Genomic DNA, 288,358 nt, shown 5'->3' on the forward strand with positions numbered 1-288,358 from the left:
TATCTTCAGTAGCCTGGAATCAAACATATTTACAATTTTGTTTGCATGTAGGTCTTATAACATCTATTGCAGAACCATACTTACTGCATTATCCTCTGTTTTCTTCTTACTTCTGAGTGTCTCCTGTACACAGTTTTGTCTGGTATTCCTGCCTTTGGCACTGACATTTTCTGCGTATTTTCCAATTAATTTGGAGACTACCCAACAGTTCTTTTCGTCTACATCTTCACCTACTCTCTGCAAGTTACTTTACGATTCTCTGTGTACCTCTGTGGCTTCCTCTGTTTCCTGTTCCACACTGAATCGTTTCCTTATGTCTGTTCCCTGCCTAGTCCTTATTTTCCTCTCCCTGCGTTTGGTGAAGCGGCTGAGGAAAAATTGTCACCGGTACGGCGGTACTAGTGAGTAGGCAAGCTAGCCTTGAAGAGCTAAGGCAGTAAATCCCTACAGAAAATAAGGGAAGGGTGCGTTCGATATCCGTTGGTTGGTTGGATGGTTGGTTGGTTTATTTGGGGGAGGGAGGGGGGGAGGGACCAGACAGCGAGGTCTTTGGTCCCATCGGATTAGGGAAGGATGGGGAAGGGACCATCAGCCGTGCCCTTTCAAAGGAGCCATCCCAGAATTCGCCTGAAGCGACTTAGAGAAATCACGGAAAACCTAAATCAGGATGGCCGGACGCAGGTCTGAACCGTCGTCCTCCAAAGTCAGTGCACCACCTCTCTCGTTTCGTTGTCCGTAGAGAAACCAATCGACATAGTGAAGGAAAGCCGGAATACAAATCCTCAATAGTAGTATAGTGGCTGCCCCACTACTGGGATAATCGTGCACATCACCCGTAACACAGCCGTGTAGAAACGAGCTACGTTCATCTTCTCTGGATCTTCTCTGGATCTTCTCTATTTTCTTTCTCAATCCTATCAGTCCTTCTCTGTAAACAACAGCATCATATGCGTAAAGCGTCTTGACACTTGTGATGATACTCACTACGTCATTTGTGCTAGGGCTTGCTAAAAAGTAATTTCCCCCAATATTTTAGTCTGTTCTCAATATCGGTAGAGGTATTAAATGTCATGAATATTCCTCGGACGACTCTCCTGCTTCGCTGATGCTAGTTGCAACCCTCTGCCGTTAGTGGGTTGGGAATTGTAGCGTGTTAATGTGTAGCCTAAGTATGTCAATGCATGAGAAACGGCGTGCTGTAATCGACTTTCCAAACGCACGAAATTCGAAGATTTCCGCCACACATGGAGCACCCTGTCCATCGACATGACTGTGACAGACCACACACGAGCGCTGCGACGTCTGCAGAAATCCGACGCCTTTGGTTCGCTGTCATCAGTCATCCTTCATGCAGCACCGACTTGACCCCATACGATTTTCGTCTGTTTCCAAAACTTAAAGAACGCCCTAGAGGACATCTCTTTGACAATGATGAAGCGGTGCAAGCACAGGTGGGTTGTTGCTCCGCCGACAAACACTCTGTAGTGACGGTATCAAGAAACTGGTCTCTCGTTGGGAGACAAGTGTTCGTCGCCAGGGTGACTATGTTGAGAAATAAATGTGTAGACTTGAAGAATGAAGATATAGAATGTCATTAAAGTCTTTTTTTACTTAAAAGGCTCTAAGAGTTTTCACATAAGAAATTCGGAGGCATTACTTTTCAGAACGCCTTCGTACATTTTATAATAGGTAACTGTCCAACGACACTTCTCTCGGGTCCACGTGTAAGGAAAGTATTATTGCAACAGTGGTATTTTATTAAGAGACCGGAAAAATAATGTCGTTTCTGCGCATGTGGATATTTGCTTGCGATTTATCAAGTTATTGTGCACTTCAAAGTCGTGCCAAAGACATATTAAGGTTATGACTTATTTACAGGTAAACAAATATTAAAATTGTTTTGCGAATCACGATGAAATGTCCAACCAAATATCAGAAGAGGTACCTACATCTCCGTCTTTGCATGCTTTTTGAGTTTCTCAAGGGTAATAACACAAACGTTGCTACCAAAAAGATTTGTAATGTTTATCCAAGTGAATTATACATTCGCAAACGCCAAAGATTTTTCTTTAAGTTCAAATCCGGTAATTCTGTTCATTCTAGGTCTGATCTATCAGGACGATCGAGTACTTTACACATTTACACGTTGAGGGCGGAAGTGGAACAAATCCGTCAGACAATCGAGCAACTGTCGATCACTCAGAACCAATTTTGGTCGACCATCCAACAACATTTACAGCAGGTGGGTAATAACAAACGAACCTAACCGATCAACCATATGCTAATTATTGATTCAGCGGCACAATGCACAAGGGTTTTTTGATCGCTTGTTTACTAGGGATGAAAAATGCGTCCTCTATGATAAGCAAAATGCATAAAACCATCGCTCTCGCCGAATGAATCGCTACGTAGTAGGCTACAGCTAAAGCAGGTTTATCCCCCAATGAGGCCTCTTGTGTGTTTGGTGCAGCATTCGCGGTGTCGTTCATTTCGAAGGGCTGGTAGCTGGACAGGCAATGAATGCAGACCTTTAACCGCGCGCTCTGGTCCGTGTCACGGACCCCGCCCGGACGTATAGAAATTAGTAAGCGAAACACACCCTAGGTGGAGGCATCTCTCGTGTCCCCCGTCACTTCAATTGCGGAGCCATTAAAACAAATTTAGCACAACAAATTCTTTCGCAAATAACTGAAGTGAACTCTTTACAACGCAATAAGAAATATGTCGAGTTAATCAAAAAGAAAACATCATTTTCTGAGTACTCGTGAAAAAAAGTTCTAACCTTTCATATCATAGGAAGAAAGTATGCAGTGTCAAAAGAAATAAAGGAAGTTGTCTTTGATAATCAGAATTTTCCCGATATTATCGCGTTTTTGCTACTTATGGGAAATTATATACAGCAGTTCAAGCAGTAACCAGGTCTGTGTGGGCAGGTTCTTCACTCATATGGTGTATCAGTGCGTTTGTCTTGTTCCGCGCACTTCTTACATCGCTTCGACAGAACTTGCTTCTTCCCTGCAGTAGCTTCCCGCTTTTGCACAACGTGTGTTTGTTTGTGATGTCTGTCGCTCACATTTCGTAGAACGTCCATTGGTGGAAGAAAGCCCTTTATAATGTTCATTCTGTAATCGTACAACGTCATTTTATTTCCTGAGTATTTGTTGTACAGATATAGAGAATTGAATACTAGCATCTCATTGGCATGAAAGAAGAGTTTTTTTGGCCAGCGGATAGTCTTCCGTTCACGTAAATCATACGATAACATCTGATCTTGTTTATGGGGCCTAGACATACACGCATTGTTCCTAATAATAGGCAAAGGTTTCGTGACTATTTGCTGGCGCGCATTCGTGACTTGCTCCATAATATTTAGATGTTCTGTGGAAATGTAGGAAACCTCTCGTCGATCCTTCCATTTTCCAATCATAACTCCATTAGAATACCGCGCAATTGTCTCTTCTCACCCAAGTTTTCCCGATACAGCGTCTTCGGGGGTTTATTTCCTATTTAATTTCAGAGTATCTGTGGAAAGTGTTTTTAGATTCAACAGAGTTGTAGCTAAATGAAAACTGTTATAATAAATGTCCAAGTAAATGTAATGACCAACATACATGCAGCAGTCTGCCATCAAAAGCAAAACGACCTTTTCAGGGTGACCTTTTCCCTCCATATCTCCACTACTTCCCGTGCAGACAACGCTCTTATTTATGAAACTGTCGGGATTGATGAGCATGTACATCTTATTGCCATATTTATTGCTTTTTATGTATTGTCTAAATGACAATCTTGCCCTCCAAAGAATCATTGATTCATCTATTGATAAATGTCTTCCCGGGTAATACACTTGAGACATTCTCGTGCCGGCCGTGGTGGCCGAGCGGTTCTAGGCGCTACAATCTAGAACCGCCCGACGGCTACGGCCGCAGGTTCGAATCCTGCCTCGGGCATGGATGTGTGTGATGTCATTAGGTTAGTTAGGTTTAAGTAGTTCTAAGTTCTAGCGGACTGATGACCCCAGAAGTTAAGTCCCATAGTGCTCAGAACCATTTGAACATTTTCGCGTTAAAATAATCCAATATAGGTCCTATATTATATAAACGATCGTCTGGTTTCGGGTTTCCTGGAAGTGGATTTTTTTGCAAAATGCAGAGAGCGTAATACGATCAAATACCGGTCTCTGCTTATACTCATCGCTATCCCTCTATTCTCAAACAGCGGTTCTTTCTTCCGGTAGTCTTGTAATAGCGGATATTTAACGTTACCCATATGTAACGGAACACCCAAGAAAACTAGTAATTCCCCTATACTTTGAGGTTTCCATTTACAGATCCTAGATCCCCCTATTGTATTTTCGCTCAGCAATATGTCGATTACGTTATCGTTCATTTCGTCAACTAGAAGTTGCAACAATTCGTCTGTTACCAATAATCTGAAGAAACCCATAGGAGAATCGCCAGCAGGATGAATTTGCAAAACTTCTTCCTTATTAAATGAGTGATACTGCAAATTGCGTGGTTCTTTATGCCAGGACTCACCTGTATTATCTCCGTGTGACAGGTTATCGACTTCCACACAATCGTCGTGATCCGTATGGTCAGATTCGGAAATGCCACGAAACAGATTCGAAAGCTGTGCTTCCACTCTGCAGTTCTTCTGCAGCCTCTAACTGACAATCTCTGTGGAATGCCTCGTCCTCACTACACAGAAAATCACTGTCCTCTGTACACTAAGTAACTGTCCTCTGTCAATTTAACACTTTTCCTGTTCCTTTTCACATTGGAAGGTCCAGATGTCGGTTCATTAGCCGCCATAACGAAGAATATACGTTCGAGAACTGACCACACAAAACAAAAGTTTACACGCTTAGATGCTACCTCAGACGCTGCAACTAGACTGAGTAATCCGACAGTGAGCGCGGACGGTTATAAACGCCAGCCGCAGCGAAAGTGTTAAGCAGTGTGTAAGCTTGGGCACCGATGACCTTACCACAAAAAAACCAGACCTTTTCTGTAAACAACTGTATCAAGTAAGTCAATCTTTAATCGAATAATGCTCAGCGAACGTAAAAAAAAAGAGCCGTTATTCTGCAACACGATAATGCAATACCGCACTGCACAAGACGAACCCTGTAAAAAATTAATAAATTGGGGTGGGAGGAATTGCCTCACTCGTCATCCTCGTCCAATACTGCATCATCGGATTTCCTCTTATTCCAAGCGCTATAATATTGTCTACGTGGCAAAAAATGTGAAATTCTGGCTGACGTCCAAAACGCTATCTCCAGAAATTTTGTTCAAAAACCAACTGAATTTATCGATCCGGCATAATGACAGTCCATCACATCAGCTAGTTCTCGTGTACGATGACGTGGACGATTCTGGATTAATGCGTTTAAGCGATCTTCATCAAACGCTGAAAGTTCTCCTGAGCGTGGAGGGTCACAAAACGATCCTTCTTAAAACGAGAAAACCACTTTCTTGCATTGCTCTGTCCAGTCGCGTTATCCCCATACATGGCGAATATGCTACTGGCTGCCACCGCTGCTGTCAACCTTCTGTTCAAGTCAAAAAGAAAATGTGTCGGATATGTTCTGATTTCTCAACTTGGCACTCTATTTTACAGTGCCCACTGCTGCTCTCACTATTTCAAAGTGACAAAATGACCATATGCAAACTTAAATAGCGATAGTGAGCTACAAATAAAAAATGGCAATCGATAAATAAATCCATAGAAACCAGAATATCAACAGCCTAAACAAAAACGCTACGAACTGAAGAAACAGCCTAATGCTTCGTTATAGTACGTATGGAAATGTGCAGTGCTTCAGATGAAACTGAGATCAGAGTAGAAGGATCAGTGCTAAATCCAGGAGTAGATGGCAATGCACATTGAGTCAAACAGAGCTTGCATGGCGTGCACAGGTACAACTGCTCATGGAGCTTCAACACGATACCACAATTTATCAAGAGTAGTGACTGGCGTATTGTGACGAGCCAGTTGCTCGGCCACCATTGACCAGACGTTTCCAATTGGTGAGAGATCTGGAGAATGTGCTGGCCAGGGCAGCAGTCGAACTTTTTCTGTATCCAGAATGGCCCGTACAGGGTCTGCAACATGCGGTCGTGCATTATCCTTCTGAAATGTAGGGTTTCTCAGGGATCGAATGATGGGTAGAGCCACGGGTCGTAACACATATGAAATGTAACGTCCACTGTTCAAAGTGCCATCAGTGCGAACAAGAGGTGGCCGAGACGTGTATGACACCCCATTCCATCACGCCGGGTGGTACGCCAGTACGGCGATGACGAATACGCGCTTCCAATGTGCGTTCACCACGATGTTGCCAAACACGGATGCGACCATCATGATGCTATAAACCGAACCTGGATTCATCCGAAATAATGCCGTTTTGTCATTCGTGCACCGTGGTTCGTCGTCGAGTATACACACCATCGCAGGCGCTCCTGTCTGTGATACAGCGTCAAGGGTAACCGCAGACGTGGAGTGCGAGCTTATAATCCATGCTGCTGTAAACGTCGTCGAACAGTTCGTGCAGAAGGTTGCTGTCTTGCAAACGTCCCCATCTGTTGACTCGAGGATCGAGACGTGGCTGCACGATCCGTTACAGCCATGCGTGTAAGATGCCTGTCATCTCGACTGCTAGTGATAAGAGGCCGTTGGGATGCAGCAATGCGTTCCGTATTAACCTCCTGAACCCACCGATTCGATATTCTGCTAACAGTCATTGGATCTCGACCAACGCGAGCAGCAGTGTCGCCATACGATAAACCGCAATCGCGATAGGCTACAATCCGACCTTTATCAAAGTCGGAAACGTGATGGTACGCATTTCTCCTCCTTACACGAGGCATGACAACAACGTTTCACCAGGCAACGCCGGTCAACTGCTGTTTGTGTATGAGAAATCGGTTGGAAAGTTTCCTCTTGTCAGCACGCTGTAGGTGTTCCCACCGGCGCCAACCTTATGTGCATGTTCTGCAAAGTTAATCATTTCCATATCAAAGCATCTTCTTCCTGTCGGTTAAATTTCGCGTCTGTAGCACGTCATCTTCGTGGTGTAGCAATTTTAATGGCCTGTAGTGTAAGAAGAAATCAGGTGAAACTACATTAAGTAAAAATTACTCTTATGAAACTATTTTTAGATGTGCAATAGAATGGAAGAGCTACATGTATTTGATTCCCTACGACAGACAATGTTTTAAATCAACTAAACGAAACATATATGGTAAAATAAACTTGCAATTTAAGTACTTACATAGACGGATCTGAAAGATCTTACGTAATTCCTCCGCAGCGTTTGCGACGGTACGTTGGCGAGATGGAGAAGCCAGCAGACGTAATGACGCGACTGTAGGCAAGCTACAGCTCCCGCCGGAGGCACTGGAACGTCTTTTCTTCCGGGATTCTGCTGCGCCAGGGCGACTGCGAACGAGCGACTAAGACGGAAGCGGCAAGGCGGCGTCTGGCACGGTAATACCAAAATTCGTGAACAAAGACAATGGCGCCGTTGGAAATCACGTCACGACGAAGCGATGCTTAGACAGCGCAGCGGCGGTCGCGCGGTGATGGCCGCGGGAAGGGGGGGGGGGGGGGGGGAGGAATGTCTCCAGCTGTCAGCCTTAGAATTTCCTCCTGCGGCACCGTTGCGAGCATGTCTGACATTTGAATTCAACGCCATTCAGCTCCGCAGGAGCGGAAATTTCGTCGAAATAAGGAACGTTATCATTCAGCGACGTCTTATATCGGACTATAAGTGTTAAACTCTCACCGAACGAGAAATGTTATGACAAGCCCGAAGCTTAAGAGCGAAGCTGCTGTCATTCTCACGAACACGCTAATGCATTTAGTTCACCGGCGCCAGGACACACGAATCTTAACAAAAATGGAGCCCACTTCACAGTCGTAGAGCGTGCTGAGCAATGTGGCACGAACTAGTACGTTAGAAGGCTATTGAGCTAGAGAAATCTAGTTTTCAACAGCGCATCTACATCTACATCTACATCCATACCCCGCAAGCGGAGGGTACCTTCAGTACCTCTATCGGTTCTGCCTTCTATTCCAGTCTCGTACTGTTCGTGGAAAGAAAGATTTTCGGTCTGCCTCTGTGTGATCTCTGATCTCTCTGATTTTATCCTCATGGTCTCTTCGCGCGATATACGTAGGAGAAAGCAACATACTGCTTGACTCTTCGGTGAAGGTGTGTTCTCGAAACTTCAACAAAAGCCCGCACCGAGATCCTGAGCGTCTCTAGTGCAGACTCTTCCACTGGAGTTTATCATCTCAGTAACTCTTTCGCGATTACTAAATGATCCTGTAACGAAGCGCGCTGCTCTCCGTTGCATCTTCTCTATCTTTTCTATAAACCCTATCTGGTACAGATCCCAGACTGCTGAGCAGTATTCAAGCACTGGGCGAACAAGTGTACTGTAACCTACTTCCTTTGTTTTCGTATTGCATTTCCTTAGGCACAGAAGGGGCTAAATTATGCTGCCACAAAAGTCTTTGGTCACCTACCAATCAGCATCAAAAGCCTGACAGATAGTCAACCAACATTTAAAAATAAATTAAAAGAATTTCTAGATGGCAACTCCTTCTACTCATTGGCTGAATTTTTAGATGTAAATTAAGGGAGGGAAAATAACTAACTTAAGCATTAGTGTCATGTAATATTTTGTGTAATGTAATATCTTGTACAGACATCTTTCATTAACCTGACACGTTCCATATCATTACGAAGTGTCGTATTCATGATCTATGGAACAAGTATTAATCTAATCTAATCTAGGATTCTTCCAATGAATCTCAGTCTGTCATCTGCTTTACCGACGATTAATTTTATATGGTCATTCCATTTTAAATCACCCCTAATGCCTACTTCCAGAAAATTTATGGAATTAAGTGCTTTCATTTGCTGACCTGCTATATTGTAGCTAAATGATAAAGGATCTTTCTTTCTATGTATTCGCAGCACATTACACTTGTCTACATTGAGATTATATTGCCATTCCCTGCACCATGCGACAATTCGTTGCAGATCCTCCTGCATTTCAGTACAATTTTCCATTGCTACAACCCCTCGATATACAACAGCATCGTCCTCTAAAAGCCTCAGGTGTACTTCCGATGTTATCCACAGGGTTATTTATATATATTGTGAATAGCAACGGTCCCATGACACTCCCCTGCGGCACACCTGAAATCACTCTTACTTCGGAAGGCTTCTCTCCATTCAGAATGACGTGCTGCATTCTGTTATCTAGGAACTCTTCAATCCAATCACACAACTGGTCTGATAGTCTACATGCTCTTACTTTGTTCGTTAAACGACTGTGGGGAACTTTATCAAACGCCTTGCGGAAGTCAAGAAACACGGCATCTACCTGGGAACCCGAGTCTACGGCCCTCTGAGTCTCGTGGACGAATAACGCGAGCTGGGTTTCACACGATCGTCTATTTCGAAACAGATGCTGATTCCTACAGAGCAGATTTCTAGTCTCCAGAAAAGCTATTATACTCTAACATAATACATGTTCCAAAATTCTACAACTAATCGACTGGTCGCGTGAGAAAACCGTTCCAGACAGATTATCAAAATTTGAGTTACAGTGGTATATAATGTGTTCCTAAGGTTACTGGATTCGTGTTCAAATACAAACTATAAGACAGAGAACAAGTAAAAATTAATCAGATTGAGTGACTAATGAGTATTTAATTATTAGGGCTACCGGTACAGGAGACCAAGAAGAAAATTGGAATGGGAATTAAAGTTTAAGCAAGCGAAAGAATAACGTTATGGTTTGCTGATGACACCCCAATTCGCTCAGAGGGAAAAGAGGACTTGGAAGATCAGTTGAACGGAATGGACAGTGTCCTGAAAAGATGTCATAAGATGAATATTAGCAAAAGTAATAAACGAAATGTATTCGAATTAAATGAGGCGATGCTGAGCAATTAGATTAGGAAACGAGAAACTGAAAGTAACCGATGAGTTTAGCAATTTGGTTGGAAAACAATTGAAACGCCTGAAGTTGAGAAGACGTAAAAATAAGATTCAAGTGTATAGGAATCTTTTTGAACGTATTTGCCTCGAGTATACGGAAGTGAAATGTGTAGGATAAATAATTCAGACCGAAGGAGAATAGAAACTCTTGGTATGTACTGCTGCAGAAAAATCTATTCACTCAGTGACCGTAATTGCAGAGGAACCGAAGGTAACGGAGAGAACACTGAAATTCTGAATTAGATCTTCCGACATTGTTTCACCGTGTAAGATTGTAACAGGGTTGTTTTCTTTCAATCATGGCCCGAACTCAGAAATGGCAGATATTGAGATAACCAATCGCGCAATAGAAAAACAGCTACAACTGATTACTAATGAAAAGGCATCAAGCCAAATGACAGATGTATAGGATTCTACAAAGATTATGTGAAAGAACTTGCTCCCCTTCTAACAGCAGTTAACCTAAGATCGCTAGATCAACGAAAGGCACCTAGCGACTGGAGAAAGCGCAGGTCATTCCAGTTTTCAAGAAGGATCATAGGACATATGCCCACAATTATAGGCTTATCTCGTTGACCCCAATCTGTTGCAGAATTATGGAACACGTTTTATGCTCAGGAATTATGACGGTTTTCGAGAATGATAATCTCCTCCATAAAAAATCAACATAGATTCTGTAAACAGAGATGTTGTGAAACTCAGCTCTCTCTGTTCCTCCCTGGGATCTGTAGCGCGATAGACAAAGGCGCTCAGGTTGACGACATGTTCCTTAACTTCTCAAAGGAATTTGACATCGCCCCTCACCGCCGTTCAGTGAAAAAAAAAAAAAAAAATACGAGCTTAACAATATCGGACCAGGATTGAAATTGGATTCAAGTCTTCCTTGCAGGTAGAACTCAACTAGAAACTCTAAACGGAACAAGTACCCAAGGAAATGTGTTAGGACCGTTGCTGTTTACAATGTATACAAATGATCTAGTAGAAAGCGTCGTTTGGCCGAGCGGTCTATGGCGCTGCAGTCATGGACTGTGCGGCTGATCCCGGTGGAGGTTCGAGTCCTCCCTCGGGCATGGGTCTGTGTGTTCGTCCTTAGGATAATTTAGGTTAAGTAGTGTGTAAGCTTAGGGACTGATGACCTTAGCAGTTTAAGTCCCATAAGATGTCGCCCACACACATAGAAAGCGTCGGATGCCCTTTAAGGCTGTCTGCAGATGATGCGGTTTTTTATAAGAAAGCAGCATCGCCAGAGGACAGTATCGATGTGCAGAATGACCTGCGGAGAATTGCTCAAAGACGCAGGAAGCAGTAGTTGGCCCTAAACGTAAGTAAATATAACGTACTTTGTATACCTGGGAAGAGAAATCCTCTACTACACAGTTACACTATTGTTGGAAACAGTATCTACCGTAAAATATCTGTAAAACGATTATCTAGAGCGGCCTTAAGCAAAATGATCACACATAGCAAATAGTAGGAAAATCAGACTAAGGAAATGTAACTCATCCGCAAAGGAAGTAGCTTACACTGCACTTGTTCGACCACTTCTTCGGCATTCTTCGTCACCTTGGAACCCGTACCACGTAGGACTGATAGAGGACATAGAGGAACTCCAACGAATAGCGGTGCGTTTCGTCACGGGATCCTTCAGTCGGCGCCAGAGGGTTAAAGAAATACTTTGTTAATCGCCAGTGGCAGACGTTGCAAGATAGGCGTTGTGCATCACGGACAGGTTTAATACTGAAATTTCAAGAGAGCCGGACCACATATTACTTCCTCCAACATACATATCTTGAAATGAGACGACGAAAAAAAAAACTCGTTTGTTGCACAACAAGAGGACGCTCCAAAGGCATCAAGGAGTAGTGAATTTGGCAATGGAAGGAAGTGTGGAAAATAAGAATTGTGTAAGGAAGATAAGGCTTTCTGATCAGATGAGTATAGGGTAATATCAACAGCAGCAGAAAATGGTACAAAGGGAGTAGGATTCGTTATGAATTGGGGGTAGGACAGCGTGTGTTAGTGTGAACAGTTCACTGACGGGGTCGTTCTCATCAGAATCGACGGCGAACCAACACCGACAACGATAGTTCAGATAAACATGTCGAAGTCGCAAGCTGAAGATGAACAGAAGGAGTAAGTATATGAGGATATTGAAAGGGTAATAGAGTATGCAAAAGGGGGTGAAAATCTAATAGTCATGGGGGACTGGAATGTAGTTGTTAGGGAAGGATTAGAAGAAAAGGTTACACGAGAATATGGGCCTGGGACAAGAAATGAGAGAGGAGAAAGATTAACTGAGTTTTTCAATAAATTTCAGTTGGTAATAGTGAATACGCTGTTCAAGAATCACAAGAGGAGGCGGTATACTTGGAAAAGGCCGGCAGATAACGAGAGGATTTCAGTTAGATTACATCATGGTCAGGCAGAGATTTCGATTCAGATATTGGATTGCAAGGCTTACCCAGGAGCAGACATAGACTCAGTTCACAGTTTAATAGTGACAAAGAGGTGGCTGAAGTTTATGAGATCAGTCAGGAAGAATCAACGTGCAAAGAATTGGATACGGAAGTACTAAGGAATGAAGAGGTATTCGGAAAAAATATCATCCACACAATTCCGAAGACTACAAGAGCTGGGAAGTGCTAGAATTCTCGCACAATAAGCTTAACAGCTCATGTATCCAAATTTTTGGCAAGAATAATGTACGGAAAAGAAAACTGAGCATATGTTAAATGCCGATCAGTTTGGCTTTAGGAAAGGTAAAGGCACCAGAGAGGCAATTATGACGTCGCGGTTGCTAACGGAAGCAAGAGTAAAGAAAAATCAAGACAGTCCCATAGAATCTAACGACCAGGAAAAAGCGTTAGACAGTGTAAAATGGTGCAATACGTTCGAAAGTCTGAGGAAAATAGGGGTAAGCTATAAGGAGGGACAGGGAATATACTGGTACAACATGTGGAAGAGACAAGAGTGAATAATGAGAAGATCAAGAACGAAGTGCTCGATTCAAAAAGGGTGTAAGACAGGGATTTAGTCCTTCGCCGCTACTGTTTAACGTGTTCGTCAAGAAGCAATTATGGAGATTAAAGAAAAGTTCAAGAGTGGAACTAAAATTCAAGGTGAAAGAATAGCAATGATACGATTCGCTGATGGCACTGCTGTCCCCAGTGAAAGCGAAGAACAATTACAGCATTGAATGAAATTTTCACTCTGCAGCGGAGTGTGTGCTGATATGAAACTTCCTGACAGATTAAAGCTGTCCGCCGGATCGAGACTCGAACTCGGGACCTTTGCCTATCGCGGGCAAGTGCTCTACCATCTGAGCTACCCAAGCACGAGTCACGCCCCGCCCTCACAGCCCCAGTTCCGCCAGTACCTCGTCTCCTACCTTCCAAACTTCACTCTCCGCAGGAGAGCTCCTGTGAAGGCTACAACCCTGTGTCATGCCCTTCACAACCATTGCTTCCCTTTCGTGCCCCTCGACTGTTATAACTGCAGTCTGGTTTCTGTACACATTGTAAATAGCCTTTCGCTCCTTGTATTTGACCCTTTGTATTTGACGCCTTCAGAATTTGAAAAATGGTACTCCAGTCAACATTGTCAAAGGCTTTCTATAAGTCTACTAATGATACAAACGACGGTTTGCCTTTCCTTAACCTATCTTCTAAGATAACTCTTAGGGTCGACATTGCCTCGCATGTTCCAACATTCCTACGGAACCCAAACTGATCTTCCCCGAGGTCCTCGTCTAACAGTTTTTCCATTCGTCTGTAAAGAATTCGTGCTAGTATTTTGCAGTCGCGTCTTATTAAACTGATAGTTGGGTTACTTTTACACCTTTCAACATCTGTTTTCTCTGCGATTGGAATTATTACATTGTTCTTGAAGTCTGAGGGTATTTCGTCTTTCTCATACATCTTGCTCATCAGATGGCAGAGATTTGTCTGGACGGGCTTCCTAATGCACTCCACACAAAAAACGTGTCCGTATCGAAAAAAATAATTAAAATAGTTTATTAACGCTGTAGTAGAAAATACTGGCGTAGTAAACATAAGTTTTTCACTACTGCAGTGCACAGCTGTGATGAAACTGAACTGAATTATGAAACAGTGGGAAGTCCATTATGGAATAACAATACTGATGAGCTGAAATACGTTACTGTTGTCTGACAATATGTGGCTGAATTGGCGGCGAACGAAAAGTGAATCAAGTTTAAGAAATGGCTACAAAGCGGAACGAATATCACATAAAGGCAATAAAAATAACAGGAGAGGTTATTTCTGATGAACCCCGGAAATTCAGGAAAAACACGAACAGCCAGTTGTACACAGAAGATGCGGTGTTACCCTAGCAGTAGAATCGGTGCAGTAGTACGGGCGAGAATAGAATTAATTAACTTGAGATAAACAACAGTATTGAGAAAATAAATTGTCCTTAGTTTCTATGAAATATAACTATTATCAGTATGAATTAAATAATAAAGAATAAACGAGCACCTTCTTACTTAAAACCGAGGGGAATAAATTACATTTAATTTCCTTAAAAACGTAAAAATTCGCGGTATGTCTAAAATCGAAATCTCTTAATTTCTTACAATCGGGCTGGTAGCTTAGAACATTTAAAAAGGGAAATGGATAGGTTAAAGTTAGATATAGTGGGAATTAGTGAAGTTCGGTGGCAGGAGGAACAAGACTTCTGGTCAGGTGACTACAGGGTTATAAACACAAAATCAAATAGGGGTAATGCAGGAGTAGGATTAATAATGAATAGGAAAATAGGAATGCGGGTAAGCTACTACAAACAACATAGTGAACGCATTATTGTGGCCAAGATAGATACGAAGCCCACACCTACTACAGTAGTACAAGTTTATATGCCAACTAGCTCTGCAGATGACGAAGAAATTGAAGAAATGTATGATCAAATAAAAGAAATTATTCAGATAGATGAAAGAGGAAGCCGCCTGGTAGAATTTTGCACAGAGCACAACTTAATCATAGGTAAAACTTGGTTCAAGAATCATAAAAGAAGGCTGTATACATGGAAGAAGCCTGGAGATACTGACAGGTTTCAGATAGATTATATAATGGTATGACAGAGATTTAGGAACCAGGTTTTAAATTGTATGACGTTTCCAGGGGCAGATGTGGACTCTGACCACAATCTGTTGGTTATGACCTGTAGATTAAAACTGAAGAAACTGCAAAAAGGTGGGAATTTAAAGAGATGGGACCTGGATAAACTAAAAGAACCAGAAGTTGTACGGAGTTTCAAGAAGAGCATAAGGGAGCAATTGACAGGAATGGGGGAAAGAAATACAATAGAAGAAGAATGGGTAGCTTTGAGGCATGAAGTAGTGAAGGCAGCAGAGGATCAAGTAGGTAAAAAGACGTGGGCTAGTAGAAATCCTTGGGAAACAGAAGAAATATTGAATTTAATTGATGAAAGGAGAAAATATAAAAATGCAGTAAATGAAGCAGGCAAAAAGGAATACAAACGTCTCAAAAATGACATCGACAGGAAGTGCAAAATGGCTAAGCAGGGATGGCTAGAGGACAAATGTAAGGATGTAGAGGCTTGTCTCACTAGGGGTAAGATAGATACTGCCTACAGGAAAATTAAAGAGACATTTGGAGAAAAGAGGACCACTTGTATGAATATTAAGAGCTCATAAGGAAACCCAGTTCTAACCAAAGAAGGGAAAGCAGAAAGTTGGAAGAAGTATACAGAGGGTCTATACAAGGGCGATGTACTTGAGGACAATATTATGGAAATGGAAGAGGATGTAGATGAAGATGAAATGGGAGATACGATACTGCGTGAAGAGTTTGACAGAGCACTGAAAGACCTGAGTCGAAACAAGGCCCCTGGAGTAGACAACATTCCATTGGAACTACTGACGGCCTTGGGAGAGCCAGTCCTGACAAAACTCTACCATCTGGTGAGCAACATGTATGAGACAGGCGAAATACCCTCAGACTTCAAGAAGAATATAATAATTCCAATCCCAAAGAAAGCAGGTGTTGACAGATGTGAAAATTACCGAACTAGCAGTTTAATAAGTCACAGCTGCAAAATACTAACGCGAGTTCTTTACAGACGGATGGAAAAACTAGTAGAAGCCAACATCGGGGAAGATCAGTTTGGATTCCATAGAAATGTTGGAACACGCGAGGCAATACTGACCCTACGACTTATCTTAGAAGCTAGATTAAGGAAGGGCAAACCTACGTTTCTAGCATTTGTAGACTTAGAGAAAGCTTTTGACAATGTTGACTGGAATACTCTCTTTCATATTCTGAAGGTGGCAGGAGTAAAATACAGGGAGCGAAAGGCTATTTACAATTTGTACAGAAACCAAACGGCAGTTATAAGAGTCGAGGGACATGAAAGTGAAGCAGTGGTTGGGAAGGGAGTGAGACAGGGCTGTAGTCTATCCCCGATGTTATTCAATCTGTATATTGAGCAAGCAGTGAAGGAAACAAAAGAAAAATTCGGAGTAGGTATCAAAGTCCATGGAGAAGAAATAAAAACTTTGAGGTTCGCCGATGATATCGTAATTCTGTCAGAGACAGCAAAGGACTTGGAAGAGCAGTTGAACGGAATGGATAGTGTCTTGAAAGGAGGATATAAGATGACCATCAACAAAAGCAAAACGAGGATAATGGAATGTAGTCGAATAAAGTCGGGTGATGCTGAGGGAATTAGATTAGGAAGTGAGACACTTAAAATAGTAAAGGAATTTTTGCTATTTGGGGACCAAAATAACTGATGATGGTCGAAGTAGAGAGGATATAAAATGTAGACTGGCAATGGCAAGGAAAGCGTTTCTGAAGAAGAGAAGTTTGTTAACATCGAGTATAGATTTAAATGTCAGGAAGTCATTTCTGAAAGTACACTCCTGGAAATGGAAAAAAAGAACACATTGACACCGGTGTGTCAGACCCACCATACTTGCTCCGGACACTGCGAGAGGGCTGTATAAGCAATGATCACACGCACGGCACAGCGGACACACCAGGAACCGCGGTGTTGGCCGTCGAATGGCGCTAGCTGCGCAGCATTTGTGCACCGCCGCCGTCAGTGTCAGCCAGTTTGCCGTGGTATACGGAGCTCCATCGCAGTCTTTAACACTGGTAGCATGCCGCGACAGCGTGGACGTGAACCGTATGTGCAGTTGACGGACTTTGAGCGAGGCCGTATAGTGGGCATGCGGGAGGCCGGGTGGACGTACCGCCGAATTGCTCAACACGTGGGGCGTGAGGTCTCCACAGTACATCGATGTTGTCGCCAGTGGTCGGCGGAAGGTGCACGTGCCCGTCGACCTGGGACCGGACCGAGCGACGCACGGATTCACGCCAAGACCGTAGGATCCTACGCAGTGCCGTAGGGGACCGCACCGCCACTTCCCAGCAAATTAGGGACACTGTTGCTCCTGGGGTATCGGCGACGACCATTCGCAACCGTCTCCATGAAGCCGGGCTACGGTCCCGCACACCGTTAGGCCGTCTTCCGCTCACACCCCAACATCGTGCAGCCCGCCTCCAGTGGTGTCGCGACAGGCGTGAATGGAGGGACGAATGGAGACGTGTCGTCTTCAGCGATGAGAGTCTCTTCTGCCTTGGTGCCAATGATGGTCGTATGCGTGTTTGGCGCCGTGCAGGTGAGCGCCACAATCAGGACTGCATACGACCGAGGCACACAGGGCCAACACCCGGCATCATGGTGTTGGGAGCGATCTCCTACACTGGCCGTACACCTCTGGTGATCGTCGAGGTGACACTGAATAGTGCACGGTACATCCAAACCGTCATCGAACCCATCGTTCAACCATTCCTAGACCGGCAAGGGAACTTGCTGTTCCAACAGGACAATGCACGTCCGCATGTATCCCGTGCCACCCAACGTGCTCTTGAAGGTGTAAGTCAACTACCCTGGCCAGCAATATCTCCGGATCTGTCCCCCATTGAGCATGTTTGGGACTGGATGAAGCGTCGTCTCACGCGGTCTGCACGTCCAGTACGAACGCTGGTCCAACTGAGGCGCCAAGTGGAAATGGCATGGCAAGCCGTTCCACAGGACTACATCCAGCATCTCTACGATCGTCTCCATGGGAGAATAGCAGCCTGCATTGCTGCGAAAGGTGGATATACACTGTACTAGTGGCGACATTGTGCATGCTCTGTTGCCTGTGTGTATGTGCCTGTGGTTCTGTCAGTGTGATCATGTGATGTATCTGACCCCAGGAATGTGTCAATAAAGTTTCCCCTTCCTGGGACAATGAATTCACGGTGTTCTTATTTCAATTTCCAGGAGTGTATTTGTATGGAGTGTAGCGATGTATGGAAGTGAATCATGGACGATAAATAGTTTGGGCAAGAAGAGAATAGAAGCTTTCGAAATGTGGTGCTACAGAAGAATGCTGAAGATTAGATGGGTAGATCACATAACTAATGAGGAAGTATTGAATCGGATTGGGGAGAAGAGAAGTTTGTGGCACAACTTGACCAGAAGAAGGGATCGGTTGGTAGGACATGTTCTGAGGCATCAAGGGATCACCAATTTAGTATTGGAGGGCAGCGTGGAGGGTAAAAATCGTAGAGGGAGACCATGAGATGAATACACTAAGCAGATTCAGAAGGATGTACGCTTCAGTAGGCACTGGGAGATGAAGAAGCTTGTACAGGATAGAGTAGCATGGAGAGCTGCATCAAACCAGTCTCATGACTGAAGTCCACAACAACAACAACAATATATAAATGTTCACGTCGCAGCCTTCATTTTGTGGTGGCACACCCATGTGCTACAGCATACTAGTGGCTGATTGCTGCTCTAGTCAGCACGTTCTACAAATCTCTCATCCATAGAAAGCATCTCGTCATTGATTTCCGAGAGGTTGGCACGCTACGACTCGCAAGCCACTACAATTGATGGACTGTGGCATATAGTTGAAACAGCACGGAATAACGTACACATGTGTTTCATCCAAGTTCTGTGGAACTCGACGTCCAGACGGATTAGAGCCGATTTGGTGCCAAAGGGGAATGCTGTGTGCCCTAAATTTCGCACCCTGTTGTTGTTGTTGTAGTTGTAATTGTTGATATTGTTATTGTGGTTTTCAGTGTGATGACTAGTTTCATGTAGCTCCCCATGCTAGTCTATTCTGTGAAGCGTCTTTACGCATAGGTAAATAATGCAGTTTATATACATGTAAATCTACTTCCTGTATTCAGACTTTGGACTTCTTCTACGATACTTACCCTCACACTTCCCTCTATTACCAAACTGACGAATCTTTGATGCCTCCAGATATGCCTTATCAACTTACTATGGTTTTACATTGGTTGATGATGATCATGTTTAACCCATTTTCTATACCATTATCCATTTCTTCAATCTGCCCTTCGAAGTCTCAGACAGAATTAACATCTCATCAAGAAACTCCGTTGCTTTTATTTTTTGTCCCTGAACTTTAATTCCCTTTTCAGATTTCTCCTTGGTTTCCTTTACTGCTTGCTTAATATACAGATACTTCGAAATTATGTACATATTTAATCACGTAATCCTCCTACTACACTGTATAGTCAGAACCCATTTTGTTATTTCCTATCCTTCCTAGCGGTGCAGATTTGATGGCAAACAGAACGCTGATTAATAAAATATACCTGCCGTCCATTAAGCCGCTGGTGGCTCTTATCTCTTGGAATGTAAGAGAGGAATTCCTCAGTTCCTTTCCCAGTGTATGTATCCTACTAATTTGCATGTCTTTGTCATTACGTTTTGTACTCCAACTTGTTCGCTGATCAATTTCTTTCTTCCACTCTCTCTCCTAGTAATTCCCAACATGCACATTTTCACTGATCACTCAGCACCTCTTGGATTTCGAATTTTCTCCTCTACAGTCTCTTCCTCACTATTATTAGTCAAATCTGCTAATATGACTGGATTGCAAATTTTCTGTTTAGATTCGTAGGAAGTTTCGTTGCGTAAACATGTTCAGTGTAGTGAAAGCACTCCACGACAGTCGTATGCTGATTTTAATGTCTGTGGCTGTTACTCCAGTCTTAGTAGTCATCACTTCTCGTCAGCAGTAAATTCTATTATGTTTTAACCCAGAGATGGGGTACTTGCATTTTGACTACTGAGTGCCATGATTATGCGGATTTATTTGTGGGTGATGAATGGACATCTGAGTTGGAATATCTTTCCAATATTTCTGTACACTTAAATGCAAGATAGAAATGAAAATATTTTGACTAGTGCGGATAACATTCAAGTATTTTTTAATTTTGAGTATTAATTGATCTAACAAAACATCTAACATAAACCATTTTCCTGCTAATCCATTGCCCTGGTATTAAAAATAGACAAGTAAGTGCCTTAGCTCTAAGACGATTTTGAATGAAAGTTTCACATAGTGGAATTCTAACCAAAGTACGATGTCTTGGATTCACCGAAGGCAAAATACTAAAAACAGACTTTGAGGAGACAGAACTGTCATTCCTCTGGCGAATGGCCGCTGACTAACACTCATCATTGTCGGAAAAAGTCTTAATTGAACGAGTTGACGAAATTACTGAATGAGAATACGTGCGCTGTTGGAACCCATTCTGAAAAAGGATATGACTTTTACAAGTAAGCATGACTTGTTGCCACATGGGTTCGTTATTTCTTGGTTTAATAAAAACGAAAATTCTAAAGCACGTGAAATTTGTTTGGACATTAACTGAAGTATTATTTGTAACTGTAAAAACACCAGTGATTTCTTTTCCTTTTTTCCAGTCTATGGTTCAATTAGGTATCAACAGTATCTTGAGTCTCTTACGTGTAATTTTATCAGACAATTCGCGAACCGCTGGCATAATTTGTTAGTGCTGTTAAACTGCTATGTTGTTGTTTATCTTTAATGTAGTTAAGAGTGCTTATCCACTGGATTAATTTGATAGTTAAAAATCACTTTAAATATTAGTTGTTATTCTAATTCAAAACCATAAATTCTTATCTACCTATCCAGTAAAGAGTAGAACTCCCATGTATAAAACAGCTTCAAACGTCTGTTAACAAATGAGTTAACGCGTTATATTTGCCTTTAGGCATGTTGTCGAGAAAAAGTTTATAAAAGGTTTGAAATTGCGTTTAACGTTTGTTGGAAGAGTGCTCTCATTATCAAACAGCGGACGAGTGTAGTCTTCAATAGTTTTCAACACATGGCTGTTTTCGAGAATCTCAACGTTTATGACGTCACATTCCATAAACTATATGCAGTAAAATGATATAATTTTGCAAGTACATTCAGTGTTAAATGTGGATACTGCCCCGAAATGTGTTGCCAATAAATTACTAGTAAAGGAATAATAAATTAAAACGTCATAACTGATGCTGAAGTTTAACTGCATGATTAGGGAAAGCGTTGCAAGCGATAAACTTTTTCCTTTCATCATTTTGTGCGGGGTTTTGGCAAGAAAAAGTTTCACAAACGTTTGAATTATGTGTAAAGAATGTTGGAAAGAGCTAAGTGCCTCCATTGTCAAATAATCGATGCGTATAGCCTGGGTAATTTGCGCGCCGTGTGTTCCACTGGCTTAAGACGTATACATATTTTGTAACTGTAATGTCTGTCTATGTTAAACATTCAATATACTGTAAGATTGTATCTGCTGTTGGGTAGACTATGACAAAATATTAAACTTTTAAACTCGGTCAATAATTGTATAAAATACTGTAAATAATATTTTGCGCCCCTGGAAAACATTATATATGCAACCTACAACTGGGATTGTGCGCTGTGGAACAGGTTATTCTTTTGTTTATAAACAAAGAGCCAAAGAAACTGGTACACCTGCCTACTATCGTGTAGGGCCCACGCCGGCACGCAGAAGTGTCGCAACACGACGTGGTATAGACTAGACTAATGTCTGAAGTAGTTCTGGAGGAAATTGACACCATGAATCCTGCAGGGCTGTCCATAGATCCATGAGAGTACGAGGTGTTGGAGATCTCTTCCAAATAGCACGTTGCAAGGCATCCCAGATATGCTCAATAATGTTCACGTCTGGAGAGTTTGGCAGCCAGCGGAAGCCTTTAAACCCAGAAGGGTGTTGCTGGAGCCACTCTGTAGCAATTCTGGTCGTGTGGGGTGGCGCATTGCCCTGCTGGAATCGTCCAAGCCCGTCGGAATGCGCAATGGACATGAATGGATGCAGGTGATCAGACAGAAGGATGATTACGTACGTGTTACCTGACAGTCGTATCTAGACATATCAGCACATGCCTCATACCATTACAGAGCCCCCATCAAATTGAACAGTCCCTGTCAACATGCAGGGCCCATGGATTCATGAGGTTGTCTCTATAACTGTACATGTCAATTTGCTCGATACAATTTGAAACGAGAGTTGTCCAGTCCGGCAACATGTTTCCAGTCATCAAAAGTCCAATGTCGGTGTTGACGGGCCTAGACGAGGCTGAAGCTTTGTGTCGTGCTGTCATCAAGGGTACACGAGTGGGCCTTCGGCAGCGAAAGACCATATCGATGATGTTTCCTCGAGTTGTTTACACGCTGACACTTGTTGTGGCCCAGCACTGATGTCTGCAGGAATTTGCGGAAGGGTTGCACTTCCGTCCCGTTGAACGATTCTCTTCAGTTTTCGTTCGTCCCGTTCTTTCAGGATCTTTTTCCGGCCGCAGCGATGTTGGAGTTTTCATGTTTTACCGGATTCCTGATGTTCAGGCTACTCTCGTGAAATAGTCTAACGGGATAATCTCCACTTCATCGCTGCCTCAGAGATACTGTGTCCCACCGCTCGTGCACCGACTATAACACCACGTTCAAACTCACTTAAGATTTGATAATCTGCCATTGTAGCAGCAGTAACCGATCTAACAACTGCGCCGAGCACTTGTTGTCTTATATAGGCGTTGGCGACCGCAGCGCCGTATTCTGCCTGTTTACGTACCTCTGTATTCGAATACGCAAGCCTATACTACTTTCTTTGGCACTTTCGTGTAGATTACAAAGATAATATTACGAAGATAATACCCCCTCACTGAAGTCAGTGACATTTGGTAATTCACCATGACCTACTTTCACACACATAAGTCAGTTGCATGAATATGAAAGTAATTGTTTCTGAGTCCTAAGTGCACCAGGATGCATTTTGGTTAGTTACTTACGTGTTCCATAAATCATCTGAATGATTCTTTTATGGAAATCATGTGGAACGAGTCAGTTTACAGGACGTCTACACATGATCATGTTAACATCGTGTTTAGTGTTACTCATGCAACTGCACTTAAGAACAAAATCATTTTCTCCTCTAGTGTTTTAGATGTGGATATCTCTGTTCTTCTCAAATGGTGATGTATTGTTTATGACGAATTTCAGTAGCGAATGTATATACTGTGGTGGTGCAATTAAAATGCCTAGTTCCTCGACGAGGTACCTACATGACGTTTGTTGGTGAACGCCAAAATTTATTTTTAGTGTTCGCTATTGTGCAGTCAGTTCCTTTTGAGTGGTGAGCCACCACAAAAAATTGTTCCTTAAGACATTATTGAGTGGAACTATGGAAAATATATCAGGAGGTTAATTCGTTTGTTTCCAGGACTAGCAATTGTACTAAGATCAAAAGTAGTGAATTTTACTGTTCGAGCAGCTCAGTAACATGTTTCTCCCAGTAAAAGTTTTCATCAATGTGTAGACCCAGAATCTGGAGGATTTTATCCTACTTACTGATGCCTGTTCATGTGCTATGTCAGTTGTTGGTATGATTCTATTTGTTGTATAGAACTGAACATAATGCGCTTTTTCAAAATTTAAAGACATCCCGTTTTCAGAGAAGCACTCAATAATTTTTGAAAAAGCATCATTAACAAACTCTTAACTGATTTCTCTGTAAAGGGGTTTATTACAACATTAGTATACTCTGAAGAAAGTACAACTTCTCTTTGTTGAAAGTTCATGTGAAGCTCATTGACATATATAAGAAACAGGAGTGGACCCAAAATGAAGTCAATGGGACGCTCTTAGCGATTTCTTCCTAGTAAGTAAAGTTTTCCATTGTTTCAACATAGTTTGAATTGTTCAGCACAACATTTTACATCTTTTTTGTTAAGAATTGCTCAAATCAGCAAGTGTAAAGCTGTCAGTTCCATAAATATTGAATTTTGAAAGAGTTAATATGGTCTACGCAACCAAGCATCTTGAATGGATCACAAAAAATACCAACTGGCGGTATTTTTTTATTTAAGGATTGTAATATTTCATAAGTGAACGTATAAATAACATTCCCAGTCGAGCAACCATTCTGGAATACAAACTTTTACAAGCTAAGTAAATAGTTTCTACTTAAATGTGAGGCTTTTCTTTAGTACGTTACATTTTCGAATATTCTTAAAAGGTGTCAATAACGAAACAGTACGATAATAATTTCTTTCTTGTCATTTTTCTTATGAAATATATAACAGTTGAATACTTTAATTTGTCTGGAACAATTCACTGTGTCAATGATGCATTACATATATCAGTAAGCACATTACTTATAAAGAACAGTTTTTCAGAATTCTGCATGAAAATCTATAAGAACCATATGAGCTTTTGTTTTTGAGGATTTTTATAATTATATTAATTTCTGTGAAGGATGCTGGTGCTGCTTCTAGTTGCTTCACGTTTCGTGGGATCGCAACATTGTTAGCTAACAGTCAGTCACAACACTGTCATTTAGTTTCACTGTCGTGGTATCTTACACGCTGCAGAGTCGAACAACAAAGTCCGTGTTTTCAGTGTGCTACACACGCTATGCGCGAACATTTATCTTCATCCAAAATCAACAGCGCTTCCCGTTGTCGCACAATAGAAGTAAAATGTCTAAGTAAATGCAGTTTCAAAAAGCTTTAACAGATTTCACACCACTATATCGTCTACTGTAACAAAGGTAGAAGCTTGGAGTGGATTTTAACTTACACGATGGTAGTAAATGTTTACCTTGTTATCAGCTGCATGTCGCAGATTCTTGTGGTTGCCGATAGGGACCCCCTGGAGCAGCTAGTTCCCCTGCTCACACGATCGTACGTGTGACTACAATCGAGATGGCGGTAACACATTGACAAAGGTGTTTTGTGTTGTCCGTTTCAGCTCGAGCAACTCAATTAGAACCATGCGACGTAATTGGCGTCTAGAGCACTGCGCTGCACCTCGTATAGCTCAAAGCATTCGACAATGGCGCCAGACGTTTCGCTGGTTGTTTATGTAAAGCTAAATCTACTGGTCCCTGCTGTGTGCTTGTTCAAGACGCAGAAGGCATTCCACAAAGTTTTACTCGCAGTCTACGGAAGTCTGCTTATCTCTGCAGCAAAGAGGTGGACATTTCTCATCTCCCTCTATGGCTTTTGTAAAAAGTATAACTTACAATATTTATTGACTGAGTTGTAAAAGTCCTTCGTGATGGTGATAAATAACTAAGTGTGCAATTTTACTAATTCATTCTGTGCATTGTGACCTGCCCACTTGTCGTGTTAATTATAGTATCTACCATTAAAACTTTACAATGTTTACAATATTTTACTTTGCTTATGATTGCGTAAAAGCCTCATATTAGAATGTACAACTGCAGACAGAGTAACGAAGTTAATGGTTTATACTTACCTTGGAGTTGACGTTTTCGGATTGATGGACTATTGATTAACTCTCTGTCTAGAGGTGTAATTTCTTCATCGTGAGAGAGGAAGTCGGGTTTCAACGTTGAATTATGTACAATTTGGTGTTTTGCCCCTAAAGAGCGCGTTTGGACTAAACTACATGGTCAGTTCCTTTTGCTGCCTTCCTTGCTGCCCAAACTTCCCTCATTCACTCGCTGTGTTTCTGTTTCCGGTCCTCTGTCTATGCTTCTTGTCGGCTTTGTGTCTTCGGCTTCATCTTGATTGCCTTTTTGGTTGCCCATATTTCTTTCATCTTTCGGCTGTGATCTTGCTTGCGTTCTTCGGTCCATTTTACGCCTGTTCGTTTGTCAGATTGTATCTCATGTGGTTTACTTTTCTTAATGATGTTTCTGAATTTTATTCTGTCGTTTATTGTGTCTTCTATTATGTTGAGTTGGTACTGGTCGTTTTTTACCTCTGCCACCCATTTGTTGTTTCTAGTGGTTATCCAGTCAAAGATCTGTTTGCTCAGTCTGTGTGATGGCATTCTGTATAGGTGTCCATAGAATTGTAGCCTGCGTTTTCTAATCTTTTCTGTGATTGTCTCCGTATGTTTGTATAGTTCCTCTGTAGGTTACTTGATCCATATTCCATTGTTGTTAGTTGCACCAAATATTTTCCTAAGTATTTTCCGTTCTACTTTTTCTAGTTGTCTGATACGTGTATGCCCTAGGATTAGTGTGGTCTCTGCTGTATATAGTGCCTCGGGGAGCACCACCGTGTCGTAGTGGCGTAATTTGGCTTTTTGTGAGATAGACTTCTTGTTGTAATGATTCCATACTACTTTGTATGCTTTGTCCAGTTTAGTATTTCTTTCTTCGTTTGAGTCTCTGTTATGTCCACTCATTTGTAGTCTTTCATCGAGGTATTTGGAGTTTGCCCTTTTGAAAATCGTGCCATACTTTGTGTTTAGAGCTGAGAGTTTCTTTGTGCTCATAAACTGTGTCTTTTCGTAAGAGATCTGTAGTCCAGTTTTGGAAGCGATTTCGTGCAGTTTTTCAATAGTGTCTTTTGTTTCTTTTATACCCTTCGTGACAATCGCCAAATCGTCTGCAAAAGCCAGGCATTTAATCTGTAGGTTTCATAAGGTTATCCCCTGTTGTGATGTTTCCCATTCTTTTATTACCTTATCTAACACCAGATTAAAAAGGAGAGGTAAGGGGCCATCGCCTTGTCGGACACCTGTGCGGATTTCAAAGGGCTCTAATAGTTCCCCACAGAACTTTACTTCGGAGATCGTGTTGGTTAAAGTTTGCTCTATGATATCCCGTGTTTTGTTGTCTACTTTGTATTCTGCTAGAATTTTGAAGAGAGTTTTCCGGTCGATAGAGTCGTATGCCTTTTTGAAGTCGACAAAGATAATGAGCAGGTTCTGTTTGTGTTGTAAAATCATTTTCAGGTTTCTAATTTGTTCCGCACAAGACCGCCCTTTACGGAAGCCTGCTTGGTATTCCCCAATTCAGTGCTCGGTCTGGCATTCCAGTCTGTTTAGTAAAGCTTTAGAGAGGATCTTGTATGTGACCGGTAGTAGGGATAGTCCTCTGTAGTTGTTCGGGTTAGTCTTGTCACCTTTTTTGTGTAGTGGGTGTATCAGGGCAGTTTTCCAGTCGTCAGGAATTTTCATGGTCTTCCAGATATCTTCCAAGATCCTGTGGATGTCTTTGGTGAGTTCTGGGTCTTGTAATTTCCAGATTTCCGCGATGATACCGTCTTCGTCTGGTGCTCTACGATTCTTGAGTAACTTGATTATTCCTTTAACTTCTTCTAGGGTTGGAGGTTCACTAACTGGATTGTACGTGCTCGTTTCTGTTATCATTTCTTCCATAGGGGGGTCCGTGTTGAGCAGTTTTTCAAAGTACTTTGCCAGAATGTCACAATTGTTTTTGGTATTGGTTTCTAGGGTTCCATCCTGTCTTCTGAAGCACAAGTTGGGTGGTTGATATCCAGTCATATTTTCTCTGAACGTTCGGTAGAGGTTTCTTGTATCGTTCCTCATGAAGTCCGATTCGATCTCTGTCAGCCATACTGTCGTTTTTCACTGCGAATGATTTTGCTTGATTGCTTCTATGTTTTCAAGAAGTTCATCCAATTCTCTTGGGATTTATGGTTACAAAATTTTTTCCATGCCACATGTGTGGTTCCACCAACGGTGTTTCCTTGTGTGTGGTGCTTGTGCTAGTTTCATGGCCTCTCGGATTCTTCCTGAAAGTTGTGTCCAATGTGTCGTTTCTCCATTTTAATTTAGTCTAATATTTGTGTCTGGTTTAAAGTAAGGTATTCTGGATCTGGTCTAACAATTTTGTTCTTCTGGAGCTTTTTCTTGGGCAAAAGACGAATCCTGATCTGTAGTAGGTGGTGGTCTGAGTCGAAGTAGCCTTTACGTATGTCTATGTTCAAAATTTCTTTTTGTGAGTCTTTCTGGACTATTACGTGGCCGATTTGTAGTTCTTGCTTTCCGCTGGGGAATTTGCACGTGGTAAGTTTCCGTGTTGGTTTCTTGAATTTTGTTGACTTAATAGCGAGGCCGTGGCTTTTGCAAAAGTCTATCAGGTGTTTTCCGTTTTTGCTGATGTCCTTGTGTGGAGTATGTTTTCTTGTGGTATGCCTGTATATCTTTTCTTTTCCGAGTTTAGCGTTGAAGTCTCCCAGTATTATTTTGACTCTATGTGCAGGAATTTTTCTGATAGTTTCTTCCATTGTTGTCCAGAAGTCATCAATTTCGTCCGGGTTTTTCCTGTAGTAGTCATTAGTCGGTGCATGTGCGTTGATTATTGTGTAGGATTTGTTGGCTGATTTCACTGTGATGGTGCTGATTCTTTCGTTTGGTGACGAAATGTCGATTGTGCTGTCCGTGCTGGACCTGTGTACTGCAAATCCTGTGCCAAAAAGCCTTAGGTTTTTCAGTTGTCCCGATGGTTTGCCTTTATATGTTCTGAAATTCTCCGTGTTGAAATGGTCTTCGTCTGCGAATCGTGTTTCTTGCAGTGCACATATTTTGATTTGAAATTTTTCGAGAGTGCCTGTCATTTGTTTCACCTTTCCTGTCTTCATCAGTGTATTCACGTTGAGTGTGCCGATGTAGTGTTTGCGTTTGGTCTTGAGGGAGTTTGAGAAGCTCCGATTCTTCTCATGATGTCCGTGAGCCCCCGGAATCCGACGCTCACGACGATCTCAGTCTATTCACTGGGGCCCGGGGTAATGAGATTTTTGTCGTTGTAGTTAGTAGTTGGATATATGGCATGCTACCGAGTACAACCTGACGTTCCAGATGAGGAGGTTGGTTGAGTCCGCCACGGACATGTGGAGCAGACGCCTTTTGTAGCCGCCCACTGAGGGAACAGACGCTACCAGTAGTTTTGGTCCGCCCCGAGTATTTCATTTTCTCGGTACCACCTATACCTAGGAGGCATTCCCCTATCCGCCACTTGGGGAGGCGCTCAGTTGCGGGTCTACTAACCGCCCCGATATATATATATATATATATATATATATATATATATATATATATATATATGGAACTTAAAAAGTGGCAACTATTAATTCACAACCGATACAAAAGAGTTACATGTTTGCAACTGTTACTGTCCTTCAAAGTAGTCGCCAGCGCTGTGTAGAACTTGTTGCCAACGATGTGGAAGGCGTAGTATACCGTTAGTAGAGCCTGTTCTGTTGATGGTACGAATGGAGCGGTCTACTGCCTGTCGAATGTCTGGAACAGTTCTGAAGCGAATGTCACGAAGTGGTTCCTTAATCTTCGGAATCAAATCAGAGTCACAATGACTTAAGTCATATTACTGTTCGTTTTTGGAGCATCTCCTGCCAGCAGCTTTGCGAACGGAGCAGCGACGCTTTCTGCGCAGCCCACCCATCATTTTGCACGACAATGCGAGGGCGCATACAGCGCAAGCTGCGGCTGCTCCGTTCGGTCGATCGGGCGGGGAAGTACTGTACCATCCACCACACTCCCCGGAATTAAGTCCTTGTGACTCTGATTCCGAAGATGAAGGAACCACTTCGCGGTATTAGCTTCAGAACTGTTCCGGAGAGTCGACAGGCAGTTGAGCGCTCCATTCGCACCATCAACAGAGCAGGCTCTGCTAACAGTATACTACGTCTTCCACATCGCTGGCAACGGGTTCTACACAACGCTGGTGACTACTTTGAAGGACAGTAACTGGGGAAAACATGTAACTCTTTTGTATCGGTTGTGAATAAATAGTTGCTACTATAAGTGATACTTTTTACAAAAAGTAAAATTTACCAAGCTTCAACAAACTGACTAGTTATTAATGCCACAGCTCAACAGCAATCTTTCATAGCACAGTCACCAGCCGTGCAACAACTCACATCGTCGCTCAAGGATGCTCCAATTACACATTGGTTCTTTACATCCAGGTACACGTACATATGATTAATTGTTCATAAAATACTTTTTAATTTGTTTTGCAGAACTATTATGGAAACATTAAATGAAATCATAATGATTGTAAATGTCAGTGATTTCAAAGGCTATTTTACAATTTTGAAATACATCGAAGACATAAAAATAACTTTTTTCCGGAGAATAACAATTCTGATTTATGTATATAGACGGAAGTGGCGAATAAAAATTTGTACCAAGGCCAGGAGTCGATCCCAGGTCTCTTGCTTACTAGGTAGGTGCGTTAGTTACTAAGCCATCTTGGCGCAGCAGTTCACACAACTGGACGGATTACTCTGGCATGACTCCTTTCTCGATCCAAATTTTCACTGCTACTCCTGGGGTTTTGAAGTAGACTGGGGGGCACTGAGAATTTGGATCGAGGAGGGAGGCGTTCCATAGTAATCCGCCCAATTTTGTGAACCTCTGTGCCAAGGTGGTTTAGAGTAAAGTCTCCGTAATTGCGTCATTCCATTTCTAATAAATTTGATGTTAAAGTAATTATTTTCTGTGTATAACACTATTTCAGTTATGTTCCAAAAACTACGCTTAAGATTAAAATATAATTTGTATATTAATGGGTTCGTATTCTTAAGTTAATTGCGTGTCATATTCTGCAATACGTGATGAAGAGAGGTGCGGTGAGCAGTTTCATTACAACACAGAGAGCTCCAACGTTCAATGGCCGGACTACGTTCCACTTAAGTGGAAAAGTGAACACGTACAACATAAGTATATGTGGATGGCAGCAGCTGTGTAGTAAAGTCGAGCATGATGGAGACTGTCCGAAAGTTCATATGTTTTCACCATTCCCAATAAAAGAACCACGGCCAATTCTTTTGTGGGGAGAATGTGGTTACAGAAAGTCTGTTCTCGAATATGTTGGAGAGCTGACTTTTTCCACATTTCCGAGAATGTGACAAAAATTTCACTTTTCAACACAATAGAGCACCATACCAGTGGCATCTCCGAATTAGAGCATGCCTTAACAATAGTTTGGTGTGGCCGACTTGTGCCAGTCTTTCAATTTGAAGCCACTGCGACGACTTCTGTGCCCCTTAGCCAATATCACTGAGTGTACACGAGAAGTCAAGCGTCCATGTACTAACCGGCCCATAAGCTGTTTAACTTCTGTGATAGGGCGAGAGTACGTGTATCCAACACGGCGTGGCCGATGGCTATTTCTGAACAATAAGCTACCTCAGTGATGGATTGGTTGTAAGAGGCATAAGGATGTAGAACTGCACGATTCTCTTTGAAGGTCGCCTCTTCTCATTTTATGTGATGTTTTTGATGGATTTTGTGGAAGTTTCAGTACATTAGCAGTGAATGTAGAACGTTCCTTTCATCCATCCTGGTCTATCCCAACCGTTCCATGGATAGAATGCATGTACTTGCAATGAGCTGTGCAAGAGACAAATTACACTATGCACTGCCTGGCAGACTTCCAGGAAATTGTGCGAAAGTAAAAATTTTTCCTGAAAAAGTAAATGCTCGAAGAGTCCTGGGATAGCAGCCGGTCATCATAAACTTCATTCCACTATATTTCAACTGGAAACCTGTCATTCATCTCCAGGTGAGCCATCGAAGAGTGAAAAAGACTTTTTTTTTTTCTTTATTGTAATTTCATGCCGCTGCCCCATATGGGCATGGGAGGGCCGGCAGTGGCACAGTCCACCGCTCTTCAGCCAAATGGCTTTACCAGAATACACGAAAGGTGAACTCTTGCATAAAAAGGGGGGGGGGGGGGATAAAATGGGGACATGCAAAACACAGCAAATGGAGATGTTGGGAGTTAAAAGTTAAAATATACAGTCATACAGTAACATGCACTGGGGGACATTTAAAAAGTCAACATAAAGTTAAAAGAACACAGCTGCCAATTAGTTGTGCACTTAAAATCACTGGAGTCACACAAGTTAAAAGTCGTCCACCGTCACACTCCGAGGGACCTGCAGAGGGACTGGTGGCTGGGGAGGAGGGAAAAAGAGGGGAGAAAGGTGCGGTGGGGGCTATGGGGTGAGGTGGGAGGAAGAGGACAAATGGGGGCAGGAGGTGCACGAAGAGGCCTGAGATGGGCGGAGCAGGAGATGAAGAGGGAAGACAAGGCAGGAGGGAGTGCAGAGCCACAGAAGGGCAGCACAGGAAAGGGAGGGGGTGTAGGAGAGGGAAAGCCACTCAGGGGAAGGGAGGGGGAGGAGAGGGAGCCCTGAGGAGTAGGGGCTTGCTCGCCAGGTTTCGAGAGGGTGCGTTTCTGGATGAGGTATTGAATATATTGCTTCCCCCTACTTATACTTCCTGAGGAGATCACGAATGTAAAATTAGAGAGATTCGAGTGCGCACGGAGGCTTTCAGACAGTCGTTCTTCCAACAAACCATACGCAACTGGAACAGAAAAGGGAGGTAATGACAGTGGCACGTAAAGTGCCCTCCGCCACACACCTTTGGGTGGCTTGCGGAGTATAAATGTGGATGTAGATGTAGAAGTTGCTTTGGGAAAGGAGGTGGAGGGTGTGAAGATGGAGAGAGAGCAGGATAGAATGCTAAAAGAGCGGCAATGGGCTGGGGGCGGAGAGGAAGGGGGGACACCAGGGGGTGGAGGGGGGATCGAGTCGGTGGACGATATACAGGGTGCAGATGTGTTCAAGAAAAAGAAGATGGTGGGGGAAGGGGATGAGGTCATAGAGGGTGTGTGTGGAGGACAGAAGGCATAAATGGAAGGCAAGGTGGAATGCATGGCGTTCTAGGATTTGGAGGGTTTATAGAATCTGGGAAGGGCGGAAATCCAGGTGATACTGGTCAGATTAAGGATTTGTAGGTGTGAGGGATGGTGGAAGGGTGCAATCCCCGTGTCTGGCTGGACAGGAGTTTCAGGAGGCATAGTCTGTTGAGAGCTTTTTGTTGGATCATATGGAGGTGGGGAGTCCAGGTGAGGTGGCGGTCAAGGGTGAGGCCAAGGTACTTTAGGGCAGGAGTGAGGTAGAAAGGACGACCATAAATGGTTAGATAGAAATCGTGGAGACAGAGGCGTGGGTGGTGCGGCTTATGATGATTGCTTGGGTCTTGGAGGGGTTGACACGAAGGAACCATTGGTTTCACCAAGTGGTGTTCTAGGTGGGTTTGGAGGGTATGTTGGGACCATTGGAAAGTAGGTCAAAGGGCCAAGAAGGGTGTGTGATCAGCAAATGGGATGAGATGAACAGACAGGGGAGGTTTGGGCATATCAGCAGTATACAGGAGATAGAAAAGGAAAGGACAGAGCCTTGGGGCACGCTGGCGGAGGGACAGAAGGTACTGGAGCTGGAATTGTGGATAGTAACTTAGGAGGGACGACGGGAGAGGAAGGAAATAACGAGATGGACGAAATTGACAGGGAGAGCATAGGTCTGGAGTTTGAAGAGGAGCCCAGGATCCCAGACACAGTCGTAGCCGTTCTGGAAGTCGAGGGAAACAAAGATAGCAGAGCGACGGTAGTTAAGTTGGAGGGAAAGAAGATTGGTAAGGTTAAGGAGCTGGTCGTCAGCTGAGAAGGAGGGCCGGAAGCCACACAGGGTAGGGGAAGGAGGTGGTGCTGGTTACGAAGACGTTCTCCGTTCTGCCTTATATAGCGCGCTGACAGTATTGCCGCGCATGCGTCAATCAAGGCGGCAGAAGGACCATACCGTCCGGGGCAGTGCCCTCGCTGTTGGAACTGCGAAGATCATTTGTCTTCGTCGTTGCCGCTCGCGGCAGCCATAGGAGTATTCTGACTTCTTCGTCTGTAGCAAATCTCGGAGATGACAGGATTTCACGCAATAACTAGCTGGTAGCCTCTGAAAAATTTTCTGTCCTCCATCTAAGACTACTGACCTGCTGGGATCAATGAAGGATAATTTGTTATTGCGATGGGCGGGAATTTATAAAATACTTCGCCAGTGTGGTGTGGTCTATGTAGGACAAACAGCATGTACAGTGGCAGAAAGCTGCACAGAAAACAAACGTTACACCCGTCTTTTGCAACCCAGCAAGTCTGTAATTGCAGAACATTGTATCTTCTATGGAATTTAAATGGAGTATGACAAAACATTAATTTTGGCCACAGCAACAACTTCTTGGGACTCCGTTATAAAACAATCCGTTGAAATATGCATCGTGGAAAATCTAATGAACTGTGACAGTGGCAACTGGCTGGATATTGCGTGGAATCCCATCATCTCCAAGATTTGCTCCAGACGATGACGTCAGAATACTGCAATAGCTGCGGTGAGCGGCAGTGCCGAAGACAAATGATCGTTGCCGTTCCACCAGAGAGGGTGCTCCCGCCAGGCGGTGAGGTCCTTCTGTCACCGTGACTGACGAATGCGCGGCAATGCTCTCAGGGCGATATATAGGGCGGAGTGGGGAACGTCATCGTCCGATGGTTCACCTGAAGATGACTGGTAGGGGCTCAGTGGAGAAATCATGGAGTGAACTTTACGACGACCGGCTGCAAATTCCGAAATCTCTTCGAACAACTTCCAGGGAATCCTGTATAGGTGGATCTTCATTAATTCTCAGCACTGCTAGACGTCCACTAGGGTGCGGAACTGAAGGACGAAAGTAACTTACGTATGGTGTGTCTCTGCCAAGTAACACAGCTCGCTGAAAATTGGATAGTAGATAGGGAGAATTGATACGGTAAAGGACAGAGATTAACTGAAAGATACACGCAGAGAGACGAACAAAACTGACACTTTCATTCAAAGACAACAATGACACTAAAGTCACTGCGATTCGTGATGGTGTCCTAGATATTACTATACCGTGATTTATTTTAAAAAAAATATTGTTAAGAATTTATTTTATTTTCTAGCGATTCATCAAGAACATTAACACATTTAATCACACTATGTAAGCGTGGAAGTAGTTCCCAGTGAGTAACTGATGAAATCATAACCAAATTCCTTTTAACAAATGAGAATTTTACTCACTTTCATAGTGCCTGAAAGCATTTTTTAAAGAAACAGATTTAAAATTATAATCAGAAAGCACCCTCTAAATATCAAAGTTACAGTTTATTCAGAGGCACAAAGAAAGAAGTTTTGACTGTATGAGCTTCCGGGCAGAGAACCTTGCCGCTCCCTTTTCACACGGCCATAGTTACGACCCCTCACAACAGCCTCTGGAAGACTACACTGGTGCAAATCTGCAACACACCAGATAACTTTCAACTACGAGTTTTAACGATTTACACAAGCACACAAACTCCCCCCCTCCCCCCGTAGGAGGGATAGAAATGGTACAAAACACTAACAATTAAATTCAAGATTTTAAACATGGCTGCAACAGCAACTTTTGAAATTCTGTTTTGGCTGTCATTCTTTATCGTGAACAATTAAAATGTTAACTTTGCCACCGAAGGTGCAACTTGATTTTAACTTCTAAGAAAAGTCTTACCGTGAAAGGGTGGCAACCTTATACACTAAAATGATCATTTAAATAAAAGCCCATGAAATGCAATCTTATATAAAATTCTACAAGGTTGGCGAAACAATAGTTAAGATGCTCTACAGTACACAGATACAGATACCGCATCTCAAGATCATAGGCAATAATATCAAAGTTTCCAAAGATCGAAACATATTTCTGGTATTAGGCCGTTACACTCCAAGCAATAAATTCGTTAACACATCAAATCAGGCAAACATGACAGGGGCAGCTACTAAAGTACGGTAGATTGATAGGGAGATTACCGAACAACCCGAACCACAGGTTGCTCTAACCCGCCCCTACTCCACAAGGGAAAAACGAACCACTCAATTTATAAACAACCACCTTCCCACAGGTGGGCAAACAGAGAAGAATGGTGGGACGACCCCAATGCTAAACGGCGGGTGACCTCACCAAGAAAAAAAAGTAGAATTTAACAAAAGTAAATCAAACAACATATCACCAATCACTCAACATCTCATATACTTCGACTTCTCGAGAAGACGTGGCGCAGCACCCCCAAATCGCTCTCCCGAACCGTCCGCTGCCAGCCGCTTCAACGGACGCAGGATGACGCGTCGATCTCCCGTCTCACGGCGTCGCAGCTCGCGCCGGCGAGACTAATGTCGTGGGATCACTCCTGTTGCTCTCCTGTTGACCGCGAAGTCTCTACCCCTCGCTTAATGCCGCGGCCCACTGGACTCATGTGGCGACCTCACATGCGCCGTCGCTCAAGACGGACAAGTCATCTTGTTTCTCAGTGCGTACCCGACCAACCGATCGATCCAACTGCCAATGATCATTGCCTGAGCAAACTTGAGCGGACTGACGGCCTAACGCGCACACTTACATGCAGGAACTAAGCCCTGATTGGGCGACCACTTGCTGAGTTCTCTAGCTGCCTAACAAATGTGGATGAGAGACAGACTAGCAAGCTGGGGACGAGAAACTGACCCAGACTGATCGACTGGCGAGTTTTTTCAATTGTGGTTTCATTCCCATGTCCCATATGGGCAGGGGAGGGCTGTCAGTGGCACAATCCGCCGCTCTTCAGCCAAGTGACGTGACAACTAAAACAAGAATGAAGTGCTACATATATGTTAGGCGATAAAAAAGGGGAACATCAAACAGAGTAAGGGGAGACAATGGAGTTAAAAAGTCACTGACAAGGAGACGTTCATGGGGGGACACTTAAAGAAGTCACCATAAAGTTAAAAAACACAGTTGGCGATTCTTAAAACACAAAAAAGACACTAAATGCGCATGCACACATAAAAGTCAGCCACAGTATTAAAAACACTCCAGAACAGCACACTTAAAACCCACTTGGAGCACACACAGTGAAGTATAAAACTGCCAGGTAGGACCTGGCGAGGGAGAGGTCAGAGAGAATGGAAAAAGAAGGGAGAGCAAGGGGCAGCAGGGGAGGTGGCGAGATGGAGAGAGTAGGTGCGTCAGCAGGTACACGAAGAGGCAGGAGACTGGTGGGGTAGGAGATGAAGAGGGAAGACAAGGCAGGAGGGAGTGCACAGACACTGGAAGGGAGCACAGGAGAGGGGGTAGGAGGGGGAAGGTGCAATGGAGCGGGGAGGGGGAGGAGAGGGAGCCCTGAGGAGGAGGCAGGAAGATGGAGTTAGAATTGGTAGGAAGGGTAGATGTCAGGGGTAGATGGTGGAAGTTGCATTGGGAAAGGAGGTGGAGGGTGTGGAGATGAAGGGAGGGTGAGACACAGGGGTAAGGGTGTGCCAATGGGTTGGGGGTGGAGAGGAAAGGAGACACCAAATGGTGACGGGGATCAGGACAGCGGACAATATATAGTGTGCAGATGTGTTCAAGGAGAACGAGAAGGTGGGGGAAGGGGATGAGATCGCGCATGGGGGACGGAAGGCGGAAGCAAAAGGCGAGGCAGAGTGCATGGCGTTCGAAGATCTGGAGGGATTTATAGAACCAGGGAGGGGTGAAAATCCAAGCTACGCTGGCATAACAAAGGATGGGGCGCATCAAGGATATGTAGGTGTGAAGGATTGTGGAAGGATGCAGACCCCATAACCAGCCGGACAGGAGTTTCAGGAGTCTGAGTTTGTTGTGATCTTTGTTTTGGATGGTAAGAAGATGGGGAGTCCAGGTGAAGCGTCAGTCGAGGGCGAGGCCAAGGTATTTGAGGGTAGGTGTGAGGTGGATATGATAGCCATAAATGGTGAGGTAGAAATCATGGAGACGGAAGGAGCGAGTGGTGCGGCCTATGATGATCACCTGGGTCCTGTTGCAGGGTTTGTTATGGAGAAACCACTGGTTGCACCAAGTGGTGAATTGTTCAAGGTGGGTTTGGAGGGTACATTGGGACCTTGAAGGGTAGGATAAAGGCCTAGGAAGGTGGTGTCATCAGCAAACTGGAGCAGATGAACAGGTGGGGGAGGTTTGGTTATATCAGCAGAGATAGAGGAGAGGGGAAAGGACAGAGCCATAGGGCACGCCGGCAGAGGGATAGAAAGTACAGGAGTTGGAATTGTGGATAGTCACATAGGAGGGACGATGGGAGAGGAAGGAAGCAATGAGGCAGGAAAAGTTGATGGGGAGAGCATGGGTCTGGAGTTTGAAGAGGAGCCCGGGATGACAGACACGGTCAAAGGCATTCTGGAGATCAAGAGAAAGTAAAATAGCGACGGGAGTTAAGTTGGAGGGAAAGAAGATTAGTAAGGTTAAGGAGCTGGTTGTCAGCGGAGAAGGAAGGCTGGAAGCCACATTGTGTAAGGGGAAGGAGATGGTTCTGGTCAAGGTGGCAGTGAATACGGTGAGATAGGATGGCCTTACTGAACATGGAGGTGAGGCAGATGGGATGATAGGAAGAGGAATCAGAGGGGGGTTTGTTAGGTTTAGGGAACAGCGGGACACGGGAAGTCTTCCACAGGTCAGGGTAAAATCCAGTGGAGAGGAGGACATTGTACAGGGTAGCAAGGACAGTAAAGAAGGGCGGGGGGGGGGGGGATTCCTTGAGGTGGCGGTAAGTGATGCCATCATGACCAGGGGTGTTGTTGCTTTTGGAGCGGAGGACGAGTGTGATGTCTTGTGCGGTGATGGAGTGTTGATGTCTGACGGAGGTAACCGATCCAAGTACTGGAAGCTAGGGACGAGTGGGGGAAGAGAGGTGTTAGTGTGGTCAAGGATGGTGAGGAAGAGGGAGGAATCAAAATGGGGATCGTCAGGAATGGAGAAGACCTCGGAGAGGTGGGAAGCCTTACTGTGGTTGTCAGGAAAGGGTCGATCATCATGGAGGATTGGGTAATGCGGGGTGGAATTGCTACCAGTAATGCGGTGGAAGGCTGATGAGTACTTGGAGGAGTTGACAGGGAGGGTGGAGTTGAGGCGTGTCGACTGGCGAGCTCATAGCGCCCCTTAAACACACGTGAACAGGCAATCTTTCCCCTTTCCCACCAGAGGGAGACACCAAAGCTGCGATTGCCACAGCGGGGCCACCGCCAGAAACGGAGGGCGACGACTTCACACTGCGCACTGCGGCGCGCTGTTCACAACAGCAATTTTTACCATTGCTCAATTACAAAGGCGGGACATGGTTCTTAATAGGGTGTGTGATCACAACAGCCGGCAATGTATGCTTAGAAACGCCCTCCTATGCTTGCCAGAAGGTTCGTAATTAGTTCTACCATTCCTCCAGCACTGTTGTTGAAAATGCTGCGTGGTCGTTGGTGAGTGTTGAAGTACTGCAGTACGTCTGCCCGACACATCACACACGTCAGCAGTGTTGTCGCGCCTGCGGAATGGCGTCACCTCCGTGGGCACCGCTGTGGACGGTGCCGACGTGGACTGTCGGAGAGGCAGCCGCAACTGCGGTTGTGGACTCCAGCGACGTGCTGCGTCTGTGGACAGAGATTCTGCGCCAGAATCACTGACATAGACGTATTCGCACCGGGCATAGCTGGTTTCGGTGGCTCCGCAGACCAGCAGAACCGGGCACGACGTAAGACGAACATCAGATTGCTTTGTTTGTGTCTCCACGCTCCCAACGCTCTTGCAAAGGCAAATACTTAATGAAAGATATCCTGCAGCTGAAACTTAGTCCAAACTGGCTGAATGGATTATTTCGGCGGTATCCGCAGGATATGTAACATGGTACGGTGCCTTTGACCATGAAACAATTCTGCTGGCGACTTCCTCTCGCGTGTCAAGGAGCGGTAGGAGGAAAGAAAAATTTTCAGCGCCTGCTCCCGTGTGTGGGAGGCTTCGACGCTAAACTATGGGTAAAAAGGTGCAGTGGTAACATGGTGTCTGCCGCTGGCGACAAAAAAATTGTTGGAAACCGGCTGACGTGAATTGTGGACCACAGTCCGAGACAATGATCTCAGAAAAAGAAAAAGAAAAGCAGAAGACAAAGCCGATATCGTAACTGCCAGAGTGGTGGATGAAATGAGGACAACAAAAGGAAACTACTGTCGGCATGCACCACTAATAACCATCGCTTGTTCCAAATGGACCGGCGAAATCAATATGAATGCCGTTGCCAGAGTCCGGACGAACGTGGCCGCTCAAAAACGCGATGCGGCGGAGCTGACTGATCGTCCGCGCAAACTTTACAGCGAGCGCTCATTAGTTGAGTCTGAGCGTTCAAGGACAACGACGACAGGGGAGTTGATTCGTGCAGACTGCGCCCCATTGACCTTGGTGCAATTTCTCGCTGTAGGGATTGAAGAATCACAGCCCCCGCTTCGTCATTCTCTGTATACAATAGCAAAATACCTGATCGTGTGGAAAGTGCGTGACGATACAGAAAACAGCGTAAAGTCACTGTGTGAGGAATTTCTTTCAAACTACGTACTGGAAAACAACACTAAGAGAGAATAGCTTTGAAGTCATTCGCTATACTGAAAATCGATTGAAAAAATCATTCCTCAGACGACTGACTGGTAACCGAGAATCATGTCAGCGTTCGAATGTTAGGCAGTGGGCCTGTAAGACAACTCATACTGATTATTAGACAATATCAGGCCCCAATGTTACAATTTTTGCGCTGTCCGAGGTGGAACAAGCTTGGTAGGATTGACCAAGGCCGTTAGAGCTGGATGATCTGTCAGCAAGTAGGACTTCCGACACTACTGGCGGATTTTAAATGCGAACATTTTAGGTTAGGACTTACTATGACTGTTATTGACATTACATGAAACAACAAGTTTACTGTAAACAGTCACTGTTTATTTGTCTCCACGATGCGCTTCAAAGATTAAACCTACATCATCAGGTGGATTTACATTTGTTACTATTACATGTGTGTGTGTGTGTGTGTGTGTGTGTGTGTGTGTGTGTGTGTGTGTGTCTGTTGTGTTACGATTTTTTCGAGGAACTTACTTCACTGTCTAGTGGAGAAACAAAACACTATTTCGGGACACGTGTTTTGACAAAAAACTTATATCTGACGGCGAAAATAAAATAAGTAAATTAGAGTGCCTGCAGTGGTCACAGGTTCCTTTCACAGTCGTAACACATCACGTCTATACTGCCACATTTTATAAACAAATGTGGCGTCTGGAAACTGTCAGGTGCAAGGGTCATATAATAGATGAGAAACATTATCACAAAGTACAAATAGTGTACATCCTAACAGCATTATTTCAGAATAAGGAGGTGTCTGTTTTGAGGTGTTGAATACATAAGTTGGAATAAATATTTCAGGCGGTATTTAAATCCGAATTTTGTCAAGTAGTTGGATAACCTGTGCATTTATTACGTGACCTATATACTTCAGTTCTTCCTGGAAGAATGAGCACTTTTACTTATTGCACTGAAAGCCAGCTACGGAAAGAACTTGAAACAGTCTAAATCGGCTAAATGTTCCGCAGGTGTACGAACCGCGATTACAGTATCGTCTAAGCAGTTTGTACAAGAAGGGGCTTTCGGTCTAAGTGTTCCAGGAACCGTTGAAAAGTTGCAGGGGCTGAAGCACTTCCAAGCGGTAGTTTTTGAAATTGGAAAACCCTAAGTGAGTGTTTATTACAAAGTATAGCACAGATTGTTCGACCGGTGATAACTGTACACACGCCTCTCGCTTATCTACGTGCCGTACCTACCCTGTCCCAGTCTGTCTATCTATTCCACTGGATGCGGAGCAGGAAAATAATCCACTATAGTTTGTGCGTCTACTATTGCCTCAAGTCAGCACACAAACCTAAACCAACTGAAGGCTTCTTCAGAATGACTAAGGCTGATGGCTATTGGCTTGCAGATCCGGGTGTGATAACCGTGCTGTCTCGCCATCTTTGCAATACTTAGGCGGATTGCTGACGTGTTACTTGAGGGGTAGGTCGTGTGCGAAAGAATTACGGCTGTGCGCTATCCTTCACAGTGATGTCTGCTACAAAGTTTAAGTGCTTAAATGTGTAAGTTCCTTCCAATTGCTACACAAGTGAGAAAGGCTAGTGTGAGGGACAGAAAAACTGATTTGTAACTCATTTTTCTGGATGCTCAAAATGAACAAATTAAGTAAATCTAACCCGAATATGTTTGCACCGTTTTTCGAATTGAAAACACGAAATAAAACACACTTCGTCGCTCGCTGAAAAGTTTCTGGCAGACCGCACACACGCCAAGGACTAGAATTTCTTGCCCGTTGTTGTTGTGGTCTTCAGTCCAGTGACTGGTTTGATGCAGCTCTCGCCGTATTGGAAGGCGTACTCGCGGGGCCGGTTTACGTCCGCTGTCTGGTGCCGACATTAAGCGGCTTTTGCAGAGCACTGACCTCACCATGCGAACATCGTGTTCTGGGCTGGCTGTGGCAATGATGTGACTCTGGAAGTTTACAGATTCTTTGTGCCACTTCGATACCGATTTCGTCAAATATTTTGGTGAGACTCTGTCTGTGGTTTCTGCGACTTGTTTTGTAAAAGTCGTAATGCTGTGACGAATTTCTCCTTCCCGGACGGTCTGCTGTGTTTGCTGTTTATGGCTGTTCGCTCCGAAAGAACTCAAGTTTATATTAATGACAGCAACTCCGTTTCACTACTGACGTTAGGCGCAACTGTTTGTGAAATATGTGGAAGTTGCGTGCTCTGTGTTACAGAGCTAGTGAAGTTATGTTAATCAGAATTGTCTGTGAAAATGGGCCATATTTCGAGCGGCTTGCCGTGGACAACGTTGAAGAATCCACTGTGTTGTTTCTTCCTTATAAATACAGTGAAGTCTAACCTAAACACAGTGCCCTTGCACTGTAATCTTTTTAGTTAAAGATTTGTAAAACATTGTGTTGGGTTTGCTAATTGACCTGAGATTTTCTATAGTAAATTCTACTAAAATAAGAATGTACTTTCCCACTGTAGTTGTTACGGGCATCCTGGTAAACCAATTTTGACATGAGAGATTCCGTTGCTTAGCCGTTTGAAACAGCGGAGTTTGCGTTATTGACAGTTGCCTGATTCGGTACTTACGGCTGGTGTCTCATTGGAACACATTTTAGAAGTCAATGAGTTTCAGATTTCTTCTATTTCAAAATAGTGTTTAATGACTGTTATTGCTGCATAATTGGTACAAGTAACTGTTTACCAATTAATTTTGGGGGTAAGTAAGCTTTATTGGTTTTCTCATTCCTGCTACCCAGTTTTTAAGTGCTTTCTTGCTTATCACCATATTGCCACGCGGAATTAGCCGAGCGGCCTTTGGCGGAGGTACGAGTTCTCTCTCGGGCATGGGTGTGTGTGTTTGTCCTTAGGATAATTTAGGTTTCGTAGTGTGTAAGCTTAGGGACTGATGATCTTAGCAGTTAAGTCCCATAGGATTTCACACACATTTGAATTTTATCACCATATTCGCTGATTGGACGGATGTATTTATGTTTGGCTCTTAAATGGTAATATAATGAAATACGTGCTGCCCTTTCTAAGGCAGTGCACTGAAAGGGACCCCTCACCAGCACACCTGTGGGTGGCGAGTTCACACCACACGCCCTGTCCGTCTCGTTATCCCCCACGCCACGAGGCTGAAATGTAAATTCTCCTGGTTCTGAACTTATAACGGAAGTGAAGCATCGCTTGTGTCGCTGCTGTTAATGGTCATCAAATCTGCTGCAATCATTTAAGATTTTATACGATGGCTATTCGGAAAGTAACGTCCGACGGGGTACGAAATAGAAACCACAGTGAAAATAGGATGAAGCTTTTTACAGATGTGTTGGGCAGCGTCTCTAGTATGACCGTCGATCGTGTCAAGTCGCTCTTTCCGGTTGTGAGCGCACAGTGAGCACGTAAAGAGGCTCAGAACAACAGTGTCTCCCGCCAAGTATGAGTGAGGGCTGATGTGAGATTCCGCCTGTTGTCATGCGGTTTTGATTTCCACAATGATTTCCATTTTGCATCCGATCGGACCTTGCTTTCCGAACAGGCGTTGTACTTAAAATCCAACTGAAAAATTTGTAAATTCAAGTTTTGATTATTAATAAGCAGCTTGGCTGACTTCAGATACCTGTTAATGTTTGACAAATTCTTAGTTTCTTAATTGTTTAAAAGATCGTTTGCTAACGTCAACTGGTAATCTCACGTCCTCGTTAATATTCGACACGTTGTTTAATTTATTACTTGTTTTTGTACTGACGTCGCAAGGGACTTTTATTTAAATAAAAGATTACACGCGTTTTCATCTGTGAACGCCGCTTTCTTGCTTTCTGCCCTAGCCCTACCGCTCAACGGCTTATTAAGCTGCTTTGTTATAACTAGACCTAGATCACTTATAGTTGATTTTAGCTCACACACTACATTAGATAAGATATCGAAATTTTGTTTAAATCTGAGAGCAGAACGATATTTCATGTCGTTCTCGAGTTACAGGGTTTTACATCACATCCGAGGGTCAGACGGGCGCGACGCTCCCAGTTGCGTCCACGCGGCTGCTATGAAATACTTATCTTCCATTCAGAAAAAAAAAAAATTGCTACGTTAAAAAGACAATTTGATTTTTACACATCTTACAGTCTGATGCCTTCACTTGGGAATGTACTGAATTTCTTTGTGTTATATGCCTTAGCTACTGTGCTGCATCAAACATTGCACGAAATTTTAAAGACTTTGCAGAGGTAAAAACACAATGCAGCTTTGCGTATGGTTGATTTTAGCTGATATATTGAAGGGAACGGAATGCAGATAAGACATAGGACTTTTATTTTAAATTGAGAGCGGAAGGATATACCATTCCGTTCTCGAATTATTACGTTCTATACCGCAAGGTTCGCTGCGCACGATTTGCCCGTTCACGTCCTCTCATAAACAAATCAAGATATCAAACGAGGTTCCTTCAAATGAAAGCTAGCACTGTATGAAAACGCAAAAGGAGCGCGTATACGCGTCCACAAAACCCGTGGAACGACTTAGCATGAAGTGTACACACGTCCACAGCAGCGGAATTGTTAACATTATGACATAGACAATCTTTCCGATCATGCATTCAAAAACACTCAGGACACGATTTCCTCTCACAGCTTTGTAACTGACGTCGTGTGTTATGAGACTGGAAGTTTTTACTTCTAACGTTCTTAGTGTTTTTACTGTTTGTCTGAGCAGCATTCTTAATTACTTGTACACTGTTGTCTACATGAGACTCTGGTGCACTATGAACAACTGAAAAGCAAGGAGCCTGAAAATCAGCCCCTGTTGAGTCCACAGTTGTTTGGCATTCCACTATAGAGATGACTGATTTTATATGTCCATCCATTTTACAGGGAGTCTCGGGGACGACGGCCGTTGCTGGTAAGGAAGCTAGCTGGCGGGGACGTTGCTGGCATTGGCCCCTAGTTAGGTGTTTGGTGGTACACTGTGTGTGTTAGCCCTACAACTGTATCTAGATATCTTTGAACGCCTCCTTCCCTCTAACAGGCAATTACTTTAGTCATGTGTGACACATTTAGTAGTTGTGTACCTGTCTTCAATTTTACGTGGATGTACATTACCCCAACTTAAGTTCCGATGGATACGACTCGTGGCATTTCCAGTGTTTTTGTTGTAATAGTGTTTGTATTACCAACTTATAGAGTGCTGTCATGCTTTCATAGTTTTACATTTCACAGACATATTAGAATTACTTATGATTTAATTATTGGCATGTTGTGTGGCCTCTTCATTGGTCAATTAATAATATGGTTTGTCATTTACACGATTTGTATGACTGGTATTTTCGTTTGAAATTTTAATTGCATGGATTGGCTTTCTGTTTTAATGTTATCTAAAGACCTAGGTCTGTGCTGGTTACAGTACGTTTATTCAAAACTATATGTTATTTTAGATCTCATTTATTTCCTTGTGATCACTTATGTTCAGCCGGCCAGGGTGGCCGAGCGGTTCTAGGCACTACATTCTGGAACTGCGCGACCGCTACGGTCGCAGGTTCGAAACCTGCCTAGTCATGGATGTGAGTGATGTCCTTAGGTTAGATACATTTAAGTAGTTCTAAGTCTACGGGACTGATGACCTCAGAAGTTAAGTCCCATAGTGCGCAGAGCCATTGAACTTATGTTCAACACAAATGAGTACTTTTTGAGATGTTTTCTAGTCAGAAAGCTCTTCTGATTTCATGTATACATAATGTTGAGTCATTCTTTATAGTGCACTGCGTCCTCGCGGGCTACTTAGTATCCGGGAGTGTTATTGTTTCTTGGCAGTATGTAATACACTCCTGGAAATGGAAAAAAGAAAACATTGACACCGGTGTGTCAGACCCACCATACTTGCTCCGGACACTGCGAGAGGGCTGTACAAGCAATGATCACACGCACGGCACAGCGGACACACCAGGAACCGCGGTGTTGGCCGTCGAATGGCGCTAGCTGCGCAGCATTTGTGCACCGCCGCCGTCAGTGTCAGCCAGTTTTCCGTGGCATACGGAGCTCCGTCGCAGTCTTTAACACTGGTAGCATACCGCGACAGCGTGGACGTGAACCGTATGTGCAGTTGACGGACTTTGAGCGAGGGCGTATAGTGGGCATGCGGGAGGCCGGGTGGACGTACCGCCGAATTGCTCAACACGTGGGGCGTGAGGTCTCCACAGTACATCGATGTTGTCGCCAGTGGTCGGCGGAAGGTGCACGTGCCCGTCGACCTGGGACCTGACCGCAGCGACGCACGGATGCACGCCAAGACCGTAGGATCCTACGCAGTGCCGTAGGGGACCGCACCGCCACTTTCCAGCAAATTAGGGACACTGTTGCTCCTGGGGTATCGGCGACGACCATTCGCAACCGTCTCCATGAAGCTGGGCTATGGTCCCGCACACCGTTAGGCCGTCTTCCGCTCACGCTCCAACATCGTGTAGCCCGCCTCCAGTGGTGTCGCGACAGGCGTGAATGGAGGGACGAATGGAGACGTGTCGTCTTCAGCGATGAGAGTCGCTTCTGCCTTGGTGCCAATGATGGTCGTATGCGTGTTTGGCGCCGTGCAGGTGAGCGCCACAATCAGGACTGCATACGACCGAGGCACATAGGGCCAACACCCGGCATCATGGTGTGGGGAGCGATCTCCTACACTTGCTGTACACCTCTGGTGATCGTCGAGGGGACACTGAATAGTGCACGGTACATCCAAACCGTCATCGTACCCATCGGTCTACCATTCCTAGACCGGCAAGGGAACTTGCTGTTCCAACAGGGCAATGCACGTCCGCATGTATCCCGTGGCACCCAATGTGCTCTAGAAGGTGTAAGTCAACTACCCTGGCCAGCAAGATCTCCGGATCTGTCCCCCATTGAGCATGTTTGGGACTGGATGAAGCGTCGTCTCACGCGGTCTGCACGTCCAGCATGAACGATGGTCCAACTGAGGCGCCAGGTGGAAATGGCTTGGCAAGCCGTTCCACAGGACTACATCCAGCATCTCTACGATCGTCTCCATGGGAGAATAGCAGCCTGCATTGCTGCGAAAGGTGGATATACACTGTACTAGTGCCGACATTGTGCATGCTCTGTTGCCTGTGTCTATGTGCCTGTGGTTCTGTCAGTGTGATCATGTGATGTATCTGACCCCAGTAATGTGTCAATAAAGTTTCCCCTTCCTGGGACAATGAATACACGGTGTTCTTATTTCAATTTACAGGAGTGTATATCGATGCATTTGCACATGAATGTTTTTCATCAAGAACAGGTTGTTGTGGGTGTTTTTCATATGTTCTACATATGTTATGATCTGAGGTGGGTCTTATATTTGGTTCCCTGTCACCTCTTGGACATTCACTTTGTGTATATGAGGTACGTATGGTCTTCAGCTGTGTACAGTTCAGCATTTCATACTTTGACAAGACACATAGGTCATGACCCTTATCTTTACTTGTTTATGAGGTATTGTCTCCCTCATACATTTATCATCTTCTACAGTAGTCTTTCAGTAGGTTATCTGAGAGTTGTGCACATAATGCAAGACCGACTGGCCAATAAAAATCATGGAATAGTTATTGAAGGAAGTTATTAATAAATAATATTATTGTACAATGTGGAAATTCGTTATGGTATACTTTAGGTATGTGACAATGGACGTATCTGTTCGTTCTATCAAATATTTGCTGTAAATTCAGTTGTAGAATCTTTTCCTTGGTTTTCATTCCTTTTTTAATCTCTCTTTATGTTGCGTGATTGATAAGTTGACGATGCAGTCGTTACTGTTTCGGGCATACAGACCTAAAGATGGTGCATAGAAGCGCCAAAACTGATAGCTACAAAATAAATAAAATCACAATAACTGATTTTAAGTTAGGGTTTGGTTACTTGAGAATTCCACCGCGAATGCACGCATATTCTGCGTAATAGCACCATACAGAGTGACTTCACTATAGCTAATTCCAAATTAACATTTAAACCTCCAATACCGAGTGAGACCTCTGACTTCTGTTATCCGCTGATTGACTGTCTGAGCAGACTGCAAGCTCCAGAAGGAAAAATTTAAACCGTGCAGTTGCTACATGGATTTGACTATCAAAATAGTCAATTTCACAAGTTCTTTATATATGATTTTCTCAGGAACAGCTTCGGCGCACGATTTCACACGTAGATGGCGGACAAAAAGTAGGCATTGAACTCCATACCAGTCCAGTTATTTTGCAGGCGGCGAAGTATGCCTCCAATTTTGCCCTTTAGTCCAACCATTCTTCATCTTGGCTATGGTGAAGGCGAAATGTTGGAGCAGCTACCGGTGACGGTGCTGCCTACTTGGTGAGTATGACGTCAACTGTCTGACAGTGGGTACCAGGTTCAAAAAAAAAAAGTTCAAATGGCTCTAAGCGCCTAGATCCGCTCGGTCACAGAGGGGTAGCAGGTGTTCAACCCGCTGCGCCTGAAAACTGTGCAGTTCCGTTTCTGTGGCGGCTCAGTCATGGTGAACACGATCTGGACACGCAAGCACAATAGAGGACAACAGGACCAGAAAGAAAACCCTTGCAACTAGTCCACAGTCAGGCAAAGATGAAGCCACGGTCGTCATCGCCATTCGCTGTGACCAGACGAAATCACTTTCGTCCGGCTGTAAATGTGGGTCCTTTAATTTCTCTGGAGGAAGCATCATCAAACTAGAACATATGAAGTATTAGTTAACTTTATTACATAAATGAATAAAAGAATTACATAAATTTGATGCAGTTCTTTGCCACAGGATTTCTCTTGTATTGATTGAAGTACAACGTTCGAGCTTTACAACAGTAGAAGTTCATCTTATACGGTAACTGTCACTGCCCTAAATGATGATGTAGACTAACTTGTCTGAGCTTTTAATGATCAGCGTTACATTGGCCTCAGCGTGAGGGAGCTGCTGTGGAGAGAGGGGTAACGTGATCTTTACGATCGCCTTCCACACGTCGTTGCGATTTTGCAGTGAAGCTTGCGTAATGTCTCTGGTGTCGATGCGTATTGCCAACTCTGGTAGTCTATGTTACCACTATCTGTGGATCATACCACATGTTGTACGGAAAGCTATTATCGTATGAGTGTGTGTGCGTGTACGGGGGAAGGGCGGCTGGCGACTGTAAAATCATCACCCCTCTTAAACCTGGACCTGTATTCCACGTAATTCTGTGTCTCATGCAGATCATGCGGTGTGGCTAAGATGCATCACACCCCAGATCAGGAAAACACATTATTAGGCACGATTCTCTAATTAAGGATCCATAATTCAACAAATAGTACTATAGGATTATCGTATTTCAAGACCACTGTGTAACAAGTACTGGAGAGAATTTATTTGAAATACGACAAACTGATCGTGCATGTTTTAACACATCATCATAATCAGTGTTCTGCCAAAAGGCAGGTTTTCACATGGTAGCTCTCGAGGCTGCCCTGTCTTCTGCCATCCTCTTCAGGTCTGCATAATTTCCTCTTCCCTTTATGTCGTCTATCATGTCGTATCTCCTTCTTCCTCTCAGTCTTCTCCCACAAACCAATCTTTCCAAAGCATCTGCTAGCAAGCACTCCCTTCTCAATGAATGTCCCAACCAGTTCTTTTTCTTTTCTCTTACAACCTTCAAAAGACATCTTCTCTCACCAACCCTTTCCAATACTCTTTCATTACTCATTCTTTCCATCCATCTTATTCTCTCCACTCTCCTCCACATCCACATCTCAAATGCCTCTAACCTTTTTTCATCCTCTCGTCTCAGCGTCCGTGTTTCTGCCCCATATAGTGCCACACTCCAGGAAAAACATTTGCCAAGCCTTTTCCTTAGTCCTTTATCTAATTTGCCACATAAGCGTCTCCTCTTCCTGTTGAATGCCTCCTTCGCTATGGTAACTCAAGTTTTCACCTCCTGGTGACTTCTCTAGTCTTCAGTTATTGTGCTTCCAAGATATTTAAATTCACTTACTTGGCTAATGGTAGAGTGTCCTATTTTAATATTGGACAGCCTGCGTCTTGTACTGATGACCATATTCTTTGTTTTTGCAGTTATTGTCTCACTTTCTACCACTAATACCATGTCATAAGTAAATCTTATACACTCCTGGAAATTGAAATAAGAACACCGTGAATTCATTGTCCCAGGAAGGGGAAACTTTATTGACACATTCCTGGGGTCAGATACATCACATGATCACACTGACAGAACCACAGGCACATACACACAGGCAACAGAGCATGCACAATGTCGGCACTAGTACAGTGTATATCCACCTTTCGCAGCAATGCAGGCTGCTATTCTCCCATGGAGACGATCGTAGAGATGCTGGATGTAGTCCTGTGGAACGGCTTGCCATGCCATTTCCACCTGGCGCCTCAGTTGGACCAGCGTTCATGCTGGACGTGCAGACCGCGTGAGACGACGCTTCATCCAGTCCCAAACATGCTCAATGGGGGACAGATCCGGAGATCTTGCTGGCCAGGGTAGTTGACTTACACCTTCTAGAGCACATTGGGTGCCACGGGATACATGCGGACGTGCATTGCCCTGTTGGAACAGCAAGTTCCCTTGCCGGTCTAGGAATGGTAGAACGATGGGTTCGATGACGGTTTGGATGTACCGTGCACTATTCAGTGTCCCCTCGACGATCACCAGAGGTGTACGGCCAGTGTAGGAGATCGCTCCCCACACCATGATGCCGGGTGTTGGCCCTATGTGCCTCGGTCGTATGCAGTCCTGATTGTGGCGCTCACCTGCACGGCGCCAAACACGCATACTACCATCATTGGCACCAAGGCAGAAGCGACTCTCATCGCTGAAGACGACACGTCTCCATTCGTCCCTCCATTCACGCCTGTCGCGACACCACTGGAGGCGGGCTGCACGATGTTTGGGCGTGAGCGGAAGACGCCCTAACGGTGTGCGGTACCGTAGCCCAGCTTCATGGAGACGGTTGCGAATGGTCCTCGCCGATACCCCAGAAGCAACAGTGTCCCTAATTTGCTAGGAAGTGGCGGTGCGGTCCCCTACGGCACTGCGTAGGATCCTACGGTCTTGGCGTGCATCCGTGCGTCGCTGAGGTCCGGTCCCAGGTCGACGGGCACGTGCACCTTCCGCCGACCACTGGCGACAACATCGATGTACTGTGGAGACCTCACGCCCCACGTGTTGAGCAATTCGGCGGTACGTCCACCCGGCCTCCCGCATGCCCACTATACGCCCTCGATCAAAGTCTGTCAACTAAAAATACGGTTCACGTCCACGCAGTCGCGGCATGCTACCAGTGTTAAAGACTGCGAAGGAGCTCCGCATGCCACGGCAAACTGGCTGACACTGACGGCGGCGGTGCACAAATGCTGCGCAGCTAGCGTCATTCGACGGCCAACACCACGGTTCCTGGTGTGTCCGCTGTGCCATGCGTGTGATCATTGCTTGTACAGCCCTTTCGCAGTGTCCGGAGCAAGTATGGTGGGTCTGACACACCGTTGTCAATGTGTTCTTTTTTCCATTTCCAGGAGTGTATTTGCTTCAACTGTTTGATTGAGCAAGCATTACATGCAAATTTTTTATGAAAATTTATGAATGAAAACTTATGACTTGAAAGAATTTTTCTGGAGACTAGAAATCTACTCTGTAGGAATCAGCATGGGTTTCGAAAAAGATGGTCGTGTGAAACCCAGCTCGCGCTATTCGTCCACGAGACTCAGAGGGCCTTAGACACGGGTTCACAGGTAGATGCCGTGTTTCTTGACTTCCGCAAGGCGTTTGACACAGTTCCCCACAGTCGTTTAAAGAACAAAGTAAGAGCATACGGACTATCAGATCAATTGTGTGATTGGATTGAGGAGTTCCTAGATAACAGAACGCAGCATGTCATTCTCAATGGAGAGAAGTTTTCCGAAGTAAGAGTGATTTCAGGTGTGCCGCAGGGGAGTCTCATAGGACCGTTGCTATTCATAATATACATAAATGACCTGGTGGATGACATCGGAAGTTCACTGAGGCTTTTTGCAGATGATGCTGTGGTGTATCGAGAGGTTGCAACAATGGAAAATTGTACTGAAATGCAGGAGGATCTGCAGCGAATTGACGCATGGTGCATGGAATGGCAATTGAATCTCAATGTAGACAAGTGTAATGTGATGCGAATACATAGAAAGATAGGTCCCTTATCATTTAGCTACAAAATAGCAGGTCAGCAACTGGAAGCAGTTAATTCCATAAATTATCTGGGTGTACGCATTAGGAGTGATTTAAAATGGAATGATCATATAAAGTTGATCGTCGGTAAAGCAGATGCCAGACTGAGATACACTGGAAGAATCCTAAGAAAATGCAATCCGACAACAAAGGAAGTAGGTTACAGTACGCTTGTTCGCCCACTGCTTGAATACTGCTCAGCAGTGTGGGATCCGCACCAGATAGGGTTGATAGAAGAGATAGAGAAGATCCAACGGAGAGCAGCGCGCTTCGTTACAGGATCATTTAGTAATCGCGAAAGCGTTACGGAGATGATAGATAAACTCCAGTGGAAGACTCTGCAGGAGAGACGCTCAGTAGCCCGGTACGGGCATTTGTTAAAGTTTCGAGAACATACCTTCACCGAAGAGTCAAGCAGTATGTTGCTTTCTCCTACGTATATCTCGCGAAGAGACCATGAGGATAAAATCAGAGAGATTAGAGCCCACACAGAAGCATACCGACAATCCTTCTTTCCACGTACAATACGAGACTGGAATAGTAGGGAGAACCGATAGAGGTGGTCAGGGTACCCTCCGCCACACACCGTCAGGTGGCTTGCGGAGTATGGATGTAGATGTAGATGTAGGTGTAGAATTTAAAACTATATTGCATAATTTCAGCCGTCTAGCTTTCTGACTGTTTTTAAAATCCCTTTTGTGCAACTTAAGATGTAACTGTGTGAATCACAACTTCACTATCATTACTACCGTTGAGTCACGGCCATCTTAAGTGGAGGTTGGCTTTGCACCTAAGCGAAGACAACAAGTATCTGGTGCAATTGATAGATCCGTTACTGCTGTCACAATGGCAGGTTATCAATATTTAAGTGAGCTTGAACGTGGTGCTATTCTAAGCTCACGAGCGATGGGACACAGCATCTCCGAGGTAGATATGAAGTGGGGATTTTCCACTACGACCATTCCACGAGTGTACCGTGAATATGAGAAATCCGGTAAAACATCAAATCTCCGACATAGCTGCCGCCGGAAAAAGATCCTGCAAGAGCGGGAACAAGGGCGGTTGAAGAGAATCGTTGAACGTGACAGAAATGCAACCCTTCCTCAAATTGCTGCAGATTCCAGTGCTGGGTCTTCAACAAGCGTCAGCTTGCGAATATTGTGAAGTTGTGTGTGTTGTTTGTTTTTTGTATCGTGAAATCTAGAAAGTGTAGTGTGTTGTTAGTTTCTGTTTCTAATACGAAGTTAATTTTTGGGTGTAAGTTGTTTATATCACAATATTCGGGAAACCGACAACCACAAGCACCACCATTCACAACCTATCAAACTACCCATTGACACATAAGCATGCAAACTTCAGATTCATGCTCCACAGACTAAACAGAACACCCATGAACAAACAGAAATACACACAAGAACTAAACACAATAAAACAAATAACAGTAGGAAATGTTTACACTACCAATATGGAAGACAAGTTAAATAAAAAATGTAAACAGTACAAAAATGCACACACCACACCCACACAAATCATCACCCAGCACAGAACAACACAAAACACAAGCAATGACCACATACAAGACACAACAGATCAACAACACACACACAAAACGAAATGGCACATACTCACCTACAATAACAAGATTGTTCACAGAACAGGCAACATATTAAAGAAACAGGGACTACAAATAGGATACAGGATGGAGAACACAACACAGAAGAAGATCAAAACACAAGAAAAACCCATAGATAAATTTAACAGATCAGGAATATATGAACTCACATGCAACACTTGCCAGTCAGTGTACATAGGACAAACATGCAGAAACTTCAAAACAAGATATTCAGAACATCTCAGAGCTTTAAAAAGCAACAGTTCCCATAGCACATTTCCTGCCACCTTGTAGCCAACAATCACCACCAAACCACAATAGAAACAGACTTAAGTACACTAAAATCCAGCCACATCCTATACAACAAACTGACCATTGAGGAAAACATCCATATACAAAAGGCAATAGCAAAAAAAACAGGTCTGAATCGAATGCACTACACTCTGCAAGGGCACACTATTTAACACATTAAAGGAACTTTACAAATAAAAACACCACAAACAGATAAAGTCTACACACACACACACACACACACACACACACACACAAACACACACACACACACACACACACACACGTGCACGCAAACACACACACACACAATAGATACATTAAAATCTGCAAAGACGCACCATATACACACAAACAAACAAAAATTCAAATTCGGTGCCGAACTCTCTGGTGAACAAATGAACACTGACTGGGCTGGGACACATGACGAACCACAATCACACTGTGTTCTGGTGAAGCGAAAAGTGTTTTACTACGTTATTTGTGGAAAATACTTGTCATAGTTACGTGTGCATCAGAACACCTCAGCATGATGACGAGAATGGAGGTGCTTGCCACACGAAAACGTAAGTAAAAACGAATATCGGCGCGAAAACATTCTGAAAAACTGAATTACATTCTAGAAGGTAGGTTAACTCCCAGCAAAAAACTTTCTCATCAACATAGGTTGGTTGCAGATGATAAGCTACCTGTAGTAATTAACACACAAATGATCCAGAAAATTCATGCACACCAAATGTAAAAGGTATTTACAAAAAGAAACGATCTGTTGTTTGAACTAAAAATGCACATAATTTTATAATTATTTAACAAACATGTTCACATCGCAGAATAAATAAAAATGAAAACCCACTGATGATGGTACAGTGGTACCCAAACATGTTTGGGTACCGAAAAAAACTGTGTTTTGCATAACTGGCGGATCCCACATCCAACAATTTTAAAATTTATTGTTCAGGTCAGTTTTGAACCCACGAGCTCCCATGGAACAGTCTACTTCAAATGGTTCTGAGCACTATGGGACTTAATATTTATGGTCATCAGTCCCCTAGAACTTAGAACTACTTAAACCTAACTAACCTAAGGACAACACACACCACCCAGTCATCACGAGGGAGAGATAATCCCTGACCCCGCCGGGAATCGAACCTGGGAACCCGGGCGTGGGAAGGGAAAACGATACCGGACGACCACGAGCTGCAGACGAGCGGTCTAGTATCATAACCACTACACCACGGTGACTGTGCTACTTAGTTTCTGCTGCGACATTGCTCCTTCCTTAAGAGAACAGCGTCTCGGTGTTACGTTCTCTTAGTTTGGGAACGAGTCATCGGTCCTGCATACACCGACTCCAGATAACTGATGTTCGCCCTGGCGCTGATGTTCTTAGAACTACCTTTGCCGCTTCGCTCTTCGTCGCCTTTCCGCTTGTTGCCTGTCGCTGGAGCTTTGAATTTACACTTAGTTTCGGGACCCTTTAGGGCTTCATTCGAAGGACATAGACCGTATCTCTGGTTCAAATGGCTCTGAGGACTATGGGACTTAACATCTGAGGTCATCAGTCCCATAGAACGTAGAACTACTTAAACCTAACTAACCTAATGACATCACAAACATCCATGCCCGAGCAGGATTCGAACCTTCGACCGTAGCAGCCACTTGGTTCCGAACTGATGCGCATGTTATTCTGGTCTTCCGTTGTCTTGTGTCGGGGCCGAAATCTTCAACCTTTATACGTAACATCAGTCAACTGTTTTACAACCTTATAAGGTCCAAAGAAGCGCCTGAGTAGCTTCTCAGAGAGACCAACCTTCCGAACAGGAGTGAAGATCCAGACGAGGTCACCAGGCTGGTAGGCAACAGGGCGGTGGCTCGTGTCAATCCTTCGGCGATTGTTTTCTTGAGACTGCAGCTTGAGGAGTCGAGCTAATTGCCGAGCTTCCTCAGCTCTGGTTAACACCTAACCCATGAAGTCGTCGTCCACGTAATCAGGATGTGACGGAAACACAATGTCCACCGTGCCACGCCCATGAACCAGGAAAAATGGCGTAAATCTTGTGGTGTCTTGTTTGGCGTTGTTGTAGGGAAACGTCACGAAAGGCAGCACCTCATCCCAGTTTCTCTGCTCAACATTGAAGAACATTGATAGCATGTCGGCCAAGATCTTATTAAGGCGTTCAGTAAACCCGTTAGTTTGCGGATGGTAGGCAGTCGTCATGTGATGAGTAATGTTGCACCGATGGTTTATCTCTGTCACAAGATTCGATTGAAAAACTTTCCCTCGAAGTGTAATTAACGATCTTTGGGCACGTGTTTAATGCAATGTCTTCCGCGATGATTTTGGCTACCTCGAATGCTTCGGCTGTTTTCAAGGCTTTTGCAATGGCATAGCGTGTCAGATAATCAGTGCAAACAATAATCCATCTATTGGATGGAGGTCAATCCCAACATGCTGGAAACGCGTTTCGGCTAGTGAAATTGGTACGAATCTGCCACGTGGTTTCTGAGGTACTGCCTTTCTCCTCTGGCACTCTCGACAGTGCGACACATAGTGACGAACACTCCTAAATAAACCTGGCCAGAAAAGTCTCTTGTGGGTTATAGCGTATGTCTTAATGAATCCTAAATGTCAGGCCTCAGGTGTGTCACGGAATTTTTGTAGAACATCTAAGCGCCTGTGTTTAGGGATCACTGGTAGCCACCTCTTTGCAAAGAGATCAAGGTTTTTCTTGAAAAGTAATCCATTAACTACCTTAAATTGTCCTTTCACATCCCCTGACCGATTTAAGGCAAGCATAATTTGTGAGATCTTGGCGTCCTTCTTCTGCTCAGCAGAGAGATCCTCGAGTGCAGCGAGACAGTCACTATCTTCATCAAAGTCTTGATGGTGTTGCACAGGATTTCTTGAGAGGCAGTCGGCATCTTGGTGTTTTCTTCCACTTTTGTATACTATAGTAATGTCATACTCTTGAAAACGTAGTGCCCACATGGAGAGCCATCCTGTTGGATCCTTAAGACCTGCCTACGAACAAAGTGAATGATGGTCTGTAACAACTGTGAATGGCCTTCCATAGAGATACTGTCGAAATTCCCACATGGCCCAGATCAAATGGTTCTAAGCACTATGAGACTTAACATCTGAGGTCATCAATACCCTAGATTTAGAACAAATTAAACCTAACTAACCTAAGGACATCACACACATCCATGCTCGAGGCAGGATTCGAACCTGCGATCGTTTCAGCAGCGCGGTTCCGGACTGAAGCACCTAGAACCGCTTGGTCACAGCGGCCGACGGCCCAGATCACATCAAGACAGTCCCTTTCTGTAGTTGAGTAGTATCTCTGAGCTTTGGTAAATGTCCTAGAAGCATAGGCTATAACCTTCTCTTTTCCATCCAAAATTTCACCAGAACAGCACTTATCCCATACCCACTGGCATCTGTATGTAGTTCTGTTGGTGCTCTCTCATCATACAGCCCAAGTACAGGGTCAGTCCTTTCCGCAGCACATCGAAAAAATCTTGTTGAGCGCCATCCCAGATAAATTTGGCATCGGCTTTTAACAACTCTTGGAGTGGCCTGGCTTCGATACAAACGACGGTAATAAGAACACAATGGGAGGAAGCTTCTCACATCTCTAACGCTTTTAGGAATACGAAATTCCGTTATAGATCTCACCTTTTCTGGGTCTGGCCGCACACCTTCATTTGACACAAAGTGTCCAAGTATTTTGATTTCTTTTGCTCCAAAGAGACACTTTATTGGATTTTGTTTCAGTCAGCTTTGCTGGAGACACTTAAGAACGGCCCTCAGTCGTTTTACATGTTCGTCAAATGTCTCTGAGAACACTACAATTTCATTTAAATAACAAACACACATCATCCACTTCAGATGACTTAGAAGATTATCCATCATCCGTTCAAAAGTTGCTGGTGCATTACGCAAACCAAACGGCATTACCTTAAACTCATAAAGGCCCTCAGGGGCAATGAATGCAGTTTTCTCAAGATCAGCCTCATCTACTTCGATTTCCCAGTATCCCGAGTACATGCCCATGGTTGAGAAAAGCTTAGCCTTTTCAGACAATCTAGTGCATCGTCAATTCGTGGAAGGGGGTAAACTTGCTTTTTAGTTATCTTACACAAAAGCGCCAATTGCCATCTTCCTTCCTGAAGAGAACCACTGGTGAAGATCATGGGCTCTTCGAAGGCGCAATGATGTCATTCTTTTTTCATTTTCTCTACCTTGTCGCGAATTATTCGACGTTGCGTTGCTGACACACGGTATGCTCTCCGGCTTATTGGTTGATGGTCTCCAGTGGTAATACGGTGCTTCACCGTCGATTTGTCTAATTTGCTCTTCACCTGTGCATTGAAGCATTCAGAGAACACTTGAAGAATGGCAAATAGCTTCTTCTGTTGTTCCTTAGTGAGATCTGGTGATAGTCGACCTAGAAGATCTTGTCTCGGAGTGGTAGCTCCAATTTCTCCCGTCTTGGGAGGATCTGCAGTTCTCGGCGACAGTTAACTATCCACAGTTCACCGAATCCGTTCTTAAACGAGACGACAGATGGTAGGATGACCAAGTTATTGTTCAGTAATATTCTTCTCTTACATTCCACTACAAGATCCATGTGTTCATGTATGACATGATACACAACAGTTACCTTTCTATCGCTGACTGCAGCAATGATCACTTCATCCAGCACACACAGTCTCCACACACTCGGATGCGCATCTTCCTGTCCACAGCATCTCATCTCATCTAACATAATCTTCGAGCGACCTCAATCTATAATTGCCTGAGAAGCTTTCAGGAAGTCTCATCTGAGAATGACGTCATGACTACACTCTTGTAAGATGATAATTGTTAAGAGCTGTGTATGGCCACTTATACCCACACGAATGACACATCTTTCTGTAGGTTTTACGTATTTCCCATAAGCCACTTTCAGCAGGGATGTTTTGTTGTCGACGAATACGGTTTTCTGCAACTGGCGACGGTACTTCTCCAAAATGACTGAATATGATGGTCCAGAGTCCACAATAGCTTGCGCTAGTCGGTCATCCATGAGGATATCGGCGTAGTTGCCTATCATTTTTCTAGTGATCGACGACGGATGATTTTTGTCTTCGGCGGCCTCACCTCCAAGGAAGCTCGGACCCGTTAGTTTTCTAGGTTGCGGCGGCTAGGTGATAGGCTGGAGCTTCTAAACGGCGATGGAGACCTTGATCGGCGTGTTGGGGAGCGTCCTCTCCAGTGGCTAGCTTGCTGCGATGGTGACCTACATCGTCCTGCACACACAGCTTCTTGTTCATCTTCGTCGTTCCGGAGCTGGAGTCGGCTAAGACGGTCTGCTGTCTCCTGGCGCGGGCGTCAACAAATATCCGTCGCCTTTCTCGACAATAGCGCTCCACATGTCCCGGTCGTCCGCAGTGGAAACATACTGGCTGGTTATCCTAGGGCCTCCAGGCGTCAGTCTTCCTTGGTGCCCAAACAGGTTCCTCATGCGGCGTTGTAGGAACGTAACTCCGCCTGGGTATCGACTATTTCACCGTTTTAAAGGGAAATGAACGACGAGAGACTGCTTTCAATATCTGTTCCACTTCCTCCCTTATGACCTCTTGAAGCGTCTCGGTTTTTTCCTCGTTGTGTAATCCAAGTGCCTTTGAACTTCCTCTCTCACTATCTGACGCAGAACACTTGTGAAATCAGCCCCTTTCTTCATCAAAGACATCAATACGACGTTGGGAAACTGTTCGAACTTCTTGCGTGTAATTCTTTTTTGATGCATTGTCTCGATATACTGGCACCATTTTATGATCTGCTGTCGAAATCTCCTTCAGGAGTAGGGCTTGATACATGTCCTCAGCAACACCCTTCATGAGATGTTCAACCTTTTCTTCCTCCTTCATTCTAGGATCCACTATTTTACAGAGCTCCAAGACGTCTTGAATGTAGGATGCTCTAGTTTCTCCTGGACTCTGTGCCTTGCACTTTAATTTATCTTCGGTCTTGCACTTCTGCCGTTGTGTGACGCCCAAGTACTTGCGCAGTTCCGCCTGGAATACTTCCCAGCTTGCGAACTTCTCCTCGTTGTTCTCATACCATTGCTTGGAAGTGCGGTCAAAGTAGAAAAATACGTTAGCTAAACACACGGTGTCATCCCATTCGTTAAGTTTGGCTATACGCTCGTATACCTTCAGCCACTTGTTTGGATCTTGGCCATTGTCACCAGAGAACCTGGAAGAATGTCTCAGGTGGCGACAAACAGTTGCTGTCATAATAACGTCCTCTTCTTCTTCTGCCTCTGTTGGATTGAGATCTGTTGAATATGGCTCAACTCTGGTTTCTCGCCACGTAAATGGCGGCTCTGTCGTGGCCTGATGGGAGCCACTGTGTCGTCGATAATGTGCGCTATCACAAGTTCCAATAGCCAGTGCCTCCACCAGAATAATGTCACGTAGAAAAAGTTCTAAGTAGATGAATGACGAACACTAACTAACGAAAGTTTATTCAGCACTTGCACATACAAGAGCGCAGAGCGAACTGCCTCCGGCTAGAACACATACAGTATATACAGTTGCAGAACATTCCAGTACAATCATTCTTGGCATTTGTTGATACTTCTAGAATGAACTCTAACCGAATATAGAAATTAAAATTTTACGCTTCAGGTGAGTTTTGAAATCACGACCCTCCATGCAAGTCTATATTATAAAAACTACACCAAAGTGACTGTACTACTCAGTTTTTTCTGTGACAGTATACTCTGTTTCTCATTATAACTGGCTCTCACGTACCTCCACTTTCTCTTTCTCTTTAATCCTTTCCCTCTGATACTGTCTTCTTCACTCTTTTCCCAGCACTGTTCTGTCGCTGTCAATAATGTTCCACTGCTGCTGTGTCCCTCTCTTTCTCTCACATTGTCATTGTCTCCTTCACTCTTTCTGTAACACAACCACCATCTTCCAGTATTGATTATTTCCGGTCTCCTTACCACTTCTTCTTCTCTCTCAGCTTGCCAAAATTTTAGGGAAAATTTGTAGATGTGCCAAGGGAAGTACAACGAGGTAGCTGGTACTTTTCTGTCGTTTCATTCTTTTGAAGAGGGAATATATCCGCATACTGGTTGGTTATCCTGGGTCCTCCAAACGTCAGTCTTCCTTAGTGCCCAAACAGGTTCCTCATGCGGCACTGTAGGAACGTAACTCAGCCTGTGTATCGACTCTTTCACCGTTTTAATGGAAAATGAATCTTTCCGCTGGTTCCTTTCTTTTGATTGGATTTTACGTGCAAAAAAATAAATTAATAAATTAATAAAATAAAAAATAAAAATACAAAAAAGCAACATTGCATGTGCTTCAGCGCTATAACGTAGGGTTCCCATATGATAACAAAGACCCTTTTACGGAATATTTTTCAGTTCTACGTCACTTTACAAACTACCTTCCGCCTCACACCGGGTTTTACGTGCGTATTTTATATGTACAAGCAGGGTAACTTTAAACCTCTATATCTCGGAAACGGATAAAGTTATGAATACAATTTTGAAATTTCTTTGAGTTCGGGACCTTAGGAACACAAAGTAAAAATTACAGCAATTTGCTATGCATAGTTGTCTCGGAATAAACGTCTGGGTTTTGGTACCAAAATAACAAGATTTTGACGTGTCTCTTGATAACGGATGAATATTTTTGAAAACGAGGAAATGGCTCTTCTAGCTAAATACCTAGAGAATTTTTAGCAATTTTCTGCGGTATTTATTATTTACATTTGACTCACAGCGAATGGAGAAAATTTTCAAGGCTCTTCGAAACAGGGATCAGGAATATACCGAAAAAATTTCGTGCATTTTCTATCCGTAGCCGTCTTGGAATCCTCGGCCTGGTTTTGCTGCGCTGGTGATGGCGAAAATGTAGTGAAAAACGCTTTTTGTGGGGCTTTCCGAGGAACCGCCCATAAACTAATGGTGTCTCCATAAGTCCCATAAAGCCTATGGTAGACAACATCAAATGCAAAAAGAACCAACCGATTTGCTCCATTTTCCTAGGCAGGACGAAGTGTGTAATATTCACACTTTGTTCTGTACTGTAGGTTAATGACACTGGAGCGATCATTCAACTGGGTATAGAAAAAACTGTCGCCAGTCTACTTTGACAATGGCTATTTCTAAGTGGCAATATGTGTGTCTTGAGCCTTCTTTGGGCTTTTCTCGAGAACGAATCCTAAGTCAAGTAGAGTTTCTTGTGTGCCTATATCTCCTCTAAACTGGCCGTCTGTGATCAATTCATATGCCCTGCCTTCGATCAGCCTTAGAGTGATAGAGGTGAACATCTTGGAAGTGTGTGTTATCAAATTGAGGGTCTTCCGTTGCTCAACTCTGTTCGCAAATGCTTTCTTTGGTGCTGGCACTACATTTTCTCAAGTCTGTTGGGAGCTCCCCAGTTTAGTATGTAGAGTGATGCTATGATTATGTTGCAGACGTTGAGAGATGCTGGAGGAGGGTAAATGTATCAATTTAAGGTAAGGGACTCCGGTCCAGAAACGAACGAATCGAAAGGTATAGACGAAAATCTTTCTTATAACCGTGACAGTACAATGGAAGTACCAGTATTGTTGTTGCTAAGTTTGCTGAGTAGCAAACTTTCAGAGTGTAGTATGGGCGGAACCAATAAAAAAATTTCTTGTAAACATTGGGTCTAAAATGCATACCTTAAGAGCTATGAGCAATTGTTTGTCTTAGATACTGTGAAACACATCTCTTCTACTGCTACTCTTGTGTACGACTTCATACATAACGGTAAGGAAAGGTGGATTACAGAGTCGTGCAGCAGTGGTCATCGTAGGAAATCTACGCAGGAGCAGAAATGAATGGCGAACAAATTCATACAGTAAACATAACATTTTCTTAACTTGTATTTCTTTAAGTGTATGGAAACTCATAACAAATAATGCAGCAAGCTGATACAATTAGAACAAGGATGAGTCTCTCTGCACTAAAGCATGAACAATGGTGTTGGAGCCGTGAATAAGCAGCGTCACAAAGCGAAGGGGCTCCAAGTGTGATCGGGCCATCTGGCTGCCGCAAGCTATCCTGCATCGCGACGGCAGAGGGCGCTCGTGGTACGGAGCCACTGGAGGTGTGCCTCTGCAAGCGCGCGCCATTGGGTCCACCAGGCTTCTGATAGGAACTTGCAGTTCCATTGCATACCATGACGCCTGTGGTGTGATATGGATATGTGGTACCACAGTTTCAGTAACTCATCTTTTCTCTGTAATTCCTGATTAACAGATCTGGATGCTGCGGACTTCGCCGGCCGTTGTGGCCGAGCGGTTCTAGGCGCTTCAGTCTGGAACCGCTCGACCGCTACGGTCGCAGGTTCGAATCCTGCCTCTGGCATGGATGTGTGTGATGTCTTTAGGTTAGGTTAGTATCCCAGGACAGTATTCGCCATCTGTAAAGTCGACTGGATGCCAGAGTCAGCACCTGTTTTTCTGCCTGTGGAGGTTACGCCATCTACTAATATGGGTGTTTCAGTAAGGGTCGATAGATTGTACCTAAGAACCGCTCGTGCTGTTGATCTGTGAATGTAATCGTTACATGTACTCCATATGCACTATCCTAACAATAAATCTTGAGTGAATTGGGAACAGATAAAAGGACTGATGACCTCAGATGTTAAGTCTCATAGTGCTCAGAACCATTTGAAACATTTTTTTGTTGTGGTCTCCACTTTCTTGCTCGACATCACTTATATATTGGTATTCATGTAGTTTGTTATTGATGGACGTATTTCATTCTGTAATAGATGAAATAAAGGTAGCCATCAAGTAACTGAGGATGATGAGTCTGAATGTTCGTCCAATTGAAGCCGGTAGTGTAGGAGAGTAAACAGTGCAGGACCATGTTCAAATAAGAAGAAGAGTGATGACCCGAAAGAAAATTAATACGTAGGTATTTGCATGGTAATTCGTGTTAACGCAGTCGAAGAAAGGCATCGAAGTGCTGATAAGGCAGTGATGCGTTCGCTCGTCCCCTCCTTCGGATGCGCTCTGTTTCGCCACATGTCACATTACAGCAACTTAAACAGGCTTCGCTCTGGGGTAAGCGTCCTCTGTATGACACGGCAACGCGTCTTCTTACCGAGAAGGGGAGGAAGCAAGCGGTGTAAAACACTCTGACGAGATCAGCACGGCTCGCCGCGGTTGCCGGCGCAGGGCGAGGCGGGGACAATGCGAGCGCCCTTCACAATTTCACGGCCGCTGCCGCGGCGTCGCTTTCAATCTAGCCCAGGCCTCGGCGCGAGCGCGCGTGCTTAAAACAGAAATCTCATCTGGCGCCGAGTGTATTAGAGTGGAGTGGGCGCCTAGGCCCTCGGTGCAATATGCCGCGCAGGGGCAGGCACGCACCCGGCGCCGCGACGCGACGCGCCGGCAATAACGCTGAGACCCGGCCGACGCCTGACGTCTACCGGGCACGCACTGTGCGCCGTGAGTGGAGCCTCACACAGTGGCGGGCGCTGCCCCGGCAGGTGCTGCCGCCAGCGGCGCGAGCCGGTACTGACGCCGCCGTAGCTGTCGTCGGCGCGAGTCCCATCAGGTCACGCACGAACGAAGAATGGGGAATCAGAGTAGAACAAGCTGTCCCATAACCACTTCCTACACCTACCTTTCGTTAGTTTTGGACTTTCGACGCATTTAGAGTGCCTATCATAAGTTCTGTGATAAGCATTGTGCACAGTATGTCTGACAAGCGGAAGGCCTCGGACACGGCCAACCGATTCGGCTCAAATTTGGCAGGTCGCTTGTGTACAGCCTAAAACGAAGGAATCTAAGATATTTTGGGTCAACACTCCCGCGTTTTTGACAAAATCACCCATAAAGGTTATGACGAGCAATCGACTCAAAATTGGCGAGATCGATAGATAATTGTAAATAGAGCATATTTCATCATCGGGTATGGGGTCCGAAAACGCATACTTTTCCAGAAATCGAGGTAAGAAACTTTTACAGTTGCCGCTTCTGTACCCACATGGTAAACATTTCTCGCCTACGGCACCGATAACGCCGGCACGGTAACTCAGCGTGTTCGTTCAGAGGGTTAGCTGCCCTCTGTAATAAAAAAACTGAGTTAATTGATCAACGACGAACTGAAACGGGCGTCTTGCGACGTCCGCCACGAGCAGAAGCAACGAACAAACACGAACAAAATGAGATTACAAAAAAAAAGAAGGTATCTGGCTGAGAATCGGAGAACCTTGGTTCAAATCTCGAAGAAACCTAGCAGATGATCTTCTTTTCGTTTGTATTTTTCCATACCTCAATTGATAGGGATAGGAGGGTAAATAAGGTAAGTAAATCAATAAGGAATAATAATAATAAGGTAGGCAAATAAATTTCTCAAACCTCATGGGATAGTAAACAACTAAAATGTTACTCCAGGTCACTTTACAATGGCTCTTTCAGTCATTGCTAAGTGTCCTCACTTTTCTTCGAACAACTAGATGGATTGTACTTGTCATATAAACATTCGAAACAAATATGTTCACGGCACCAAGAACATCTAATGAATGCAATCTTTCGATTGTTACACTGTTCCTTCCGAAGAGTCGGCGGAAAACAAACTTGGTTTACATTTAAAAATATGTCTTTTTCGGAAATTAATTTTGATGCGTACCACGCATACGATATCATTGTCTGAAAAATCGGTGCTCAAAGTTGGTTATTAATTATGCTGTGAATAGTTATTGGATCTGTGCGGTTGTGCAATTGCCGCTGGGTTTCCAGAGGCGCACTGCAATTCTCAAGCCTGCAAATAAAGTTTTTAACCTGGCGATAGAAATAAACGTCACATGGCTGGCACACAGATGTGCAGTTTGGCGGTATTACTTTTACTGTGCACGTCGGCTCATCATCGTCATCTATAAACTGTGTGTCATATATTGTAGTATTAATTTGTCCATTCCAGGAATCCAGCATTAGACAAAACTTGTTATCAGAAACGTGTGGTTTTAAAACATTCTGAAGAAATGGTCTGTAAATCGCATTCGTCAGTTTCTCAGGTTTGGAGCAGGTAATGTAAACATTTTTCAACGAGTCGGTTAAACGATTGACCTCTTCTATAACCCGAGGACCAAATGTAACATTCGTTTCTTGTACAGTAAAACCTTAGGCAACACTTTTCCAGAGGCTGCGATGGCATATTGCGCCGTGTACGAATGTGTTAGTTTGTTTTTACTACCAACTGCGACAAGGGTTCGTTTTTCTCCCTTATACGATAACGTGCGTCGAATGTTCATCCGATACTCGCATCCTGTTTGATCGGTGCTGATCACGTAATAATGATTAAAACCAGTCATAAGTGACGCCGTTTGCGTGCTGAAGAGAGCCGCCATTTTCAGGATATCTTCTATATTTTGTACCTCCTTATGAGAGACGTATTTAGTGACGTGCCGTTAACGAATGTTATACTCCGATTTGAAATTTCTTGCCCAAGATAATGATGCAGCAAACGTAAAACCCTTGTTTGCCGTATATTGAAGCCCACTCCTGAAGTATTCTCGATGTTACATTCCCGTTACGACAACGAAATTCGACAAATCGGCCGTATGTCCACTTCTTTATCGCCTGGTATTTGTCGTTTTCTTGTCCCTCCTTTAACGATATCACTTTCCCACAAATTCAAGTCCTTCTTCCTTTTCATTTTTGTTGTAGCTTCATTCTTTTGCAGTGTTTGTAAGTTCCAATTTCGATGATTCCTGGCTAGCACTACCGCCTTTACTTTTGCTTCAAGGGGTATAACGCTGCAGTTCAATCGTTTAGTAATCGGTTCGTAATACTCATCGGGAACAGATGAAGTACATATTCCCAGTGACATGGAGATTTCCAAATTGTTTTGAGAATTTTGCGATTCACTAGTCGGGATATCTTCTACTGAATCACCTTCTGCTTCGTCTTCATGGTATAGTATTTCAGTATCAACAAAAGTCATTTCATTCGTCAGCTCCAAAAATCGCTCGACGATAGCTGCTCCTATCAGTCTGGAACGCCGAGAAACAGAACTGCCTGCTTCCGATAGTGCACTGATAATGCATCTGTCTTGCAACACTTTTACAAACCAAAACACAGCGTCGGTAACTTCCCGCTTACCATCGTCTGTGACAGGCTCCCAACTATAAATTACAGCGGCTAGTCGAAGGGTGTACATTCTCCATTATTCAGATTATGCACCTGAAAGATATGACACAACAAACAATAACTAGTTACTACAGCATAAACAGACGAGCTAATTACTATAAACTACATACAGTACTCGTCATATGTTACTTACGGAAGTGCACTGTATTCATTCACAAAACGTACTTCAATCGGCGCATTAACTATGGAAAAATCACTACATGTATCCGCGAGGTTCACGGCAGCCTAGTGACGGAAAACAACTATTTCCGATTGACTTCTATAAGGCTCGTGCTGAACACCTTCACTCTTCCAGGTTCACAACTATGATAGGACGAAGAGGCAACCAGGACACCATAACTCTCCCCGCGTGCTTTCTTTCCCGTGCCTCGCTGTAAACAAGCGTCGCAGCGTTTGGCTCCCTGTAATCCCTCGTGAGTAATTCGCAGCACTCTTACTCAAGGTAGTTTTCATGTGACGAGGCTTAAAAGTTTAATAATTTACTAACTCACGGAGTTTGGGAAATTAGTTTGCTTACCTTATTATCACCATTCCTTATTTATTTACTTACCTTATTAACCCTCGTATCCTTATCAATTGAGATATAGAAAAATACAAACGAAAAGAATAACATCCCCTAGGTTTCTTCGAGATTCGAACACGGGTTTCCGATTCCCAGCCAGTTACCTCGGCCATTGCGCTATTTGTCTCATTTTGTTGGTTTTCGTTCGTTGCATCTGCTCGGGGCGGACATCGTGAGACACCCGTTTAAGTTCGTCGTTGATCGATTAACTCAGTTTTATTTTATATTTTTTATTACAGAGGGCAGCTAACCCTTTGACCCAACACGCTGAGTTACCATGCTGGCGCGAAAAACGTTTATCATGTGGGTACAGAAGCGGCAGCTATAAAAGTTTCTTTCCTCGCTTTCTGGAAAAGTTTGCGTTTGCGGACCCCATAGCTGATGATGAAAAATGCTCTATTCACAATTATCTATCGATCCCTACAATTTTGAGTCAATTTCTCGTCATAACCTTTAGGGGTGATTTTCTCAAAATTGTGGGCTTGTAGACCCAAAATATCTTAGAGTCCTTCGTTTTAGGTTGTACACAAGCGACCTGAAAAATTTGAGCCGAATCGGTTGGCCGTGTCTGAGGCCTTCCCCTTGTGAGTAAGAAAGAATTTTTGATGGTTAATACAGAAATAAAGATTTACGTCTGTAAGTTGTAGATGTAATTTTGGGCGATGAAGAGTGCAGTGACGTATGTTTGCGTGTTTACAACGGAACAGCACCTATTTCTCACTACGAGAAATGAAACTCTGCACTTCAAAAGTTTTGGGACAAATGTTTCTCAGTGTGAATGTCTCTGTTATTCGTTAGTTCCTACGATATCAGTTATTACCTGTCGAGAACTCAAAGAATACACAAGTATGTTTGTATATAATGGTAAAAATGGAAATGCCGCGTTGCTAGGGCCTCCCGTCGGGTAGGCCGTTCGCCTGGTGCAAGTCTTTCGAGTTGACTCCACTTCGGTGACCTGCGTGTCGATGGGGGTGAAATGATGATGATAAGGACAACCCAACACCCAGTCCCTGAGCGGAGAAAAACTCCGACACAGCCGGGAATCGAACCGGGGCCATTAAGTATGACATTTCGTCGCGCTGACCACTCAGCTACCAGGGGCGGACTGTACAATGGTAAACAGAGGTAAAACAACACTTTTGGACAGCAGAAGTTAGTAATTCCACCACCAAAAGGGAAGAACGTGCCGAGAAGTAGCAACTTTACTAAGTATGAAGAAAAGAACTGTCGGGAACATCGTCCGCCGACATAAATATAAAGACAGGATAGAAAATCTGCCACAGTCAGACCGTCCAAGGATGTTTATGAGGAGAGAAGAGAAGGCAATAGTACAAAAGGTCAAGAAAGTTCCAAGAATCTTTTAGCACAATCAAATGAGTACTGTACAGAGCACTGCAAGAAGGAAGTCTTACATCAGTCCTGCCAATAGGAAGAAGAGGCTGTTATTCGGAAGGTAATACATAAACAAGAGCATGGGTGGTGGAATCAAGTACTTTTTCTCGAATGAATCAAAATTTAAAATATCAGGACTGGGTGGACGAATAACGGTCTGGAAGCGGACCAACAAAGAGCTGGAAGAAAAAACATTCAAGCTACAGTGAAACGTGGCATGGTTTGGGGTTGCATGTCCGCCAAGAGAGTGGGTGAGCTGGTCTTCAGTGACGAAACAATGGGTAAAAATGTGCATCTGCAGATACTAAGGACAAATTTGAAGAAGAGCGCAGAAAATATGGGGACTGGTGACTGTTCCAAATTTTATCAGGACTACGACCTATATTGTACGGTTGTGACTCCTGTACAACTGTCAAAAAGTTGTCAGTTCCCCTATACAAAGTCTGGACATGAACCCCATAGAGAATTTATGGGATACGTTAGAAAGAAATATTCGAATAGTCCCCATAGAGCACAAACAAGACTTCAGGAGGCGACTGCAAGAAGAATGGTAAAATCTGAGTATTTCGTACTTACGGTAACTTGTACCAAGTATGCCAAAACGGCTGACACAAGTGTTACAACGTACAATGTACTAATTCCTCATTATTCCCTAGTTTTGGGTTTATATCCGCACTTTGTCCCAAAACTTTTGTATAGGCAAATCTAAGTTATTTCACAAAATGGTTCAAATGGCTCTGAGCACTATGGGACTTAACATCTGAGGTCATCAGTCCCCTAGAACTTAGAACTACTTAAACCTAACTAAACTAAGGACATCACACACTTCCATGCCCAAGGCAGGATTCGAACCTGCGACCGTAGCAGTCACGCGGTTCCGGACTGCGCGCCTAGAACCGCTAGACCACCGCGGCCGGCAGTTATTTCACATAAATAGGAAATTTTTTGTATTTTCTGAGTCATTAAATGAAGGAAAAAATATTCAATTTATTGCTCTGTCGGCCCCTCCACCGGAGATTCGAGTCCTCCCTTGGGCATGTGTGTGTGCGCTCTCTTTAGCGTAAGTTAGTTTAACTTAGTTTAACTAGTGTGCAAGTCTAGGGACCAATGACCTAAGCAGTTTGGTTTCTTAGAAATTCACACACATTCTGACTGTAAATACAAAACTAATCTGTTTGTCACGAAACTTACGAAGGGCACTGTAGTCGCTCGTAGACTTGTAAGACTAAAGTACGCTGCTGTAGACTACACTGACAGAAAAGAAATTAGTAAACCTCGAAAGACATCAGTTTTGGTCATATGACGCCATATGCCATGTAGGGCATACTACGTGTACTGATAGTTCTTTCAACGTCGTCCGCCAACAGGTGGCACAGCGGCATGGCTACCACAGCGCCGTCTGTGTGTGCCCTGTGTTCGGGCGTGCTCGCAGCCATAAGGTTCAGTGTGAAGCAGGGAGGCAGCCGTGTCACAGAGACGAATACGTACCTCGTACTGAGCGAGCTTGAAAGGAATCAAATTGTGGTTGGATGGTCCTTTCGCAGAACTGCCACACAAGCTGGACGTGCCGCGTCAGTTGTGCAACGGTGCTGGTATTCGTGGTCACGTGAATATTCTGACACTCCTAGACACTCTGGACGTCCACGTGGCGCAAACGCCCACCAGTATCGTCGTATTGTACTGTCTGCAGAAGTGGCACGTCGTACAACTACAACAGCACAGGTCAGGGGCTTCTTGGCCCAGACGTGTCAACACGAACTGTTATGAACCGGTTTGTACCAGTGGCACTGATGGGCACGCAGACCTCTAGCCCATCTTCCACTCACGTCGCACCCTCGACTTGCACTGCTGAACTGGTGCCGTCAGGGGATTGGAAGATGGAATGACGCGCCGTGACCTTCAGCGATGACAGCAGATTCTACTACACTCCTGGAAATGGAAATAAGAACACCGTGAATTCATTGTCCCAGGAAGGGGAAACTTTATTGACATATTCCTGCGGTCAGATACATCACATGATCACACTGACAGAACCACAGGCACATAGACACAGGCAACAGAGCATGCACAATGTCGACACTAGTACAGTGTATATCCACCTTTCGCAGCAATGCACGCTGCTATTCTCCCATGGAGACGATCGTAGAGATGCTGGATGTAGTCCTGTGGAACGGCTTGCCATGCCATTTCCACCTGGCGCCTCAGTTGGACCAGCGTCCGTGCTGGACGTGCAGACCGCGTGAGACGACGCTTCATCCAGTCCCAAACATGCTCAATGGGGGACAGATCCGGAGATCTTGCTGGCCAGGGTAGTTGACTTACACCTTCTAGAGCACGTTGGGTGGCACGGGATACTTGCGGACGTGCATTGTCCTGTTGGAACAGCAAGTTCCCTTGCCGTTCTAGGAATGGTAGAACGATGGGTTCGATGACGGTTTGGATGTACCGTGCACTATTCAGTGTCCCCTCGACGATCACCAGAGGTGTACGGCCAGTGTAGGAGATCGCTCCCCACACCATGATGCCGGGTGCTGGCCCTGTTTGCCTCGGTCGTATGCAGTCCTGATTGTGGCGCTCACCTGCACGGCGCCAAACACGCATACGACCATCATTGGCACCAAGGCAGAAGCGACTCTCATCGCTGAAGACGACACGTCTCCATTCGTCCCTCCATTCACGCCTGTCGCGACACCACTGGAGGCGGGCTGCACGATGTTGGGGCGTGAGCGGAAGACGGCCTAACGGTGTGCGGGACCGTAGCCCAGCTTCATGGAGACCGTTGCGAATGGTCGTCGCTGATACCCCAGGAGCAACAGTGTCCCTAATTTGCTGGGAAGTGGCGGTGCGGTCCCCTACGGCACTGCGTAGGATCCTACGGTCTTGGCGTGCATCCGTGCGTCGCTGCGGTCCGGTCCCAGGTCGACGGGCACGTGCACCTTCCGCCGACCACTGGCGACAACATCGATGTACTGTGGAGACCTCACGCCCCACGTGTTGAGCAATTCGGCGGTACGTCCACCCGGCCTCCCGCATGCCCACTATACGCCCTCGCTCAAAGTCCGTCAACTGCACATACGGTTCACGTCCACGCTGTCGCGGCATGCTACCAGTGTTAAAGACTGCGATGGAGCTCCGTATGCCACGGCAAACTGGCTGACACTGACGACGGCGGTGCACAAATGCTGCGCAGCTAGCGCTATTCGACGGCCAACACCGCGGTTCCTGGTGTGTCCGCTGTGCCGTGCGTGTGATCATTGCTTGTACAGCCCTCTCGCAGTGTCCGGAGCAAGTATGGTGGGTCTGACACACCGGTATCAATGTGTTCTTTTTTCCATTTCCAGGAGTGTAGAATGGAAGTGATGGTCGTTTGGGTGTACGACGTACAACTGGTGACCGCAGACTCGTAGAGTGCATTCGACCAAGACACACTGGCCACACTTTAGGTCTTGTCCTCTGAGGTGCGAACAACTACAACTACCGTTCACATGTGATGTTTCCGGAGGGGGCGCTAACCAACACTCGGTACGCTATAGGAGGTTGTTAGACCCATTCTTTTGCCATTCTTGCAACAGGAAGGTGATGTGTGGTTCCAACAGGATAATGCTCTTCCACACTCCGTCGGCGAAACTCCATGTACTCTTCAAGATGTGCAGAAATTTCCCTGGCCAGTACGATCTTCGCACTTGTATCCAATCGCGCACGTATGGGGTACGTTCGGACAAGAGGTGATTCATGCGACACGTGAACGAACAACTCCTACAGAACTGCGTGCACAGGTGGACCTAGCATGGCACAACGTATCCCAGGACAGCATTCGCCATCTGCACAGTAGACTGGATGCCAGAGTCAGCACCTGCTTTGCTGCCTCTGGAGGTTACGCCATCTACTAATATGGGTGTTTCAGCATGGGTCGGTAGATTGACCCTCAGAACCGCTTGTGCTGTTGATCTGTAAATGTAATCGCTACATGTACTCCATATGCACTATCCTAACAATAAATCTTGAGTGAATTGGGAACACATAAAAGTGTGAACTAATTTTTTTGCTGCAATGTATCATAAGTAACAATACACCATGACAGTTTTCGTAGTAGCCTCTGTCAGTTAAGATCGTAACCGCGTTACCTGAACGTTAGGTGTCTTGCATAGCTATCGAGCGTCACCTCTTTTCTCTCGCTTTGTTTGCACATGCGATCAGTGTCTTACCAGATTTTAATAGAAACCGGAATGATGAATTGTCTAGGAACTGAGTGAGGATATAAAAGGGCCGCGTAACATACTGAACATTTTCGTTGTATGTAGGTATCCCCCTATCTGCTACCTAAAAATACACGGAATGTATGGCAAAATTGAAATTGTCAACGTTTAATTTAAGCTTTATCAGAAAATTATTGGGTTGTAACGTGAAACAGAGGTATGTCGAAGTAAAAATTAAAAAAAAAGTCATATAGCGCTAGCAAACTCCATTACCAGAAAAGAGACAAATATTTAAAAAATGCAGTGGACAAAACCATATCAAACATAGCTTCAGTACTTCGTCGAGCTTATATAAACGTGTTTCTATTAATTGTGAAGAAATTTCGTATTTATCAGTAATAATAGGAAACTCTTGTCTTTGATCATGATGAAGAACGTTCTGTTCAGTGCAAAATAATAATAATAATTATTATTATTATACAGTTTTTTATGTTTGTGCATGAAAACTGTTATTGCCACAAAAGTAATTGCTTTGTTTACATAGAAGCTCAAAGATTATGAGATTAACTAATTTTTTTACTTAAAAGACATTTTTTAGTTTGTAAGTTTACAAAATACACAATCGACTAACAATGAATCATGTTCATTTCTCATGATGTGCAAAACAAACAAACCAGAAACAAAGAGAGTCCCTGGCTAGCAGTTTCTCGGTAACACGCACTTTTGTGTTTCCTTCCATACTAGTGCTGCCAGTACTACCGGTAATCCTATCTGTTACTCCGATATTTATGTACTGTACCAAAACAACCAACCAACCGTAGTTTTGGTACAGAGTAACTTTAGCGCACTCCAAAATTAAGGCCTCGGGCCAAATCACTTTAGACTGCGGAGAAATGTAGATACAAGCAAGGCAACCGTGACTAGACGACTTATCTGATAAGATGTTCTTCTAACCACTAGAATGCAGAATATTGTACTTAGGAACTCAACTAATGTAAACAGGGGAAATTAATATGACTGGGATTCCCCAACGCTCATTGTTCCTCTCGTATGAAAAACATTTTCGTTATGATTCACAATAACATATGGAATAATGTTCTGGGACAATTCATCTTTAATAAGGAACATTTTCATTTCTCAAGAACGTGCTGCAAGAGGAATATGTGGTGTTCAGCCACTACTGATATGTCGCTCACACCGACACAGGGAAAGCAGTGATCAAACTTTACAAAGTTTATTGACCAAAGAAAGAAACGTCTCCTTCGACGATAATTACAAAATCACTATTACAGTATCTTGCAGGTATGAAGACTTGACTGTGTAGTGATTCCAGAGTCTGACAAATCAGCACAATTAAGACCTTCATAGGCAAAATATTGATGGAAAATATTCTAAGACCAAATAAGCTGTCCCGAATGACACCAGTATATGAGCAGAAAAGTCTGTCCTGGGTACAGTCTAATTGCGCCAAGGAAACGACTATGAGGATTGCAAAGCGATGTTGCTAAGTGGCTTCAGGTGTAGACTGAGGGTGCAGCAGAGAGAGTTGGAACCAGTGAGAACGTTCATGTAGTTTCTCTCCTGGGTGGGAGCCCTCTGGAAAGTTGCTCGCTAGGATGCCAGGAATGACAAGAGGGCGTTGTCCAGTGGATGATGCTGGTGGAGTTCGGTCATTTAAGTTTTGAATGTCCTCACAAATCTTTTTATCTTGCCATCGGTAGCTGGGTGTGGATCAGTTGTATGCAAAGTTTTTTGCAAAATTGCATGAAGTTTGTAGACGTGGATTGAGGCCCAGTGTCTGAAACAATCGTTTTGGGAAGTCCTTCAATGGCAAAAATATGTGAAAGAGCACAGTTGGTGTGGCCCGAGGGTATGTCTGACATTTTGGAGTTGTAGGGAAATCTTCTCCACACATCGACCACAACAAGCAAGGAGGAGCCAAGGAAAGGTCCAGTGAAGTAACGTGTGGGTGGGACGAACTTTCATAAGTCAGGCCAGGGGCAGTATTGACGAGATGGAGCTATGTCTTTGCTTTGACAGGAGGAGACTGTGCCCATGCCTTTCCAATACAAGTTCTTCTGTATGAGGCGTTTAGTCATTGTGATGCCCCAGTGACTTTCATGTAGGAGCTGCAATATACACTGCTGTAAGATAGTTGGAATAACTACTCGTGTTGCGCCAGCATTGCCTTGTATGAGGAGGATGCCATGCAGCAAAGGGAGGTCATGTCAGCGATGCCAGAATCCTTGAATGCTGATGCCTTTTCGGTGTGGGGGCCATGCTCAAGACTGCCCTAAGTATGGGATCCTTGCTGGTGTGTTATGCAACGAGGTTTGTGTTGAGTGGGAGGTGACCGACATCCTCGGCTGCTGCAGTGTCCAAGTGGAGACACCTCAGGGTCGTCATCGAACTCCTTGTTTCCAGAATGAGATTTACACTCTGCAGTGGAGTGTGCGCTGATATGAAACTTGCCAGCGAAAGGCAAAGGTCTCGAGTTCGAGTCTCGGTCCGGCACACAGTTTTAATTTTCCAGGAAGTTTCGATCTTCTTGTTGTTGTCCTCAGGTCGGCGTGATAGCAGCTCTGTCATGGCATGCGTGGTGAGGTTCGATACCAAATGTCACATATGTAGGCGGCAAGAAGAAGCGTCCGACACTGAAAGTACTGTGCAGTGCGAGTGGAAATAGTGGCCGCAGTATGGAATAACGCGACAAGTTTTTTGTGGCCAGTCAAGAGTGTGAAATGGAGGCCAGAGCGGAGAAGAATGACTTGATGTTGTTTGGTTATTACCAGCATCTGGTTTGGAATGGTGCGTAAACTGTATGAGATAGTGGCCCGAAGCTGTCCTCTGATGTGGATGGTATCATTAGTGTAGCTCCGCAGGTACTGATGGAATGGCTCGAAAGTCGGTGTTCCCAAAGTGGAGGATGCGGCTCAGTCAATGAGGTAGCTGTATCAATCTGAAAGTTGACAGGATGACGGTTGACTTGAAGAGAGAAGGGCATGTGAGTGATAGTATCAGGCAACATAGCCTGAACAGATCTGATGGGTGGGTGGAGTGCGTTGTCATCCAACGATTCACGGTCGGCATCGTCCCAGTTTTTACAGTCCACTGACATTTTATGCGCCGACTGGCAGGCCTCAGTTCGTTGTCCCGTCTTGCCACACTTGTTACACTTCGCCTGTCTGAGTCGTCATTGTTAAAGCGAATGTTCCTTCGAGCGTCGACGATGTGGGTTAGGAAAATGCTTCTACTTTGACCAAAGATGCAGCGTACGACCTTTTGTAAGTGGGATTAGCGCTTTGGGAATGGGAGTCTCTGGACAGGCCCTGCAGTCTGGTGATCTAATCTTCATATGTATGACTGGCATGTTTGTGACAAATGATAATTTTTTCCTTGTGGTGGTAAGATGGACTTGTGCGTCTAAGTATTCTAGAAGACTGGATTTAGATTGCTCACAGTTGAGCGAATGTAGTTCTGCTTCAAGGTTTAACTGCTTGAGAATATGGAAAACCTCTGGTCCAACAAAGGCGAGGAAAAATATAATCGTTGTTTGTTCCCCAATATGTTGTGGGCAATGAAATACTGCTCCAGCCGGGCAACGTAGTCTTCCCAACGTTCCATCTTCTTGCCAGAGTGTTGGAATGCCGCCGGTGTCGATCGGAGTCCTGTGACAGTGGAGTAAAGAGGTGCCCGGTGATTGGAGAATTCTTGCACGGTAAGGATTGTGTATTGTGTATTATACCGGGTACCTAGAAACGACGGAGAGGCTTCGTCCCGCCTTAGACCTCAGTGGTTCACAGCCCCACAACAGGCCATAGCAACCCACCGACGCCACCACCACCCCACACCGAACCAATGATTATTGTGCAGCCCGGCCCCCAGTGGACCCCCTGCCCCGGGAACGTCTCATACCAGACAAGTATAATCCCAAATGTTTGCGTGGTAGAGTAATTATGATGTATGCGTGCTTGGAGACAATTTTTGCGCAGCAATCATCGACATAGTGAACTGAAGCGTAATAAGGGGAACCACCCTTCATTCGCCGGCACACAGGACCTCGACATATAATCCGCCGGACGGATTCGTGCCGGGGACCGGCACGCCTTCCCGCTCGGGAAGCAGCTCGTTAGACCGCGCGGCTAGCCGGGCGGGCATCGGGTTACGGATATCCGCAGTTATACACTCAAACAATAATTCTACATTTCGTTGTAACTGTTCCATGTTCCATGTTGAACGACAAGTAGCAGATTTTGTTCAAATGGTTCAAATGGCTCTAAGCACTATGGGGCTTAACATCTGACGTCATCAGTCCCCTAGACGTATAACTATATAAACCTAACTAACCTAAGGACATCACGCACATCCATGCCCGAGGCAGGATTCGAGCCAGTGACTGTAGCAACCGCGTGGTTCCGGACTGAAGCAGGTTTTATAATAAGTCTATCTGTTCCGCCTTGATAAGACTGCGGGAGAGACGCTATTGAAACGTAAGGTAACTTGATTGGAAAAACGCTGCATTAAACTTTTACCACGTCGGCAAACTAATGTGTCGCTCATACTAATGCAGGGAAAACAATCGAAGTTTAAAAAAGTTTGTTGAGCAAATAAAGAAACGACTGCATCGAAGATAGTAACAAAATCACTATTACAAGGACTGTCAGGTATGAAGGATTGACAGTGTGGTGGTTCCAGAGTCTGACAAATTAGCACAATGAGGACCTTCATAGACAAAATAAGCTGTCCTGAATAACACCAGCACATGAGCAAAAGTGTACATATACATCTACATTAATACTCCGCATACCACCCAACGGTGTGTGGCGGAGGGCACTTTACGTGCCACTGGCATTACCTCCCTTTTCCGTTCCAATCGCGTGTGGTTCGCGGGAAGAACGACTGTCTGAAAGCCTCCGTAGGCGCTCGAATCTCTCTAATTTTACATTCGTGATCTCCTCGGGAAGCAAAAACGCACCCTCTCGAAACCTGGCGAGCAAGCTGCACCGCGATGCAGAGCGCCTCTCTTGCAGTCTGCCACTTGAGTTTGCTAAACATCTCCGTAACGCTATCACGGTTACCAAATAACACTGTGACGAAACGCTCCGCTCTTCTTTGGATCTTCTCTATCTCCTCCGTCAACCCGATCTGGTACGGATCCCACACTGATGAGCAATACTCAAGTATAGGTCGAACGAGTGTTTTGTAAGCCACCTCCTTTGTTGATGGCTACATTTTCTAAGGATTCTAAGGACTCTCCCAATGAATCTCAACCTGGTACCCGCCTTACCAACAATTAATTTCATATGATCATTCCACTTCAAATCGTTCCGCACGCGTACTCCCAGACATTTCACAGAAGTAGCTGCTATCAGTGTTTCTTCCGTTATTATGTAATCAAACAATAAAGGATCCTTCTTTCTTTGTATTCGCAACACATAACATTTGTCTGTGTTAAGGGTCAGGTGCCACTCCCTGACTCCCTGCACCAAGTGCCTATCCGCTGCAGATCTTCCTGCCTTTCGCTACAATTTTCTAATGCTGCAACTTCTCTGTATACTACAGCATCATCCGCGAAAAGCCGCTTGGAACTTCCGACACTATCTACTAGGTCATTTATATATATTGTGAAAAGCAGTGGTCCCATCACACTTCCTTGTGGCACACCAGAGGTTACTTTAACGTCTATAGACGTCTCTCCATTGATAACACCATGCTGTGTTCTGTTTGCTAAAAACTCTTCAATCCAGCCACACAGCTGGTCTGATTTCCGTAGGCTCTTACTCTGTTTATGAGGCGACAGTGTGGAACTGTATCGAACGCCTTCCGGAAGTCAAGGAAAATGGCATCTACCTGGGAGCCTGTATCTAATATTTTATGTGTCTCATGAACAAATAAAGTGAGTTGGGTCTCACCCGATCTGAGTACAGTCTAACTGCGCGAAGGGAACAACGATGAAAGCTGAATACAGCGGCGTCGGTCATTATGATGGGGTGAACAGCTGCCGCCCTGAGGCTCTCGAAGCCCGGAGAACTAAGTTGTGTAGCTGCAGCACCGTGGTCCACGGACGCGCGTTTTTGTAACTTGACAGGTTCAGATGGGACAGCGCAAACTGCGACGCGATGCGACTCGGAGGCAACACGGACCTCCGCCAGGTCGTGCGGCGTTCTGGTTGGGGCACAGTTTCTCACGCGAGCACCGCGGGAGGGGTGAGGCGGTGAGCGGGAAGACAGTCCTGCCATATGTTCACTTCGGCATGGTGCATATGGGGAGCGGAATTATTGCGCATCCGAAAAATCAGCCATACGGTATACTGAGTTTCATTGTCACTCATTAGTTTTCCGCTTTTCACCGTTTAAGCGCTCCATATCTTTTCGTTAGTTCATAATAGTTTTCAGTTACATATGTCTGTATACTTTTTTGTTTTGTTTATTCTTTTGTCAAGAACAGTGCACAGTTCTATAACTGGTGAGCCATTAGCCACTGGAAGTAAATCTTTTGCCTGCACAATGGTTTCAGATGGTAAGAATGGACAGACGATTCATTGTGAGGGTAGTGAATAAGGAAGTATGGAATATTATAAAATCATGGGAGCTAGAAACAAGGCAGGAAAGTAAAACATGGTTATCTTTGCTGCCTAATGTCCTGACGTATCTCTAGGAAGTATTACAAAAAGTCGAAAAGACGTAATTTCCACAGGTATGACACCTTTGTGGTCCTTGTAAAAAGCGTCCGAGATACGAAGTACATAAGTTTGACTATCATTATGTGAATAAGAGTATAATAAGAGACATTATACTACGTACATGTGGACATCACTTTTACACTGCAAGCTAGAATCAATCGAGAAGCCCTCAGTGATAACGACATTTTAATCGGATCGTCATGACGAGAAAAAGCATTTCAGTTGTTGCATATATGCTATCAGCTTTAATAAACTAATTACACAACAGGCTACACAAATGAAGCAATGGTCGGGTCTGTTTCAAGAGTATCCTGATAGTAGTAGTAGTAGTAGAGGGGTTTTGGGCGCACGACAGCAAGGTCTTCAGCGCCCGTTGAGTAACATAGTGAGACGGGTGTCAAGAAAAATCCCAGAACAGGAATATAAAATGGAACAGAAAACATGGGTAACAATCGTTGAAAAACATGTGCTCACCCACACTAAAGCGTGGGATGAAGCAGAGCGTCAGCAGTAAAACATGGATAACACAAGAAGAAAATGATTGAAGAAGCTAAAACAATGTAGCAGATGGAGGTGGCTGGCTGACCACAAGGAAAAAAGGGGAGGATTCAGCCACTCGGCAATACACTAAAACCTCCAGCCTAAAATTTTAGGCCAGAGTCCAGACACATCACAAAACGAAAAACCCTAGACACACACATCTCATCATTAGCTAAAACAGAAGGCAGATCCCCAGCAACTTGTGCTTCTGCCCGTGCATCACGGTATAAAATGCAGTCTGTTAAAATGTGCCGGACAGAGATGTGCACACCACAAGCATCACAAAACGGTGGATCCTCCCGCCGTAATAAAAAGCTATGTGTGAGAGGACAGTGCCCTATCCGAAGACGTGTGAGGGCCACCTCCTCCCGCCTGAGCAACCGGCAGGAGGAACGCCACGGCCGAGTGGTTGACTTTATCAACCGCAGTTTATTGGCCGTCACCGCCAGCCATTCGTCCTCCCACAACTCCATGCACTTCCTGTGGAGTGCAGTGATGACTGACTGCAAGGGAGTAGGACACTGAACCACACCCTGCTCTCTGCAGGCCTCCTTGGCAGCCCGATCGGCCTGTTCATTGCCCCAGATGCCAACATGACCAGGCACCCAGCAGAAGGATACTTCTGTACCCCGCCGTTGGAGCAAGTACAGTTGGTCATGTATCAGCTGGACCATCGCCTCAGTCGGATACAGGTTCTGCAGTGATTGTAAGGCACTAAAAGAATCGGAGCAGAGAAGAAATCGATCGCCCCGAACACGATTCATCTGCTCCAGTGCCTTTAGGATCGCGTGGAGCTCCGCTGCGAAAACGGTATATTCAGCAGGGAGGCGGATCCGGGTAACTTGATCAGGGAACACAACAGAACAGCCAAGGAAATTCTCCTGTTTGGAGCCATCAGTGTACACGACAGTGAAACCGTGATGCACATCTAAAATGTTAAAAAACAGACATTGGAATGTAAAATCTGGTGTGCGATCTTTCTTAAAATTAGTCAAATCTAAAATAAGTTTGGGTCTCCGGAGGAGCCAAGGGGGGGATCTGCTCCAACCGCGACGCAAATCACGAAGACCAGCCATAGACATCGCAGTGAGGCAATCCTGTACGCGAATCCCATAGGGCTGCGTCGCACGTTGCCGGTTTTGAAATAACTGTTCCAGAGGAGGCTGAGCAATGGCAGGGTATGCAGGGGTGTATGGTGTGGACAAAGTTTTATACGCCTGGCGCACCGTAAGTAGACGTCGCCGCATAGGAAGTGGCGGTTCACCAGCCTCTACAAAGAGGCTTGGTATGGGGCCAGTTCGGAATGCCCCAGTGGCCAACCGAAGCCCTTCATGGTGCACAACGTCCAACATCTTCAAGTAAGAAGGCCTCGCAGACCCATACACCGTGCACCCATAATCAAGCCGAGATCGCACAAACGCCGTTTAAAACCGGAGCAGACAAGTCCTGTCAGCTACCCATGTACTGTGGCTAAGACATTTTAAAATACTTAAAGCCTTAAGCGACCGCCGTTTCAGGTCTTTAAGATGAGGTAACCACGTGAGCTTCGAGTCAAAAATGAGCCCCAGAAACCTCACCGTGTCTTTAAAAGTGAGAATAGTGTCCCTCATCCGCAACTCAGGAAAGGGTAAAATCGAACGAGAGCGGTTAAAAAGAACACATACAGACTTCTCGGTGGAAAACTTAAAACCACTCTCCCGCCCCAGTCATCGAAACGTCTAATCTTAAGTTGCAACTGACGAGTTGTCGTTGCAAGGCTTGAAGAAGAGCAAAACAAAGAGAAATCATCCACAAACAAAGAACACTGAACAGGACTTTTCACTATGGACGTAATGCTATTAATAGCGATGGCAAAGAGAGTCACACTTAAAACGCTACCCTGAGGGACACCGTTCTCCTGCTCAAAGCACAGGACGTCATCAGTTCGGTATATAAAATATCGTGGCGAGAGGAAAGACTGAATAAAAAGAGGAAGACAACCCCGAAAACCCCATTCGTGAAGTTGCTCCAGGATGAGACGCCTCCAAGTGGTATCGTAGGCCTTCTCACCGTCAAAAAATACACCTAGAAGGTGATGACCGGGTAGGAAAGCTTCTTGTATAGCCGCCTCCAGTAGGGCCAGGTTATCGAAGGTGGAACGAAACTTCCTGAACCCACACTGAAAGCGACTAAGGAGTTGCCGGGATTCTAACATCCAGACAAGGCGGCGGTTGACCATCCGCTCCAAGGTCTTCCCTATGCAACTAGAGAGGGCAACACTACGGTAGCTACTCGGGCTCGTGCGGTCTTTCCTAGGTTTTAAAAAAGGGATTAAAACTGCCTCACGCCACGCGTCAGGAAAGTGACCCGACGCCCAAATTCCATTAAAAAGTGCGTGGAAGATTTCTTTGTTGCGCATTGTGAGGTGCCATAGCATACTGTAATGGACCCTGTCGTGACCAGGGGAGGTGTCACGAGCTCCAGACAATGCAGAATCCAGCTCCCACATAGAAAATGTGCAGTTGTAAACTTCATGAGATGTGGACTGGAAGTTCAGACTACATCTCTCAGCAACGGCCCTATGGCGCTGGAAATCTGGATCCTGACTGGTTGTTGCAGTAACCGTGGCAAAATACGCTGCCATAGTTTGGGCAATGTCTCGCGGATCCGTGTGGAGAGTGCCGTTATTCGGTACAGCAGCTATGGGACACCTCCCTCCCCAGCCAGAAATTCTCCGGATGGTCTCCCACACAATGGAACTTTTGGTGGAACGATTAATGGTGTTCAGGAACTGTTGCCATGACCTCTTCTTGCTCTCACGAATAATGCGGCGACACCTTGCCCTGCAAGATTCTCAGCAGTCGGCCGAGACTTGAACCGACGCAGAGCCGCACGCCTGGTCCTGATGGCAGAGCGGCAGTCGGCACTCCACCAAGGCACAGGTGGCCTCTTCCGGGGGCCCATGGACTGTGGAATGGGTGCTGCAGCGGCGTGGTGGACCGTTTCGGTAATATGATCCACCCACACCTCAACAGTCGCCCAGTGTTCGAATTGGGCCAACTGGCTATAAAGTGTCCAGTCAGCTCCACTGAGCACCCATCGTGGTGGTCTCCTTTCGGGACCCACGCCATCTGGCAGGTGAATCCAGATGGGGAAATGATCACTGCCATGCAAGTCCGCGACCACTTCCCAGTGAGCTCTGGCGGCAAGAGCTGGAGAGCAAAGCGAGAGATCAATGGCAGAGAACGACCCAGTCGCTGTGCAGAAATGAGTACTCTGTCCTCCATTGAGCAAGTAGGCACAGGATGACAGGAGAAGCCTCTCAATTGCTCTACCCCTGGGGCAGGTAATTGCAGAGCCCCAAAGCACATTGTGGTCATTAAAATCACCACAAATAATGAATGGTTGGGAGAGCTGTGTAAGAAGGTCGGTGAGGGCCACTTCATCAAGTGCCTCATGTGGGGGCAAGTAAAGTGAACAGACAGTCAATGGATTACGTACTTGCACAGACACAGCGACAGCCTGTAAAGTCGTCATAAGAGAGAGAGGCGAGGAGTGGTAGTCCGTCCTGACGAAAATACCTACACCTCCTCTAGCTCTCTCTCCACGCAGGTCGTCCTTTTTGTGGAGTGTATAGCCTCGCAGCTCAGGGGAGTATGAGGGATGGAAATAAGTCTCCTGGAGACAGAGACACAGTGGTCTACCCTGAGAGAGTAGACGAAGTTCCTCCACATGCGTCCTGAACCCTTGCAAGTTCCACTGAAGTATGGGAGCCATCTATGTTGGGGGTAGCACCTTCTTCCTGTCTCTCCGACAGGGCGGGGTGACCGCAGCAGGTGGAGGGGCAGGTGTGGGGTGAGCCGATTGTCCCACACATACGTCGTATTCCATCAACTCTAATGAAGAATCAGATGAAGCCTCACGTAAAACAACAGCCGCATGGTCAGACGATTTACCACGGGATTTGACCCGGTGTTGCTGCGGTACAGGAGCTTTCTGTGGTTTGGTGGGCTTTGGGGGAGCTGATGTGGGAGTGGTAATTGGCGCACTGGGCTTGGGAACAGCCTCAGCTGTTGGAGGCGACAGGGGCTGGCCCAAGTTCGCCACTATACCCTTGTCTTCCGTTCGAGTAGGTGCTACCGGCTCTGAAACACTGGCTGTGTTGCAAGTGCACTGACAGCTGCAGGTGTTAGTGCCAACACTCACCACCTCGGTCTGCGTTGAGGCATCGACTTTTGGAGTAGGCTTCTGAATCAGGGATGCGAAAGATGTAGCAAATGTGGGAGGTTGCATCGACTTATAGATCTTCTTGGCATCACCATAGGGGATTCGCTTGGTTGTTTTGATTTCCTGGACTTTGCGTTCCTCTAAAAATATTCGGCAGTCCCTACTCCAAACAGGGTGGTTCCCAGAGCAATTAATACATTTAGCCGGAGACGAGCAACCAACTCCTTCATGAGCAGCCTTACCACAGTTGCCACAAGTCGCTTCGCCTTTACAACCTAAGGTGGTATGCCCAAAACGCTAGCATTTAAAACAGTCGGGAAATAAGGCCTCACACTAAGACGAAGGAAGCCAGCTTTAACATGTTCAGGAAGTTTTGTGCTACTGAAGGTCAGAATAAAGGAGTCGGATTTGACAAGATTGCCATCAACCCTCTTCATGATGTGTTGGACATCAACGATACCTTCCGGAGCCCACTCACGTTGCAGTTCGTCCTTGGGAATGTCAACTAGATCCCGGCATGTCACAACACCTTTGCTGTAGTTCAAGGTGCTGTGCAATTCAGTGTCTATGGCATACTCTCCGAGACATTTAGCAGATTGGAGGTTAGTTGCTTGCTTTGAAGTGGAAGTTTCCACTAGCAAGGTCCCATTACGTAAGCGCTTCACCGATTTCAAGGATCCACAGATGCCCTCCAATCCCATTTATATATAGAAGAGCGAAACCTTCTCGAAACTACCCTCCTTCTGTTTCACAATGAGAAACACATTCTGAGCACCAGAATGCATCCTGTTACTAAAGACTTCACTGGTCAAGGATGTGCTGCAGTCAGGGGGACTGACTGCACGAGCCCTCTTCAGAGACTGGGTGTTAGAACCCTCCAGCGGCCCACCCTTTCCGCTGGGAGGAGGAAAAAAGGATTTCGAAGGATCCATCTTGGTCCCACGAGCAGCTAGGGAACTAGAAGTCCACCTAGACAGAGCCCCGCGTGCCTAGGTAAGCCTTATACAACTGAGGTTGCCCGCTAATGACTGTTCCACCTCAACAGCCATGCATCTCATCGGCGCGCAGCACACCTTGAGATTGAGGGGTTGTTTATAGAGGTTTATTCCATCCTCGCGATCCGGGCGGCCAAGCCAAGATCCCCACTCCCTGAGACACTCAACATTCCACCGCCGCGCCGCACGGTGGTCGTTGAAGCATGCCCAGAGTGACGGTGACAGGGGACTGGCGGCGCTTACCAGTCCCCAGCTCAGGAACCCCGGGGTCGCCAAGCCCATACCCAGAAAATGAATGCTGAGCCCCTGGGGTCTATCCTGAAAGAGTGTGGTGAACTGATATATTTATTTTTGCTGAAATGTGTTGCTGACAAACGCTGATCTACTTTCATGACAATGTGTTTCGAACGACGTGAACTCTTCCTCTCACAAAGCACACAGGCTAGCTTCCCCAATCCTGTCGCGAGCGTTATTCTCAACTGCTGATGATACACTGACCATTGTGCTGTGCCACGTATCAGTTGTTTACTTTCATCAATAACAAATATTTTGAAACCTCCTGGCAGATTAAAACTGTGCGCCGAACCGAGACTCGAACTCGGGACCTTTGCATTTCGCGGGCAAGTGCTCTACCAACTGAGCTACCCTAGCACGACTCACGTCCCGTCCTCACAGCTTCACTTCTGCCAGTCCCGAGTTCGAGTCTCGGTCCGGCACACAGTTTTAATCTGACAGAAAGTTTAATATCAGCGCACACTCCGCTGCAGAGTGAAAATCTCATTCTGGGAATAACTATTTTATTCGCGAATCACGCAACATCAGTTTGGCGAGGGGTGGTGCGTGACCAGCACCAGGCATGGGCATGTCACTGTGCCTAAAGGGTACACTCGTCATTACTTTGCTACTGCTCAGATGAAGAAAAGGAATAAAATTCATTCATAAGTTTCCATTCTAGTCACCCAGTGTTAAAAATACGATTGGTTATGGGATTCGACCAAAATTCCAGCAGAATTGGCGATTTATTTTTGTGTGGATTATTAACCTTGTCTCATTCGAAGAAGCATTACCATTTATGAATAACCGCCACATTTCTCTTGTTGACAGGTATGAGAGTACTTCTTTTGCCAAAACACACTATAATTTGCACCAACTCATTTTTGCAGCAGCTATTATGACAGAATTCTGTAACAGAGTGTCTCATTGGCGACCAGAGAGTTTACTAGCTTACGAAAAAGCTCATTGTGTCGGTTTTTGGTAACATAAAAGAAGAAATTTCATGTTTATTTTCATACCAAGAAACTCTTGTCTCACTAGCTGTCGATAACTCTTAAAGAATTACAGTGACTGGAATGAAAAAAAAGAAAATACAACTTCTGGTACATCGTTATAGATAAGAAGGTTCAGTGTGTTTACGAACCGGCAAAATACTCTCCTCCTTGTGTGTCATCAGTTGCCAAAATCTCGTTTCGTTGTCTTGAGCGGCTTAGGACATACGAGGGATGTAAGAATATCTCATTCACATGGGCATGAGGGCGGGATTGAATGCACTACATAGGACCCATTTCCTCGAGATCGGAGGCAGATAGACACCTCCTCCCAAAACTAAGCAAAAATTCAATACGTTAGCTAAATTTCACACGCAGCAACATACGGTGTAATACGCGCCAAAAGGAAATCGTAGCGATCCCAATTTTTCATTGCAAACTTTTTGATTTTTGCGTAGTGCCTTACTAAAATGTATATATCACAATAAGCATGACCGTTAACAAGATGAGGGGCACTTCGCCACGAAGCTGACATATAACGGTACAAGTAAGACAAAACTCAAATATTTTCAGCGGTTCTGTCAGCGGAGTGTCTCCCCAATCGGTGCGTACGAAGTGTGTGTACGTGTCGCAATATGCATTGGACCAGCGCGACACGTGCGGAACGTGCGCATCGCGTTGTCGTCTCACAACACTGCACACTGCGACATCGCGAATTCGTGACGCTGAGTCGTGCAGTGGTCGTTTAGGCTGCACGCGTGGCCCAGCTGCACGAAGGGTTGCCGACAGATTTTGCAAAGATCGCCAGTACAGCAATTATCATCTTCTAGATATCTGTTTCAGGAATTAAGGCAGTTTGACTACTGCCTCATAGTGTATTTATTCCGTCTCGAAGTTTGTTGTAAATAATGCTATGCAGTTCGAAAGTAACAATGATGTACATAATTACCATACCAGAAGAAGAAAATGACCTACACTACCCAACAGAAATGTTTTCTCTAGCGCAAAAGAGGCGCACCATGCTGCAATCATACGCGGAGATATGACATGTCTGATAGACGGTGAAGTTAAATTTGAAAAAAAAAAAAGAATTGTAAACGTTGCTTCTCGACAACTGCTCTTACTCCCGAGAAGTGTTTGTATTATTGTAATCTGTGAAAGGTGGTTGGTAGCAATTACTAACTCATCTGTGTATTAGGAAAATGATCAGCACGTAGCGATATTTAAAAAATAATTTGTGATGTGAGTATAAAATTACTCGTTCCAGACATTACGAATCATAATGCAAAGGACCCTGGAATAAGAAATTAACTAATTTTCCTCAGCATTACCCTGTCTTAGATACGGGCTCTGCTGTGCCCAAGATTTTGCAATTTTACTCTCCCCCTAGGAAGTCTTTCGCTACTTGCTACGCCCTGGGGCGACCAACCACTCCATCACAGTGGGGGGCAATCTCAGTGCGAGCACTGACTGGGTTGGCCACCAGTGGCGACCGATTGAAGGCCTCGGACGTGCTGGTCGTCCGTTGGATCCCCACGGCCGGCCCACAACAGTGGTGCCCATCTACTGCAGCCTCAAGCTGTGGAACCGAAGCGGCCTGGAGCTGAGAGCGAAGTGTCACCAATTCGGCTCGCGTCTCACAACAATCACAGTCCTTATCCATACTTGAGACCGTGGGAAACTAAACTACCGAGATAAACGAACTAACGGCAGGTGCTGCGGAACTCTACTGTAGACCATGACGAAAACGCAGGATCTGTGTCTCATAAATTATATTAATTCGCAGAGATTCAAAAACGTAACTACCGAAGCACTCAGCCTCGTTTTGCTTTTGTTGATGTTCATCTTACACCCCCCTTTCAAGACACTGTCGATTCCGTTCAACTGCTCTTCCAAGTCCTTTTTCTGTCTCTGACAGAATAACAATGTCATCGGCGAACCTCAAAATTTTTATATCTTCTCCATGGATTTTAATGCCTACTCCAAACTTTTCTTTTGTTTCCTTTACTGCTTGCTCAATATACAGATTGAATAGCATCGGGGAGAGGCTACAGCCCTGTCTCACTCCCTTTCCAACCACTGCTACCCTTTCATACCCCTCTGCTTTCTGTACAAATTGTAAATAGCCTTTCGCTCCCTGTATGTTACCCCTGCCACCTTCAGAATTTGAAAGAGAGTATTCCCGTCAACATTGTGAAAAGCTTTCTCTATGTCTACAAATGCTAGAAACGTAGGTTTGCCTTTCCTTAATATTTCTTCTAAGATAAGTCGTAGGGTCAGTATTGCCTCAGTGTTCCAATATTTCTACGGAATCCAAACTGACCTTCCCCGAGGTCGGCTTCTATCAGTTTTTCCATTCATTTGTAAAGAATTCGCGTTAGTATTTTGCAGCCGTGGTTTATTAAACTGATTGTTCGGTAATTTTCACATGTGTCAGCACCTGCTTTCTTTGAGATTGGAATTATTCTATTCTTCTTGAAGTCTGATGGTATTTCGCCTGTCTCAAACATTTTGCTCACCAGATGGTAGAGTTTTGTCAGGACTGGCTCTCCCAAGGCCGTCAGTACTTCTAATGGAACGTTGTCTATTCCCGGGGCCTTGATTCGACTCAGGTCTTTCAGTGCTCTGTCAACTTCTTCACACAGTATCGTATCTCCCATTTCATCTTCATCTACATCCACTTCCATTTCCATAATATTGTCCTCAAGAATATCGCCCTTGTATAGACCCTCTACTTACTCCTGCCACCTTTCTGCTTGTATAGACCCTCTACTTACTCCTGCCACCTTTCTGCTTTCCCTTCTTTGCTTAGAACTGGGTTTCCATCTGAGCTCTTGATGTTCATACATGTGGTTCTCTTATCTCCAAAGGTCTCTTTAATTTTCCTGTAGGCAGTATCTATCTTACCCCTAGTGAGATAAGCCTCTACATCGTTACATTTGTCCTGTAGGCATCCCTGCTTAGCCATTTTGCACTTCGTATCGATCTCATTTTTGAGACGATTGTATTCCTTTTTGCCTGCTTCATTTACTGCATTATTATATTTTATTCTTCCATCAATTAATTTCAAGGATTTCTACTACCCCTCGTCTATCTACCTACTTGATCCTCTGCTACCTTCACTACTTCATCTCTCAAAGCTACCCATTCGTCTTCTACTGTATTTCTTTCCCCCATTCCTGTCAATTGGTCCCTTATGCTCTCCCTGAAACTCTATACAACTTCTGGTGTAGTCAGTTTATCCAGGTCCCATCTCCTTAGATTCCCACCTTTTTGCAGTTTCTTCAGTTTTAATCTACAGTTCATAACCAATGTATTGTAGTCAGAGTCCACATCTGCCCCTGGAAATGTCTTGCAGTTTAATATATGGTTCCTAAATCTCTGTCTTACCATTATACAATCAATCTGAAACCTGTCAGTATCTCCAGGCTACTTCCATGTATACAGTCTTCATTTATGATTCTTGAACCAAGTGTTAGCTATGATTAAGTTGTGCTCTGTGCAACATTCTACCAGGCGGCTTCCTCTTTCATTTCTTATCTCCAATCCATATTCATCTACTACGTTTCCTTCTCTCCCTTTTCCTACTTCCGAACTCCAGTCACCCATGACTATTAAATTTTCGTCTCCCTTCACTATCTGAATAGATCCTTTTATTTCATCATACATTTCTACAATTTCTTTGTCATCTGCAGAGCTAGTTGGCATATAAACTTGTACTACTGTAGTAGGCATGGGCTTCGTTTCTATTTTGGCCACAGTAATGCGTTCACTATGTTGTTTGTAGTAGCTTAACCGCATTCCTACTTTTAATTATTAAACCGACTCCTGAATTACCCCTATTTGATTTTGATTTATAACCCTGTATTCGCCTGACCAAAAGTATTGTTCCTCCCGCCACCCAATTTCACTAATTCCTACTATATCTAACTTTAACCTATCCATTTCCCTTTATATATTTTCTAAGCTACCTGCTCGATTGAGGGATCTGACATTCCACGCTGCGCTCCGTAGAACGCCAGTTTTATTTCTCCTGATAATGACGTCTGCTTGAGTACTCCCACCCGAAGATCCGAATGGGGGACTAATTTACCTCCGGAATATTTCACCCAAGAGGACGCCATCATCATTTAATCATACAGTAAAGCAGCATGATCTCGGGAAAAGTTACGGCTGTAGTTTCCCCTTGCTCTCAGCCTTTCGCAGTACCAGCACAGTACGGCCGTTTTGGTTAGTGTTACAAGACCAGATCAGTCAATGATCCAGACTCTTGCCGCTGCAACTACTGAAAAGGCTGCTGCCCCTCTTCAGGAACCACACGTTTGTCTGGCCTCTCAATAGATGCCCCTCCGTTGTGGTTGTACCTACGGTACGGCTATCTGTATCGCTGAGGCACGCAAGCCTCCCCACCAACGGCAAGGTCTATGGTTCTTGGGGGGGAAAAAAGAAAGTCATATGTTGACCAATAAATGTAAAATGCCACGCAAAAACCTATTCGACCTCAAGACTACTTCAACACAGGAGATATTGTAATTCTCATTGGATCCAAATGTATTGAACCATTATACACAATTAAAAAATGCAAAAGTGATCCACTATTACCGAAGTCGAGCCATGAAACTACATAATAGTCAGAAAATGGTAACGCTACTGTTGATGCCAAAACAAAACGAAAATCAGTGAAACCTAACAATACCAATTGAGCTGACGTCCTATCCCATTTAACAAGAGTTAGAATAGCAGTATTAACACTTATTACATCTAGATGGAGTGATCTCTATGAAAGGAAAGTGAACGAGCCTAATGGAAATACTACGTCACACATGTTACAATAAAATCAGTAGGTAACTGACTCAGTAAAAGCACACTACCCATTCTACAATAATCTTTATCAAATGACATATGATGAAGGAATCTCATCCGTGTCAATACGTGTACACTAATAACCTAATAACATAAGTACGATACCTCAACCTAACCATAAAATCCCCGTGAGGCCACATTTTATTTTTATACTTCCGACAATCAAACATTTTACTGTTTCCTTATAATAGAAACCTACTGGTGTTACCTGTTGTCAGCTACCACCTTTCAGCCAGTTGCTTTCTTAGACCCAAATTGACATGTTGCCCAGTTCAGGTGTAGGAATTCGGTACATCTTGACTACACCTTAGGAGTATGATTAGGACCAGGTTAGCTTATCAGCGTGTCAGTGTTGTCCTTACTTTCCCACACAGCTTAGAGAGAATATTATGATGTTCTTACTAGAGATGAGTTTTGGTGCTCATGGGGATAGATGATGTTACTCGCTTTACGGGCTTCAACTTAGACAATATGGTAGTCTTCGCACACTCATTTACCTTTTTCTTTTTTCGTAGCCACGTCCCCTATCTCGACACAACTTCCTATGTCTTTTTATTTAGATGGTTTCTCATCTATAGACATGTCTTTTAGGTAGCACGTTATACTCCTACTGAAATAGTATGATGTCGTTATCTATGAACTTAGAGGACTCGCCTTGCCTAAGTGTCGATTTGACATTCTTGTTGCTTTATTTCACTCTGGTAATTTCGAGCTGTTGAGTGATATAAAGGAAACGGAATCATATGTTTTTATTCCGATTTTCTGCATAACCTGGGCCACGAGATATTCTTAGCGTTCACTGCTCATGCTATATCCTGTTAATATGTCGAGTGGGGTTGGGTTTTGAGTCAAGTTTGTTTTCATCCGTGATACTGCCTAGCCTGTAAATATGCGTAGTATTGGATTTCATGGCTTACTGTGTGACATTTTACTTTCAATGGAGATAGGTGATGAGAAACCGTCTAGAATATATGAGCACCATATATAGTTCTTTTAGATGAGGAACCACCTAGTATAAATAGAAATAAAATAAAAGAATACGACCTTTGTTTCAACGGAGCTCTTGATTGTGTGCTGTCTAGTACTGTTCTTTTTAATGAATTTACACGTTGCCTTGTAAATCTGTAGTGTTAAATAGTTTTATGACTAACAAATATTTACACATGTTTTAGACTATTTAGCTCGATGTACACAAAGATTTGATTTAACGCCACTACTTTCACTTTTAAGCTTAAGCGGTATTACGATTACCCGTCAGTTTCTGTAAGTTTTCTCTGTACACACTCATGTACTACTTGTATTCTCTTGCATTGTGCAGGAGCCAGAAGGTACCAAAATGAATCGCCAAACTGGTTGCTTCCAGAATAAAATAAAATAGCTTAAAGTATACGGCTGTTGGTGAAATTTATTGATATTCAGAAGTACTTACCAGCTAACGTCCCCTGGCCGTGAAGGACCACCAGAGACATAAATCTAATCAGTCGGATTTCTTGCACACCTCGCATTACCATTTCGTCCGAAAAAAAGAGATAGTCACCTGTGCAGTCGATAAATGCTGTGACTGATTCGTGAGCAGCAACTCCAGTGATACGTACCTGTGGATTATTGTTTCCGCAACTTCACCTCTGTCTTCAGTAACATCAAGGCATATTAGGACCAAAGATTTAAAATAAGTACTGTTAAGGACGTAGTAAAATCTTTAAAAAGGGGGAAAATAATATTCAATGTTACATCAAAAAGTATTCTTGCCATCTGCAGAGACTAATTTATTGCTTCTGTAAGAACTCTTGGCGTGGACATAATGATACCTCTGACTTGACGGTGAAAAGAAGTTAATGTAATTCGGATTCCACTAGGAATTATTAGTGTGCTCAGCCTCACGATAAAAAACTTTTTCAGCAGTGTAAAGCATTTTGAAATAATTGTCAGATAAATCCATGGAGAAGCAATAAAAACTTTGAGGTTCGCCGATGACATTGTAATTCTGTCAGAGACAGCAAAGGACTTGGAATAGCAGTTAAACGGAATGGACAGTGTCTTGAAAGGAGGATATAAGATGAACATCAACAAAAGCAAAACGAGGCTAATGGAATGTAGTCGAATTAAGTCGGGTGATGCTGAGGGAATTAGATTAGGAAATGGGACACTTAAAGTAGTAAAGGTGTTTTGCTATTTGGGGAGCAATATAACTGATGATGGCCGAAGTACAGAGGATATAAAATGTAGACTGGCAATGGCAAGGAAAGCGTTTCTGAAGAAGAAAAATTTGTTAACATCGAGTATAGATTTAAGTGTCAGGAAGTCGTTTGTGAAAGTTTTTGTATGAAGTGTAGCCATGTATGGAAGTGAAACATGGACGATAACTAATCTGGACAAGAATAGAATATAAGCTTCCGAAATATGGTGCTACAGAATAATGCTAAAGATTAGATGGGCAGATCATATAACTAATGACGAGGTATTGAGTAGGATTGGGGAGAAGAGAAGTTTGTGGCACAACTTGACTAGAAGAAGGATCGGTTGGTAGGACACGTTCTGAGGCATCAAGGGATCACCAATTTAGTATTGGAGGGCAGCGTGGAGAGTAAAAATCGTAGAGGGAGAGCAAGAGATGAATACACTAAACAGATAGAGAAGGGTGTAGGTTGCAGTAGGTACTGGGAGATGAAGAAGCTTGCACAGGATAGAGTAGCAGGGAGAGCTGCATCAAACCAGTCTCAGGACTAAGACCACAACAACAACATAATTTTCGAGAGCTATTTGTCATTTCAGGGTTATCAGAGAAACAGTATGTTTAAGCTTCAATCGTTTGTGAATTTTCAGGCTGCAACGCCACATTTTGCGAATTTTATCGAGTTTGCCCGGTACACAGCACAATATGCAGAATAACAGCCACGTTTATTTCTTACTGCATCCCAGTTCTGTCTAAATTAAAATAGCAACTTCTGCTACATGCCTGAATGCCCCAATTTTTCATTTATCAATTGTTGCTGGTGTAACAAAAATGTTGGTTTTCCTCATCCAATAGACTCTTTGTATTTTGTGACGAGCCGCGCTTGGTAGCCGCTTGCCACGGTTCGCGCGGCTCCCTCTGTCGCAGGTTCGAGCCTTCCCTCGGGCATGGGTGTGTGTGTTGTCCTTAGCGTAAGTTAGTTTAATGTAGATTAAGCAGTGTGTAAGCCTAGAGACCGATTATCTCAGTAGTTTGGTCCCATAGGATCTTACCACAAATTTACAAATTCTTGTGACGTTTACAGGGAATGAACAACGAATTGTTTCATGGTTAACAAAGAATAAATTACTCAAAAATTGTCGTAAGAACTGTGTTACAGGAATTTCTATTAAATATTTAATGTCAATAAATTAAAGGCCCATTTGATGGAAGTCGTCTGTTATGTTACGTCATACACTACGTTGATTTTCTTTCCTCTGCTACTCAGTCGTGTAACATTTACATCTGCAACAGTCTAGCTGTCTCTATGAATTGCTAGTTATTGTAAAAATTAATCAAGTCAGACATATTTGGTATGATTTAAGTGTTTCAAATTCACATACGTGTATTTTGGCCTTCACGCTACATGGTGATACGTCCTCTTGTCAGCGTTACATCTGTTTATTCGCCGATTCGTGCATCAGGCAGGAAGGACTGTAGAAACCGCTGTTATAAGCAGATATTTGTGACGAAAAACTGAGTAACTTTAATAATTCCTTTAAAAAAAGCTTGCAGTGTGTCTTATCAGCAAAAATTCTTATAGTGCATTTCTTTCGGTGTATTCTAGACTTAACCCCGTCGGAACAGACCTCGAAAGGCCGAACGGTACCGACCGACCGCCATGTGATCCTCAGACGACCGGCTTCACTGGATGCTGATATGGGTGGGCACGTGATCAGCAGTCCGCTCTCCCAGCCGTTGTCAGTTTTCGCGGCCGGAGCCGCTATTTCTCAGAGAATTAGGTCCTCAATTGGCCTTACAAAGGCTGTGCACACCACTCACGGTGTTTTCTACCTGCGTGAAAAATTTCAGGACAGGTTTCGACATGTCTGATTGGACAACTGCCCTGTCAAATGGTCATGCAAGCCGCAAGGTGCGATATTGATGCCGTATTGGCACCATATGTCAGCACAATTCAGCCAAACTACAGTCTAGAGTGCTACGCCATGGGATTGCGAAAAAGGGAGGGATGGGAATGCCTAAACGCCCCTTTCTGCTTCAGGTAACGTTCATATTTCGTTGAATGGTTTTGAACCGTCTATAGTGGTTCCATCCCGTATATTAGTGCGTAAATTTTGGTATCATTGCTAACCATATGCGCTACATTTGCACACTACTTACATCAGCAAATTTATAGAGCGAATTTCACCAAGAAACTCTTAAGAATGAGTGAGTCTAAGTGGCGGAAGATAATTCGGAAGCTCGTTTTACCGTCTTTCACGGGTATGAGATGAGTGGCTTATAGTCAAGCCCACATCACGAGAATTGTTACCCTCTAACACCTCTAATCGGATTAACAAATTATTAAACATTTCTGAGGTCACTGGGAAACATAGGCCAGCATTTTTTCGCAAGGAAAAATTGTTCCTAATTGTGGAATCTGTCACCCTAAGACGTTTGCCGCAAAGACTTTGAAACACACTTTATATATTACAATAAAACGATGGTTTGTCATTATTGCCTGGCAGACCCTATCTGGGCTAGCGCCACTTCAGCGACTTACGCGTCCTTATATGAAGGCTGTAACAGTCATTACATAGTTGAACCATGACATTATACACTAAAGAAAGGGACGCGCGTTGTAGCCGAGCGGTCTTGGGCGCCTTGTCATGGTTCGCGCGGCTCCCCCCATTCGGAGGTTCGAGTTCTCCATCGGTCATGAGCGTGTATGTTGTCTTAGCGTAAGTTAGTTTAAGTTAGATTAAGTAGTGTGTATGCTTAGGGACCGATGAACTCAGTAGTTTGGCCCCATAAGACCTTACTACAAATTTCCAAAATTGTACTAAAGAAACAAATGAACTGGTACACCCGCCTAATATCGTGCAGGGTCGGCGCGAGCACGCAAAAGTGCCGCAACACGACGTGGAATGCCCTCAACTAATGTCTGAAGTAGTGCTGGAGGGAACTGACACCATGAATCGTGCAGGGCTGTCCATAGACTCGTAAGAGTATGAGGGGGTGGAGACCTTTTCTGAAGAACACTGTGAGCAATTCTGGACGTGTGGAGTGTCGCTTTGTCCTTCTGGAATTGCCTAAGTCTGTCGGAATGCACAATGGACATGAACGGATGCAAGTGGTCAGACAGGATGCTTACGTACGTGTCACTTGTCAGAGTCGTATCTAGACGTATCAGCTGTCCCATATGACAGGAACTGCACACTCCCCACACCATTACAGAGACTGCACCAGCTTGAACAGTCGCCTGCTGACATTCAGGGCCCATGTGTTCATGAGGCTGTCTCCATAGCAGAACACGTCCATCCACTCGATACAATTTGAAACGAGACTCGTCCGACTAGCCAACATGTTTCGAGTAATCAACAGACCAAAGTCGGTGATGACGGACCCAGGCGAGGTAGAAAGCTTGTGTTGTGCAGTCAGCAAGGGTATACGAGTGGGCCCTCGGCTGCGAAAGCCCATATCGATGATTTCTCGTTCAGTGGTTCGCACGCTGTCGCCTGTTGATGGCCCAGCATTGAAATCTTCAGCATTCTGGGAACGGGTTCCAACGATTCTCTTCAATCGCCCTTGGTCCCGTTCTTGCAGGATCTTTTTCCGGCCGCAGCGATATCGGAGATTTTATGTTTTACCGGATTACTGATACTCACGGTACACTCGTGAAATGGTCACAGTGGAAAATCCCCACTTCATCGCTACCTCGGAGATGCTGTGTCCCATCGCTCGTGCGCCGAGAATAGCACCAAGGTTCAAACTCACTTAAATCTTTATAACCTGCCATTGTAGCAGCAGTAACCGATTTGAGAACTGCGCCAGGCACTTGTTGCCGACGGAAGTGCCGTATTCTGCCTTTTTACATATCTCTGTATTTGAATACACATGCCTAAACCAGTTTCTTTGGCGCTGTAGTGTGTATGTGTACATTCGGAACATGGCTAGCATTGGGTGATTTTCAACTCTCATCCCCCTGTTTGCGAGCACAAGCTTGGTTTGGGGAGTATGGCGGCCGGAGTATGGAATGTAAATGGTAAATAAAATAATTAATTATTTGATATGAAAGAGAAATTTTACATGAACATTTATGTATTTCACGTACTGTAGAAATAGAAACAACTTATGTAGGAGACATTATCTCTATTTCCCGTAATGTTAATGACCAGAGCACCGTCTTTCACAGGCTTTCGAAGTTTCCTGTGTGTTTCAAATGGAATTATTTCGTTTACTAGAACTTAAAAGAGTGGCGAATTCAAATTGAGCTGAGGCGTTCTTTTTATTCCAATTGCTGGAACCTGCATCGCATCAGAAAGTTGTTAAGTAAACAGAAACATGAACGGCATACAGCGTGAAATAAAGCTGACGTAATATGAAACTATGGCGAAGGTAAATAAGCTTGTTACGAAATGTTGCGCATTAAACGATTAATTAAGTACAAACAACGGTACAAACAGATAAGGTACTCATTAAATAACAACAAATGTTAATTAACTGTGCATAAAGAGTAATTATTGTCTGAACGACACCTTTTAATTTAAAATGTCCTAACAAGGAGATGCCAATTAGTGGAGTTCCGCTTGTTCTGACGAAACTAAATATTCACTCAAAGTACGTCATTTTAAGTCGGAAAGTTTTTTTTTTTTTTTTTTTTTTTTTGGGTCATCAGTCTACTGACTGGTTGGATGCGGCCCGCCACGAATTCCTTTCCTGTGCTAAACTCTTCATCTCAGAGTAGCTCAGAGTAGCACTTGCAACCTACGTCCTCAATTATTTGCTTGACGTATTCCAATCTCTGCTTCCTCTAGTGCCATGGAAGTCATTCCCTCATGTCTTAGCAGATGTCCTATCATCCTGTCCCTTCTCCTTATCAGTGTTTTCCACATATTCCTTTCCTCTCTGATTCTGCGTAGAACCTCCTCATTCCTTACCTTATCAGTACACCTAATTTTCAACATTCGTCTATAGCACCACATCTCAAATGCTTCGATTCTCTTCTGTTCCGTCCCACAGTCCATGTTTGACTACCATACAATGCTGTACTCCACACGTACATCATCAGAAATTTCTTCCTCAAATTAAGGCCGGTATTTGATATTAGTAGACTTCTCTTGGCCAGAAATGCCTTTTTTGCCATAGCGAATCTGCTTTTGATGTCCTCCTTGCTCCGTCCGTCAATGGTTATTTTACTGCCTAGGTAGGAGAATTCCTTAACTTCACTGACTTCGTGACCATCAATCCTGATGTTAAGTTTCTCGCTGTTCTCATTTCTACTACTTCTCATTACCTTTGTCTTTCTCCGATTTACTCTCAGACCATACTGTGTACTCATTAGACTGTTCATTCCGTTCAGCAGATCGTTTAATTCTTCTTCACTTTCACTCAGGATAGCAATGTCATCAGCGAATCGTATCATTGATATGCTTTCACCTTGTATTTTAATTCCACTCCTGAACCTTTCTTTTATTTCCATCATTGCTTCCTCGATGTACAGATTGAAGAGTAGGGGCGAAAGGCTACAGCCTTGTCTTACTCCCTTCTTAATACGAGCACTTCGTTCTTGATCGTCCACTCTTGTTATTCCCTCTTGGTTGTTGTACATATTGTTTATGACCCGTCTCTCCCTATAGCTTACCCCTACTTTTTTCAGAATCTTGAAGAGGTTGCACCATTTTATATTGTCGCACGCATTTTCCAGGTGGACAAATCCTATGAACGTGTCTTGATTTTTCTTTAGCCTTGCTTCCATTATTAGCCGTAACGTCAGAATTGCCTCTCTCGTGCCTTTACTTTTCCTGAAGCCAAACTGATCGCCACCTAGCGCATTCTCAATTTTCTTTTCCATTCTTCTGTATGTTATTCTTGTAAGCAACTTCGATGCATGAGCTGTTAAGCTGATTGTGTGATAATTCTCGCACTTGTCAGCTCTTGCCGTCTTCGGAATTGTGTGGATGATGCTTTTCCGAAAGTCAGATGGTATGTCGCCAGACTCATATATTCTACACACCAACGTGAATAGTCGTTTTGTTGCCACTTCTCCTAATGATTTTAGAAATACTGATGGAATGTTATCTGTCCCTTCTGCCTTATTTGACCGTAAGTCCTCCAAAGCTATTTTAAATTCCGATTCTAATACTGGATCCCCTATCTCTTCTAAATCAACTCCTGTTTCTTCTTAATGTTACCACCGTTGCTTTTAATGTCACCAAAGGTTGTTTTGACTTTCCTGTATGCTGAGTCTGTCCTTCCGACAATCATATCTTTTTCGATGTCTTCACATTTTCCCTGCAGCCATTTCGTCTTAGCTTCCCTGCACTTCCTATTTATTTCGTTCCTCAGCGACTTGTATTTCTGTATTCCTGATTTTCCCGGGACATGTTTGTACTTCCTCCATTCATCAATCAACTGAAGTATTTCTTCTATTACCCATGGTTTCTTCGCAGCTACCTTCTTTGTACCTATGTTTTCCTTCCCAACTTCTGTGATGGCCCTTTTTAGAGACGTCCATTCCTCTTCAACTTTGTTGTCTACTGCACTATTCCTTATTGCTGTATCTATAGCGTTAGAGAACTTCAAACGCATCTCATCTTTCTTAGAACTTCCGTATCATACTTCTTTGCGTATTGATTCTTCCTGACTAATGACTTGAACTTCAGCCTACCCTTCATCACTACTATATTGTGATCTGAGTCTATATCTGCTCCTGGGTACGCCTTACAATCCAGTATCTGATTTCGGAATCTCTGTCTGACCATGATGTAATCTAATTGAAATCTTCCCGTATCTCCCAGCCTTTTCCAAGTAAACCTCCTCCTCTTGTGATTCTTGAACATCGTATTCGCTGTTACTAGCTGAAACTTGTTACAGAAATCATTTAGTCTTTCTCCTCTTTCATTCCTTGTCCCAAGGCCATATTCTCCTGTAACCTTTTCTTCTACTCCTTCCCCTATAACTGAATTCCAGTCGCCCATGACTATTAGATTTTCGTCCCCCTTTACATACTGCATTACCCTCTCAATATCCTCATACACTTTCTCTATCTGTTCATCTTCAGCTTGCGACGTCGACCTGAACTATCGTTGTCGGTGTTGGTCTGCTGTCGATTCTGATTAGAACAACCCGGTCACTGAACTGTTAACAGTAACACACCCTCTGCCCTACCTTCCTATTCATAACGAATCCTACACCTGTTATACCATTTCTGCTGCTGTTGATATTACCCGATACTCATATGACCAGAACTCCTTGCCTTCCTTCCACTTCACTTCACTGACCCCTACTATATCTAGATTGAGCCTTTGCATCTCCCTTTTCAGATTTTCTAGTTTCCCTACCACATTCAAGCTTCTGACATTCCACTCCCCGACTCGTAGAACATTATCCTTTCGTTGATTATTCAATCTTTTCCTCATGGTAACCTCCCCCTTGGCAGTCCCCTCCCGGAGATCCTAATGGGGGACTATTCCGGAATCTTTTGCCAATGGAGAGATCATCATGACACTTCTTCAACTACAGGCCACATGTCCTGTGGATACACGTTACGTGTCTCGAATGCAGTGGTTTCCATTGCCTTCTGCATCCTCATGTCGTTGATCATTGCTGATTCTTCCGCCTTTAGGGGCAATTTCCAACCCCTAGGACAAGAGAGTGCCCTGAACCTCTATCTTCTCCTCCGCCCTCTTTGACAAGGCAGTTGGCAGAATGAGGCTGACTTCTTATGCCGGAAGTCTTCGGCCACCAATGCTGATTATTTATCATAATTTAGGCAGTGGCGGGGATCGAACCCGAGACCGAAGACCTTTTGATTATGAATCAAAGACGCCACCCCTAGACCACGGCTCTGTCGAAAAGTAATCAGTAAATATTCAGACATAATATATTTTTGAGTAATAATGTTTTACGCTACGCTCACACAGTTCGGACATGAAAACTATACCAAGCAATTTTCAGGAATTTCCTCGTCCTGTACGTCTTTGCTGGGAACACGATTAAAACACCCGCCGGAATGAAATCACTTTAACTGGTATGTATGAAACCTAGTGGATCGTCACCAAGTAATTTTATTCTATTGTGCAAGACATGCTGGAATTTTTAGATATAAATTTTCACATGTAATCTGGATAGTGCTAATAAAACGCCATGTACACATCATTTGTTATAGTTGTTCTTGTGTCTGAGTTCATCAGTCCAATAATGGTTTGATGCAGGTTTCCATACCAGAGCAAGCCTCTTGATCTTCCCATAACTGTTTCAATCTATGGCAGTATGCAAAAAAAAAAAAAAAAAAAAAAAAAAAAAAAAAAAAAAAAAAAAAAAAAAAAAAAAAAAAAATCAAATGGCTCAGAGCACAATGGACCTTAATATCTGAATATCTGAAGTCACCAGTCCCCTAGAACTTAGTACTTAAACCTAACTAATCTAAAGACATCACACACATCCATGCCCGAGGCAGGATTCGAACCTGCGATTGTAGCGGTCGCGCGGTTCCAGACTGACGCGCCTAGAACCGCTCGGCCACACTCCCCGGCTGTCCGTTTGTATTTACTTACTTTGTAGTGCATTCATCCTCAGGTCTCCTTCCACTAATTTACCTCTCACAGTATAGAGTGGCTCCAGGAACACTCTTTTGAGTTTAAACGCTTCCGCTGACCACTGGAACCCCCAGACATGAACATTATTGACCACATCTTGGATGACTTGCGGCGTGTTGTTCAGGAAAGTTCTCCTCCCCGTCGTACTCTTGCGGATTCTTCTGTAGCACCACATTCCAAAAGATTCCCTTTCCTACCTCATGTCCGTATACATCATAATCCAGGCTTACTGGTGCTCGATGCATGTAGCGCACCACTGCCTCTGGCGGGTAGGGGTCAGTAGCATGTTGTGAGCAAAAATCGTCTGGGTTTCCATGGGACCTGTGGTATAATCGAAGGCACCATGGCAACTCCGGAGTACGTTGCCATTATTGCGGACCTTCTGTATCTCCCCATGCTTGACGTCTTTCCCGACAGTGATGGCATCTCCCAGAAGGGAAACTGTTCTGTCAAGAGCCCAGAATTGTTCTACAGTGGTTTGGAAAGCTTGATTGTGAACTGATGTTGATGTTTTGGATATGAAATTCGCCTGACCTGAATCCAAGAGACCTCACCTGGGACATTATTGGGAGGCAGCTCCGCTCCCGAAAACCCCTGGTCCGTAATTTACTTGAATTGCGTGCCCGGCTGTGAGACGTATGTGAGCAGACGTATGTGAAAACACATCTGGTGCCACGTAGTTCTGCAAAACTATCAGGGACTGTTCGAACCGAAACTACGAAAAGCCACCATTGAATTGCGCTACTCTGATAGACCAACACTCTATTAAGCAGGTGGTCATACTGCTTTGTCTCTGTAGTCTGCTTAGCAATAGATCGGGGTGATCTACCCCATAATTCCAGCTGGTTTCCTGTAATATTTCGCAATTTTTACGTCATATGCTACTCCTGTGATAGGTCTTTTGTGCATTATGGATCAACGAAATACGGTATGACGTGTGATCGGAAAGGTACGTCGCCTTAAATTCGGTATGGATAATGTACAGGATGAGTTATACGGAAATTCTGTCCAATCGGGTTTCAGATATGTGCGACTCGTAAATTCACGTTCATTGTAGCTGTTTTACAACCCTACATATCAGTTCCTGATTAATTTCGATGTTCAAATCCTTTGGCAGCTCTTTGTCCGCTGCATTGACGTTTTCTACCCCCTTCGTAATATCCCTGTTATTTGAAGTATTTGATACCATGTTCGTAAACTTTGCTTGCGTCTGGCATTTCCAGAACTGATTCCGGTTTGCTCCCTCATGTCTTGACCTGATTACTGTCTCTTTATGTTGCTCTATATCGTGGTGTTGTAGAAAGGGACGTTTGCAACTTGTCGGTGTCTCAGTTCGCAGTTATTCGTCATGTCTATCTCCAAGTGCTAGAGGTTTTTGTCCAATGCTTCGTTCCAGTCTCCTTGATGCGAAGCTTGGTAGGTAAGTGTACATTGTCTGTCGCAGAATGCTCAACATAATTCATCTGATTAAACATCATTAGCCTCCTTTGAGGTATTGGTAACTATCGAAACACTACTTTGACATAAACACGTTGATGGACCTCGGCAGCCAGCAATTGAGGCTTAAACCGGCCATTTTTTCTACATAGCAGAGGGTTGAATACCGAAAATTGTACTCCACAAAGGAACCGTCCAAATGAGACTGAAACCGGTGGACGTGATCTACGTGTACAGTCGAACAAATCATTGTAACTTCAGAAAAGTTGGATGATTTATTTCAGAGAAAGAACTTTGGAAATTGAGCAGGACAATAATTCGCTGATTCACCTCTGGTCCTTAAGGAAGCAGTAATTCGGCTTGGCATTGACAGAGTTGTTGAATGTCCTTTTGAGGGATAGTGTACCAAATTCTGTCCAGTTTGCGCACTCGTCAGTCTGAATTGAGGAATGATCCGGAGACCTTGCTGACCAAAGTAGGGCTTGGCAAACACGAAAATCCTCTTCGTGGGAGGGCGAGCGCTATCTTGGTGACGTATAAGACCAGGATGACTTGCATGATGACAACAAAATTGGGAGTAGAAATATCGTCGACGCACCTCTGTATCGTAAGGATGTTGTGTATGACAACCAAAGGGGTCCTGCTATGAAGAGAAACGGCAGTCCAGACCATCACTCCAGCTCATTAGGCCATATGGCGGGAAACAGTGAAGTTCACATTCCGTGACTGACCAGGGAGTCTCCAAAGACGTCTTCAGTCTCTAATCTCATTGGTTGGAGTGGAATTATCTTCAGTGATGAGTCCCGTTTCGAAATTAGCTCCGATGACCAGCAAAGACGTGTCTGGAGACACCCCCGACAGCAGTGGGATACCAACCTGACTGTCACCCGTCATACTACCCGACAACCATCATGATGGTCAGCGGTGCCCCTTCATTTCATAGCAGAACCCTTTTGGCCGTCATGTGCGGCACCCTCACAGTACAGCTGTACTGCGACGATATGTCTGCAGTTCATCGTCTAGTGGTCGCGCGGTTCCAGACTGAAGCGCCTAGAATCGCTCGGCCACTCCGGCTGTCAACTCTGTCCTGTGCAAGCTTCTTCATCTCCCAGTACCTACTGCAACCTACATCCTTCTGAATCTCCTTAGTGTATTTATCTCTTGGTCTCTCTCTACGATTTTTACCCTCCGCTCTGTCCTCCAGTACTAAATTGGTGATCCCTTGAGGCCTCAGAACATGTCCTACCAACCCTACCCTACCCTTCTTCTAGCCAAGTTGTGCCACGAAGGTCTCTTCTGCCCAGTTCTATTCAATACCACACGTTTGTCTGGCCACTCAACAGATACCCTTCCGTTGTGCTTGCACCTACGGTACGGTTATCTGTATCGCTGAGGCACGCAAGCCTCCCCACCAACTGCAAGGTCCATGGTTCATGGGGGGAGGGGGGGGGGGCGAATCAGTCTACAAAGGAGAATTTTACGAAATACTCTGAACTGGCGGCCGGCCGCTGTGGCCGAGCGGTTGTAGGCGTTTCAGTCTGGAACCGCGCGATCGATACTGTCTCAGGTTCGAATCCTGCCTCGGGCATGGATGTGTGTGATGTCCTTAGGTTAGTTAGGTTTAAGTAGTTCCAAGTTCTAGGGGAATGATGACCTCAGCTGTTAAGTCCCATAGTGCTCAGAGCCATTTTTGAACTGAACTGGCAGATGTCTGAAGGCGGACCAAAACTATCACGAGAATGTTTGCTCTTGTAAGTGAGGTCGGGGCATGAACACCATTAATCGCCAGGATCGCAGTGTGTAACTCAGGATGACGTATGAAGACGATGGGTTGCCTAGAAGCACAACGCGATGATCGTGGAATCAGGGAGCGCAGTAAGCAAGTACGTTGTTCATACTGTAATATGGTCTAACATCAGCTTGTGGTGGCGATACGATGGTGTGCGTTGATCATCTGAATTCATATGAATTTTGGCTCTGGAATATCTAAACGAACGCGTTTAGCAGGAACACGTTTGATCTCTTCGCGAAGTGTACAAGAAAAAGCTGCTCGGATTCCACCAGAACTGTTGCGAGCAGCTGTTGATCACATTTTGCGGATACAGCGTCTCGTCGACGTCTCCGGTGTTCATATTGCACAAATCGTATAGGTGTAGGTTAATAATAAAATCAACATAATCCCTTTCTCATTTGTTTGACCTTTTCTGCTCACTTACCGTTTCTTAATACGTTACTTACTATACGTCTTTCATTCACAGCGCCAAATTTGCAGCTGGTGGACAAAACTGGAACTAATGTTTTTCTAGCGTAAATCGGTTCCACGTTAACGCATTAAAATATGTACCAAGTTTCGCAGCCATGCGACGATTACGGCTCGCACTGGACCTGTCCGAGTAGCTGCACTTTGTAACAGACCTGTGGTTTCGTGAAAGACACAGTGATACAGCCGCAGCACAACTGCTGTACAAATTTTCTTAAAATTTACTACTAGTTTGTGCTCTGTGTTGGGCCAAACGAACCTGTGAACATTCTTTCTGCCTTTCTTTGTTGATGCTCAACATGTCATGTTAGTTCTATTTGGAACGCGTCCCGCATACTTGAGCAGTAATCTAGGATGGGCCTCAAGAGTATTTCGTAAAATTCTCGTTTGTAGACTGATTCGCCTCCCACCCCCCCCCCCCCCCCCCCCCCATGAACCATGGACCTTGCCGTTGGTGAGGAGGCTTGAGTACCTCAGCGATACAGATAGCCGTACCGTAGGTGCAACCACAACGGAGGGGTATCTGTTGAGAGGCCAGATAAACGTGTGGTTCCTGGGCGTTGGGGTTGAGATGTTTGGGGAAGGAGACCAGACAGCGAGGTCAACGGTCTCATAGGATTTGGGAAGGACGGGGATGGAAGTCGGCCGTGCCCTTTCAAAGGAACCATCTCGGCATTTGTCTGAGCGATTTAGAGAAATTACGGAAAACCTAAATCAGGATGGCCGGACGCGGGATTGAACCGTCGTCCTTCCGAATGCGAGTCCAGTGTGCTAGCCACTGCGCCACCTCGCTCTGTCTGTGGTTCCTGAAGAGGGGCTACAGCCTTTTCAGTAGTTGCAGGAGCAAAAGTGTGGAAGATTGACTGATCTGGCCTTGTAACACTAACACTAACGACGACGCGTTTCAAAGGTTTAAACCTCCGTCATCAGGTGGATTTACATTCGTAATTATGACATTTATTTGTGTGTTGTGTTACGATTTGCCTTATACTGATTTTAATAGGCAAATATCAATATTTTATTTGTCTGCCGAGTTATTAAAAGTCAGTTAGTAAAAAATATAATGCAAACAGTGAATTTTTTCAGTTAAAGGCAATACTAAGCAAACAATGTTTGTACACTAGAAAGCAAGGCACTGTTAGGAATTTTTACTACATAGAAAGACACTGAAATTTATACAGCATTTGCGCTGTAGATAAATAAATGCCTTTCATTAAACTTATTAGGTAAGTACCCAATAATTAATAATGTTTTCAGCTACGCATGATAGCGCACGACGAAATGCGATGAAAACGGAAGATTTTTACACGAAAATATGCACAGCAAGATTTGAAATTCCCGCGCCTCTAGCAGTGACTGCAGCTTACCACTTACTTGGCGCGACATGTTCTGTTTGTTGGATCGATTTACCGCTTCACTTATTGCTCTAGCCAGAATAACAGGTATCGTATTTACTGCGAGAATTTTTTGGCATAAACTTCTATTCATAAATACGTATGCCTTAACTCGGTTTCCAAGGAAATGTGGCTATTATTTCCAGAGAAAAAATTAAATTTTCCAGGCTTCTTCGCAAACCAGAGCTTTATCAACACAGGACTGGAGTACAGGACGTTTCGGTTTTCTCAGAACTGACAAAGACGACAGGTGTATGCAATGATGAATGCTCCTCTGAGGTGGAAATAATCTGTCACGTTTCATAAGGAAAAAATCCGTTTAACATATCGTTTTCTGATTTGAAATCTACAGGTGTTCATATAGGACACTTTCACGGAATGCAGGTATACAACAAGATAATTTTTGCCAAAGTTCAGCTTCATGACCTCCTCAGAAACAGTTAACTGAAAATAGATTTTTATACAAACAGCAACGTTTTGGCAAAATGTTATTGGCTAATATCCATTACTATTAAAAATCGCCATAAGAGTAGTTCACCGCCACTTACAGGTTTGGAACTGGATCCTCGACAGTGGAAGCAATGAATATGGTGAGTATGAGATGATATACATCACCTAGAGATAAAAGCAAATAAAATTTAAAAAAATAAATAAATAGTACTTGTTACAAGCGAACGGTGTCAACAGTCTCACTGACTCTTGATTAAAATACTCGTGAAACCAGTGTGTTATTTATTTTCCAACATTTAAAATATTTCCAAAGTTCTTTAAGTTCCTTTGCCATTGTAAGGTTTAATAGAATGCTTAACTTTATTAATAGTGTTGTCTGGTCATATGCAGGTTTCTTAGAAACGCTGGGGACCACTACCCTTTACCTATATTTTTTATATCATATATCGCTGGTTCTCAGAATGGTCTCCTGCTTACAAGGGAACCTCCCCATCGCACCCCATCCCCCTCAGTTTTAGTTATACTTCAGGACAGTGGATAGGCCTTGAAAAACTGAACACAGATCAATCGAGAAAACAGGAAGAAGTTGTGTGGAACTATGAAAATAATAAGCAAAATATACAAACTGAGTAGTCCATGCGCAAGACAGGCAACATCAAGGATAGTGTGAGCTGAGGAGCGCCGTTGTCCCGTGGGTAGGGTGAGCAGGTGCGGAATGAAAGGTTGTTGGTTCAAGTCTACCTTCGAGTGAAAAGTTTACTTTTTTTCATTTTCGCAAAGTTATGATCTGTCCGTTCGTTCATTGACGTCTCTGTTCACTGTAATAAGTGTAGTGTCTGTGTTTTGCGACCGCTCCGCAAGACCGTGCGATTAGTAGACTAAAGGACGTGCCCCTCCAATGGGAACCGAAAACATTTGATCGCAAGGTCATAGGTCAACCGATTCTCCACAGGAAAACACGTCTGTTATATTCTATACGGCATGTGCGTCACATGACAGGAATATGTTGTCGACCCACCTAACTTGTACATTTGGCGAGTGGGTAAAAAGATTCTTCTACCTTGCCCGATTTAGGTTTTCTTGTGGATGTGATAACGACTCCTAAAAAAGTGATGAAAACATAAGAGTTTGTCACATAAACTAAAACAAATGAATTGTCTAAAAAGAACAAAAATTAAACTTTACACTCGAGAGAAGACTTGAACCAAGGACCTGTCGTTTCGCAGCCGCTCACGCTGACCAAGGGACCACGGCGCTCCTGAGCTCAGATTATCCTTGATGTTGCCTATGTTGCGCACACTACTCAGTTTGCATATTTTCCTTATTTTTTTCATAGTTCCAAACAACTTCTTCTTGTTTTCTCGATTGATCTATGTTCAGATTTCAGTGCCTATCCACTGTGCCAACTTATAAATAAATCTTAGGGGGTGTGCGATGGGGAGGTTCCCTTGTTAGAAATTAACGCACACCGTCACATTTCAGTGTATATAATAACTATTACTCTATGATTTCATTTGGAAATTTTCGAAAAGATAATTTATATGTAATTTAGTAATTATTATTAATTACCAAATTTATTAATATACTAACCACTTTCTACTAATTAAGATCTCAATCCTTCTTTAACTCTATTTCCTTCAACAGTAGATCTCACCACTCTTGCAATCCCCGACACTAACATAGTGTTTCTGGCATCGGTAACGCCATGAGCACGTTGAATAGATCAAATCTAGTAACTTCTGCAGTTCCATAAAATATTCTCTGGTCTATGTACTGTTTCCCACCAGTATCAGCTCTGTACGTCCCCCGGGTCTGAAACTGTATCCATGGCTCCAGTAAGGACGTACCACTATTGCGTCAAGTCGCGCCGACACTAGACCTTTCAAGCTTCACACTGAATATGTGGGGTGACGCGTTATCCTGCTGGAATTGCCCAAGTCCTTTGGAATGCACAAGGCACATGAATGGGTGCGGGCAATCAGACCGGACCATTACGTACGTGTCACCAGGACGGTCGTGTCGCCGTCCAACGGAACGGTTGCTCGGAATGCCCACCGCGCCACGTACACAGGCAGGTGGCAGTATTACGCCGTGGGGAACTTTGACGTCGGCATCGCTGGGGTATGTGTCGGTGATCGAATGCACCATGACAGCTATGGGCCACGTGAATCCCTTCATGCCTTCTCCAGCGCCGATGGCATCTTCCACCAGCATACCTATCCGTGTCGCAAGACCAGAATCCTTCCACTGTGGTTTGGGAAGCATGTTAGTTAACTCGCGTTGGTACCTTGACCACAAAACTCCCCTGTCTCTACTCGATGAGGCACATCTGGGACGCAATCCAACGCCTGCTCCGCCCATATAGACGACAGATTCGTAATTTACGGGAATTACATGACCTGCCACATCCTTCGTGTAACATCTCCGATTCCTTTTAATGCCTCCAACGTAGAAAGTGCGTTTTTATTGTGACGTATTTTAAGTAATTCTCTGCGATTTTTAGCGAGGTAGCCATTTACGTTTCTACGCTCTCGATAATCAACAGTCTTCCTCCAAACGAAGACACAGAAAATATCAGAGATTAGTTCTGGTTCTTCAGTCAGATAAGCCAGAAGCTTTCTCTGAAATCTCCGATTTATGCATTTAGCCGACGTGTTTAGAAATAGTAGTTTAATGAAATATGACTGCAGCGTATAAAGTATTAACCACAGAATGTACTGAGTGCATGTTGGAAGTTAACATCTGCAGTGCATATATGTAATTAAAGAACGAAGTTGAAGTGGCAGGGAGCGGGTTGGAAAGTGGCAAGCTACTGCGTTAACAAATTTCTATATGCATAAAAGTTACTTTATTAATAAATCACGGCTGAACAATTTACAATTAGTATAATATACATTCCAATAGTGGAAGATCTGATGACTGGTAAATAAGGCAGCTAAACCAAAGACTGCCGGCCGCGGTGGTCTACCGGTTGAGGCGCTCAGTCCGGAACCCCGCGACTGCTACGGTCGCAGGTTCAAATCCTGCCTCGGGCATGGATGTGTGTGATGTCCTTAGCTTAGTTAGGTTTAAGTAGTTCTAAGTTCTAGGGGACAGATAACCACAGATGTTAAGTCCCATAGTGCTCAGAGCCATATTAATACGTATACGACGTTGCTTGTTAACAGACCGTTGCACGTCAAGAATTTCAGTCGATCAAAGAAATATCTATTCTTAGCAACTCTCCAAACGTTTTAAGGCCCAAAGATTCATGCCTTCCGCGGCAAGGCCGTTTCAAGTAATAAAATTTTCCATGCAAATTTCTTTAAAAAATAACATGCCTCACTCCTGAAGATCTGCTTACGGCAAAATTGACGGACCTCAAGTGAAAAAAATTTCGCTACTCTGAAACTTTAATAACATTTAAGACAGATACAGGATAAGAAAATAAACAGCCAGCGGCCATGCAAACAATTTTTACAGAGGGCGAAGGTGCTTCATCATTTACAAGGAATTTGGTTAAGAAATATGAGATCTCCATGAATAATTATTTTAAGAGATTTAAGTTTACTTGCGAATACGCGTCGACGGGTAGGCAGGCTGTATTATCAGTACAAGGAGCCTTACGGCGCAACGGCTCATCTAAACACCAGGTGCTACACTTGAAGTTCGTGACTCCTGCGAGGTGAATTAATGTAGAACTTACAGGGTGCTGGAGACGGCCGAAGCACACTTATACTAAAAGTTGTCTCTAGCCGGTTTTGCTCAGGTTCACTTAAGTGGGATTTAGTGGGAATCAGCTGTAGTAAATCATAATGGAAACTAATTACAAATATAAAAATACCAAGGAATAAAAGGCAAGCAAACAACGGCAGAAGGCAATTAAATATACTGAAAGAATTATCTTAGTCTGGCGGCACACAAACATACCTCAATACAATTAAAACGCGTGTCCATTTCTTCAGACGGCTAATAACAAGTAATTCGTATATACTAGAGTCATCCGGCAAATTGTCTTACAAGTATACACTGAAGTGCCGAAGAAAATGGTACACACGCCTAATATCTTGTAGGCCCCGTGAACACGCAGACGTGCCGCAACACTGCGTGCCATGCACTCGACTAATGTATGAAGTAGCGTTGGAGGGAACTGACAACACGAATCCCGCAGGGCCGTCCGTAAATCCATAAGAGTACAAGAGTGTGGAACAGCACGTTGCAAGGGATCACAGTTATGCTCAATAAGGTTCATGTCTGAGGAGTTAGGTGGCCAGCGGAAGTATTTAAACTCCGAAGAGTGTTCCTGGAGCCACTCTGCAGCAGTTCTGGACGTGTTGGGTGTCGCATTGTCCTACTGGAATTGCCCATGTTCGTTGGAATGCACAATGGACATGAACTGATGCAGGTGATCGGACAAGATGCTTACGTGTCACCTGTCAGACTCGCATCTACATGTATCAGGGGCTCCATATCACTCCAACTACACACGCCGCACACTATTACACAGCCTTCACCAGCTTGAACCGTCCGCTGATGACATGCAGGGTCCATGGATTTATGAGGTTATCTTCATACTCGTGCACGTCCATCCGCAGAATACAATCTGAAACGAGAATTGGCCGACCAGGCAACATGTTTCCAGTCATCAACGCACTTCATCGCTACCTCAGAGATGGTGTTCCATCGCTCGTACGGCGACTCTAACACCACATTCAAACTCACTTAAATATTTATATCTTGCCATTGTAGCAGCAGTAACCGATCTGACAACAGCGCCAGAGACCTGTTGTCATATACGCATTGCCGACATCAGCGTCGTATTCTGCCTATTTACATATCTCTGTATTTGAATACGGGGGCCTATACCAGTTTCTTCGGTGTCTCAGTGTAGATACCTATACCACAGATGAGCAAGGAATTTACATTACCAAAAATGATCTGATGGAATCCACAAGACCAACTGTAGCGATGCAAGGGTTACCAAAATTGTTATAAAAGTCAGTAAATTACTCAACGGACAGTATTTTTTAGTACAGGTATTTCGTTCATTCCAAGCAAGTATCGATTCGTGACGTCATCGTCTAGACACGAGTTGATTGTAATCTGAATCCGTTTTAGCAAACTAATAGTTTCTTTAAGGCGATAAGATTTTACTGATTATGAAATACAAGTTCTTGAAGTTTAGTCAGAATGGGAAATGTTAATTAGTAATTGCAAGCCATAATTTATCTGTTTAATATAAAGGTGTTTTGAATTTTTCGTCCATGAAAATGTGTGAATTTATGTCCGCCTTTTACTCTGAGACGGGTTATCACATAGGGTGCAAATGTGCGCGTGTACAGTTCGCTGACCTTCGCGGTGGATTTTATTTTTGTGATTTTGACCCGAATGGAGACAAATCCAGTTTCATTTAGACTTTACGTGAGATAGACACATGACGTTATTAGAAAAGAGTCGTTTAGCCCATTAGGGAACACTGAAACCTGTGCGCTCAATTAGAAATACGTTACACGCTAGTGAGTGATCGATCTGTCCAGTGAATCGTGTACAATAGTTTGCAAACGCTCTTCGACTTAATGCACGAAGTTGGAAATTAATTTTGAGACAAGTGCTGATTTTAGCAAAAATGAACCGGAAGTTCATTCAAAATATCGAGGTTCTTATTTTAATTGAGACACATATCTCCTTCTTGATCAAGTTCGTTAGCAACACTGTAATACAGATTAATTAATTCATTACAACGATTTGCGACGTAACAAGTCCCATTACACATACAAACTGTTACACGAAATTTGCCGACCGCATAGAGTGATTTTATTTCCATAAATGCCAATAAACCGGCGGTTTCAAAATTAAATTACTAACTGTTGTGTAACTTCATTGTTGTATCATGTCTCTTCACGAGAGATCTCAAGAAGCTGCGATAAGCAAGAAACTAGAAGACGACTAAAGAAGAGGCACCGGTATACAACTAAAACATATAGTGACGCCCCTTTCTTAGATCGTACTTGAATTGAACAGATAAAGTAATAAATAATTACAAATCTCTCTCGTAACTCACAAACATAAGCAGAATTAAACAGTATTCGAATAAAATACATAAATAATGTAGGCTGACATGCACTGAATATGTAGTACGGCAAGCACCTTACAGAAAATCTTTAAAATAAGCGCAGGCTTGCGTACGCAGTCAACGAAGCCACGCTACCCGGTGACGTGGCAACTGAGGATCAAAATCTATTATACAATCCACGTTCTCCACAAATCGCAAATACGTGTCCAGAAAACCGGGTACACTGAGCCTGGTAGAAAAATATAAACGAGCGCCTTTACTCCGAGGAACGACCACAGATACCTGCTAGATCCGCAGTGAACCAGGCTGCAATGGCTCACGCGTCGTGTAACAACAAAATTATTGCCAGTTAGACAAAAAGGCTCATCATAGAGCCTACATTAGTGGCATGTAACGGTTGCCCAGTGGGGCTCGCTTCCTGCAACGCCCGAGTAGCTGATAATTAAGCAACTGGCGTGATGGCCGCCCTCCAGCAGTTTTTGGCCCAACCGAGTGCTCGTATGTCCTAGGAGACACAGGACCTGCAACCTTCCATACTGCTGCCAGCAAGCTTCCCTGTCTTCTGCGTCTCGTGCATGCCCATCAACCGCTGCTCACGTGCTCTCTTGTTCGCCAGCGTTCCTTGCTAGCAGTCGGGCAGGAAGATGCACAGGGCAGATACTATCCATTACTGAGCCCCAGGGCTGCCTTGGGCGCATGGGGAAAAGGTTAGAAATTCTCTCTTTCATCATTTAAAAATAACTACTAATCCTTGCAAAATTTATGTTTGCAGAGCTAGCTGCGGAACAGTTACAGAGAGAAGTCAACGATTGGGTTGGTAAGCAGAAATTAAAATACTTTCATGACCGAGAAATGTATTTTATTGGCAAAACTGTTGGATCCTTGAGCCCCTGGTTCTAGATGTACAGTCACAGAGAAAGGCCCCAGTTCTCTCCAGATGCTGATTAGCGCACCACCTGTGCCGGGAGTCGCGTCGCATCGGTATCGTTGATATAAACAGCCTAGGATGCAGTAATAAGTTACTCGGGATACGCGTAACCATGAAATCGTTTTCGAGTGAAGTGTTCATTTTGGGATGACGTTAATGATCTATCTTTAGTTTGCGTATGTCGTATTTTCATGTGCCGCCGCAGGACAGACATTCTACCATTATTAGCGTGGCGTTTGATGAAAATTATCATCAAATTATGGCGAGCATTCACTTAAACACTTAATTTGGTTATAGTTACATCAGCGCATTAGACTCTGAACTGGATTGAGTTGGATTGTGTGGATTCTTTTTGGTCTGTGACTTACAGAATATAGTGAACATTTTGAAGAGAATGGTTTTTGATTATGAATCCAAGACAATCTCCTAATTCCTCAGAGCTATAAGCTGTAGCTATAAATGTATTTCTCAGTTAAAGTGGGCACTAGGAGTTCCAATTACAGGCTTCACGTTTTGCTAATCGCTTTCTGCTTGCCAATATTGTAGTTAGAGAGCCAGTGTTGAGAACGGCTAACAACAGCATAAATACAAAACATTTTAACAATTATTCCACCCGCCGCCCAACAACAGGAGTCGGCTGATGCTAGCGTTCTGTATACTGTTGTATAAGTACAGTCACCAAAAATTTGAGTTTCATCGCATATCCAAACCCCGCATAATTGTTGATACAGAATTATCTTTTGAGAATTTACACATATATTCTGTAGGCTGAGACAGATTATAATATGAATGTTGATCCTGCCAAGACAACCGATGTTTTACATGGACCACTAGTTTTCCGTGGTGGACATGTCGATTTTGCACTGTGACGTCGCTGTCGAAGTTGGTCAAATGGCTGACCGTCGCTATTGTTCGCATCGACACTGCATTACCCTCTATGGCAACGAATCTACAGAACTGTCCACCATTTGACGTAATCGGCCACCGTACCTTTATGATAGACCAGTCGTGGGCTGCTACGAGGACTGGGCAATCCACAAAATTTTTTTTAACGACAAACCTGTGTGTGTACGTATTACACGTAACTTATGTGTAAATTGCCAAAAGATGATTTTGTATCAAGAACTGTTCTCATATCTCGTATGTGGTATCCAGAACGACAAAATATTAATCACTACCAGTTGGATTTTACAATCTTTTTATGAGATATGTGACTGCACCAACCTAACAAGAACTTGCCGAATTTATGGCACACATCTTCGCTGCTGTATTGCTTTCCAAAGTTGGACTAACAGAGTGTTAAGCAATTGGTCATAATGATTCAGCTTATCACAGTACTTATTGAGTGTTGTAGCCTCAGAAGATTAGGAATGAAACTAATTCAATGAGGAGTTATTTTGCTTCATTACTCACGACAGCGGCGTGAATGGATGATCAGCAAATGCCGAACCAGCCACGCTGCTGCTTCACGGATACCGACCAAACTCTTCTGCTGCTGCTGTCAGTGTCTGTCTCTCACTGGTTTTATTTTATTTATTTATTTTTTGTGACCACTGTATTCTGTTACTACCTAATCTGAACGGTTCCTGAAGTTTTAGGCCTCTTTGCTACACTTTCTGTCGTATTATTATACATTCAGTGTGTTTTTATTGTCTTTGGTTTTCGAAGACACGACTCTCCTGTAACTAATGTCTATGAAGGTCCCCTTTGTTGCTGTACTTTTATAGGTATCAAAAATGGTTCAAATGGCTCTGAGCACTAAGGGCCTTAACTTCTGAGGTCATCAGTCCCTTAGAACTACTTAAACCTAACTAACCTAAGGACATCACGCACATCCATGCCCGAGGCAAGATTCGAACCTGCGACCGTAGCGGTCTCGCGGCTCCAGACTGTAGCGCCTAGAACGGCTCGGCCACTTATAGGTATCGCTGGGCATGCCAAATATGGCTACGTAAAAACACTAGACCTACTTTTTCCCAGCCACTAGGATAGCAATTATAATGCTTCCTTTTGCATCACGGTCCTGACAAGAACTTTCGGACACGTCCGCACTTTAATACCAGCTAGCCAAGGACAGAGGATACCTTAAACATCGTTTTAACAACAAAACAACTGTTGTTTTTAGTGAGCACGTTTATTGTTAGGAACAGTAGTTACTTCAATCCCCTAGTCGTAGGAAACTTACTGGAAATACGTTTTACCGTATAGTACACTAATTAATTTGAGGACCAGACGACGGAAAACTAAACTTCGACACGGGCAATCTAAACTAAATTACGATACACCACTTTGCTAGTGAAAATGCTCAGAGGATTGAGAAAAATTGGGTCATAGTTCCCCGGGAGGATTTTGTTCCTCGTAAAACTTTTGGTACACGAGCTGAATATTACCCGTTATTGAAGGAGCGGAATATTCCGCTCCGCTCAACTAGACACACGAGCAATAAGCTGCGCTCCCACATTAATTCACAGAATAACACCGGAGTTACTGACGAGGTTAGAACTTTAACTCATCACTTTAACGTAGCATGAATTTGACGGTAGGGGGAATCCAGCTTTACGCAACGTAACGACTACCCTTTCGAAACGTTTCTGCACAAATCTGCTTCAGTTTCTAATTGTGTATAATAACAACATTTTTAGAGAAATTAATTATTGTCATTTCTCCAAATTTTAAAGGTGGTTTTCACTTTTGTCCTCCGTATAAGCGTCTCTCGCAAAGGTCAGGAACCAATCCTACACTTGTAAGTAAGTGATGACGATGAAGTGGCAATCCTGAATGCTGTCGTTGGGAAAAATCTAGTGGAAGTTGATTTCCTATACTTCAGCCGATCTGCGTCTTCCTTATCTATTGTGCAGAAAGTTGTGCAGTATACTGCTGCATCCATTTTTCAATATGCTACCACAAGAATTTAAAAATCTTAGCAGCATTTCACGCGCTTTAACATCGAAACTGAAGAGTTTTCTCACGGGTCTCTCCTTCTATTTCGTTGAGGAGTTCCTTGAAAAATTAAGCTGATTCTTATGTTATATTGTTGACTGCGTTTACTAAAACTTACGGCTTGACATTTTTGGGTTCATAAACATTTTATTTTTATCTGTTATTACTTTTATGTTGTAATTTCATGTACTGACACGTTCCATGACCTTGCAGATTTGCTTTTCAATTTAGTCCCACGGAATTTGATGTGTAAATAACAACAAATAAATAAAATATGTAGTGTGTAAATGTGTCACGTGAATATTTGTGACGACATTATTGTACAGACGAGTCCTGCGTTTGTCCATTGTTCCCAGTGTCTCGCATGCACACATTTCATAAACGGAAAAAAATGCTTCAAATGGCTCTGAGCACTATGGGACTTAGTATCTGACGTCATCTGTCCCCTAGAACTAAAAACTGCTTAAAACCTAACTAACCTATGGACATCACACACATCCATGCCCAAGCCAGGACTCGAACCTGCGGCCGTAGCAGTAGCGCGGTTTCGGACTGAAGTGCCTAGAATCGCTCGGCCACAGTGGCCGGCTCATATAACGGCAGGATGAGTTTCAGATTTAGGCGAATAGGCTGGTGGTCACAAACCGGACGCCTTTTTTATTCCTCCCCTTGCTGTCCAAAGTGTGACCATTAAAATTATCTTCACTTCCATATCGATAGCTTTTCTGTAAACATGAGCAAACAATAAAGGCCGCTGAGGAACTGGCTCACAAACGCTTTTGCTTACAGATGCTTTGCAAATGTTCTCGTCACCCCACTACGCAATGCAGCTTTTTCCTGAGACGTTTCCTCTAACCACATCGGCAACAGACTCATTCGAAATTCGACACACTTAGCGCTCTCGTCCGGTGGATGGACGCTCATCAACACTGTTACGTGCCCTCACTTTATCAGGCACTGCAGAGAGGTCTGGAATTTAATCGCAAACATTGACGCACAGTCTGCTGACCGTCCTCACTTCTCCTCTGTTTTTCCAACTTACGTCATTGCAATCAAGGGCCAAAGAAATTGCTGTAGTCATGCGCATTCAAGTACAGAGATATGTGAACAGGCAGAATACGGCGCTGCTGTGGGCAACGCCTATATAAGACAACAAGTGTCTTACGCAGTTTTTTAGATTGGTTACTGCAGCTGCAATGGCAGGTTATCAAGATTTAAGTGAGTTTCAACGTGGCCTTACGGCCGGGGCGCGAGCGATGGGACAGAGCACCTCCGAGGTAGCGATGAAGTGGAGATTTTTCCTTACGACCATTTCACAGGTGTACCGTGACTATCAGGATTCCGGTAAAACATCAAATCTCCGACATCGCTGCGGCTGGAAAAAGATCCTGCAAGACCGGGACAAGTGACGACAGAAGAGAATCGTTCAACGTCGCATAAGTGCAGCCCTTCCACAAATCGCTGCAGATTTGAAAGCTGGGCCATCAACAAGTGTCAGCGTGCGAACCATTCAACGAAACATCATCGATATCTTGTTTCGGAGCCGAAGGCCCACTCGTGTACCCATGCTGACTGCATGACACCAAGATTTACGCCTCGCCTGGGCCCGTCAACACCGAAAATGGACTGTTGATGACCGGAAACACATTGCCTGGTCGGATGAGTCTCGTTTCAAATTGTGTGGAACAGTTGGACGTGTACGGGTATGGAGACAACCTCATGAAACCATGGACGCTGCTTATCAGCAGGGGAGTATTAAAGCTGGTGGAGGCTCTGTAATGGTGTGAGGGGTGCGCAGTTGAAGTGAAATGGGACCCCTCATACGTCTAAAAACCGTTCTCACAGCTGACACGTACGTAAAAATCATATCTAATCACCTGCATCCATTCATGCCCATTTTACATTCCGACGGGCCGCGCAGGATTAGCCGTGCGGTTTAAGGCGCTGCAGTCACGGGCTGTGCGGCTGGTCCCGGTGGAGGTTCAAGTCCTCCCTCGGGCATGGGTGTGTGTGTTTGTCCTTAGGATAATTTAGGTTAAGTAGTGTGAAAGCTTAGGGACTGATGATCTTAGCCGTTAAGTCCCATAAGATTTCACACACATACACACACACACACACACACACATTCCGACGGACTTGGGCAGTTCCAGTAGGACAATGCGCCACCCCACACGTCCAGGTTTGCTACAGAGTGGCTCCAGGAACACTCTTCTGAGTTTAAACACTTCCGATGGCCACCAAACACACCAGACACGAACATTATTGAGCATATCTGGGATACATTGAAATTTTCTGTTCAGAAGAGAGCTCAACCCGCTCGTACTCTTACGGATTTACGGACAGTCCTGCAGGATTCATGGCGTCAGTTCTCTCCAGCACTACTTCAGACATTAGTTGAGCCCGTGATACGTCGTGTTGCGGCACTTCTGCGTGTTCGCGGAGGCAGATATGAGGCAGATGTACCAGTTTCTTTAGCTCCTAAGTGTATTAAGGGTCGTTCAGGAAAGTTCAGTGACTTCGAACGTGGTCTAGTCACTGCATGTCTGAGTATTACATTCATCAGCGACGTTTGAAACGTCCTAAAGCTGTCCAAGTCGACTGACGGTAAATGTCATTGAGAAAGAAACGCAAAGAGGGCCAGTACAGTTACCACTGTGCGGACGAAAATAAAAATAGTTTGAGGTGGTCTAGAGACCAATGACACTGGACAATAGATAACTGGGAACGAGACGTATGGGGTGATGAACCGCGCTATACCTTGCAGCAATGCGATGGATGAATTTGGCTTTGGCGGATACGTGGAGAACTTTGCTTGCCATCGTATGAAGTGGCGATAGTGATACACCAGGGGAGTCAAATCACGGTATGGAAGTGTTTGTCGCGGCCAGGGTGTCATATGAAGTGGCAGTAGTGAAGCACAGGGGAGGTTATATCACAGTATGGAAGTGTTTGTAGTGGTTAGAGTGTGGTCCCGTTATTGATCTCAAGGAGAAGCTAAATGTGGAAGGATATGAATACTTTTTAAAGCATTTTGCACTGCAAGCAGTACAGGAATAGATCAGAGACGATGACTGTAGGACCATGATAATGCAACTTGTCGCACAGCAGCATCGGTGAGGCAGTGGTTTGTGGGTAATAAGTTTTCTGAAATGGCCTGGCCTGCCAAGAGTCCTGATCTGAACTCAGTGGAACCCTTTTGGGATGAGGGAGAACTTAGGTTTCGCTCCAGACGCCAGCACCTTCTCTGAATTCGACTCTTGAGGAAGAGAGGAATGCCGTTTGTCCATATACATTTAGGACGTCACTGAATGTGTCTCCAGCATAGCTGAAGCCGTGATAGAAGAGAGAGGGTTGCGACGCCCCATATTAGTGTCCACTAACAGTCGCCCGGATACTTTTGATCAGATAATGTTTATTGTATGGAGACGACCGTGATTGCTAAAATAGTTAAAATTTATAATTTTTTTTTATTTTTCAGTGCAATCACAATTCTCTTTATAGATCATCGGTTTCGAAAGCTGCAAACGTCCATCCTCAGATACAACATTATAACTGGAAACATCTATAATCTGAAAAGTCACATGTAAAGTGGAGGGTAATCCTATTTTTTTATAAGTACATAGACCTGTTTATTTTTACAATGGTTTACATCAGTTTAGAGCTTGAACATTTTGTGGTGTCACCGCCAGACACCACACTTGCTAGGTGGTAGCCTTTAAACCGGCCGCGGTCCGGTAGTATACGTCAGACCCGCGTGTCGCCACTATCAGTGATTGCAGACCGAGCGCCGCCACACGGCAGGTCTAGAGAGACTTCCTAGTACTCGCCCCAGTTGTAGAGCCGACTTTGCTAGCGATGGTTCACTGACTTCTGAGCTCTCATTTGCCGAGACGATAGTTAGCATAGCCTTCAGCTACGTTATTTGCTACGACCTAGCATGGCGCCACTATCCGTACTATTGATATTGTGAATCTTGTACCATAAAGAGCGACGTTCTCCATTAATGGATTAAAGTTAAGTATTCCACAAGCTGCGTCCGTTTTTCTCAATTCTAATTCCCTTGTCATGTTCCAGACCTCACGCCAGCCTGCGTGAGCTAGAACGCGTGCATTTCGGCCTCCTTTAGAAAAACACGGTTGGCTCTCCTGCCAACCACAACACATTTAGCTGTTTTGCGACATAATCACCAATTCTTTCGATGCATTTTTGTAGACGCTGCGCAGGTTTTGTATGCTCATGTCATACCAGCTCGCCACCATGCTGTTCACAATGTTATGGACCTCTTCTTTCATCACGTCGTCGGAGCTGAATCGCTTTCCAGCCAAAAGTTCTTTTAACCTAGGCCTAGGGAGTAGGTGATAGTCATTGGGTGCCAAGTCAGGACTAGGGCGGGGGGGGGGGGGGGGGATTATGTTCCACTGAAACTGTTGCAGGGGAGCCACGGTTTGCCGAGCGATGTGTAGGCGAGCGTTGTCATGGAGAATGTGTACGCCCTTGCTCAACATTCCTCTACTCCAGTTCTGACTTGCCCGTTTGAGTTTTTTCAGAGTCTCACAGTACCTGTCAGCGTTAATTGTAGTCCCAGCTCCGACGACGAGATGAAAGAATAGGTTCATAACTTTCCGAACAGCATGGAGGCGAGCTGGTGTAACATCGGCGTACAAAAACTGCCACAGCGTCTAAAAAAATGCATCGGCAGAAATAGTGATTATGTCGAAAAATAGCTTAATGTTCACGCTGTAAACTGATGTAAACTATTGTAGAAATAAACAGGTCTACGTACTTGTCACCTTACTTTTGGGATTCCCCTCGTACATTTTATAGTATAAAATAATGACAGTACGAAATTCTCGTACCAATTTGCTCCACAGGTAAAAATGAAAATACAAGGGTTGCCGAGAAAGTAATGCACAGCATATTTTTTCTTCAACAATTCTTTGTTGAACATAATAAGAGTTACACGCACGAATTATTGGTGTTTTATCTACACACCCTATTTATTAAAGTAATCTCCATCTAGTTCTATGGCCTTCCTGCAGAGCGAAACAAGGGAGTGTTTGGGCTATCGGTAGGAATCCTTGTCCTAGTGCCTCGCCGGCCGCTGTGGCCGAGCGGTTCTAGGCACTTCCGTCCGGAACCGCGTGACTGCTGCGGTCGCAGGTTCGAATCGTGCCTCGGGCATGGATGTGTGTGATGTCCTTAGGTTAGTTAGGTTTAAGTAGTTCTAAGTTCTAGGGGACTGATGACCTCAGATGTTGAGTTCCATAGTGCTCAGAGCCATTTTAACCTAGTGCCTCACTATGCGAATTACCTCCTCGTCGCCCTCAAAATGTCCTTCACGGATGGCATCCTTTAATGGCCCAAACAAGTGGAAGTCCGAGGGGGGCTGGGTCAGGTGTGTCAGGTGTGACAGCCGTGGATGGTCTCCCCGACGGCTACAAATCGTGGAGCTCCGCTGAGCCGCCTTCTGATGAGCTCATCATCCGTGCCCAGCGACTAACTGTACTTCCGTCGAGAGCAGATGCTCCACCGACTTTGCACAAACCTTTCTGGATATTCCTCACAGGTTCTTTTTCTGCAGTAAGAAATGCAATGACGGCACTTCGCTTGTAAGGTACATCACCTACAGACGCAATTTTGAAACTGTTCTGCATCTACGCTATCTGTCGGAAGTGATGAAAACTTGGTGCGCTCACTCAGGAGACTTCAAATAATACATACCTAACCTTGGTTTCGGCTGAGAAAAAAAAAGTGCAATGCATTTCTTTCTTGACAACCCTCGTATGTAGGCGAAACGGGAAGATATTTTCTGATGCATTACAAACAACACACACACGCTAATAACGAGACATCGTTGCGTTTTCATGTGCAATCTGAAAAATGTAACAGTACAGACATCCTGTAAAAATACAAAAATTTTGTACACTGCCAACAAGGCACAATATTTGGTCACACTGGAGAATCTAGAAATTTGCACAGACAAAGGAAGGAACCGACTAAATTACTGAGCAGACAAAATGAATTCACAACGGACACGTGCTTCTACATTTACATTAGCCTCTTGCTGTAGGAAGCTGCCAAACGTGCACACGGATACCCGCTACCGACACCTACGAGATTCGCCTGACTTGAAGAAATGAACAGTCGAAGAGGAAGCGCCATCTAGTGAACCATGCTCACCTCTGCATCAGCATTTTACGTATTTTTAGGGTATTTATATTGTAAAACGATAAGAATCGTATGTGTAATAACTATTAGAAATTTATATATAAAGTTTGTGCTCCTACTTTAAAGACAGTGTTTAACACAGAGGTATTTTTATCGTTTTCCTAACCACCACCTGATGTCAGTTGTTTATTTTATTTTTATTATAAGATTGCTCTTCACTAAACGCAGCAGAATACTTTTTCGTTAATGACAACGCGTGGTCCTCCTATGCATAAACGAAGTAAAAGAATTTTATTAATCCCATTGTTTTGTAACACTAAACGTATTTTAAATGTTACAATTACAGATAAGTTTTAATTTTTGTTTTTGTATCTGAAGATGGCCATTTGCGGTGACTGAACGCGCTCATGTGTAGAGATAATTATGATTCCGCTTTCGAATCGGCTAGCAATGAGTCGAACAGTGGTGTGCAGTTGTGGGGGCGAGTTAATGTGATTGGAGGCACTCTGTTATTGGAAAAGACTCTCGGAGTACTCCATTACATACTATACAGTGAGATGCACGTTCACGACTAAGGCAGTTACAGCATCACGGTGACAACAATACAATCAGCTGTCTTGTTATTGCATGTTGGAAGCGGAGTAAGTTTCAATCCAAGATATACCCATTTCATGCTCTGCGTAATGGTCACAGTCGAATGGATGACATTGTAAAAGCCTATACCCCAGATAAAGAAGCAGAATACTCCATATCAGTTAAATAACATCAACCACCTCCGAACGCTGTTTCCTTACCAACGGGATTCAAATTAGAACTCTGTAGAGAGATAAGCTACACTATTCAGACGGACGCAAGGGAAAATTCAGCAGTACACCCTATGTGTCAAAATAAGTTTGGCGTGAAAGAAGTAATTACGGCAGGAACTACGAAGTGACAATATCGCCCTCTAACATGGCCTCATACAAACCAGGCTAGAGTGGTTTCGATGTGGCAATGTTGCTTCGTTGGTCAGCTCAAAGCACATGCTGAACTGAGAAGTTACCTAACACAAAATAACTCTTACTGACAAAATGTTTTTCTGCCAAATTGAGAACTGTCATAATTCTTAATGACAGAGAAACATAAGTATACTTACTGAAATTTTAAGCTCCAAAGCACTTGAGTTAACAAAAAAAAGTGTTAGCTTTTTACATGTACTATCTAAATAAATTTACTCCACATACTTGTAGCCTCAACGTATCACATTGGCAGAGTTGTTTGCATCATGGCACTACAGTGTAATTTTCGTTTACAGATGGCTCCAAAATGTTGTGTCGCACGATGTACCAGCAATTACGAGAGCACTATTAAAGGAAAGCGCTACGTAACGTAACTGCATTCTAGTTTGTAACTGATGAGGAAAAGATAGCTGCGTGATATATAGCTATCCCACGAAAAGACCTTTAAAATATGCATTTGTTTGCATTTAACATTTTCAGGAAAGTTATATACCGTGTGATCAAAAAGTCAGTATAAATTTGAAAACTGAATAAATCACGGAATAATGTACATAGAGAGGTAAAAATTGACACACATGTTTGGAATGACATGGGGTTTTATTAGAACAAAAAAATACAAAAGTTCGAAAAACGTCCGACAGATGGCGCTTCATCTGATCAGAATAGCAATAATTAGCATAACAAAGCAAGACAAAGCAAAGATGATGTTATTTACAGGAAATGCTCAATATGTCCACCATCATTCCTCAACAATAGCTGTAGTCGAGAAATAATGTTGTGAACAGCACTGCAAAGCATGTTCGGAGTTATGGTGAGGCATTGTCGTCGGATGTCGTCTTTCAGCATCCCTAGAGATGTCGGTCGATCACTATACACTTGCGACTTCAGGTAACCCCAAAGCCAATAATCGCACCGACTGAGGTCTGGGGATCGGGTAGGCCAAGGATGACGAAAGTGGCGGCTGAGCACACGATCATCATCAAACGACGTGCGCAAGAGATCTTTCACGCGTCTAGCAATATGGGGTGTAGTGCCATCCTGCATAAACATCGTACGTACGTTCCAGCAGGTGTTTATCAGCCAGGCTGGGGATGATGCGATTCTGTAACATATCGGCGTACCTCTCACTCGTCACGGTAGCAGTTACAAAACCTGAATCACGCATTTCCTCGGAGAAAAAAGACCCGATAACAGTAGATGTGGTAAATACAACCCATACCGTGACTTTCTCGTCTTGCAGTGGAGTTTCCACGACAGTTATAGGATTTTCGGTAGCCCAAATTCTGCAGCTGTGGGCGTTGACAGACCCTCAGAGCGTGAAATGAGCTTCGTCGGTCCACAACACGTTACTCAACCAATCGTCATCTTCTGCCATATTTTGAAACGCCCACACCGTAAATGCCCTCCGCTTCACTAAATCGCCAGGTAACATTTCATGATGCCGATGGATTTTGTACGGATAGCATCGGAGGGCACGCCTAAGTGCCAACCAAAACGTAGTGTATGGAATGCTGGAGTGACATGCGACTGCACGAGCGCTGACTTCCCCATGCATAGACGAACCCGCTACAGTCTCCATTTCTTCCTGAACTATCTCAGCAGCATTACGCCTTGTGCTCGGTCAGCCACTACGGGGTCTATCGTCTAAACAACCCGTGGCTTCGAACTTCGAAATCATTCTCGCCACAGCTGCATTTGTCAACGGACCTTTACCTGTTCGAATCTCCTTCCTATGGCGATGGGATCGTAATGCTGAACTAGCGCATTCTCCATTCTGATAACACAGCTTCACTAAAAGCGCCTTTTCAGGTAACGTCAACATGCTGCGACTGCTGGCGCATCTGATTCTCTGTCTCATTACAGCTCCTGTTATACACGATTGTCATGGGCAGTCACTGACGTTTTGCTGTCCAGCGCCATCTGTCGTACATTTTGTGAACTTTGTTCTTTTTGTTCTAATAAAACCCCATGTCATTCCAAGCATGTGTGTCAATTTTTACCTCTCTATCTACATTATTCCGTGGTTTATTCAGTTTTCAAATTTATATTTAATTTTTAAATACCCGGTGCATAAGGAAGGAAATATTCAAGAATTTGATAGGAACACAAATCTATTAAAACACAGTGCCATGCCAAAGATATTCCCAGGTTTACCGATACGTTCTTAAATTCCCATTATTTCATCTCGTGTTGATCCTGCTGTGAGAAGAGAGAGGCAACTCAAGATATCTGAAGAAAACCAGAACCAGTAACTGGAAAAGGAATGAATTAAATCATTTCAGGACTTTTTTGTTTAATAAGTCAGCGATAAAAGCGACTATAGATCCAAGTGTAAGCTTTGTGCAGAAATTTTGTTCGTGTGCTTCTGTGTTTTACATGTAAAGGTATAGCCATAATTCCTGTTAGTGCTGTTATACCGAAGAATTTAAAAGTTAAAGTCTGTGGTTAAAGTTCAAATTCGCGGAGCATCACAGCTGTCATGGGCGCTTCCCGGTGAGCAGCTGCAGAGGTGGCCTCAGCTGCTTATCCTGGTTCCTTCGAAGACGTGGGTTGCTGTCAAGTCTTCGAAAGAAGCACTTGAGAGTTGACGACATCCAGAAGCACATGGCCCTAGTGTGTCAAGACCGATAATTTTTGAGAGGTGCATATGGGGCCTGAAGATGGCATACTGATTTGCCAAAACTGGTAGCGAAGACAAAATAGAATAACTTCTCAATTTGTACGGTTGTTTGGGCAATTTCTATGTTGAATAAACTCTCATTCGATGTGATCGACGGATGACGGTCAAACACCTTGCTGTACAATTGGACGTCTCAGTTCGTAGTGCTGACACCTTTGTCCACCATTTAGATATTCAAAGATGTGTACCCGCTGGGTTCAACGCGGCCTAACAGAGGATAGAGAGCAACGAAGGACAAGCTGAACGTGAGAATCTGAAATATGGTTTCACCACTTCGAACAGGAAACGAAACGGCAGATTGAGGTGTAGCACCACATCACCTCTCCTCCGGAGAAAAAGATCAAAGCCTCGCTCTCAGCTGGTAAAGTCATGGAGGAGGTCTTGTGGTATTCTGAATGGGTTATTGTGTGTGATGTCCACCGTAATGGTGCAACGACCCACTCTGAAGTGTATCGTGCTGCTCTCAGGAAATTTAAGAAAGCACTTCAGCGTGTTCGTAGACAGGTAAATGTAAGCGAACTACCTCTTCTCCACGTCGATTAAAAGCCCCACCGGAGAAGGGCTCACAAAAGTTCATTGGACTGTTGTTCTTCATCCACCCTACATCCCGGACATCGAACCTCCCAACCTCAATCTGTTTGGCCCAATGAAGGATGCACTCCACAGGAAGCGGTACGTAGATGACGGTGATGTTATTGACGCAACAAGACGTTGGCCCTCCGACATCGACCAGTCGGGTGGCACCATGCATACATGCGGGCCTTCTCAGGAAGGTGTGTTCGTATTGAGCGGACATTATATTGGCAAATGGAGTTCTGTAGCCAAAATAGTAGGGAATAATATTGTATATCGGAATCCTGAATAAAAGCAATGTGTTCCATTACTTTTTGAACGATCCTCGAGTATTTGCAGTAGTTCTGTATTATTTTGTGTGTTTACTCGGGTGAAACACATACACTCCTGGAAATTGAAATAAGAACACCGTGAATTCATTGTCCCAGGAAGGGGAAACTTTATTGACACATTCCTGGGGTCAGATACATCACATGATCACACTGACAGAACCACAGGCACATAGACACAGGCAACAGAGCATGTACAATGTCGGCACTAGTACAGTGTACATCCACCTTTCGCAGCGATGCAGGCTGCTATTCTCCCATGGAGACGATCGTAGAGATGCTGGATGTAGTCCTGTGGAACGGCTTGCCATGCCATTTCCACCTGGCGCCTCAGTTGGACCAGCGTTCGTGCTGGACGTGCAGACCGCGTGAGACGACGCTTCATCCAGTCCCAAACATGCTCAATGGGGGACAGATCCGGAGATCTTGCTGGCCAGGGTAGTTGACTTACACCTTCTAGAGCACGTTGGGTGGCACGGGATACATGCGGACGTGCATTGTCCTGTTGGAACAGCAAGTTCCCTTGCCGGTCTAGGAATGGTAGAACGATGGGTTCGATGACGGTTTGGATGTACCGTGCACTATTCAGTGTCCCCTCGACGATCACCAGAGGTGTACGGCCAGTGTAGGAGATCGCTCCCCACACCATGATGCCTGGTGTTGGCCCTGTGTGCCTCGGTCGTATGCAGTCCTGATTGTGGCGCTCACCTGCACGGCGCCAAACAAGCATACGACCATCATTGGCACCAAGGCAGAAGCGACTCTCATCGCTGAAGACGACACGTCTCCATTCGTCCCTCCATTCACGCCTGTCGCGACACCACTGGAGGCGGGCTGCACGATGTTGGGGCGTGAGCGGAAGACGGCCTAACTGTGCGCGGGACCGTAGCCCAGCTTCATGGAGACGATTGCGAATGGTCCTCGCCGATACCCCAGAAGCAACAGTGTCCCTAATTTGCTGGGAAGTGGCGGTGCGGTCCCCTACGGCACTGTGTAGGATCCTACGGTCTTGGCGTGCATCCGTGCGTCGCTGCGGTCCGGTCCCAGGTCGACGGGCACGTGCACCTTCCGCCGACCACTGGCGACAACATCGATGTACTGTGGAGACCTCACGACCCACGTGTTGAGCAATTCGGCGGTACGTCCACCCGGCCTCCCGCATGCCCACTATACGCGCACGCTCAAAGTCCGTCAACTGCACATACGGTTCACGTCCACGCTATCGCGGCATGTTACCAGTGTTAAAGACTGCGATGGAGCTCCGTATGCCACGGCAAACTGGCTGACACTGACGGCGGCGGTGCACAAATGCTGCGCAGCTAGCTACATTCGACGGCCAACACCGCGGGTCCTGGTGTGTCCGCTATGCCGTGCGTGTGATCATTGCTTGTACAGCCCTCTCGCAGTGTCCGGAGCAAGTATGGTGGGTCTGACACACCGGTGTCAATGTGTTCCTTTTTCCATTTCCAAGAGTGTAGTAGATAGGTGTATGGGCTACGATCAAGGACCAATAAATCAAAAAAGATAAAGATATTCTATTTCAGTGTATCTGACAACGCAGGATTCTATAGCAAGACGATATAGCAGCGGGAACGGAGGTGATACCAAATAAAGAAAATGTTGTGTCCCTTTTTCCAAAGCTACATTTCCTTGTGTGACACAACGGCAGAAAACAATTGCAAATTATGAACTCTGTCTATGTACAATGTCGCAGACAAAGAATGTACTTTATTGGTGCAATATACGGAAGAGCACCAAGTATAAGGAAACGACTCCATAGTTATGTCGTAACTAAAGGGATCGCAATCCCAAGCTGTATAGTATTGTCTTATGGAAAGGTAACTAGGTGAAGCACCTCGAATGCAGCACGTCCCTAGACTTGTACCAAGCGTCAAACATGGAGAAAATCTTTCAAACTTAAGGTGCTAGATGGCGAATGGTACATGTGCCAAAGCACTGCTTCAGTCTGAAGTTCCATGTACTATGTGCTAAGATGTCATCTGTATAGCGAGAGCTGACACGTAAGATTTTGATTAGCGGCCACAGCTTTTAGAGCTGTGAGAGAGACTTTGCAATTATAGAGAAACGAAGAAAGACAAGCGAGACCTGTTTTGGACAAGATTTACATAATATGGTTGAGTCAGCTAAAGCTATGAACACATTCTATGTAATTTCAATGCATACAAATGACTTCCCCCCCCCCCCTCCCCCACCCCCCACCCTCTCCTATGAACCATGGACCTTGACGTTGGTGGGGAGGCTTGCGTGCCTCAGCGATACAGATAGCCGTAGCGTAGGTGCAACCACAACAGAGGCGTATCTGTTGAGAGACAGAGGAAGACTGCACTGTGCTTCCTTCTCTAGATTGTCGCACAGTTGACAAAATGGTAGATATCGAAATAGACGACAGAGGGATAGAGAAATAATTAAATTCGCTCAAAAGAGGAAAGGCCGCTGCTCCTGATGGGATATCAGTTCGATTTTACACAGAGTACGCGAAGGAACTTGCCCCCCTTCTTGCAGCGGTGTACCGTAGGTCTCTAGAAGAGCGAAGCGTTCCAAAGGATTGGAAAAGGGCACAGGTCATCCCCGTTTTCAAGAAGGGACGTCGAACAGATGTGCAGTACTATAGACCTATATCTCTATAACGTCGATCAGTTGTAGAATTTTGGAACACGTATTATGTTGGAGTATAATGTCTTTTCTGGAGACTAGAAATCTCCTCTGTAGGAATCAGCATGGGTTTCGAAAAAGACGGTCGTGTGAAACCCAGCTCGCGCTATTCGTCCACGAGACTCAGAGGGCCTTAGACACGGGTTCACAGGTAGATGCCGTGTTTCTTGACTTCCGCAAGGCGTTTGACACAGTTCCCCACAGTCGTTTAATGTACAAAGGAAGAGCATACGGACTATCGGATCAATTGTGTGATTGGATTGAGGAGTTCCTAGATAACAGAACGCAGCATGTCATTCTCAATGGAGAGAAGTCTTCCGAAGTAAGAGTGATTTCAGGTGTGCCGCAGGGGAGTGTCATAGGACCGTTGCTATACACAATATACAAAAATGACCTAGTGGATGACATCGGAAGTTCACTGAGGCTTTTTGCCGATGATTCTGTGGTGTATCGAGAGGTTGCAACAATGGAAAATTCTTCTGAAAGGCAGGAGGATCTGCAGCGAATTGACGCATGGTGCACGGAATGGCAATTGAATCTCAATGTAGACAAGTGTAATGTGATGCGAACACATAGAAAGATAGGTCCCTTATCATTTAGCTACAAAATAGCAGGTCAGCAAGTGGAAGCAGTTAATTCCATAAATTATCTGGGAGTACGCATTAGGAGCGATTTAAAATGGAATGATCATATAAAGTTGATCGTCGGTAAAGCAGATGCCAGACTGAGATTCATTGGAAGAATCCTAAGGAAATGCAATCCGACAACAAAGGAAGTAGGTTACAGTACGCTTGTTCGCCTACTGCTTGAATACTGCTCAGCAGTGTGGGATCCGCACCAGATAGGGTTGATAGAAGAGATAGAGAAGATCCAACGGAGAGCAGCGCGCTTCGTTACAGGATCATTTAGTAATCGCGAAAGCGTTACGGAAATGATAGATAAACTCCAGTGGAAGACTCTGCAGGAGAGACGCTCAGTAGCCCGGAACGGGCTTTTGTTAAAGTTTCGAGAACATACCTTCACCGAAGAGTCAAGCAGTATGTTGCTTTCTCCTACGTATATCTCGCGAAGAGACCATGAGGATAAAATCAGAGAGATTAGAGCCCACACAGAAGCATACCGACAATCCTTCTTTCCACGTACAATACGAGACTGGCATAGAAGGGAGAACCGATAGAGGTACTCAGGGTACCCTCCGCCACACACCGTCAGGTGGCTTTCGGAGTATGGATGTAGATGTAGATGTAGATGTAGATGTAGATGTAGATGTAGATGTAGAGAGGCCAGACAAACGTGTGGTTCCTGAAGATGGGTAGCAGCCTTTTTAGTAGTTGCATGGGCAACAGTCTCGATGATTGACAGATCTGCCCTTGTAACATTAACCAAAACGGCTTTTCTGTGCTCGTACTGCGAACGGCTAAAACCAAGGGGACAAAATAGCTGTAATTTTTCCCGATAGCATGCAGCTTTACTGTATTGTTAAATGATGATGGCGTCCTCTTGGGTAAAATACTCCGGATCTCCGCGCGGGGACTACTCAGGAGGACGCCGTTATCAAGAGAAACAAAACTGGCGCTCTGCGGATCGGAGCATGGAATGTCAGATCCCTTAATCGGGCAGGTAGGTTAGAAAATTTAAAATGGGAAATGGATAGATTAAAGTTAGATATAGTGGGAGATAGTGAAGTTCGGCGGCAGGATAAACAAGACTTCTGGTCAAGTTAATACAGAGTTATAAGTACAAAATCAAATAGGAGTAATGCAAGAGTAGATTTCGTAATGAATAAAAAATACGAGCGCTTGTAAGCTATTTCGAACAGCATAGTGAACGCATTATTGTGAGCAAGATAAAGACCAAGCTCACATCTAACACAGTAGTAAAAGTACATATGCCAACTAGCTCCGCAGATGACGAAGAGATTGAATAAATGTATGATGAGATAAAAGTAAATATTGAGATAGTAAAGGGAGACGAAAATTTAGTAGTCATGTGGGACTGGAATTCGATAGTAGGAAAAGGAAGACAAGGAAAGTAGTAGGTGAATATGGACTCGGGTAAGGAATGAAGGAAGAAGCCGCCTGACAGAATTTTGCACAGAGCATAAGTTAATGGCTAGAGGACAAATGTAAACATCTAGAGGCATATATCACTAGAGATAAGATACGGACTGCATACAGCATAATTAAAGAGACCTTTGGAGAAAAGAGAACCGCTTGTATGAATATAAAGAGCTCAGACGGAAAACCACTTCCAAACACAGAAGCGTTCTATACCAGGGCGATGTACTTCAGGGCAATATTATAAAGATGGGAGAGGACGTAGATGAAGATGAAATGGTAGATATGGTGCTGTATGAAGAGTTTGACAGAGCACTGAAAGGCTTGCGTCGAAAGAAGGCCGCGGGAGTAGACAACATTCTATTATATCTACATTTCCTGTCCCAAATAAAGCAGGTGTTGACAGGTGTGAAAATTACCCAACTATCAGTTTACTAAGTTCCAACTGGAAAAAATTAACGCGTTTTCTTTAGAGACGAATGGAAAAACTGGTAGGACACGACCTCGGCGAAGGTCAGTTTGGATTCTGTAGAAATGTTGGAACACGTGAGGCAATACTGACCCTATGACGTATCTTAGAAGACAGATTAAGGAAAAGCAAACCTACGTTTCTAGCATTTGTAGATTTACAGAACGCTTTTGACAGTGTTGACTGCAATACCCTCTTTCAAATACTGAAGAAGTGAGGTGTAAAGTACAGGGAGCGAGACGCTATTTAGACTTTCTACAGAAACCAGATGGTAGTTTTATGAGTCGACGGGCATGAAAGGAAAGGACTGGTTGGGAATAGAGTGAGACAGGGATGTAGCCTATCCCCGATGTTATTCAGTCTATGTATTGAGCATGCAGTAAAGAAAACGAAAGAAAAATTTGGGTAGGAATTAAAATCCAGGGAGAAGAAATAAAAACTTTGAGGTTTGCGATGACATTGTAATTCTGTCAGAGACAGCAAAGGACCTGGAAGAGCAGTTGAACGGAATGGACAGTGTCTTAAAAGGAGGATATAAGATGATATCTGATGAACATCAACAAAAGCAAAATGAGGATAATGGAATGTAGTCGAGTTAATTGAGGTGACGCTGAGGGAATTAGGTTGGAAAATGAGACACTTAAAGAAGCAGATGAGTTTTGTTATTTGGGGAGCAAAATAACTGATGATGGTCGAAGTAGAGAGGATATAAAATGTACACGGCAATGGCAAGGAAAGCGTTTCCGAAGAAGAGAAATTTGTTAACATCGAGTATAGATTTAAGTGTGAGGAAATCTTTTCTGAAAAAATTTGTATGGAATGTAGCCATGTATGGAAGTGAAACATGGACGATAACTAGTTTGGACAAGAAGAGAATTGATGCTTTCCAAATGTGATGCTACAGAAGAGTACTGAAGATTAGATGGGTAGATCATATAACTAAAGTGGAGGTACTGAACAGAATTGGGGAGAAGAGGAATTTGTGGCACAACGTGACTAGAAAAGCAAGGGATTGGTTGGTAGGACATGTTCTGAGACATCAAGTGATCGCCAATTTAGCATTGGAGTGCAGCGTGCAGGGTAAAAATAGTATAGGGTGACCAAAAGACGAAAACACTAGGCAGATTCAGAAGGAAGTAGGTTGCAGTAGGTACTGGGAGATGAAGAAGCTTGCACAGGATAGAGTACCATGAGAGCTGCATCAAACCAGTCTCTGGACTGAAGACCACAATAAGAACAACACAATTGACTTCTTTGTTTTTAAAGATACTTCTGCCACACTGTAGTCCAAAATTAATGACCGTCATCAAAGTCACTGATAATCATCCATTTTAAATAACTATCAAAGCTTCTTATTCTGTAACGGAAGACCTGAAAAATGCCAGTGTATTCATAAGAGAAAAGGCTGTTGCAGATTTATGACAAGCTGTACTTTATCTGGCCATCTGATGGATTAGTAAGTTTATCAGTTTTAAAACAGAAAGACACGTTGACAGTGTTGCCATTTCTTCTTCAGTAGCGCAGAGAGTTTTATAGCTAACTTTGCAGCCTCTAGTCCTAACTACGAAATTGTGTAGGAAAGAGAAGTCAATTTGGAGATCTCTTTTTCTCGTGAATTTATTTTTATTGTTTTCTTGCAAAATATTTATATAAAATGTGAAATGGTTTCTTTGATTGCAATTAACAAGTTAAAATTTTGCTGCTGTGGTTCTGTATTTGCATTACGGCAAATAAATCGTAGTGCTTCAGTGGTAATAGCATTTGGAACAAAACCTTTCTTATTGGCACGTTGAGCCATTCAGTTTCCTTGTATGTTGCTTAGATTACTCTTAATAAATAATAATTTTTTTCATTATTTTCTGCAGGGGTGAGGTGGGCAGCATAACTCTGAATTATCAGAATACCTTCTCAAGTGTTAGGATACAAATAAATTACGTACAGAAACGAGATAGATTGCTTTTAGATGCGATTGACCACTGTGAGACTAGATACATAGAATATCCGTTAGTAAAACATTCTAGGGTTTCAAGCCGCGTCAAGTGGTTTACTGCCCACGAGCTTTCGGCAGAGATCTCCTCTGCCATTTTCAAGTGGATAACTGTCGTGTGGTTGTCATTGCCATGCTTATGTAGCCGCGCCGTCGCTCGTGACGTCACTGGTGCTCGGTCCCGCATTATATATGGTAATGTTTTGGGTGCGCGACCGCCGGGCCCGCTTCAACTCCCTCAACACCTTCTTTATTGAAGGTGTTGTTAGAAATTCTAATCTCTCAACTCCCTCAACACCGTCTTTATTGAAGGTGTTGTTAGAAATTCTAATCTCTATGGCCTCGTTTATCACGCTATCCAAGAAGCCTTTAGTCTGTTTAATAACAGACGTCTCATCGAATGCAATTCGGTGTCCGTTTCCCAGAGCATGTTCTTTCTGCTACAGCTGACTTTTCGGGACAGCGTGGACGGTAACACCTTTCATGTTCTATGCGACGCTGTTCAACGGTGCGAACAGTCTGGCCGACATAGAACTGCCCACATCCAGAAGGTATCTTGTAAATTCCTGGCGTTCTGAGGCCTACATCGTCTTTCACAGATTTCATGAGTTGCCGGATCTTTGCCGGAGGCTTGAAGATTGTGTCTATTTTATGCCTCTTCAGGAGCCGACTAATCTTCCCTGTTGTCGAACCACAAAACGATAAGAATGCAACCTGCTTGGTGTCTTCTTCAGAGGTCTTCTTCCTTTGAGGCTTGGATGACACTGCTTGTGAGATCTGTTCGCTATTGCAGCCGTTTTCCTTAAAAACTTTGCGTAAGTGGCATTATTCACTCGGCAAGTTTTCAGCGTCTAAGAAGGTTTCAGCTCGATGTACTAAGGTCCTCAGAACTGACTGTTTCTGTGCTGGGTGATGGAAGCTGCTGGCGTGTAGATACCGATCTATGTGGGTGCGCTTGCGGTAAACGCTATAACCTAGAGACCCATTGGGTTTACGGCGGACATGCACGTCCAAGAACAGCACAGAACCCTCCTTCTCTACTTCTATTGTGAAGTTGATGTGGTCGTGGATGCTGTTGAGGCGCTCCAGGAACTCTTCTAACTTTTCTTGTCCATGTGGCCAAATGACGGAAGTATCGTCGACGTAGTGATAAAAATAGCTCGGCTTTGCAGGACTCAAGTCTTCGGCGACTTGCATGTCAATGATGATGAAAACGATGTTGAAGGACACACAACACCTGCCTGGCATCGAACCCGGTCTCCCATGCTTGGTAAGCAGTAACGCTCCCGCTGCGCTACGGGGGCGGACATATCGACCTTTATGGCTATATACGTGTTGAAATCGACAATAACACAAAATAAATCAATGTATTACTCACAAAACACATTGAATGAAGACTTTCTTTCATCTGATAATCTATCGCATCATATGTGTATAAGATAGTGCTGTGAAGTATACCAAAGAAATGGATCGAGTAGCACAGTAAAGGAATTTTGAATGCCCCCCCCCCCCCCCCCCCATACATTTGAGCATTTGGGTACGATAACAAAAATGGCTCCAATGGCTCTGAGCACTATGGGACTTAATATCCGAGGTCATCAGTGCCCTAGAACTTAGAACTACTTAAACCTATCTAACCTAAGGACATCACACACATCCATGCCCGAGGCAGGGCTCGAACCTGCAACCGTAGCGGTCGCGCGTTTCCGAACTGAAGCGCCTAGAACCGCTCGGCCGCCAAGGCCGGCCGGTGCGATAACATCTGTCTATTTTTGTGAAATGTCGTTTTGAGCCGGCCGGAGTGGCCGTGCCGGTCTAGGCTCTACAGTCTGGAGCCGAGCGACCGCTACGGTCTCAGGTTCGAATCCTGCCTCGGGCATGGATGTGTGTGATGTCCTTAGGTTAGATAGGTTTAAGTAGTTCTAAGTTCTAGGGCACTGATGACCACAGATGGTAAGTCCCATAGAGCTCAGAGCCATTTGAACCATTTGAACCATTCTTAAAACAGATATGGCAATCTCTTATATTAATTAGTCCAAGCAGTTAAATGTTATTCCCAACTTCGTAAATGGTTATATCAGAAGCTCTGTAATAAGTCACCGATTTTGAAAAAGAAGCTGATTTACATGCTAATAATGATAGCCTTAATGAAATAGCCTAAGAGTTTCAGCTTGAGCTTTTTGGAATAGTGAAGAATGATTTCAACTACCAAATAGATTCATTTTGGACACAGGCTACCCTATGGTTTGCTAACCGTAAAGATGAAAATATTAGGAGATTTGATATAAAAAAACTGGCCAGAATGTCAAATCGTGTTAACACCAGTAGCACGCAGAGCTCTTGTAATAATGCGACGGACTCTCCTCAGTTTTCTGAGAGAGTAATCAATAAGACAGATATTAATTTTACTGTTTCTGAAAGTGAATTGGTGTGTAGAACCTAAGGTTAGCGATCCTCGTGTTACAGAGACTTTAACTGTCGATCTTAAAGTGTGTCTTGACTGTACTAAAACTGACATAGATGTTCAAACCAGAACAGCTAACGACGTTTGTAAAATTATCGAAAAAGAATGGTCTACTATACAAACAGTTTCAAATATACGTCAGACTTTAAAGAGCATTAATCATAAATTGGAAAATAATGACGCCCTCATATCGAAAGGTGACAAGGGCAACACTTTAATTATTGTTAATAAAACTGAATACATGAAGAAAACTGAAAAATTTTCGAGGACAATGGCGTCGTCCCGGTTGAGATAGACGCCACATCCGCGTTACAAAAGGGATTAGATCAGGACTCCATAACACTAAAAAAGTAAACGGTGAATTTCGTAAAAAATGACTTATAAACATGAACTTTAAACCCCCTCTTTTGAGGTGTCAATTTAAGATTCACAAATTCATCTCCCCATCGGTCCAGTGCGTTATATAAATTAGCCAGGTTCTTACATCATAAAATAAAACAGAATTTTGTGTTTAGGGAAAAATACACTGTTGAAAACTCGGTGGACTTAGCTAATAAATTGAAAATTTCAACCTGTTTTGATTTGTCTAAGCTCGTGTCTTTCGACATCGCAAGTTTATACACAAACGTCCCAGTAGACCAAACTTTGGATATATTAGAAGCCAATTTGCGTTTTCACAAAAAAATATCCATTATCGAAATAGACGAATTAATGACCCTTTTATGCACCACTCTGAAGTACAACTATTTCTCATTTAATAACAGCCTGTATTCACAACCATTTGGTCTAACCATGGGCAGCCCGTTGGCAGATGTTTTGTCAGAAATTTTAAGATTTTCCGTAAAGACACTTTCTCCGATAATATTATTCCTGCTGATTCCACACACACCCAAGCCGACAAAATATTTTTTTTCCACTCAAGTATACACCGAGCACTATCTATTCCGCTTTCTTCACACAATTTACAGAATGAATTAAAGATACTTGAATATGTTGCCCAAAATAATGATTACAATCCAAATATTGTGAAACAGATCTATGACAAAAAAACACATAGAATCATTATACGACCTTACCTACACTAGGTACCGCTTATAAAGATCACTCCATTAATTTCATTACTATCCTGTTTATAGGGAAGGTTTCTTGCAAAGTAAGGCTCGTCTAAAAAAGTTGGGGCTGTAAAGTCACCTATTTTACCAGTAATAGCTTTGAAAAGAAATTAATCTACTTTTTAAATAACGCTTACGATAGATTGTGACGATCAGGTGTTTACAAAACTACCTGTAGTGATTGTCATAGTTATTACATAGGTCAGACAGGAAGAGCTTTATCAGCTGGATACAAAGAGCATTTACCCACAAAAAGTGGTCATGGCAAACGTGGCTCGACATTTTCAGAACATCTAATCCAAACAGCCCATGTCCCTACCCTACTTACAAACACAGAGTTCTTAAACCAAGAAGCTAAAGGATGCAGACTAGATACAGTCAAAGAAATACAAATTTTCAAACACCTCCTTTACGATAAAGACAACTTGCTTCATGATCAATTGCAGTTGAAAAATAAGAACTTCTTCGAAGGATTTCAGCCTTTGCTTCGTCTACCATGATGATGCGGGACTGCGTGTGTCGTCCGATACCATAGCCCTCTAATCTTTCTGTTCACTTACGCATTTCACGAAAGCGTTGTTATTTTCTATAAGTTTAAGGCTGTTCCACTGGCAATACTGTCTTCATAATGTTTTGCAGCGTTGTACTCACCTATTATCCGATAAATCAATTACATTATATGTCTTCTATCTACATCAATAGATGGCTATGACATACAGCGTACTTGTTTTCTTATGCATTAATTGCTGATCACATACTGTATATCTAAGCGCTAATCTGTGTGAGGCAATTGCTCTTATTATCATTCACAGGCGTTATTTCACAGCTAAGTGCCACATATTTCAGACACTGTTAACCTTTACTTATGGCCTTTTCTTAGCTAAGTGCCACATATTTCAGACACTGTTAACCTTTACTTATGTCCTTTTCTTAGCTATGTGCCACATATTTCAGACACTGTTAACCTTTACTTGTGGCCTTTTCTTAGCTAATTGCCACATATTTCAGACACTGTTGACCTTTACTTGTGGCCTTTTCTTAGCTAAGTGCCACATATTTCAGACACTGTTGACCTTTACTTATGGCCTTTTCATAGCTAAGTGCCACATGTTTCAGACACTGTTGACCTTTACTTATGGCCTTTTCTTATTAAAATGTTCCTTTATGCTATATAATATCATAAAACTGTAACTTCAGTTATTATGGTTTATTTGCCAGTGTCATTTTTAGGTGTTGTAACAACTAAGTTATCAATTAATGTTTATTTATACTTACGTACAGTACACTTATATATGTCTTTTGCCTTTTATAGTACGGCAGTTTTAGTGACTTATCGTTTTAATGCCATTAATAGTCCGAATTGTTGTAATAAACTATTTTCCGTAATAATCTCAGTTAACATTTACTGGTTGTAAGTCAGTATCACTACCCACGCACATGCGCGCTACCACCAGCTGAGATCGCTGCGTCGCTGACCGCGGCGCGCCGTTACGACTCAGCGCCCGCGGCCCACCTGTTTGGCCAGTTGGTGTGGCCTATGGGCAAAACATCTGTATGAGTGACACATTATTACGACTATGTACTGTAGCACCAACATTTTAAGTTTGACAAGGCCAGTATCTGGCATGTTTTAGTCTAATTTTAATTTTATATTGTGACATTTATTAAGAGGGCTACATTATTATAGCCGAAACCTAGGTAAAGTTTATTTACTTATGCAACTGGAGGCTGAAATTTAATATAATTACATACTTATGTGCCATTGTGCAAGCCTAATTAATTCTGTTGCTGTAACTTTCAGTTTGTAAAGGAAGGTAATTTTCTTAATGCATTTGCACAAAGTGGGCTGTCAGGTTTAGTGAACTTTAGCACTTGTGAATTTCAGTAACTTAGATTGACTTTTATGATACAATTACCTCCAGTAATTATACATGAACAATGAAGTAAATAGCTATATCACTCCCAATCCCTTTTTATTTTATAGTGATCATTGCAAAACACTCTCGGCTTCAGATTTTAATATTATGAAATTTGTATTCAGTATTCAAAGTCATGGCACTTCTCCATAAAAATGTGTACCTTATCACATTTTCCAAGCCGATTTAAGAATACGGAAAAGTAGCTTTAAAGACTTTAAATTATTCGTCATTGATCCTCACATCGGTCTTGCTATTTAACAGTTCTAAAACAGACTAACTCATAATCGCATTGCAGCTCGCGATATCTGATTATTAATTTTGTATGAAGGTGGCATGTGAAACTCGTGCACTGTACATGGCGAGATTTATCTAAGTAATTGCAAAGCAGCAGCCAAATAACTATTGCAAGGCATTGCTCAGTGTCCGTTTTTGCACAGGTATGCCAAGTGATTATTAGGGCAAAAATTAAACATAGTTTTGTGCGCTTGGGGAACAGTGATTGCCGTTTCTGACTGTATTCAGTCAAACAATAAGTGAATTGATACACATTCTGATATTATTTAGCTCAGTGGTTATGTAAGTGTTTTGTATTGGAGATTCAAATATTCAGATTACATTTAAAGTTCATACAGCAATATAGTCATGAGATATGGTACGTAAGATGCTTTGACTTCACCAAGATTGTGTATAAGCAACGTAATTATGCACTTAGATACTTTAAACACAGAAGTTTCATATGTAGTAGAAGTAATGGTTACACGTAGCCACTAATTAATATAAAGTTACATGATATATATAGTTAGGTTCAAGTCTAAAGATTCATGTGAGAAGCGAAAATAAAAACTCACTTTTGAAAAGTTACACTCTTGGAGGTGAGAAGTTACACTTGCAGAATATTTACTTCGAGTAGAAAGTATGAAAGTTTGAGCATTAAAGTCACAACTTGGAAAGCTACACTTAGACATTCACGCAGGAAAGTTAAAGCATAAAACTTAGAATTTACTGTCATTGTTATCACCACATTGAATTTTTAATTTTGCCGTCATACCCCACCTTAAATTTATTTAAGTCCTCTGTTATCCACTATACTTAATTTTTAAATATCCTGTCACTTCCCTCCTGGGTGGCGTCACGTCTTTGATAACAATGACGATGTCAGGCATGGAAGTAGGGAGCGTGGCTTGTCACGTCACAAGTGTGAAAACAATAAAACTTTTTGATTAGCAGGGTCAGAAGATACTCAGCAATTCTTTTGATAATGGCTGTAGTTTTTCCGTTGCTCCATTTGCTGCTCGAACATGAAAGAAAACGGCTAGTACTGCTGCAACGTACCTTCTGCTACGCACGACACAGAGGCTTGCGGAGTATGTATGTATGTATTTGGTCATTTTACAGGTGAATTTCACGAGTTTAAATGTTTCTACACGTCTTCCTTTATTCTGAAGAGTGGTATCTTCGTGCGATGGCAACAGAGAAAATCTAGGATCAGGTAGCTCACTCAGTAGATCTTCAGAACAATTTAGAGGTTTGCTGAGACCTTGCATGAGATTTAAAATGTGTAAAGTCGATACGAACTGATAAATGTAGAAATAAGTCAAATATATGCTGAAGCAGATTGTAGTACCTGTGCACCTCAGAGCTAATTATCTGCTTTTTACTAATCAACTTCGAAATATTCTTACTCGTTTTAAATGTTTCCCAAAGAATGTACTTTAAGCAACAAACGCTGATAAAAAGGCAGATTGCTAGTATTAAGATTTTTGGAAAAAGAGTTTCTTCTGCTAGACACAATCTTATTAAGAGATTCAGAAGCCAACAGAAATGACGGAGTTACGTTAAAAGAAATTTGTTGTTCAAAACAGTTGCGTTACGTATAACGAGACACCAAGTTCCCGAAAATATCTCATTTGGCGGAGGAAACTCGTTCCACAGAGATAAAACGCATTCAAAGTAAAATATTTACTTCCTTGACAAAAAAAATCCGTTACATTACTGCGTTATTGGTACGCCCAGTCATTCAAATAGGTAACGAATTTTCTTCTTCTTTGATAACTCGAGTAATTACGTTGATGCGTAACGATCTCATCAAAGGACTACGTCTGAAACGCATTTTCCCCATAAATATAATTTTTTTTGTTGATCTGGAAATACGCAAGAGATTCACAGGCACAATTTTCTGTGAAGTCTGTCTCTAAAAGAGAGTACTGTAACCCCCGCAGGATTGGGATCAACGCCGAGTTATCCAGGTAAGCCGCGTAATCAGGTTGCAATTCAGACCATTACAGTAGTACTGAAACAGAGACAATAGAAAAGTGCAGTTGTGTAACTCATGCTGCCGTAATGGCAGGTAAGGACCGTGATCGACGTGCCTCGTAGTAATCACTGTGATAATCTACTAAAATCTGTTGTTTACCAGCGAGATTGCTCTCCGAAATCAGTCAAGTATTTCACGACAAGCTGCGTCACTATGACGAGGTCGTTCATAGTGGATGAAGTAACCCAGAGACTGCTAGTTACTATTGGATGAAAGATCCATTTCGATCTAGCAACACATCTAGAATAACTGTCGCTACTTAATTGTTTTGAGTTGTGCTTGCGGAGTATGTATGTATGTATTAGAAAATCATCGGAAGAGTAAACTGGGGGGTAGAAAAGCAACAACTATGACGCTGTTAAATACGCTGCTGCTGAACAACGCATCAATCAGACAGAACATCACAACCACCTAAATAATAACGGGTATGTCCATCTTTGGTACGGCTATCAGCTTCGACGCGCCGTGACATGGAATCAGTGAGACTTTACTAGGTCGCTGGATGGAGTTACCATCACATGTGCACAAAAAGTCACCTAATTCTCGTAAATTCCGGACAGGGAGACAATGATCTCTGACGCCACATACAATCACATACCAGATGTGTTCAATCGGGTTCAAATTTGTGGAGTTGGGGGTCGGCATTTCCTGTGAATTTCGTCCTGCAATTTCATTTTCAGGCACCTGAATGTTTATTACGTTGCATCTCCTGAACTATGTGCTTTAGAATGATATAACTTCACGGGCACATCCAGTCACATTGTGGATACTATAACCGAAATGTGTTGCGAATAGAGTTATTATTTTTATTATTATTATTAATAGTAGTAGTAGTAGTGGTAGAACGGTACTCTGCCTTACGGCAGGTCTTGTCATGTGTTAAGCGTCTTCCACTTTTGTCTCTCCACAGTCTTTTCATTTCTGAATATTTGCCTCCTTTGATGTTGTCCGGCGTTTCAAATCTTCTTTCTCCTCTTCCCCTTTTTCCCTCCACCATTCCTTCTATTCCTTCCTTCAATAAACAGTCCCTTCTCAAACAATGTCGTATCCAGTTCCATTTTCTCTTTCTGAACACTTTCAGCATGTTTCTTTCTTCTCCAACTTTTCTTAGTTCTTCTTCATTCCTTACTCGGTCTTCCTATTTCACTTTTTCCATTATTCTCTATATCCACATCTGTAGTGCCTTCTTTCGTCTTCCTTCCTCAATGTCCAGGTCTCCTCACCATATAGTGAACGCTACAGCTTTAACATTTGGCAAGTCTTTTCCTGAGATCTTTGTTTAGTGCTATGTCCACAAAGTAATTTCTGTTTCCTTTTGAATCCTTCTTTTGACATTGGAATTCTTTTCATAATTTCTGTTGAGCAATACATATCATCCATTATTTCACTTCCCAAGTAACTGAAGTTATTCACTTGATCTGTTTCCTCTCCCCCTTATTTCATATGGCATATTCTTCCCTTTCCTCCAATTACCATGCTTTTCGTTTTCTTCTTGTTAATCTTCATTCCATATTCTTCCAATTTTGCGCTTATATCACCTAACATTTGTTCCATCTCTCTTGCACTCTCTGCCATCACAACTATGTTGTCTGCAAATCTTATACACTCCACTCTCCGACCCCCTCCACAAACTCCTCTCCTTCCATCGAAACTTTCACTGGTAATTTCCTCCAGATATATATTGAATAATGTTGGTGGTAAACAACAATCTTGTTTTACACCTCTTCCCAGTTGAAGTTCTTGACTCATCACACATCCTATTCTTACTCTTGCTCTCTGGTCCAAATATATGTTTCTAATTAGCCGTCTATCCCTCCAGTCAACTCCATGTTTCCTTAGGATTTCCGTCAGTTTGTCCCACCTGACACAGTCAAAAGGCTTCCAAGATCAATGAACATAACATAAACCTTCCTTTTCTTCTCCACATATCTCTCCCCTATCACCCTCAGTAGCCCAATGGCATCTCTATTTCCCACTCCTCGCCTGAAACAAAATTGTTCATCTCCTATTACGCAATTTCCAAATTGCCCTCTGTTGAGCGTCCTCAGCAAGACTTTGGCTGCGTGCGGTATCAGGGTCACTGTTCTATGCTCCTCACACTCTTTGCTGTTCTTTATCTTTTCTATAGATAGGTAGTACTAGAGAAGTAATAAATTAAAACGTCAAGCTTCATGCTCCAGTTTCACTGCATCAACAGCGGAAATACATGAATGGCGTTTGATAAGTACGCAATTCGATTTTTTCTGAATACCAGTTGGTTTTATTCACAATTCTGATACACCATATTATTGCCCATTCTTTTGACTTCAAAACCTTTTTATCAACATAATCTAGGTTCAATGCGACGGTCTTAAGTCACCTTACTGGCAGGTCCAGTATGCACTCATGGCACCACTATATATCTTCAACGTCGGCGCCAACGTCTTGCTGCATCAACAACTTCCCCATCATCCATGTACTGCTACCGCGGACTGCGTCCTTCCTCGGGTCAAAGAGATCCGGGCGGTAGAGTGGATGAGGAAAGCAGTCCCATGAGGTTTTGTGAGCTTCTCTGGGGCCAGAAGACTCGTGTGAGGCCTTGCGTTGACGTCAGGAAGGAGACGTTCCTTTACATTTATGTGGCGACAAATCGCTGAGGTCAGTTCTTTAATGTACCGAGAGTTACATTATACAGTTCAGTGTTGATCGCTTCACCATGTTGGCGGACATCAACCAGGACAACCCCTTCAGAGCACCAGAATACTGTCGCCATGAGTTTACCGGATTAAGACCCATGAGAAAACACTTTAGTTTCGATTAGCAAGCGCGTGGATTACCTCTAAGATTTCTGAATTCTTGTGGTAGCTTATTGAAAATGGGCGCAGCAGTATAGTGCAGACCTTTCTGCACAAGAGTCAGGGAAATGCGATCCAAATGCATATTGGATTTCTGCCCAGAGTGAAATGAGTGAAAGCTGTCAATTCTTGCGAATGAGATGATGGTGCTAACAAGAAAAGAGAATGAAGAGTATACAAATGGAGACAACAGTGTCAGAATACCCAGACTAATGAACAGGGGACGACATGAGGTTTTTATAATATGTAATAAATTTTTCTGATTTTGATTAGAATGTGGAACATTTTTTATTACCGTCTTAGCCACAAACAATCCAGAGCTGATAGAGAGCATCATGACTGATACAGGGATTAGTGATCACAAGGTCATTGTAGCTAGGCTCAATACCATTTCTTTCAAATGCATCAGAAACAAACGCAAAATAATTTTATTTTAAAAAGCGGATAAAGTGCCACTAGAAGCCTTCCTAAAAGACAATTTCCATTCCTTCCGAACTGACTATGCGAATGTAGACGAGATGTGGCTCAAATTCAAAGATATAGTAGCAACAGCAATTGAGATATTCATACCTCATAAATTGGTAAGAGATGGAACGGATCCCCCGTGGTACACAAAAAAGGTCCGAACGCTGTTGCAGAGGCAACGGAAAAAGCATGCGAAGTTCAGAAGAACGCGAAATCCCGAAGATGGGCTAAAATTTACAGACGCGCGAAATTTGGCACGTACTTCGATGCAAGATGCCTTTAATAGGTTCCACAACGAAACATGGTCTCGAAATTTGATAGAAAATGCGAAGAAATTCTGGTCGTATGTAAAGTACACAAGCGGCAAGACGCAGTCAATAGCTTCGCTGCGCAGTGCCGATGGTACTGTTATCGACGACTGTGCCGCTAAAGCGGAGTTATTGAACGCAGTTTTCCGAAATTCCTTCACCAGGGAAGACGAATGGAATATTCCAGAATTTGAAACACGAACATCTGCTAGCATGAGTCTCTTAGAAGTAGATACCTAAGGGGTTGCGAAGCAACTCAAATCGCTTGATACCGGCAAGTCTTCAGGTCCAGATTGTATACCGATTAGGTTCCTTTCAGATTACGCTGATACTATAGCTCCCTACTTAGCGCTCATATACAACCGCTCGCTCACCGATAGATGTGTACCTACAGATTGGAAAATTGCGCAGGTCGCACCAGTGTTCAAGAAGGGTAGTAGGAGTAATCCATTTAACTACAGACCTATATCATTGACGTCGGTTTGCAGTAGGGTTTTGGAGCATATACTGTATTCAAACATTATGAATCACCTCGAAGGGAACGATCTATTGACACGTAATCAGCATGGCTTCAGAAAACATCGCTCTTGTGCAACGCAGCTAGCTCTTTATTCGCACGAAGTAATGGCCGCTATCTACAGGGGATCTCAAGTTGATTCTGTATTTCTAGATTTCCGGAAAGCTTTTGACACCGTTCCTCACAAGCGACTTCTAATCAAGCTGCGGAGCTATGTGGTATCGTCTCAGTTGTGCGACTGGATTCGGGATTTCCTGTCAGGAAGGTCGCAGTTCGTAGTAATAGACGGCAAATCATCGAGTAAAACTGAAGTGATATCAGGTGTTCCCCAAGGAAGCGTCCTGGGACCTCTACTGTTCCTGATCTATATAAATGACCTGGGTGACAATCTGAGCAGTTCTCTTAGACTGTTCGCTGATGATGCTGTAATTTACCGTCTAGTAAGGTCATCCGAAGACCAGTATTAGTTGCAAAGCGATTTAGAAAAGATTGCTGTATGGTGTGTCAGGTGGCAGTTGACGCTAAATAACGAAAAGTGTGAGATGATCCACATGAGTTCCAAAAGAAATCCGTTGGAATTCGATTACTCGATAAATAGTACAATTCTCAAGGCCGTCAATTCAACTAAGTACCTGGGTGTTAAAATTACGAACAACTTCAGTTGGAAGGACCACATAGATAATATTGTCGGGAAGGCGAGCCAAAGGTTGCGTTTCATTGGCAGGACACTTAGACGATGCAACAAGTCCACTAAAGAGACAGCTTACACTTCACTCGTTCGTCCTCTGTTAGAATACTGCTGCGCGGTGTGGGATCCTTACCAGGTGGGATTGACGGAGGACATCGAAAGGGTGCAAAAAAGGGCAGCTCGTTTTGTATTATCACGTTATAGGGGAGAGAGTGTGGCAGATATGATACACGAGTTGGGATGGAAGTCATTACAGCATAGACGTTTTTCGTCGCGGCGAGACCTTTTTACGAAATTTCAGTCACCAACTTTCTCTTCCGAATGCGCAAATATTTTGTTGAGCCCAACCTACATAGGTAGGAATGACCATCAAAATAAAATAAGAGAAATCAGAGCTCGAACAGAAAGGTTTAGGTGTTCGTTTTTCCCGCTCGCTGTTCGGGAGGGGAATAGTAGAGAGATAGTATGATTGTGGTTCGATGAACCCTCTGCCAAGCACTTAAATGTGAATTGCAGAGTAGTCATGTAGATGTAGATGTAGATGTAGATGTAGATGTACCGTACGATTTGGGAGGAGAGGGGTTCGGTTTGGGGCTGCGGAGGTGAGGGATTCCTTTGATAAACAAATTTTACTAGGTGATATAAGTCAACGGGGACAGTTGAAAATATGTGCCCCGACTGGGACTCTAACCCGGGATCTCCTGCTTAAATGGCAACGCTCTATCCATCCGAGCCACCGAGGAAAGTGCGACTGTAGGAAATTATCTCTGGTACGCCTCCTGTGAGACCCACATTCGCAACCTACTGTCCCGCACTATATTCATAGTGTCCCTGCCCATTAGACTCATTACTCGCGGCTTTACTATCGATTACCGTAAGAGTTCGGGCACTGTTTGTGCATCCGCACAGAAGAAGATGGTCAAATGGGCATATGAAGATGGTATCTGTTCTTTCGGACATGTCCGAAAGAAAAAACATCATCTTCATATAAACATTTACTACGTCAACATATCTCCCTGAATCATGCGTAAAATAGTAGTTTAACAAACTAAATTCAAATGTATAGCCCATTTGGAATTCCTGAAGCACAGGGCATAACAACAGCAGAATAAAAAATAAAATTACTTCACTACAATAGTAAAACACCGCCCCAGTAAAATTAACATATCGGGCACTAACAAGAACACGAATATTCCACAATATTCGGCCTTCTAGCCCGAAACGAATATGCGCAAAATGTAAAACAGCCTTGAGTCAGGACCAACATCATACACTCATGTTCAGAGAAAAACAAAACACCTTGAACGACTAGAGATAGAACTAGAACTTCATATTCAGGGGACATGTTGTGTAGAGGGGTGATTAAATGATTACAATTTCAGCACGTGTCCCGTTTCCTAGTAGCCATAGGGTCCACCATGGGCTCTGATAACTTGTTCCATGCGTTATGGTGTCGCTGCATACAAGGAGCGAATGGCGTCCTGTTGTACAGCCATCCACGCTCATCCACCTGGTTCCAAACTTCATGTGGAGTGGTCGACATTCGGTCACAGCACTGTACCCGTCGTTTTGCCATATCCCGCACATTTTCGATTGGCGACACGTCTGGTGATCTGGCGAGCCAGGTAAAAGGCTGACATCCTGTGACACGTGTTCGTACAGCAAAATATGGTTGTGCATTGTCTTGCTGAAACTGTGTTTAATGTGCCCTTTCTGAACACTGTTAGGTTGTTCGAAAAAATTTTGGCTGAACTTATTTCCGGCTTTAGTCAGCTTTCTATACCTATAACTATATGAGCTTCAGTGCTTGCTATTAGGGCTTGGAGCTCTGGTTCTTTCCCAAAATAGCTACGACAATTTACAGTTACAATACCGATCGTTTCTACAACATTCTTACTGTGTTTTACCTTCCCCCTTTTAGACAGACGGCCTTTCTGTGTTTTCCTGAGACCCTCTAATCTAAAAAACCACCCAGTCCATTCCACACATAAGGTACGGCTTTTTCAGTGAGCGAGTGGTTGTATATAATTGCTAAATATGGAGCTATTTTATCAGCATACTCTGAGAGGAACCTGACTGGTATACAATCTGGACCGGAGGCCTTGCCTTTATTAAGTGATTTAAGTTGCTTCGTTACTCCGATGATATCTACTTCTATGTTTCTCATCTTGGCAGTTGTTCCTGATTGGAATTCAGGAATATTTACTTCGTCTTCTTTAGTGAAGGAATTTCGGAAAACCATGTTTAATAACTCTGCTTTAGTGGCACTGTCATCCGTGACTTCACTATTTTTATCGCGCAGTGAAGGTATTGATTATGTGTTGCCGCTGGTGTGCTTTATGTATAACCAGAATCTCTTTGGATTTTCTGCCAGATTATGATGCCATTCCTGTCTCCAGTGACGTCGTTCCACACACCACTGCCGTTTAGCATGTTTCTGCAGATTCCTCGAAGGTAGGCGGAGAAGTGGGTGTAAGGCACATAACCAGTGCCTCATAAACGCGATGGACTCTCGCCCCTCATAGTGTACGATGTGTTGCACTATTCCACCGTTGCGCCAGAGCCGAGAAGGATGCAGATCTGTCGTGAGTGCCATTTGGATGAGGTGTTGATCTTTTCGGGGGTGGTCTGTATCGTGCGACACGAGCAGCAATATCCCAGATGGATACGTCACATTCTCTCATGCCAATCATGTGCCCTCTTTCAAACTCACTGATTTGATGGTGCGGTTCGCGCATACATCTACGAGGCATCCTGTACGTCTGCACAAGTCAAACTGATCCATTACCTTCGGTTAATACCGGCAACGAGCACCGTAGACACATTTTACCGGTAGGTAGTGTTGTGTCATTATATGATGTTGGCCTTGAACCCATGAGCCGACATGGTTCAAATGCTAATCATTTCCGCAGAACATACTAGTGTACGTGTATTGTGAATATGAACGTTCTGTATCTAGTCGTTCGAGGTGTTCTGGTTTTTCCTGAACATGAGTGTACAAACAATAAAATCAGAATACCAGTGCTCAGAGTTTATAACTGGGCATAAAATCAAGTGCTACATCCACTAACCACTCCCTCCACTAAGTACGTAGAACTTGAGCACTACTGCGAATCAACCTATGAATAATCAGCCCTTATAATTCTCTGTGCCATTGTATATAAAATTCTGGCTTCGTTCACAGCGTAACGTTTAGAATCGTTATTTCAGAGCTGACAAATGTGCGTCCAGCATGGAGGCAAACCCATTAAATCACAGCTGTTAACACTACACACACAGCCCTTCCTTGTTGAATACGATTGGCCAAAGTCAATACACTCGGTGCACACTGCTTGCGCCCTCCACCGGACGGTCGACAGCAGAAAAAGTGGCGATCCCAGAATGTGTAGGGCACACCTGATTGTGTGCAACCAAGAAAGCATAGCTGTGTAGCAGGTCCTCTAAGCCCTCTGCAGTACAGTTGTTTGACTACATACAATGGGTACCACAAGAGACTTCAAGAGAAACGTGCTGTTTATGGCAGTCATTCTAGATGTAAACTAACATCGCAATACAACAAATATTAGAAAATACCTCGTTAGAGATAAGACAGTCCTTAAAAATTGTAAATTAAACTTGATTACAATAAGTTAACTACAGAACTCTCATCACACGCATTAAATGACATGAGTTATTGCTCTTGATCCGAATTTGAACCCAAGATTAACCAAGCAGGCTTGTGTGTGTGATCTAAACCCAATTAGGCATAAAGAGATGTGAAATATCGAAATGTTCACCAGTATCAGTTCACAAGGCTGAATGTCCAACCTGGAAATAAATGACGATACGTTTAGCACTGCGCCGGGAACTTCGCGAAGCTCATATTGCCCTGAGAAGTAATCACGAAAGATATGTAGTAAAGTGCAACGCACAAGCATGAAACGCCATGAAATAAAGTTGTGGTAATAGATGGGGAGTAGAAACCAGAACCTATATGAATAGTTAACTAAACACAGTCAGATGTGACATATTAAATATGTTTATCAATAGCGTGACACTGGAACCTGAAACGACGATACAAACGATTTTTGCCTGGTAGTGATTCCAGCACAGCACCTTTCGCTATTGGCTTTTAGTTACAAATAGACATGAAAATTTTATTGTTTCTTTACCAGTTGCGAGATGTACACATGTTCGGCTACAGGTAACGCGATGGATAATTCTATGCTGCCTGGGACTCCAACCCCACGCATATCGTTGTTGTTGACCCCACAAAAATGGGTGTCAATTATCAAATTCCCTTTCACTAGTAATTAGGATCGCGACATCCATAGAGACCTGGAGGGGCTTGGCATCATTAGGAAACAACGATATGATGGGACAGGCTCATCTTAAAGGGTTCAGATCGAGAGAAAAACTGGAATTAGAGTTCAAATTCCAGACAAGTGTCAATGTTTGCAAATCTCAAGGTCACTTAAAATAAGAAATGAATGTCCTATGACGTTTCATGACGACTGGTTCGTGAATTAAAGTAACATTATTAGTGTAAGAGTGCTTACTACAGAGTTTCTGTAAGGAGTGACTTTCGCCTCTGAGAGCCTAAACTTTTCCAACTCCATCCCAATCAGCAGCGAATGGACGCGTTTAATGTTTATTTGGAACCATGACACAATCCTGCATCCCTTACTTACCGATTGCTGTAGATAAAGAGGTTGTGCTTGTGGCTGTAACCCCAGCAGGAATCGAACCCATGCCTGAGCCATTACAAGATAGCTTTAGTCCAACTGCTGTGGCTGTGCTCTCTTGTAATGTTTTGTGGTTCCTGGCTGGATGAGGAGAGGGCGGTATGATAGGTGGGTGGCTGGTTTCCTCCTATTTCAACACAACACACTTCATTGCAGGAACCAACTGAGTTCTTAACTTACATGATGTCCAATCTGAAGTTCTGTGGTTAACAGCGATCAAATATCATGTACTAATTCTTGAATCTTATCCGCGTCCATATCACAACAATATACAATGACTAACGTTCCCTTACAGCTAGCTAAGTTCCGAGGCGACGACTATCACAGTGGAAGACTAGAGCACAGTGCAACGTATTGAGGTGCGATGCGAACTGAGTCCCGATGCGGCGTACTGAGGTACTGAGCTTGGGAGACTGAGACAGCTCTATCGGCGGCGGCGGCCTAAATGCCCGCTACCCACGGGGCGTTACCGGCGCGTAGCCTGAGGGCTTGTCTTGGTTTTCTCTTGTCGTAGGCGCGCCTTGTTCAGCGCCTGCAATGTTCCCTAGTGCCGACCGGTGTGCTGTCGAATATGTGCACCAGCACACCAACTAACCACCGATTTCAGTGTTAGCTCACGTATTTGTCATAAGGGATTACACAGCACACAGTGCGAGGAGTGCTGACTTCAACTTGAGCTGTAGTTGCAAATAACCTATTCGTTGTCTAGTAGTCAACGTGATGCAGTGTGAACCCAAAGCTGCCATATCAAACTTATCCTTTTCCTTTTTTAAAAAAGCTGTATCCCGTATGTCTGCTACGAGCATTTGCTTGACAGCAGGTAAAAGAGAGTTTCATTCGTTTTGTAACCCCCCAGTAACAGAAAAAACTTGGAGAACCTATTTGTGAAAGGGTTCGCGGGTGTCTGTCAGCGCGATCAGCCAGCGGCCTCTTGATACAGACCAGCGCCCGCCCAACTGACAAATTGTTCTTAGAGCTTATGATCTCCATCGGACTTCCCTGCACTCGCATTCGCAAGTCTAACATTATGTAACTTAGCATATGAGATAATACTAAGTTTCAGCACTCTCTGTGTCACTTTTGTATGCCTTGTTGGTATACGTGTACTTGGTATTTAACTATGGTCTTATTTGTTCAAGTATGTAGTATAACTCGTGCCATGACAACTTAAATATGTCTCATTTTTTCCATTATGAGAAGAAAAAGGAGTATAAAACGGAGTAAAGTCTAGCAATTATGACATTGTGAGTATTGGGAAAAAGCGGTTACAGCCCCATTAGCCATTGTTGCCAGATGTATCCAAGATGGAGGCGGTGACGTCATCCAAGATGAGGCATGTAGACCAGGCAACAGTGCAGGATGTCATCCAAGATGGCAGCCATCATGTCATCAAAGATGGTGGATTTTGGCAGGCATATAGGTCAAATAGGATACCTCCACTAACCTAAGTCATCCAACTGCCACCTCATCCTATGAACTGGTGAGAAGTTTTGAGTTTTGGCTGGAAGATAGGTCAATTCATGTATCTCTACTAACCTAAGAAAAAGGCGCCAAAGAAAGGGCACTTGGGCAACCTCCACTAACCTAAGTCACTCGACCACCATCTCTTGCTATGGATTGGCGGGAGACGACTTGTCCTGTGCTGGACATAATTAATCATTTTTCATACACTATTTATTTAAACAATTAAAGGCAGTACCACCATCCAGTGTGTTCGCCATAGGGTCTGAACTCCAATTGTCCTAGTACCACCACCAGAGGGTGCTGTCGTCCATTCTGTGACATAATGAAAGACGTCGGTCATGACATCAGCTGATGACGCAAGTACCGTTATCCAAGATGAGAAACAGTGTGTTCGCCACAAGGTTTGGGTCTAGTACACACTACCACACCAGAGAGTGCTGGCATCCATTCCGTGATGTAATCCAAGATGGTTGGGGAAAATGGTGGCAGACAATTTCTCCACCAAGAAATCTAGAGTCCAACTGACCTTGTACACAGTACCACCACCAGAGGGCGCTCTCATCCATTCTGTGACACAACCCAGGATGAGTGTCTGGAGTGGGAAATGACTCAGCCTGCGCTGGGCTGCTGGAGAGAGGAAGGAGTGTACTTTATTTTGGATCAGATTATTTAGGGATGGATTTTAGATACTATATTTATCAAACTGATACAAAACACACGCTCTGCAATGCTTGGGGTCACGCCACACAGCCTATGGATCTATAAACCACTACTAAATAACGCACTACAAACAACTCCTAAATTACTGAAATAATTTCAGTACAGACATGCAAACTCCTCCTAAATAATGCAGTACACTGATGTGCAGACACAATATCAACTTGTAAACTGTCCAAATAACACATAGCACAGACTACAGACCTGCTTGCAAAATAATGCAACAGACACACAATCAACTTGCGCAAGCACCGGCCGCCACCTCCTGTGTACTAGACTGCACAGGAGGCCACCAGCAGCCCCAGCGAAGTGACGCAGCTGTCAGCTGTCAAAGCAGGCACAGGTGCCCTCAAGCATGAGGCGGTGACATCCAAAATGGTTCAAATGGCTCTGAGCACTAGGCAACTTAACTTCTGAGGTCATCAGTCCCCTAGAACTTAGAACTAATTACACCTAACTAACCTAAGGACATCACACACATCCATGCCCGAGGCAGGATTGGAACCTGCGACCGGAGCGGTCGCTCTGCTCCAGACTGTAGCGCCTAGAACCGCACGGCCACTCCGGCCGGCGCGGCGACATCTCTCACATACTTGGCACCTGAGAAATTCTTCTCGATAATACGTGATCACCTAGTCACTATTGCCCAATGGACAGGAGCGAAGACCAATTTGCAGAGGCCACCGTCAGACAGAAGCCAGTGCGAGCCATCACTCTCTCGCCGCTGCTACCTGTAGTGAGCAGGTGAAAGTTGCTTCTATTTTCGGATATACAGTTAGAGTTCTCCAAGTGTTATACTGACATCACAGAACTCCAATGCTCTATCACGCCGGTTCCATATACGAGACACCTCTGGGCAGCACGTGTGTTTTACCATTGCTAATGCTATACCTGGGGAAACCGAATAGTACAGGGTGCATTGTTCCTAGCGCGACATGCGAGATGTGTCTATCCATGCTTAATTGCCCAGAGTAACTGAAACAACACTGTGAAGTGCGCGCGCATAGCTACAAACCATCAGAACCGCATCTGACAAGCTTATCAGTCTTATGTGGATGTCTCATGGCCATGTATAATCAGAACCAACTTTCAGTGGTAAAAAACTACTTGACACAGATCGCCATACTGAACTGACAATTTAACCCTGAAACGTGCCCCTACATATCGTCAAATATGGGAAGACTCTTAGTCAATTACACTGCTCTCCCTCTGAGGACAGGGGCTTGAATATTAGAGGGTGAAACCATTCCCCAACCCAGCAATATATCACCACATACCGTGTCGATGTAGTAAACATACAGTTCCTACCCTGGGCCATACAAAATCATCCCATTTACATCATTTGTACATGTACCGCGAAGATAGACAGCATGGTATACGCTCCTCGCAGCACTAGAAATTTCCCGGCGAGGTCGGCGGTCATCCATGCCTGATAGGTGACCAGACACCGCTCAGCGGGCCATAGTCACTCTCAGAACCGTTCTACAAATTCGGGCTTGCTCCCCTTGACACAAACGCGTTACTGTTTCTGGTCCGGACTTGCTTGCTTACTTTTCTACAGCCATCTCCAGACTCTGGGATTACAAGGACACATGTATTTTTGCATGGTTAGCGATAATGTTATACCATTTTCGCGGTACTTCTCCATATCAAGCACACAGCAGCAGCCTACCGATCGCTTGAACAACATAATTCGGAAGATATAGACTGGAAATTATTTATCCACAAATCCAAAACTTTAGCGGTTATTCCGCTTGCAAAGACCTTTATGTGAGAACTCGAAACAAATAGAGGAAAATGATATTTCCACACACGAATACCGATGTCCATGGTGTAACAGATTCCAAATCATTCCTCTAATTTACTTAGTCAACTAATGTGTTTCTGATGTTTAGAGAACCAGCAAACGTGTCTTTCACCTGCTAGATGCACACACCACAATCGATCTTCCCTCAACTAAATAAATGCACGAAATGTGCAGAAGCAGTGAACCAAACAATTTACATGGGAGGGAATAATGGTACAGTGCAAACACACTACCATTTTCAATCTTCTCAATTCTCCACACGATCACGAAAGCTATCCAACACATATTAAGTATTAGTTCGCGATTCGGTCGTCTAGAGGACAACGGTTAAGTCATCTACAGTCCCACATTCCAACAGCCCTCTCCATTCCTGTGGACCTTACCGTTAGGTGGAAATATGAATCGTTCCCAACACAGGCCATGCATAGACTAAAATCATCCTACGAATCCGGTCACACACACACACAAACACACACACACACACACACACACACACACACACACATATATATATATATATATATATATATATATATATATATATGATCGCTATACTTACAATTAAATGTTGCGATTGTGGTTTCAGTTGAATGACATTTGACAATGAATCAAGTACCGGAAATACATTTTGCTGACAGCCGTGGCTCTAGAAATATGAATATCTCTACCATCCTTATGACTTGCCATACTCTTACTTCTGCTATCACAGTATTCCACAGTCATCTCCTTTGCACATGTCGGAGCACAAATACATACTTTATAAGCCTGATACTCAAGGTGAGCCTATCACGCATCCCCTTCTACTACTAAGTATAATACTTCGTCAATAACTGATTGCCTAAGATACAAAATAATAGTAAGAGAAAATGATCCATGGGTGGATTTGTCTCATAATTTTTCTTGGGGAGTGATACCACTGTGTCTTAGAAATATAGGCGTAATCGTCTGATATGTTAAAAAAACCCAATCGCAACAACTACTCTATGTTACTGCCACAAGCGCTCTTAGTTCTACAGGTACACACAAGTATCCATGTTAAAAGCTGTACTTGGTTTATAAATCGAGGTACGACATTACCTCTGAATGAGGTGGCTTTTATCCAGATAAATACCGAGACGGTTATCACTGGAGTTTATATTATCGTACCAGCAGTCTGGTTACACGTAACTCACGATGCAACTTCACGATAAAATCGTTGAATTTTGAAAATGATTCGGATAAAGAACGCGGTATGAAACCTCTATCTGCAACTCCCTCACACCGCTAGGTATTTCCATAGCATTTGTAATGTATTCTGTCTTGATACCATGTAAGAGGTTCTGCGATATATCTACTGAGCTATAGGTGATGACTGATTGAGACGGATCACAAACAGTAGTGGATGTTGTGCTGACTGAGGTCATAAGAAATGTACACTAGCTTTCAGATCTCTAGTGTTCCGCTATCTGCTACAAATGATGTCTATGATTTGGAATCAAGTCCTTCCAGTCAACCACATACCTGCGTTGGATCACAGCCACAAGTGAATCATATTTCTGGCACTCTCATATTTCGCAACGAGTCACCTTTCTCGAACATATCTGTTACAGCAAAATTCCAACGTGATTTGAGTCAGTCCCTACGCATCCTGCAACTGCTCGCATTTCTGCAGCTTTGTCAATGTGGTCGTTCCAATTTGAGTCAGAACTGAGCAGAAGTCAGGGAAAGCCATATCCACCACCTTCTGCAATCATGTAGAAATAGAACGACCTAAGTTAGTGCAACAGGACGATATCTTGACCATTCGGTGCAAATGCGTGCATTGGGGTGCATCTCCCGACTAGATACAGATACTACAGTCGGAAGCAGATGCGCGTCCAGTCACGTGTATCAGCCCAACATGCTATAATTGTCGTTCTGTACCACCCAACAAAGAAAAATTACGAACTATAAAAGCTCCACTAACTTGATCCGATATAGATCTCACCTAGACACTGCTGCTGGCGCGATGATGCATAGCTGCGATATGCGTGCGGAGCAGAGAGAGAGTTGTTGCGATGCTTCCCAGAAAACCATTCCTCATAGCAATCCTAACAGAAACCCTGTCCGTCACCTAATTTGCCCATCAGACTGATGCTGCTGCTGCCCGTGGGGGATGATCCTACTAAATATATAGGTATTGATCCACTGCAGAGGCCAGTTTAAAGTTTCTTCACCTATGCTGTAGGAGGATGATCGTATCCCATGCACTATACTGTGAATCGAAAGAGACACTCCCTGTGGCCCTGTCTCATTGTCTGAGACATGATTTGTTTCTGCTGAAGCATGTTTTTTTACATCGCCATACATTTTGGTTTTCTGCCACGGCTTCAAAGTCTGCGTTAGGTTCTAAACTGACATTAAGATGTTCTGATCCACGGCCTCTCGCAGAAAACTAGATGTCGCACCATGTAAATCATGTTATTACTGAGGCTGCCAAAACACATCACACACACACACACACACACACAAACACTGGATGATTTTAAATAAAAGCGATTTACAGCATAAGCAAATTGGGGGAGTTTTCGCGGCGTTGTGGATGGTTTTCAAACTACATTCCCAAAGAGATTCACGAGCTCTACAATTAAACTTCTCTGTCATTCTCACAGAACAGCTGATAACTCTACGTTCTGTTTCGACTGATTCATCATATTGCAGTCATGTACATGATCACAGTTTCGGTGCTATCCACCACAGAAGGTACTGTCGATTCACCAAAACTCTTTCATGAACTCTGATAATAAGCATCACAGTTGATAGTGTGAACAATTTTAGTAATTTTACATTAATTTCAACACTGACCAATGATGTGACAGCATGTTTCCCAATTTCAGTATCATAGCCAAACCACCACTTCTCCACTTTGCGAGTATCATTGCGAACTTGGATGGATGACTGTACAGTACGTCCATTTATTGGTAATTATCGAACACATACGTCATCAAAGTATATCAGACAGCACTCTACATATTTCTAACACCTCGAGCATAGTGCTTAATTTAAGATCTGTCTCTCTGGATATGCGAGTCACAGAGCATTCTCGCTGTCTTAGGGTAAAATTAGAGAGTGAAAGACCCTCCACACAATGTCACTGACCAACCTGCCCTGCAGCACCGTTACCGACTTAATCTGCAACCAACCAGAAGAAGACCGCTACATTCCACGTCTCGTGAATGAATGGAGCTTGCCGAGTCCTCACCCATACAAGTGTACAAGATTTATCGAGATGTGCCCATGTCGAGGAGGTTACTACTCCTTATTGATGTATAGTAACAGATTTAAAAGTGTAGTGATCTAATTGCAGACGGTTAAGAAGAACAAGAAATTGATGATTTTTATGCGTTATGGAGCTCCATATGGGTGGAGTTCGAAGCATTTCTACGTAAATCATCCAAGCTATCAATTTTAAAGTATTATTCCAGAGTTTAGGATCAGGACCTGGGAGGTACTGGTAAACACATGCACTCCTAAGGCTACAACGTTCTGCATTTAAAATGGGCTATAATTTTAGATCGCTTGCATTTCCAACCAATCAGTCATATGAAATGTAGCACTGTTAATAATACAATGTAAGAAATATATTTCAAGCACAAAATGACATACATCCTTTTTCCTGGTTTCTCTACGATAAACTATGTTATCGAACTGTAAAACGAAAAACTGCTTCCGTAAGACATTTGCTCTGCGTAATACGAGCACAATATAACTTTCTGGATGTGTATAGTGTCCACTATTCACATATGATCACAGTTCAGAAATTATATGATGCCTCCATCAGTCCTATATAAAATGATCATTAGTAATGGGGGATATCTCTTACAAGGAAACAGATAAAAGCATAGCATCAGCGTGTGACATGTGAAAATTACAAGTCATTCCGCCACTAACACTGTAAACACCACATCAGTCAGGCAAATGTATACACAGGGATTGCAGTGCCTCACAAGTACCTATCTATAACTTAGTTATGAAGCTGAAATCTCGAGTTTAACCCATGATGTGACAGGGGGATGAAGTACATCACATAAATCAAAACGGCTCTGAGCACTATGGGACTTAACATCTGTGGTCATCAGTCCCCTAGAACTTAGAACTACTTAAACCTAACTAACCTAAGGACATCACACAACACCCAGCCATCACGAGGCAGAGAAAATCCCTGACCCCGCTGGGAATCGAACCCGGGAACCCGGGCGTGGGAAGCGAGAACGCTACCACACGACCACGAGATGCTTTCTCACATAAATCAAAGTTCGTTTAGAGGAAAGTGTCACGTTTTATCACACATAAGATGGAAGTCCTCTGATGACCGACAGGTTCCTATTAATGATTGCAGGTAGACAGTGCTTTAAATCACATACAGAACATGTGGCTGCATACGAGTCGAACGCAGGCTTGTCACATGACTGATGCATCCTGATACAACATTGGAAAAATTGACCTGTAGCAATTTCTTCCTCTAGAATGCTTCATCAGTCTACCATTAAATCGTACCTTGTCACAGCTCAACCTCATCCACTCTGTTAACCATTAACGCAGATGCAGGTAAGGTTAGAGGTGGATGGTTCTTTGTGTTCCAGAAAAACGTCAGATACAGTAGTCAACTCACGTGTATCAATAGTACCTCAATACACATACTGTATAATGCTGCCTAGACAGAAAAAAGTTGATTGCTTCCCTGATTCTCTTCACTTCAACGTCGACATTTCCTCGGATTCCTATTGCTGCTGCATACTAGTCCCCACGTACAAATTGTTCTGTGCAATCCAGAAGATACACAAGTACTTCCTCAATTTTCCCACATTTAGTCATATATTCGGAAAATAATTACCTATTCCCCATCAATTTTAGCAATTCTATCGATTTTTTTTAATGTCAGTTCTGTCCATGCAATCATGGTAAAACCTCTCGTTCTGTGTCCTAAAATTGCTTGTAAATATAGCACAGCTTCCAACACCTAGCCCAAATGCACTGATCCGGAGGTGTATTATAGCACTGTACTCTATTGTATACAGTCATCACCGTGTTGGGTGTTCTTTTAGTGTCGGGGCACACAGTTTCAAATACCGGCTCCATGGCCATTGTTCGGTCTTCACAGCTGAGCTCTTTGCCCTCTACCAGGCTGTTCTTTACATCTGCCGCCACCGACATTCTGCATATGTCATCTGCTCTGATTCCCTGAGCGCCATCCAGAGCCTCAGTGATCCGTATCCGGCTCACCCTTTCGTGCACCGGATTAAACGCTCTCTTCAGCAGCTGGCGGACGACGGTTCTTCGTTTACCTTTATATGGGTTCCTGGCCATGTCGGTATCCCTGGGAATAAAGCTGCAGATGCCGTGGCCTAGGCTGCGGTCCTCCAGCCTCGGACATTTGCTGTGCCCCTTCATCAGATTGTAGCAGGGTCATTTGTCGGCGCATTTTATCGCTGAGGCATGCCAATTGGGCTAGACTTACGGACAACAAGCTTCGGGCATTGAAACCTCTTCGCAAGGCTTGGACGACCTCTTCACGCCCTTCTCGCCGGGAGGAGGTGCTTTGGCTCGGTTACGAATTGGACACTGCCGGTTCAGCCACCGCCATCTGCTGACGGCTACGCCGGCGCCGTTCTGCCCATGTGGGCAATTGCTGACGGTCCGCCACGTTTTAACGTCCTGTCCGAATTTTAATACACTATAAGTTGATCTTGTCTTGCCATGTACTCTGGATGCCATTTTAGCGGATGACCCAGGAGCAGCTGTTCGCGTTCTTCGTTTTATCCACTTGGCAAACCTGTCTCAGGACATTTGATTATGCTGTTTTTTTTTAATCCTATGCCTGTTAATATGTCTTTTATAGTGTTGTCCCTTTTAGTTGCTGTTTTAACCTTGTGCCTCACAGTGCATTCCTAACCTAGTCTGCGAGCTAATGACATTGTAGTTGTGCGCCAGAAAACTAAAAAAAAAAAAAAAAAATCTCCACATCTGGAGAGCGTCTGCTCTGTTTTCTGTACATCTGTGTATATGCATGTGGCGCAGATGGCTTCCAGGAGCCGTAGTAGACCCGAGTTAGCATTCAAATGTGGATGCACTGTGCGTTATATTCGGAACGATGATGAGATGCGAATCCACAATATGCCGTGCATGAGATGGGGTTTGAAGGTGGATCCGCCACGCACAATGTACAAAGCGGTGTTGGGATACAGATGCACAATATATCACATCTGAGTTAGCATTCAAGTGTGGATCTGCTGCGGACTATATATCTGGATCGATGCTCAGAGGTGGATCCATCACACATCACATCTGTGATAGGGTTCGATGGCGAACCAAGCACGAGTTACATCCGAACACGTATTCTATGTTCGAAGTTTGGTCCAGCCACGGAGGAGACTGGGTCCTGGGATGTGCCCAAGACACATGCAAATACTGTGGTCTTCTGGTCATCTGTCAGGTGTGGATGACTGCGTGCCTCACTGGGAAATATCTAGTGCTGTGAGGAGAGTATACGATGCTCTCTGTCTTCGCAGTATAAGGACAAATGATGTAAAAGGGATGATTTTGTATGGTGCAGGATATTAAATGTAGCGGGCCGCGGTGGTCTCGCGGTTCTAGGCGCGCAGTCCGGAACCGTGCGACTGCTACGGTCGCAGGTTCGAATCCTGCCTCGGGCATGGATGTGTGTGACGTCCTTAGGTTCGTTAGGTTTAAGTAGTTCTAAGCTCTAGGGGACTGATGACCACAACAGTTGAGTCTCATAGTGCTCAGAGCCATTTGAATCATTTTTTTAAAATATTAATTGTATGTTTAATACATCGACACGGTATGCGGAGATATATTGCTGGGTTGGAGGTCGGCTTTTCACTCTAATATTCAAGCTCCTGTCCTCAGTGACAGATCAGTGTTATTGAATAAGAGGCTTTCTGTATTCGCCGATAAGTAGGGTCACTTTGCAGGGTTTAATTGCTGGTGCAATATGGCGATCTGTTTAAAATAGTATTTTTCCCACTGAAAGTCTCATCTGCAAAATAAAAGAAAAGACCGACATGGCTTCAATACTGCCAGAATCAGTAATTCAGCGGTTAAATTCGATAAGAGCCAATCATAATGCTCGATTCATTCACAAGACATTCTTTTGTGCTTTGATATAGGAATTTCTACATAGCGGTGGCAACCATGGTGTGTGTTGAAAGCAGGAATGGTAACAGGTGATCGATGGGGTACCACGTTATGACAGCAAGGAAGACTGCATTTGATGTTATTCTGCGCTATTTTTATGAACAGGTTCTGTTAGGGCAAGAATTTCTATACATACAAGCGGAGACATCAAAAAAGCAAGCTTTAATTATTTATGGGACCTTATACATTTTCCGAGAGGTCGGCTCGGTTCTGATTTTGCACAGCCATGTGACATCAGAATAAGACTGAAAACCTTGTTTGGTGTGCTTTTGATGGTTTGTAGCTATGCACGCACACTTCGCGACATTCCATCAGTCATGCAGGGCAGTTAAGCACAGTTAGACGAATCTAACATGTCGCGCTAGGAACAATGCAGCCTGTGCCATTCGCTGACATCAGTGACCCTAGGGATTGCATCGGCAATGGGGAAATACACATGCTGCAAAGCGGTGTCTCCTATTTGGGACTGGCGTGAGCGAGCATTGTAGTTCTGTGATATCAGTATAACATTCGGAGAACTCTAACTGTATACCCGAAAATAGAAGCAACTTTCACCTCCTCACTGCAGGTAACAGTGGCGTGGGAGCATTGTGTCGCACTGGCTTGTGTCTGGTGGTGGCCTCTGCAAATAGGTCTTCACTCCCGCCCAGCAGGCAATGGACCCTAGGTGATCATGTACTTTAGAGAGGAATTTCTCAGGTGTCAAGTATGTGAAGGATGTCACCGCCTCATGCTTGAGGGCACCTGTGCCTGCTTTGACAGCTGACAGATGCGTCACTTCGCTGGGGCTGCCGGTAGCCTCCTGTGCAGCGTAGTGGACAGGGGGTGGCGGCCGGTGCTTGCGCATGTTGATTGTGTGTCTGTTGCATTATTTTGCAAGCAGGTCTGTTGGCTGTGCTATGTGTTATTTGGACAGTTTACGGGTTGATTTTGTGTCTGAACATCAGTGTACTGCATTATTTAGGAGGAGTTTGTATGTCTGTACAGCCGGCCGAGCGGTTCTAGGCGCTACAGTCTGGAGCTGTGCAACCGCTACGGTCGCAGGTTCCTGTGGTGTCACCGCCAGACACCACACTTGCTAGGTGGTGGCCTTTAAATCGGCCGCGGTCCGGTAGTATACGTCGGACCCGCGGTCGCCACTATCAGTGATTGCAGACCGAGCGCCGCCACACGACAGGTCTAGAGAGACTTCCTAGCACTCGCCCCAGTTGTACAGCCGACTTTGCTACCGATGGTTCACTGACTTCTACGCTCTCATTTGCCGATACGATAGTTGGCATAGCCTTCAGCTACGTTATTTGTTACGACCTAGCAAGGCGCCCGTATCCGTACTATTGATACTGTGAATCATGTAATGTCAAGAGCGACGTTCGTCATTAATGGATTAAAGCTAAGTATTCCACCAGCTACGTCCGTTTTTCTCAGTTCTAATTCCCTTTTCATGTTCCAGACCTCACGCCAGCCAGCGTGAGCTAAAACGCGTGCATCTCGGTCTCCTTTAGTAACCCTGTGTTGGCTTTCCTGCCAACCACAACAGTTCCAATCCTGCCTCGGGCATGGATGTGTGTGGTGTCTTTAGGTTAGTTACGTTTAAGCAGATCTAAGTTCCAGTGGACTGATGACCTCAGAAGTTAAGTCCCATGCTGTTCAGAGCAGCCATGTCTGCACTGAAATTATTTCGGTAATTTAGCAGTTGTTTGTAGTGCGTTATTTGGGAGTAGCTTACAGGTATGTAGGCTGTGTGACGCGACCACAAGCATGTCAGAGTGTGTGCTTTGTATCAGTGTGATAAATATGCTATCTCACATGAAACTTCCTGGCAGATTAAAACTGTGTGACCGACTGAGACTCGAACTCAGGACCTTTGTCTCTCGCGGGCAAGTGCTCTGCCATCCGAGATACCGAAGCACTACTCACGATCGGACCTCACAGTTTTACTTCTGCCAGTATCTCGTCTCCTACCTTCCAAACTTTACAGAAGTTCTCCTGCGAAACTTGCAGAATTAGCACTCCTGAAAGAAAGGATACTGCGGAGACATGGCTTAACCACAGCCTGGGGGTGTTCCCAGAATGGGATTTTCACTCTGCAGAGGAGTGTGCGCTGATATGAAACTTCCTGGCAGATTAAAACTGGAAACATCCCCCAGGCTGTGGTTAAGCCATGTCTCCGCAGTATCCTTTCTTTCAGGAGTGCTAATTCTGCAAGTTTCGCAGGAGAACTTCTGTAAAGTTTGGAAGGTAGGAGACTACATACTGGCAGAAGTAAAGCTGTGAGGACCGGGTGTGAGTCGTGCTTTAGTAGCTCAAATGGTAGAGCACTTGCCCGCGAAAGGCAAAGGTCCCAAGTTCGAGTCTCGGTCGGGCATACAGTTTTAATCTGCCAGGAAGTTTCATATCAGCGCACACTCCGCTGCAGAGGGAACATCTCATTCTGGATACTATCTCACATCCATCCCTAAATTAATTGTTCCAAATAAAATAAAGTACTCTCTCTCCTCTCTCCTCTCTCCATCAGTCCAGCACAGGCTGAGTCATTTCCCCCTCCACACAGTTATCTTGGGGTATGTCATAGATCAGACAAGAGCTCCCTCTTGTGGTGCTACTGTGTACAAGGTCAGTTGGTGGAAATTTCCCCCACCATCCTGGATTACATAACGGAACGAACGTCAGCACACTCTGGTGGTGGTACTGTGCACTAGACCCAGACCTCGTGGTGAACACACTGTTTCCCACCATCTTTTCTAATGGTACTTACATCAGCTGACGTCATGACCGCCATCTTGAATTACATCACAGAGTGGGCGACAGGACCCTCTGGTGGTGTTACTGTGTACTAGGCCAGTTGGAGTATGGACGCCATGGCGAGCACACTGGATGGTGATACTGCCTTTAATTGTTTGAATAAATAGTGCAGAGAAAATAATAAAGAGTTATTTCCAGAACAGGATGAGTCATCTCCACACCAATCCCTAGGAAGGGGCGGGGTTTGGGTGACTTAGGTTAGTGGAGGTAGTACAAGTGACCTGTTTCTCACCATTTTGTTAGGTTATAAGAGGTGTGTTGGATTGTAACAATGGAATTTGAACTTCCTGCCAATCCATATTAGGAGGTGCCGGTCGAGTGACTTGTTTAGTGGAGGTAGTCCAAGTGCTTCTGCATTCCCACCATTTTCTTAGGTTAGTAGAGATACCCCAATTGACCTAACTTCCCACCAAGATTCAAACTTCCCCTCCATATCCTAAGAAGGGTTGTGGTCGGGTGACTTACGTTAGTGGAGGTTCTTGTATTCCAACTGGAGGGCGGCGCATGGGTCTACTCCGGAAAGCTCAAAAGTTGGCTGAATGAAGGGAGCGAGTAGGAGCAGGTGAGGTAAAACACGTCGGTACTGAAAGTAAGTAAAAGTGGTTTACTGGTGCATGGATATAAACATAGGGATACATAACTTTTTACAGATAAGCACGTAGGTGCAAATCTTTAGACCCATCGTAAGTAGTGCCAAGTCTCTATACCAAGCAAAGCTGAAGCGAAGTGTCCCGGCCATCAGCTCTTGATCAATTGGGCAAAAGTGGAGTGGTGCTCATAGACCTGCACAGTTTTGGCTAGAGGGCACTGCGGTTGGCGAAGATCTTGCGCTCTCTCTCTCTATTTCTTTTTTTTTTTTTTTTTTTTCATCAGTCTACTGACTGGTTTGATGCGGCCCGCCACGAATTCCTTTCCTGTGCCAAACTCTTCATCTCGGAGTAGCACTTGCAACCTACGTCCTCAATTATTTGCTTGACGTATTCCAATCTCTGTCTTCCTTTACAGTTTTTGCCCTCTACAGCTCCATCTAGTACCATGGAAGTCATTCCCTCATGTCTTATCAGATGTCCTATCATCTTGTCCCTTCTCCTTATCAGTGTTTCCTTTCCTCTCCGATTCTGCGTAGAACCTCCTCATTCCTTACCTTATCAGTCCACCTAATTTTCAATATTCGTCTATAGCACCACATCCCAAATGCTTCGATTCTCTTCTGTTCCGGTTTTCCCACAGTCCATGTTTCACTACCATACAATGCTGTACTCCAGACGTACATCTTCAGAAATTTCTTCCTCAAATTAAGGCCGGTATTTGATATTAGTAGACTTCTCTTGGCCAGAAATGCCTTTTTTGCCATAGCGAGTCTGCTTTTGATGTCCTCCTTGCTCCGTCCGTCATTGGTTATTTTACTGCCTAGGTAGCAGAATTTCTTAACTTCATTTACTTCGTGACCATCAGTCCTGATGTTAAGTTTCTCGCTGTTCTCATTTCTACTACTTCTCATTACCTTCGTCTTTCTCCGATTTACTCTCTGACCATACTGTGTACTCGTTAGACTGTTCATTTCGTTCATCAGGTCATTTAATTCTTCTTCACTTTCACTCAGGATAGCAATGTCATCAGCGAATCGTATCATTGATATCCTTTCACCTTGTATTTTAATTCCACTCCTGAACCTTTCTTTTATTTCCATTATTGCTTCCTCGATGTACAAGTTGAAGACTAGGGGCGAAAAGCTACAGCCTTGTCTTACTCCCTTCTTAATACGAGCACTTCGTTCTTGATCGTCCGCTCTTATTATTCCCTCTTGGTTGTTGTACATATTGTATATGACGCGTCTCTCCCTATACCTTACCCCTACTTTTTTCAGCATCTCGAACAGCTTGCACCATTTTATATTGTCGAACGCTTTTTCCAGGTCGACAAATCCTATGAACGTGTCTTGATTTTTCTTCAGCCTTGCTTCCATTATTAGCCGTAACGTCAGAATTCCCTCTTTCGTGCCTTTACTTTTCCTGAAGCCAAACTGATCGTCACCTAGCGCATTCTTAATTTTCTTTTCCATTCTTCTGTATATTATTCTTGTAAGCAGCTTCGTAGCATGAGATGGTAAGCTGATTGTGCGATAATTCTCGCACTTGTCAGCTTTTGCCGTCTTTGGAATTGTGTGGATGATGCTTTTCCGAAAGTCAGATGGTATGTCGCCAGACACATATATTCTACACACCAACGTGAATAGTCGTTTTGTTGCCACTTCCCCTAATGATTTTAGAAATTCTGATGGAATGTTATCTATCCCTTCTGCCTTAGTTGACCATAAGTCCTCCAAAGCTCTTTTAAATTACGATTCTAATATTGGATCCCCTATCTCTTCTAAATCGACTCCTGTTTCTTCTTCTATCACATCAGACAAATCTTCATCGCCATAGAGGCTTTCAATGTATTCTTTCCACCTATCTGCTCTCTCCTCTGCATTTAACAGTGGAATTCCCGTTGCACTCTTAATGTTACCACCGTTGCTTTTAATGTCACCAAAGGTTGTTTTGACTTTCCTGTATGCTGAGTCTGTCCTTCCGACAATCATATCTTTATCGATGTCTTCACGTTTTTCCTGCAGCCATTTCGTCTTAGCTTTCCTGCACTTCCTATTTATTTCATTCCTGAGCGACTTGTATTTCTGTATTCCTGATTTTCCCGGAACATGTTTGTACTTTCTCCATTCATCAATCAACTGAAGTATTTCTTCTGCTACCCATGGTTTCTTCGCAGCTACCTTCTTTGTACCTATGTTTTCCTTCCCAACTTTTGTGATGGCCCTTTTTAGAGACGTCCATTCCTCTTCAACTGTGTTGCCTACTGCGCTATTCCTTATTGCTGTATCTATAGCGTTAGAGAACTTCAAACGTATCTCGTCATTCCTTAGAACTTCCGTATCCCAGTTCTTAGCGTATTGATTCTTCCTGACTACTGTCTTGAACTTCAGCCTACTCTTCATCACTACTATTTTGTGATCTGAGTCTATATCTGTTCCTGGGTACGCCTTACAAACCAGTATCTGATTTCGGAATGTCTGTCTGACCATGATGTAATCTAATTGAAATCTTCCTTTATCTCCCGGCCTTTTCCAAGTATACCTCCTCCTCTTGTGCTTCTTGAACAGGGTATTCGCTGTTACTAGCTGAAACTTGTTACAGAACTCAATTATTCTTTCTCCTCTTTCATTCCTTGTCCCAAGCCCATATTCTCCTGTAACCTTTTCTTCTACTCCTTCCCCTACAACTGCATTCCAGTCGCCCATGACTATTAGATTTTCGTCCCCCTTTACATACTGCATTACCCTTTCAATATCCTCATACACTTTCTCTGTCAGTTCATCTTCAGCTTGCGACGTCGACATGTATACCTGAACTATCGTTGTCGGTGTTGGTCTGCTGTTGATTCTGATTAGAACAACCGGGTCACTGAACTGTTCACAGTAACACACCCCCTGCCCTACCTTGCTATTCATAACGAATCCTACACCTGTTATACCATTTTCTGATGCTGTTGATGTTACCCGATACTCATCTGACCAGAAATTCCTTCCACTTCACTTCACTGACCCTTACTATATCTAGATTGAGCCTTTGCATTTCCCTTTTCAGATTTTCTAGTTTCCCTACCACGTTCAAGCTTCTGACATTCCACGCCCCGACTCGTAGAACATTATCCTTTCGTTGATTATTCAATCTTTTTCTCATGGTAACCTCCCCCTTGGCAGTCCCCTCCCGGAGATCCTAATGGGGGACTATTCCGGAATCTTTTGCCAATGGAGAGATCATCATGACACTTCTTCAACTACAGGCCACATGTCCTGTGGACACACATTACGTGTCTTTAATGCAGTGGTTTACATTGCCTTCTGCATCCTCATGTCGTTGATCATTGCTGATTCTTGCGCCTTTTTGGGGCAATTTCCCACCCCTAGGACAAGAGAGGCCCCTGAACCTCTATCCGCTCCTCCGCCCTCTTTGACAAGGCCGTTGGCAGAATGTGGCTGACTTCATATGCTGGAAGTCTTCGGCCGCCAATACTGATTATTTATCAAAATTTAGGCAGTGGCGGGGATCGAACCCGGGACCGAAGACGTTTTGATTATGAATCAAAGGAGCTACTCCTAGACCACGGGTCTACCCCCGGCTCTCTTAGTGCTAACCTAATCGATACCACAACCCTCTCCCTGGCGCACTGTCATTGAGTAGGGCTTCTGACGGCTTGTGGAGGGACCCAGGGCGGCGAAACTGAGGTGGACAGCGGAACGGCTGGGAAGCGCTGCCCGCCTGCGTCCTCAAATTGCTCGTGAGGGGGCCAGGATAACGCCCCGTGGAAACCTGCCCAGGCCACACACTGCCACTGGGTAAGCTCGGATGAGTAGGCTGAGGCGGAGCAACGACCTCCATGGGCGTTGGCGGCGGTGGCGGCAGCGTGACAGTAGCCTCAGCATCCATCGGTTCCGGCACCGTGGAGAAATACAGCGGGGGCGGCGGCGGCGGCGGCCGGAGGTGCGGCCGTGGCGTTGGCGAGAGGCGTCCGCCCGGCGCCCGGCGCAGGAGACTGGACCGGTGGTGGTGGCTGCGGTGGCGATGGCAGGAGCGCCCGTGGCGGAGGCGCTGCCAGTGGAGTCGTGGGCTGAGGCGGCAGTAGCTGCAAAGCCTCAACCTCTACCAGAGAAGAACCGGCGGCAGAAAACCGAGGATGGCACAAACGGATCTGGTTCCGGTGTCACCTGACAGTGCCAGAGCGACCAGAAATGACAAATAAGACGAGGCCAAGCTGGAGAAGAATGCACCCCTGCTCTCAGCGCTGCCTGCCAGAGAAAATGAGACAGAACACCAAGTCATGTGGCGCCAAGCCAGAACAAGGCGAAGCAGTGGGAGCGCTCAGTGGTGGGTGCAATAGCTGCAGGAGTGACTGATGGGCGTGGACATGTAGCAGTTCCGCTGCGGTAGGGGAGCCGCCCGGCTGGGAGCAATAAAAGCAAGGTAAGACCATAGCGCGCGTTCGCAAGTGTATGTGGCACGCAACGTGCTCATCTGCGACTTAAATGTACGCAAAAAACGTTCAGCCTCACTGTTCGACTGGGAGTGGAAAGGGGCTGAGGTCATATGGCGAATGTCATTAGCACCACATAATGCTTCAAACTCGGAGGACACAAATTGGGGGCCATTGTCGGAGACAGAAACTTCATGAAGGCCCTCAATGCAAAAAATGGATATCAAAGCCCGAACAGTACTGGCAGACATAGGAACAACAAAAGGGAAGTTGCTGTACGCATCAATAACTATGAACGAGCGAGTGTCCGAGAAAGGACCCACAAAATCCATATGAACGCGATTCCAAGGCGCAGTAGGAGTCGGCCACGCAAAGAAGCGCTGGCGGGGAGCAGATTGATGCTCCGCACAAGAGCGGCAATTAGCAATGAAATTCTCAGCTCGTTTGCCAAGTGCAGTGACGATGCAATAAATGCTTTGTCCACACTATACCCCGATGGCCAGCCTGCACTAATCGGAGGATTTCCGACTGCAACGAACGAGGCACAACCACACGAGAATGATCAATATCAGTTGGTAACAAAATAACACCATGGTGTACAGACAATTTGTGACGTTGCACAAAGTCGAACAAGGGGAACATGAATCTGCGTACGGACAGAGGCCATTGAGTACGAATATGTTGTAAAACAATCTGCAAAGAAGCATCGACGGCTGTCACGGAAGCAGTGCGACGAAAATTCACCGGAAAACAATCAGCTAATTCCTTATCTTGCGAATCAATAAACATGCATGACAAGTCGGAAGAGTCTTACACTTCTTCAGGACTGATAGGTAGACGAGACAAAGCATCAGCATTGCTACGCTGGGCCTTAGGCCGAAACAAAATTTCATAATTGTCGTTATACAAACACAAAAACCACCATTGCTGCTTTTGTACAGTACGGGCTGGCACCGGTTTTGCCGTGTGAAACAACGACATCAATGGCTTATGGTCGGTGACTATTTAGAACTTGCAACCGTACAAAAAATCATGAAAATTCGCCAATCCGTGGACAAAAGCCAAAGTTTCTTTCTCGATTTGAGAGTAGTTTTGCTGGGCATAATTGAGCAACTTAGACGCAAAAGCGGTAGGGCAATCGACAGAATTAATGCGATGAGAGAGAACCGTTCCGATGCCGTGAGAAGATGCATCGACAGTCAGAACAACTGGTTTGGAGGGATTGCTGTTTGATTCCTTTCAATCCCATCTTCGTTGCCAATATTTTTGTACCCCGCGTGGAAGGCGGCACGTGGGCCTGCTCCTGAAAACCTAAAGGTTGGCCGAATGAAGAAAGCGAGTAGGAACAGGTAAGGTAAAACACGTAGGTACTGCAAATAAGTAAAAGTGGTTTACTGGTGCACGAATGTATACAGAGGCATACATAACTTTGCACAGATGAGCACGTAGGTGCGAAGCCTTAGACCCGTCGTAAGTGGTGCCAATCTGTATACGAAGCAAAGCTTAAGCGAAGTGTCTCGGCCGTCCGCTCTCGATCAAGTGAGCGAGAGTAGAGTGGCGCTCGTAGAGCTGCGCAGTCTCGGCTAGAGGGCACTGTGGTCGGCGAAGAACTTCCGCTCTTGTAGTGCCAACCTAAGAACGGGCACCTTCTCTGTGCCATCACAGCTATCGAGACGACAGAGGCAGTATAAGTGACCTATTTCCCCACCATTTTTTTTATGTTAGTAGAGGTATGTAGCATTGCACCAATGGAATTTGAACTTCACGCCAATGCATAGTTTCGAAAAAAAAAAAAAAAAACACCTGTTACGAAGATGCTGCGGGAAACCAAGTGGGAATCCCTGGTGGGAATGTGACGTTCTAGTCGAGGAACACTAGTGAGAAAATTTTGAAAACCTGTATCTGAAACTGGCTGCAGAACGATCCTGCTGCCGCCAACGTACATTGCGTATAAGGACCATAAACATATGATTCGAGAAATTAGGGCTCATACGGAGGGGTACAGACAGTCGCTTTTTCCCTCGCTCTGTCTGCCTGTGGAACAGGAAAGGAAATGACAAGTAGTGGTACAGGGTGCCCTCTGCAGCACCCCGAACGTTTGCCTGCGGAGTATCTATGTAGATGTAAATACAGATAGAGATGCAGACGCATTCAAGTTAATGACAGGAATAACAAACAGAAAAATGGAAAAGAAAATTCAGGATTTGTTAGGTGACTATCTTTTTGGCTTTGGGACACGTAAAGACACCACAGAGGCAATTCTGACGTTGTGATTGATAATGGAAGCAAGACTAAAGAAAAACCAAGACACGTTAATAGGATTTGCCAACCTGTAAAAAAGAATTCGTCAGTAAAAACTGGTTTGAGATGGTGTAAATTCTGAGAAAATTAGGTGTAAGCTATAGGAAAAGACGTGTAATAATCAATAGGCAGAACAACAAAGACTGAGAATTAAGACTGGAAGACCAAATACGAAGTGCTCGAGCTGAAAGGCGGATAAGACGCGGATGAAGTATTTCACAATTTCTGTTCAATCTATGCATCGAAGACGCAATGTCGGATATAAAAGAAAGGTTCAAGAGGAGGTTAAAATTCAGGGTGAGAGGAGATCAATGATAAGATTCACAGATGACATTGCTATGTCTCAGTGAAGGTGAACAAAAATTTGCGGGAAGTGTTGAATGGAATGAACATTCTAATGAATACAGAATATGGATTGCGACTAAATCGAAGAAAGGCGAAAGTGTTGAGAAGTAGCAGAACTAAGAACAAAGAGAAACTTAACATCAGAACTGGTGATCACAATGTAGAAGAAGTTAAGGAATTCTTCTACCTAGGCAGCAAAATAACCCATGACAGACAGACAAAGGAGGACATAAAAAGCAGACAAGCACAGGCGGAAAGGGTGTTCCTGGCTAAAAGGAGTCTGCCAGTATCAAAAATTAACTTTAAATTGGGAAAGAAATTTCTGATATTGTAAATTTGAAACGCAGCTTCGTAATGTGTGTGAATACCTAAAGGACCAAACTGCTGAGGTCATCAGTCTCTAGACTTACACACTACTTAAACTATCTTAAGCGAAGAACAACACACACACACCCATGTCCGAGGGATGACTCGAACATCTGGCGGAAGGGGCCGTGTAATTCATGACATGGCACCTCAAACCGGGCGGCCACTCCGCGCGGCGCAGCTTTGTACTATAGTGAGATATGGACTATGGGAAAACCTGAAAGAAAGAGAATCGAGGCGTTTGAGTTGTGGCGCTACAGAAGAATGTTGAAAAATATCTGTACTGATATGGTAAGGAATGAGGAGGTTCTCTGCAGACTGGTGTGAGGAAAGGAATGTATAGGAGGCACAGGACGATGGGACATCTGTGAACACATCAGAGAACTTCCGTGGTACCAGAGGGAGCTGTAAAGGCTAAAATGTGTAGAGGAAGACATCCCGCAAATAATTGAGGATGTAGGTTGCAAGTGCTACTCCGAGATGAAGGGGATGGCACAGAAGACGTGAGATGAATGCAGGCCGGATTTAACCAGTCAAACTAAAACTCTAAATGTAAGTATGTAATTGGTACGGGTGCTTATGTAACGTTTTGTCTCCAGCTGTATCGAAGTATAAACGATCAGATCTTATAGTTTATCTGAATTTTGCACAACTTTGTCGTGGCTTGTGCAATGTATGACCACACCGTGTAGAAGTTAACCTCCCAGTAAACAAATTAATGCCTGCAACAAATTTTTATCCCCAGTGTTTATATTTCATGTTAGTGAGATAGTAAACATTTTCTAGACAGTATAGATGACGACTGTGAAAAACTTTACGTCGCAGTGATAAAACACAAGAGAAGTTTCATTTGAACCCTTTGGTCATTCTCGTACATTCTGAGCCTGTTACGTTACACTCACCTATAATGTGGGTGCATGTGTAGACTCTTGTCGAGAATGCAAAACCCTTTTCAGCACAATGTACCAATGTACACTTGCGAATGGGAAGTAGAAAAGCTATTCAGCTAAGAAGAATATGAGTTAATAGAACAGAAATAGCAATAATGTTTACGCTGCACTGGCAACTCCAGCAGTTGGACGAGATTAGTATAGGCGTTTAAAGAGTAAGGACATTTTTGTTGGGCAATTCCAACTCAACCCAGGAGCAGCTTCACATAAACTTAAAATTATTGTTTCAGTTTTATTAATAATCACAATAAAAACCTAAAAAATAAGCTCCGGACGAACAGGCTATGAAGGTCCAACGGTACCGACCGGCCGCCGTGTCATCCACATACCAAAGGCGTTACTGGATGCGGATATGGAAGGGCATGTAGTCAGCACACCGCTCTCCTGGCCGTACGTCAGTTTATGGGACCGGAGCCGCTAGTTCTCAGTCAAGTAGCTCCTCAGTTAGCCTCACAAGGGCTGAGTGCACCCCGCATGCCAACACCGCCGACAGACCGGCTGGTCACCCATCCAAGTAATGGCCCAGCTCGACAGCGCTTAACTTCGGTGATCTGACGAGAGTCGGCGTTACCACTGCGCCAAGGCTGTTGGCAGGAATTGTAATGATCAGTGCTGCACAGTGATGTAATGCCATTTTAGAGTATGGCACTAAAATTAAATTTATATGCATCCTTGACTAATTTCCATGTCCCAGAGACCACACTGTGGGATTCTTGATACACGAGTAATGTAATGTAGAGGTAGGTTTACATCGGCCATAAGCACTGGATATTGACAACAATACAGAGTATCCAGACGACGTTGACTGGTAACACTGTGGCCACACTAATTAGTCACATGCACTACAACATTAAGGGGCAATGTTAGCAACAATACATTTTCCGGCCAGAAGTGCCTACAACGGGTACGTTATTGTCACGAAATGGGCGAAAGCGATTTAGCGGAAGTGAGTGGGTTCTACTGCATTTACATCACACAAGGTATCAAGTTAGAAAGAAAGAGACTTAGCTAGCTTTGTGGATGCATTGTAGGGGGAATGCTTCAGAAAATTTAACCCTTGAACTGATTGATGCTGGTTGCACATCTTTTTGACAGAAAGGCTGAAAGACCTAATTGAAGGAAACATTAAATAAGATTACAATTTTTATTTTTATTTTGTTCATAAGCAAGCGCAAGTGTTTACACCAACTGCTTCTACTTCAGGCACGTCTCGAGATATGAAAGACACGACATCGGAGGCAAAGTATGACGATGAAGAGCCACCTGCGTTTCCACTGTTTCTACGAAATTTTTTGCTTCGCCATTGGCACAGATTGGAAGACTTCGGATTTTTTTGTACGCTACACCAAACTTGATCCCGAGCTCATCAACAACAACTTGACAACTGCTTTTCCCAGATTACGATCTTCGTATACATTACTTTCGATGACCCATAACTCATGGACGAATGGTATTTACAAAATTCGTAGTTCTGTCGTTTGTCCCCTACTCCATTGCTGTACAGAACGAACATTCGAATAACAACTGCAATACATGCGGCTACAAGAAAGAGAGCAGTGTTCCGAACAAAAGCCAAACCATACATATTGTTCTCACTCACAACAGGAGTGTTTGTGTACTTTGTTTAATCACTAGCTTTCGTGGAGTCCTAAGAGGAACATGTGAGTGGTTACTCTCAGAGTAGGATGTAACTGGATCGAATGTAGCTACCAGTATGAGATTTCCACTCTGCAGCGGAGTGTGCGCTGATATGAAACTTCCTGGCAGATTAAAACTGTGTGCCCGATCGAGACTCGAAGTCGGGACCTTTGCCTTTGCCTTTCGCGGGAAAGTGCTCTACCATCTGAGCTACCAAAGCTCCACTCACGGCCGGTCATCACAACTTTACTTCTGTCAGTATCTCGTCTCCTACCTTCCAAACTTTACAGAAGCTCTCCTGCGAACGCCCGCATCTTGTGGTCGTGCGGTAGTGTTCTCGCTTCCCACGCCCGGGTTCCCGGGTTCGATTCCCGGCGGGGTCAGGGATTTTCTCTGCCTCGTGAAAGCTGGGTGTTGTGTGATGTCCTTAGGTTAATTAGGTTTAAGTAGTTCTAAGTTCTAGGGGACTGATGACCATAGATGTTAAGTCCCATAGTGCTCAGAGCCATTTGAACCATCTGCGAACCTTGCAGAACTAGCACTCCTGAAAGAAAGGATACTGTCGAGACATGGCTTAGCCACAGCCTGGGGGATGTTTCCAGAATGAGATTTTCACTCTGCAGCGGAGTGTGAGCTGATACGAAACTTCCTGGCAGATTAAAACTGTGTGCCTGACCGAGACTCGAACTCGAGACCTTTTCCTTTCGCGGGCAAGTGCTCTACCATCTGAGCTACCTAAGCACCACCAGAGACATTTCCCTGAGTTACGAAGTGTTGTCCGCCCTTTTTGGACATCACCAACCACATTCAAGCAGTACCTGCAACAACAACACTGTCCAATCAGACCGCAAAAATTGTCATCCACAGAAGCCACATTGCAGCAATGTTGATGGCAACGCTATTGTTGCACATACCACCTAGACTCTCCTTAACGTAAAGCACAAGAACGCTAGCTGTAGAGCACAGGAGTGCATGAAGTCAAGGGTTAAGCGTCTTCGGCTGCAGAGCCTCCGGGGACTCCTTGTGGCAATCGTGCAAGGTGTCCCCCCCCCCCCCCCCTCCCAGTCCCGCATGCGGCACGCTGCGCTGCACTTTGCGGAGGCTCATCTTCTCCCCCTCCGTTCCAACCCCCACCGCTCACCTCGGGGGTAATTGCAGGAGCGCCACCTGCTCGCAGAGGGCAAGCGGCCGCGAATAATGCATGCCGCAAACGTCTGCATCCGGAATAATTCACGGTGGCGGCGGCGGCGTGACGCGGCTGCTTCTGAGCGTGGCCAGCCCAGCTGCGGCCCTGGGTTTCTGTGCCAAGGGGCCGGAAAATGGGTGGTGAGCTCGCACCGCAGCGCAGCACCCCACAGCGCGCGATTAATCTCTGGGCTGCTCCTTGGTCCGTGTGCTGAGTGGGATGCGCAGGGCAGACTCCACCCCTTCCGGCATAGCCAGCGGCCTGCGGGTTCATAGGTCTCACATCGAAAGAATGGGTGTCATTTGTTTATCGGCGGAAAATCGAAGCAAACTCAAAATAAAGTTGAGCCACCACTACTGGCCCCTCCACTCAGCGATTCCGTTGTCCAGATTTCCATCCCTCCATCCTCGATCTACCCCTTTCGTTGTTACGATCCAACAAGTCGTCTCCGACTCCACATGACATGAGCGGTGCTCCTCCATGCACTACTGGACGATGATATGGTCCTCAGCATTCCCAGAGTCGTTCTTGTGGTTTCTTTTATGTCTTCTGTCCAGTTTCTAAGTATTACTCCCCGTCTTTGTTCTTCCAGACATCACAAATTTTCTTCTGTCTTATTCACGGTACAATGATATGCCCAGAGTACCTTAATTTCATCTGCTCTATTGTCCCCCCTAAAATATTTTTAGTCTACATCTACATCTACATACATACTCTGCAATCCACCATACGGTGCATGGCGGAGGGTACCTCGTACCACAACTAGCATCTTCTCTCCCTGTTCCACTCCCAAACAGAACGAGGGAAAAATGACTGCCTATATTCCTCTGTACGAGCCCTAATCTCTCTTTTCTTATCTTTGTGGTATTTCCGCGAAATGTAAGTTGGCGGCAGTCCAACGAGTTCCTGAAGCATTTCCGTAACACTCGCGTGATGATGAAACTTACCAGTAACAAATCTAGCAGCCCGCCTATGAATTGCTTCTATGTCTTCCCTCAATCCGACCGGATAGGGATCCCAAACGCTTCAGCAGTACTCAAGAATATTCGCCCCCAGTCCCGCATGCGGCACGCTGCGCTGCACTTTGCGGAGGCGCATCTTCTCCCCCTTCCTCCCAACCCCCACCGCTCACCTCGGGGGTGTGTTTTATAAGCGGTCTCCTTTACAGATGAACCACATCTTCCAAAATTCTGCCAATGAACCAAAGACGACTATCCGCCTTCCCCACAACTGCCATTGCATGCTTGTCCCACTTGATATCACTCTGCAATGTTACGCCCAAATATTAAATCGACGTGACTGTGTCAAGCGCTACACTACTAATGGAGTATTCAGACATTACAGGATTCTTTTTCCTATTCATCTGCATTAATTCACATTTATCTTCCTTCCCGTACACCACAGCATCATCAGAAAACAGCCGCACATTGCTATCCACCCTATTCAAAAGATCATTTACGTAGATAGAAAACAACAACGGACCTACCACACTTCCCTGGGGCACGCCATATGATACGCTCACCTCCGATGAACACTCACTATCGAGGACAACGTACTGGGTTCTATTACTTAATGAGTCTACGAGCCACTCACATACTTGGGAACCAATCCCATATGCTCGTACCTTAGTTAGGAGTCTACAGTGAGGCACCGAGTCAAACCCTTTCCCGAAGTCAAGGAAAATGGCATCCGTCTGGTACCCATCATCCATGGTTCGCAAGATATCATCTGAAAAAAGGGTGAGTTGCGTTTCGCAGGAGCGATGCTTTCTAAAGCCGTGCTGATGCATGGACATCAACTTCTCTGTCACAAGGAAATTCATTATATTCGAACTGAGAATATGTTCGAGAATCCTGCAACAAACCGATGTTAAGAATATTGGTCTTATTCTATCCTAAGGATACTCTTCCAAACACGCATTTCGAAAAAATCTATTTTCATTAGTAAAAATGCTTATGTTGAGCTACTGCTGTGTAGGGCTGAAAGCAAGCGGAAACTACAGCCATGATTTTTCTCCCGAGGGCATACAGCTCGACTGCTGGATATTATGACGATATCGTGTTAGTTAAAATTTTCGAGGGTTAATATAGTCCCCACATTCGTATCTCCGGACGGGGACCACTGAACAGAATGTCACCGTCAGGAGAAACAAAGCTGGAATTCTATAGTTCGGACTGTGGAATGTTGAACAACTGAACAGGGTAGCAAAGCTAGCGAATTAAAAAAAAGTATGCGGACAGAATAAAGTGAATTAGTGAAGTGTCGTGGCAGGAAGAACAGGACGTTTCATCAGATCAATACGGAGTTAATAACAAAAAATTCAATAGAAATCAAGCAGAGCTAGGCCTAATAATGACTACGAAAGTAGGAATGCGGGTAAGCTAGGGAGAGTAGTATAATGAATGCATTATGGTAGCCAAGGTAGAGACGAATCCAAGACCCGCCACAGCAGTACAAGTTCATACGCCAACTACCTCCGCAGATCGTGAAGAGATTGAAAGAATGTGTGATAAGATAATGGTAATTAATCAGATAGTTGTGGCAGACTAAAATTAATCTGTGATGGTTCAAATGGCTCTGAGCACTATGGGACTTAACATCTGAGGTCATCAGTCCCCTAGAACTTAGAACTACTTCAACGTAAGTAACCTAAGGACATCACTCACATCCATACCCGAGGCAGGATTCGAACCTGCGACCGTAGCAGTCGCGCAGTTCCAGGCTGTAGCGCGTAGAACCGCTAGGCCACACTGGCCGGCAAGCTGTGGTGTGTGACTGGAATTCGGTTGCAGGAAAAAGAATGTAAGAGAAAATAATAAGGAGAGATGGAATGAGGGAAAAGAATGTAGAAGGAAGCTGCCTGGTAGAATTTTGCACAGAGCGTACGTTAAAAGTATCTGACTCTAGGTTTAAGAGCCGTGAAAAGAGGTTGTGAACTTGGAAGAGACCGAATGACACTGAAATATTTCAAACTGACTATATAAGAAGCATTCAAAAAGAAAGGGACGGACGCTGTGACACAAAACGATGGGAGGATTGTACTGTCATTGGCTACGGAAGAGGGTATGGCCTCTATAAGAGCGCTCACGTCCCAAACTCGTCGCTAGAGGGACATGGGCTCAGATTCACGTGACAACAGATGGAGCACGTGCATAAGTCGACCTTCCACTGAGACCGGGGAAATGGAGGCGCCGAAAGAAGTCAAGGAGTGCAGCGCGTTTCCTTATAGAGGAAGGAGTAAGGGAAATAGAAATTCATCGAACAATTGCACAAATGCAATGAGAGCACTGCATATCGGTTGCGAGGGTCAGGGCTTAGCAGAAGCGATTCAAGAAAGGATCCATGTCGTAGGCCGATGACGCACGATCACGATCTGGAACGCCTCACCAGTACAACTGTCCAGCAAGTGGATGGCCTCATTACGGAAAATCGGTGAACTATGGTGGCAGCCATTGCTCCAGAGGTCGCAGAAGCACCCGAATTGCAATGGACATGCAATGCTCTCCATACACTTCTGCCGTGCTTCAATTACTAACCGTTCCCCTGCACTGCTGCTGAAGCCTCCGCTTCTCTGTTTTCAGCACTGCTGTGTGCAATGGACGGTCGACACGTGCACATGCTCACTCTCTCGACACGTGGGTCTGCACCGGTGCCCCTCTAACAGCTAGTTTGGGGCCTGAGCTCTTACGTTCTTCCGTGGGTAATGGCATTACGATCCCTTCAGCTGGTTTCGTTTCACAGCCTCCAACTCGTCACTTTTTGAGTCACCCTTACACATTAGTAACACAATGAACTCGAAAACAATATTATAAAATGCAAGCATTTCCATTGGCAGAGCTAGAAATTGACCATAATTAATTGTTCATGGTCTGCAGAACTGCTGAAGAAGCTACAAAAATGTAGGAAGTTAAGAAGATTGGATCTGAATAAGCTGAAAGAAACCGACGTTCTTGTAAGTTTCAGAAAGAGTATTTGGTAACAGAGGGAAACAGGGGAAAGGAATACAGTACAAGATGGATTGGTAGCTTTCAGAGATATATTGAGGGAAGCACATGATCAGATAGGAGGTGTAGTGAGAATCCCTGGACACTGAATTTAATCGATGAAAGGAAGAAATATAAAAATGAAGCAAATGAAGCACTCATCTAAATAACGCCTGACAGAAAGTGCCAACTTGCTAAGCAGGAATCGTTGAATGCATGACTTTATTCGCTTGTGGAAATACAATTGCTGTCTATACGAAAATTAAAGAGACCTTTGGAGAAAACCTAAACAGCTGTATGGTCGTGAACAGAATGTAATAATTTCAATTCCAAAGAAGGCAGCTGCTGACAGGTGTATTACCGAATTATCAGTTTAATATGTCATGTTTGCAAAATATTAACACGTATTATTGACGAAAAAATGGGAACATTTGTAGTACCAGACCTCGTGGAAAATCAGTTTGGGCTCCGGAGAAAAGTACGAACACGCGGTGGAACACTGATTCTACAAGGTACAGTAGGATGTAAGGTCCGCCAGTAATGCAAAACACCGTTTTTTCCAAATCCCCAAACATGTTTCAGCACTACTGTGCCATCCTCAGCGGGTTTCAGTTTTATTTAATCTGTAATGTGAATATTTTTACTAAATGATTACAAAAATTATGTGGATATTTAGTTCAAACAATAATTCGTTTCTTTTTGTTAATACCTTTACACTTCATGTGCATGATTTTTCAGGACCACTTGTGTATTGTCTGCTACAGGTAGCTTGTCATCTGCAACCAAACAATGTTGCTAAGAAATTTTGTTGGGAGTTAACCTATCATCTAAACGTAATTTAGATTTTCGAGATATTTCACACGTATATTCGTTTTTACTTACTTTTCGTGTGGCAAGCCCTTTCATTCTCAGCATCATGGTGAGATGTGACGCACACGTAAATATAACACGTATTTTCACAAATAAGGTTGTCAAAGCACTTTTCACTTCACCAAAACACAGTGTAATTGTGGTTGTTGTGTGTCCCAGACCAGTCAGTGTTCATTTGTTCACCAGTGAGTTCAGAGCCAAATTTGAATTTTGTTCACATTTTATTTATGTTTGTTTATGTGTGTGTGTTTTTTCTGTACGCTTATTAGCTGTTTGTGTTGAATTTTAGATGGTGTTCCTTTTGTGTGTAAAATGGTGAGTCTTTGCAGAGTGTATTGTGTCCATTTTTCGTGTGTTGTGTGTGTGTGTGTGTGTGTGTGTGTGTGAGAGAGAGAGAGAGAGAGAGAGAGAGAGAGAGAGAGTATGTATGTGTGTGCGTGGTTGAGTAGACTTTACCTGTTTGTGTTGCCTTTTTTGTAAAGCTCCTTTAATGTGTTAAATAGTGCGCCCTTGCAGAGTGTATTGTATTGATTTATGACCTGTTTCCCTTCTGCTATTGCCTTCCACATGACGAAGATTTTCTCAGTGGTCAGTTGCTGTATAGTGTGTGGCTGGGATTTAGTATTCTTAAGTGTGTTTCTACTGTAGTTGGATGGTGGTTGTGGGCTATAATGTGGTCAGCAAATGTGCTATGGTAGCTGTTACGTTTTAAAGCTCTGACACGTTTTGAATATCTGGTTTTGGAGTTTCTGCATGTTTGTCCTATGTACACTGACTGGCAATTGTTGCATGCTAGTTCATATATACATGATCTGTTAAATTTATCCGTGGGTGTTTCTTGTATTCTGATCTTTTTCTGTGTTGTGTTCTCTGTCCTGAATCCTACTTAGAGTCCCTCTTTCTTTAGTATCTTGCCTATTCTGGGAACAATCTTGTTATTGTAGGTGAGTATGTGTCATTTCGTTTTGTGTGTGTGTTGTTGCTCTGTTGTGTCTTGTGTATGGCCATTGTTTGTGTTTTGTGTTGTTCTTTGTTGGGTGAGGGTTTGTGTGTGTGTGTGTGTGTGTGTGTTTGTGTATGTGTGTGTGTGTGTGTGTGTGTGTGCGTGTGTGTGTATGGTAAGCTAATTTTTGTACTGTTACATATTTTTTTATTTAACTTGTATACCATATGGGTATCATTACCATTTTCTACTGCTATTTGTTTTATTGTGCTTAGTTCTTCTGTGTAGTTCTGTTTATTCATGGGTGCTCGGTTTAATGTATGGAGCATGAATTTGAAGTTAGCTTATGTGTCAATGGGTGGTTCGATAGGTTGTGAATGGTGGTGCTTGTGGTTTTCGGTTTCCTCAATATTGTGAAAAAAAATGGTTCAAATGGCTCTGAGCACTATGGGACTTAACATCTGAGGTCATCAGTAGCATAGAACTTAGAACTACTTAAACCTAACTAACCTAAGCACATCACACACATCCATGCCCGAGGCAGGATTCGAACCTGCGACCGTAGCAGTCACGCGGTTCCGGACTGAAGCGCTTAGAACCGCACGGCCACCGTGGCCGGCTGAATATTGTGAAGCTGTGTGTGTTGTTTGTTTTCTGAATGGTGAGATCTAGTTTCTGTTTCTAATGTGAAGTTAATTTTTGGGTGTAGGTTGTTTACGTCTTTGTGTAGCTGTGATATGTGTATATGTGGTTCATCAATCAGGCAGATTATGTCATCGAAATAACGGTACCAGTATATAACTTTGTAGGTTTTTGGTTTTATTATGTGTCTGAAAATTATGTTCTCAAGGTTGTTCATAAATATGCTAGCTAGGAATTGACTGGTCATCCCATTGGCAGTCCATGTTGAGAATAAAATTCTTTGTTGAACACAAAATAGTTTTGTGCTGTTATGGTCTTGAGTGTGGTTGTTATTTCATTGATATGTGATGTCTGGTGTGTTTCCTTGTTGTTTTAATCTTTGTGTGATGATGACTGATTCATTTATTGGAATACAAGTCTACATTGATGAGATGTCAAATGATATGAGGGTCGCTGTGTCCTGTAGGTGTATGTTCTTGATTTTGTCGATTAATTCCTTTGTGTTTTCCAGGTTACTGTTGTTATCAAAAGTGTACAATTTCTTTAGTAGTGTGTGTGTCTGTTGGGCTAGGTGGTAGGATGGAGGATTTCGGAAGCTTATGACGGGCCTTAATCGGATATTATCCTTGTGAACATTTGATAGTGAATTTAGGGTGAGTGCTTTTGGATTTTTCTGTGTCATCCTTTTTGGCTGGCCTTTTGAGAATGTATTTTTGATGTTTTTCAGTGTCTGTTGAATGTTTTTCTGGTACTTTGCTGATGGGTCACTGGTCAGTTTTGTGATGTTGTTGTCTTTGAGAAAATCTAGTGTTTTTTATATGTATTCTTTTTCATCCATAATTACAGTAATATTCCCTCTGCCTGCTCTTGTTACTGTGGCATTGTTCTGTTTTAATTTTTGTTTTAGCTTGTTGAATGTGATTTCCTCTTATGTTCTATGATTAGAAATAATTATGGATTTCTGTGTTCTGATTACCTGTGTTATTATAAAGCAACAAGAAAGACTGAGCACGCCAAATTTTAATGCAAACTTGACAAGAGAATTAGTAGCTGCAGAAATAACACAGATAATCAGAACACTTGTTCGGCTACATGAATACTATTTGCAGCCACTCATGGATTCATACACGAAAACAATGAGGTCATATCTCTGGGTCACAACTGTTGACGACAATTCGAGCAAATGATTTGGCCACTCAGATCGCCCGACGTGAATAATATTGTACATTTATGAGACATAATCGAGAGTCAGCTCGTGCACAAAATCACGCACTGTCGACACTTTCGCTATAGAGGCAGCATGGCTCAATACTTCGGCAGGGAACTTCCAACGACTTGTTGAGTCCATACCACCTCGAGTCGCTGCACGAAGCCGGGAAAAAAGAGGTTCAACATGATATTAGGAGGCACCACATGACTTTCGTGACCTCTGTGTGAAAATTTAAAGGTTTGCTGATGATCCTGTGATACTGTCACATACAGTAGGGGACTTGAAAGTGCAGCTGAACGAAATGGGATAGTGTCTTGAAGTGAAATTATGAAATTACCATCATAAACAGTAAAACAAGAGGAATTGAATGTAGCCGAATTAAATAAGGCGACGCAGAGGGAATTAAGTTAGGAAATGAAACAAGGTAGTCGATGAGCTTTACTATTTCGACAGGAAAATAATGTATGGTGGCAGATATAAAATGCGGCCGGCCAAAAGGAAGAAATGCGCTTCTGAAAAAGAAGAATCTTTTAACATCTAATGCACACTGATAGCCAAAACAATGTTGACACTGCTCACTCCGACTTTGGATGCCATCTGGTGGCGTTGCGGGCACGCCAATGAGATGACAAAAGTGTGCAACCGGAGCTGATACGAACAAGGTATCACTCTATCGAAACGAGGAAATCCACTGAGAAAAGCGACTATGACAAAGCCTGTGAACGAGCATCTTGAAAACGGCGAATCCCGTCCATTGTCCACTTGCTGCAGTCGTAGGCCACTACGGAAAGAGGTAGAAGGACAGAGAAACCACCAATTGGGGTAAATGGTTCGACGTCCACGACTCTTCACAGATCGTGGGGTTCGGAGGCTTCTCTGCTCTGTAAAGCAGGACAGATAGTGATCAGTGGCATCTCTGCCGGAAGAGTACAATGCTGGTGCACGTACAAGTGTTTCGGAGCACACCGTTCATCGTACATTGTTGAACATGGAGCTCCGCAGCCGACCACCCATACAAGTTCACATGCTGACCCTGCCACATCGTCAATTACGATTGCTGAGGACGCTGTGGGATGCATTCTCAAAAATGGTTCAAATGGTCCTGAGCACTATGGGACTTAAAATCTGAGGTCATCATTCCCCTAGAACTTAGAACTACTTAAACCTAACTAACCTAAGGACATCAAACACACCCATGCCCGAGGCAGGATTCGAACCTGCGACCGCAGCGGTCGCGCGGTTCCACACCGTAATGCCTAGAACGGCTCGGCCACCCCGGCCGGGATACATTCTCCTGCGATTGAATGGGATCTGTGGTAGTAAATTGCCTGGCTGAGGGTTCAATTAACCACCTTCAACCTGTCTCTCTACCATCCCACTCTCGAACGGCGCGCGGGAAAAACGAACACTTAAATTTTTCTGTGCGAGTTCTGATTTCTCTTACATCTACATCTACAGCTACATGGATACTCTGCAAATCACATTTAAGTGCCTCGCAGAGGGTTCATCGAGCCACCTTCACAATTCTCTATTATTCCAATCTCGTATAGCGCGGAAAGAACTAACACCTATATCTTTCCGTACGAGCTCTGATTTCCCTTATTTTATCGTGATGATCGTCCTCCCTATGTCGGTCGGTGTCAGCAAGATATTTTCGTATTCGGAGGAGAAAGTTGGTGATTGTAATTTCGTGAGATTCCGTCGCAACGAAAATCGCCTTTCTTTGAATGATGTCCAGCCCAAATCCTGTATCATTTCTGTAACACTCTCTCCCATATTTCATGATAATACTAAACGTGCTGCCTTTCTTTGAACTTTTTCGGTGTACTCCGTCAGTTCTATTTGGTAAGGATCACACACAGCGAAGCAGTATTCTAAAGGAGGACGGACAAGTGTAGTGTAGGCAGTCTGCTTAGTAGGTCTGTTACATTTTCTAAGTGTCCTGCCAATAAAACGCAATCTTTTGTTAGCCTTCCCTACAACATATTCTATGTGTTCCTTCCAATTGACGATGTTCGTAATTGTAATACCTACGTATTTAGTTGAATTTACGCTTTTACATTAGACTGATTTATCGTGTAAGCGAAGTTAAACGAGTTTCTTTTAGCACTCAAGTGGATGACCTCACACTTTTTGTTATTTAGGGTCAACTGCCACTTTTAGCACCCTTCGGATGTCTTTTCTAAATCGTTTTTCAGTTTGTTTTGACCTTTTGATGACTTTATTAGTCGATAAACGACAGCGTGATGAACAAACAACCGAAGACGGCTGCTCAGACTGTCTCCCAAATCGTTTATACAGATAAGGAACAGCAAAGGGCCTATAACACTACCTTGCTGAAAGCCTGAAATCACTTCTGTTTTACTCGATGACTTTCCGCCAATTACTACGAACTGCGACATCTCTAACAGGAAATCGCCAATCCAATCACATAATTGAGACAATATTCCGTAAGCACGCAATTTCACTACGATCCGCTTGTGTGGTACAGTGTCAAAAGCCTTCCGGAAATACAGAAATACGGAATAGATGTGTAATCCCTTGTCAATAGCACTCAACACTTCATGTGAAGAAAGAGCTTGTTGTGTTATCCTGCTGCATATGACATTGGCGATATGGGCCTATAATTTAGTGGATTACTCCTAATACCTTTCTTGTTTATTGGTGTGACCTGTGCAACTTTCCAGTCTTTGGGTTACGGATCTTTCGTCGAGCGAACTGTTATATATTATTGTTAAGTATGGAGCTAATGCATCAGCATACTCCGAAAGGAACCTAATTGGTATGCCGTCTGGACCAGAATATTTGCTTTTATTAAGTGATTTAAGTCGCTTCATTACTCCGAGGATATTTACTTCTACGTTACTCATGTTGGCAGATGTTCTCGATTCGAATTCTGGAACACTTACTTCGCCTTCTTTTGTGAAGGCATTTCGGAAAGCTGTGTTTAGTAACACTGCTTTTGCACCACTGTCTTCGATAGTATCTCCATCAGAGAAGGCATTGATTGTTTCTTGCCGCTAACATACTTCACATACGACCAGAATCTGTTTGGATGTGCTGCCACGATTCGAGACAAATTTTCGTTGTGCAAACTGTTATAAGCATCTCGCATTGAAGTTCGCGCTAAATTTCGAGCTTCTGTAAAGGATATCCAATCTTGGGGATTTCGCGTCTGTTTAAATTTGGCATGTTTGTTTCGTTGTTTCTGCAACAGTGTTCTGATCCCTTTTGTTTTGGTACAAATCTCTCAATTGCTGCAGTTACTATTTCTTTGAATAAAAGCCACATCTGGTCTACACTTATGTTATTAATTTAGAATGAGTGGAAATTGTCTCTCAGGAAGGAGTCAAGTGAATTTTTATCTGCTTTTTTGAATAGGAGTATCTATCAACTATTTTTCGAGAATTTGGGAATTACAATATTCTATCTCGCTACGACAACCCTGTGTTAACTAATTCCTTAATCGGTCTTGATGCTCGTTATTAACTACGGGTCATTTGTTGCTAAGAGGTCAAGTGTGTTTTCACAACCGTTTACTATTCACTTGGGCTCATGAACTAACTGCTCGAAATAATTTTCAGAGAATGCGTTTAACACAATTTCCGATGGTATTTTATGCGTACCTCCGGAATTAAAAATGTATTTTCGCCAACATGTCGAGGGTAAATTAAAGGAACCACCAACTATTATCGTGTGAGTCGGGTACAAGTTTGATTTCAAACTCAAGTTTTCTTTGAACCTTTCAGCAACTGTATCATCTGAATTGGGAGGTCGGTAAGAGGATCCAATTATTATTTTATTCCGGTTGCCAACAATGACCTCTGCCCATAATAACTCACTAGAAGTATCTACTTCAATTTCGCGACAAGTTAAACTACTTCTGACAGCAAAAAACACGCCACCGCCAACCGTGTTTAGCCTATCCTTTCGGAACACCGCTAGCTTTTTCGAAAAAAATTCGGCTGAACTTATATCCGGCTTTAGCCAGCTTTCAGTGTCTATAACGATTTGAGCATCAGTGCTTTCTATTAGCGCTTGGCCCTCCGGTACCCTCGCAACACAGCTACAACTGTTATACCAGTAGTTCCTGTATCTTAGTTTGTCGTGGTGATCATTTCTCCCTTTGTAGTTGGGTGCCAACAGAATGTTTTCGCAATCGGAGGAGAAAACTGGTGATTGAAATTTCGTGAGAAGATCCCGTCGCAATGAAAAGCTCCTTTGTTTTAATGATTGTCATTAGGGCTAGGAGCTCTGGTTCTTTCCCTCAATAGCTACGACAATTTACAATTACAATACCGATCGTTTCTACAACATCCTTGCTGTGTTTTACCTTCCCCCTTTTAGGCAGACGGCCTTTCTGTGTTTTCCTGAGACCCTCTAACCTAAAAACCTACCCAGTCCATTCCACACAGCCCCCGCCACAAGTATAGCTGCTTCCTGTGTGTAGTGGACTCCTGACCTATTAACAGAACCTGGAAACCCACCACCCGATGGCGCAAGTCAAGCAATCTGCAGCCTACACTGTCACAGAACCGCCTGACCCTCTGATTCAGACCCTCCAAACGGTTCGGCACCAAAGGACCACAGTCGGTTCTATCGACGATTCTGCAGATGGTGAGCTCCGCCTTAATCTCACAAGCAAGACTGGCAGTCTTTACCGCTTCCCATAGCCGCCACAAACCAGAGAGAATCTCCTCCAATCCAAAGCGATACGCGTCATTGGTACCGACATTAGCCACCACCTGCAGTTAGTTGCAACCTGTACTTTACATGGCATCTGTAAACACATCTGGTAATGACTCCCCCCAGTATGCACACTGGCTTCCTTCCCCTCCTTGGAAGCCATGTTCCTAAGGCGACCGACCCATTATGTGCCTAACATTAAAGCGCCCAAATACCAGCAAACCCACCCTCTGTGAATTCCCAGACCTTGTGGCCAGAGAAGCTTCCTCTGGATCAGGCTGTACGACTGCATCGTGCTTAGAGACTTCGTCAGCCACAGATAACGCCCGAAACCTGTTTGTCAAACGAACTGGGAAGGCCCTACAATCGGCCCCACAGAAAGTCTTTCGCTGCCGGCCAGACTTTGGAAAGATCTCCCACTCGACCACGAGTGATGGCTCAAATTCAGTGCAGGCAGTACCTGGGGCAGCCACAGCAGTGGAGTGATCAGGGCACACGTGGAACGTGCTCGACATCCCTTGCATCCCCGCGTCCAACCCCCCCACAGTGATGCCCCTTTGCAGCAGCCTCAAGCTGTGTGGCAGAAGCCAAGACAGCCTGGAGCTGTGAGTGAAGGGTCACCAACTCAATTCGCATCTGTACACAGCAGTCACAGTTCCTATCCATTACTGAAGTCGCTCCTGTTGGAAGCTCGTAAATGAATATAACAACCGAACAGTGTACTCGCCTTATTAGCGGCAGGAACTCGAGTTGCTCTCTCACTGAGCGAAGGCGATGTCATCTTTCAGCAGTATAACTGACCATGTAGAACCGTGCTATGTGGCTGTGCATTGTCCTTCATACTGACATAGGCAAAAAAAGAAGTTTTAGCTTTGCTTAAAGCCTCTGGAAACAATGAAATTCTGCATACAACTTGGCAACACTCTTCCGTGAATCAAAGAAAGAAACAGCAAGTATATTTTCCTGAATCCTTAACCCAAACATATGAAATGAGTCTAGACTACAAATATTGGCCCTGTCTTGGGATGAAAGCACTGTAAATGTCACAGTTTCAGAAAGCTGCAGGAAGGCTATAAGTGTCTAAGACAGGAATGGCTTGACCGTCATATGGTCTCAGCGTATGGCGCAATGTGCACAACTTAGGTTTGCCAAGCAATTGGTAAGTTCCACGATTGAGCAAAGTTACTGTAGCGCCAGCTTCACTCTGAAGATGAGCTGATAGCAAGAGATACAAAAAGTATGTCGTCTTCACGTAACACTGCTGATGACTCAGAAGCTTCACTTTAGTAAGAGATACAAAAAGTATGTCGTCTTCACGTAACACTGCTGATGACTCAGAAGCCTTTGCTGAACGACTACTACACTGCTGTTTTTCATAACGACACTGTGGGTCTTCGAAAACACACTGCCGCACGGAGTGGCCCCGTGGTTTAAGGCGCGATGTCACGGATTGCGCGGCCCCTCCCGCCGGAGATACGAGTCCTCCCTCGGGCATGGGTGTGTGTGTTGTTCTTAGAATAAGTTACTTTAAGTTAGTTTAAGTAGTGTGTAAGCCTAGGGAACGATGACCTCAGCAGTTTGGTCCCTTAGGAATTCACACACATTTGAACATTTTGAAAACACACTGGACACTGAAACAGAACTGTGTGAAGGAGTAACAGAAGGGGCTGCCTTACGCCCCTGCAAGCACACAGACTGTACATGTCCCCATTTTTCCACAAATGGGCAAGTCGCTTCAAGCGAGGGGAAAGATCGGCGACTACCTGCCGCATTGCAGCGAGGACTCAAGTTGACTCCTTGTGCCGGGCTCGCACTGTGGCTGTTCGCGAGCCGGCTGCCAAGGCCAGTTTGTAGCGTCTGTCTGTAGGACACAGAGGCACCACGTCAAAATTGTCAGCTGCACTTTCGCAAGAATCCTGATAGTCAAGAATCTTTGAAACCTATTGCAACGAAGGGTCCGGATATTTGAGGATGTGTTTCCAAATTCGAGCGTCAGCTACACTGTGCGTGCTGGAAGCACTGTAATATTTGCAACAGCCATATTTGGTTGGTTTATTTAAGCGAGCGGACCAAAGAGCGAGGTCATTGATCCCATTACATTGAGGAAGGATGGGGAAGGAAGTCGGCCGTCACCTTCCAAAGGAACCGCCGGCATTTGTCTGAATCCATTTATGGAACTCACGGAAAAACTAAATCAGTATGACCGGACGTTGGTTTGAACCGTCGTCCTCCTGAATGCGAGTCCAGTGTGCTAACCACTGCCGCCACCTCGCTCGGCTGACACATTTTAATCTACATTGAACTGGTACTCCTGCCTAACATCGTGTAGGGTGCCGCAACACGACGTGGCGTGGACTCGACTAATGTCTGAAGTACTGCTGGAGGGAACTGACGCCATGAATCCTGAAGGGCTGTCCATAAATCCGTAAGAGAACGAGGGGGTAGAGATGTCCTCTGAAAAGCACGTTGCAAGGCATTAAAGATATGTTCAATAATGTTCATGTCTGGAGAGTTTGGCGACCAGCGGACGTGTTTAAACTGAGAAGACTGATCCTGGAACCACTCCGTAGAAATTATGGACGTTAGGGGTGTCGCATTGTCCTGCTGGCGTTGCTCATATCCGTCGGAATGCACAATGGACATGAATGGATCCAGGTGATCAGACAGGATGCTTACGAACGTGTCAGCTGTCAGAGTCGTATCTAGACATTTCAGTGGTCCCATATCAATGCAGCTGCTCACGCCCCACACCATTACAGAGCCTCCACCAGCCTGAACAGTCCCCTACTGACATGGGGTTATCTCGATACATGTAAACTTCCATCCACTCGATACAATTTGAGACTCGTCCGACCAGACAACGTGTTTCCAGTCTCAGCAGTCCAATATCGGTATTGACGGGCCCAGCCGAGGCGTAAATCTTTGTGTGGTGCAGTCATCAAGGGTACACGAGTGGGCCTTCGGCTCGGAAAGCCCATATCGATGATGTTTCGTTATAGGTTCGCACGCTGACTCTTCTTTGAGGCACAGTCTTACAATCTGCAGTAGTTTGCGGAAGGGTTGCACTTACTTGCGTCACGTTGAATGACTCTCTCCACTCGTCGTTGGTCGTGATCGTGCGGAATCTTGCCCCAGCGATGTCAGAGATTTGAAGTTTTACCGGATTCCTGATATTCACGGCACACTCGTGAAATGTCGTACTGGAAAATCAATACTCCCTCGCTACCTCGGAAATGCTGTGTCCCATCGCTCGTGCGCCGACTATGAGACCACGTTCAAACTCACTTAAATCTTGATAACCTGCCATTGTAGCAGCAGAAACCGATGTAACATTTGCGCCAGACACTTGTCTTATGTAAGCGTTGCCGACCGCAGCGCCGTATTCTGCCTGTTTACATATCTATGTTTTGAATACCCGTGCCTATACCAGTTTCTTTTGCGAATCAGTGTTCGTTATCTAGTGATGTCTTGCAATTCGGACACTCACTGACCGTATGTCTGTCATAGTTACTTACGCAGCCTAAAGAATCTGTAATGGGCAGTCGCGAAGTGTACCCTGTCAGCATTATGCTTTGGAAGCGCCTGCAATATTATCTCGTAGTCTACCAAATCAAGGCGCAACATGGGAAACAATTTTGTGCGGAGGCGATAAGCAGTACTTCTGCTTTGGTTAAGAAATAAGACTGATTTTCAGTACCTTGTGTGTGATGTGCACGATGAACTGTGCAAGGTAATCTCTCCTGTTTTCCTTCGACTCATTAAACTCAGAAAATAGAAGCACTTATGGAGGCGGGGCAGCCGTTAGATCCGGCGTCTTGTGTGAAGTCATCTGCGCCATCTTTGTTGATTCTGAAAGTGAAGAAACTGAGTTACATCAATTGCAGGCTTCTCACCAGGCGATTGTGTCTCAAGATCTATTATCTACGAAGAAATGCACGAAGACAAACTTGGAAAGGCAAAAAGAGCAGAGAGGAAGCAAAAAGGGGTACAAAATCAGCTACCTCGGAAACTAGAACAGAAAGATCATAAGCAAGGCAAACGCTACAGCAAGAAACAAGCAAAAAGACGACAGAACAGGAGGCAGGAAGCTTGAAGATGCCATAAGTTGGTACGAATACTCGTCTCAAGATGTTGTGTACAGCTTGGTGTACAACAGTAAAGAGGGGTGGTCTGCAGGGTTGTGTGGCAACTGTCATTACAGGAATCTGGACAGTGGCAGAAATGAACAAGTAACGCAGCAAACTGAAAATTTACCTAACTTCTATTTCTCCAAACGTAAAAAGACTCATTATAAATGATGTGACAAGAAACAGAGTCCAGCTATCAATTCCATAAGGAAGAAGCACCAAAGAAAGTGTCATCACAGTGTGTTGGCTCCAAGTGAGAATGGGCTGAGCAGCTGCTCCTGGCCGTCCTATATGGCAGCAGCAGAGGATACTCGTGGTACGGAGCCACTGGAGGTGTGGCTTAGAGGGTGTGATTGCTATCTGCATCAGACAGAAACTTGCAGTTACGTTATCGACGTATGGATGCCTATGAGAGAGTCTTTTCCAAGAGTAATTGCATATAAATCTCTACCGCATGTATAATGATTTTTAAACTTGCGTTAAGCGGTGTAACAGGCTGGAGGTTGTATACATGCGTATTCCAGCCAGTTTTTGGGACCAGAACTACGATGCCTCCTTTCAGAGCATCTGCGTACCATCGTATCTAGCCACACATTACTACCAACAGCTTTAAGGAATTTTCAATAGCACTGGTGGAAAGCTGCTGCGTATTGCCGGAAACTGACTCTAAAGGCGGAAGAATCATCAATGATCAACAGTATAAGGATGCAAAAGGCAATGGAAACGCCTGCATAAAGACACATTATGTGTATCCACAGGACTTGTGTCCTGTAACTAAAACTGTCATGATGATCTCTCTATTGATAAAATATTCTGAAGTATCCGTCATTTGAGGACTGTCAAGGAGAGGCGACTATGACGGAAACATCCAGTCCCCAAGCATAACGCATTACGAGTAATGGTGTGGAAGGGCACGGGTTTGGGCGTGATAAGGAAGCTAGAAAATCTGAAAAGGGAAATACTCAAGCCCATTACAGACATGGTGGGGATCAGTGGAGTGAAATGGGAAGAAGACAAGGATCTCTGCTCAGATGAGTGCAGGGTAATATCAACAACATCAGAAAATGGTGTAATGTGTGTAGGATTCGTTATGAATAGGAAAGTAGAGAGTGAATTACTGTGAAAAGTTTACTGGTAGGGTGGTTCGCATCAGAATCGACAACAGATCAACATCGAATAAGATAGGTCAGGTATACACGGTGAAGTTGCAATCTGAAGATCAAGAGATAAAGTATATGAGGGTTTCGAGAGGATAATTCAGTACATAAAGGGAGTTGAAAATTTAATAGTCGTGGTGGATTGGAATGCGGTTGTAGGGGAAGAAGTAGAAGAAAGGGTTACGGAAGAATATGGGTATGGTACTAGAAATGAGAGAGGAGAAAGATTGAGTTCTTCAATAAATTTCAGGGTAACAGCGAATACTCTGTTCAAGAATCACAAGAGGAAGAGATATACGTGGAAAAGGCAGGGAGATATGGAAAGATTTCAGTTAGATTCCGTCTGGCGAAGACTCCGAAATTAGTTACTGGACTGTAAGGCGTATCCAGGAGTAGATATAGACTCAGATCACAATTTAGTAGTGATGAAGAGTAGGCTGAAGTTCAAGAGACTAGTCACGAAGAATCAATGCGCAAGGAAGTGGGATACGGAAGTACTAAGTAATGAAGAAGTACGCTTGAAGTGCAACGATAAGAAATAACTTAGTAGGCAGTTCAGTTGAAGAGGAATGGGAATCATTACAAAGCGAAATCGTGGAAGTTGGAAAGAAAACCGCCAGTACACAGAAGGTAACTGCGAAGAAACCATGGGTAACAGAAGAAATACTTCAGTTAATCGTTGAAAGTAGGAAGTACAAAAATGTTCAAAATAATTCCGGAATAGAGAAATACAAATCACTTAGGAATGAAATAAATAGGAAATGCATGGAAGCTAAAGCGAAACGTCTGCATGAAAAATGTGAAGAAATCGTTAACGTAATGATTGTCAGAAGGTGTGACTCAGCATACAGGGAAGTGAAAACAACCTTCCCTGAAACTAAAAGCCAGGGTGAAATTCCACTGTTAAATGCAGAGGAGAGAGCGGACATGTGGAAAGAATTCTATAAGGGAGAGGACTCGTCTGATGACTTTTAGAAGAAGAAACAGACTCGACATAGAAGAGATAATGGATCCAGTATTAGAATCAGGATTTAAAAGAGCTCTGGAAGACTTAAAGTCTAATAAGGCAGAAGGAATAGATAGCACATCATCAAAACTTCTAAAGTCATTGGTGGAAGTGGCAACAAAACGACTATTCACAATCGTGTGTAGATTGTACGAACTTGGCGATGCACCATCAGAATTTCAGAAAAAATATCATCCACGCAATTCCGACGACTGCGGGTGGCGACAAGTTGGTTGGTTGTTTTGGGGGAAAGAGACCAAACTGCGAGGTCATCGGTGTCATCGGATTACGGAAGGACGGGGAACCGTCAGCCGTGCCCTTTCAAAGGAACCATCCCGGAATTTGCTTGGAGCGATTTCAGGAAATCACGGAAAACCTAGATCAGAATGGCCGGACGCGGGATTGAACCGTCGTCCTCCCGAATGCGCGTCCAGTGTGCTAACCACTGCGCCACCTCGCTCGGTTGCCGACAAGTGCAAGAATTATTGTACAATGCGCTTTATAGCTCATACATCCAAATTTCTCACACGAATAGTATACAGAAGAATGGAAAAGAGAATATTTAGATGACAATCAGTTTGGCTTTAGGAAAGGTAAAGGTACTAGAAAGGCAAAAAAATGGTTCAAATGGCTCTGAGCACTATGGGACTTAACGTCTGAGGTCATCAGTCCACTAGAACTTAGAACTACTTAAACCAAACTAACCTAAGGACATCACACACATCCATGCCCGAGGCAGGATTCGAACCTGCGACCGTAGCGGTCGGGCGGTTCCAGACTGTAGCGCCTGGAACCGCTCGGCCACCCCGGCCGGCTAGAAAGGCAAATCTGACATTTAGGTTGATACTGGAAGCAACACTGAAGAAAAATCAAGACACGTTCATAAGATTTGTCGACCTGGAAAAAGTGTTCGACAATGTCAAATGGTGCAAAATGTTCGAAATTCTGAAGAAAATAGCGGTAAGCTATAGGGAGAGACGGGAAATATATAGTGTGCACAAGAGCCAAGAGGGAATAATAAGAGTGGACAGCCAAGAAAGAGGCGCTCGGATTAAAAAGGGTGTAAGGCAGGGATGTGGTCTTCCGACCGTACTGTTCAATGTATACATTTAAGATGCAATTACGAAGTAAAAAACAGGTTCAACAGTGGAGTTAAAATTGAAGGTGAATGGATATCAATTTGCTGCTTACATCGCTATGCTCGGTGGTAGTGAAGAAGAATTACGGATTCTGATGAAGGGAATAAACAGAGTACAGAACATGGATTCACAGTAAATCGAAGAAAGACGAAAGCAGTGAGAAGTAGCAGAAATGACAACAGTGAGAAACTAAACATCAAGATTGGTGTCAAGAAGTAGATGACGTTACGGAATTCTTCTACCTTGGCAACAAAGTAAACCATGACGAACAGAGGGGAAAAAAACCGAGACTGGCACTGGCAAAAGGGGCATTCCTGGTCAAGAGAAATCTACTAACAGGAAAGACAGACCTTAATTTGGCGAAGTATTTTCTGTGAATGTACGTTTGGAGTACAGAATTGTGTGGTAGTGAAAGACGGACTGTGGAAAAAACGGAAAAGAAGAGAATCGAATCGTTTGAGATGTGGTGCTACAGGTGAATGTTGACGAATAGGTGGACTGATGAGGTTAGGAATGAGAAGGTCCCGTGCAGAATCAGAGAGGAAAGAAGTATATGGGACACACTGAGAAAGAGAAGGGACAGTGTGATAGGACACCTGTTAAGACAGCAGGAAGTGGCTTCGGTGGCACTAGAGAGAGCTGTGGAGGGTGAAAGCTGCAGACGAAGACGGAGACTCCAATACATCCAACAAAAAATTGAGGACGTAGGTTGCAAATGCTGGAGAGGCTGGCACAGGAGAACAGGACACAACACAAATTAGTGGCGGGTGGCATCAAACCAGCCAGAAGATTGAAAAAGAAAAAAAAAAATGCTCCTATTGCGTCAGGCCTCGTCAGCTTTGCCTTAGCTGCATGGAAGGTTGCTTCCTCAATGTCGTCGATCGTGAACTGGGCCTGCAGAGTGACTGGCAGACGTTCCTGGATAATGCTGAGTATTCTGTGACAAACCTGATCGTTGATGTTTTGCTTCTTACACAGGGAACTATAATATGCTTGGGTACAGTTCATAATCCCTCTAATGGTATCTACTCCGGAGAGTTACTTGCGCCCTATGTCAATGATTTATCTTAAAGATTCTTGAACTGTTCGTATGTTACAAGCAGTAAGACATTATTTATCTGGGATATTGATAGCAAAAACCTGTGCTCGGGTTTTTCCAGAAGAGTTTCCTCCTGGCGTAATGTTTCACTGTGGACTGAAGCCTAGGCTTTGCGTACCGAATCTAACTTGCCAGAGCGTTGGTATGGCAGTGTCCACGTAAAAGAATTTTCTCCCATTTGAGTTATTTTTAATTTTTATTCGGTATCCAGTATTCAAAACCACAAGAAAAGTGTAGAATATTTATAAAACAGGAGTAGGCACTGGTGTTGTGACATTGCTCGTGACATGTGATTGCAGAGCGGGAGATACTTTTTTTATATCCAACCTGATTGCTGCACAATGCGACAGGTACGTAAATGTGACACGGGGGCCGTGTAGCTGTTACCAAGTGTGAATTAGGTGAACACTTGTGCCCATAGTTTCTAGATCGTGACACCTGCTGAAGTTTTGCGTCTGATCCTTAGCATGGCGGATGCACCGTAAGTCGCCAGCAATGATTGGCGGACATGACTGGGTAGCTCTTCCTTAAAAAATGGAAGTACAACCCGCAACGTAACATCGGTAGTGGCAACTTCTCGGAGAGCTGCATCGACCCCGGTTCGATGAAAAATCCCACACGGACACGGACTGGCGAGAAAAAATTCGGTTAATACTTATTGTAATGATGTTATAAGTTTTGTGTTGTACTGAGGGTTGCAGCTGCATTCCAGCTTGACAAGGCGATTCAGTCTCGATTTCCACCCGCCAGGGCGATGTTTCGTGCATGAGGGGTGTGTCGTCTTTCATGGCTGTAACACCAGGAGTGGTGTCAGATGTTGATTCCGAAGCGGGGGCATCTCCCATAGTGGGCCTGACCGTTTCCAATAGAGCAGGCCTTGGGTGAGAGATGTAGCGTGTCTCTCTTTCCTTTGTCTTTGGTACTCTTGTTTCGTCTCTCTTTCTGTCGCGGAATAGTGAATTGAACTTCAACCGGAACTATACTTCTTGTTTCAGCAGAAATTGTTACACTCCGTTAGTAGCAGATGTAACCTTCTCATCACTGAGGGTGTCTTCGTTAGGAGTTGAGCAGTAACATTCGTTCACGTCTTGGTAAGTCCCCTTCTCCGTCACCACAGCGACTGCAGTGGGGTTCGCGTCAGCTTGTGCGCCTCAGCGTCAGCGAAAAATTGCGCTAGGGTGCAGCTGTTTTACGGCTCGAAAGCGGTAAGGACGTTAGGATGATGGAGGGTGGGGGGAGGGTAGAGCGGCTGGCTCGCTTCGCGGAAAAGTTGCGCCGGCTTGCGCTTCCTACAATTTGCCCAAAAGTGCTCGGTTAAAACGCAGAAATATCAGGCGCAGAACTGCCCACTCTACGAGCTGAGTGTCCGTAAACTTGGTATCTATAGGCAGGCGAACGTTTTTCATTTTTCACAGTAAGTACAGTTGCATAGGGACGTAGCCATCGTGAGATATCGTCAGTCGAAAATTCGAAGTGCTGAATGAATCCCATAACCACGTTTAAATTTTAGAAGTCCACTAGTGGAGGTTACAATACCTTCACATTATTCGGAGTTATTCAGTCTCGTGTAATATTGTCATAGGCAGTGTCAAGTTCCTTGTGTTCCCACTTGTAAATATCAAAAGCATTGTTAATTGCAGAGCTGTGGTCGAAAACTGAGTGGGTGCGATCTGTTCTGCTTGTTCCACATGTTACAGAACGTTGTTGCAGCAAATACATCACACGATGTGTAAGCACAAAGCGACCGTGGCGTTCGAACAGAGACAGGTTCCTCACGTCTGTTCGCTGCCACTGCTGCTGTATGACTGCTACTCGAGAGGCCTGCAGCAGACAGCGGAGGTGGCCGGCATAAGAAGAACTACAATGGGTGGACAGAAATATGGAAACAAAAAAATACAACAAATTTCATTTTTAATGTTGTTGTTGTGTTCTTCAGTCCAGAGTCTGGTTTGATGCAGCTTTCCATGCCACTCTATCCCGTACAAGCCTCTTCGTCTTCGAATAACTACTGAAACGTATATCCTTATAAATGTGCTTAGTGTATTCATCTCTTGGTGTTCCTCTACGATTTTTACCCTTGATGCTTCCCTCTAATACTAAATTGGTGATCCCTTGATGCCTCAGAACGTATCCTACCAACCGATCCCCTAGTCTAGTCAAATTGTGCCACAAGCTCCTCTTCTCCTCATGCCTAACACGGTGTAGGAGAAACGTTGGCTTTCAGTACAGCTACAAGTCGTCTCAGAATGAATTAATACAAAAATGGTTCAAATGGCTCTAAGCACTATCGGACTTAACATCTGATGTCATCAATCCCCTAGACTTAGAACTACTTAAACCTAACTAAAGTAAGGAAATCACACACATCCATGCCAGAGGCAGGATTCGAACCTGCGACAGTAGCAGCCCCATGGTTCCGGACTGAAGCGCCTAGAACGGCTCGACCACAGCAGCCGGCTGAATTAATACAGGACGTGTACAATTTTCAAGTAGATGTTACACCATTTTCCTCGGAAGTAGCGGCAAATTCAGCTAATGATGACGGGATAGCGATCGCGCGCTTTTCTCTCCAAAGTAGGAGACAAAGGCTCAATGATATTGAGATATTGTTGGCTGTGGTGGCGAAGAGAAATTCGTCAGTGCACCCTAATACTCACAAAACCAATTCTCGACGATACGAGCTGTGTGAATTGTGTTCCTATGGCGTCACACATACAGCGTTACCAATGGAAAACAGCCATTGTACCATGGGACGTGCCTCATCAGCCAAACTGGTCACCTAACTCAAGGCATAGTGTGGGCATGCAGAGTGAACATGGGGACCATGGGACACTTCGGTATGGCTCTCCAAACCATCGCCCAACCCGCCACGTTTCTATCTTGGAAGGTAGACTCGGCCAAAAGTTAGAAACATTGTGACACAAGACTCATTACTTTATTCCATTGATCCATACTCAAGGCTTTGGCCGGCCGCGGTGGTCTCGCGGTTCTAGGCGCGCAGTCCGGAACCGTGCGACTGCTACGGTCGCAGGTTCGAATCCTGCCTCGGGCATGGATGTGTGTGATGTTCTTAGGTTAGTTAGGTTTAAGTAGTTCTAAGTTCTAGGGGACTAATGACCACATCAGTTGAGTCCCATAGTGCTCAGAGCCATTTTTACCAACTCAAGGTTTTATGGCTTTGGCAGCGTGTTTCCCTGGTAAGGCGTTTGCGTCAGTGGTGAACAGTTTTGGAATTGAAGCTCGCTCTGCAGTTCCCCGCTTATGGAACTCTTTTTGTGCTGTTTTGTCGCTGACAGGGTTCGTGAGTGCGATATTTAGTTCTACAGTGACTCCCGCAGTTCACGTTAAAATGAACAGTCGAGGTCTCATTAATATTGCGTTATTGACCGGTTCCGGAATATATACAAGCCATCTTCAGAATTTCTTGGCCCGCTTTGGCTGGTGCTGATGGCCTCTCGGATTTCTCTTCGTACCACGATCGTACATTCAATATTCAATCAAATATTAATGAGACTTCGACTGTTCATTTTAACGTAAATATAACATCAGGTCGTTGCTCTCCGTAGACTATGTCGGCAAAATGTATGGACTTCCGCAGTTGTCGTCCTCGTATTTTTCATTACAATCTTTTTCAGTTTCGATCTGTCAGCACCACTCAACTCACCATCGTCCGCGTGGTGACTTAGCGGATCATGTTCTTCCGCTTTCCCTGTATGCGGTGTAAATTTTGAAACACCAAACCCGTTGGTTACCTTCGCACAACCATCACTCGCAAATTTATTATTTATGTAACTAAATAAACCAGTATTTTGAACATAGACACTCGAAATTTTTCATTTGTGGAATTTACAGGGTGTTTCAAAAATGACCGGTATATTTGAAATGGCAATAAAAACTAAACGAGCAGCGATAGAAATACACCGTTTGTTGCAATATGCTCGCGACAACAGTACATTTCCAGGCCGACAAACTTTCGAAATTACAGTAGTTACAATTTTCAACAACAGATGGCGCTGCAAGTGATGTGAAAGATATAGAAGACAACGCAGTCTGTGGGTGCGCCATTCTGTACGTCGTCTTTCTGCTGTAAGCGTGTGCTGTTCACAACGTGCAAGTGTGCTGTGGACAACGTGGTTTATTCCTTAGAACAGAGGATTTTTCTGGTGTTGGAATTCCACCGCATAGAACACAGAGTTGTTGCAACAAGACGAAATTTTCAACGGAGGTTTAATGTCACCAAAGGACCGAAAAGCGATACAATAAAGGATCTTGAAAAATTTCAACGGACTGGGAACGTTACGGATGAACGTGCTGGAAAGGTAGGGCGACTGCGGCAACCACAGAGGGCAACGCGCATCTAGTGTAGCAGGTGATCCAACAGCGGCCTCGGGTTTCCGTTCGCCGTGTTGCAGCTGCGGTCCAAATGACCCCAACGTCCACGTATCGTCTCATGCGCCAGAGTTTACACCTCTGTCCATACAAAATTCAAACGCGGCAACCCCTCAGCGCCGCTACCATTGCTGCACGAGAGACATTCGCTAACGATATAGTGTACAGGATTGATGACGGCGATATGCATGTGGGCAGCATTTGGTTTACTGACGAAGCTTATTTTTACCTGGACGGCTTCGTCAATAAACAGAACTGGCGTATATGGGGAACCGAAAAGCCCCATGTTGCAGTCCCATCGTCCCTGCATCCTCAAAAAGTACTGGTCTGGGCCGCCATTTCTTCCAAAGGAATCATTGGCCCATTTTTCAGATTCGAAACGATTACTGCTTCACGCTATCTGGACATTCTTCGTGAATTTGTGGCGGTACAAACTGCCTTAGACGACACTGCGAACACCTCGTGGTTTATGCAAGATGGTGCCCGGCCACATCACACGGCCGACGTCTTTAATTTCCTGAATGAATATTTCGATGATCGTGTGATTGCTTTGGGCTATCCGAAACATACAGGAGGGGCGTGGATTGGCCTCCCTATTCGCCAGACATGAACCCCTGTGACTTCTTTCTGTGGGGACACTTGAAAGACCAGCTGTATCGCCAGAATCCAGAAGCAATTGAACAGCTGAAGCAGTACACCTCATCTGCATGTGAAGCCATTCCGCCAGACACGTTGTCAAAGGTTTCGGATAATTTCATTCAGAGACTACGCCATATTATTGCTACGCATGGTGGATATGTGGAAAATATCATACTATAGTGTTTCCCAGACCGCAGCGCCATCTGTTGTTGACAATTGTAACTACTGCAATTTCGAAAGTTTGTCTGCCTGAAAAGGCACTGTTGTCCCTAGCATATTGCAAAAAACGGTGTATTCTATCGCTGCTTGTTTAGTTTGTATTGCCGTTTCAAATATACCGGTCATTTTTGAAACACCCTGTATGTGTATGTGAATCTTATACGAGTTGTTTATAGCGCGCCTGTTTACACAGACAGATCAGTGGTGCCTTGTAGGCTGTTGTCAACGTACCGAAGTCACAGTAACCACATCGATTGGTGAATAAATTCAGTTGCAACACTGAAAGAACTAATTTCGTTTAAAAGAACTAATATTGATGTAAGCTTCATCTGTAAGCACCCTTCAATTCACAGAAAGCATCATGCTTTACTCGAATAACTCAGAGAATGACGAAAACAGTATCACAGCACTTTAAACCAATAAAAAACATCTGACACTGTAATCACACCTGTCACATGACTAGAAGATCGGGTGAGTAAAACCATACTCGCAATGTGACGACTACCGAGCGCGACTGTCTATACTTTGGTCATACGTATCTGTCAACAAATCAACGAATACTGCCGAAAGCAACAATAGGTCAAAAATTGGCTTGGTAGAAATGTTAAGATACACATTTTTGCAACATCTGGTATACAATTTTTGTAGGAAACAAAGATGAATATTGATAGCTACAGCTAAGTCTCGAAGAGAAAACCTTCGAACTTACCACTGACGGAAAACTAAAGGGTTCAACCCCGAAGGATAGAGAAAATAGAGGTCCCATTGGATGGCTGGTAGAGAAAGATGAATTAGGAGGTAAGCATGCCTGAGGGTAAACCACGCACGCTGCTTCCTATGATACTAGCGAGCTTGTTTCTCGTCAGAAGTGTGCCTCTCTCGGTATGGAAACGGGAGTGCATACCGTGTTATTGTGTTAAACTGCGCTAGGAACATATTAATTCAAGATGTTGTGAATAATGTGCTATCAACTGTACAAATTTGTTATCGATGGATGCGTAGTCTTGGATAAGTTTATCACTCGAAAACGACAAATTTTCGTAATTTAATTTCACATTGGCAGCAAAAAGAAAATGTATCCTCCACAACATTTCAACCGGTCGGTGTTCAGTTCTGATATACAGGCAGTGCTTACGCTGACACGAAAGTGGAAAAAACTGGACGCTGTCCATCCTTTTCAGCGCGAAAAAGTTTTCTCTGATCTGAATTTGTTTATTATCACGCACGTCGTCTGAGGTGTTTGCAGGAAAGACGTAGTCGAACGATACCAAATATTTAACAAATTATCCGAATGACGTACACAGTAACCGCCGTATTGTAAGAAGAGAAACGCCGGTCGGGTGTTTCTTGACTTTGAAGTAAAAGAAAATTGTACTGAAAATGCCAGTAACTCAAGAAAAGTGCTCTGAGCGCTATATAGTCAAAGAGCGGTGCTGAACGTACAGATTAGGCGTTACAGGGTCATTGGACGAGTTGCGAGTCTCCGTTCAAATGGACTAAAATGGCGAAGGAAATAAGTGTGTAATACGAAAGTTGTAGGATATTTAGATCTGAGAAGGAATGGTGAAGTAGGCTTAAGTCCGTTAAGTCAGTATCAACACCAAATAGCGTGACCACTAAGTGTACTGTTTTAGGCAGTATTTGGAAGATCAAAGTCAAATGACCGTCTACTCCTATGGCTACGTACACAAAGCAGCTTCAATGATAACTAAGGAAATTATTAAAGTACACTTTGGCAAATAGTGGAATATTCCCTCTTAGATGCCACAAGCGTATGAAGACAAAACTACGATTTGCGAAGATGAAATTATCTGTTACCTAAAATGTGTTTTCTATATTTTGATTTCTGTCCCTTGTTGGAGTCGAGCAAAATAATACGAACGCCAAAAAAAGACAGTCTTTTTTTGTAGGCTATTTACCCCCTTTGGCATGAAGTACGCTTATACGCGTTGTGAGATACATAAATACCAGTTGGGCAAAACTGAATCTTGGCTTATTTGCCTGTATGTACGACGAAAACACTGCTAGTACTACTTCAGCCTTAAGCAGACAAAATATTGGTTCAAGTAATGATACCCTCACACTATTGACATACCTGAAGCAGGAAAGTCTTGTTCCTCATGCCAGGTATGTGGTACTTTTGTTTCTCTGGTAAGGTTGGTCAGGGAACGATGCGTCATTTTGGAAATGTAAGCAGGGCGGATTCTCATCTGCCAAACATGGGACAGAGAAGAGTTGTTATCAAAATTTCAGATGGGTCCTAGTCAAACTTGTAGCGCTGGAAACGAAAACTTTCGTCACACATGTGCATGTTTCCAAAGGCATTCATTCTCATTTAACATAAATGAGTGAATGCCGACTTTTTTGACGACATGAATTTACTGTCGCTATAGACTTACCGCAAGCCGTTTTACGGCACTCATGTGAAGATTTTTTGTGGAATTACTGTACCTCATCAGTCCAAAACGTTTTGCTACTGTATTAATAAAAAATAGAGGAATAGAAGTGTTTAGTGCTTAGGTTGTTCCACATGGTCTCCCGCCAGTTGAGGACAATGGACAGAACGTACAAATCTGTAAAATTATCCGGAAAGTTTTCTTTGGAATGTTCCTCAGCTTGCACGTCACAACGGCTTCAATGTCGGTTATGTCCTCAAAGCGTTGTCCCTTCACGTGAATTTCTGTACTTCATCGTTCTGTAGTAGGTTCCTATTGATAACACGAAGTCTCGTCGCTCGTGATGTTTTTTTTTCTGAAAAAAAATCAGCATTTTTCATTTCTCAAGTCACAGCAGGCATCCAAGCGTCGTCATTTTTGTTCGGGAGTCAAGGTGTACCGGATAAACTTTGCACACAGTTTTATCTTCTTCAGTACATTCTGGAGAATCTCTTGAACTCTTGACATGGAGATATCACTCTACTGAATTTTTTTACACAATAACATTGACAACTACCACTGCACGTCCATTACTTACCACGGCCTACTCGCAGTAGACAGATCGAACGCTCCTCTGTTGTCTACAGTTAACAGTTCAAACTACCACCGTAGTTACTGTGCCGCCGTCGCTTACACGTCGGGAATACACTCAGAGTCGCAACCATTTAAACGGATGATGTACGTTTCGCGGGCGCAGTATCTTCCTAAATCACCTGTATTGCTTCTGTTCGTTATCATCCAAAATTAAAGTCACAGTTTCGGCGTATTATGGTCTCAAAATTTTAATTAGTTGGGTTTCGTGGAAGCTGCAGGCGAATCTTAAAGTTTGTAACGCTCGATCGATAATTGGAAGCCTGTTCTTGCCCATGTAGAAGATCGTGTTTCCTGTATTTTTTCTGTGCCCTCTTTGTCAACGCGTTTTCTCGATGCCTTTTGTAATTGTCATTAATGTGTGACTTTGCGAAGCTTGTAGTTTCAGCAAGTTTATGTGCCTTCACTATCCGTCACATGTGTAACTACACTGTCTGTAATTCAAATCACTATTGCTTTTTATAGTTAGACATTACGTTGATTTGGAGGATGGTACAAGTCCAATTTTGTTCATTTTGAGATACAGAGTTCTAAAGTTAAATGAGCGCTGAAAAATCTGCAGTTGAGGTACCAGAAATATTCAACCATATGGCGTCTTACTGGAGATGAACCTTGCTTTCTGTTTGATTGTGTCATTAATTTCAGAAGATTATAGGCAGAAAACTGGAGGTAATGGACTTGTACCACTATTGAAATAAGCCCTTCATTTGTACGATGACGTTTATCGTTTTCTTTTACCTAGGCCAATAATTTTGTATATATTCCGTGCCAAACTGATAATTGCACACGTTTGGTGCAGCGGAAATATGATTGCGCTCGTTTTAGTGCACCAGATAAGTTCTTTGTCATACGGGTCTACGTCCGTTTTGCTAATAATAGGTCCAATAAGAATGTTTATCAGGTTCAGGACTTAATCTTGTCACTAAATTAACGTTGATGTTAATAATTTTAAAAGGATAAATTCCGTGTATTCAGATAATTCTGAGTTCAAATCGGCTGAGGGTCTAAATCATATGCATTTAAACAATTTTTCTCTAGGAGTCAGATCAATTTCAGTACGGTTTAGGGCCGTAATCGTCAAGCATTATTCTAGATAATGAGTTGTACCTGATACGCCGTCTGATGTGGACCTTCGATGATTAGAACATTTCCAGCTAGCGTAAAGAAATGTGCTTCTGTACATTTTATTGTGTACCGTGATTTTTGTGACGTAACAATGCTCTGTGAGCGCTACATGAATGGACATGGCCATGTGCACAAGGTGCTTTTTGAATTTAAATGTTTTGTTTATGACAAAACTTTGTATAATATCCAATGTTTTATCCATTAACATGATTACTTGGAGAAAGATTCGAACTCAAAATGGATACATTTCATAATAACAGTTTTTGAAGACCTGAAGATGGCAGCAAAATGTCTGTCGAAACTACTCGTTGTAAATAATGATATATTTATGCGCTCTTGGCTTTAGAATTTTTTTACTAAGTATAACAGATTGTTCCTTATGCTTTCTCACCATGAGAAAATTCAATTATCCTAGCTAGGCGTTTCACCAAGTCACCTTCATTACAATGTCAGCTACCAGTACTCTCATAAACACAGGTTGTAGAAAACATGCTACTTTCGTTTCTTTGAATTCAAAATATGAGCATCACAAAGTCAGATATCAATAAAACTTTTCACAACAGTCAGAAGGATATACATTCATTCACACTCTGAAAGGTAGCTAATTCACAAAGTGTTTTGGAAGAAGGAACGCCGTATTAGAACCATATCAGGTGTCCGAGGGGGCCACTTGCGGTGATGTACTTCGTCATGGCGATCACGAAGCCTGTCTCGGGCAATAGCGGTATGATTAGCACGTAAGTATTGGATTTTCGTAACGTAAGGGATTACATTCGCATCACGACACGGTGATAGAAATGTGTATCGTGGTCTTTTGTGGGCTTCTCCTAATGCTCAACAACGCATCCCATTGCGACTGAACACTGAAGACGAGGTGTGAGTCTGGGGCCTTAACAGAGTGCTGTGTTTCAGCAGATGTAGTGGACGCGCCGATAGGTTCCTTACAGATCTGCAGGCTGGGAGGTAGATAAAGTCGGAAATGTCACTTCCAAAGAAAAGTACACTGTATATCCGGACTTGCTCTAGCAGAGTGTAATATTTTTTATATTACTGATTATACTCATTTTTCTGACCACTGCCGTATCTGACGGATTTAATACTGATACCCACGAGAGAATAATAAAAAGAATCCCAGAAGCGCATTCTGCTTGATCTGCTAGAAATTAAAAAAAGCATTATTTTTTCTTATATTTCTACATAATTTACTAAACTGTACTCTGCCACAGTAAAACAGGTATTATTAAGAAGTGGTATTTCATATTTCTGCATCACACTTAACAGGATTGATATTTTTCTTTTCTTTTTCTTTCAAACAACAAGATAACGATTAGCTTTACCTGTGTCGATGAACTCACGTTTATGTGCAATTTAACTTCAAGTATCGATCACAGACAACATTTAGGGCCCAATTTACTCGCCCGCGCACAGAAATATACTCGTAATTACAATCTTCATTTCTACACAATAAGTACAGATAAGTACACTGAAAATTTTATATACACTCCTCCTTCGTCCAAACAAGAGGGAGTCGAACGTTCACATAACTTCATACTACAGTAACAATTGACAAACGTGTACTTTTTTTTATTGCGGTTCACTTTCTCGAAATTCATTGGCCTATGCCTACCCTAAGAAATGCCTATGGTTCGAATGGCTCTGAGCACTATCGGACTTAACTTCTGAGGTCATCAGTCTCCTAGAACTTAGAACTACTTAAACCCAATTGACCTAAGGACATCACAAATATCCATGCCCGAGGCAGGATTCGAACCTGCGACAGTAGCGGTCTCGCGGTTCCAGACTGTAGCGCCTAGAACCGCTCGGCCACCCCGGCTGGCCTTTACTTGTAATACAGTATTTATTTCAATGATTTGCACTGAGTTATCACACTGCTCCCTGTCGGGAAACTCCCATTTTGGCCAAGACATTACTCCTCGAGACTTATTTTCACAACCACTTGGTCGAGCGCGAATTACAAAGTTTTCATGAAAAAAAAATTAGCTGCTAATCAGAACCTAGTCCCATTAAATTTATTACACGTGACACAAGTAAATGAAATATAAAATTTAAAGTAAATACTTTTAAACGTTTCCTGTGGGGAAACGTAGATTGTTACCATAGACATTTGGGATGCCACAAGGAAACGTAAAGAAAAGAGCAACGTGAGCGAACTATACAGGTCCCTCACATGTTCATCATTTGATTCTGATATATGAGACCAATATATTCTATTTGATTTTAGACAGAGCACGAAAATCTGAAAATGCTAATTAACAAGTGGCAACAATGAATGAATGTCTGCAATGAAATAAACAGGTTAATAAAAGAAAAATAAATGTTCTACTACTTGTTCAGAGCCATTTTCTAAAATGGTGTAAATACTAGATTTTATTGGAATACAACATACACAGAACTGTTAATTATTATGGTGATGTGAGAACGAGTTGGATTTTAGACTGAATCAAGGTACTTCAGTTTTGGGCTGCGTGTGCAATCTAGGTGGCCACAGATAGGGCACGATACCTAAATACCCAAGATTTCTTTTGTTAAAAGTGAAACCAAGTAGCAACCATTGCCACAGTAAAGTGAAACACATATTTTTAATGCTACGGTTTCCAAAACATTATCGTTTTGACCATGATGTCGACGTGAGTACTGCAGTAATTAACTGGCGGCCTGTGCCTCATTACATACACCTCGATACAGCGTTGAACTCTGAATCGACTTTCTTGAGAAAAGGAGTGGAGGAAAAAGAGAGAGATAGAGAGAGAGAGAGAGAGAGAGAGAGAGAGAGAAAGAAAGAGGGGGGGGGGACTAAAGCATGAAGCAAGATATCCCGTAACTAAAACTGCCAAGAGCTGTATGCTTTACAACAAGAATAGGTTTAATTTTATTACAGTGCCGAGTGTTTGCTTTGCTGACCTACGTTGGAAAACAGGCTGTGAACATAATTTTGGCGAGCAGCGCAGGGAGCACTTTAATTATGCTAGAAGCTTACAAACTGCCTGCTTATTACTTGTATACTCGCTGTTGGACCTAATGACTTTCTGAATACACTAACTGATATGCGTCGCCCTAGAAACTGCAACATTATTAAACCGTAACAAGCAGATGGAACTTGTTATAAAACAACGATACATTTTTTTCCCTTTCTGGTGGAAAAAATTTTCGTACAGCATTCTATAAGATTTAACCGATAACAGTACATTACTACCTTCCACACTCGTAAATCCGTTCCGCGAATCATATGTGTTCTTTCAATTGCATATTACGATACGGACAATTGAGCATTTAATTGACAACAATTAATATCGGAATACAAAATGTAATGGTTTTTATTAGAATTCTTCCTTCTCCAAAACCTAACTGGAGGTACACTGTGACTCAGAAAACTGCGGTATGCAACAAGCTATAATAAATATCTTCATGCTGAAACTTCAGATATACTTCAACTGCAGCACGAATAATTAAACCAATATAATTTCAAGATGGGTGCAGTTTCATATCGGTTACGTCGAAACACACACGTCTGAATGAGTCTGCATTAGACGAATCCTGCCGACACACCAGGGATAGTTCACTGATTCAGATAAAGGTCCAGCGCGCGACAATGAAGACCCTAAAAACATTATCAGCATGCAAAGATCAGTTTTACTGTTTGATATCGCGTAACTAGCAGTTACTGCGTGACTATCAGTACTCAGTGTGCAGACAAAATAAGAGTAAGCCTAAAGAATGCCAAAAATACTTGTAGTAAATAATACGATATGTGAGGTCATGGGATTCCCAAAATCTGCAGGCTAAGAATAGAATATAAGGAAGGCCTCTGATTCATACGGTGCACGAAATATTACGATTAAACATTTGGTCTGATTAATAAATTAAAAAACAGTGGAAACAAGTGGAAACAATAGATGACATGAAATTATAGTTATTGTAGTTTACTTGTAACAGCACAGATCTTGCTTGAAGATAATGCACTGATAAAAAGCAGGGAAATATTTAGTCTAATAAGTACTCTAGGCAGAGAGCTAACCCCTGTAAGGCACACACTTCCTAGCCCAGGTCGCTTAGGCACGATGGTGCACAGGAGCTAGGCTGGGAGTTGGGCCAGTTCCAGTCCAGAGCCAGAGCCGGAAAGTAGGAGAGGTGGCGGCGTAAAGTTCATAACCACCAGTGTTTACGAAAATGTCTAGGGTTAAAATCCGAACTTCTACGCAGTATTTGATAAAGTGAGGGAATGTAGCCTGTCGATGGTGATTACTTCAGATGTGGTCGTTAATATCTCCAGGGACGTCCAATTAAGTGTAAAATAAGGTTCACTTGAGCAGTGGGCTTTATCACAATTTATTGTAACCACTAAAATCTGTTGTAACTACTTCTAAAGTTATTTGTGTTTATGTATGTAGATTTTACGACCGTTATCACGTACAAATTTATCCTAATGGTATAAATGTTAATCTCAGAAATAATCAAATTATGTGATATCAGACATGCAAAAATGACACTCTAGCGGTACAAGTTGACATTATCAGCTAATCTCCCCGGCACTCCCACCCCGAACGCTCCTCCGATTCTTTAAAGAATCGAATTCCCGTGTATATAAAACAGCTACAAATCTCTGTTTTCTACGAAAGTGGGGTAATGTGCTAAATGTTTAACGTTAAACATGTAAAACCCGTTTTAAGATAATCCAGTCCTTCACGCATATCATTTTTATGACATCATATCTCATCAACAATATGTCGTACAATGGCAGAATTTTGCAGGTACATTCAGTGGTATAAGTGGATACGTTGCGAATAGAATTGGTGTAAGGGAGTAATAAAATAGAACGAGGTGTGTGATACTAAAGTTGTACTGCATGAGCGGCGAAAATGTAATAAAAGACCAAATTTTCTTCCTATCATTATTTTGTACGGGTTGTCACCGAATAAAAGTTTCGAAAAGGTTTGAAAATTATACGTAAAGCCTGTTGGCATTATTAAATACTTGATGGTTATAATGCGGGTAATTTGGGCGCTGTAAGTTAATTTGTCTCAGGACATATACACTGTTCCCAACATTTAATACCTAACCAACAAGGAGACTATAACAGAATTTCAAATTTTTAAATTCGGTCAGTAATTGAATGAAATGCTGAAAAAAATTTTTGCCCCTGGAAGTCGTTAGGTAGGCAACCCGCAACTACACTGGCCGTTTAATAACATACAATATATGATCATATACTGAATGAAACTAAGAAAGTTGTTACACTGCATTTGGATTAGACTGGTCCTTATTTTTTTCGAATTTCGCGTTTCCTCACGCACACCTCTTGCTTTTTATTTCCCTTTTATTTTAAGAGAACTTATACGACCTGTTTGTTGAGGTTGTGGGCGAGGTTCAAATGGTTCAAATGGCTCTGAGCACTATGGGACTCAACTGCTGTGGTCATCAGTCCCCTAGAACTTAGAACTACTTAAACCTAACTAACCTAAGAACATCACGCACATCCATGCCCTAGGCAGGATTCGAACCTGCGACCGTAGCAGTCGCACGGTTCCGGACTGCGCGCCTAGAACCGCGAGACCACCGCGGCCGGCTGTGGGCGAGGAACACATGCTGTATTGGCTGGGAAGATGCACCATGTCATTACATTTTGTTTATTACTTTTTATGCGTGTGCTTGACTATCATACTCCAGACTGGAATTTTCGCTCTGTAGCGGTCAATGTGCTGACATGAAACTTCCTGGAAGATGAAAATTGTACGCCGGACTGAGACGCGAAATCGGAAAATTTGTCTTTGGCAGGCAGGACCCGTGCTGACTAAGCTACCCAGGCACGAATGACGAACTATCCTCACAGCTTTAATTCCGCCAGAACCTCATCCTGTAGCCCTTGCGGGACTAGCACCCCTCGAAGAAAGGATATATTAACCACAGCCGGGAGTCGTTTCCAAGCTGTAGCTCAGTGATGACTTCATTTCAGTCAAGATGTTGGACATGTTGAAGAAGTTAAGCATATATTTAAATTTCTTAAATAAAGTTACATTTTCTTGGCAATCAAATACTTTGTATCAAAGAGACTGCATTCGGGATACCATCATTACGTTAGTTAAAAAAGTTTTCTCAACTCATGAGAAACGAAACGTCTGAAATTGTTCAAATGGCTCTGAGCGCTATGGGACTTAATAGCTGAGGTCATCCGTCCCCTAGAACTTAGAACTACTTAAACCTAATTAACTTAAGGACATCACGCAGATCATGCCCGACGCAGGAATCGAACCTGCGACCGTAGCGGTCGCGTGGGTCCAGACTGAAGCGCCTACAACCGCTCGGCCACTCAGGGCGGCACATCTGAAATAATTGATTGTCTAAATAGTTACCTTACCTATTCTTATGAGACCCCAGAACTGAGTAGAACCTTCTGTCAAAATGCCGACTAAGTCTGAAATCTACACATACGCTCATAAATTAAGTATAATGCTGATACATGCTGAAACAACGCTCTGGTGGGCTGTTTGCGGGTTTAAATTACCTCGGAGTATGACCATGCTTAGCATTTCACCTGCCGTCGTCGCAGTGTGGCGCAGGCAGCGTACACAGAGGTGTGTTGGTGCATGTCAGAGTACGGTGCAGCGAGTAAGTGTGCAGACGTTTTCAGACGTGATAATGGTGACTGTGGGTTGAAAATGGCTCAAAGAACACATATTGATGACGTTATGAGGGTAGACTAGGGCGACTGGAGTCTGGTCAAACACAGCAGGTCGTAGCACGGGCCCTCCGTGTGCCACAAAGTGTGATCTCAAGATTACGGCAACGATTCCAGCAGACAAGAAACGTGTCACGGCGCTACAGTACGGGACGTCTACAGTGTACAACACCACAAGAAGACCGATATCACACCATCAGTGCCCGCAGACGGCCACGGAGTACTGCTGGTAATCTTGCACGGAACCTTACCGCAGCCACTGGAACAGTTGTCTCCAGACACACAGTATACAGACGACTGAACAGACGTGGTTTATTGACTCGTAGACCTGCAAGGTACATTCCACTGACCTCTGGTCACAGGGGAGCCAGTAAAGCCTGGTGCCAAGAACACATTTACATATTTACAACACATTAAATTTTTTTCGTGGTTTTTCCACTCAGTACTACTGGGGTCAGTATGATCCCAACTTAAATTATTCGTGAAATTTCTCGAATGTAACATTTGTAAAGATAGAATGATAAATTTTACATTGAACAGCTGTTACACAAAACACCTGCAGCAATGATAAATGTTATTTCCAGCTGTTTTGGATGAATTGTTAGTGTTTCTTGCACTAGCTGTTGTATCTACCCAAGTGCCACTGGGGTCAATATGACGCCATAAGCACACTGGAAAGTCATATAACCCTTGTTTTGTTTTCAAAAGATGTTTTTCTCTCTCTGAGTCAGTTGTATTCAATGATTTCTTGTTCAGTTTATATTTAAAACACTCGAAAAGCCAGTCATCGTTTCTTGCACTGAGTGCCACTGGGGCAATACCATCCCAATCTGAATTTTTGTTCATTTAATCTAATATTTATGAAAAGAGAGTCATTACTGTTACATAGAACAGTGTACTGTATATTTTTATGTTATTTCATTAAAATGCATCAAATATATCGGGGTGTACTCAGTGGGACAAGAACCCTGGTAGTAGGAGTACTGAGCCACTCACATATGTGGGACGACATGGCGTATGCAGTGGAACATAGTGCCAAACGGTTTTTGAAAATCTAGGAATATTGCATCGGCCTGTTGCCCTTCACAAATAGTTCGCAGTGTATCATCTGACAAAAGGGCTGGCTGAATTTCGCAAGAGTGGTGCTTTCTAAAACCGTGCTGATACATGGACACAAGCTTTTCCGTCTGATAGATATTTATTATATTCGAACAGAGAATATATTCAAGATATCTACAGAAAACCAGTGATAAGGATATTGGTCTGCATCTTTGCGGGTACAGTCTTTTGCTCTTCTTATATGCGGGAGTTATCTACCATTTTTTCGAATCGCTTAGGACCTGTCGCTGGGCGAGAGATTACCGATAAGTTCAAGAGCATTAAGGAGACAATGTTGCAGAGGAATCTTTGTAAAACTGAACTGGGATTGCATCAGGAACTGAGGACTTATTTATTTTCACTTCTTTCACTACGCCAGTGATGCCTATTATTATATCGTCCGTATGGGAAACTGTGCGATGATCAAACGGCGGTTTATTTGTACGATACTCCTGCGTCAAGGATTTCTTAAACACGAAATTTCAAACTTCGCTTTTCTTTTGGCATCTTCTACTGCTATATTAGACTGGTCACGACCGACTTGATGGAAGCCTCAGACCCGTTTATCGATCTTCCGTAGGACCAGAATTTTTTCGCGTTCCTGGCAAAATCTTTTGTAAAGTATAACGGCGGTAGTTTGTATGCCTCTGGCAAAAGGAGGAAGTCTAGCGGTCTATTGCAGCAATCACTTAAATATGAATGGGAATCACAGAGGAGAAAGATGAGAACCCTCAATATCTTTTATGAAGTCACACAATCGAGGTTACCGCATAACTAGTATGCAGAGAGAATTTAAATCTTTAGTTGACAATTAATGAGCTAATAATTGCAGCTATTGACAGACGATTTCTATGGTATTCATTGTTCTGTACATCTCAAAGCACTTTTTGTTGAATATGCAGACATGGAAAACATAATGGAATTTGGGGAGCAAATATTAAATTTTCTGAAGTCGCATGCATTATTACATCGTTACTTTATGATGGCACTTAATGAAGAGTATGGAGACGTCTTGTGATAATGAAAAATACGTTGATTAAGTCAAAAGACACCTGTGAAACAAGTTCTCCATTTAATACCCGCTACTGTTGATATCCTGAAGGAAATGGGAAGCAAGATCTAAAATTAGAAGATCCATAGTGGGTTGCAGGTACTTTAAATAAAATTGACTGCAGAATGCCCTCATTGTATTGTGAGAAGCTGTTTATTTCTGATTTCAGGCGAAATTGGATGTACTATTTTTTAAACATAAAATCGCACAGTTGAACGGGAAACTTCTAATAAGCAGCACTGTCCACTTTCCTAAGGTCACTGACGTTAAGGAAAACTACAATTTGAAAGAATTACGGGAATAGCTATCTAAACGTTTGAGGACACTATCAATATTACATCCATTTTTCAGTTATTTTCGGGGTCGTTTGTCGTTTCAGTCGAAAGAGCCCCTGTGTATCTGCGGATGGAAGTGGTCGACTTTCAGTGTAAGTGCAGTTTAAAAGGAAAATTCTTTTACGTTAAAAAGATCAGGAATTCTACTTTGTTTTTGTGGGCAAGAGTTTCCACGTCTCTATAATCGTATAGCAAACACGATTTCAATGTTTCGACCAACATACGCACAACAAAGGATATTCCTCATTTGTGAAACAAAATAAGTCACGATTATGTGACTATCTGAATGAGAAGTATCTGCGAAGTTGTCTGCATCTGTCCGTATGCATACAGTTTGTGCCAGATATAAATTTTATTACATCGTCAGTGCTCCGAAAGTAATTAAATAAAACTAACAATTTGTTTTGTTAGAGATCTATGCCCTAAGAAGTATGAAATATGAAAAAAGCCACACGGCGGATGCGATACTTTCGCTGTTTGCCCTCTTTGCCACTGATACATCGTTGTGTGTTAGAAAGCGGAACGTGCGCTCGTTCGAGAGAGATTCCCACACATGCACGAGCACCGCATGCGAGCAGAGTTCTTGGCCGCCCCTGTTTTACATGCTTAATGTCAAATACTTTAACACATTATCTTATGTATAAAGTAGCCAAACGTTTGAAGCTGTTTTACTTATGTCAATTTGATTGTTTGAAGAAAGAGATGTAGGTCTCACTGGTTTACTATAGAGCCAAAATTTTACTGAGATCTAAAAGCGGGTGTGGTGGAATATCTCCCTATAACACATCACAAGTTCCAAAGTGCACTAGGTGGGTGCCCAGGGTGGCAATACTACCTGCATACGCTCGAGAAATGGCGAAAGGGGAAGCAGTAACAGAGTACCCTGCTCTCCTGTTAGGCGTCCTTACATGAATGCCCTGTACAGCTGGAGAACTAAACACTGACCAGACACGAACAGTTGGCCGGCAGTTCATCCCCGTATAATTACGCTTCCCAATGATGCATCATAGGCTACAGCCACTGCTAGGCACCATTTACCTCTCTCGTGTGCAAGGGCAGTTACACCATGTGGCAGCGTTTTGCATATTCCTGCCCAGCGAGCGTACCCTTCTGTCTGCCGGCCGGCGCATGAACTGGAACACCTGCCTGTAATACGTGTGCTGTCATACCTGTGGTGGGAAAGAACCAGAGCTCCAAATGCTAGTGGTAAACGCTGAAGTTCAAATCGTTGTAGGTACTGAAAGCTAACTAAAGCCGGAGAGAACTTCACAGAAACTAAAACTGGTACTAAAAAGTGTTGGTAAAGGATGGTCGAATTTCAGTTGGGAGGCGTTGTGTTCAAAATGGTTCAAATGGCTCTGAGCACTATGGGACTCAACTGCTGTGGACCTAAGGACATCACACACATCCATGCCAGAGGCAGGATTCGAATCTGCGACCGTAGCAGTCGCACAGTTCTGGACTGCGCGCCTAGAACCGCGAGACCACCGCGGCCGGCGGCGTTGTGTTAGTAGTAGTTATTCTGTAGTGAAACAGATGTTATAACTTCCTGTCAATCAATGCACGTGGAGGCTATACTTGACAACCGAAATAAATTAACAATTGGTTCCTTTTACCAACCGCCCAACTCACACACCTTCGTACATCCACATTTAAATTGGATGAAGGTGTGACATCAGCTGGTATAATTTTTATTAAAAATGAAACTACTCCAGCTGTTCTTAATAAAAATGAAGTCTTAAGTACAGCTGGAGGAGTTCCATTTTTAATAAAAATTAATCAAAACTCAGACACAGTTGCTGACCAGTTGAAAGTCTTATTTCAAAATTTGTCTCCCACTCATAGAATTACAGTTGGTGGTGAGTTCAACCTACTCTCGATATGTTGGCAAAGTACACATTTAAAGTCGGTGGTAGGCATAAAACATCGTCCGACCTAAACGCTTTATCCAAAAATTATCTACATCTACATCTACATGACTACTCTGGCAGAGGGTTCATCGAACCACAATCATACTATCTCTCTACTATTCCACTCCCGAACAGCGAGCGGGAAAAACGAACACCTAAACCTTTCTGTTCGAGCTCTGATTTCTCTTATTTTATTTTGATGATCATTCCTACCTATGTAGGTTGGGCTCGACAAAATATTTTCGCATTCGGAAGAGAAAGTTGGTGACTGAAATTTCGTAAAAAGGTCTCGCCGCGACGAAAAACGTCTATGCTGTAATGACTTCCATCCCAACTCGTGTATCATATCTGCCACACTCTCTCTCCTATAACGCGATAATACAAAACGAGCTGCCCTTTTTTGCACCCTTTCGATGTCCTCCGTCAATCCGACCTGGTAAGGATCCCACACCGCGCAGCAATATTCTAACAGAGCACGAACGAGTGTAGTGTAAGCTGTCTCTTTAGTGGACTTGTTGCATTTTCTAAGTGTCCTGCCAATGAATGGCAACCTTTGGCTCGCCTTCCCGACAATATTATCTATGTGGTCCTTCCAACTGAAGTTGTTCGTAATTTTAACACCCAGGTACTTTGTTGAATTGACAGACTTGAGAATTGTACTATTTATCGAGTAATCGAATTCCAACGGATTTCTTTTGGAACTCATGTGGATCATCTCACACTTTTCGTTATTTAGCGTCAACTGCCACCTGACACACCATACAGCAATCTTTTCTAAATCGCTTTGCAGCTGATACTGGTCTTCGGATGACCTTACTAGACGGTAAATTACAGCATCATCTGCGAACAGTCTAAGAGAACTGCTCAGATTGTCACCCAGGTCATTTATATAGATCAGGAACAGTAGACGTCCCAGGACGCTTCCCTGGGGAACACCTGATATCACTTCAGTTTTACTCGATGATTTGCCGTCTATTACAACGAACTGCGACCTTCCTGACAGGAAATCCCGAATCCAGTAGCACAACTGAGACGATACCCCATAGCTCCGCAGCTTGATTAGAAGTCGCTTGTGAGGAACGGTGTCAAAAGCTTTCCGGAAATCTAGAAATACGGAATCAACTTGAGATCCCCTGTCGATAGCGGCCATTACTTCGTGCGAATAAAGAGCTAGCTGCGTTGCACAAGAGCGATGTTTTCTGAAGCCATGCTGATTACGTGTCAATAGATCGTTCCCTTCGAGGTGATTCATAATGTTTGAATACAGTATATGCTCCAAAACCCTACTGCAAACAGACGTCAATGATATAGGTCTGTAGTTAAATGGATTACTCCTACTACCCTTCTTGAACACTGGTGCGACCTGCGCAATTTTCCAATCTGTACGTACAGATCTATCGGTGAGCGAGCGGTTGTATATGAGTGCTAAGTAGGGAGCTATAGTATCAGCGTAATCTGAAAGGAACCTAATCGGTATAGAATCTGGACCTGAAGACTTGCCCGTATCAAGCGATTTGAGTTGCTTCGCAACCCCTAAGGTATCTACTTCTAAGAAACTCATGCTAGCAGATGTTCGTGTTTCAAATTCTGGAATATTCCATTCGTCTTTGAATACTTAGTTCAGGAGCCCATTCCAAGTGGGAGTGGCTGCGAAAAAATGCTTTAGCTCTTAGTAATTAATCCCTATGAAATAGGGAACATCATGATCACAATGTCGTTGTAGCAAGAATGAATCTGGTAACCGAAAAATATATCTATTTTAAAAAAGCAGATAAAATACGGTTGATGGCTTCCTAAAAACGAGATTCACTCCTTCCAAACTATGTAACCTGTAGACAAGACGAGGCTCAGATCCAAAGAAACAGTATCGACAGCGGCTGAGAGATTTATAGCAGATAAATTTGCAAGAGATGGAACTGACATCCCATAGTACACAAAACTTTTCAGGACACTTTTGTCGAAGCAACGAAAAAACTATGTCAGATTTAAAAGAACGCAAAATCTGCAATACTATCAATGTCTTACTGGTGTTCGAACCTTGGCACGAACTTCAGTGTGAGACGCTTTTAATAGTTTTCACAACGAAACTCTGTCTCGAAATTGACAAAAAATCAAGAGATTCTAGTTATATGCAAATAACTTCAGCCGCAAGAGACAATCAAAACCTTCACTGTGCGACATCAGTGGCAATGTTACTAATGGCAGTGTCACTAAAGCGGAGATTCTAAACATGGTTTTACGAAATTACTTCACCAAAGAAAACTAAACAATCAACATGAGTAACTTATTCTCGGCGTGGCGAACCATCTTCACTTTCTTAATGAACGCAAATCTTGCAGTCCAGATTGTTTACCAGTTGTTTTCCTTTCAGAGTATGCTGATATAATAGCTCCATTCTTAGCAATTACATACAACCGCTCGCTCAACGAAAGACCCGTACCTAATGGCCGGAAAGTTACACAGGACACATCAACACTCAAAAAAGGAAACATGAGTAATCTGCTGAATTATAGACCCATATCATTGACGTCGATTTGCAGTTGGATTTTGGAACATTATGAATTACTTACAAGCTGATGGTCTATTGACATATAGTCAGCACGGATTCAGAAAGTATCACTGTTGTGAAACATGACTGGCTGTCAATTCACACGAAGTACTGAATGCTACAGACATGGAATCCCAAACTCATGCGCCGTTTCTAGATTTCCAGAAGTCTTCTGACACCGTTCCCCAGAAGCCCTCCTAATCAATTTCTTGACTATGGAGTATCGTCAAAGTCTGCGACAGGATTCGTGACATACTTTTAGAAAGTTCACAGTTCGAAATGATTGACGGAAAGTCATACAGTAAAACGGAACTGATTCTGGCGTTCCCCAAGGAAGCGATATAGGCTGTTTGGTGTTTCTGATCAATGTAAACGATTTAGGAAACAATATGAGCAGCCCTCTTGGATGGTTTACAAATGATGCTGTCATTTACCGTCTAGTAAAATGTACAGAAGATCAAAACAAATTAAAAAATGGTTTAGACAATATATCTATTTGGAGCGAGAAGTGGCAGCTGACACTAAATAACGACGAGCGTGAGTTTATCCACATGAGTACTAAAAGAAATCCGTTAAATTCCGCTTACAATATAAATGAGACATCTAAAGAATGTCAGTTCAATTAAATCCCACGGAATTATAATTCTGAACGACTTCAATTTGAACGATCACATAGATAATGTTGTGTGAAAGGCGAAGTAAAGGCTGCATTTTATTGGTGGAATATTTAGGAAAGACAATAGGTCTACTAAAGAGATTGTCTCTTCTAGTGTAGTGCTGCGCCATATGCGACCGGTGCCAGATAGGACTGATGGAAGACATCGAAAAAGTTCAAAGAAGGCCGCTCATTTTGCATTACTGCGAAACAGAGCACAATGTTTCACGGAAACAATACGCGATTTCGAGTGGCAAGCACTAAACAACGACATTTGTCGTTTTCGCGATATCTTTTCACGAAATTTCAACCGTCAACTTTATCCTAGAATTTCTCCCACATAGGGAGAAAGGGCTATCGTGATAAAATAAGAGGAAAATTTTTGTGTTCATTTTTTCCCCCAAGCTGTTCGAGAGTGGAAGGGCAGAGAAATAGTCTTAATATTGTTCAATAAACCCTCTACAAGACAGGTAAGTATGAACTGCAGAGTAGTCACGTAGATGTACATGTATCCACGTTTCATCTGAATAAACCACTAGTAAGGTTTAATTTTGATGACTTATAAATCCGTAAAAATCAACTTTAACATTTTGGGGACTGTTGCCGCTTTAGTAATTAATAACTAGTTTATTATGCCATCGTTTATAAACAAATTTCGTAGGCAGAATAATTTTTCTCACAAAGGGTGATGGTCGGAGATCGGAAAGAAAGGCGGTGCGCTTGACATGAACACCCTCTCGCCGTTCACAGTGGAGGGTCTTAAAACAAGAGCGATCGTCCAGCGAAAACGCGCCAGATCGAAATCCGCGCGATACACTGAAACAGGCGTCATGTTTGCAGTTGTGAAATATTCAAGTCTACATGTGTCGCACTGTCGTACTGGCTTGCTCGAGGAAGTTGCTTCCTTGCTAGCCGTGAATCTTTCTTTTATTTTGTCAGCAACAAATGCCCTGATGAACTTGTAAAAGCTGGTTTACGACTGCAACATTAATATCCTAAAAATCAGTATTGTTGAATATTAATGACACAGATTTCCCATTAAATGTATTCAGAATTAAATGACGCTCTGAAAAACTGTTGAAGCTGTCTTCTTCATGGTGCGAGGGCAATTTGTGTTACCAGTACTTCTGCGATGAGTATCACTCTAAAAATTATTCATCGTACCAGAATAAATAAATTTTGTCTCTTTCTCGTCTTTTTAGAAACCAACGTAATAATGGCGGTTATAAACAAAACTAAACTCCGCCCGAACAGGCCACGAAGGCCCAACGGTACTGACCGGCCGCCGTGTCACCCTCTGGCCACAGGCATCACTGCATGCGGATACGGAGGGGGATGCGGTCAGCCCACTGCTCTCCTGGCCGTATGTCAGTTTACGAGATTGGAGCCGCTACTTCTCAATCTAGTAGCTCCTCAGTGTGCCACACAAGGGTTGAATGCACCTCGCTTGCCAACAGCACTTGGCAGAACGGAAGTTCGCTTCCAAGGGCTAGTCTAGCCCGACAGCGCTTAACTTCGGCGATAATGGCGGTAATGATAAGTAAAAATAGAGCAGGAGTAAAGAAAGATATAGAACAAAATCAAAGAACCTGTGCCCTTCTGTAATACTGCTTGTGATGTTACACACTACGTTACATCACCAGCCTGGTGACAGCACTTTTACTTATCGATGGTAACTAAAGGCATTTCGTCCGCTTTCGGGGGAGAGATCTCACGAACTACGGCCCCCTGGGTGAACGGCTTTAGGATGAGATATCTGTCACCTTAAACTAGACCACTATTCCGCTATGCCAGTCCCCAACCACGACCATGCACTGCCCTTGACCATTTCTACCCACCTGGAAGGCCATTACGACAGACGCTGTGAAGTCCTTGCAATGTTTGAATAACCAACCGTAGCAATTTGTGACGGTACGTCACATAAATGGACATTTGGAGAAAGGGAAAGGAAGTTTTTGTTATGAGACGTGTGAAATATAAATTATTAAAAATTATTTGAAGACTGTGTACGTATGCGCGATCTATGACAAATAGTAAAGAACGTAAGTTATTATTATCAAAACACAAATATTGATGTATTTAACGAAACACATGTTTTTGGTATAATCTCTGTGTAATGTACGCCATGAAGATCAGAGACAATGCTTTGACTGAACTAGCTCTCCTGTTTTGTTTCATCTAGCGGTAGGCTGCCATTGCAGTGCTGTCTGATAATTAAAGTATGTTTTATCTGTATTTTTTGAAAAATATAATAGAAATAGTTATTAGAAAGTGTGTATTATTGACTTAGTTGTCATCTCTCATGATCGCAACCATTAATTATAGTTAACAAAGTTTTTACAGAACTTCGTAGTGCAGGGAGCTCATCTCCCCTAGCAGGATTTAGTCGGTCAATACGCTGACGATTCATGTTATTAAATGTAAATGCGAGAGACTTCTCAATTTTGAACTTTCATTAATTTCAAAGTTAAAGACACCAGTTATAGATTTCAGTTACCAAAATTCACAGCACTGAATGATATCAGTATGTTTCAATTTGGCCACCTAACGGCAGATGAGATTCCCTCCAGTTTTACCTTGCAAATAATGAACAAGACATATTGAAAATCATTACATTCCGCAATATCTCAGTTAATCTTTAAGTAATTTGGTACATAAATAACCCTGAGACCCATATTGATAATTACAGTTTTAGTGATAATACGTATATTTTCTTTTCTAAATAGCAGCGCTCACGCAATCTATTTATTAGAAGGCGGTGAGCCGCGCGCTGTGTTTAAAAAAATATTATATCGTACGTACTTCGGGGCAGCCGATGTCCGTACGAGTCTTATCGCTGTATAAGTTAATTAAAAGTCTCATGCTAGCCTCCAATATTTAAAGACATAAAATATGTAATTATAAAAATTAAAATATTCACTTATACCGTGATAATTTGCCGTCTAGTGAAACATTTGGTCGCATGGTCCAAGGAATACTAACAGTGTGTACTTTGACGCCTTTTCTTCGGAAGAAATACTTTAACTCCACCTGTCTTGGTGCCCTCCTGCCGAAATTTGTGAACCGCAGGTTTGGTCAGCTTTAACATTTTGGTTGCATGTTCCAACACCTTTTTCGCCTGAAAAGTCAGAGTTTCATCCTTCTCATCACCAATAAATCTGGTTTCGGCGTACTGCAAGCCTGCACTATAAGTGACAACGCGCACGTTATCAACTGGAACCTGTCGTACTCAGGTAGCCAAGTGACTGAGTCATCTCCCGTTATGGATTGGGAAAAGGGTCGCATCGCCGTCTAATACCTAAAGAACGTGATTATGTTATTACAATTCCTGAGGTCGCCTCGGAGTAATACGTAATATTAATATTCATGTTTCAGTACTTGATAACTAGTAAAGTTTTTAATTAATATTAAGTTCCGGTCACCTCTTCCTCTTCTTCATAATTCTGTTAACTGAATATTAAGATGCTGTTACCATCCCTTGAGAGTATGGCGTCTCCTGTTGTAGATGAATCTGGGCAGTCCAACACGAATCTGGGTGCTCCAATCCTTCTGCTTTCTTAATGGCTTGTCATATATACTGAACAAGGATCACCACATGTAGGGGAACCGCTAGGAAATAGTCGACTTCAGTCGTCATCTGACTACATCCATTGTATCCAGGGACTACGACAGGCTACAGTGTGCTGGATCGTTTGTGCAGATGGGTTAGGAATGGTGCAGTATTAAACTGAAGCAAATCAGATGCAGCTGAGGTGGTAATCAATCAACCTTTCATATTATTGTGTGGCATTGCTTTAACTAGTTTGGCAGAGTGTAATTTCTCTGGCAGCATTTTCTTATGTTTATCCATGACACGAAGGAATACCAAGCTGGGAACTGAAATTGAGTGTGTTTACTCTCTTTTTCATTATATTTTATATTCAGCACACCATGTATCTGTTACCAGCTGTCATAAACATGGATGACTGATAGATTAATGAATGTGGGTTCAACTGCAAACGCGTGCAGCTGCATGAATTCAGGTGGGCTTTCTTCATTTAGTTCTGCAGCTGAGTCGTGGAAAGGTCAGTTGGGTTCAACTATCAAAACTAGCGATTCGGAGGTTATCCTTTCAGTTTTTCTTAACGAGTATCCATGCGACTCACTTTCTTAGAGCCATGCACGAGGGTCGCGTTCGTTCAAATACCAGCTGTAGAAACGCTGGAAAATTTTTGAGAACGAGTAAGTATGTGTAGTCTCTCTTGACATCTGACTGGAAGAGATGCCTCGCACCATAAAAGAATTTGTCTTGTTGACTGATCATTTCGCCCTTTTCACGTTTATCGCTCTGTGCCTGGAGGAGAGGAAAATTGGATTTTAAGGTCTTTACACACGACTTTGGGTTGCACTCGTCAGGTGTGAGAATTCCGGGGGGTGTCCACACTAACCCTGGGTTCGGTGTGGGGCGGCCGTGGGGTGAGTGAACTGCTGTAGCCTGTTGTAGAGTTGTGAACCACTGAGGGCTACGGCGGGGACGAAGCCTCTCTGTCGTTTCTAGGTCCCCAGTTCAATACAATACAAATCCATATCTATGGTCAGGAACACGCTCTCTTTCGCAAGTAAATATGTTCTATTTTTCAGTTTAGTTCGCTAAATCTTTGGCTGCGCGGGATAGCGCCTTGGTACGGTTTGCGCGGCTTCCCCCGTTGGAGGTTTGAGTCCTTCCTCGGGCGTGTGTGTGTGTGTTGTCAAAAAAAAAAAAAAAGGTTCAAATGGCTCTGAGCACTATGGAACTTTACATCTTAGGTCATCAGTCCCACTAGAACTTAGAACTACTTAAACCTAACTAACCTAAGGACATCACACAACACCCAGCCATTACGAGGCAGAGAAAAGCCCTGACCCCGCCGGGAATCGAACCCAGGAACCCGGGCGTCGGAAGCGAGAACGCTACCACACGACCACGAGATGCGAGCTGTGTGTTGTCCTTAGCATAAGTTAGTTTAAGTAGTGTGTAAGGCTAGGGACTGATGACCTCAACAGTTTGGTCCCATAGGATCTTACCACCAACACCAGGTGTTAAATCTTTCCCCATTCTGCATCAATAATCTCATACACCTCGTAAGGAAAATTACTATTGAACAGTTAATAATCCCTAATGAGTCGATCTGATGTCCAGTAGTTAGATTTCCGCTGCGCGTTTTCCTTTGTGGTAGAAACTACGGGTACATATATATTATATCTCTTGAAAGTCAGACAACTTGGCACTCAGAGGAAGGCAGACAATGTTAGGCGCTGTATTTGTGTAATAGAAAACTCATCGCTATGGAAATTCCAGTTACAAAGGTAAGGCTCGTGCTACCAAAGAATCAAACAGAAAAATTTAGATGTTCTCTACAGTCAAGAAAGAGTGAGCACCTCCTACATCTGCTTGTCTAATCACAAACTTCCCCAAAAATTGTAGGCAATGTGAGCACCACGACTGTCAAAACACCCTCTTCCAGTATTTGTCTGTCTCCAACTCAGCTTAAGGTTCCCTATGTAGTGTAGGATCTAAAAGCGAAGAGATTTTAACATAATTCTTTTGCCAAAACTCAGACAAACAATTAATATGTTCTTTAGCGAATATGTGGACACACACCAAGCATTTTTCTCACTGGCCGTTTTTATGCAGCCAGTAACATAGGTCAACGACAGACTTTTTAATCTATGTTTTATTTAGTAACGGCGTAATCGCATGGTTCATTAGCTACTGAAATCATATCTGAACTCAGGTTTTTATTTTCTTGAAGCAAAATTTTGTCACAATGTACCATCTTTTAGTATTCGAGAAGCGGCAAAAGTATGTGACACGGGAAGTCAATAAAATTTTCAGTATGAACATATAAGGGGCGTTCAAAAAGAAATTAGCCGGAGGCATAGTTACAGAAACCAGGACCTGTATGACAGAAGTATCGACCCTGGCTGTTGAGACACTTGTCCCACTGTGACACAAGGCGGTGAATGGCTGTCTCATAAAATTCCCGGGGCTGCGATGTTAACCAGTTCAGCACGTATAGCTGGACGACGTCTTCTGAGGTGAATCGTTTGCCCCTCAGAGCAATTTTAATGGAACCCCCTTCTGATTCACATCCTGCAGCATGGGACAACAGTGGATGCCCAGAGATACTCGCAAACCTTGTCCATCCTTCGCCAAGCGATCAAATAAAAACGACCAGGCGAGCTCACCTTTTGGCTCATTCTGCCCCACGGCAATGCAAAGCCTCATACGGCCAACACAGTCGTGGCACTCTTGCAGAATTCTAATCGGTGGTTCTCGGCCACCCTCCATACAGTCCTAACTCCTCTCCCTGTGGTAACGCTATTTTTGATCCCCTTAAAGAGGCTCTCAGGGACAAAACCATTCACCTCGGACGACGACGTCCAGCTGTACGTGCGGAACTGGTTAACATCGCAGCCCTGGGAATTTTATGAGAGAGCCATTCACCGCCTTGCTTCACAGTAGGACAAGTGACTGAACAGCCAGAGTCAATACTTCCAACGTTGAGGTACTGGTTTCTGTAATGATGCCTCCGGATCGTTTCTTTCTGAACGCCCCTTGTAAGTGTCACTGATGCATAGAAATGAAAAAAAAACCTGTTTGTTACACAGGAATTGTATGTTAAATGGCTTATGTTTCCATCTTCTCCTTAAAGTATTTAATACTCGCTGTGCAGTAACCAACAGTAGCCTTCTATTATGTTCGTGTTCCAGAGGCCCGTCATGTAATATCTCACATTGTTCCTCAATAAAATCGACCAGTTGCTTACAGAAAAGTTGAGGTAACTGTTCAGGATTATCAACCAGCCTAGCTTCTCAAACTTTGGTTCCTCGAAGTTGATCCTGCACTCGTATATCGCTATCTGACTCACGTTCGTTGGCCAAAAGATTAGATTGAATTAGATCAGCTATATTTTTTTGTTCCACAAGCAAATAGCGAGAAGATTCCCACGAACGGTCATAAAATAAGAAACGAGAAAAATAATTGCGGCATAAGAGAAATAGCGAGGTCTTTTTTCAGAGGTCTTATGTGAAACGGATCACACGGATGTGGAACAAGTCAAAAAATCTTAGATCTATTTTCATTTCAGAGGAAACTACTTCTTCGCAAAACATGTTGTAAGTAGGCTGTTTAGGTTTTTATGTTGGTAACGCCACGTAGCTCTCTGTATGAAAATCACTGACTACGCTGTGTGCAGGTTGTGGCTGGTTGGACTCACTGTTGGAATATTCGCTATTGTACTGCTGGGTAGTTGGATGTGAAGAGCGCATAGCGTCGGGCAGTTGGAGGTGAGCCGCCAGTAGTAGTGGATGTGGAGAGAGAGAGAGAGAGAGAGAGAGAGAGAGAGAGAGAGAGAGGGCAGAGTTTTGAGAGGTTACTATAAGCGGACGACCTGGACGTGGGTCCGCCAGAAAAAGGAAATCTGTAAAGATGGATGTCATGAATTGATATATATATGATGACTTTTTAACAATATTAATTTAAATACATTGTTTGTTCTCTATCAAAATCTTTCATTTTCTAACTATGCCTGTCAGTAGTTAGTGCTTTCAGTAGTTAGGATCTTTTATTTATCTGGCAGTATAGGCGCTCGCAGTATTGCAATAGTTCTAGTAACGAAGATTTTTGTGAGGTAAGTGGTTCATGAAAGGTACAGGTTATTGGAGGTCAGGACCATTCTTTTGTAGGGATTATTGAAAGTCAGATTGCGTTGCGCTAAAAAAATTTTGCGTGTCAGTTTAGTGATGATCAGAATAAGTAAAGAGAGAACTGTCTGAGTACGTTGAGTTTCACTCAGCTGTCTTTGTATCAAATAACGTAGAAGTTTACCTGCATAGTAATTCATAATTTTTCTAAGGGGACGTTTCAATGTAAATGTGCACTCTCTGATCAGTACACCCCTGTGCAATGCGGAATAGACCTCTAGATGTCCCGAAATGTGGACCCGGAATTATAAAACTGGACGGGTCTTGTCACCAGCGAAGCAGTCACAGCAGTAGGGGTCAGTCAGAACAGCTCAGTCGCTTCGAAAGAAAGCCAGTCGGTGGATGTCGCCTGAGAGCAGATCCACCAGGGACGTTTCAACCCTTCTATGGCTGCCCACGTCGAATGCTGGTGATGTGACTGTGAAGTGGGAGCGCGAAGAGACAGCCACCGCCGAGCCAACACATTTCATGTACTAATAATGGACAGGGAGCGTCGAACATTGCGGAGTGTGGTCGTACACAATCGCCTGAAATCAGTGGAAGGAATAAGAAATCTCTAGTCAGTTCCCAAGTGCTACCGGTAGTCCAGCTATCTCCATGGTTGTGTTTAAGGGATGAATAAAACAGGGTATAATGGTCGAGTAGCTCCTCAAAAGCCACATATTTCTGTACTCACTGCTAAGGGACGGTAGATGGGGATGTAATGAGCGAAACTGCTGGATATAGGAAACGAGGGATTTGGAGTGATAAATCACTTTATATCCCGCCACAATACGATGCAGGAGTTTAGTTTTGGTGAATGCCGGAAAACGTGTGTTCAGGAAAGTGCGGAGGTGGTGATGTTATAGTGAATGGGAGATTTTCTTTTCGGGGTGTGGTCCTCTTATCCAATTAAGAGAACACTAAACACGTAATGATATCAACACATTGTCTGGAGGAACAGTCTTATTGTTGGCATCAGCATCACAGTGAGCTCTGTCATAAACCTACATCCCTAAGGCAGTGGTTTGTGGGCAATAACAATCGTGGAATGGAGTGGCCTGCACACAATCCTGACCTGAATGGCTCTGAGCACTATGGTACTTAACATCTGAGGTCATCAGTCCCCTAGATCTTATAACAACTTAAACCTAACTAACCTAAGGACATCACACACATCCATGCCCGAGGCAGGATTCGAACCTGCGACCGTAACGATCACGCGGTTCCAGACTGAAGGGCCTAGAACGGCTCATCCACAACGGCCGGCCCAGACCTGAAGCCAATGGAGCACCTCTGTAATGAGTTAGTACGTCAACTTTGCTCCAGACCCAAGGGACCGAATCACAACCTCCACTAGTTTCGGCTTTTGAGGGCTTTATTTCTCCTCTTGAATTGAAATTTATTAATGAGTAAACCTATTACAACTGCTAAAATGTTAATGAAACTTTGTTCTTCGATTAAACACATATTTATGAACAAAAGTAAGTGACTAAAAATTTGTGAAGATAGTTCATTTCCTGGTACTGATACCATAAACTGAGCCCTTGATTTCAAAAATAGATGTATTATTTATGGCAAATACTTGTCACAAAATTTATTCCATGATGTCTTAACAAATGTCCTATCATTCTATCCCTTCTTGTCAGTGTTTTCTACATATTCCTCTCATACCCTATGCTCTGGAGAATCTCCTCTTGCCAGTTCAGATAATTTGGACCATTCTTCTGTAGCGCCACATCTCAGATGCTTGCTTTTTCTTCTTTACCGATTTTTCCACAGTCCATGTTTCACTACCTTACAATGCTGTGCTGCCAACGTACGTTCTCAGAAATTTCTTCCTCAATTAAAGGACTATATTTAACACTAGTAGACTTCTCTTGACCAGGAATGCCTTTTTTGCTAGTGCTAATCGGCATTTTATATTCTCCTTGTCCCAACCCTCATGGGTTATTTTGCTGCCTACATAGCAGAGTTCCTTAACTTCATCTACTTTGCCATCGCTAATCCCGATACCAAGTTTCTCGCTTTTCTCATTTCGGCTACTTCCCCTTACTTTCATCTTACTTCGATCTAGTCTCAGTCCATATCCTGTACTTATCTCAGCAAGGAATAAATATATTGGCAAACAGTTTGTTGAACAATCTTCTGCAATATGTACTTGAGACCACACCACAAATAATTCTTATTACCCACTTTTGGATTCGAAAAACTGAAGCTTGGGTGGATGAGCTACAGCCTCCCTCCCCAAAATATGGTCCAGTGTGTTTATGGATTGAAAGCTGGTAAAACATGTCATTTTTCATGTTTTCATCACCTCTATCTGATAACATGAGTATTGCAGATAAAGATTTACGAACGTGCTGCAGCACTTCTGTGGTATAGAACTCCAAACTGAGTTTATTAAGCCGGCCGTGGTGGCCGAGTGGCTCTAGGCGCTTCAGTCCGGAACAGCGCTGTTACTACGGTCGCAGGTTCGAATCCTACCTCACGCATGGTTGTGTGTGCTGTCCTTAGGTTAGTTAGGTTTAAGTAGTTCTAATTTCCAGGGGACTGATGACCTCTACTTCATGGTACGTGCCAGGTGGCTGCCACAACTCGCAGCTGGTAAGTTTTGCAAGAAAAGGTCCCTAATAAATCTAACTTACACACTGGTGTCAAACTCTGTAGTCACTGTCATGGCAACAGCAGTAGCTGTTTGCCTCATGTAACTGCCCAGGTATGCAATTCGTGCCACTACCATCTGCAACATCATGATTACGAAAATGTGCATATTGTTCACAACATCAACATACAAATACTATTCGTCTGACTTATTGAGCTCTTGCTACCACTGAAATTATTATTATTATTATTTTTAAGTCATCTGTCTTCTGACTGGTTTGATTCGGCCCGCCACGAACTTCTCTCGTGTGCCAACCTCTTCATCTCAGAGTAGCCCTTGCAGATAGCATAACTAAGTCTCAGGATAAAATTAAAACCATGTGGTCAGTCGTAAAGGAAGTGGCTGGTCTGCAGAGACAGGTCGAGGATATAGAATCAGTGCGTAGTGGGGATGTACGTCTTACTGATAAGTCGCATAAATGTACAGTATTTAATAATCACTTTCTGAATGTAGCAGGTGAACTAAATAGAAACCTAGTCCAAACAGGGAATCATATAGCGCTTGTAGAGAAAAGTGTTCCAAGACTGTTACCTGAAATGCTCTTCCGTGATACTGACAAGAGGGAGATTGAGTTAATAATTAAATCACTAAAGACCAAGAACTCTCATGGATGTGACGGGGTATCCAGCAGAATACTGAAGTATTGTTCTATGTATGTTAGCCCAGTACTTAGCCATATCTGTAACTTTTCCTTTAGGAGTGGTTGGTTTCCTGACCGATTAAAGTACTCGGTAATGAAGCCATTTTATAAAAAGGGAGACAGGGATAATGTTGACAATTATAGACCTATTTCTATGCCATCGGTGTTTGCTAAAGTTATCGAGAAGGTTGTATATACAAGGTTACTGGAGCATTTAAATTCACATAATTTGCTGTCAAATGTAGAGTTTGGTTTTAGAAATGGTTTAACAACTGAAAATGCTGTATTCTCTTTCCTCTGTGAGGTTTTGGACGGATTAAATTTAAGGTTGCGAACGCTAGGTGTTTTCTTTGATTTAACGAAGGCTTTTGACTGTGTTGACCACAAAATATTACTGCAGAAATTGGACCGTTATGGTGTAAGGGGAGTAGCTTACAATTGGTTTGCCTCTTACTTTAAGAACAGAAAGCAGTAGGTAATTCTCCGCAATATTGAGAGTGGTAGTGATGTTCAGTCCCAATGTGGTACTGTTAAGTGGGGCGTTCCACAGTGGTCGGTGCTGGGGCCACTGCTGTTTCTTATTTATATAAATGATACGCCTTCTAGTATTATAGGCGATTCAAAATATTTCTTTTTGCTGATGACACCAGCTTGGTAGTGAAGGATCTTGTGTGTAATATTGGAACATTATCAAATAATGTAGTTCATGAAATAAGTTCGTGGCTTGTGTAAAATAATTTGATGCTAAATCACAGTAAAACTCAGTTTTTACAGTTTCTAGCTCACAATTCAACAAAAACCGATTTTTTGTTATCAGACAGAATGGGCATATTCAGTTCAAGTTCAAGTTCCTAGGCATTCGGATAGATAGTAAGCTTTTGTGGAAAGCTCATGGTCAGGATCTTGTTCAGAAACTAAATGCTTCTTTATTTACCATTAGAACAGTACCTGAAATAAGTGACAGTTCAACACGAAAAGTGGTCTACTTCGCATATTTCCGTACGCTTATGTCATATGGTATTATTTTTTGGGGTAATTCTTCTGATTCAAATGGGTACTTTTGGCTCAAAAACGGGCTGTTCGAGTTATATGTGGTGTAAGTTCGAGAACCTCTTGTCGACCCCTATTCAACAGTCTGGGAATTCTGTCATTGTCCTCACAGTATGTATTTTCTTTAATGTTGTTTGTTGTTAGCAATATTAGCTTATTCCAATAATTAGCAGCTTTCACTCAGTTAATACTAGGCAGAAATCAAATCTGCACGTGGAATGCACTTCCTTTTGTGCAGAAAGGAGTGCACTATTCTGCTGCATCCATTTTCAATAAGCTACCACAACAACTCAAAAATCTTAGCAGTAGCCCAAACACTTTTAAGTCCAAACAAAAGAGTTTCCTTATAGCTCACTCCTATTCTGACGAGGAGCTCCTGGAAGAGCTGAAAAATTAAGCAAATTCCAGTGTTACATTGTTGATTTTCTTTATTTAAACTTACGAATTGTCGCCTGATTACGTTTCTTACCTTTCAATTTATCTGTTTCTACTGTCGTGTTATAATTTCATGTATTGAGTCGTTCCATGACCATGGAGACTTCCCCTTAATTTGGTCCAACAGAACAATAAGTAAATAAATAAAACCTATGACCGCAATTATTTGCTGGATGTATTGCAATCCCTTTCTTCCTCTACAGTTTTTGGTCTCTACAGCTCCCTCTAGTACCATGGAAGTCATTCCCTGATGTCTTAACAGATGCCCTATCATCCTGTTCCTTCTCCTTATCAGTGATTTCCAAGTATTCCTTTCCTCTCCGATTCTGCGCAGAAGCTCCTCATTCATTACCTTATCAGTCCATCTAATTTTCAACATTCGTCTGTAACACAACATCTCAAACGCTTCGATTCTATTCTGCTCCGCTTTCCCACAGTCCATGTTTCACTACCATACAGTGCTGTGCTCAAAACGCATATTTTCAGAAATTTCTTCCTGAAATTGAGGCCTATGATACTAGCAGACTTCTCTTGGACAGGAATGCCCCTCTTGCAGTCATAGTCTGCTTTTGACGTTTTCCTTGCTCCGTCCGTGGTTGGTTATTTTGCTGCCTAGGTAGTAGAATTCCTTAATTTCATCTACTTCATGACCATCAATTCTGATGTTAAGTTTCTCACTGTGTTCATTTCTACTGCTTCTCACTACTTTCGTCTTTCTTCGATTTACTCTCAGTCCATACAGTGTACTCATTGGATTGACCATACCATACAGCATATCATATAATTCTTCTTCCCTTTCACTCAGGATAGCCATGTCATCAGCGAATTTTAATTCCACACCTGAACTTTTCGTTTATTTCCATCATTGCTTCTTTGATGTACAGATTGAACAGTACGGGCGAAAGACTACATCCCTGTCTTGCACCCTTTTCAATCCAACTATTTCGTTCTTGGTCATCCACTGTTCTTATCCCTTCTTGGTTCTTGTACATACTGTATATTGCCCGTCTCTCTCCATAGCTTACCCCACATTTTTTCTGAGAATATCGAACATCTTGCATCATTTTACATTGTCGAACGCTTTTCTAGGTCGACAAATCCTATGAACGTGTCTTGATTTCTTTTTAGTCTTGCTTCCGTTATTAACCGCAACGTCAGAATTGCCTCTGTAATGGCTTTACCTTTCCTAAAGCCAAACTGATCGTCATATAACACATCCTCAGTTTTCTTTTCCATTCTTCTGTATATTATTCTTGTCAGCAACTTTTCTGCATGAACTGTTAAGCTGATTGTGCGATAATTCTCGTACATGTCAGATCTTGCAGTCTTCGGAATTGTGTGGATCATATTTTTCCGAAAGTCAGACTGTATAATGCGAGACTCGTACATTCTACACACCAACGTAAACAGTCGTTTTGTTGCCACTTCGCCTAATGATTTTAGAAATTTTGCTGGAATGTTATCGATCCCTTCTGCCTTATTTGATCTTAAGTCTCTCAAAGCTCTTTTAAATTCTGATCCCATATCTCTTCTAAATCGACTCCTGCTCCATCACATGAGACAAATCTTCCCCTCATAGAGGCCTTCAATGTACTCTTTCCACCTATCCGCTCTCTCCTCTGCATTCAACAATGGAATGCCGGTTGCAGTCTTAATGTTACCAACCTTGCTTTTAATTTCACCGTAGGTTGTTTTGACTTTCATACATTTTCCGATTTCTTCACATTTTTCAAGCAGCCATTTTGCCTTAGCTTTCCTGCACTTACTATTTATTTCATTCCTCAGTGACTTGTATTTTTGTATTCCTGAATTTCCCTGAACATTTTTGTACTTCCTCCTTTCATCGATCAGATGAAGAATTTCTTCTATTACTCCTGGTTTCTTGCCAGTTACCTTCTTCGTACCTATATTTTTCTTTCCAGCTTCTGTGATTGCTCTTTTTAGAGTCTCCATTCTTCTTCAACTGTACTGCCTACTGGACCATTCTTTATTGCTGTATCTATGGCCTTAGAGAACTTCAAGTGTATCTCGTCATTCCTTAGTACTTCCGTTTCCACTTCTTTGCGTATTGATTATTCCTGATTAATCTCTTAAACTTCAGCCTACTCTTCATCATTACTACATTATGATCTGAGTCTATATCTGCTCCTGGGTACTCACAATGCAGAATATGATTTCTGAATGTCTATCTGACCATGATGTAATCTAACTGAAATCTTCCCGTATCACCCGCCGTTTTCCACGTATACCTCCTCCTCTTGTGATTCTTGAACAGAGTATTCTCTATTACTAGCTGTAATGTATCACAGAACTCAATTAGTATTTATAATCTTTCATTCCTTGCCCCAAGCCCATATTTTCCTGTAACTTTTCATTCTAATCCTTTCCCTACAACTGCATTCCAGTCCCCCTTGACTACTAGATTTTCGTCCCCCTTTGTGTTGTGTATTGCACTTTCTCTATCCTCATATACTTTCTCTCTCTCTTCATCTTCAGTTTGCGAGGTCGGCATATATACCTGAACTATTGTTGTCTGTGTTGGTTTGCTGTCGATTATGACAACAATAGCCCTATCACTGAACTGCCCCACCTTCCTATTTATAACGAATCCTACTCGCTTTATACTATTTCCTGCTGCTGCTGATATTACCCTATACTCATCTTACCAGAAATCCTTGTCTTCTTACCATTTCATTTCACTGACCCCTACTATATCTAGATTGAGCCTCTGTATTTCCCTTTTCAGATTTTCTAGCTTCCCTACCAGATTCAAGCTTCTGACATTCCTCGCCCCGACCCGTAGAAGGCTGTCCTTTCGTTCATAATTCAATGTTTTTCTCATGGTCACCTCCCCCTTGGCAGTCCCCACCCGGAGATCCGAATGGGGGTCTATTCCGTAATCTTTTGCCAATGGAGAGATCATCATGACACTTTTCAATTACATGCACATATCCTGTGGGTACACGTTATGTGTCTTTACTGCCATTGCCTTGCCTACCATTGCTTTCTGCATCCGCATGCCGTTGATCCTTGGTGATGCTTCCCACCCCAATGGCAAGAGAGTGCCCTGAACCTCTGTCCGGTCTTCCGCTCTCTTTGACATGGGCGTTGGAAGAATGAGGGTGACTACTTATACCGGAAAACTTCAGCCGCCAGTGCTGATTATCAATCAAACTTTAAGCTGTGGCTGGTTCCGAACGCGGATCCAAGGACGTTCTGATTATGAATCAAAGACGCTACCCCTAATTATGTTATCTGTATGAATGTTGCCCCTTTTCGCGTTCCTCACATGTCGACAAATGGATTAACTCAGTATGATGTTTGAAACAACAGTCAAAATGCAGAGATTACTTCAAATATAGTCCTTGTTTTCATAAGTTTTCTACATTATGGAAGCCTTCGTCTCAGATCCATATTGTCATTAACCCAGTATGGTGAAAGATACTCTGGTCCTGAGTTATTGCAGAGTAGTTCGAAGATAATAGCTTACGCCTGAAAGCTTTCTCGCAAAAAACAGCCTTCGTTATTTTACATAAGTAAAATCAAGTGGAGAATTATTTATTTATATAGCTGGTGTTGGTGAAGAGTATAGATGTATTTTCACAGTAGCAGACCAAGGGCAGTGTAGGTTAAGCTTCATCTTTGGCTAACGATACAGATTTATGAGGGTTGCCCAGAAAGTAATGCGCCACATTTTTTTCCTTCAACATTTCTTTATTGGACATAATGAGAATTACACGTACGAAAGATGGTGTTTTACCTACAGACCCTATTCTTCCACGTAATCCCTCTCCCGTTCTATGGCCTTCCTCCAGGATGAAACAAGGGCGTGTTTTCCCTGTCTGTACCAATCCTTGTCCTGCTGGCGGAGCCAGTGCTTCACTGAGTGAATTAAGTCCGCAAAATGTATTCCACGAATGGCATCCTTTAAAGGCCCAAACAAGTGGAAGTGCGAGAAGGCTAGGTCAGGGCTGTAGAGTGGATGGGGCAACAGTATCCAACCCTATTTTGCGATGTGTTCAGTCTCTCCAAAGACTAGTGTGGGGCCGAGCGTTATCGTGTTGCAGCAAAACATCTCCTGAGCTGCTGTGGTTCCGAAGTCGCCGGAAGCACGTCTTGAGTTTTGTTAATGTGTTGACATATGCTGCTAAATAAATGGTACCGCCTCTTGGTATCACATCAATGAGAATCACACCTTCACAGTCCCAGAACATGATGATCATGACCTTACCGGAGGGAGCTGTTGATTTGAATGTTTTCTTCTGTGGGGAGCGGGAAAGGCGCCATTCCATCGACTGTCGCTTTTTTTACGGGCTCAAAATGGTGAACGCAGGTTTCATTACCTGTCACAATCCGGGACAAGAAAGCCTCCCCCTCACCTTCAAACTTTGCAACAAATCTAGAAATATTTTTTGTTGTTGTGATTTATGATTCACCATTAGACACCGCGGGACCAAGTTTGCACACATTTTTGAATATCCAGGAGTACAGCTAATTGCATCCAAACTTCCTTTTCTGATTGACGGATGCAGCGCCAACTGCCGAGTCGTAACACTTCAGGTGTGACAGCCGTGGGTGGTCTCCCCGACCGCTGGAAATCGTGGTGCTCCGCCGAACCGCCTTCTGACGACCTCACCCTCCGTGCCCAGCCATTAACCGTTGTTCGAGCGCTTATGAATGTTCCCCACAGTTTCTTTCTCTGCAGTGGGAAATTCAATGACGGCACGTTGTTGTAACGTGCGTCAACTCCAGACGCCACTTTGAAACTGTCCTGCAGTTACTCTAACTGTCGAAGTGACGGAAACATGGAGCTACTTCAGATAATACATACGTAACGTTTCGCATTCGAATCAGTGTTTACGGCAGAGAAGAAAATTAAGTGTATACTTTCTGGGCAACCCTCTAATTATTTAGAAAAGACACTTTTGAGATTAACAAATGTGGATTTCTGACAGGGATTTGAACTCACAGGAGCGGTGGAGTCGTGAAATGTCTGCATTCTACTGCTTGATTTATGTTCTCTCCACTTTATATTATGTTTAGACTGTTACTTCAAAGATGTTGAACATATTACAGATATGCTTGTTTGCAATGAATACAAAAGTAAAAGGTTAAGTAGTTTCTCCATTGATACTGAGAGAGGACGAGTCACACTCATTATTCTCAATATTCAGGTATACGATTTAATGCTGATTTTTCACCCAAGACGTCATGTTGGTGAAATGACAGGAAGTTATCAGCATGAACAGGCACTGATGGATGTGTGTACCTTGTTAATGCATGCAGGACCTTTATGGTGGTTCTCCTTCAAATAGTATTTTTTTTTTGAAGTTCACAACAAGCAGGCAATTTGGTTATTTAATAGTAAATCTAGCAGTGAACTATTGGGGCTTGGAAGCCACATGCAGCTATTAGGGAAAGAAACATCTTGAAGATCTTACTGGGGACAGAATGCTGGGCCCAAGAATTTCTTCCACGGTGCGTAGACGATGCGTTCGTTTGAAGATGCGTGGAAACGGCCTACCTGGACCTACCTGTTAGGCGCCTCTTGCCACAGTAAGGGTCGGGTGTGCGAGAGAAACCTAGGTTGGCCGCCAACACATTACGATAGCATTTGCAAATGCCTTTTGTGAACGGGCATGGCAGCCTAAAAAATTCGAGAGTTTCCTTGTTCACCGTTGACTGGACGCTATCGAGGGAGCCATCGGGTGGTGGCATCCCTCACCCTGCAGAGCTTATTGGGAATCCTCAGCCCTTCATAACAATTTTAGAAGGAACACAATATTTATGGCAGCTCTGAAATCACAACAACATATTTCCTCCTGCCTCCCAAATTGCACAAAGTGGCAGCGTAGTCCTCCATGATTCATAGAGCTCTAAAAATTCCACTGAGTAATAAGAAACTCCAGATTGATATAAAGATCACTAAACTAATAGCCGCAGATAATTGATATAAACCCACACTGATAGACAAATTAGTTAAAAAATGAACAAAGTAACCATTAGGAACCAGGAAAATACACTAATGACATGTATCCCCTTCCTCGATAATGTCTCCCAAAAAATTGTCAGTGTCATAAGTGACAGAAGAACGTCTCTATATGAGGAACTAGTAATTTATATCTGTTGACAAAAAACCTTGAGGAACATTTACTCACAACTGAACGACAATAGTGAATCAAGCTCAGTCAACTTTTTCAAATACTTTGACTGCGTGGTTAAAGCTTTCTCATAAGTTACAGTTTCAAAGCACAGCATTTAATGTATTTATATTTCAGTAAGTTCAGCCTATTACATACATGTGCCCATTGATCGTGACCGGGCCAAATATCTCACGAAATAAGCGTCAAACGAAAAAACTACAAAGAACGAAACTTGTCTAGCTTGAAGGGGGAAACAAGATGGCGCTATGGTTGGTCCGCTAGATAGCGCTGCCATAGGTCAAAAGGATATCAACTGCTTTTTTTAAATAGGAACCCCCATTTTTTATTACATATTCGTGTAGTACGTAAAGAAACATGAATGTTTCAGTTGGAGCACTTTTTATCGCTTTGTGATAGATGGCGCTGTAATAGTCACAAACGTATAATTACGTGGTATCACGTAACATTCCGCCAGTGCGCACGGTATTTGCTTCGTGATACATTACCCGTGTTAAAATGGAGAGTTTACCAATTGCGGAAAAGATCGATATCGTGTTGATGTATGGCTATTGTGATCAAAATGCACAAAGGGTGTGTGCTATATCCTGGACGACATCATCCAAGTGTCCGGACCGTTCGCAGGATAGGTACGTTATTTAAGAAAACCGGAAGTGTTCACCCACATGTGAAACGTCAGCCACGACCTGCAACAAATGATGATGCCCAAGTAGGTGTTTTAGCTGCTGTCTCGGCTAATCCGCACATCAGTAACAGGCAAATTGCGCGAGAATCGGGAATCTCGAAAACGTCGGTGTTGAGAAAGCTACATCAACATCGATTGCACCCGTACCATATTTCTGTGCACCAGGAAGTGCATGGCGACGACTTTGAACGTCGTGTACAGTTCTGCCACTGGGCACAAGAGAAATTACGGGACAATGACAGATTTATTTCACGCTTTCTATTTAGCGACGAAGCGTCATTCACCAACAGCGGTAACGTAAACCAGCATAATATACACTATTGAGCAACGGAAAATCCACGATGGCTGTGACAAGTGGATCATAAGTGACCATGGTGGGTTAACGTATGGTGCGGCATTGTTGGAGGAAGGATAATTGGCCCCCGTTTTATCTATGGCAATGTAAATGGTGCAATGTATGCTGATTTCCTACGCAATGTTCTACCGATGTTACTGCAAGATGTTTCACTGCATGACAGAATGGTGATGTAGTTCCAACATGATAGATGTCGGGCACATAGCTCGCGAGCGGTTGAAGCGCTATTGAATAGCATATTTCATGACAGGTAGATTGGTCGTCGAAGCACGATACCATGGCCCGCACGTTCACCGGATCTGACGTCCCAGGATTTCTTTCTGTGGGGAAAGTTGAAGGATATTTGCTATCGTGATCCACCGCAACGCCTGACAACATTCGTCAGCGCATTGTCAATGCATGTGCGAACATTACCGAAGGCGAACTACTCGCTGTTGAGAGGAGTGTCCTTACACGTATTGCCAAATGCATTGAGGTTAACGGACTCATTTTGAGCATTTATTGCATTAATGTGGTATTTACAGGTAATCACGCTGTAACAGCATGCATTCTCAGAAATGATAAGTTCACAAAGGTACATGTGTCACATTGGAACAACCGAAATAAGATGCTCAAACGTACCTACGATCTGTATTTTAATTTAAAAAACCTACCTGTTACCAACTGTTCGTCTAAAATTTTGATCAATGTGTTTGTGACTATTACAGCGCCATCTATCACAAGGCGAAAAACGTTGGTCCAACTAAAACATTCATATTTCTTTACGTACTGCACTAGTATGTAATAAAAAAAACGGGAGTTCCTACTTTTAAAAAAGCAGTTGGTATCCGTTTGATCTATGGCGGCACCGTCTAGCGGGCCAACCATAACGCCATCTGGTTTCCCCCTTCAAGCTAGACAAGTTTCGTTCTTTGTAGTTTTTTCGTTTGACGCTTACTAATATAGTAACCGAACTGTGTACTTGTCTATATTCTGGAGCAGCCCCTTCATATTTTATTTTTTATAAGAAAAACGTATCCGTGTAGCAACCATTTCATCTCTTATCTTTGTACCATGTACAACGTCTCTGACGTGACAGTGTAAATATAATGTGAAGTGAACAAGACATGCAGGAGGCAGCAGCATGCAGCCTTTTTTTTAGCCTACTTCTCTTATAAGTTCAATTCACTGGTAGAAATTCGTGCTTTTTGACCTCAAACGTCCCTCTTTTAAATAAACAATTTTTGTCATTTGCAGAAGACGAAACTTAACCCTCACCGCTTCCATGCTGCCGTACTGCACTCTACTTCACCAGTGTCTGTTTTTCTTGGCGGCTTTCAACGTATTCCTTGCCTGATCTGTTCAAAAATGTGTCCCACAGCAACTCCATGGGCCAGCCAGCCGAACTTCAACAAGTGCGGCTACTGTGCCATACAAGGCCCTGGAGCCAACCCACAACTTGTCAGCTACTGCCCACAACGGCCTTAATCGCTGGTTCCAGTCGAAATTTCCGCTTTCACTCCGTACTGCAGGCTGACTCTCATCTTGAAGAATTACAGACCAGTCCGCCGATTTCAAACGACGCAAGCCGTTGCATTAGCAATGTACTGCTGAATTGCCAGCTGCTCCACACTGTGGCCCCGGCGCTGACTCCCCAATGTGTCACGAAATTTAAGTTCCACGAAACACTTCATTAACATTTCACAACTTGAAAAAGAAGTAAAATTTTGACAGAGGTTTTACTGTAATCTGGCCAAAACAAAAGTTTGGTGTTGATGTACAGTGTGACAGTTACTGAACTATATGAAACAAAATCTTCCTAACTTCTGGACGGTTTGCGTTAGGACGTACAGGCTGCACGGTGGCCGCGGGGCATGATGTTAGTTAGTATGTTCATGCATGGTTTTGTTTAGCGACGAAGTCGCCTTTCATTTGGATAGGTTCATTAATAAGCAAAATTGGCGCATTTCGTGGACTGAGAATCCTCATTTCACGATCTAGAAGTCTCTTCACCCTCAATCGGTGACTATGCGGTGTGCAATGTGCGGTCGCGGAGTAATTGGTGCGATATTCCTTGATGGCACGGTGACTACCGAACGGTTTGTGAATTTTATGATTTCATCCCTGGTTTGGACAAGATGTGGTTCATGAAAGGCGGAGTTTGAGTCGGCCACTGTGGCCGAGCGGTTCTAGGCGCTTCAGTCTGAAACCACGCGACCGCAACGGTCGCAGGTTCGAGGTCCTTAGGTTAGTTGGGTTTAAGTAGTTCCAAGTTCTAGGGGACTGATGACCTCAGAAGTTAAGTCCCATAGTGCTCAGAGGCATTTGAATCATTTGAACGGAGTTCGATCCCATCGAGGCTGGAGAGTGTTTGATGACCTGGAGGAGCCCTGTGTGGACCGCATTTTGTCTGTGGGGTCCCCAGAGGCCACTGGCATGGGCCTCGGTTGGCCACCACATTGTTCGGATCTGAACATGTGCTACTCCTATTTTGTGCGGCCATATAAACGTAAACAGCAATAAACCCAAAACCATTGCTGAGCTGAAAACAGCCATTCAGGAGGTCGTTGACAGCATCTATTTTCCGACACTTTGGCGTGTCATGCAGAATTTCGCTATTCGTTAGCGCTACATCATCGCCAATGATGGCACGCATATTGACCTGTCATAACCTAAATCGGAATATCTGTAGTGAAGTTTACTTCTTGAATAAAGTGTGTGCACGCCGTAGTTTGAAATTAATTTATTTGTTTTTTTTTTCATGTAGTTCAATAATTGTCACCCTGTCCTTTCTATGCACACCGATATATTTTTTTCTGACAAATGCCAGCATACTTTGCAGTTAATGAAGTATTATTACACAGGTTCCTGTGTAGTTTTTCCCTGTTTCAAGACCGATTTTCTGTCAAAACAGTCTTTGTCAGTGAGGAGTATATTTTTCAAAATATTATTTTTAGGCTGGAATAAACGTCAGATTTTTAGGTATAGCTGAGAAGGATGCCTGTGCATCAGTTTTAGACGTTGCTAGTGTCCTACACACATCTGATTTAGGTTAACGCTGAAAACTGAGATGGCTATATGTCTTGTCGTAGTGATATCTGTACTAGACTCGAATAGCTGTGCAAATCTTGGGAAAAAGGGAAATTCCAAGCAAAGTACACTGAAGATCGCAAGTTACGTATTTTCTGTCTTTGAACATTAGCAATTATGCAATAAGTACGTAGGTGGCGCAGATGAAATGCACAAAAGAATTCGAGCCCTACGAGAGGTACAGCAGGCTGCCAGTGATAACTGTGGATAAGTGAGGCACGGACACTCATAGCTCCACGCCACTGGTCGTAAATCGACCATCACAGGTTCGGCGCACCTAGGACCAATGCCGAGGAAACAGTCTGTTCGAAAGAAAGGTGTGATTCTAAAGGCTTGGACTCTCTTCTGCACTTTCTCTTGAAGTAGAGACAGGTGGCCAACCCCACGTGATTGATTTCCCAGAGCGCCACGGAACTGTCGGAAGTGCACTCGTTTTCCTTCGTTTGTCACTTCGGTGGAGGTTTCGTTGCCTTTTTATCGTGTAAACAGTATTAACAACTGTCGTCTACCCGACATTTTGTGGAGGAGAGGCTCGCTATTGGTACTTCACGTTAGCCAGAATGGGGACACCCTACTGGAATGCCTCTCCTCAGTGTTCCCAAGCCTTGAACGAGAGGAAACTAAGAACCCTGTGCTAGCAGCGAGCCTGATAAACAAATTCAACGTGCAATAACCACTCATAGACAGCAGGTGAAGGCTATATAAAGCATATAATGAAATAAATAGCAACCATCTGCAGAAAAGAAATCCTAATATCAGAATGAGATGTTCACTCTGCAGCGGAGTGTGCGCTCATACGAAACTTCCTGGCAGATTGAAACTGTGTGCTGGACCGAGACTCGAACTCGGGACCTTTGCCTCTCGTGGGCAAGTGCTCTACCATCTGAGCACCCAAGCACGACTCACGCCCCGTCCTCACAGTTTTAATCTGCCAGGAAGTTTCATATCAGCGCACACTCCGCTGCAGAGTGAAAATCTCATTCTGGAAACATCCGCGAAGTTGTGGCTAAGCCATGTCTCCACAATATCCTTTATTTTAGGAGTGCTAGTCCTGCACGGTATGCAGGGGAGCTTCTGTAAAGTTTGGAAGGTAGGAGACGAGGTACTGGCTGAAGTAGAGCTGTGAGGACGAGAGGTGAATCGTGCTTGGGTAGCTTAGATGGCAGAGCACTTGCCCGCGAAAGGCAAAGGTCCCGAGTTCGAGTCATGCTCCGGCATACAGTTTTAATCTGCCAGGAAGTTACAAATCCTAATTTCTTTTACGGTTTCGGGATTAATGCCCTCTTTCAGAACGTTATGACTATCGTACACTGGTAACGTAATTAAATTTCTTTTATGCAGCTTGTTGCTTATTATCTCATTATGTACGAGTATAGTTGCTGAAGGTGAATAAAATACCCTGAATCACCAAAGAAACTGGTATAGGCATGTGAATTCTAATACAGAGATATGTAAACAGCCAGAATAAGGCAATGCGGCCAGCATCGCCTATATAAGATAACAAGGGTCTGACGCAGTTGTTAGATCAGTTACTGCTGCTACAGTGGCAGGTAATCAAGATTTGAGTGAGTTTGAATGTGGTGTTACAGTGGGTGCACAAGAAATGGGACACGGCATCTCCGAGGCAGCGATGAAGTGCGGATTTTTTCCGTACGATCATTTCACGAGTGTACCGTGAATATCAGGAATCCAGAAAACATCAAATCTCCGACATCGCTGCAGTTGGAAAAAGATCCTGCAAGAACGGGACCAACGACGACTGATGAAAATCGTTGAACTTGACAGAAGTGCAAGCCTTCTGAAAATTGCTGCAGATTTCAATGTTGAACCATCAACAAGTGTCAGCGACGCACCATTCAACGAAACATCATCGGTATAGGCTTTCGGAGCCGAAGGCCCACTCGTGTGGTCTTGATGACTGCACGACGCGAAAATTTACGCCTCGCCTGGGACTGTCAACACCGACATTGGGCTGTTGATAACTGGAAACATGTTGCCTGCTCGGACGAGTCTCGTTTCAAGTTGTATCGAGCGGATGGACGCTTACCGGTATGGTGACAACCTCATGAATAGCAGGGGACTGTTCAAGGGGTTCTGTAATGGTGTGGGGCTTGTGGTTGGAGTGATATGGGACCATTGAGAGGTCTAGACACGCCTCTGACAGGTGACAGGTACGTAAGCATCCCGTCCATTCCTGTCCATTGTGCCATCCGACGGACTTGGCCAATTCCAGCAGGACAATCCCAAACCCCACATGTCCAGAATTGCTAGAGAGTGGCTCCAGGAACGCTGTTCTAAGGCTAACACTTCCCATTTGGGAATAGGGAAACTTTATTTAATTTCTATAAATCAGTTACATCAGCAATAAGTTTAATATTTTTACATACAAGATCACCCTTGATCCATATACATGCCCCTTCCTGTTCATTAATTTTACGGTGATCCATGGTCCTTAATACTAACGGCATTTTAGATGTAAAGTAGAATTTACCCATGTCTCTGTTACATGCCTTTCCAATCTGAAAGGTAAGATAGGCAATTACATACCTACTATTAAAAGTCTCGAGTGCGGGTACTGTTTTGACTTTTTCGTCATTATATCGAAGCACTGCAAGTTATCCAACCATTACCGCACTGCGCAGTATCAACTTCGGTAAAGGTGAAATTCAGTACACAACCAGAAAACACAGAGGGGCCCAGACATGAAAATTATTGAGCATACCTGGGACGCCTTACAATGAGCTGTTCAGAAGAAATATCCACCCCCTCATACTATTACGGATATGGGCAGCGCTCCAGGATTCATGGTCCATTCCCTCCAACACTACTTCAGACATTAGTCGAATTTATGTCACGTCATGTTGCGCACTTTTACGTGCTCGATATTAGCCAGGTGTACCAGCTTTTTAGGTTCTGCGGCGTTCTGAAGCTATATAAACCGTTTTTTAGGGGTGGCCGTGGGGGAGGGGGGGAGGCTGGAAAAAGTACAGTCGTGTCACAGTGCAAAAACGGACGGATTTAACTAACGCCCAGAACGGAATGATCATTGCTTTTGTGGCCAAGTGGGGAATCATGTCCAAATGGCTAAATCTGTAAGCTGTTCACGGGCCGTCATGGTTAAAGTATAACGAGCGTGGCAACATGACGCTACACTAAATCTGGACAGAGGTAACTGTAACACACCATGGCCCTTAGATGACAGGCCTTGATCGACACTGCTGAGACGTGTGCAGGCAAAGAGATGAGCGATTGTTGAGCAACCGATCGCCGAGATGAACCAACGGGCTACTAACAGTTTCTCCTCAACGACCGTTCAGCGAGCGTTGCTCCATATGAGCGTCTGCAGTATGCGCGTAGATCAATGCTGACAGCTATTCATCACCGTCGAAGGCTGAAATCTGCACGCCAGTACCGCAACTTGAAGTCCTCCGACAGGTGTGCCGACAGGTGCTATTTTCATATGGATCACGTTTTATGCTCCATGGGACAGGTGGTCGTTGGCGTGTATGGCTCTGCAATAATCGTCAGTAGGGCCCTTGCTGGATCAGGGTGTGTTGTGATCTGGGGAATGTTTTCGTAGCATTCCCTGGGTAATCGCACCATGCTAGAAGCACAATAGATCAACACAAGTCTGCATCTATCCTACAGCCCTACATACAGTTTGTATTTTTCTCGGTACGAAGGCATCTACCAGAAGGACAATGCAACGTGTCACGCAGCTCGCAACGTACGTGCGTGATTTGAAGTGCCACCAAACTCTCTGGGTACAAATACAGTCGGGAATCTGTGGGACCATCTCGATCGGGCTACACGTCCTTCTCAGTACCTTCCAGAACCTCACTGACTCTCTTACTGCATGTTTCACGGTACAAAAGATGGTTATCCAAGTCTTTGACAGATGCTAACACTGATGAGCCCGGAGTGTGTGACCGTGTCACTGGAAACCTCGGTGTGACCGACAGAGGTTGGCGCTTGAGGCAACAGCTGTCTTCCGCACGTAGCGGAGTAGTTCCTTGGATGGCATTGTTGTCCGATTGGGACCCACAGCGAATGTGTTTGCGTTTCCATTGTTTGTTCCTACATATCAGAATGCACTTCACGTTCCGCCTTTTGGTTTATCTCACATTAACACTGATTTGGACATATTTTTCCCTTTGCATTTTTTTCACGTGTTGATTTCATTACCAATTCTGATATGGACAGTTGAGTTTTCTGCCAGTACATTGTTATTACTGTATTTCCAGCAGGACAATTCTTCCAGTAATGTAGCATATCTTAAAATAAGACAGCAGACGTGAGCCAAGTACAGTGAAGACGTGCGTCACTACAGCGTGAGTCTAAGTTCGAAATTTCTTATTTGGCGTGAGGCTGGCAGCAACGGCGAGTGCCCGGGCGCTGCCTGAGACATCTGCGGCGGCGCCGCGGCTTGCTCAGTGAATTACACGCCGTTACGGCGTGGGCACGGGCGCTCCCGGCTACCGCCTCCGTGTTGATTTATGGCGATGACGGGGCGCCACGTTCCGGGTCTCGCTATCAAACACCGTCAGGCGCAATTTACAGGCTCTGCCAGCGCGAGCGATCATTTTTCTCTGACGCCGCTATAAAAGGTGCCGCGAAAACCACACGAGGTAGGGGCCCGCGCAGATGGCAGGGGAGCAGCGGCGCCGTCAGCTGTTCCCCTCGCCACTACATCTACTCTGATTTAGCCATACAATCGTATGCCAATATCTAGTGCAATGGACACACCAGTAACGGAAACAGTGCGAAAACAACTGGGAACTTTTCAGTCGAGAAGCAGTACAGAACAATGTACACGTCGGCCCAGACTTACTGTGCCGGATCTTTACATCGAAAGTGATGTATACGAGCTTTTTCGAATAATAAACCTAAACATGGTCCATATTAGGCTGTAATACGATGTTTATTTAATAGTGCGATTAGCTAATTTCTACCAAGCTGCGTTGTCAAGCACGTTTGTAACATCTATTTTTCATGTCAGTTTCAAATTACTCTCAGTTACACGTAAAAACTAGCCATATTCCGTCATTTTATGCATGGATCCACACTATATCGCATTACAGCCTACTACGGACATGTTTACGTTCGTCAAGCATGAGGAGGCTGTGGATTCCCACGAATGTAAATTTTTTCGAGAATGGTTGACGGATTCAGTCGCGTCTGGAATTCCAAGGAAATTAGAAAAAGTGGTTCCGGTCTCAGAATTTCAAACATTAGCACGATGTAAAATGATAACATTGAACAAATTTCTCAAAAATCTGGAGATATTGTCAGGAACTTTTGCCTTCCTCTGGAATGTGCCGTCACATCTGACGTCGAGTTCAGCACTACGAGCTCCATTTCTACCGAGGAAAATGGCGGACCACAATAAAGCTAGCTTTCTCCTCAATCGTATCGTAAAAGTGGAAAGTATGCAGTTAGTATTTCCAGGTTCGTAGCTGCAGCATTGCAGGAATTTGCCTAAGTGAATAATAAAATAAGCGAAAAGAATAGGAAGCTGTTACACCAGTACAAAAAGTAAAGGAAAAGAAAATTAAATAGTTAATCAATCTTTAACAAATCGTCTTAAGAATTAAATCATTGAATAAAATACAGCTATAAAAGGTATAGATAGCACACAAAAACAAACTAGAAACATTAAAACAAACAGAAGTTAAATGTATAAAATTCACAATAGATCCCATAAAATGAATATCCTGAGATTCCCTTAAACTGTGGATTATTGAACCTGCATATATAAATGAAAAAAGCAGGCTTTGGATAACCCATAATTGTAACAAATTAAGACACATCCGTTAGTTTTGGTGATTTATTGGTGCTTTTTGCTCTACTTATGCACCTAACTCATTCAAGTTCCAAGGCCGGTAACAATGGACAGCCCTTTAAAATACGAAGCACGTACAAAACACAATTGCCTCCAACACATCTGACAAGCAACTCCCTCTCCAATTTTTCCGTCTTAAATCTGTCACACGTCTCCATAGTCAACACAATTCTTACAGTCAGCTTCGTTTTGCTGGTCACTGATAACTTTTAAAATTTAGCTTAAATACTAAAGAGATATTAATAACTTTAATGTACTAGATCCAGTTCCATGCACTGATCATATTCCCTACAAGAACAATTTAGTGGCCTGTTTGTAGCCGATCAAGGACCTTGGTCTCTGTAGTTGTTGCTGATACTCGGAAACATAAATTTATAATGGTGTGCCGTGGAAAGTTAAGGCACGCTTGAGTTAAGGAGAAAGGAAGCTCATATTGACATTCATCTGATTCATTGAAACCACAAACTGAAATCATAACTTGCAGATATCATCAAAATTGACTCTTAGGATGATCCGTTGCTCCACGGCAACCAGCAGCCCATAAAGGGACAAGAGAATGTTACACCAGCATTTATGAGGACAGCTAATCCAGAGAATTAAAACCATAACAGATGAAACAAAATAAAAAAAACAACATAAATACCGAAGCTTCCCTCCCCCCGACTTAAAATTAATAAATTGCCAGAGGTGGCTCGGTCCTAAAATAAGCAACCATAAACTTATTTCACATTATTAAAACATCTGTCACCGAATGCTTACAGCTACATACATAAGACATCAATGTAACAGACTGTGATTTACTCAGCGTATCTTCAATTCGAGCTGTGTATCTCTGGGTGAGAACATTTTCAAACATGCCACGAGTCCAGCTGATCAAGATCCGGTGTACTGAGACATTCGTTCTCCTAGGTCTCTGTTAGACTGGGGCAGATTGAACTCACACGACGCCTGCTTAGTAAACAACTACCATAGCACCTCAATTCCACTGTCGTCAGCAGAGCTTCAGAAACCGTTAAACTCCCAGGCACCTCCTCACTGCCGGCCGGGTGACCGAGCGGTTCTAGGCGCTACAGTTTGGAACCGCTCCACCGCTACGGTCACAGGTTCGAATCCTGCCTCGGGCATGGATATGTGTGATGTCCTTAGGTTTAAGTAGTTCTAAGTTTTAGAGGACTGATGACCTCAGAAGTTAACTCCCATAATGCTCAGAGCCATTTGAACTGCCCCACCGGAGAGTGGTCTTAAACCAAGTGGTAGTGGGATGCTCCTCAACTCATCTCGTATCAACCGCTGGCCACAACCAAAAGTATCCATGCTAGAACCCGTTCAGCTTCGTGTTACTTTTCTACATCCACAAATCATATGACGTCACACAATTTCCGTTCTGTAACATCAGAACATCTTAGGGCGGCGCAACATCACGATTCCACTTGTCTAACTGAACACCTTCTCTCCTGTTAGCTGTTACTTGCCACAGCGCGGCAAACACGCTTTTTCTGCTGTCCTCACTCTGATGTTATCTACAGGGAATTTCCATTCCATTCTCTATTTTTAAGGTTTCAAAAAATAGTTCCCATGTCTATTTCCTTATTTCAGAATCCACCAGCGCTTATGAACAATTCTGATACTTTTAGGTTGATGCATCTTAGATGCTCATGAAATGTAAGTCACGTATAAGAATTTCCTTTATCATTGTGAAAGCCATTTATCTCTTTCTTTCCAGTGTAGATTCACATACCAATCTGACCTGTAATTTCAAAGTGTCTATATAATATCTGAATACCTTAAGTAACCTCCATTATGCGCATTGCTGAAAACGTTCCACCTGTTTTTGGTTCATCACTGAATCAGAGCAATCACGCGCACTCAGTTTGGTAAGGGCTGCACTGTACCGAACAGAACTATGCTATTATGCATTTCTGACATTGACCACTCGATGGCAATGGCATAATTTTGACAGCAGTGGTAGATTTTAATTTATCATAGGTCAACCTATTTGCACAAAGCAATTATAAATCAGGCACAAAAACCTTCATTGTGAATCAGATTATCCATTAGTGAAAACTGTATCAAAATCCCTACAGTGGTTCTCATGATTTACCCGGACATACAGATAGAAAACACATAGGGGGCCTAAACTTATATACGTATAGAAGACAGAAGACAGAAGCCAAACAGAACATACAAAATAGATAGAAGGAGATGTAAAGATAGGGAGAAATTATTAGAGAAGAACGTATTTTTCTGTCTTTGATTTGATATACCAAAGTTCATGGGTCTTTTGCTTTGTTCTAGGCACAACTGTGCCTCGTGTTTGTGTACCTGATATTCCACGAAGCATCGATCTCTCAGGCTGTAACCGAAAAACATCATCATTCATGTGTCGATTTCCGTTGAACTTCTAGAGTGGAAAAGTGAATGGTGATTTACCGTTTCCAGGGTACGTTTCCGGCTCTTCTAAGAGTCTTTTTCGATGTCGTAGTCAGGGCACTGTTAATAAACCTTTAACTGTGCCTTTGATGATGCTTAAGGCTCATCGTCCTATTCCAGCCTCTTAACCAGGATTAGGTTTGGTTTCGTGTACACCTCGTCACCAACGTAAATATAGCCAGGCGTACCTTTACCAAAACAGGTAAATCTGTTGTTTTATAATCATTCCCTATCAAACAAATAAGAATTACGGAGCTTAGTGGGTTTATTGATAACACGCTAAAATTACTACTATTCGATATACGAAATGTAAGAAAGAGTTTTTTTCCTGATAACAAAACAAACATTTATAATTCTTTACACATTTCCACTATCTTAAAATGTTGTCATATCTTACCCTAAGAGTTATTCAAGCCGTCAGCACCAGGAAGGGTGTAATGATAATATCACTGAACCGATGCAACATGTAACAGAATCCAAATAAAAATGAATTATTTTTGTGAGTTATCCAACGATGTTTCCAGTTCACATTGTTTGGCTGAGAGCGTTTTCTGTCAATACTGGCACATTATACACAATGTGGGATCTGCTACGAACATTATCCTGAAGCATGCTTTACCTGGACGCTCTCGGTCATGTAATTTTTGAGAAAAGGAGCTGTTGCGATAGATCTAGGACACTCGTTTTTGAAAGTCAAAATGAACTCAGTAAGAAGTTCATTTGCGTTTCACTTCATAAGCACAACGCAATTTGGCAACACTGAACGCAAAAGCTGTGAAAACTGCATAAGCAACAGCTTTTCTTCGTGTTTATGTTTCCTTAAGTAAACAGAACGATCTGAAATTTCGTGCATTCTTATAAAAAATTACGTAGGCAACTTCCTTCCTGATAGTCAAATGGCTACATCGGCTGAAGCTACGACAAGACAAAGCAATAAGTGATACAGCGGCTTGCAAGTTAAAGAATATGTGTGAATCAGCTGACGAAACCACAGACTCTTTGAAAAGATATTACTTTGAGAATTTTCAATGAAAGTGGTCCAGCCGAAAAGTTTATAATAAACTGTGAGAATTTAGCAAAGGTAAATTTTTCTACCATTAGTAAACTGCTCGATAGATCTATGGGTGCCATGTGCCCTGAAGGACTGAAGCATGAGATTGTACCACTCATCGTAACTGATGTTGTGCTTTCTATAATGAATGCTCCTGATTCACTGAAAGAATTATACAGTAAATTGGCGTACATGACTTGTTTAGCTCACACTCGTAGGAAATTCGGTAATGTTGACAATCTTATTGGATGTGCCGGAAACGTATTTTTGATAGCTCCTTCACTTGTTGCAGCACTTTAATTGTTAGCTCCAGACATTTCCTTACCACCACCTCCAGAGTGGATAAAATAGGTGACTTGGTCTGATGCCAGATCATCAACATTGTGCAAGGCGTCAAGCACTAATGTCTAGTGCTGAAATTTTTGGCAATATTTCGTATATAAAAAAATTTGGTTTTATACGTGCTGCCATAACAGCTTTGTAGAAATCAGAAGTGGCATTCGCAAAGCAGACAGAGTAAGTGATTTTATATTTATATCTATATTTATACCTATATACTATTTTTAGCCTTAGCCTTATTCTTAAATAAATAGTTCAGCATTAACATTTTACAGCAAAAATTATATCTCATTGTAAATCTTCTAGCTCATTTTTTACATTATTGTTTTCATTTTTGTAAATTTGTGGGCATAACAGTATATTTCCGTACACATTATGGTGATTTTTGCTCCTAGATCTTGTGAGTGGCGGTGTGGGTGCTATTCTGTCATTCTGCGCAACGGATTAATCTGAGATGTACCCTTTACCCTGTGGCTTCTGCAAGATACAGTTTCCACCCCCACACTACTACAGAAGTCAGACAGACGCTCGCCGGCCGCGGTGGTCTAGCGGTTCTAGGCGCTCAGTCAGGAACCGCGCGACTGCTGCGGTCGCAGGTTCGAATCCTGCCTCGGGCATGGATGTGTGTGATGTCCTTAGGTTAGTTAGGTTTAAGTAGTTCTAAGTTCTAGGGGATGTATGACCATAGATGTTGAGTCCAATAGTGCTCAGAGCCATTTTTTTCAGACAGACGTTCCTAATGTTCTAAAGAGAAATGTCTGAAAAACTTTCAGCAATAAGTATCTTCTGGAGTCGTCCGCTGTATGGAAATGACACAAAAATTGACAATATTTCTTACGTAACTAGTGGGATACTTGGGTACTGGAGTAGCGCTAGTTAGTGTAAGAAAAACATGAAACTAACGAAAATTATTATTTATTTTTCAAAAATTCTAAGAAATCACAATGGTACTTTTAGTTATGATCTGAACAAGTTATTTCCGGGTTCTTTGCGGAATGTGAAATTACCTTTTAAGGATAGGATTCGCCCCTAGTCTAACTATTGGTACACCAGTCAGATAACCAGACCACCGTGATGCCACTCAAAAATTCGCTCGCAGGTGTTTAACTATAACTCTGTCCGTTCACACCGCACAATAAGTGCGGCGGCCAACATAGTGAACAACGCTTAATCGCAAACGACTCAATATAGAGTCGCACTCTGATTCGCTCTCAACAGAGGTGCTCTCCCAGTGAAGTACTGAGGAGAGACTTGTTCCTCGCTCTCTGAGTACACATACGAGCGCGCACGCTCTCGTTACGTGTTCTCGCTCCACGAGCAATAACGGAACGGCCCCTCTCCATGCCAGATGGGAAGGGGTATATCTTTCGGTCTCTTTCATTACTCCTTCAGATCAAGGCGGCAGGAATATCGTCTGCCAATCAGCATTGCTCTTCTAAAACGGGAGAATGACGTTTCATTTAAGGCGACCAATCCGGAAATCTGTAGCATCGGCTTTTGGCGTTTGATGTTTCCCTGTGAAAGTCTCTGAAACTGCGCGCTATGTTGTAAAGAATGTGTAGGCTGGGCACTTCCACACAATGTAGTGGAATTTGCTTTGCCTTTCACTCGGGCAAACACTCTCTACTCTATGGGCGGTCGCGCACCGAGATACATAGGTTGAGTCGTCCTCTGAAGTGACCGGCCTCCCAGCGTGTGGTCTGCTTCTCTCAAACTAAAAGATACTGTGACCGTTGAGTCTGGAATGTACGTGTGTACGCCAGCGTCGAGTATTTCAAACACGGTGCGCTTACTTGTTATTTGCACATGGTTTACATGAATTCAGACAACATTGTTTTTATCTTATCGAGTTTGGGTTCGAATGAAACATCTTGATGTGCGGAATATGATTCTGAGGGCGGAATATGTAAGCAATGAAGGTCAGGAGACCACGACGTCTTACAACCTATTAATAGTCTAACATACAAACTGCTCACCACCTGCATGTCTGTGGAAATATCTGGGCTTAGATTCAAGTGGAGCACGGAATGAAAAGATGATCTATAAAACTACCTGAAACAAATTAGTGAAAGCTGCCTGTTCGAAAGTGCACACGTTTGATGTATGTGCAATGTAAGTTTGCTGCTGGGTAATACTCAATACCATACTGCCGGACGCTGTGCATTCTACATGCTTTGATCTTCCTTGGCTTGCTGTACACAGGGCAGTCGATCTGGTCAGGCATATGCAACTCTCCGACGCCCCCCCCCTCCCCCCCCCCCCCACCACCGCGCTCGCCGCGCATCTGCGGTCATCCAGCATGTGAATTATGTCACTGCAACGTAGCACTGCAACTTCCAACTGTTCTGAAGCAAGCATACTCGGGATCAGACAGTATATACCGCAAGTCACTGCATTAGTTTGATTCCTGCCTCTTGTAGGGAAGTGTTTGCAAAATAGGCACGGAATGCTCGTTCTTTGAAGACCAATCAATCACCTAAATATTGAATTTAGGGCTGGAAAATATAATGATTTTTATTCTGATATGGCGCAACACTCAAATTACCCTAGACAGGGACGAGAGATGTCAGGTGTCAAACAGGTCCATAATAACACTGCCTAACCTCCCTGCTGCGCCCGTTGGACTGAGATGAAATGTCAAATAATCAACTTTTTAAAAACGAAGAAAACTGTAGCGACTGATTCTCAACGGGAAATTTGTTTTCCTGCTTTTCGTCTTCTTTACTCTGCTTTTTCGAGCTCTCGCCATTAAAAATATATCTTAAAAGATGATTTTTCTTCAGGCTTCCTACTATATAGTTCTGAAAAAGGGAATCTCTCTCTCTCCCTCTATGTCCTTCTGTGGGCAGTGAAGAGGAACCTCAGAAGCACAGTCAAGTTTCTCTAACTTCTAGTTTGTTGACATTAGCCAATCCTGGCATTTCTTACATTGCGTAAACATTTCGCTTTTGTGGGGCTGACTTTCGGTGGCGTCCGATGCCATCAAGGGATCACCAATTTAGTATTGGAGGGCAGCGTGGAGGGTAAAAATCGTAGAGGGAGACCAAGAAATGACTACACTAAGCAGATGCATAAGGATGTAGGTTGCAGTAGGTACTGGGAGAAGAAGAAGCTTGCACAGGATAGAGTAGCATGGAGAGCTGAATCAAAGCAGTCTCAGGACTGAAGACCACAACAACAACATCACTGACGTCAGGTCCGCCCCAAAGAAACACAGCTTTCTATGTTTCATTCACAATATTGCATATCTTGTATCTTACTAAAAACATTTCACCTCTGTTAAGCCTCGACTCATAAAAAAATCTCTGCCAAGGGCCTTACGCTATGGGAGACCATATGCATGCTGCTTGTGCCCAGTGTCCAGTTGCAGTCACTCAAAAGTGTGCAAGCGGGTGGGTAGGACCTACAGTTCGTCCAGTGAACTCTTCTGTAAATATACCCGGGGCTGTTCCTTCTGTCCGGCTATGGAGATTGCTGCTCTCCCAAGGCTGCCATCTCGTTCCAATGTGCTTCCAAATGGCTTCATACTTATATACACCATGCAAATCTGAATGAAAATGTAAATTTAGGTGATTAACTACCGGCAGATTAATGATTAATGTGTGTGAAATCGTGTGGGACTTAACTGCTAAGCTCATCATCCCCTAAGATTACACACTACTTAACCTAAATTATCCTAAGGACAAACACACACAACCATGCCCGAGGGAGGACTCGAACCTCTGCCGAGATTAGCCGCACAGTCCAGGACTGCAGCGCCCAAGACCGCTCGGCTAATCCCGCGCGGCAACTACCGGCAGTCTCAATGTTGATTAATTATTCCAGTCTAATGGATCTTTATATTTTGATCTTATATTAGCCATGGGACAGCTATGGAAAACGATCACGTAAAATGTCCAATTCCCGCTGTTTTTAAATTTATGTCGATGAAGTTTGTTCGAAACTTGTTAAACCACACGTTCATCAAAGAAATATAGCGCCATTTTGTTGTTGGGTTGATGTGTTCATTTCAGAGACTGATCAGGATCTGAATATCACCGAGGGTACACATACTGCGTTTTACTGTTTAATTCCTATTTAATCCAGCAAGCCATCTCAGATTCATTCTTATACTTTTCTGGCTTAAACTTAACTAGTTCCTTATCAAACACGACAGGTCTATTGCTGTCCCAACTTACACACACACACACACACACACACACACACACACACACACACACTCTTCTTTAAAACTGACATTCCAAATTATATACTCTTTTGACACATATTCGCACTAATAGACTTCATAAACAGTATGAAATTACATTACTTGCTGAATCACACATCGATGGCTTGAACACATTCATCCGTACCATCTTTCAAACTTCGGCTGATATTCGTTCTTACTCGAAACAACTTTTTGGTATCGACCTCATCCACACTCTTGCAAAACATATAAGACATAGTAGCATGACAAAACTCTAAAATTTTGCGTTATCACATACTGAAACAAACAGGGAAAGAATCACAAAGTCAAAACATATAGAGCAACATAAAATAATTCAAAATTCAAACAGATACATGATACAAGATTGCTGTAATGGAGAACACATAGATTAACAAGATCATATCGAATATTATCAATTCAAGCACAAATATCAAGTTCATGTTTCTAAAAAAGCAAACCACACTTGTTTGAAATGAAGTACAAGACTGTAAACAAGATTTCAAATTGTATGTACAATGTTAAATTGTTGTTCGGTGGAGTTGAACATTTCCACAGGTGAGATCTTCACGACTGATCGTGATTACATAAGACAAAAATAAGAAAAGGTCGTAAATCATACGTAAGAATAACAAGACAGTCACTGTTTTAAAAGACGCAGGTTACAAAAGCATTGTCTCTGAAAATGAATTACATAAAACTGGCGTTGACTCGAAGCAGAATGAGTTTGACGCAGGAGAATAGCAATGTTACAGTTTTGGTACTAGAGGTACGCAGTTAATGCTAACGATCACTGTTCATGGAAGAACATTTACTTCATTGTAGCGGGTTAACCCCCGGTTTGACAAAAGGCACAATGATTTGCAATGAAAGATCGCCCACAGTGTAATGTTTTCCCTTAATATTTTTGTTGCACTCACACATTCGGAATTTGAGGTTCAACTGTTCAAGAGTTTGTGACCTTAATTTGTCTATGTTAGTCCAAGTCTGTGATCAGACCGCAGCTGTGAATGTAATATTTTTTAAATGCTGGATGTAGAGCAAGCTGAAACATTGCCTCTTAACATTGAGGGGTTATTGCCCTTCTACGCCTAGCTCTCTGTGACCAGTGTTAGTGTAAGAATAGTGGTCAGAATCTACTCCCACTCAACAACAGTTTGTAAGTTCATTCTGTACGGAATCTCAGTCTGATTGCTCCATAAGCCCGATTTTGCACCCTCCGAGTCTGCGGGTGACGGCTGTTTGGCCGTGGCTCGCCGTCCATCCATTCTCTCGTTCATCTGCTGTCTGTATTTCTCTGATACCTCCTTCATTCATGACATTTATTAACAATACAAGTAACGTAAATACATCCTTTTGCAGTAGTTTTTTATAATGATCTTGCATCACTGAGTTACTTTCAATCAGTTTATTCAAATATTAATTTAATTTTGCATCAAGTTATCTCATTATCACTTTCAATTAATTCCCTCAAACATTATAGTTAATTTGTAAAACTTTAAATAATTACTATCTCTTATCTGTTTACTACTTGATTTGTACAAAATTAAATTACATTCGTACTAAATCCTAACTTCTAGCAAATTACAGCTTTATAATTTTTTTATCACAATTCATTACCTCACAGGAATTTTTAAAACAGTGTACAGAATTATTTTGGTTGGGAGAGAGCCACCATGGTTTAATAACGAAATTCGAAAGATGCTGTGGCAGCAGAGTCTGTTGCACTCTCGATTCAAAAGAAAGCGTGCAAATGACGACAAACAAAGGTTACTAGAGATTCGTGGGTCTGTGAAAAGATCTAAGCGCGAAGCATACAACGTCTATCGCCGTCATATCTTAGCAAAAGATTTGGTAGAGAACTAGAGAAAATTTCTGACCTGGTCTAAGGCTTCCATTCAGTCCATCGTTGACCAGTCTGTTGTGGCAGTTGAAGATAGCCAAACGAAAGCCGAAGTTTTAAATTTCGCGATCAAGAAATTGTTCATGCAGGAGAATCGTACAAACACACCGTCATTTGACCATCTGAAAAACTCCTGTATGGATGGCATAGTAATAGGCATCCCTTGCGCAGAGAAACAACTGAAAGATTTGAAAGCAATTATGTTTCCATGTCTGGATGGAATCCCAGTTCGGTTTTAAAAGAATACTTTACGGCATTGACCCCTTACCTAGCTTGCATTCATCGCGAATCTATCTGCGGTTGTCTGCTGCTGGTAGCGTGGTGTACAGTAAGGCGTCGAAGTTGAGTGGGTGCAGGAAGATACAAGATATCTTAGACAAAATTTCTGGTTGGTATTATGAATGGCAGCTAGCCCTAAATCCAGAAAAATGTCATTTACTACAGATTGTAACTGCTCCTCTTAAGATATATTGGAAATGTTCATTGATGCCATTCGTGCTCCGAGCAACTAGCGGTAATATTGTCTTATGTGGAACATTACATAAAACATCTGTCCTGTCGCACTGTATTCACACCGAGTGCGTATCAATGATACCAACCAGTGCAAATAATTATATGCTCCCCGACGTGTACGAGCACAGATACCCGTCGTTGCACACCAATGACTATCCTTGTACTAATTATGGGTACAATCCATGAACGGCAATAGTTTCTCCCCTAAAGTTTTCGGTTTACGTAAGCTTAATAGTTCGAGTCGGTACAATAACTGTCTAACGTGGCAAAAGATATTTATGCTTGCTGTGCTCTGTTATTAATCTATCACGTCGTACAAATAAATATTTCATAAACACACAATATGAAATGGGTTGAAAGAAGTGTCACACAGTAAATCCACTTTATGCTGATTTATTCTATACTATTCATGTCCTATTATTGTATTAAGGAAGTAACTTTTCCCTAAGCTGGGTGGAATTAGTTACGTAAGTTTCCGTCAAAGAGTTTGTAACAAGATCCAGATTTCATTTACTACTATAACGAAACTTCAGTACTTTCTCAATACGAATGTTCACTTCCTATGTTGGTAAATTGCCAACAGTCCATTACTTTGGGATAAAGTTCAGTGTTTCCTGTATGATAATCAATTTAAGACAAGTTCGGATATGTTCCTCCCTTGGCTTTACATATATTGTAAGAGCTCCAGAATTAAAGAATTTGTTGCTAGCGCAGTCGAGCAGATGTAATTTCGATTGATTGCTCACGCGCTGCCTGCGATATGTAAGCTAGAAAAGAATCTGAGACCAAAGAGCACTATTGACTGCAGTAGGAACTGTGTAGCAGTAGGAGTAAGTTTTTACTAGCGAGCAGTCGTGTCTGGTGTATCGTGTTGGCTGGGCCGGTCGTGTGCAGCGATGGCGGAGCCTGAGCGTTGTAGGATAAGGTAAAATCAGCTTCGCGCATATGTAGTATTGTTACATCAAGTCCCATGTAAATGTTTTAAATAAAATCTGTTAATAATAATCTTGCTCATAAAAAGTAACTTTTGACATTCGTCTCAATATAAAGAATTCACTAATTTCTCCAATCCTTGGCCATCCCGATTATTGAAAAGAAAAATCAGTTCTTTCCTTTTATATAAGACAAATCTATCGGCCAGCATTGCACTTAGCTGCGCCAGGAAAATTTCTTATAGGAGCAGATATATACGCGTTATCCGGCGATCTAATTAAGGTAAGATTTTTCAGTTTATTCAGAATGATGTATCAGGGCCATGACGCAGCATTGCTGACGTCCAAAATTTACCAGGTTAAATTGACTGTCAATTATTGAATGGTTATAAGTGACCCACCTTTTTTTATTGAGAGATTAGTCACATTTTATTATTGATACGTTACGCAATTTTCCTGTTGGTAGGTTATACTGAATGTGAACGGCATAATTATATTTTTTACTGTTGAGAAGTTTAGGAATTTTTCTGTTTTGAGATTACACTAAATGAGAATATTATTCATATTTTATTTTGTGGGGAGGTTACTCTTGGTATTTTGTGGGGAGGTTACACTTGTCGACAACCGACCAGGATTGTATTTTTGTGAATTTCTGAGAAGTAGTCAGCGATATATCTGCTCTTATTTACCTAATATTAAAAGTAGTTTGCATCTGGCCCAACGCATTTACTAATTTGTCACTTTTTCTTTCACAGATCATCGGCAATTTTTTGCTCTTTGTTGTAATTGTATTTGTTCCATTTTGCTTCGTCTTTGTTTGATTTTGTGCTTAGCTTTGACCTGTGAAAATGCCGCGAAAAACTGCTAACAGTTCATCGCGATGTGCAATGAGTGATAAAGCTGATTCGAATAATTTGACCGATCATACTAGCGACAGTCAGTGTAATAGTGATAATCCTCTAATTACAGATAATCAGTGCGTACCGACCACCAGTAATTATTATAATCTAAATGATGAGCAAACAAATGAAACTCTAAATTTAACGACAATTTATGACACGGCTGATTTGCAAAACAGACAATTGTTTCTAACGAAGGTGACCAATATACACAAAGCACGTCAAAATTTTAATGATTCCTACCAGATCACAAAATTTCCAAAAATGCACAAAAAAATCCTGTCGCTCCTACGTACAAGAGCAGACGTTGAGATACGACGTGATCCAGCAAACGCTAGCAGCACATTAACAAAGTATGACTTTTTTCTTCTGTATTACGCAGTGTCCTCAAAGAGTACTCACAAGGAGTTTTCTTTGAGTTCACTCGTTCTATTCAGTGATCTATAAGTACACTACTTTTCGATCTTCTATTATTTTAATTTGAAACTAATGGATTCTATATCTTTATTTCCTTTCCAAAACATTAAGTAACTTTATACTGGATTTATTTTCTATATATACTTGCTACTATTCAAGTGATGCTATTCCAGTGGGACTTGACATTTGGATCTTGGATTCTGGTACTTTTATTTGGTTTCGGGTACTATTTTATATCTTCAATTTTGCGTCCAAAGGAAGCGGCGTTATAAGATGACAGGAAGATCAAACCTGTAATTTTCTGACATTAGTAGTGCAATGCTTGACACAGTGAGTCATTTAAATATCTGGATGTAGCGTTGCAAAGTAAACAAAGGGAACATGCATATGAGTACTGTAGTAGGGAAGTCGAATGGTCGACTTCGGTTTTCTTGGGATAATTTTAGGAAAGTGTGGTACATCTGTAAAGGAGACCGCTTGTAGGATGCTACCTATTAATGAATGTTATTCAACTGTTTGGGATCCGTACCAGGTCGGATTGAAGGGGGACATCGAAGCAGTTCAGAGCCAGTCTGCTAGATATGTTATCGGTAGGTTCGAAAAACACATAAGCTATGGGTTTTTTGGGAACTCAAATCGAAATACCTAGGGAGACGGTGGCGTTCTTTACGAGAAACACTGTTGCGAAAATGTAGGGAATCGGCCTTTGAAACTGACTGCCGAAGGATTCTACTGCCGTCAACATACACTGCGCGTAAGATAAGATACGAGAAATTATGGCTCATCTGGAGGCATACAGGCAGTCTTTGTTGCCTCGTTCTGTTTGCGAGTGGAACGGGAAATAAAATGACTATTTGTGGTACACGGTATTCTTCGCCACGCACCAACCGCGGCTTGCGAAGTATCTGTGTACATGCAGATTCAGACGTAGGTGAGATTACCTTAATTATTATTTATTCGTGGAGTTATCTCTCGATTTCATGCACTACAAGTCGTACAGGAGCGGCCTGGCGATGCTCAGTAGCCTTCTCTCAATTACCCGTGCATTACTGTATAATATCCTTCACACCAAGACCAGCCTTGTTACATTACACTTACTAAGTTTTCTTACTTCACTAGTATTTCAGTTCATTTTTCTGTATCCGAAAATGTATCTAAAACCACCAATTATACCACCTCATTAGCTATTCATATTGCCTCTTCTCTTAAAATTGCAGATCGCAAACCTGTAACAGAATAAAACACAAGCATAATACGGCTCTCGATACATACGAAAATTTACTGTCAGTTCACTTTATTCTCTAAGTCTTTAAACTATAGTGCTTCTTTATCTTACCTCTTTTCATCCTTACTTGTTACGTTAATCCACATTTTACTACGATTTGTGGCCTGTCTCTATATTTTGTTGTAGATGCCAATATTTTAAATATTTTCTGCTTCAACATGGATGGTAATCTCTTTTATTCCCTCTTCTGCTTTCACATTGAACATGATTTCTCAAACTAATCCAGCTTTGTCTTGTCAGTAGTTCATTGGGTACATAAAATTACTACTTTATACTCCCTTCAACTCGCTAAATACTCATCTAAATCAGTTTATCAACACTATCATTCACGTATAACAGCTTCCCTCCACTTCTACTAAGCCCTAACAGCGCAGCGTTCCTTCACATCTACTAAACAATGTAGCATACCTTCAGGTCAGTTAATCAATCGCTAAGCTACATGCCTTTTTGCGCAAAAGGTATGGCATACGGCATTAATCTCAATTAATACTCATCTCTACACCAGGGCAACTACAGCAAATGATGCGTTTGTTTCTTTTCTTAGTTCAAATGGTTCAAATGGCTCTGAGCACTATGGGACATAACATCTGTCATCGGTCTCCTAGAACTTAGAACTACTTAAACCTAGCTGGCCTAAGAACACCCACGTCCGAGGCAGGATTCGAATCTGCGACCGTAGCAGTCTCCCGGTGCCAGTGGTCTGAGGCGCCTAGAACCGTTCGGCCACACCGGCCGGCTCTTTTCTTAGTATTCCCTGTACCATCTTCCTGACTCATTCTGACAATAATTGCACTTGCTCCGTATGAAACCCTCTTCTTCAACTACATAGCTCTTATACTTGTTTTTCAAAAGATCAGCTCTTGTTACCACTGCATCTTTTCAGGAAAGACTGGAGTACAGACGCTGCATCTCTATACATTTTTCCATTACTTCTCATTCCTTAAATGCTTTGAGCGAAATGTGAAGGTTTCAGACCGACCTAAGTCTTCGTGGAGTTTTCAGTTCCCTGACATTAAGATGGACAATTCTTCATGGACGCTAATCCCCGGATAATATGTAGACAATTTTGCTGTTTAAATACCTTGAACTTTTCTTATCTCACGCAGTGATTGTCCTCCCTTATTAGTTATTTTGGTTTTACTTTATTTTCTCTGCTTTTGCAGTAATCCTTCCCGAGGCTAGTTTTATGATTTCCTGGTGATGTTTCATCAAGACGGTGGTAAGTCTACAATCTCCCTTACCCGAACCTAAGGTGTTTTGTATCATCAGACAAATCTGGGAGCCATTAATGTTGCTACATGTAGTAAATTATTCAGTGCATTCTGAAACTGTTCCAGACGTGTATTCCACGTCTGATGTTTGACACGACTGCCTAGGCTCACGAGTTAGAGGCTGGCTGGCATACTGTTGCAATGTTTTGTCTTATGAAACTATTCCTAAACCTAGACGTGAACTGTGGCCCAAAATCTGATAAAATCATTTTCACCTTTCCTACTGTGAGGAGAAAGTGGCTATTAAATGCCCTCGTCATTGATCTGCCTGCGGTGTTCTTCAGTGGAGAAAATGTAACATATTTAGCAGTCAGCTCGACAGTTGCGAATATGTATCAGTATCTCCTGCGTGATAAAGGAATAGATTCGAAAAGATCAATGGTGACGATGTCTCATTCCTTTAGGTGCTGTCGGAAATGTAGTGCAAAGCGCGTAACAGTGGTTAGTTTCGCTTTCTGACAAGATGTACATTGTCTCTCCGTCCGCGCTATTGTAAAGCAACGATTCTCTCAGTGTAGTATAAGACCGGGTGATCAAAAAGTAAGTATTAATTTGAAAACAGAATAAATCACGGAATAATGTACATAGAGGTACAAATTGACACATGCTTGGAATGACATGGGGTTTTATTACAACCGAAAAAAATACAAAAGTTCAAAAAATTTCCGACAGATGGCGCTTCATCTGATCAGAATAGCAATAATTAGCACAACGAAGTAAGACAAAGCAAAGATGATGTTCTTTCCAGGAAATGCTCAATATGCCCACTATCATTCCTCGACAAAAGCTGTAGTCGAGGACTAATGTTGTGAACAGCAATGTAAAGTATGTCCGGAGTTATGGTGAGGCATTGGCGTCGGATGTTGTCTTCCAGCATCCCTAGAGATGTCGGTCGATCACGAAACACTCGCACCTTCAGTTAACTCCAAAGCCAATAATCGCACGGAATGAGGTCTGGGGAACTGGGAGGCCAAGCATGACGAAAGTGGCGGCTGAGCACACGATCATCAAAAATTCAAATGGCTCTGAGTACTATGGGACTTAACATCTGTGGTCATCAGACCCTTGAACTTAGAACTACTTAAAGCTAACTAACCTAAGGACATCACACACATCCATGCCCGAGACAAGATTCGAACCTGCGACCGTAGCAGCAGCTCGGTTCCAGACTGAAGCGCCTAGAACCGCTCGGTCACAAAGGTCGACACACGATCATCACTAAACGACGCGCTCAAGAGATCTTTCACGCGTCTAGCAATATGGGGTGGAGCGCCACCTGCATAAACATCGTACGTTGCAGCAGGTGTTTATCAGCCAGGCTGGGGATGATGCAATTCTGTAACATATGGGCGTACCTCTCACCCGTCACGGTAGCAGTTTTCTGTCCAGCGCCATCTGTCTGACATTTTGTGAACTTTTTGTTCTAATAAAACCACTTGTCATTCCAAACATCCAAACATGTGTGTCAATTCTTAACTCTCTATCTACGTTATTCAGTGGTTTGTTTTCAAATTTATACTGACTTTTTGATAACCCGGTATTGCGGGGTCCAGAGTAAGCATGAATTAAGAATGCATTTCAAGTCATGTACTTCAGGGATTCTTCTGGGAAAGACATATGCCGCTAATTTTTCGCTGGGTTAGTACGCCTGAAGAGTATGACGTTCTTGATCAAGAACACTGTCTAATACAAGAAGTGGTGTCTTGCCCTATCTCTTTTACTATCCGTAGGACCGTGTCTCTCTCTTGTTCTTTTCCAGTGTTAGTAAGCACAGTCCTAACAAAATTTTCGAATGTCTAATGGCCGGTGTGCACTTTTGAGATGTGTCCTGTCAAAAAGTATCTGAATGTATTAAATCCCCAAGCGATTCTAATTGTGTCAAGAAACAATTTTTCTATTACTTACTCATAACGCCACCTGCAAAGGTGATGATTTCGCTTACTATCTCTCCATCCTGTTCAATTTTTAAATAGATGTATGTCAAGACCTGACCTTGACTCACCAACACACACAGAGAATTCCTTGCTCAGGTTGGGATGAAAGAAAAGCGGCTATCTCACGACAGCTACCGTCAGATTTTTCGATATATCGTTGCTCAACTCCAGTCGCCTTCCAGGTGACGTTCTTATGAATCGTTTATAGAAATTCAGCAGTCTAAAAGAGCAAGGGATTGGTACTTTGTCCTTGGTATTGAATACTTCTCAGTGGCCTCCAATATTTTCGAGTTCAGCCGAATTTCATCTGTAGATATTAAATGCCATGAGACGTCGACTTCTGTCTGTAAAAATCAGCACTTTTCCTAGTTGTTGGTGACCTCATGTTTCTCAGAGGCTTAGAGTAACAGACAGAAAATTTCGTCGTGTTCTTCCCACATTTTCCCTGCAATGAGTCAACGTACAGTGACTCCGGGATTACGGATCCTAGCTCTCTAATAAAGGCGGACGACGAAAGGCTCAAACCAAACGGCAACTTCTTACATTGAAGGTAATGTATGTAACACAGTGCTGTGCGATGGCGACAATTCGGGTGCAGTTGGATTTGCCAGTAGCTAGCCCACTAATGCTATAGATACAGCAATAAGGAATAGCGTAGTAGGCAGCACAGTTGAAGAGGAATGGGCATCTCTAAAAAGGGCCATCACAGAAGTTGGGAAGGAATACATAGGTACAAAGAAGGTAGCTGCGAAGAAACCATGGGTAACAGAAGAAATACTTCAGGTGATTGATGAAAGGAGGAAGTACAAACATGTTCCGGGAAAAACAGGAATACAGAAATACAAGTCGCTCAGGAATGAAGTAAATAGGAAGCGCAGGGAAGCTAAGACGAAATGGCTGCAGGAAAAATGTGAAGACATCGAAAAAGATCAGATTGTCGGAAGGACAGACTCAGTATACAGGAAAGTCAAAACAACCTTTGGTGAATTTCAAAGACTTTCCCGGCGATTTGTTGACATCTGGTAAAATCGGGTGTACTGCCGGTGGTCCGCGTCTTCCCAACACGATATTTCGACGTCGTAACTCGGCGTCTTCATCAGGTGTTCCCTGAGACTGGTTGGCGAGCTGACCTCGTCCCATATTTATGCCTGGGCGGTGTGTGGTGCTCCCTATGCCGTCCGCGCCCGCTGTGGCCATTTCTGTTGGTGGTATCAATCTCTAGGCGCTTCCTCTTCGGTCCGCGCCCGTTGCGGCTCTCTTCTGAGGTATCGGACGTCCCAAGGCGTTTCCTATTGGGCCCGTGCCCGATAGGCGCGATCCTAGCACTATCATGGCTCTGCTCAAGCTCCTTATGCTGTCCGCGACCGCGGCGAGTTTCTCTCGTGGCCGAGCCATTGTCCTGGCCTTCTGAACCCGGTATGCGCCTGTGAGGTGCGCTTCCTGTGGCATCCGGCTGTTGTTTGAGCTGCATATTATGATGGCCATCCTCCAAGGAGCTTGCTGCCGCCTGGTGTCGCGTATGCCTTTCTGTTCCGTTACTTATACCCTTGGACGTCTGTAGTTCATTCCTGGAGGATGGAACTTCCTTCCGTTGTTTCTGTAGTAGTTCCAAAGCAGGATTCCACGCAGTACTAAGCTGATATCCTGCTTCTCGGTTGATCAAGTTCTCCGTCATCTTGATTTCAATCGATTCATTAATGACACTAGCCCAGAATCGGGTGGTCTGAGTCAGGATCCTAGTTTTGTCATACTCCATGGTGTGCTCAAGGTCAAGGCAATGTTCTGCTATTGCAGATTTAGTTACCTGTCGTAACCTGGTGTGTCTCTGGTGTTCTTTCCGTCTTATTTCAACTGTTCTTGTAGTTTGACCGATGTAAGCCATCCCGCATTAACACGGTATACGGTAGACACCAGGTTTCCTTAACCCCAAATCATCCTTGACAGTTCCAAGGAGCGTCCTGATCTTGTTAGGTGGGCAGAACACACTCTTGATATTGTGTTTCTTCCGGATTCTGCTGATCTTGGCAGATATAGGCCCCGCATATGGTAGAAAGGCTACTTTCCTGGTCTCTTCTTCCTGCTCCTCTTCTGTTGCCTCAGGTCGTCTGGTGGAACGGAGCGCTTTGCGGATGTCCCTGGTGGAGTATCCATTGTCTGTGAACACTCTTTGTAGATGTTCTAATTCCGCTGTCAGGCTGTCTGTGTCAGAGAGTGTTTTGGCTCGGTGCACGAGAAGCAGGATATCAGCTTAGTACTGCGTGGAATCCTGCTTTGGAACTACTACAGAAACAACGGAAGGAAGTTCCATCTTCCAGGAATGAACTACAGACGTCCAAGGGTATAAGTAAGGGAACAGAAAGGCATACGCGACACCAGGCGGCAGCAAGCTCCTTGGAGGATGGCCATCATAATATGCAGCTCAAACAACAGCCGGATGCCACAGGAAGCGCACCTCACAGGCGCATACCGGGTTCAGAAGGCCAGGACAATGGCTCGGCCACGAGAGAAACTCGCCGCGGTCGCGGACAGCATAAGGAGCTTGAGCAGAGCCATGATAGTGCTAGGATCGCGCCTATCGGGCACGGGCCCAATAGGAAACGCCTTGGGACGTCCGATACCTCAGAAGAGAGCCGCAACGGGCGCGGACCGAAGAGGAAGCGCCTAGAGATTGATACCACCAACAGAAATGGCCACAGCGGGCGCGGACGGCATAGGGAGCACCACACACCGCCCAGGCATAAATATGGGACGAGGTCAGCTCGCCAACCAGTCTCAGGGAACACCTGATGAAGACGCCGAGTTACGACGTCGAAATATCGTGTTGGGAAGACGCGGACCACCGGCAGTACACCCGATTTTACCAGATGTCAACAAATCGCCGGGAAAGTCTTAGAAATTCACCAAAGGTTGTTTTGACTTTCCTGTATACTGAGTCTGTCCTTCCGACAATCTGATCTTTTTCGATGTCTTCACATTTTTCCTGCAGCCATTTCGTCTTAGCTTCCCTGTACTTCCTATTTACTTCATTCCTGAGCGACTTGTATTTCTGTATTACTGTTTTTCCCGGAACATGTTTGTACTTCCTCCTTTCATCAATCACCTGAAGTATTTCTTCTGTTACCCATGGTTTCTTCGCAGCTACCTTCTTTGTACCTATGTATTCCTTCCCAACTTCTGTGATGGCCCTTTTTAGAGATGCCCATTCCTCTTCAACTGTGCTGCCTACTGCGCTATTCCGTATTGCTGTATCTATAGCATTAGTGGGCTAGCTACTGGCAAATCCAACTGCACCCGAATTGTCGCCATCGCACAGCATTGTGTTACATACATTACCTTCAATGTAAGAAGTTGCTGGAGTACAGCATTGTATGGTAGTGAAACATGGACTGTGGGAAAACCGGAACAGAAGAGAATCGAAGCATTTGAGATGTGGTGCTATAGACGAATGTTGAAAATTAGGTGGACTGATAAGGTAAGGAATGAGGTTCTACGCAGAATCGGAGAGGAAAGGAATATGTGGAAAACACTGATATGGAGAAGGGACAGGATGATAGGACATCTGCTAAGACATGAGGGAATGACTTCCATGGCACTAGAGGGAGCTGTAGAGGGCAAAAACCGTAGAGGAAGACAGATTGGAATACGTCAAGCAAATAGAGGACGTAGGTTGCAATTGATACTGTGAGATGAAGAGGTTAGCGCAGGGGAGGAATTCGTGGCGGGCCGCATCAAACCAGTCAGTAGACTGATAACCCCCCAAAAAAGCCCACAAATTGATCTGTACTACATGGAATGGTCGCAGCAGTTCTTCCAACGTCTGCGGCCTATCCGTCTCCATTTCTGTTTTTTTTTTAATTCAAATAAATCAAATACAAGTCCAATAGGTCTGTCCGTTCCTCCACCCTCTTACTAAGCCGTTGGAACGATGAACGTTACTTCTTATATCGGAAGTCTTCGGACGCCAGTGCTGATTATTAATCGAAATTTAAGCAGTAGCTGGATTCGAACCCAGGATCGAGGACGTTACTAACCAAAGACGCTATAGCTTTTTTCCCATTTTGTTCGTTACTGTTCGTTGTATTTGGTCGTAGCGGACGTCACATGACATCCGTTGATGTTCGTTGTTGATCACTCAGTATTTTTTACAGAGACGAGCCAGCTCTCTGACCGAACACGCTGAGCTACCGTGTCGGCCAAAATGGGGAAGGTTTCAAGATTTTGCGTGCCATCCTTGAGCAGAGCCCATACTAATCTTCTCTGTATCGCTCCAATTTTAGTCTATGTTCCGCCGTAGCGGATACGCTCTTAGACCAGGGGAGCTCCTACCGTATTTACTTTCCGTTACTTCTTGATAGGTGTCTGACTGCCCAGTTCACTTGTTTCACCAGCGGAAAGTGAGTCTGAACGAAATGCACCAGCCTAATTAGTTCAGCAGCTGAATGAGTCCGCGAATATCGTCCATTTTTCTGTTAGTGATATTAATCTCTTTCTGAAATTCGTGAGGGAGCTTACTCAAACGAAGGTGCATGAGTTTCATTGACCTATATGGCGCGTCCGAAAATTGATTCCTCTCTACTCTAACACTGAAAAACTGAACGGGATCCTGCCATCTCGGCTCTACAAAATTTTCTGTTGTCATTGTATTCGTCTGTCCTTGCGTTTCTTTTGAACAGTACTCTTTCAGAAGGGGCGCGTATATTCGCTGTATGGCTTGCGTTGCTGCATAAGCACTAGCATTTTAGTCGCTGCCTCTTCTCTGAAATGGGCTCATAAGAACTTCGTTTTTAAAAAGTGTGGGCAGGATTTCGATAATTTCAGCAGCAGAATATGTAAATGCTTCGCGAGATGTTGCAGCAGTTTTTTTAATGCACTCAAAAGTGGCTATTAATTTTGACCACTGTATTTATCAGTTTTATACTGCCTTGCGCGTTTCAGTGTTATGCTTGTGGTGTCACCGCCAGACACCACACTTTAAATCGGCCGCGGTCCGGTAGTATACGTCGGACCCGCGTGTCGCCACTATCAGTGATTTGCAGACCGAGCGCTGCCACACGGCGGGTCCAGAGAGACTTCCTAGCACTCGCCCCAGTTGTACAACCGACTTCGCTATCGATGGTTCACTGACTTCTACGCTCTCATTTGCCGAGACGATATTTAGCATAGCCTTCAGCTACGTCATTTGCTACGACCTAGCAAGGCGCCAATATCCGTACTTTTGATATTGTGAATCATGTACCATAAAGAGCGACGTTCATCATTAATGGATTAAAGTTAAGTCCGTTTTTCTCAATTCTAATTCCCTTGCCATGTTCCAGACCTCACGCCAGCCTGCGTGAGGTAAAACGCGTGCATTTCGGCCTCCTTTATTAACACGGTTGGCTCTCCTGCCAACCATAACAATGCTACTCTCAAAGGCGCCACATTTGAAATACAATAAATATTATCATTAATAATACAGTTACACAAAAGGTACTTACACAAACTGCTTCCTGATTTCCTCCTCATCCATGTGGTATATGGTTCCTGCTGTAGTAGTCGCAATTACTGGTGGAGGTGAATGTGACTGCAGTCCCTTGTCGCAACCATCCTTCGATAAGCTCTCGGATCTCATGTTCTCCTCTGTTACATTCTTCCGCACCTGGAATAGTTACGTTTTTCGTCCGTTATTATTCATCGACAATCTACTACTCTCACTTTCTTTCATAGGCGATTCTAACGTCTCCTTGTGGTTGTTTCCTGCACGAGATCTCTTATCTCGGCAAGTTACTTTACGTTTATTGATACCGTTCTGTCACATGCCGCTTCATTACAAGTCGATATCTGTTCAACGGCAGTGGTTAGCACCTCCACTTGCTCTACTGCTTCCCCCGTTGTATTCTTCTGTGACCTTACGTACTCCGCTTTCCATAACTTCATAGCTTCATTATGTCTAGTATTGGCATCAGTATTCTTCGCGTGTGTCTCAGAGTTCTTCTCGTGGGTTTTTATACTCATCGTATTAGTGTTGACATTCCTTCTTGTTGGTTTTTATATTCTTCGTGTTAGTGTTGACATCTTTTCTCATTTCTTCTGTCATCCCTTGATTGTCCTGCACTAGTGTATCTACTCTAATACAAAATTCTTGCTTCTTATCATCTGTCTTCTTGTTCAAAGACTTCCCTTCTCTTCGAATTTCTCTACGTGATCTACTAGCTGGTGCTTCAGGGTTGTTAGTTGCTCATCAGTCCTCCCATATAACATTTTGAGTTGTTACTTATTCCTTAAAACTGGGCATCCCATATTTCCTCACATTTCTTAAATGTCCCTTCGCTTTTTTTTAAATAGATTTTTGCTCTCTTTGAGTCGTTCACCTACTTTCTTGAATTTGCATCATTTTTTTCGTCGGTTATCTTTGATCTGTTAGAATGCTGTGCAAGTCGAAGATTTCAGGTGGCAGCGGTGAGGGATTATGATAGACATCATTCTGTGCTGCACTTTCGTGGCCTGTAATTCCTCAATTTTCCATTGTTCCTGAGGTTTCACTCTCATCTGCTCTTCTAAACTCTGCTTCAGATACTTCATTTTTAGCTTGCTCCTGGCCTTGCTCGTTATTCATACAGATTTTGTTCTGAGATACACTATGTGATCAAACGTATCCTGAGACCCACAAGAACATACGTTTTTCATATTAGGCTCATTTTGCTGCCACCTACCATGAGGTACTCCATATCAGCGACGTCAGTAGTCATTAGACATCGCGAGACAAAAGAATGAGGCGCTCCGGGCAACTCACGGACTTGGAACGTGGTCAAGTTATTTGGTGTCACTTGTGTCATACATCTGTACGCGAGATCTACACACTCCCAAACATCCATAGGTCCACTGTTTCCGATGTGACAGTGAAGTGGAAACGTGAAGGGACACGTGCAGCACAGTAGCGTACTGGCCGATCTCGTCTGTTGATTGACAGAGACCGCCGACAGTTGAAGAGGGTCGTAATGTGTAGTAGGCAGACATATAGCCAGACCATCACTTAGGAATTCCAAACTGCATCAGGATCCACTGCAACTACTATGACAGCTAGGCGGGAGACGAGAAAACTTGGATTTTCTGGTCGACTGGCTGCTCATAAGCCACACATCACGCTTGTAAATGCCAAACGGCGCCTCGCTTGGTGTACGGAGAGTAAACATGGGGCGATTAAACAGTGGAAAAACGTTGTGTGGAGTGATGAATCACAGTACACAATGTGGCGATCCGATGGCTGGGTGTGGGTGTGACGAATGCCCCGTGAACGTCATCTGACAGCGTGTGTAGTGCCAACAGTAAAATTCGGAGGCGGTGGTGTTATGGTGTGATCGTGTGGAAGGGGCTTGCACCCGTTGTTGTTTAACGTGACACTATCGCAGCACAGGCCTACATTGATGTTTTAAGCACCTTCTTGCTTCCTACTGTTGAAGAGCAATTCGGGGATGGCGCTTGCATCTTTCAACACGATCGAGCACCAGTTCATAATGCACGGCTTGTGGAGGAGTGGTTACGCGACACTAACATCCCTGTAATGCGCTGGCCTGCACAGAGTCCTGACCTAAATCCTATAGAACACCTTTGGGACGTTTTGGAACGCCGACTTCGTGCCTGGCTTCACCAACCGACATCGACACCTCTCCTCAGTGCAGCACTCCGTGGAAAATGGGCTGCCATTCCCCAAGAAACATTCCAGCACCTGATTGAACGTATGCCTGCGAGAGAGGAAGCTGTCATCACGGATGACACCATACTGAATTCCAGTACTACCGATGGAGGGCACCACGAACTTGTAAGTCATTTTCAGGCATGTGTCGGGGTACTTTTGACCACACAGTGTTCCTCACACTGCTCGCTAGTATCTACGTCCTGAATATTTTCTTGCAGTGCCCTTATATTTAAACCACTATATAGTTTTAAGGTTTTTGAAACTTCCCTCTCTACCTCGCTCATTCGTAGCAATCTTCTCGCCCTTGTTCTGGTAAACTTCGGCATATTCTAACACACTTGCTAAACTTTAAACACACCTGATGTTCAATAAAGAACTAACAAATCTGTCACACAGTTTCACAAACCTCACAACCACACTAAAATTTGATTCCCTCCTAACATACAACATATAACAAATACAAAATTAAGAAAATCCTGTCCAAAAGTTCGACGATGATTCACCAGATAGACAACGATGAACATATGCCAACCTCACTGGAAAAAATGCACAAACTATTAAGCGCCAGCAACTTAACGATAATTTTAAGCTTAATGAATTTACTTATTTCTTTGACAGCAATGCAAAAAAGCATCGGGAGATCACAAACCAACGAATCCTGAGCAAGTCACCAAAAATGCGAGGAGACATCGGGCTGTCTAGTCTAAACGTATGATAACTGGCCCTGTTGCGTGTCATGAATTAATTAGATTCCCTCATACAAGGAGTTGGTAATTCAGTGATTAAAATTCAGTGACCAAAATTCAGTAACTACAATATGAAACAAGAAACGCAATTAATTCGGTTTATTACGTTAAAGTGACTGACACCTGAAACTTCTACATATTTGGGAAAACGGTCTGAGGAGAATTTCTAATAATTGCGTATAAAAATGAAACAATTGAAAGCACAAACTTATTCTATGAATATCGTGATGTTAGTATAAAAGACAGACGGTGATAGAGAAAAGAATGCATTGCATTGGAGTTGGAAATAAATTGGTCATCTGAATCTGGAAACCTGTATTCAGAATAAAGCTTGGGGTTAATTGAAATTCAATAAAAAATGACTTTACTGTCCCTACAGGTCATATTGCTGTCGTGACTTGATTTCACTACCTCTACCTGTAATGGAGGCTGAAGCGGCTGCAGAATCAACCATTGATGGCACACCAATGGTCCATACCTACGGGTGAGTTCGAGTCTGCCCGAAATTTTTCTAAGCCCCTCAGTTCATCTACTCAGAGAAGGACCCTGGTGACGTTGTTAGCCAGTAGAGGAGAAGGCTGATGATGAAGACTCCCGTAGGCTTTGAAAATCGAAAGAATTCGCACCGACTGATATTTGAAACGATAACTCGTATATCTGCGTTTTGCGTTCTTCACTATATTTGGAGTGGCTGGGCTACGGATATTCCGAGGGACAATCAGTAAAAAGATTTCTTAAAAGATAGTGGTCTCCTTCCCTGAGTTTATCAGTAACTGTAACACGCTTTCTACCATTTAGTGTTGAATAAGGGCATCTCTTTCTCCCCCTACCTCTTTCTGTAGTTAATGAAAAGGGGCCTCTGTAGCACAGTCAAGTTTATCTATCTAAATTCCAGCTTTCTGACATTAGTCAGTCCCGGCAGTTGTTATAATATGTAAACACTTCGCTTTTGTGGATCTGACTTTCGGCAATTACCATGCTTTCCAAGAGGTCCCAAACTACGGGTTCTCATTCCATTTTCTAGATTTTATCTGTGTTTCCAAAGAAACGCTGCTTTGTGTTTCATGAAATGTTTCTTTAGCAAGATCCACGAGACACACTTTTATGTGACACACTGTTATGGGTGTCTCGTGGATCTTGCTAAAAAACATTTCACCACTTTCCATCTGCAAGTCATAAAACAATCGCTGCTGGGGACGGGAAATCACATGTATATTGCCTGTGAGCAGCGTCCAATGCAGTAAGCCAAAAGGAATGACTGTTCAAGCTTGTGGCAATAACCTGTAGCCTGACCACTCGGCCCTTCTCAGAATTCCTCAAGGGTGAACCCTGTCTGGCTATGTAGCCTAGCTGCTGCTCGCCCAAGGGCTCGCACCTCATCCCATTACTCTTCCATATGGCTTTGTACTCATATAAATCATGCACATTCAAATAAAAAGGTAAATTATAATTACCAACAATCACTGGTACTAATATGCATTTATCTTCTCAGTGTTGATTAATTATTCCGATATAATGGGTCTTTATAATATGTTTTTGTGTTAGTTATAGTTTTGGACTACATTACGACAGTGTAAACAAAGCACATTGCTGAGGTCACAATTGGAGTAGTACTCACTGTATGTGTATTAATTTATCTCCAAGCAAAACTTACTTCCTGTGGTCTGGAGAATGAGTTTTGTTGATCAATAAAACACAATAAAACATGTAAGGATTGTGCACAATGAGTTTTGAGAAATCTATTTCCTCAGGGACCTGGTATCACCTTGAAAGTTTTACTGGTTCTTCCTTTCTAGAAATTATGTATCATTGTTCATATTTATTGACAGTAACAACTATCTTTTTATTCGCAGTGAGACTATAGTTTCGTCTAGGACTACTTCAGAGAGCTAATTATATTGAACCTGTATAAGAGCGCTGCATTGCTTGGGTTTTTACACATTTTAGTAAGTGTTGAAGTAATTACACCGTAATAGTAGGGGCAGCTGGTTAAAATTACCTGGGTTCTTGCACTTACGAATTAATTAAATGATCAGTATATTAAAACATCGATCACCTTTCATAATCGTTCCTAGGGAAAATCTGAGCACAGGTCTGTATTCCCCAGTTGGAACAGTATCATTTGGAAACTATAAAATACAGTCCAGGTTATAAATTTGTCGCTTACGGTAAATTTTCTGTCCACAGCTTATATACTAAATTTTCATGCATGTGGAACGAGTAATCTGCGAGGGACTTTAATTTATATTGCGCATAATTGAATTATACAAGTAATTGGCCCCCAGTTTCAGTTAATATCATTTAAAATATAAAATGACTTCCATGTGACATCGGAATTATGGCCATTTCCTCGACTGACGATCTAGCACTGCGACAAGCCGCATCAATAAACTTGCTCATTAACAGGTGTGGAATGTGTGGCGCTTACAGACAGATACGTGACGTGCTCTACACGCATTACTTGCCTAGGTGGCGAATCGCGGGCAGTTTCATGTTTTCTGTACTGACGTCAACCATTGTTGTTGTTGTTGTTGTTGTTGTTGTTGTTGTGGTCTTCAGTCCTGGGACTGGTTTGATGCACCTCTCCATGCTACTCTATCCTGTGCAAGCTTCTTCATCTCCCAGTACCTACTGCAACCTACATCCTTCTGAATCTGCTTAGTGTATTCATCTCTTGGTCTCCCTCTACGATTTTTACCCTCCACACTGCCCTCCAATACTAAATTGGTGATCCCTTGATGCCTCAGAACATGTCCCAGCAACCGATCCCTCCTTCTGGTCAAGTTGTGCCACAAACCTCTCTTCTCCCCAGTCCTATTCGATACTTCCTCATTAGTTATGTGATCTACCCATCTAATATTCAGCATTCTTCTGTAGCACCACATTTCGAAATCTTCTATTCTCTTCCTGTCCAAACTATTTATCGTCCATGTTTCACTTCAATACATGGCTACACTCCATACAAATACTTTCAGAAAAGACTTCCTGACACTTAAATCTATATTCGATGTTAATAAATTTCTCTCCTTCAGAAACGCTTTCCTTGCCATTGCCAGTCTACATTTTATATCGTCTCTACTTAAACCAGCAGTTATTTTGCTCCCCAAATAGTAATACTCCTTTGCTACTTTAAGTGTCTCATTTCCTAATCTAATTCCCTCAGCATCACCCGACTTAACTCGACTACATTCCATTATCCTCGCTTTGCTTTTGTTGGTGTTCATCTTATACCCTCCTTTCAAGACACTGTCCATTCCATTCAACTGCTCTTTCAAGTCCTTTGCTGTCTCTGACAGAATTACAATGTCATCGGCAAACCTCAAAGTTTTTGTTTCTTCTCCCATACCTACTCCGAATTTTTCATTTGTTTCCTTTACTGCTTGCTCAATATACAGATTGAATAACATTGGGGAGAAGCAACAACCATGTCTCACTCCCTTCCGAACCACTGCTTCCCTTTCATATCCCTCGACTCTAACTGCCATCTGGTTTCTGTACAAATTGTAAATAGCCTTTCGCTCCCTGTATTTTACCCTTGCCACCTTTAGAATTTGAAAGAGTATTCCAGTCAACATTGTCAAAAGCTTTCTCTAAGTCTACAAATGTTAGGAACGTAGGTTTGCCTTTCCTTAATCTTTCTTCTAAGATAAGTCGTAAGTTCAGTATTGCATCATGTGTTCCAGTGTTTCTACGGAATCCAAACTGATCTTCCCCGAGGTCGGCTTCTACCAGTTTTTCCATTCGTCTGTAAAGAATTCGTGTTATTATTTTGCAGCTGTGGCTTATTAAACTGATTGTTCGGTGATTTTCACATCTGTCAACACCTGCTTTCTTTGGGATTGGAATTATTATATTCTTCTTGAAGTCTGAGGGTATTTCGCCTGTTTCATACATCTTGCTCACCAAATGATAGAGTTTTGTCAGGCTCTCCCAAGGTCGTCATTAGTTCCAATGGAATGTTGTCTACTCCGGGGGCCTTGTTTCGACTCAGGTCTTTCAATGCTCTGTCAAACTCTTAACGCAGTATCGTATCTCCCATTTCGTCTTCATCTACATTCTCTTCCATTCTCATAATATTGTCCTCAAGGACATCGCCCTTGTATAGACCCTCTATATACTTCTTCCACCTTTCTACTTTCCCTTCATTGCTTAGAACTGGGTTTCCATCTGAGCTCTTGATGTTCATACAAGTGGTTCTCTTATGTACAAAGGTGTCTTTCATTTTCCTGTAGGCAGTATTTGTCTCACCCCTAGTGAGATAACCCTCTACAACCTTACATTTGTCCTCTAGCCATCCCTGCTTATCCATTTTGCACTTTCCGTCGATCTCATTTTTGAGACGTTTGTATTCCTTTTTACCTGCTTCATTTACTGCATTTTTATATTTTCTCCTTTCATCAGTTAAATTCAATATTTCTTCTGTTACGCAAGGATTTCTACTAGCCCTTATCTTTTTACCTACTTGATCCTCTGCTGCCTTCACTACTTCATCCCTCAAAGCTATCCATTCTTCTTATACTGTTTTCCTTTCCCCCATTCCTGTCAGTTGTTCCCTTATGCTCTCCCTGAAACTCTGTATAACCTCTGGTTTAGTCAGTTTATCCAGGTCCCATCTCCTTTAATTCCCACCTTTTTGCAGTTTCTTCAGTTTTAATCTACAGGTCATAACCAATAGATTGTGGTCAGTCCACATCTGCCCCTGGAAATGTCTTACAATTTAAAACCTGGTTACTAAATCTCTGTCTTACCATTATATAATCTATCTGAGACCTGTCAGTATCTCCGGGCTTCTTCCATGTATACAGCCTTCTTTTATGATTCTTGAACCAAGTGTTAGCTACGATTAAGTTTTGCTCTGTGCAAAATTCTACCAAGTGGCTCCCTCTTTCATTTCTTAGGCCCAATCCATATTCACCTACTACGTTTCTTTCTCTCCCTTTTCCTACTACCGAATTCCAGTCACCCATGACTATTAAATTTTCGTCACCCTTCACTGTCTGAATAATTTCTTATATTTCATCATACATTTCTTCAATTTCTTCGTCATCTGCAGAGCTACCTGGCATATAAACTTGTACTACTGTAGTAGGTGTGGGCTTCGTATCTATCTTGGCCACAATAATGCGTTCACTATGCTGTTTGTAGTAGCTTACCCGCATTCCTATTTTCCTACTCATTAAACCTACTCCTCCATTACCCCTATTTGATTTTGTGTTTATAACCCTGTAGTCACCTGACCAGAAGTCTTGTTCCTCCTGCCAATGAACTTCACTAATTCCCACTATATCTAACTTTAACCTATCCATTTCCCTTTTTAAATTTTCTAACCTACCTGCCCAATTAAGAGATCTGACATTCCACTCTCCGATCCACTTCACTTGTCTATCCACTTCATAGGTACTTCAATCAAAACATGTTGATAAACGGCAAACTGATAAACGGCAAACGTGTGATAAATCGCACACTAAATCTAATTTGCGTTTTTTTTTTCAATGTTTCAGACTTGACTTTCATGAACGACTAAGTGCGTCCGTATCGAACTTGTCTTGCGGCTGCGTTTGTTGCATGCGAAGTACCTACCCCACTGATTAGCCAGTTGAGTGTCCGAATGGGAATACTATCGGAATCCTATCTCTGAAATGTGTCGCGGACAGGAATTACTGTCCGTCCGGGGGGGGGGGGGGGGGGGGGGTTGGGCAAGACTCAGCCATAACTATGCAAAACTTTCTACCTGAAAAAGCTCTGGAACCACTTCCGAGAGAACATTCACTCTTTTACGTAGCTTTGTAAATTTTTTTTTATATAATTGCCATCACTTCCTCTTCTCTGCCAACCTCTTCATCTCAGAATACCACTAAAGCCCAATGTCCACAATTATTTAATGGACACTTGCTTCTAGTGCTCTGGAAGTTATTCCCCGATGTCTTAACGCACGCCCTTTTATCCTGTACTTTCTTCTTGTCACTGTTTTTCCATTCGAAAAGTCCTATAATTCCTCTTCACTTCCCAGAGAGTAACAGTGTTGAGCTAATCTGTTTCTCTTAACTTTTAGACCCGAATTTTATTCCCAGTTCTGAACATTTGTTTCATTTCATTTACATTTCCTTTGATATACAGACTGAACTGTATAGGAGAAACACTGCACCCATGCATTACGCCCTGTTGGCTCCAAGTGCTCCTGTCTTCATCTTCTTTTAATACTGCTCCTCGGATATCAAATTCCAATCATCATTCCACAATTGGAACACCAGATCTGCTACGCTCAGCGTCTTGGCTGTACTTTTACTCAACATTTATTCTTTCCACATGTCTTTCTCCATTTCAGCCATAGGAATGGAGGAAATTTATCCTTCAACCAGCGTAATACAACAACATTCAGCATTCAAGAGTAAATTCAATCTTTGCCCTTTATCATTGGCGTAGCGTCCGCTCCGCTCTTCTCTAATCCTTTACTATTTCTGTTTTCTTCCTTCCATCTCTTCTGCTAAAAATTACCATATTATTTCTCCACTCCCTCTAACCAGGCAACTTCTCCTCCACATTGATTCCTTCTGTACTGTCACGTGACTACTCACAATGGACAAGAACGAAATTAGGAAACTGTATAATGTTATTGAATCCTACGCATTCATTAGTAAACGTGTTATTTTTATCATTACTTTTATTATTGTAAATACTGTATTTCTCATTTAGCTCGCAAATACTTTCTCCCTGAGGATGTCTGGTCAGGTCTAAGAGAGATCCTGAAAGCCCTAATCTTCACAGGTGAAATTAATGCAGATATAAGTAAAGAAGTAAATAATAATTGTCAGTGTTGTTCTGGTGCGTATTCTATAAGTGACAGTTAAATGAAAACGAGACAAATGGAAAGAAGTAATGAACTGTTTATTATTTGGAATGTAGTCGCCATCGCTGTTAACAAATTTATCAGATTGTGAATCAAGACGGTCATTCCTCCATGCAAACCTATTTACGGTTGCCTACGGAATCATGATGGTACCCAAGCGATCACCTCTTCGTCTGAAGGAAATTGAGTACTTTGCAGAAGTTTCGCTGAAGAGCATGGCCTGTACAGTCCCGATGTCACCCCTCTGGAATTTTCATATTTTCTGCGCCCTGGAGAAAGACATTCGCGGCCAATGATTTGCTTCGGAGAGGTCCTGGAAACAATCATAGTTCCACAGACAAAGAAAACAGTTATGGCGATTACTTTTGAAATCATAAGCAGTTTGCCTACTTTTTCCCCATATGTGCCGTCTTCATTGTACTGCCCATTATGTGAGTACATTACCTGCCTTTCCTTGTAGCTTAATTCTATTTTTCTAAGAAGTTTAAACATTTTGCACCATTTTACGGTGTTGAACGCTTCTCCTAGATGGAGAAATCCTACTAATGTGCCTAGATTACTCCGAAGTTTTGCTTCGTTTATCAATTTTAACATCAGAGCTCCATCTCTGGCGCCTTTATTTTTCGTAAAGCCATACTAATCGGCATCTAACAGTTTCTATATTTCCTTTTTCGTTCCTATAGAGACTGTCCTTGGCAGCAAGCATTCAAGTAGACTAAGTTGTAGTTCTCGCGCTTATTTGCAATGTCAACTGTTGTGCTGTTGTGGAGAATATTTTTGGACTCCTTTCGGCTTGCTTTGGAATGGGAACATGGGATTCTAGAACTCTCCAAATTGCACATTTCAGACAGTCTGCGCCAGCTGAGCCTTTTCTACAAATCCTATTAAATAATTGTGCTCTGATTTCTTAATTGCATGAGGACGTGCTGAAAAGTAAAGCGTCCGAAATTTTTATGAGTAAACTCATAAAGCTGTTCAAATAAAACTATCGTTATTAACATTTTACATATTAATTCTTCGTTTCTACATATTTGCAGCACTCTGCCGCTACAGGGCTCAGGATTGTAGCCTGTAACATGTCGGTAAGTTACATAAATGTGTCGCGGGTCCTGTTTGGAGGAGGAAACACATGAAGTCGCAGGTTCGAATCCTGCCTCGGGCATGGATGTGTGTGATGTCCTTAGGTTAGTTAGGTTTAAGTAGTTCTAAGTTCTAGGGGACTGATGACCTAAGATGTTAAGTCCCATAGCGCTCAGAGCCATTTGAACCATTTTTTGAACATGATGAAGTCGCAATATTTACGCCTTTAAAAGCACAGTGTTCGAAAAAAGTTTCAAATGGCTCTAAGCACTATGGTACTTGACATCTGAGGTCATCAGTCCCCTAGGCTTAGAACTACTTAAGCGTAACTAACCTAAGGACATCACACACATCCATGCCCGAGGCAGGATCCGAACCTGCGACCGTAGCGGTCACGCGGTTCCAGACTGGAGCGCCTAGAACCGCACGGCCACTACGGCCGGCTGCATATGTTTGGAAAATGGTGGTAGTGTGACCTCCAGACCAGATGGGAACGCAGATGCGAACAAACTATCCCACTGAAGATGCCTTAAAGTAAAAAAAGGCGAGAAGCTTCTCGGAGAAATAAACTACAGTTGTAACAATAAAAGCGGGTCTTATTTACAAAAGAAATGTATTTTACAATTAAGCATGATGCGAACATACTTCAAGCAAAAACAAAAATGAATGGAAAAATTTGCGCACATATCAAATACATGACAGAAAGTTTACCAAGTTTGAGTTAACATGTACACCGACGGAAAAAAATTCCAACACAGACTTGTTCGGCATAAACGATAGTTGGTGGACGTCTTTCTATATCTGAAATATAATCTCTATTCAACTTTCGCTCCAGTAGTGCCACTATGAGGATGTAATCAGGTTTGCTTTAAACACAGCTTGTAACGGTCGTAGCCTTTAGTCATCTTCGAGAGTTGACTTAGTCAACAATGCATTTAAGGCGACAAAGGCGCTATTATCAGCACCTCACTGAGTCCGGACTAGGGCGTGTAATACAACTGCGAGATGCTGGGCGTTCAGTCTGCGATACTGCAGAAAGACTTGGCAGGAATGTACATGACTGCTGGCAGTGGCGGTCACGGGAATCTACGTCGTAAAAAGACTGGGCTTCGGATGACCACATTGCACTACTGAGAAGGAAGACCCTGGCATTCGGCGCACGACTCAGGCGTATCGTCCTGCATCTGCAGCAGCAATTTGAGCAGCAGTTGTCACCACAGTGACACAACAAACTGTTCCAGATCGGTTACTTCAAGGAGAGCTGCAAGCCCGAGACCCGTAGCGTTCATTCCACTGACCGCAAACTACCGCAATTTGCGACATCAGTGGTGTCAAGCGGGAGCTCACGGGAGGGCAGAGTGAAGATCTGGTTTCTGATCAAAGTTGATCCTGCCTCGGAGACAGTGAAGGCCGTCCGTTGACTAGATGGAGGCCAATTGAGGGCTTGCAACCAACCTGTCTGTATACTAGACACACTGGACTTACACCTGGAGATATTGTTTGGGGTGCGATTTCGTACGACAGCAGGAGTAATCTCGTGGTTATCCTACGCAGACTGCAAATCTGTACATCAGTCTGGTGATTTGCTTGTTTGTGCTGTCGTTCACGAAGAGCATACCAGGGGATGTTTTTCAACTCTATAACGCTCGCCCAAATGCTCTAAATAGTGTCGACATGTTGTCTTGGCTTGCTTCACCACCAGATCTGTCTCTAGTCGGGCACGTATGGGACATCATCGGATGACAACCAGTTTTAACCTGTACTGATAAACCAAGTGCTACAGGCATAAAACTCCAGGCCACAAACTGACATCCGCCACCTGTACTACACCACCCATGGACGTTTGCATGCATACATTCAATATTCTAGCGGTGACACTGTGTTGGCGTTCAGAAAGGTTTGTGCCAGGTGGGTTCCCAGGATGTTGACAGTGGCTCACAAAGAAACAAGAAAAAAGG

General features: G+C 43.4%; 1 non-coding gene across 1 annotated transcript; it reads right to left on the bottom strand.

Moving 5' to 3' along the window:
• Positions 1-274,246: 274,246 nt before the first annotated feature.
• LOC126279744 (U6 spliceosomal RNA) lies at positions 274,247-274,351 on the bottom strand. The gene has a single exon (XR_007551206.1). It is a non-coding gene; the product is annotated as a U6 spliceosomal RNA (small nuclear RNA).
• Positions 274,352-288,358: the final 14,007 nt, after the last annotated feature.

This window comes from Schistocerca gregaria, chromosome 6 (assembly GCF_023897955.1).
Source record: "Schistocerca gregaria isolate iqSchGreg1 chromosome 6, iqSchGreg1.2, whole genome shotgun sequence".
In the NCBI taxonomy this organism is placed as follows: domain Eukaryota; kingdom Metazoa; phylum Arthropoda; class Insecta; order Orthoptera; family Acrididae; genus Schistocerca; species Schistocerca gregaria.